Source organism: Macaca nemestrina, chromosome 1, assembly GCF_043159975.1.
Source record: "Macaca nemestrina isolate mMacNem1 chromosome 1, mMacNem.hap1, whole genome shotgun sequence".
NCBI lineage: Eukaryota > Metazoa > Chordata > Mammalia > Primates > Cercopithecidae > Macaca > Macaca nemestrina.
The window spans coordinates 190,743,217-191,029,478 of NC_092125.1; the positions used below are offsets into that span (position 1 = coordinate 190,743,217).

General features: G+C 46.1%; 6 protein-coding genes, 6 long non-coding RNA genes, 1 other non-coding gene and 3 pseudogenes across 42 annotated transcripts in view; 8 read left to right on the forward strand and 8 right to left on the reverse strand.

The window, feature by feature from the left end:
* Positions 1-15,036: 15,036 nt before the first annotated feature.
* On the reverse strand, positions 15,037-18,612 carry LOC139356849 (uncharacterized). The gene is made up of 4 exons (XR_011609313.1): positions 18,514-18,612; positions 18,164-18,247; positions 16,255-16,412; positions 15,037-15,710 (listed from the first exon to the last, which is right to left on the reverse strand). It is a non-coding gene; the product is annotated as an uncharacterized lncRNA (long non-coding RNA).
* A 130-nt stretch (positions 18,613-18,742) lies between these two features.
* On the forward strand, positions 18,743-33,588 carry LOC139356850 (uncharacterized). The gene is made up of 3 exons (XR_011609317.1): positions 18,743-18,932; positions 27,880-27,997; positions 32,994-33,588. It is a non-coding gene; the product is annotated as an uncharacterized lncRNA (long non-coding RNA).
* Positions 33,589-37,423: 3,835 nt separating this feature from the next.
* On the forward strand, positions 37,424-37,512 carry LOC112429101 (U6 spliceosomal RNA; annotated as a pseudogene).
* A 29,732-nt stretch (positions 37,513-67,244) lies between these two features.
* LOC105494862 (uncharacterized) lies at positions 67,245-104,681 on the reverse strand. Of its 3 annotated transcripts, XR_011622092.1 has the most exons (5): positions 104,373-104,678; positions 97,612-97,789; positions 96,036-96,914; positions 90,399-90,611; positions 67,245-68,422 (listed from the first exon to the last, which is right to left on the reverse strand). It is a non-coding gene; the product is annotated as an uncharacterized lncRNA (long non-coding RNA). The 3 variants fall into 3 exon arrangements; XR_011622099.1 differs by lacking the exon at positions 90,399-90,611 and having other exon boundaries at positions 104,118-104,681; XR_011622093.1 differs by lacking the exon at positions 97,612-97,789 and having other exon boundaries at positions 104,118-104,678.
* LOC139360456 (U6 spliceosomal RNA) lies at positions 74,595-74,701 on the reverse strand. Its single transcript, XR_011617872.1, has one exon. It is a non-coding gene; the product is annotated as a U6 spliceosomal RNA (small nuclear RNA).
* A 117-nt stretch (positions 104,682-104,798) lies between the features above and the next one.
* Positions 104,799-138,683, forward strand: LOC105494864 (solute carrier family 2 member 1). Its single transcript, XM_011763783.2, has 10 exons — positions 104,799-105,053; positions 121,066-121,161; positions 133,282-133,442; positions 133,622-133,862; positions 134,461-134,623; positions 134,716-134,903; positions 135,184-135,288; positions 135,465-135,566; positions 136,698-136,901; positions 137,275-138,683. Exons 1-10 carry the CDS (start codon positions 105,036-105,038, stop codon positions 137,473-137,475), a joined length of 1,479 nt encoding a protein of 492 aa, XP_011762085.1. The 5' UTR covers positions 104,799-105,035; the 3' UTR covers positions 137,476-138,683.
* A 123-nt stretch (positions 138,684-138,806) lies between these two features.
* On the forward strand, positions 138,807-179,805 carry LOC105494861 (E3 ubiquitin-protein ligase makorin-1 pseudogene; annotated as a pseudogene).
* Positions 159,696-160,918, reverse strand: LOC105494860 (V-type proton ATPase subunit E 1 pseudogene; annotated as a pseudogene).
* A 26,297-nt stretch (positions 179,806-206,102) lies between the features above and the next one.
* LOC105494859 (zinc finger protein 691) lies at positions 206,103-212,055 on the reverse strand. 8 transcript variants are annotated; one of them, XM_011763772.2, is made up of 4 exons: positions 211,955-212,055; positions 209,164-209,286; positions 208,840-209,017; positions 206,103-207,639 (listed from the first exon to the last, which is right to left on the reverse strand). In XM_011763772.2, the coding sequence occupies exons 3-4, from the start codon at positions 208,921-208,923 to the stop codon at positions 206,776-206,778; spliced, it is 948 nt and encodes a 315-aa protein (XP_011762074.2). In that variant the 5' UTR covers positions 208,924-209,017; positions 209,164-209,286; positions 211,955-212,055; the 3' UTR covers positions 206,103-206,775. The 8 variants fall into 8 exon arrangements, with proteins under 8 accessions (XP_011762074.2, XP_011762069.2, XP_070950869.1 ...); XM_011763767.2 differs by having other exon boundaries at positions 208,840-209,286; XM_071094768.1 differs by lacking the exon at positions 208,840-209,017 and having other exon boundaries at positions 211,955-212,054.
* Positions 212,056-213,581: 1,526 nt separating this feature from the next.
* On the reverse strand, positions 213,582-234,029 carry ERMA (erythroblast membrane associated protein (Scianna blood group)). 6 transcript variants are annotated; one of them, XM_011763753.2, is made up of 11 exons: positions 233,914-234,029; positions 229,077-229,166; positions 228,495-228,842; positions 224,021-224,137; positions 223,415-223,447; positions 221,443-221,475; positions 219,663-219,683; positions 218,522-218,542; positions 218,397-218,423; positions 218,279-218,305; positions 213,582-216,047 (listed from the first exon to the last, which is right to left on the reverse strand). In XM_011763753.2, exons 2-11 carry the CDS (start codon positions 229,159-229,161, stop codon positions 215,332-215,334), a joined length of 1,428 nt encoding a protein of 475 aa, XP_011762055.2. In that variant the 5' UTR covers positions 229,162-229,166; positions 233,914-234,029; the 3' UTR covers positions 213,582-215,331. The 6 variants fall into 6 exon arrangements, with proteins under 6 accessions (XP_011762055.2, XP_070950890.1, XP_011762052.2 ...); XM_071094789.1 differs by having other exon boundaries at positions 231,254-233,944; XM_011763750.3 differs by having other exon boundaries at positions 229,077-229,703; positions 231,254-233,944.
* On the forward strand, positions 216,042-223,565 carry LOC105494851 (uncharacterized). Of its 3 annotated transcripts, XR_011622150.1 has the most exons (4): positions 216,042-216,965; positions 217,066-217,188; positions 220,903-221,007; positions 223,486-223,563. It is a non-coding gene; the product is annotated as an uncharacterized lncRNA (long non-coding RNA). The 3 variants fall into 3 exon arrangements; XR_011622151.1 differs by having other exon boundaries at positions 216,042-217,188; positions 223,501-223,565; XR_011622148.1 differs by having other exon boundaries at positions 216,042-217,188.
* Positions 234,030-234,479: 450 nt separating the features above from the next.
* Positions 234,480-248,038, forward strand: LOC105494853 (uncharacterized). Of its 4 annotated transcripts, none has more exons than XR_003021110.2 (4): positions 234,480-234,812; positions 240,631-240,830; positions 243,459-243,561; positions 243,985-248,038. It is a non-coding gene; the product is annotated as an uncharacterized lncRNA (long non-coding RNA). The 4 variants fall into 4 exon arrangements; XR_003021109.2 differs by having other exon boundaries at positions 244,591-248,037; XR_011622144.1 differs by having other exon boundaries at positions 243,459-248,038.
* A 464-nt stretch (positions 248,039-248,502) lies between these two features.
* Positions 248,503-282,713, reverse strand: TMEM269 (transmembrane protein 269). Of its 9 annotated transcripts, none has more exons than XM_071094803.1 (8): positions 282,459-282,700; positions 281,477-281,527; positions 277,903-278,041; positions 274,622-274,719; positions 273,781-273,924; positions 272,924-273,124; positions 258,681-258,776; positions 250,240-251,795 (listed from the first exon to the last, which is right to left on the reverse strand). In XM_071094803.1, exons 2-8 carry the CDS (start codon positions 281,478-281,480, stop codon positions 251,689-251,691), a joined length of 789 nt encoding a protein of 262 aa, XP_070950904.1. In that variant the 5' UTR covers positions 281,481-281,527; positions 282,459-282,700; the 3' UTR covers positions 250,240-251,688. The 9 variants fall into 9 exon arrangements, with proteins under 9 accessions (XP_070950901.1, XP_070950931.1, XP_070950933.1 ...); XM_071094801.1 differs by having other exon boundaries at positions 281,477-281,817; XM_071094800.1 differs by lacking the exons at positions 250,240-251,795; positions 281,477-281,527 and adding an exon at positions 248,503-248,637 and having other exon boundaries at positions 282,459-282,699.
* Positions 248,924-261,241, forward strand: SVB (small vasohibin binding protein). Its single transcript, XM_071094840.1, has 2 exons — positions 248,924-249,057; positions 260,791-261,241. The coding sequence occupies exons 1-2, from the start codon at positions 248,944-248,946 to the stop codon at positions 260,875-260,877; spliced, it is 201 nt and encodes a 66-aa protein (XP_070950941.1). The 5' UTR covers positions 248,924-248,943; the 3' UTR covers positions 260,878-261,241.
* Positions 282,714-282,720: 7 nt separating the features above from the next.
* The window catches only part of LOC105494856 (uncharacterized), a 7,292-nt gene continuing 3,750 nt past the window's right edge, over positions 282,721-286,262 (forward strand). The window contains exons 1-2 of the long non-coding RNA XR_003021108.2: positions 282,721-282,858; positions 283,419-283,542. This is a non-coding gene — a long non-coding RNA (uncharacterized lncRNA). The remainder of the gene's footprint in view (positions 282,859-283,418; positions 283,543-286,262) is intronic.
* Positions 282,738-286,262, reverse strand: part of C1H1orf50 (chromosome 1 C1orf50 homolog) — an 18,176-nt gene continuing 14,651 nt past the window's right edge. Inside the window, exons 6-7 of one of the 3 annotated variants that reach the window (XR_011622137.1) lie at positions 285,735-285,877; positions 284,028-284,568 (exon numbers count right to left, since the gene is read on the reverse strand). The gene's annotated coding sequence lies outside the window, so the exon portion shown is untranslated. Of the gene's footprint in view, positions 282,916-284,027; positions 284,569-284,646; positions 285,878-286,262 lie in introns of those variants that run through there. The other 2 variants (XR_011622138.1, XR_011622135.1) reach the window with 2 other exon arrangements.

Consider the following 286,262-nt stretch of genomic DNA (forward strand, 5'->3'; position numbering starts at 1 on the left):
TCATTGTTGATAGTTTTCCTTAACGCAGAGGAAGTTGAATTTTCATTTGATGTGCCATCCCTGCCCCTCTGTTGCATGCACAGAATCATGTAATGAAGCCCTGATTGGAGCCTGAGTCATTTTCTCCCTAAGAATGGGAACTTAGAGGCTTCAGGGCAGACCCCATGACTTCCATGTCCTATAGATGAATGAATGAATGAATGAATGAATGAACGAACGAACGAACGAGTAGTGAACAAGGAAGGGACAGAAAAGAGAAAGAAATGGAGCTAGAATGAAGAAATGGAAAAAAAAGATTCCACGGAAATTTCAGGATAGGAGGATGCTCCCAGAACCTTCTCTTTCTTTCTTGACCCCTATCCAGGGCATGAGTCCTGAGCAGGGCAGAGGGTTGGGGGCAAGAGGCCACAAACTGGACTGCTGATCTGCTCAAATCTTCCCACTCAAGAGGAGTTACTTCTCTTGCGGAGAAGCAGCAATCACAAGATAGCACTCTTAAGGATCCAAACCCCGATAAGACACTCAAACCCCTCACTTCTGCTCCTGGAAGGATGCTGAAGCTGGCCCCTGTGCTAATGACAACAAGGATGGTAATAACTAATGGTGCTGCTTTGTACAGGATGCTTTCATCCATTTAATCCCTTTTAATTCTCATGTCAAGTATGCGTGTTAAGAAATTATCATCATTTTACTGGTGAGACTACTGAGTCTCAGAGAGCTTAAGAGTCTTGCTTAAAGTTATTCAACACTCAGTAGTAACAAGCATAGCAAACACTTTTTGAATACTCACTCCATGCCAGACCTTATTCCAGCACTTTATAGGCTTTACTCATCTGTCCCCACAACAGTCTGCATTGTGGGGGAAAAAAAGCCTGAATTGTGGACTAGGTTCAGCAGTAGGCCTTGAATTTGCAGTCCCAGGTTCTAGACTCTGGAATCTAGACCCTAGAATCTGGAGAAGCCTTGCAGGTGTAACTGAGGAGTACGAGCCCAATTCTCTTGTAGGTGGCCTAAGACCCGTGGAAGGTTCTTGCCATGAATGGACAGTTGTCATGGGACCCTCCCAGAAAAAATCTTTCACACTGTGACTGTTGCACATGACAGGACAGTGTGTGTGTTGCTCAAGATCCTAAGGACAAAGACAAGGTTTTGATTTGCCCAATCATAGCTGTGTCTTCCGGCTAGGGCACATAATTTTCACCTCTTCTCCTACTCCGGACCAAAATTCCTCCTTTTTCTACCCACATCTTAGACAGAAAAACTGACTAAATTGGGTCCCCTCACATTTCTGTCTCTGACCCAAGGCCAGCACAAAAGGGCAAACCCCCTACACACACACACACACACACACACACACACACACACACACACACACACACAAAATCTTCCATCCAGGGGGAGAATGAAGAGGTGCTGTGTCAGCCCTGTCCCTGGCCTTCCTCACAAAGCCCTTCTGGCTGTGGGCTCTGGGGAAGCAGCCTCCATTCTGCAGAGGTGGCGGCCTGGGAGGAAAGGAGTGGCCAGGCCATAGAGGCAGAGGCCATCAAATAAACAACCTTGCATTTTGCTAATGTTTATGTGTGTTGTTGGTCTTGGTCTAAAAGTGTGAAAAGGTCACTGGACGCCAACTGAGAATTTCTTGATTCTAAGCCTGGTCCAAACTCAGTTTTGCTGGGTGACCTCAGGCAATTCTTTACCCCTTTCTGAGTCTTGGTTTCCCCTCTGTAAGGCAAGGGGGTTGGACTAGTTGGTCTAGAAGTGATTTTCTATGTGCTCCATCTCATGGAAATGTCAGAACAGCTTTAGAGATGAAAATGCTGGACTTTGTGTCCTGGTTCCCCTGAAGTCTCATGGGACACCTGGGGACTAGGCTGGTGTCCAGGCAGGAGTGGGGCATACCCAGGTTAGATGCAGTTCTGCCATTGCATGGGGCAGGAGGGGGTCATGGCCAGGCACCCAACACAGTCATCTTCCCTCCCCAGCACACACACAGACCCCAGATGCTGGACTCTGGAGCCCGGGAGCTTCACTGGGCAGAAATGGGCCCCCTTCCCGACTGAGCAGCAGACTTTGTCCCCAACTCACAAATGATGAACCAAGACGCAGACAGTCACACAGCTAACACGTGGGAGACCTGGCAAAGGAGGTTAGACAGTCTGAATCCAGTTTACTGTCTTCACCCCCAGGCTATGCCACCTTTTGTCAAGCAGAAGTGGGCAGGGTAGACCAGCCATGTGGATTGGGTTTGGTGGGGGTAGGGCAGCTAGATCCCTTGATAGATGGGGAGCTGGCTCCCTGCCAGCCAAATGGCAGCCGATTGAGAATGAGATCGAGGACATACAAAGTCAGTTACTGGTCCTGCTGGGGCCCCCTAGTCTGCCTGCCCTCTCCTCCAAAGGGCCCCTAAGCCTGGGGAGATGGGAGAGGCTGCCTCTCCCCCTTTCCCAGCCAGAACTGTATGAGCTAATCCTGGGAGAAGACACATTAGTCGAAAAGAATCAGTTTCTGCCTGCTCTGCTGAGTCAGCAGGAAGTACAGCCCTGGCTCTGCCAGCTACGTGAGCCCCTGCACGCCGGCCACCACTGCCTCCCTGCCGCCCCAGCCCCAGCCCCAGCCCCAGCGTGGCCCCTGCCATCCATCAGCACACCCTCACGTGCCTCATTCCTGCTGACCTGCCCCTAAAGCACCCTCCAGCTCAGCAATCCTGAGCCTCCCTCTCTGTCCACTTTCCCAGCAACAGACCTGTTTTTCAGCGCCATCCCCACAGACCCCCAGAAAACAGCCATCTCTGACTGCACAGAGAATGAATCCTCACCAGGACTGCAGCAGGTGGAAAGAAGGGCTTTGGGGGAATGTGGTGAGCCATTTTCCCTACGTCCAGCATGCTGTCAGCTCCAGAGAAAAGAGCCTGTAGTTGACTCATGATATCTAAGGGTATCATTGCCAGAACCTGTACCACTCTCCGTGTAATCCCCACCTTCCTGGTCATCATCTTTGCTTCTACCACCGCTACCACCACCAACTTCCCATCACCCTCCCTACTACTGCCATTATTGCTGGGACCACCACCTCTGGTGCCACTACCATCAGCCATGACACAAGACTACCATCAAGTTCGCCACTCACACTAGGACCCATGCCACTAGCACTTCCATCAATGTCACCTTTGAGACAGGCAGGTGTCACCAACACCATCAAAAACATTACTGTAACTAACACAAACACCAATACCACCCTTATCACCAACACAAAGCATCATTAAAATCATTTTGACCAACAATACCTACACCATCCTCATACCAAACCCACTATCAACACCATCAAACATAATTGTCATTTTACCATCAAAACTGTAACCATTTCTTGCAACACCAACACCATCACCCTACCTTTACCACTGTCACCCATATCAACATCATTATGCCTTCACCATCACCATCACCATTACCACTACCATAAGCAAGACACCACCATCACTGTCACACTACCCACCACCACCATCCTTACCATAACTGCAGTCAGCATCACCACTAAACATCACCATCAGATCACTACCACCATAGTCATAACCAATACCAGTGTCACCATAACCACAACCAACACCACCATCACTATAACCGCCACATAGTTGTCACCAGTACCTCCACCACCATGAACACACCATCACCCCCAACACGGTCACCATGACCATACCTCTCCATCAGAATGAGAAACTGTTGCTGTTTATCTGTACCCATTTCTATGCCAGGCAGAATATCACAACAACAGCAAGAGAAAAAAAGGAAAGTTCTAACTTATTGTTCTGATCATACAATTATATGCCCACTTGCTTTCCCTTAATATCCCCCTTTGAACAGACATGATTCTTTTGCTAAATTGGCTCATTTAGTGATTCATAGAGGAATAGCCATGCATGCCTGAAAAACACGGGAGTGGTCACGGGACTCATCCCCTACTGCCTGTGACATCAATAAGCCCAGCTCCCAACACACCCTTCTCCCTCCCACCTCCCTCCAGACATTCCAGGCCACTGCAGATCTGTCTGCCCCTCCAATGTAGATTTTCTTCCCTTTACCCTCTTAAATTTAACTTCCTCTAGGGCAGAACAGCATGTGGAAAGAACCCATGCTTTTTCCGGGATGTGTTACATGCTGTTTTATGACAGGGAATCGAACTGTTTCCCAGAGAACTCTGCAAACAAGTGCTTAAAACACGCCTTTGAAGGCTGTTTCTTATCATTGTGTCTATGACTTATTGTGAGGGGATTACATATACACGATTAAAAGCTGAGAGTCAGAGCCATGGATTCTAGACTTGGTCCCACAGCTAACTCTATGTGTGGTCTTGAAAAGCTCCCTTATTTTTCCTCCACCCCAGTTTCCCCACCTAGAAAAGTATGACCTTCTGACTCTGGTGCTCTAAAGATTTTTTTGAGCTGAGACACTCCTAGGATAGGTCTGACTCCTTTTTCCAAAAGGTCCTTTTGAACGATAAAGCAGAATGTCAAGTCTGATTGTTTCCCCCATCCCATCAGCCTTGGTTCCCCTGGTCAGCATGTCTTGGGATCTCTAAGGACATCTCCATGAGCCCTGAGATGCTCCTGCCTGGGCAGGATAGGGACCAAAGGGTTAAGCTAGTCAGAGCCGTGCGTGAGCAAGTGTCTCAGATGAAAGGTTGGTCTGAGAGAGAACGCCATGTGGCTGTTGTGGTTGGCAGGTCTGGGGCAGTGGGACCAGGCTAGGTCCCGAAGGAAACCACCTCCTGGTCTCACCAGAACAAAGTGGTGTTTTGCAAAAACGCCATTGTTCTTGGGCAAGTCTTTCCCATCTCAACATAAACCAGGAAGCAGTGCTTCCTTTCCTTGGGCGAGACCCCAAGGTTCCCCCACCGTTGGGAGTTGGGGGGAGAAGAACAGACTTTTCCTGACTTGAATGATCTGCTGCAAAGCTCAGCTGAAGAGCAGCAGCCTCCACCTGGCTATATCCAAGGGTGTGTGTGTGTCTTCCCCACACAGGGAGAAAGAAACAGAGAGGGGTCCCCGAGTCCTGTTTCCTGTCTCCAAACAGGACTGTGTACCTAAGCCAGACTGTGAGCGAGATGTCACTGCCCATCTATCTCCCCTTCCCCCTGTGCCACTCAGGCTTTCTCTGTTCCCCAAGCATGGCAGCCGTGTTCCTGCCTACAGCCTGTGTGTGGCTGCTCCCTCTGCCTGGAACTCTCTTCTGCCCTTCACATGTGGGCTCCTTCTCATCATCGTGGTCTCTCTCCTAACCTCACTGAAGTACTAACTATTTAATTCCTTGTTCAGTGTCTGTCCTTCCTGACATTCTGTGAGCTCCCCAAGAGCAAAGGCCAGGACCTGTGTCAGCGCTGCTCATTGCTGCATCTCCAGCACCTGGCACAGGACGGCCTCTCATGTGTGACTGTACCTGTGTGTGCTCCCCACCCCACTCCCAACCCCACTCCCGTTAAAGAAAACAGATCCAGGCTGGGCGGGGTGGTTCATACCTGTAATCCCAGCACTTTGGGAGGCCGAGGCGGGCGGATCACCTGAGGTCAGGAGTTCGAGACTAGCCTGGCCAACATGGTGAAACTCTGCCTCTACCTAAAAATACAAAAATTAGTCAGGCGTGGTGGTGTGCACCTGTAATCCTAGAGACTCGGGAGGCTGAGGCAGGAGAATCATTTGAACCCGGGAGGCGGAGGTTGCAGTGAGCCAAGATTTTGCCACTGCACTCCAGCCTGGGCGACAAAGCGAGACTCTGCCACAAAAAAAAAAAAGAAGGAAAGAAATCAGATCCAACCTCAAAGGCCACTTCCCTTGTCAACTCCAGAAGACCAGAACAGTCTCAGACCTTCAGAGCATTCCATCCAACTACTCCATTTTCCTGAAAGGGAAACTGAGGCTTAGAACCTGCAAGATTCTGGTCCAAGCCCCATGGAAGGTCAATGGAAAAGCTGGTCTCCACTCTGGGACTTCTGGTGCCAGTGCTGCTGGACAGGCCTGTCGCCTAGTTTCCAAGCTTAAGCACAGTCTTGCTCTAAATCTCTCACCTCTTCAGATACAAGACCCGGCACATTCAGGCTCCCACCACTGACGAAATTCCAGCATTCACCCAACCCACTTCCCAGAGAACTGACTCACTGTAGACCCAAGGAGAGAAATTCCTCCCATGGCTTTGTCTAGCTGAGGAGATCAGACTCCCTTCTCACCACCATCTCAGTGCTTCCCATCGGTCACTTTTTCCTACTCCTTGGATACTAAGAGGGGCATCCTTATGGGCCAAGGAGGCCAAAGGTATAGCTTTCTATCCCTTTAAGTTCCTTTTTAATAATCCTTTCGTACAGTCAGCATGTCCACCTTTGTTTCTACAACTTTTGCTTAAATCAGGAAGGCTCATTTGCTTAAATATTTGTGGATGAATAAATGGAGAAGGGCCAGGCTCATGCCTGTATCCCAGGACTTTGGGAGGCCAAGGCAGGTGGATTACCTGAGGTCAGGAGTTGGAGATCAGCCTGACCAACATGGAGAAACCTCATCTCTACTAAAATTACAAAATTAACTGAGTATGGTGGCACATGCTTGTAGTCTCAGCTACTCGGGAGGCTGAGTCAGGAGAATCGCTTGAACCCAGGAGGTGGAGGTTGCGGTGAGCCGAGATTGTGCCACTGCACTCCAGCCTGGGCAACAAGAGTGAGACTCTGTCTCAAAAAATAAATAAAAAATAAATAAATAAATAAATGGAGAAGGGGTGGTGACACCTCCTCATGGGGGATGCTGGGAGGATTACACAAGACAGTACCACTAGTGCAAGTAGATGCTGGATCAATGCCAGATCCCTTTGAAAAGTGTAAAGTGCTCTGCAAATACAAGATACCATTACATTCCAAGCAAGGAGTGTTCACAGATTGCTCCATTTACAAACGGGGTTTTAGGGATTCTGTGGAAAGAAGGTCAAGCCCCTTTTAAGAATTGTTTCCTGGCCAGGCGTGGTGGATCATGCCTATAATCCCCGCACTTTGGGAGGCTGAGGTGGGTGGATAACAAGGCCAGGAGATCAAGACCAGTCTGGCCAATATGGTGAAACCCCATCTCTACTAAAAACACAAAAATTAGCTGGGTGCCTGTAGTCCCAGCTGCTCGGGAGGCTGAGGCAGGAGAATTGCTTGAACCCAGGAAAAGGAGGCTGCGGTGAGCCAAGATCATGCCACTGCACTCCAGCCTGGGTGACAGAACAAGACTGTCTCAAAAAAAGAATTGTTTCTTGAGGCTGGCTGTAGCTACAGAGGGCTAGCCTGGGAATGGTAACCCTTTACGTTTTTTGTTTTTGTTTTCTTTTTTGAGAAGGAGTTTCACTCTGTTGCCCAGACTAGAATGCAGTGGCGCGTCCTCGACTCACCGCAACCTCCGTCTCCCAGATTCAAGTGATTCTCCTGCCTCAGCTTTCCGAGTAGCTGGGACTACAGGTGCCCGCCACCACACCAGCTACTTTTTTGTATTTTTAGTAGAGACAGGGTTTCACCATGTTGGCCAGGCTAGTCTCAAACTCCTGGCCTCAGATGATCCACCCACCTCGGCCTCCCAAAGTGCTAGGATTATACTTTGTCTATTCTTTACAAAATAATTTATACTCCCAGGTAGCGCATTAAGCAAGCAAAGGAAGTAGAGATGAAGAAGTAATCAAGCAGAATTGACGCTAACGCTGCTTCTCTTCCTGAAAAGAAAGGTCCTCAAACAGGGGTGCTCTCTGAGTTTTTTCATTACTCCTTGGTTTTCTCTTATCCTAGGTTGAGATGAGGGTGGGGATGGGGTACATAAAGGTGGATTTTGTGCTTTCAGGCAAAGATAAGATAAGGAACAGATAAAATTCCAGGCAAAGAAATTAAGATAAACAGCTCCTCCAGGGACTTAAACTGCCCAGGAGTGAGAAGGGGGGATAGGAGAAGAGGCCCTGTAACTCCCAGCTTCTCAGAAAACCCCAAACAATGTACACAAAGCCCAGAGAATTTATAACCCAGGAAAGGGAGAGCAGATGTATGCTGCTTGCTAAATCCAACCCTGGGGCAAGACAGAAGGAATGGCAGGGTGAATAACCCTCAAATTCCCATAAAGATACAACTTAACCTGAGCAACCTGGGCACCAGCTATGTGTTTGTAATCACAAACTCAAGTCTGCAAGTTCTTTCAAATAAAATTAAAACTGATGGTGCATCCCTTTATGCTGTGCTGATGGGAAATTCCAGTTCTGTTATTATTGGAAGGGCCCTCCCTGCTTTGAGAATGCAAGAGTCCGGAAGGCTTCTGTTGTGCCCAGAAAACATGGAACCAGCCCTTTTAGCTTCTTGCTACTCAAAGTGTGGTCTTTGGAGCAGCAACATCAGAGTCCCTCAGAGCTTGTTAGAAATGCATAATTTTAGGACCCCACCCCAGGCCTACTGAATCAGACTGCATCTTATCAAGATTCTCAGGTATTCCTGAACACATTAATGTTAGAGAAACACTGTAGACCTCAATCCATAATGGTCCCCCCTCTAAACCCCAAATATCCCAGTAGGTTGACATCTCTGCAGCTTTGGAGGATCAAAGGCACCTGGGTGCCTGGAGTCCAGGCTCCTTAAGGGGGAGCACATAACCACTAGCCTCTGGGATCCTGCTAGTTCTTCCCAGGACCTACTCATCCAACTCCATCTCATTCCTCCTTTTTTTTCTTCTAGCCCAATCCCCTCAAAAAAAACAGGCTTTCAAACAACAAAAGCCTGCAAGACCAGTTGTCTACCAGGGACTTCTCATTTCAGCCAGCTTCAGCAATACCACCCCCAAGGCAAGGGAGCACAAAGGTACCGCCCAATGCTTGGAATGAAGGACAAAAACCACCAACACAAATAACATCTCAATCCATTTTCCTGCCACACTTGTAATTCTTTTAACTCTTGCTCTCAATTATATCTGGATTTAACCGTGCAAAACAAAGGCTTATGCTGTAATTTAATGGACTTGTTTTTATAGGAAAAAAATTTGAGTCCCAGAATCCTAGAAATGATTGCTTCTGAGACTCACAGGGATTTAATTAGCTCCTAGTTTAGGGATTAAAAAATTTTTTTAGCAGCAATGGAATGTTTTCAGGGCTTTCTCCACTCCAAAATAAACTGCATGGAGAATCCCATTGTATAAAACAGAAATGGAGTTGCTTTGGTTGTAAGGTGAGGACACAGAATCCAACTATATGATCTCCTCTCCATCCATAGTGGCCCAGGTGGTGGCTGCAGCAGATCCCTGAGCTCGGTGGAGCACAGGGTGAAGGAACAACCTCAGCTGACCCTCCACCCAATACTGAAAACCCCCTTTCTCTACCTCCGATTGCATACTTCCAAGAGAGAAGTCCCACAGGGCAGCCGAACCCGCCATCCACTGGCACCCAGGACTGGAAAACACTTCCTCTACCATGACCCCTACGCGTCTTCCCGTCACTTCCATCGGAAAGTCCCATTTCTGCTCAGAGGTCTGCAAGGAACAGATTTATCCCTTCTTTCCCGTGATTTACAGAGCATATATTTCCCTGGAGTCCTCTTTTAGGTGAAACAGGGATTTAAATCAATGACATATGTGACTAAATGAGTGAAGAGATAATCATTGAATGAGTGGATGAGTGAGGAAAGAGGAAGGAAGAAAAGGAGCAATGGAATGGGATACTCTGGTCATTCTCTTCTGGATACTTTCTAGCTTGAAAATGGTTTTCTTCACATGTGATATGTGGAAGAAAATTGTAGCATTTGAAACTACGCTACTCCAGCTATACCATAACCCGGTGATTTTTTTTTTTCTTTTCTCTCTCTCTCTCTCTTTTTTTTTTTTTCTTTTTTTTTTTTTTTTAGACAGAGTCTTGCTCTGTCGCCCAGGCAGGAGTGTACTGGCACGATCTTGGCTCACTGCAGCCTCCACCCCCTGGATTCAAACGATTCTCCTGCCTCAGCCTCCTGAGTAGCTGGGATTACAGGCATGCACCACCATACCTGGCTAATTTTTGTGTTTTTAGTAGAGACGGGGTTTCACCATGTTGGCCGGGCTGGTCTCGAACTCATGACCTCAGGTGATCCTCCCACCTCAGCCTCCCAAAGTGCTGGGATTATAGACATCAGCCACTGCGCCCAGCCTAACCTGGAGATTTTCAAACTGTGGCCAGTGATCCATGTGTATAGTAAAATCAATTTAATGGCTCTCAACCAGCATTTTTCTTAATGAAAGAAAAGAATAGAATAGACCATGGTTCGTCAACTCACACTAAGGTTAGGGGTTGTTTGGAAAACGTTTTTCAGTTGTACATACACATGTATGTACATATATGTAGGAATGTGCATACTGGGAGTTGACACAAAATATATTTCTTACTGTGGGTCACAGGTCCAAAAAAGGAAAGCCAATGCTCTCGCCCTGTGAACTAGGCGTCATTATCATCCCCCTTTTCTGATAAAAAATATAAAGCACAGATAAATTAACTAACTTGTCCCAAGATCACCCAACTAAAAAATGGTGGAGCTGAGCTTGGAACAGGGAGCAGCCTGACTCAAGAGCCTGAACCTTGAACCTCTCTACTCCATTGCATCCAGTAGAAATGGCCATGCCATTCAGGGAGGTGGAGAGTAGTGCAGGACCAATTCCAGGACTCGAGGAGAGACGTCAGCAATGTGTTCCTCTCAAACAGTAGACAGACATTCCTTTGCTGTGCACCCAGCCTTCCTCACAGGGCGCCCCAAGAGCAGACGAGTATGGGTTAGTGAAAGGACCACACTGCTTGATGCTCCAGGTCATAAGGGAGGCAGAGACGTACTCAACAGAATCAATCCATTCCTTCTCTTCTGGGCAGAGGGGTGCAAACAGCCATGCAAAGGCTGAGCTACCCTAAGATTTGGTCCATATTTCTCCATTTACCCTCAAAGAGATGTGTGAGAGACATTTCAAAAGCCTCATCCACAGGAAAATCGACTGCGATGCTGGTGGTACCTGAGAAGGAAACCAGCCCTTCCTTAACCTACAGACCTTCATGTCGTGCATTCTAAGAGATTCTCAAAATTCTCTTCCCCTGGGCAAACTGCAACCTCTTTCAAGATCCTATATGCTTTACTGGACAAATACTACCACTCCCTCTGAAATGCATGTTATCAGTATCCATTGCCTCTGAATTCTTCATCTTCCTCATTTGAATGTCCCAAGGCCCCTCCTCCTTTGCCACCCAAGAGGCAAATTGTGGCAGCATCCTTGAGTCTACCTGTTTCAAAGGGAAGCCTATAGCGATGATATGTGACGGGCTGGGGTGAAGTGGATCTCAGACCCTGGCTGATGAGTTCTCTTCTTTCTTTCTCAGGGCAGTCCTAACAACAGCACAGTACTATTTTTACGTTCTGAGTCTGTGGTCCTTTTCCCACACATGCTCTGATTACCCTTCCTCCAAGAGTAATCTGGGGAGTTAGTCATGCCTTGACCTAAGTGAACCCATCTTGGCTCCCAGTAATCCCTGCTTAGGAAAGGAACTTGTGGAATTTTGCCTGGGATTGTCATAAGCTAGCTGCACTATATTTTCCCCATGCTTAAATTGAGATAGTATGTTTCTGGCTTTGTCTCCTGGAACCTCTCTTCTCCCCAGAAGAGCCTCTGGAATGGCCCCATCTCTGCCTGAAGCGGCCTTGAATGGAGCAAAAGCAGTTGGGAGCAGCCAGGTCCCAGCCCAGGCCCATAGCTTCCCGTGAGCCAGACTTGTTCCACTTGTCTAGTTTGAAGAGTTTTCTCCTTGACAGAGAAGACGTGGTCATTTGGGTTATGTTATATTGTCTGTAAACATTAAGCCTGCCCCCTATTTTTTTCCTCCCTTGGTCTGAATAGGGTTCAGAAGTCTCTTCCATCTTTTTTAGGTCTCAATGTTTCAGGGAGGAGGGACTCAGCCACACCTAGGAAGGGTTTATTCTTTTCACACTCCAACTCAAAACTGAGGGCTTAGGGGCAAGGTTCTGAGGAGCCAGGGCAAGGGCAGGGCCAGAGGACCGGGCCAAGGCCTGGTCTCTTGGGAAGAAAGCCAATGTGGAGCTATCAGGCATCACCGAGGGAGATGCCTATCCCACCTGCATCAAGGGAAGCCAGGTGAGCCTTGGAGTCACACAAACCTGGATGGGGAATTCTGGCAACCATTCCTCCTCTCAGGGTTACCGGGAGGATTAAATGAGACCTGGCATGTAGTAAGCATTTAACAAATCACAGTTAATGTCATTATCATGACTTTTGCTATTATCCAAAGGGCTCTGGTAATCCCAAACTCTCCAGGGAGCCTTTAGGGCCTGCCCAAGACTACCCTGACTCCACGAGCAATTCAAGCTGCCTAATTCGGCACACAGACACTGCAGGCCAGGACAGGCTGGAGTCACTGTGGCCCCAGCTTCCCAATTACCTAGTTATGAGTCAGGCTTCTCTGATTTCCATCCACACAGCTCTGGGCAATGACTGCACCCAGTTGTGCTTGCATGGAGGCAGAGCACTGGGCTTGGAGGGCCATGGGTTAGGGATCAATCCCAGCTCCACTTTCTGACTTCTGCGGAGCCTCAATTTGCTCATCCATCAAATGGGCATAATAATAAGGCCTCCCTCCTTGGGTTATCATGGAGGTTATTATGGGAAAGTACCTAGCTGAGGACCTGGTACAAAGTAGGGAACTCAAGAAAATTTGTTAAATTTCAACTCGGGTGCCCAAATGCCTGAATAAAAGGAGACAGATATCCTGGAGAGGGAATGAGAGGCCAGGAGGATGGTGAGTGATCTTGGAAATGGAGACTTTTCCTTAATAGCTCATTGGCAGTTCCTGGCTGAGAATCTGTCCCTGCAACATTCTGGCTGGGCATGTGGTAAGGATGGGAAGAGGAAGAGAAAGAGACAGGAATCAGAGAGATGATAAAGATGAGGCCTCTTCAGGAAGTGCAGAGACTGAAGTTCCATGACCAATTGGTAAAGAAGCTGAGATTTGAACCCAGATGTGTCTGACCCTAAAGCAGAGGTATTCAATGTTTTGGCTTCCCTGGGCCACATTGGAAGAAGAAGAATTGTCTTGGGCCACACATAAAATACACTAACACTAACGATAGCTGATGAGCTTTAAAAAAATCACAAAAAATCTTTTGGTTTCAGAAAGTGTATGAATTTGTGTTGGGCCACATTCAAAGCCATCCTGGGCTGCATGCTGCCCATGGACCACAGAAAAGTTTGCCCTAAAGCCTGTGTCATTTCAACGTCCAGGGGTGTCCAAGGGTAAGAAGTAGCCTTCCAAAGGGGCCGGTGAATGACCTTCTCACTTCCCAGATCCATCAAACAGGACACTGAAAGCCCAGGGTTACTTAGTGTGATCCCGGACCCCCAAAGTTGGTCATGTTGCTGTCAGGATGTCCGCTGCTCCTCTGTTTTGTTTGTCCATGTCATGGGAAAACAGGAAGCCACTGAGAAGCAAGGTTTTAGGAATCCCCAGATCCTCCTCCACCACCTGCTGAGGGCTGATGATTCCAAACAGCTGCCTGGTGCAGGTCAAGGTATTACAGACAATTGGATCTGGGTTCAAGCCTCAGCTCCCCCACTTGGGAATTGCTCTGTGGTCTTGGGCAAATCACTTCACCTCTCTGAGTCTCTGGTTTTTCCTCAGTGAAATATAGATCATTATGTCTCCTTCCCAGCATGATGAATGAGCTTTGTTTTTCTTTTTGTGACCCATGTTCATAGCATAGAACCAGATACAGAGCAGCTGCTTAGGAAATGTGTTGAGTGAACAAATGAATACTCTAGCTACCATTTATTGAGTGCTTCCTAGGTGCCGGGCACTGTAGTAAGCACTTTGCATCCATCATTTCATTGAATTATCACGGTAACCCTTAGCAGTTTCAGACCTATTAACATCTCATTTTATAGATAAAGAAACTGAGTCACAGGAGGTGAACTCACTTACTCAAAACCACTACAGGCAGAAAGTAGCAGAATGAGGATTCAAACCCAAGTCCCTGTAACTCCAGAGCTGGAGCTATGGGTGAAACTCACAGGACGAGAAGCTCTGTCTTTCTCCTGGGACCCCCACCTGGGCAGAGGGAGCCCCTAATGGGTATGGGAGTCCAATCAGTGGCCTGGCAGAGCTGGCTATCCTGCTCAAGCTTACCAAGGCTGGCAGCTCCATTTATGGAGTGGCCTTAAACACCAGCCATTTTGCAGGCAGCATCTCATTTAACCCTCTCAACAACTGTGGGGAGGCATTGTCCTTTCCATTTTCCAGTGAGGAAAGAGAGACTCAGAGAGCTGAAGACCTTTGCTCAGGTTCACACAACTGGGAAATAGCAGAGCTAGAATTTAAACTTTTTGTCTATGAGTCTTCTGGGAAGCAAGAGCTGAGACAGAGCTGCAAGTATGAAAGGTTGATTGCAGTGACTCGTGAAAGACAAAGGGGAGGAGATGGGAGGAGAAGCCTTCAGACCATGATGCGAGACTGACAAGGTCCTACCAAATCAGTGGGGAACTCCAGCAAGGACTGCCCGCTAGAAGAGTTCCACACTCAGCAGAAATGGCCAGGTCCTCACCGTACTCAGGTCCTTCTTGGTGGCCAGGAGCGTCCCAGGGAGATGACCTCAGCCTACAGGCACTGCAGCTAGAGGCTGTCACCTTCCTGGGTTGCTCACAGCTGAGTGGCGAGTTCTTCATTGAAGGGAGATCCAAGTAGTGCACCTCGTGGCTCCCGCAGTCTACTGGCACCACAGGATGTACTTCTCAGGCTCCCAGTGGACCTCTCTTCCCAAGGGGAAGAGACTTAGAAGAGGGAGGTCAGTGGGACAAACCCCAGCCCCCACCACTGCAGTCCATCTCGGGGCTTCACCTAGTGCTCATCACCACCTTGGCAGGTCGAATGTTGTGACCCAAACCCTCATTCCTGGCAATCACGTCCTTGGGGTTGCTGTACTTGTTCATTCACAGTCACACTGGGACAGGGGAGGATGAAGAAATCCCAAGTGGATCATCTTGGTTCCACATATAGTCCTCCCATTTTATTTTTTTGATTTTTATTGTGTATCCACCCATTCTGCAAAAGCAGCTACCTCCTTCCGAAGCTCAAGGCCAGTTACCCCAGGCAAGATGGTGACCCATTTTTCACCTTATAATTTCTGGACACAAGGAGTCTAAAGTGCTTTGGCAGTAGCCGTAACCTGTAGTTCAATGAGGCCCTTGCTGTGTTCTCTAGCAAGAATTCACCATTTCTGGGACCGGGACCTCTACCTTCGCAGAGCCCAGAGCGGCAGGGATGGAAAGTACAAGGTCCCCAATGGGTCGCTGGAAATGAGAGTAAATGGGACATGCCTGCTTCGATCCTTTGGTTCTCAGACCTATGTATTTTCCTGATTCCATGAAACCATGATGAGATTTCGGATTCAGTGTGTATACTGCATCTGGAGGATGGTCCCCGTCTTGCCACAAATCAAGCTCAAGTTTCTTCCTTCCCTTTCAAGTAGTAGTACATGATCCCCCATAGAGCCGTAGGTATGAGCTGAGAGAGGGGCACGGATGCAACCATGATGGGTGGCATGGGGGTCTGGGCTGCTTGCTCATGAAGTCCCACCAGGGATCCATCACAGATGTACTGTTTCTGTCTTATGGTGCATTGCAGCTGGACTTGCTAGACTTTAAGACTTGACGGGTTCAATAGGACCTAGCATATATGGGGAATTCCAGTCAGACATCTGGTCAGCAGTTGTGTCTCTAGCACATCTCAGTAGCACACAGAAGCTGTTTTTCAAAAGGTGTACAATTCTTTCCTGTGAATGGCACGGCCTTACCCCAGGGTCTACCTTGCAATTTTCCATGTGGGGCTTGCCACAAACTCCATACCACATCTGCTTCCACACTGACATTTCCAATGTCAAGATCTGCTGGAGTGTATGGCCCAAGTGTCAAGGCTGTTTGTCCCGCAACCTGGACCTGCTGCAGAGCCCTTTCCTGCTCCAGGTCCCGCTCAGAGCTGGGAGCTTTGCATGTCACCCAATGGAGGGACTGGAGTGTCTCTAGATGTGGAATGTGTGCCTTCAGAACCCAAAGAGGCCTAAGTGGCATTGAACTTCCTCCTTCATGGTGGCAGAAGCAAACAGCTGCTGTTTGTCTTTTGCTTTTGGTCGGATGTCCCAGCATGCCCCTGACTCCTAGATCCCTCATATCTTTGCAGGTGTGACAGGCTTGTGAATCTTTGCAAGGCTTACCTCCCACTCCCTGGAGCACTTGTCTTCTCAAGGCCTTCAGTGTGCTGCCACCTTGGCTCATCCTCCTGGTCAGCATGACCTCATGGGTGTCATGGAGCAGCGTGATGTTCTGCAGGACGGCCAGGTGTTCTGCAGGACGATTCTCGTTGGACTATATACTATGACAAAGAGCAAGAGAATTAACACAGCCCTGGGATAAAACTATAAAGTAGATAATAATGCATTCTGTATGCATATGAACTGCTTTTTATCTTCTCTCCTGGTTATAATAGAAAAGAACACATTTGCCAAATCAATAACTGCATACTATGTACCTGAAACCCTATTAATCTGTTCCAGCAAAGACAGCAGACCAGCACAGCAGCTGTATTTGGAGCTACTATTTGGTAGAGCCTTTGAGTGTCTATAGTCACACTATAGTATGCATCTGGTTTATTTTTTTAATCTTTAAAAACTTTTTTGTTTTATTTTCTGTAGAGACAGGGCCTCACTTTGCTGCCCAGGCTGGTCTCAAACTCCTGGCCTCAAGTGATTCCCCCACCTAGACCTCTCAAAGTTCTAGGATTACAGATGAGCCACAGTGCCTACCCTCATCTGGTTTAAATTTATCAGTCTGGCCCCTGCAGAAACCAGACAGACCATCACTCCTACATCTTGAGATCCTTAAGGACAGTGTTACGGTAGTTCCTCTTTACTCATGAGGGTTACATTCTAAGACCACCAGTGGATGCCCGAAACCACAGATACCACAGATAGTACCAAACCCCATATACACTATGGGTTTGTTTTGTTTTGTTTTGTTTTTGAGATGAAGTCTCACTCTGTTGCCCAGGCTGGAGTGGAGTGGCATGATCTCAGCTCACTGCAACCTCCACCTCCCAGATTCAAGCAGTTCTCATGCCTCAGCCTCCCATAGCTGGGACTACAGGCACCTGCCACTCCTGGCTAATCTTTGTATTTGTAGTAGAGACGGGGATTTCACCATATTGGCCAGGCTGGTTTTGGACTCCTGATTTCAGGTGATCTGCCAGCCTCAGCCTCCCAAAGTGCTGGGATTACAGGCATGAGCCACCACGCCCAGCCAACTATGTTTTCTCCTATACAGTATTGGTGGGGTAGCATAGACAGCATCATGGATGCACTGGACAAAGGAATGATTCACGTCCTGAGCCAGATGGAGCAGGACAACATGAGATTTCATCGCACACTCAGAAAGGCACACAGTTTAAAACTTGTGAATTGCTTATTTATGGAATCTTTCATTTAGTATCTCCAGACTGCAGGGAACTGTGGGTAACTGAAACCTCAGAAAGCAAAACTGTGCATAAAGGGGAACTGCTGTATTATCTGTCTCCCCCACACCAGGTTGCAATATTGCTTTTGATTTAATATCTTGGTGGGGAATGGGACAGATGAAAAATAGAGGGTTGGGGGGGAAGGTGTGGTGGAGGCTCAGTTTCAGAGGCTTCCACTCGGCCTTCTGCACTATGATAGCTCTTGCCCCACAGGGTAAAAGCCCAGTGTGGGGATGATTCCATCTGCCAACTATGTCAACCCAATTATTCATTCAGAGACTGAAGACATGACTACTGAGTGGTCTCACATGCCCAGTGGGTCCACTGTGAGCTGGACTCTGGACAGGACTCCAATTATTAATACCTTCAACACTTAGTTTTTGTTTTTTTAAACGCATTCAACTTCAGAATGCGTTTCAACTGTAGAATCAATGCAACTTAACACCAGCTAACTTCATTGTCTTCCTATACACCATCCCTGTACTTTTCAAACACTTGACTCAATGTGTGGCCAGGGTGTTTCCTCTGTTGAAGCCTTCTCCAAGTCATTACCAATGAAAGTTTTAGCAATTGAGCCACCACCTTATGCCAGGGACTACCCATACCCTACATGCCTTGGGGATAGAGTCCTCACTGACAGCTGGACAGCAGGTGATCCAGTAAATGAGCCCATCTGGCCTCCTGTGTCAATTCTGGTCCTTTAGAAAAGAGACACAGTCTCAAGTTAGGAGTGCAAAATAGTTATTGGGAGATGCCTGTAAAAGATGAAGGGGGAAGAACAGGAAGAGGAGAGCGAGCCTTCAGACCGTGATGCAGATCTGAGAAAGTCTCCATATGCTCAGTGGGGTGCTCTAGAACCAAGACTCCTGTTGGAGGAGTCCCCATCAGGCAGAAATGACTAGGCCCTGATCCCCCTGTTGTGCTCAGCCACTGATTGAGAGCTGCCTGGGGAGAGTGTAGCCACCTGAGGGTGCTGCATCTGGAGAGGGTTTGCTAATTGCACTCCTTGTAGCTTGCTATGGGTCAAATTAGGTCTCCTCCAAAAAGATATGTTGAAGTCCTAACCCCCATTACCTCTTGAATGTGACTTTATTTGGAGATAGTGTCATCACAGATATAACTGGTTTCAATGAGGTCATAATGGAATAGGGTAGGCTCCTAATCCAATATAACTTGTATCCTTATGAGAAGATGGCCATGTGAAGACAGAGACACAGGAAGAACACCAGGCGAAGACGGAGGATTGGAGCGAGGCATCCACAAGTCAAGGCTCCCCTGAAGCTACCAGAAGCTAGGAGAGGCATGGAACAGACCCTTCCTAACGCCTTAGGGGGAGCATGGCCCTACCGACAGCTTGACTTCAGACTCCTGGCCTCCAGAACAGTGAGACAATACATTTCTGTTATTTTAAGCCGCCCAGTTTGAGTTACTTTGTTATGGCAGCCCTAGCAAATGAATACACAGCTGAACGGTAAGTTCTTTTTCGAAGGAAACGCAGAGAGACACAGTTCTGTGGCTAACACAAATCTCACACTGGCTCCGAAGTTCACATTCTTTACCTTCCCCTAGGGTCCCCATGAGCTGGGAAGAAAGAGAAAGTCAAGGCTCCATGTCTTTCCTTTTGATGTCCTATACCGCCACCACCTTGCCCCAAACTGGCCCCTGATGTGTGGACTCATCAGAGACCAGGGCGATGGAGACTTAGGGCAGGCCTCCTACATACACACACATCCTTAAGAAAGGCAAGGCTCTAGGGGCCTGAATCCCATCTAAGCCACAGCAGCCCACCTGGCCCCATTGCTTAAGGAACTAAGAAGGCACTTCATCTGCCACCCCTCATTTCCCCTACAAAGCTGGCCCCCAGTTCCTGTGAAACTGGAGACAGTCACTGAAAGGAGAGGGCTAAAGAGGGTGCCTCATATCAAGCCCAGCATCGCTAGGGGAGGCCCAGAGGCAGCCTCTGCCAGCCTGTTTCCGGGGAGAGGGTGTGGGTTCCTATCAGATTTTCAGACATCTCTTACCACTCTTCCAAAGGTAGGAACCCCTGGTTTATTCCAAGTCTTCCTCTCAACCAAATCTCTTCTTCTCTCCCTCTTTTCCAGGTTTTTAAGAGAGAGGGCCTTGCTCTGTCACCTAGGCAGGAGTGCAGTGGCACTATCATAGCTCACTCACCGCGGCCTCGAACTCCTGGGCTCAAACAATCTTCCCACCTCAGTCTCCCGAATAGCTGGGACTACAAGTGTGCATCACCATGCCTGGCTAATTCCAAATCTCTTCTTAGCTCTGCACTGGGTTCACTGATTTCCTCCCCTCCCTACCACCCCAGAGACCTGCTCCTGGGGTGCACTGTGGGGCCGGGTTCCACTTTTCTCCAAAGAAGACTTTGGCCACCTTTCCCACAAGGCCTGCTCGGTGTCTCTGGAGCTCTGCACAGACAAAACTTCATCCACCTGAGGTCTTGGTGGCATGGAAGTGGCAGGGAGCTGAAGTAGGCAGCCTTTGCTCTTAAAAAAACTGACATGCCTTAGGGAGCCCTGGGGGTCGTTTCGAGAAGAGGGGAAGAAAACCCCTGTATCCTGAGTTCACAATCTGTGCTGGGCCTGGTATGAAGCATTTCTCCCATAGCCTCATTGTTATTGGTGCCACTTTATAAGGTAAAGGTCTTGGGCTCAGAGAGAAGTGAAAGGCCCTGGATCCCCAACTGCAGAGTAGGGAGATGGAATCTGAACCTGGTCTCCTAACTCAAGAGCACGCTGCCCTCTCTCGAATCCTCAGACGGAGAAAAAGATGGAAATCTGCAATGATTCATCTCCCATTTGGATTCAAATAGAGTCAAGTTTTATGTGAAGACCTTTGGGTGTATTGGCCAAACTTACATTTCTGGTCTCACGAAAAATTGTGAGAAAGACTTTGCGAGGACATAAAAGATTACTAGGTATCCTGTCTGGAGTTCTCTTCCAGGTTATCTTCACATTTTATTATCCTTGAGACATTTTACAACTCTCTAGGTTGTGGAAAATTGATAATAATGCAAATTATTCTTTTCTATAGAAATGCAAGTAAATTGTGTCTAGTGGAATGCAACTGGGTATCATTTTTTTTTTTTAATTTTTTATTTTTTTGAGATGGAGTCTCACTCTGTCGCCCAGGCTGGAGTGCAATGGCACAATCTTGGCTCACCACAACCTCTGCCTCCCGTGTTTAAGTGATTCTTCTGCCTCAGCCTCCCGAGTAGCTGGAATTACAGGCATGCGTCACCACACCCAGCTAATTTTGTATTTTTAGTACAGACAGGGTTTCTCCATGTTTGGTCAGGCTGGTCTCAAACTCCCAAGCTCAGATGATCCACCTGCCTCGTCCTCCCAAAGTGCCGGGATTACAGGTGTGAGCAACTGCACCCGGCACTGGGTATCACTCTAAAGATAGATCAATTTTTAAATGCAAATTTATTTTTTTGAGACAGGGTTTCACTCTGTTGCTCAGGCTGGAGTGCAATGATGCAATCACAGTTCACTACAGCCTTCACCTCCCAGGCTCAAGTGATCCTCCCACCTCAGCCTCCCAAGCACCTGGGACTGCAGGTGCATGCTACTGGCCAGCTAATTTTTTAAAAACACTTTGTAGAGACAGAGTCTCACTATTTTACCCCACCTGGTCTCAAATTCCTGGGCTTAGGCAATCCTCTTGCCTCAGCCTCCCAAAGTGCCGGGATTACAAGCGAAAGCAATGGCACCTGGCCTAAATATTTTTAAATTCATCAGCATTCTTACAGCCTATATTCATGTGGTTCTTTAAGTTCTCCTTTGAACCAGTTGTAACATCTTAACAGTTCCCTCATTAATTAATGGGTTAAATAACACACGTTCATTAAATATTTGTACGTGACTGGGAAATTCATATTCTTGGATGACTTTGGCTCTGACCCAGATCCCCTACTCATGACAAGGTTTGAGAGGCAGGACTTTGGATTACCCAGAACTAGCTTTTTAAGACCTCTTTCAGAGTCCATAAACATTCTTTTCCTTTTTGTTCTTTTCTTTATTTTTATTACTATTTCCTGTCTTATTAATATTTATTCTTGTGTGTGTCATAGGAAGAGCCACGAGCACAAACGTACCTGTGTCTCTTGGTGGGAAGGCATATGTGCTAGCCAAGGCCACACGGGAGACATTTATTGACTCTGTCACCTCCTCTGTTTACTCTCTCTCCAAGGACAGACTGTAACCCAGCAGGATGGGAAGGGGCAGGAGGTTCGGGAGCCTTCTTGGACACTTGAGCTTTGGCAACAGGAAAGGCTGTTAGAGGCTCCAGTACTGATAACCTCCTAGGCCAGTGTGAGCCAGACAGTCTGGGAGCTGGGCAGCGTGGACAATTCTGATGAGGCTGAGGATCCATCAGTGTCTGAAAGATGATGCTGTTGGTCCCCTTGACCCCCCTCAGGGACCTGCTTGAGCTGAGCCCCAGAACAGGAAGGAAATCATCCTGAAAGCCGAAGTTCAGGATGGTCCCCCAGAGCTGTGGTCTCCAAAACTCTTTGATCTCATACCATTACTGGTTAAAAATAATCAGAGTTATGCAGCTTCTATATAAGTACATTTTCTTTCTAAATTTTAGGTTTGTTTATCTCCATATTAAACAGTAATAAGATGTAATTACTTTTTGTTATTTTAAAAAACAAACAAACAAACAAACAAAGAGAGGTTTTTCCCAAAGCCCAGAGGACTGTCTTGTATCCCCACTTTGGAAATCGTACTGTCCAGAGCGAGACTGTTTTCACAGAACAGGGGGAGAGTGGCGCATGCAGGGAGCATGTAGCCTGGCTCTGCCACCCACAGCTTCAACAAACTGTGTCTCCCCTCTACGCCTGGATCTCCATTCATTTAAAATTGGAATTAGAGCACCTGTCACTAGCAAACCTCCCATATGGTTTTAGCATAAACACCACTCTACATGAAAAATACAAAGTATTATAATTATGGGCTGTGGGTGTGTCATTTCCAACAGACTGAAATAGTGGCTTTTTTTTTTTTTTTTTTAACAGTAGACAAAGCCTGCAGGGCCAGAATGAAAGCGAGATCTAAACAAAGGAACATCCCCCAGGATGCTATAAACTCACTGCAGTAAAGCCTCTCACGGCTACAGTCAGATCCTCTTCTAAGGGTTTGTGTCAAGGGTGAGAGAATCCTGGAGAAGACCAAGAGATGTAATCAGGGTCCCAAGATAAACACTGTTGCCTTCTTTTCTTTGCCGCCTGTAACAACCAAAAACTTTGTGGTGTTACTATTTGCTAAAAGTAATCATACTATCTACTACCATTTATTGAGCACTCCAGATTCAAAGTATTTTTTTTTTTTTTTGAGATGGAGTTTTGCTCTTGTTGCCCAGGCTGGAGTGCAATGATGCCATCTTGGTCACTGAAACCTCTGCCTCCCAGGTTCAAGCAATTCTCCTGACTCAGCCTCCCGAGTAGCTGGGATTATAGGCATGCGCCACTACACTTGGCTAATTTTGCATTTTTAGTAGAGACAGGGTTTCTCCATGTTGGTCAGGCTAGTCTTGAACTCCCGACCTCAGGTGATCTGCCCACCTTGGCCTCCCAAAGTGCTGGGATTACAGGCATGAGCCACCGCACCCAGCCCAGATCCGAAGTACTTTGTCTACATTATCTCATTTAGTTTTCAAAATAATCCAGGTGTAGGGCATTATTATCCCATTTTACATGTGGGGAGCCTGAAACTCAGATACATTAAATAAGTGGACAAATAACCTGGGCACTGAGTGGCAAAGATGAGTCTGCCAGCCCCAACAGCACCTTCACCACTACACTCTGGTGCGTCTCACACCTTCCTCCCAAGTGCCTCCAGTCTCTGATGAGATGCGGAGCAATGCCCTTCTGTCAGCCTGTCATCTTCCCTTCAGGACCCCCTGAGAGATGGAGGCCAGGTGTGTCACCAGCTAGCTGTGCAGAAACTCTGGGTCCAAGAAAGTCACCAGCAGCTCTAAGACATGCCTTAGATGAAGGAGTTGAGGCTGGCACAGTCATATTCCTGGCAGCTCAAAGCTTGCAGTTGGAAAGCATTTAGACGTGTCCCAGATTTGGGACTACTATTTTGTTGCGTTCTCAAACTGAGGCCCACAAAGGTGATATACTCTGCTTAGGGACCCCATGGTTGGTTAATTTAAAAAGGCAGACACTGCTATATTTGTTTGAAGTCAGTCCCAAGTTTGAATGTCAGCTCTACTGTGCATTCACTGCACCTTTTTTGGCAAGTGGCTTCACCTCTCTGAGTCTCGGTTTCCTATTGGTAAGATAACACCTACCTCATGACTGCTTTGCAGTTCCTTCATTCTGCAAATACTAGGTTCAATCATATGCAATTGCCAATGTTCAACCACTTTTTACTCACAGAAATAGCAACTTCGTGTGGCTCAACTCTAGTATTCTTGAGGACTTTATTCATCAAGGTTTTCCAGAGAAATGGAATCAGTAGGAGCTCTGTGTGTGTGTGTGTGTGCGCGTGTATGTGTGCGTGTGTGTGTGCATGTATGTGTGTGTGTGCATGTGTGTGTGCATGTTTATGTGTGTATGTGTGTCTGTGTGCATGTATGTGTGTGTGCATGTGTGTGTGTGCATGTGTGTGTGCGCGCGTGTGTGTGCATGTTTATGTGTGTATGTGTGTCTGTATGCATGTATGTGTGTGTGTGTGTGTGCGTGCATGTGTGTGTGTGTGAAGTTGGCTTGTGTGATTATCAGGGCTGGCAAGTCTGAAGCCTGTAGGGTAGGTCTGAAGGCTGGAAATTCAGGTAAGACTCACGGTTGCAGCCTTGAGTCTGAAGTGGACAGGGCAAGCCAGCAGGTGCACAACTCACGCAGAGTTTCTGTGTTGCAGTGTTGAGGCTGCCTCAGTCTTTCTGCAAACTTCAGTCTTTGCTCTGAGGAGGCCGGGGTGGCTGAGAGACATGAGTGAAGGGGAGAGTGATAAGAGATGAGTGCAGAGAGGACCTAGGGTGCCCTGCAGATCACTGTTGGGTGGGAAAATGGGATTAAATCAGAGACACGTGTGTGCCAAGTAATCAGCATGGTATTTGGCAGAAAGTGGCAGCCTTCATTCCTCTTAGTGACCTGAGCCCAGAGCGCAGGCTGGGGAATTCTGGTTTGGGCCTCCTTCCTCCCTGCCGCCTGGATCCCAAGTCCTGGACTCCAGCTTTATTCACTTCATCCCCAAGCAGGGATTTGTGGAGCCTGTGGACCATCGTGACAGCCTGGAAATCCAACAGTACCTGCTGCATAAGTGAGAGAGCCAGAACCCACGGAGAGAGGAACCCAGGGCCACCCTGAGTGAGCCAGACTGAGGAGGGAGCGGGGGCTGAGACATGCGGAGCCCCGCCCCCACTGGCATCTCAGCCCTGACCTGCCTGCGCAGGCTGGGCTGCAGCCTTGTCCAGCTCTGTCCCAGGCTTTGTTCCTGAGTCTTCGAGGCCCCTCTTCCTGCCAAACAAAGCCCCCAGCCTCCGCCTGCCGCCCAACAGGCACCTGGGGCCTCCGGGCCTGGGAATCAAAGCCTGTTTTGCAAAGGAGGCCTTGTGTTTGGAGAAACACCCATCCCCTGCTGCCCAGCCCTTCAAAGAGCCGGCATTGTTCTGCACTGAGAAGGCGCCTCCTGACGCGAGCAGGGGCCGGGCTGACGCGGGTGGACCTCTGATCTCAGGCCAGGCCCCCACGCCACTTGGAGTAGGGCCGGGGGGGACCTAGGGGCCAGGGCGGGAGCAGTCTGTCCTGTGGCACTGTGCCCCTTTCCTGTCCTCTGCCCACCTGGGCCTCCATCCGTGTGTCCTCACTGAGGCCGGACCTGGAAACCTGGAGAACCAGGCAGGCCCAGAGGGGCATGAGGAGAAGAACTGAGGTAGAGACAGGGCTTAGTGATCATAGAGGTGTGCAGGGCAAGTATGTTGAGAGACTCTGTAAAAAAATACCCTCAGCTTACAGATTACAGAACTGAGGCCAGAGGAGAAATGGAACTGGGCCCAGAGCCCAACTCAAGCTGGGGTCAGGCTGAGCCTTGACTTACACCCTTGGTAATCATAATCGTATGTCCAGATGAAGGCCCAGATCTTCTGAGGTGGATTTCAGTACTCTTTTTCTTTCTTGAAGAAATATTTCAAGGCCAGGCATAGTGGCTCCTGCCTGTAATCTCAACACTTTGGGAGGCCAAGACAAGTCGATCACCTGAGGTTGGGAGTTTGAGATCAGCCTGGCCAACATGGTGAAACCCCGTCTCTACTAAAAATACAAAAAATAGCTGGGCGTGATGGTGTGCACCTGTAATCCCAGCTACTTGGGAGGCTGAGGCAGGAGAATGCTTGAATCTGGGAGGCAGACATTGCAGTGAGCTGAGATCGCACCACTGCACTCCGACCTGGGCAACAGAGCAAGACTCCGTCTTAAAAAAAAAAAAAAAAAAAAAAGACCAGCCTGGGCAGCATGGTGAAACCCTGTCTCTACAAAACATACAACAATTTGCCAGACATGGTGGCATGCACCTGTAGTCCCAGTTACTCAGGAGGCTGAGGTGGGAGGATTGTTTGAGCTGATGAGGTCAAGGCTGCAGTCAGCCAAGATTGCACCACTGCCCTCCAGCCTGGGTGAAAGAGTGAGACGCCATCTGGAAAAAAAAAAAAAAAGAAAAAAAAAAAAGAAAATTTCATATATACTTTTTTCCCTCAGTGTTGTTTTTATTGCAACTTTACTTTGGTTAAGAGATGAACTTCCCTTTAGATAAATGCTCTTAACAGAGAGTTAAGGCCATAGAACTATCAGCAGGGCCCAGGTGGGTCCTGAGAGCTCCCTCAGCACTCAGGGCCCATCCCCTGCTGCCTGTTTTCCTCCTGCTGCCATCCTCACACCTTGCATGGCCCAGAGTTGGCTGTGGGGCCTCTTAGCCTCATCCTTGTTGCACAAACGAAGTCTCTCAAGGTACAGAGAGGTGAAGTAATCTGCCCAAAGTCATACAGGAAACCAGGGACAAGACACAACCCAGAATCACATCTCCAATGCAACTTCCATACCCTTTTTTCCCTCCAACTACACTCCTCCTGAAGCCGTGTCATTCCAGGTCCCTGTGCCCACGGTGTCCCTGGTACTAACATTTCCTTTTGCAGTCTGTGATAATGATTAAGATCAAGCGTTCTTTAATCGGACAGACTGGGGTCCAGTTTAGTTCCCCTTCACTGTGAGACTTCAACTACTCATCCATTCTGAACCTCAGTCTCTTCTTCTGTAGAACAGGAACAACAGTACCTGCCAACCTTAAAGGCTGTGATGAAGATTCACTTGGGGGGCAACCTGTGAAAAGTCCTTAACACATAATAATAAACACTCGGGAAATACTGCCCTGATTAATCATTATTCCTCCTACTTTCACTATGTGGAAGGGAGGGGCCGCGGTAAGGTGTGGAACTGTCTCTTTGTATGAGCTGCTTCCTGAAGCAAACAGCAACAACTCCTTCCTGTTGGGCTAAAGGAATAAAGAAAGGGAAGGGAGGGGAGCAGGGGTGGGGGGGTGGGGGACGGACAGGCAGAGAGAGACTTCTGAGCTCCAGCTTGGGATTCTTGCATTTCACCTACTTGGCCTTCTGGGTACTCAGTGTGACCTTGTGACAGTCAGGATGTTGCTGTCCTGGTTATCTCTGTCAAACATCTAATAACCATACAGGTGACTTCCAGCCCCAGAATCCTGGAAAATTCCACAAGACTGTTTGGAGAGGTGGGATAGCAGGGTAGAAGCTGTGGCAACACCTTAACAAGCCACTTCATTTCCCTGAGGCTTGTTTGAGAGACAGGTGACCACAATGATCGAGGTTCTAGTCCCAGCCCTACTGTTTGCTAATTGTATGAACTTGGGCAAGTCTCTTAGCTTCTGTGGATCTCAATTTTTTTTTCCCTAAACAAGAATAATAAAATTCATGCAATATTATGATTTAGGATATTCTATGTGCCATGTTACCAGACCCTAAATGATGCCAAAGATGACATTATCCAAAAACATGTAAAATGCCTATACATACACAATATATAATGCATGTTATATTATAGATACACAACAAATTCTAGTTTCCATTGGAGCCAGAGTTTAGACTCTCTTAAATTTGTGCCAGTCACAACCACATAATAAACAGTCAGCTATTATATGATTCCTCATCTGTAAACTGGAGCTTAAAATACCTTCCTTACAATAATAATATTAATAACATTAGCTTGTGTTTGTTGATTATGTATGACATTTGGGCATTCTCTGTGCTCAGGGATTTTTTTTTTTTTTTTTTGAGACAGGCTCTCACTCTGTTGCCTAAGCTTCCGTTCAATGGCATAATCGTGGTTCATTACAGCCTCAATCTCCTGGGCTCGCGCAATCTTCCCACCTCAGCCTCCTGAATAGCTGGTACTACAGGTGCGTACTACCATGTCTGGTTAATTTTTTATTTTTTTATGGAAACAGAGTCTTGCTTTGTTGCCCAGGTTGGTTTTGAACTCCTGGGCTCAAGGAATCCTCCCACCTCAGCCTCCCAAAGTGCTGGGATTAGAGGTGTGAGCCACCGTGCCTAGACAGCATTTAAAATATATTAACTTATATAATCTCAAAAACTCCATAAAGAGATTTTTGTTGTTTTAGAGACACGGTCTCTTGCCCGGCGCGGTGGCTCACGCCTGTAATCCCAGCACTTTGGGAGGCCAAGGCGGGTGGATCATGAGGTCAGGAGATCGAGACCATCCTGGCTAACACAGTGAAACCCCATCTCAACTAAAAAAAAAATACAAAAAATTAGGTGGGCATGGTGGCGGGCACCTGTAGTCCCAGCTACTCTGGAGGCTGAGGCGGGAGAATGGCATGAACCCGGGAGGCAGAGCTTGCAGTGAGCCGAGATAGCGTCACTGCACTGTAGCCTGGACGACAAAGCGAGACTCCGTCTAAAAAAAAAAAAGAGAGAGAGAGACAGGGTCTCACTCTGTAGTCCAGGCTGGAATGCAGTGATGTGATCACAGCTCACTATAATCCTGAACACCTGGGTTCAAGTGATCCTCCTGCCTCAGCCTCCTGAGTAGCTGGTACTACAGGCATGCACCACCACACCTGGCAAATTTTTTAATTTTTTTGGAGCAATGGGGGTCTTGCTTTGTTGTCCAGGCTGGTCTCGAACTCCAGGTCTGAAATAATCCTCCTGCCTTGGCCTCCCAAAGTGCTGAGATTACAGGCATGAGCCACTGTATCCAGCTCCTGCTATCTTGAATGAGAAAAGCAGGCCAAGTAAAACTAGCAGTAGGATGGCGGTTCTGATTTTAAAATGTGCATCTGAGGCTGGGTGCAGTGGCTCACGCTTATAATCCCAGCACTTTGGGAGGCTGAGGCAGGAGGATCGCTTGAGCCCAGGAGTTTGAGAGCAGCCTGGGCAACACAGCAAGACTCCATCTCTACTTTTTATTTTATTTTTATTTTTATTTTATTTATTTATTTATTTATTTATTTATTTATTTATTTATTGAAACAGAGTTTTGCTCTTGTTGCCCAGGCTGGACAGTGGCATGATCTTGGCTCACTGCAACCTCCGCTTCCCAGGTTCAAGCAATTCTCCTGTCTCAGCCTCCCGAGTAGCTGGAATTACAGGCGCCAGCCATCATGCCCAGCTAATTTTTGCATTTTTAGTAGAGACAGGGTTTCACCATGTTGGCCAGGCTGGTCTCGAACTCCTGACCTCATGATCCGCCCACCTCAGCCTCCCAAAGTGCTAGGATTACAGGCATGAGCCACCGTGCCTGGTCAAGAGTCCATCTCTAAAAACGAAAAAAGAAAAAGAAAAAAAAAAATGTGCATCTGTTTTTATGTACAGAGAAAAGCCAGGGAGAATGTCTATCAGAATGTTTCTGTGGTTATTGATGAGTGGTTGAATTGGATACAATTTGGTTTTTTCTTCATACTTTTTTATTTTTTCTAATTTTTTTAAATAAGAAAAATGATGCAACATAGGTACTAGAGGAAGAATAAAAGTAGGCTTCTAAGCACTCCTTCATTCAATAAGTGCTTATTTGTGCACTCTGTCAAATTGTATTTTTGAGTGCATAGATGGGTCAGGTACCAGATGGAGTGTTAGGGATAAAACAGTGGCCTGGAATGCTGAGAACCATTCCAGTGTCAGATGATCTGTACCAATTGTCCCCACATGTGCACTCCACTCATTCGTGTATTTAACAGAGGTGATCAGACACTGCTGCCAGGCACACCAAGTCCCACACTAGGCAATGAGTACATAAATGGGCTCGGTCACAGGCCCCACCTCCAGGAACTCACAGAGCTCAACACACACTGCTGCAGTCCAGCACAGTGAGGGCCGTAGCAGGGGACTTGAGCATTAAAGGAAGGAGCCACTGACTTGCTGACCAGGACGATTTCCCTGAGGAGAAGACAGACAGGCCAAGCACTCCAGGAGGACACGCCCTCAGAGTGCTTGGAGAATTTTCCCACATTCCTATATTGCTAGACCAGGAAGCTATGATCACTGAGGGTGGGAGACAGTCAGAGATGAGAGAGTGGACACATTTAAAACCCAGCAACACAGTTTGGAACAGCTTGCACTAAACACTGTAAAATATGCATGCCCACTGACCCAGTCATTTCACATCTAGGCACTTATCACAAAGAAACAACTAAAAGTATGTACAGAGATTTAGCTGCCGGTATGTTCATTTGAGCATTGAGAAACAGCAGAGTATAGGGGTTAAGCCTACAGACCTGGAATCCTTGTCTGCCCGGATACTAATCAGGCCCCACCACTTACCTCACTAGCTGTGTGACCTTTAACAAGTCATGTACTACTTCTGTGTTGAAATTTCCCACTTTATACAATGGAAACAGTAATAGTACCCAATTCATAAGGTTTTAGGAGAGATTAAATGAGTTAACATTGGTAAAGCACTTAAACAGTGTGATGGTAAGCACCATAAAAACGTATGAAGAGGCCAGGTGTGGTGGCTCACGCCTGTAATCACAGCAATTTGGGAGGCCAAGGCAGGCAGATCACTTGGGTGCAGGAATTTGAGACCAGCCTGGCCAACATGGCAAAACCCTGTCTCTACCATCAAAATACAAAAATTAGCCAAACATGGTGGCCTACACCTGTAGTCCCAGCTACTTGGAGGCTGAGGTGGGAGGATGGCTTGAGCCTAGGAGGCAGAGGTTGCAGTGAGCCGAGATTGCACCAGTGCACTCCAGCCTGGGTGACAGAGCTAGACCCAGTATTTAAAAAAAAAAAAAAGGCCGGGGGTGGTGGCTCACGCCTGTAATCTCAGCACTTTGGGAGGCTGAGGTGGGCAGATCACAAGGTCAGGAGTTCAAGACCAGCCCGGCCAACATAGTGAAACCCCGTCTCTACTAAAAATAGAAAAATTAGCCGGGCATGGTGGCACATGCCTGTAGTCCCAGCTACTTGGGAGGCTGAGGCAGGAGAATTGCTTGAACCCGGGAGGTGGAGGTTGCAGCAAGCCGAGATCACACCATTGCTCACCAGCCTGGGCGACAGTGCGAGACTCTGTCTCAAAAAAAAAAAAAAAAAAAAAAAAATTTGCAGAAAATTGGAAATAACCTAAATGTCCAACGTTAGAGATTTGCTCATTTGACATTCATATGATAGGATACCACACAAATATTAAAAATCTAAAAGTGATTTAGGAGAATATTCAATGAACAAAGAGACATTCAGAATATGACTAAGTGAAAAGAAAAATAAAGCCACTTACCAAACAACATGCTTTATTGATATTTAAATGTATTTGCACAGAAGAATGCCTGGAAGGACCTGTATAGCAAATTAGCACCAGTGGTTAAGGCTGGACGATAGGATTGCATGGAACTGTTATTTTTTCTTTTTAATCAACTCTAGTTTCTAATTATTTTTCTAAAATCAATATAAACTTATTTTGCAATTTTAAAATATTCACAAATGCAGGAAATAATGACTTAGCTCCACCAGTTAAAAAAAGGACTGAGTTTTATTCTATAACATTTATTTATTCACTTAATAAATATTCAAGTATCTACTATGTGTCAGGCATTAGGGCACCATTCTAAGTGCTGTCCAGCAGCAAGTTCAGCGGTTCCAGAACAACATCACTATAAAGAAGAAAAAGGAGGAGGACAGGGAGGAGGGGCAGGAAGGAGGGAGGCATTTCAAACAGGTTCAGACTGGGGGCTGGACTTGAGCATGAATACACACAGGCCTTCTTTCCAACAGTCCCCAGTGAGGACTTCTCCTCAGTAATGAGCTATGCGTCTATTCAAAGTAACCAGCCTTTCTTTCCAAATGACTCGTTGACAGGGAGACACAGGAGCTCGTGCCACACGTGAAGGGACTGAGAACAAACATCTGCTGAGGGGGCTGTCACTGTGCTGGGGACTTCCATGCCACCCACTCAGTGAATCCTCCCAACCACTTTGTGAGGAGGTTATCATCGTCTCTATTTTCCCTCATGAGGAGCGAGAGGCTTGGAGAAGTAAAGTTACTTGTCTAAGGGGACCCAGCCAGTCAGGGGGTGAGCTAGGACTTGAACCCAGCTCCTTCTGGCTGAGATGCCTTCACCTTTCTACTGTAGGACCCACCACCTCCCTCCACCCCTTCATCATCACCATCAATGCTCCAGGGTGTTCTGTGGGAGGCACATTGTTAAGGGCAGTGTCTCAGGTTTACTCCTCCCCTGTGAGGTGGAGGGATGAGGCGGTGAGGAGACTGAGGCTCAGAGACGTTGCTACCTGCCCCAGGTCACATGGCTCTGGCGTGGTGGAACTCAGATGGGCACACGGTCCTGCTGGGTTCCGGCGCTCCGATCCTGAACACCTACACCACCTCGCCTCTCCTCCGGTCCTCAGTTAGCCTCCTCTGAACACCATGGTGCATATTTAGGGTAGCATTTGTGAACGCAAAAAGTGTCAGCTTTTCTTTCCTTTTTTTGTTTTTTTAAGAGATGGAATTTCGCTCTTGTCACCCAGGTTGGAGTGCAATGGTGTGATCTCGGCTCAATGCAACCACTGATTCCAGGGTTCAAGCGATTCTGCTGCCTCAGCCTCCCTAGTAGCTGGGATTACAGACACCTGCCACCACGCTGGACTAATTTTTGGGTTTTTAGTAGAGATGGGGTTTCACCATGTTGGCCAGGCTAGTCTCGAACTCCTGACCTCAGGTGATCCACCTGCCTCAGCCTCCCAAAGTGCTGGGATTACAGGCGTCTGCCACTGCCCCCGGCCTTCTTTCCCTTTTCTTGCTTTTTACAACATTCATTATCTTCTAGCGGGGAGTCTGTGTCACTGTGGAAAGACAAGGCAGAGCTGCAGAAGGGGAGACGTAGGAGGAGTGTTTGACAATCCATCAAGCCATAAGGATAAAAACTTCATTCTTTTACAGGAGTAAAAATTCTATCTCCGAAGAATGAGCATAGAAATATAGGAGATAAGGAGAATGGAGAAAAGGCTCAAAACCAAAGTCTTGGAGGTACAGTTAAAGGAACCAGAAATATTTAACCCACAGAAAAGTATTATAGTTTTGTTCATTCAACCATCAGACAAGCGTAAGGCTTCTCCTCTGGGGCAACTGTTGTGCAAAGTGCTGGAGACTCGGAAATAAACCAAACGGACATGGCCTCTGTCCTTGTGGAACCTAAAATGGGTAGATGGTTGTGATATCTGCCTGAAAACACCTGAAGGGGCACAGGGAAGACAGCGTGGTCTTGTTCTGTGCGAATCTCGAAGACAACTGGGACTGTTGTGTGGAAGTTTCAGTGGGTAGGTTTCTACCCCAAAGGAGGAAGAACTTGCTAACAGACAGAGCTCTTCTTCCAAGATGGACAGACGCTTTGGGGAGTTTGTAAGCTCCCCATCATGAGGAAAAGGAGGTACAACCCCTTTGAGAAGTTACAGGCTGGGTGCAGTGGCTCACACCTGTAATCCCAGCACTTTGGGAGGCCAAGGTGGGTGGATCACTTGAGGTCAAGAGTTCAAGACCAGCCTGGCCAACATGTGAAACCTTGTCTATACTAATAATAGAAAAAAAAATACTTGGTTGTGGTGGTGCACACCTGTAATCCCAGCTGCTCGGGAAGCTGAGGCAGGGGAATCGCTTGAACCGGGGAGGCGGAGGTTTCAGTGAGCTGAGATCACACCACTGCACTCTAGCCTGGTTGACGAAGTGAGACTCTGTCTCAAAAAAAAAGAAAAGAAAAGAAAAGAAAAGACAGAAGAGGGGCTGTATTAGTTAGCTTGGGCTGCCATGACAAGATACTGTAGCCTGGCCAACTTAAACAACAGAAATTTATTTCTCACAGCTCTAAAGATTGGGAACTCTAAGATCAAGGCACCAACTGATTCCATTTCTGGTGAGAGCTCTGTTCCTACTTGCAAACAGCCACCTTCTCACGATGTCCTCACATGTTTCCTTGGTGTGTGAGCATGTAGGGATAAAAGCCAGCTCTCTGGTCTCCCTTTTTATTTTTTATTTATTTAGAGACAGAGTCTTACTCTGTCACCCAGGCTAGAGTACAATGGCATGATCTCTGCTAACTGCAACCTTCGCCTCCAAGGTTCAGGCAATTCTCCTGCTTCAGCCTCCCAAGTAGCTGGGATTACAGGCACACACCACCACACCCAGCTAATTTTTGTATTTTTATTAGAGAGCTGGTTTCACCATGTTGACCAGGCTGGTCTCGAACTCCTAACCTCAGGTGAACCACACGCCTCGGCCTCCCAAAGTGCTGGGATTACAGGCATGAGCCACCGCGTCTGGCCTGGTCTCCCTTTTTTTACTTTTTTTTGAGATGGAGTTTCACTCTCATTGCCCAGGCTGGATTGCAATGGCATGATCTTGGCTCACCGCAACCTCTGCCTCCCGGATTCAAGCGTTTCTCCTGTCTCAGCCTCCCAAGTAGCTGGGATTACAGGCATGCGCCACTACGCCCATTTAATTTTGTATTTTTAATAGAGATGGGGTTTCTCCGTGTTGGTCAGGCTGGTCTCGAACTCCTGACCTCAGGTGATCCACCCACCTCGACCTCCCAAAATGCTGGGATTACAGGCCTGAACCACCGCACCGGGCCTGGTCTCCCTTTTTATAAGGTCACTAATCTCATCACAAGTTCTCCATCTTATCTAACCCTAATTATCTTCCCAAAGCTCTGTTTCCAAATACTATCACATTGGGGGTTGTGGCTTCCAGTGAATTTAAGAGGGACACAAACATTCAGTCCATAACAGGAGTCTCAAGGAAGAACGGGGCAGTGGGACTAACTGACCTGAGAGGGCTCTGCTGTACCTGATTCTGTGCTTCTGTGGAAGTGAGGACCATGTGCACCCCACTGCTGAGGGTCCAGTGTGTATCAGGCAGCTGAAGTTAGGCAAGGTGAGGAGTTGAGAACCAGAGAGAATGACTGAGGGGTTCACCCATCACCCTCTCTGCTCTAGGGTTGGGGATGCGAACATGAGCAAAACCATTCCGGGTTATACCACTCAAGCAAGTCATTTAATCTCCTGCAGTCTTAACTTCTTCATCCGAGACAGGGTATGATGGTGCCACTTATTCATAAAATTACTGTGAGGACGGAATGGGGAAATGTATGTGAAGGCACAGAGTGGATGCATGATGAGCACCCAGCAGAGGCAAGCCGCCACTTAAGAAACCTAACAAAAATTATACAGGATGGGACCCACAGAAACCCAGACGAGGAGAACACGGAGTAAGAGGCGTGGCAGCAGGTGTTGATGGTGGCAGAGTCTCCACATCAGAGGAGGCTTAGTTTGCACAAGTACCCCTCTTGGCATTCAGGCAAAGCTTCCCAGTAGAAGGGACATTTGGAGCTAAAACATGAAAGAAGGCTGAGAGGCTGGCTGTGGTGGCTCACTCCTATAATCCCAGCACTTCGGGAGGCTGAGGCGGGAGGATCGCTTGAGCCCATGAGCTCGAGAACTGCCTGAACAACAAAGTGAGACCCTGTCAAAAAATTAGAAAATTAACCGAGCATAGTGGTGTGTGCCTGTGGCCTCAGCTGCTTGGGAGGCTGAGGTGGGAGAATTGCTGGAGCCCAGGAGATCGAGGCTGCAGTGAGCTGTATTCACACCACTGCACTCCAGCTGAGACCCTGTCCCAAAAAAACAAGAAGACTGAGGAAGTCACAGAGTTGGGGGCAAAGTTGTTGTAAACCAAAGGATGAGAAACAGACAGGCTGTTGGGCTAACTGGAGAAAGAAAATGGCTCCGGTGAGCACACAAATCGATTCACTCATTCTCTCATTGGTCATCAGTCACCTCCCACAGCATCACTGTGGACCCTGCTGACAGCCAGAACCACCCCAGCTCTAAAACCGTAACTCCCACACCTCACCAGCTGCCCACAGCCTCTCCTCGTCCCACTCACCGACTGCACGAATCCCTCTGCTTGTGCTCTCCGACGACACGGGCCCCTCCGGCCACTGGCCCTCTATTTTCTTCCAGCCCATCACCCTCTTCTTCCTCTTGTGCTTCCTTATCACAGCTCAGTGTGGAGGTGCAGTGTCTCAGTAGTGGTCTTTTCCATGCCATGAGTTCTCTTCCCTATGTCTTCATCTCACTGGTCAAGCAAACTCCCCCGTTTCTGCATCCTCCCGTGCCTGTCCCTGGCAAGCCAAACACTGCTGAGACAGTCCCAGCACAGCCAGAGGTTTCCCTGTAACTCCAGGACCCTCACCTCAAACGGGCCTTGGACACCGCTCAGTAATCAACCACTATCCATTGGCGTCTTAAAAAACTTCACCACTCCTCAAACCTGCACCCCTCTGCCATTATTCTCAGAGGTGGTACTAGCCAGTACCACTTTCTACTTAACTGAGAAAGAAGATGCCACGTCTTCTCCCACTGACACACACACGCACACACATGCACATGAACACATACACATGCAGACATTCAGAGACATGCACACACCCCTACATCCACCCTCTTCTCTTTTCCTCTGTTTCAACATGGAAGCTGCGGCTCTCGTCTAAAGCCAACCCTCTACCTGGATTCTGGTGCCCTCCCTTTCTCTTTCCTCAGGAACCTATGTTTCTCATTATTCCTTCTTCTCTTGGATTTTCTACCTCTACTTCTAGATAAGATCCTTCCAGCTAGCCTTTATACACAGTCAAATCACATTCTTCTTCTTCTTTTTTTTTTTTTTTTTTTTTTTTGAGATGGAGTCTCACTCTATTGCCCAGGCTGGCATGCAATGGTGCAATCTCGGCTCACTGCAACCTCTGCCTCCTGGGTGCAAGCAATTCTCCTGCCTCAGCCTCCCAGGTAGCTGGGATTACAGGCACCCGCCACCATGCCTAGCTAATTTTTGCATTTTTAGTAGAGACAGGGTTTTGCCATATTGGCCAGGCTGGTCGTGAACTCCTGACCTCAGGTGATCTGCCCGCCTCAGCCTCCCAAAGTGCTGGCATTACAGGCATGGGCCACCGTGCCCAACCCAAATCACCTTCTTAACCAAAAATAAATGCTACCTCTGTCACCTTCTCATCTCCCTCAGCAACCACTCGCTCTCTGTTTCTCATCTCCACTGCACAGGTAGGGGCTGTCTGCACTGTCTCCATGTCCCTACCACCCACTTGTCTTTTCTGACAGCTCTAAGGAGGCATAACTGATGTACAATAAACTGCACATACTGAAAGTGTACTATTTGATGAGTTTTGCCGTATGTATACCCCTGGGAAACCCTCGCTATAATTAAAGTAATGAACATCTCCATCACTCACAAGTGTCCTTGTTCCCATGTACAAGCTTCTTGCTCCATCACTCACTAAAAACGCCCTTGATAAAGGTACCAGTGGTGTGCTTGCTTCAGTAGCACATACACTGAAACTGGAATGATACAGCTGCTCAAGGATGATGCACAAATTCGTGATGTGTTCCATATTTTTTAATGTCTTTATTTTAAAACGATACCAGTGGGCTACCTCTCACCAAACCTGATGGGAAATGGTCATTGTCTCTCAGACGTCTCAGAAATATCCTAAATTCAATCTGTTCAAAACCAGACTGATAGGCTTATCCCCAAACCTACTTCTCCTCCAGTAGTACCACCAGGAATTGTTCCTGACACACTTAGGTGATGCTGCACAAAGCGCCTTCCATTTCACCTACACAGCTGCCTCCAACCCCTCCTCTCCATCTCCATCATCACCACCTTAGCCTCAAACTCCTTAATCACTCATCTGCAGCATAGCAATGGTCTCCTGACTGCCAACTGTATTACGTTGATGCACACACTTCACCTCCGAGCTGCAGCCAGAGGGATCTACTTGGAAAGCAAGTATGATCATGTAATCCTCACCCCCATTTATTATAAAATACGGACAAAGACTAAAATCCATAGCATGGCCTATATGGCTTATGAGGTCTGGCCTCTCCTCTCCTCTCTAGCCCTCCCTTAACCCATCCCAACCTTGTTCTCTGGTCTCTCACCACGCTGGCCTCTTTTCAATCCCTTTAACTAACTGGGATTCCCCATTACAGGGCTTGGCACATGTTGTTCTTCATCCTGAATGCTTTCCCATTCATGCTTCAGACCTTGGCTCAATTATTACTGCCTCAGAGAAGCCCTTCCTGACTTCATTAAGTGAGTTGAACGTCTTGTCCCATCTTCACTTAGCACTTAGCACCTCACCTTTGTAGTGGGTGCCACAGTTGTGATTTGATTATCTGTATGCCCATCTGTTTCACTCACAATTAACTTCCTTTACTAAATTCCTAGGGAAGAGACAGGGTATGTCTTTCTTTGCTCACCATAGTAGGCTCAACGCCTGACCTAGTCGACCTAGTCCCTAGCATTAACAATAAATATGTGTGAAATTAATGAGCACAGAGTGAGAATCTGTGTGCCATGCTCTTCTGCATATTCAGTTGCATTCACTCCTAGCACCAGCCTTGCCAGTTGGGTATTTTGTTCTTTATAAATGAGATGATCAAGGCTCAGGGAAGCTAAGAAACCTACCCATGTCACACAGCTGGAAGTGACTGAGCCTGAGTCCTTGTCAGCTCCCAGCTTCCTGGAAGGGGTGAGGGAACATCCTCATATCTACTCCCATGCTCCATGGGCTTGTGCATAGGAGGTGCTTTACAGCATTACCTCAGTTCGCCCCCAGAACTGGCCTGTGATATGGGTGCTCCAACCTTTTCCAAATGCAGTCATTTCATTGAAATACAGAAAGATTAGGTGAGCAGCCTACAGTTACTCAGCAAAATTGCAGAGCTGGCCTTGTAATCCAAAGTATCCGGGATGTTTTCACTGCACCGGGCACGATAGAACAGGCAGGTGAAATCAGCGTGGAGGAATTGTTAACTCCCAAACAAAGGTCTGAGCTGGCGGCTGAATCTCCCCTCCGGTCACATTCGCCACCCTGAGTCATCTGGGCTTTGGAAAATGCTCTTCCTTGGAGCTGCTCTGTTGGTGCATGACCCTGGCATTGGAGAGTGTCCAACCAAAGGGAAAGCAAGGGTTGGAGCCATGCTACATCCTGGTGTCAACTCAAGGAGGCCCATGTCAAGACGGGAGGTGGCAGCGTGTCCCTGGAGCTGACCTTCCACCTCAGCTTAAAAATTAATTCTGGTTTTGGGGTGGCTTCTCCACAGGTTCTGTGTCAACCATCATCTTCCCTCTGGGCACAGTGTGGAAGCACGGGGTGGGTGCGGCCCAGGCAGACAGTGCCAGGTGTCTGCAGGCCCTGGGCAGGATCAGCCAGTATCCAGCTGGACTAGAACCAAGGGCACTGGAGCTGCTTGGGCCTGAGCCTCCCTGCCTACCTTTCTTGTGAAGTGGGAGAGGCTCATCAGCTGCAGCGGCCTATGGTAATAGTGGGGTTCCTAGGAAGACTTCTCTGGGCTGGCCAAGTGGCGACCACCTTCTGACTGGTAGGATGGGCAGTCTGCCTACCTGCCTCCCTGTGGTGGATCCATTGGAGCCCCCATGTTTTCCTCTGCAGGCCCACGGCTCATGTCTTCCTTCTAGGTATAACTGAATAGAGCAGTATTTCTCGAATTATCTACAATCAATCTCAGACCCATCTTTTCAGGTCACAGCCTTTGCATGTTGTGGCAATTCCAAATTACTATAAAACATTTCTAAATTTTTACTCAGGATTTTGGTACTTAACTCACTGTGGTCTAGGAACAAGGAGTTAGCCAGTTTGCATGGTCCATGGACCACACCTGGAGGACCACTGGAATTGGGGACCCACTGTGGGCTAAGATCTTGGGGGTCGTGAGTGAGGGGACCCAGAAATGAGAAAGACCCTGTCTGTTGCCCTGGAGGAGCACAGGTTCTAGAGAAAGACACCTGAATTCAATCCTGCCTTTTCACCTGCTAGTAATGTTTGGCAAGATACTTCCTTTTGTTGTGCTTCAGTTTCTTTATCTGGAAAACAAGGATACCTATTATAGAAAGTAGCTATTGTTACCCACTGCTCATTGTCTGGACAAAGATAGATAGCATCTGATTTTCCTTTAAATTTTGGTAGATTGGGAGGCCGAGGCGAGCGGATCACAAGGTCAGGAGATCGAGACCACGGTGAAACCCTGTCTCTACTAAAAATACAAAAAATTAGCCGGGCGCGGTTGTGGGCGCCTGTAGTCCCAGCTACTCGGGAGGCAGGAGAATGGCGTGAACCCGGGAGGCGGAGCTTGCAGTGAGCCGAGATCGCGCCACTGCACTCCAGCCTGGGCGACAGAGCGAGACTCCGTCTCAAAAAAAAAAAAAAAAAAAAAAAAAAAATTTGGTAGACTGACCCCTTCCCATGGCTGTGGGGATGGGAATATAACCTAAGTGTGGCCATTTAGCAAATTTGATCTCCCTGATTATATGATTGGTCCAGAATTGTGCACACACCCAAGCTGATGCACTGAAGGTCTGCCATGGACCCCTCGCTGGATGTGTTGAAGAAGAGATGCTGTTTCTCTACTGGGGTTGCTAAGTACGAGGAGCATCTTTCTAAAAACAAAGCCAGGACAGAAGAAAGCCAAGCCAAACGATGGAGAAAAAGGCTCCTTGAAACAGTGTTTGAGTGCCTGGTGCCAGACAAGCCTAAAGCTAGACTGAGCCATGGAACTTTCAATTAGGTGCTATACATCTTTTTTATTTTTTCCTAAGTCGGTTTGAGTTTAATTTTGTTACCCACAACCAAAGAAGTTTTTTTGTTTTTGTTTTTGTTGTTTTTTGAGATGGAGTCTCGTTTTGTCACCTGGGCTGGAGTGCAGTGGCATGATCTCAGCTCACTGCAACCTCCACCTCCCAGGTTCAAGTGATTCTCCTGCCTCCGGCCCCTGAGTAGCTGGGATTACAGGCACCCGCCACCACTCCTGGCTAATTTTTGTATTTTTAGTAGAGATTGGGTTTCATCACGTTGGCCAGGCTGGCCTCGAACTCCTGACCTCAAGAGATCTGCCCACTTTGGCTTCCCGAAGAGCGAGGATTACAGGCATGAGGCACTGCCCGGCCAAGAAGTTTTAATATACCAATCATGAGATGAGGTAATGTATTGAAAAGCTCACCACAGTGTCTGACCCAGATTAAACACCCAATAAATGGAAACTATCATCATTATTCTCATCATCAAGTATCCGTTGAGGTGTATTATATGCTGTATACTGGGGATATGAAGATAAATCAGATATAATCTGTCCTCAAGAAGTTTCCAGTCTATGGGGAAGTATGAATCAAAGAGGCCCAATTCCTGTAATAAACAGGGAAAAATTCCAGCAGGGTCAACAGAGCTGGACTAACCAAGGCTCATGTGGCTGCAAGAAGAGAAAGACACTGACAGGCTGGGTGCGATGGCTCACGCCTATAATTCCTGCACTTTGGGAGGCCAAGGCAGGCAGATCATTTGAGGTCTGGAGTTTGAGACCAGCCTGGCCAACATGGTGAAACCCCATCTCTACTAAAAATGCAAAATTAGCCGGGCGTGGTGGCATATGCCTGTAGTCCCAGCTACATGGAAGGCTGAGGCAGGAGAATTGCTTGAACCTGGGAGGCAGAGGTTGCAGTGAGCTGAGATTGTGCCACTGTACTCCAGCCTAGGCAGCAGAGTGAGACTCCATCTCAATAAATAAATAATAAAACAAATAAAGATTGACTTATTATTATTTTTAAGGAAGCTAAAGGTAAGAGAAATCCAACTGACGAATGCTCAGAAAAGATTTCCTGGTCTGTTCAGCAGGTAGTGTTCCCTGCTAGCTTCACCCTTTTGATGCTTCCTAAACAAGACATGTCCTAGAGATGTTCATTCCTGCTGAGATGCACCATGCTCTTGGTATTCTGTCTTTCCCCTGCTCATTCACCCACCCCTGCGCCACACCCAATCAGTTGCCAAATCCTGTTCATTCAAACCCTGCAATGGTCTTTCACCAGGCCGTCCCCTCCCATCCATCTTTCCACTCCCTGGGCCCTGCTGCGCACACAGCCTCCACTACACTCCATCTCACCTCCTCTTCCCACAGCACATTCCGGAGCTGGTGAGATCTTCTCATTGCCTAAGAAATAAACAGCAAACCTTTAGTGGGACTGCAGGGCTTCCATGAACACTTCTCACTTTCCTGTCTAAAACAGTTGCTATTGGTACCCTGCCCATGCCCCTTAGCCCATCTGGAAAGTGACCTACAGATTTTGTGAAGGATTCTTGTACATACTGGTGGTTTCATGCCTCAAGCATCCACAGTCCTCTTCCCCAGGGCTTTCTCTGGTGGCTGGAGCTGGCTCACTCACCTGGGCAGGGTTGAATAGCCAGAGAGTTGATGTCCCTGGGAGCAACCCTCAAGCACCAGAATTCTGGACCTACCCGAGTAGGCAGACAAATACTCCGACATCATTGCCTCTCTGTGGAACAACTCTAAAGTGTGTCATACAGAGTCTCTCAGAGGGTCCCCGGTTACCCAACTTACTCACCTTTTATCGGCTTTCCTCTCTTCTCTGCCTCTCTTCGCCACTCCTTCACAGTGCTCCTTTCAACATCCTCTCGAATAAAATACTTGCACCTAGGCCAGGCGCGGTGGCTCACGCCTGTAATCCCAGCTCTCAGGGAGGCAGAGGCGGGAGGATAGCTTGAGCCCAGGAGTTCAAGACCTGCCTGGGTAATATAGCGAGACCCCATTCTCCACAAAAAGGAAAAAAAAAAAAAAGATAAAAAAAATAAAATACTTGCACCTAAATCCTTGATTCAGCATATGCTTTGTGAGGTGCCCAAATCAGGACACTTTCAAAGCCTAGGCATAATTCCCGGAGCACTGTGTCATGCACCCTTAAGTGCAACCAACTTGAAACTATATGCCCCCTGCTTTCACCCTTCCGTGACTTTGCCTGGCTGTACCCTTCACCTTGAAAGGCTTCCCACTTTCACATCTGTCCTCTCCCATCTGTTGTTCAAGAATCAACTCAGGTTTCATTGTTTTTCGTGATAAGCACAAGGAGTGATCACTTAATGCTTTGAACTCCAGAGCAGTTTATTGTTTCCTTCAGCATCACCTTTGTCCTCCAGGTTTCTCGACCTAGCAGAGTGTATTGACAAACTCTCCTTTACTTTTGTTCAACTGATGACCTCGATGGCCAGTTCTAGACCTTATCATTACCCAGTTCTGGGATCTTAGATTCCAGTGTTTCCTGGATGACCACAGATACCTTTGGCTTTCTTGCTCCAGGGACACCTGCTCTATGAGGTTATCAAGGCCCCAATCTCTTCCTCCCTATCTCTCAGCCCCTCTAGACCAGGCCTACCCTACCAATCCCAACCTGGTGAATCTTCTTCTCTAACTCACCAGTCCCTTGGCCTCTTCCATCCTTCCAGTTATACAAAACCCACGTCTCGGTCAGTTCACCCATCAGCCTCACTGGTTTCCTCTCCAACAGTGGCCTCAGAAGTGCAAATCAGTTAAGCTCATACACAGGACTTACTAGGACTAAAACTCTAGCTCCACAGCTATTTACTGTATGATCTCGGGCAATGTAAGTTTTTGGACTGCAGCCTCCTTCTCTGTAAAAGAGAAAAATAATAAAATGTTATTCTTTTACCCTCAGATAAAATTCAGTATTATGGAACCTTCAGTGTAAGGTTCAACTTTTAAATACCAAAGATGGGACAAACCCTCAGTCACTAGTAATGAGTTGTGTTAATCTTGCTTCTATTACTGTGTGTCTACTTCAATTGGTTCGGAGGGCACTTAGAATTGTGCCTGGCACAGGGTAGCCACTTCATAAATGCTAGCTGCTGTTATTACTACTATACTAGTTTCCTACGGCTGCCATAACACACTGCTACAAACTGAGTGGCTTAGAACAACAGAAGCGTATTTTCTTTTTCTTTTTTTGAGACGGAGTCTTGCTCTGTTGCCCACGCTGGAGTGCAGTGGCACAATCTCAGTTCATCGCAACCTCTGCCTCCTGGGTTCAAGCCATTCTCCTGCCGCAGCCTCTTGAGTAGCTGGGATTACAGACGCGTGCCAACACGCCTGGCTAATTTTTGTATTTTTAGTAGAGATGGGGTTTCACCATGTTGGTCAGGTTGGTCTTGAACTCCTGACCTCGTGATCCGCCCGCCTCAGCCTCCCAAAGTGCTAGGATTACAGGTGTGAGCCACCGTGCCCAGCTTGGAAGCATATTTTCTTACATGCTCTGGAGGGCAGTGTCTGCAGAGGTGGCTCTTTGGAGGCTCTGAAGGGGCACTGACTAATGCCCCTCTCCTGGCTCCTGATGACTGCGGCAGTCCTTGGTGTTTTGGTTTAGAACTGTACTGCTCTAATCTCTGACTCTATGTCCACATGGCCGTCCTGCTCTGTGTTTCTGTCTCCAGTCTCCCTCTGATTTGCTCTTACAAGGACACTTGCTATTGCATTTAGGACCCATCCTAAATCCAGGATGATCTCATCTTGAGATTCTTTTTTTTGTTGTTTGTTTGTTTTGAGACAGAGTTTCGCTGTTGTTGCCCATGCTGGAGTGCAATGGCGCGATGTTGGCACACTGCAACCTCTGCCTCCCGGGTTCAAGCATTTCTCCTGCCTCAGCCTCCCGAGTAGTTGGGATTACAGGCATGCACCACCATGCCCAGCTCATTTTGTATTTTCAGTAGAGACAGGGTTTCTCCATATTGGTCAAGCTGGTCTCGAACTCCCAACCTCAGGTGATCTGCCTGCCTCAGCCTCCCAAAGTGCTGGGATTACAGGCGTGAGCCACTGCGCCCAGCCTCATCTTGAGATTCTTAATTACACTGGCAGATACCTATTTCGTCCAACTAGGGTCACATTCACAGGTTCCAGGGATTAGGACTTGGACATGTCATTTGGGGGCCACTATTCAACCCACTGCAATTTTCATTACAAAGAGTTTCAGTGGAGAGGTGGGAGTGGAAGCCAGATTGCAGAGGATCAACAAAGAGGAGGTGAAGAAACATAGATGATTATTTTACATACATATTTTTTTGAGACAAGGTCTTTTTTTTTTTTTTTTTTTGAGAAAGAGTTTCGCTCTGTTGCCCAGGCTAGAGTGCAGTGGCATGAGCTCTGCTCACTGCAACCTCTGCCTCCCGGGTTCAAGCGATTCTTTAATCCCAAGTAGCTGGGATTACAAGTGTGCATCACTGTGCCCGGGTAATTTTTGTAATTTTAGTAGAGACGGGGGTTTCACCCTGTTGATCAGGCTGGTCTCGAACTCCTGACCTTGTGATCCGCCTGCCTTAGCCTCCCAAAGTGCTGGGATTACAGGCATGAGCCACCGTGCCCAGCCTTGAGACAGTCTCCAGACTGGAGTGCAGTGGCACAATCTCAGCTCACTGTATCCTCCACCTCCCAGGCTCAAGTGATCCTCCCACCTCGGCCTCCCATGTAGTGAGTAGCTGGTACTGCAAGCACACACTACCATGCCCAGCTAATTTTTAAAAGTTTTTTGTGGAGACAGGGTCACCCTATATTGCCCAGGCTGGTCTAGTTTTTCTGGGCTCCAACAATCCTCCCACCTCAGCCTCCCCAAGTGCTGGGATTATAGGTGTGAGCCACCAGGACCGCCCTAGATGATTATTTGAGACACTTGGTTAAGAGGGGATGCAGATGAAGGGAAAGCTGAAGGAGGACGAGAAGCAGAAGACAGATTTTTGTTCCTGTTTTAAAATATGGTGTATCCTTGAGTCTCTTGGGGGAAAAAAGATGAGAAAGACAGGGGAAGATCTTAAAGATATAGGAGAGGGAGGAACAATGAAGCAAGGAGCTGGCCCCAGGACTAAGTTGCCATCAATAAATCAGGGCTGAATGGATGAGTCAGTAAACCCCAGGCTGTGCCAGCCACAGACCAGCTACCACCAAGCAGGTCGGAACAGAGACATGGCCAGAGGAGAGAAGAGTGTGCCAAGGAGCCACCATGACAAGAGAAAACAAAACCAACCAAGCCTCTGGTGGAAGACCTGAGATTTGAAAGGGCTGAACCAGAGATCATTTGGGCAGTTTATAAACCACTTTCGTCAGTTTCTCATCTGAAGCACTGATTCCTGCTGAAGGGCAGGCAGAGCAATCAGTGTTACTTGGACAGGGGAAGAAATCGAGACCCAGAAAGGCCTTGGGGCTAGTGAAGGACACACAGGTTGTTGGGGTGTTCAGAGTTCCAGCTGAAGAGGCAGGGAGCCCAGGAAGTCCTGGTGGAGGGTGGGGTGTCCTCTGACAGCAAAAAGAGGCAGTTATTGAGGTCTTCACTCAGAAATGGATATTTTTTATTTCAATAGTTTTTGGGGTACAGGTGGTTTTTGGTTACATAGGTAAGTTCTCTAGTGGTGATTTCTGACATTTTAGTTCACCCAAGCTGTGTACACTGTACCCAATATGTAGTCATTTATCCCGCACCCCCTCCCAAGCTTCCCACCCGAGTCCCCAAAGTCCATTATATCATTCTTACGCCTTTTCATCCTCATAGTTTAGCTCCCACTTTTTTTTTTCCCCCCACAAGATGGAGTCTTGCTCTGTCACCCAGGCTGGAGTGCAGTGGCGCAATCTCTGCTCACTGCAACCTCCGGCTCCCAGTTCAAGCGATTATCCTGCCTCGGCCTCCTGAGCAGCTGGGATTACAGGCACGTGCCACCACACTCAGCTAATTTTTGTATTCTTAGTAGAGACGGGCTTTCACCATGTTGGCCAGGCTGGTCTCTAACTCTTGACCTCATGATCTCTCCGCCTCGACCTCCCAAAGTGCTGGGATTACAGGTGTGAGCCACCAGGCCCGGCCACTTAGCTCCCACTTATCAGTGAGGATGTACGTTTGGTTTTCCACTTCTGAGTTACTTCACTTAGAATAATGGCCTCCAGCTCCATCCAAGTTGCTGCAAAACAACATTCCTTTTTTTAGCTGAGCAGTATTTCATGGTGTATGTATACCACATTCCTTTTTATAGCTGAGTAGTATTCCATGGTGTATATATACCACATTTTCTTTATCCACTTGGTTGATGGGTACTTAGTTCGGTTCCATATCTTTGCAATTGCAAATTGTGCTGCTAAAAACATATGTGTGCAGGTGTCGTTTTCATATGACTTTTTTTTCCTTTGGGTACATACTTAGTAGTTGGACTGCTGGATCAAGTAGTAGATCCACTTTTAGTTCTTCAAGGAATCTCCATACTGTTTTCCATAGTGATTGTACCAATTTACATTCCACCAGCATGTAAAAGTGTTCCCTTTACATCATATCCATGCCAACATCTATTGTCTTTTGACTTTTTAATTATGGTCATTCTTGCATTAAGGCAAGGTGGCATCTCATTGTGGTTTTAATTTGCAAAAACTGAACACTTAAAATGCTGTTGCTCTTGCTACCCTTTTGCACTCTCCTCCTTGGGCTTCTGTGAGGCACATCTTCCCGGTTTTTCAACTCTTGGATCTTTCTCAAGATCCCTTCCAGAGTGCCTGTTGCTCCTCGGACCCTTTACAGTGGGCACTGTCCAGCTACTTCCCCCCTACTAAACACTTTCCCAGGGTGGGCTCTGGTGGCCCCAGGTTCCAATTCATACCTCTAGTCTATTCCTTCCAAACTTAATCTTCTGCCCAGTCCTCTCTCCTGAGCTCCAGATTCATATACCCAGGTGCCTGCTGCCCTGTCCATCTGGGTATCCCATTGTGTCTGGAATTGGTGGGTTCTTGGTCTCACTGACTTCAAGAATGAAGCCTCGGACCCTCGAGGTGAGCGTTACAGTTCTTAAAGATGGTGTGTCCAGAGTTTGTTCCTTCAGACATTCAGATGTGTTTGGAGCTTCTTCCTTCTGGTGGGTTCGTGGTCTCGCTGTCAGGAGTGAAGTTGCAGACCTTCATGGTGAGTGTTACAACTCTTAAAGGCAGGCGTCTGGAGTTGTTCATTCTTCCCAGTGGGTTCGTGGTCTCAGTGGCTTCAGGAATGAAGCTGCAGACCTTTGTGGTGAGTGTTACAGCTCATAACAGTAGCATGCACCCAAAGAGTGAGCAGCAGCAAGATTTATTGCAAAGAACAAAAAAACAAAGCAGCCACATTACGGATGGGGACCAGAGCAGGTTGCCACTGGTGGCTGGGGCAGCCTGCTTTTATTCCCTTATCTGGCCCCACCCACGTCCTGCTGATTGGTCCATTTTACAGAGAGCTGATTGGTCCATTTTACAGGGAGCTGATTGGTCTGTTTTGACAGTGCTGATTGGTGCAGTTACAATCCTTGAGCTAGACACAGAGTGCTAGTTAGCTAGATACAGAGTTAGCTCTGTATATTGATACATAGTACCAATTGGTGTATTTACAATCCTTGAGCTACACACAGAGTCACACAGTGCTAGTCCTCCAAGTCCCCACTAGGTTAGCGAGATACAGAGTGTATTCACAAACCTTGAGCTAGATGCAGAGTACTGATTGGTGTATTTACAAACTCTGAGCTAGACACAGAGTGCTGATTGGTGCACATACGATCCTCAGGCTAGATATAAAAGTTCTCCAAGTCCCCATCCAGTTCAGGAACCCAGCTGGCTTCACCCATTGGATCCTGCACCAGGGCTGCAGGCGGAGCTGCCCGCCAGTCCCAAGCCGCGCCTGCACTCCTCAGTCCTTGGGCTGTCGATGGGACCGGGCGCCACGGAGTAGGGGGCGGCGCCCGTCCGAGAGGCTCAGGCCGCGCGGGAGCCCACCGCATAGGGGGAGCTCAGAGATGGCGGGCAGCGGGTCCCAGCCCTGCCCCGCGGGGAAGCAGCTAAGGCCTGGCGAGAATTCGGAGTGTGGCGCCGACGGGCCGACACTGCTGGGGGACCCGGCGCAACCTCCACAGCTGCTGGCCCGGGTGCTAAGCCCCTCACTGCCCTGGGCCGGCGGTGCCTGCCCGCTGCTCCCTGTGCGGGGCCCGCTGAGCCCACGCCTGCGCCCGCGCCCGTCGAAAGTAACACTGGTCCACGAGCGCAGCCCCGGTTCCCGCCCACGCCTCTTCCTCCACACCTCCCTGCAAGCAGAGGGAGGCAGCTCCGGCCTCAGCCAGCCCAGAGAGGGGCTCCCACAGTGCCGTGGCGGGCTGAAGGGACTCCTCAAGCGCCGCCAGAGTGGGCACCGAGGCCGAGGAGGCGCTGAGAGTGAGGGCTGCTAGCCCATTGTCACCTCTCACCATGGGTGCTTCAAACCCAACAGATACCAAACTGGACTCATCCCTTTTCCCCAAAAACGGGCTCCTCCTCTCATGTTCCCTGCTCAGTTGCTGGCACTGCCTGCCCCAATCCTGCTTCTGCTTCTCTCCCAGCATCCTGTGCGTCACCAAGGGTCTGTCTCTTTTGCCTCATGAGTATCTCATGACCTTGCCTCCCTCTCTCCATCCCCAGGCCTTGTCACCATGTCTTACCTGGACCCTGCAACAGGCTCCCCCTGCCTGCTGGCCTTTCCAGTCCATCCTCCAAATGGCGACCTTATGATCTTCCTAAATTAAAAAGATGATCCTCTTGCTCGCCTCTTTCAGGATGTCTGTTGGCTTCTCCACTTCTGCTGGGTAAAGCACAAACTGGCATTCAAGGCCCTTGATGATCTAGCCTCTGGCCATATTCTCCAGCCTTATCAAGCCCGCATGTATTCCATCCTCCAGCCACACCTATTATTTGCCATTTCGCAAATGCCTCCCCACCTTCATCTATGTTGTTTATTCTTTCCACCACGGTCCACTTGAAGCCAGCTCAGGTATACTCCCCCTGCAAGAAGCTCTCCTGACCCTCCTTCCCATGAGTTAACTTCTCCACTTGTGCTCGCCCCCACTCCTCTCATCTGCTCACACGATATGGTCATGGTCTATCTGCCTGTCTACCAGCTGGTTGGTGCAGGGACCTGTCAGGGTTCCCAGAGTGGAATCCAGGACCTCATACCTCCTCTGTACTCAGTTAATGCTTCCTGGACTGTGCTGAATTGTCACAGTGTGGATCAAGCTGCCATCATTTGCAGTTTACAAATTCATTGCACCATTATTTTTCCACTCTTCTTCATGACACGTAGTCAGCTCAGAATATCTTTATACAGTAAGTTCTTGTTTCTTTTTTTTTTTCACCTTTGCATTAGATACTTGGAATATATTCCCCGAACCAGTTTCTCTTGGTCAGAGGTTATACTTAGGTGTGTGGCTTTTATTAGAACTGCTAAATAGTTCTCCAGAAAGAGTGTGTTTGTTCACATCACCACTGTGTATACAGGAAACGTATACATAGTGTTACTTTGTATGTATACAAAGTATACATCCATAATAAGGTTTTTTTTTTTTTTTTTTTTTTGAGACGGAGTCTCACTCTGTCGCCCAGGCTGGAGTGCAATGGTACAGTCTCGGCTCACCGCAACTTCCGTCTCCCAGGCTCAAGTGATTCTCCTGCCCAATCTCCCAAGTAGCTGGGATTACAGGCATGCACCACCACGCCCGGCTAATTCTGTATTTTTAGTAGAGACAGGGTTTCTCCATGTTGGTCAGGCTAGTCTTGAACCCCCAACCTCAGATGATTCACCTGCCTCAGCCTCCCAAAGTGCTGGGATTACAGGCGTGAGCCACCGCACCAAGCAAGGTTATTCTTATAATAAAAGACAGATTAACAATAAAAAAGCACAACAAATTTATTGAATCAAAGTTTTACATGACGTAGGAGCCTTCAGAAATAAAGACCCAAAAACCCAGAGAAAACTGTGTTTTGTGTTTGGGTTCAATGAAGAATGAACAGCCGAGTGGAGATGTGATTGGACAAAGAGGCATGACCTCATGGTAACAGACTGAGCGGGGAGATCCAGCAAAGCCTGTCCAAATTCTTTTTGGTCTCTTTGTGCAGCATTCCTTTCTCCAGCATACGAGGCAGGACCCCTCTGGGATAAAAGTCTTCAAGGGGCAAGGGAAAAGGGAAAGTGTAACCTTTCTAGATTTTATGGCTGACTTAGAGGGAGAGAGGTTCTAGTTTCTATGACGTGCTTTGGGGAACAGGAATTCTGTTTTCTCTGATGTGCTTCAAGGGAGAAAGAGGAGCGGGAGACGCAGGGACTGGATATTTTGCTTCACTTTGAGTTCAAGTACTCAGCATGCCAAAGTGCCATACATTGGGCTATCATGTTCTGAGCCTCAACACCTGCAACACTGCCAGCAGTGGGCTTTACTATTTTTTCGTTCATATTTGCTACTTTAAAGGGCGTGCAGAGTTGATGGTCTCTTCCTTCAGGGAGCCTTCTATAATTCTAGAGAGACAGCTATGGTAGGGTGTGACAAGTGCCATAAGAGAGGGGTGGGGTGTGGAGGGTAGCAGAGGAGACTGTGGGAGCCCAGGATGGCAGGGAGCATCTAATCCAAGTTGTGGGGTTCAAGGAAAGCTTCCTAAAGGAGAGGCCAGCTACCTCAGACTAATCAGGCTGATGCCTCCCACTGCCTGGTGTCTTCTATAACATTCTTACTGCCATTGTCTTTCCTCATCTTATCTCTATCTTCTAGCTACAATAACTCAATGGAAATAGATACTTTTCCTATCTCACAAATGAGGAAACAGAGGCTTACAGGGACCACACAGCTAGAGACGGGGTTAGAACTCAAACTCAGCTCTACGTGATGTCCTTGGGCCAGTGCTCTTCCAGCCGTCCGTGTTGATAAGGAACAAGGGACAGATAAGATACTTCCTAGGGATGACCAACCTGGGGAAGAGACTTTTTTGCACTTACCCTCATTCACTACAACTCCGGAGGGTGAGTAATATCAGCCCCAGTCTAAACAACCTCCCCAAGGTCACACAGTGGTGCAACATAGACTCTTACCCCTACAGAGGACTTCCCTCCCTGCCACACCCGTCTCAGAGGGAGCAAACTTTATGCCCTTCCGCTCTCAATTCATAAGTTGAAGTCCTAACCCCTTGTACCATAGAATATGACTTTATTTAGAGACAGGGTCTTTACAGAGGTAATCAAGTTAAAATGAAGCCATTAGGGTGGCCCCTAAACCAATATAATTGGTATCCCTATAAAAAGGGGAAATTTGGGGCCGAGCGTGGTGGCTCATGCCTATAATCCCAGCACTTTGGGAGGCCGAGGCAGGCGGATCATCTGAGGTTGGGAGTTTGAGACCAGCCTGACCAACATGGTGAAACCCCATCTCTGCTAAAAATACAAAATTAGCCGGGTGTGGTGGCGCATCCCTGTAATCCCAGCTACTCGGGAGGCTGAGTCAGGAGAATTGCTTGAACCTGGGAGGCAGAGGTTGTGGTGAGCCGAGATCGCGCCTCTGCACTCCAGCCTGGGCAACAAGAGCGAAACTCCATCTCAAAAAAACAAAAACAAAACAAAACAAAAACTGGCTGGGGGGGGGGCGCAGAAATTTGGACAAGGTGGTGGACAAGCATAGAGGAAAAAAGATGGGAAGAGACACAAGAAGAAATAAGACAAAGAACATGGGAAGCTACCAGAATTCACCTGGCATATTCCATATCAGAGAAGCATGGAACAGTTTCTCCCCTTACAGCCCTCCAAAGGAACTAACCCTGCCAACACCTTGATGTCAGACTTCCAGCCTCCAGAACTGTGAGATAATACATTTTTGTTGTTTAAGCCCCTTAATGTGTAGTACTTTGTTACGGCAAACCCAGTACATTAATACACAGAAAACTGCCACCCACCCCCAAAACAGGGGATCCTAAAGATATTTTTGAACAAATGATTTTTGTGATTTCAAATTTTGTAATGTCTTCATTATAATTTTTATTGAAGAAAATTGGGGCCGGTGCGGTGGCTCAACCCTGTAGTCCCAGCACTTTGGGAGGCCAAGGTGGGTGGATCACCTGAGGTCAGGAGTTGGAGACCAGTCTGACCAACATGGTGAAACCCCGTCTCTACTGAAAACACAAAATTAGCTGGGTGTGTTGACCGGCACCTGTAATCCCAGCTACCTGGGAGGTGGAGGTTGCAGTGAGCTACGTGCCATTGCACTCCGGACTGGTCCATGAGAGCGAAACTCATCTCAAAAAAAAAAAAAGAAAATTGGGAAAAGATTAGAAAGCATAAAGGAAAAAAGTAAAAACACATGCCCTCTCCCCTTGCTGTTAACATTTTGTTGAATTTCCTCATATATATATATACACATATGTATATATATGCAAAATATATATATATTCCATATATATATATTTTTTTCCATGCAGTTACTAGAATCTTCTTTTCAGGGCTGCTGTGATGCTCAAATGGGAAATTGGGACTGGCTCCCAGTCCAGCACCTTGCATGGTAGATATTATTTATATAGTCACTGTATAAAATTGGAGTCATGCTGTTTTACAACTTCCTCTTTTCACTTACCAGCTTATCTTCAGTGTTTCCCATGTCTTTCATATTCAAGAGCATGACAGTTAATTTCTGCAGTCTTCAGTCTGCAAATGAGGCATAACCTACTTACCCAATTCTCTGTCGTTGAACATTTAGAGAATTTCCAGTTTTTCCCAGTTATAAATACGGCTGGGATAAATAATCTTTGATTTTAGGATATGCCCTGGAAACAGAATTGCTAAGTCAAATTTTAATTCTTGTAAAGGCTTTTGTACATACTGTGACATAGTCCTGCAGAAAAGTGGTACAATTTGCCTCCTCAGCAGTGAAAAAAACACTCCCTTTCCCACACCTCACCAACATCTGGTGTTTTCACTTCTATTATCTTGACCAGTTCTATAGATAGGAAAAAGCAGACTCTTTTTTTTCATTTGTACTTTGGATTTCTAGCGTTTTCACAGGTTTTTGTATTTCTTCAGTGAACTACGTTAATCATCCTTTGCGTGTGTCCACTGGTCAGTTCCTCTTATTGTTAAGGGTTTAGCAGGACTTGAAAGGGCCTCTGCAGATGGGAGCCCACGGGCAGCTTCCTCCCCACCCTTCTGACCCTCCTCCTCCCACATTCCTATCCTCTAGAGCTTTCCTTTGCTCTCCAGGGAACCTTTGTCATTCAAACAGACCCCTGCTTCCCAGGGCCCTGGGAAAGCCACCTCCGGAGGCCCTCTCCACTTTTGACTGCTTTCCCTCCGGAGCCCCACATTCCTGCCTCACCTCTCCCCACGCCCTGCACATCCTCCCTCGAAATTCTTCAAGGAGGCCCAAAGCCACAGAGGACCCAGCCCCTGACCTAGCCCTAGAGCAAGAATCCCAACCCCACCCTGCTCCAGCTTGAAAGCAGGAGAGATGCGGGTAGGTGGGGAGGAACAGCTGTCCTTGAGGGAAGGCCTGAGAGGGAAAGGCCACAGCATGCGGTGGAAGAAAGAACCCGTCTTTGATGTCTTGTGAAGTCTGACGTCATTCTAGAACCAAGGTCAAATCCCAGGCCAGCCACTTTCGGGCCACATCGCATCACTATCTTGCAGGGTTGCAGTGAAGGGCAAATGTAACTTACATGTAAAGCTTTTGGAACAAAAAGTCAGGTGAACTGATTACCACAAAGCCCCAAAGTTCAGGCACGGCTTCTCCAGGAGAGATGGCCCTTGGAGAGGCCGGCTTTGCCCTCGTGGCTGGAGAGTGTATCGGGCAGAAGGAGCAGCCTGAGCAAAGGCTGGGAGGCCAGAGGTACCGGGTGTGCAGTGTGGCTGGGCATGGACACGCGAATGAAGGGCCTCAGGGCACACACGGAGTCCCGAGAGGGAAGCTCAGACATCAGCCCTGGCAGTGGACAGGACTCCACGCTGGACTTGGGAGACCTCGGTTTCCATTCCTTTCGGTCTCCAGCTTCACTCATCCTATCACCCACGGAAGACTTTCCTGTGCGGCCAGGCAGTATGCTGGCCCCGCCCAGGACCTGGAGGGGTTCAAAAACAAGCGATCAGGGCAAAGCGGGTGCCCCAGGGAGAGTGATTAAAACTGGGAATCAGCGGAGGCTTCTGAGAAGCAGCCTTTGAAATGGGCCTTAGGGTGCGACTGGGGTTGGGCAAGGCGGCCATTGCAAGTAGGGGGGTCGCAGGCGACGGGAAGGCGAAATCTGGCTTCTTTGAGGGTGGCCGAGCAGGGAAAGGGGCGAAATGAAGTGGGCGAAGGGAGCTAGGACCTCAACCCCAAAAGCCCGCGCAGGCGAGGGATGCCAGAGTCCGGCTTCACAAAGACCCGGCAGGAGCTGCCGCAGCCCCAGGCCCGGGAATGTGGGGCGGGGGCAGGGAGGGGAGGGAAGGGAGTGAGGGGGCCGCGGGCCGGCGGCACGTAGCGCTCGTAGGCCGGGCGCGCTGGGGCAGGTAACAAAGCTGCCAGTGTGTCTCGGCGGCGGGGCGGGGCTGCCCGATACCTGTCGGGCGGAGGGCCGGGGCCCCAAAGGGGAGCGCAGCGGGGACTGCTGGGCACAGTAGGCCGCTGCCTGCGCTCTGCCGAGCCTCCCCCTGCCGCAGCCTCCCCAGCGGAGCCGCGGCCAGAGGAAAGCAGCACACTCGGTTTTGCAGACCAGATGCCCGAAGCCCAGACACGAATAGGGCCTGGCTGGGGGTCGCGCAGGGAGTCATGAGATGCACAGCTCTGTGCTAAGGAGGGCTGGCGAGGAAATCCTCACCCAGGTCCCGGCCGCATGCCCGCTCGCTGGGTGAAGAGAGGAGTCCGCCCCAGGCTTCTGAGCGGAGTTGGAATTCGGGTGCGCGACTCTGCGCCCCGGAATTTCTTCTCTAAGAGACAAGAGGAGTCCCCTTGTATGGGCTGATCTCCAAGTGGCTTTTTCCGCAACGTTAAAAAGCAGTCTTGTCCACATCAAAGGAAGAGAGGAGGGCTGGCCTGGTGGAGGTTGGGGGCCACGAGAGCCTCCGCACGCCATCTGTGGCGTCACCGTCACGGGTTCCCTACCACAGGATGCCTCCATGGGACTCACACTATCCCCATGCGCGTGCCCGTACGTGTGGTCCCACGGACCTGTCCACGCCTGACCTCACACACGTGCACAAGTCGGCTTGTGTTCCCCACACGGAAGAGATCCTGTCAAGGGGTGCTGGAGAGTGAACCCTAGAATGACCCTCTGAGATCCTCCTTGCTCTTCTCCCACCCCTTTTCCCGGGGCCCTTTGTTCTCTGTGCAGGGCAATCCAGGGGCAGATGGAAGAGAAGAATTGGGTCAGACTCTTGGGGAACAAAGGCACTTTGGGAGGGAAGTGTCCTCTCTACTGGGATCAGCTGCCCTCCCCCAGGACCCCCACAGCTCAGTCCTTTGCGGAGGAATCCCCCATCCCCCCAGGACCACCCAGGATAGAGAGGGAGAACAGAGAGCTAAGAGGCCAGGTCCCCCATCCCAGCGTTGGGGCGTGGGGGTGGCTACCTCATTAGTACCGTGGGGCACTGGGTGGCTGAAGGCTGTGCTCCGAGGCCCTCTGTCCCGACTGCTTTGGAGCTTATCAGCCGACCTGGAGAGAGGAGCCCACATGGCCACGCCCTCCAACCCTGGCAGCCTGGCCTAGAGCCCCCACTCCTGGAAAGGGATCCCTGACAACAGCAGAGAGAGGCTCTGAGGCGCCAAATAGTCTGGCCCAGTCTCTTCTATGTCAGGTAAAGAAGAGTGAGACCAGGTCACTGCCCTGGAGGTGTCGAGGCCACTGAGCAACAGCACGAACACAGATGCAGACAGGCTACAGGCCCAGGTGCTCAGTGCTCAGACCAGCGTTCAGAAAGAGTAAGTGGATAAGCAGATGAGTGAATGCACGTCCATGAATTCATTTGGATAGAAAACCCTAGGACCGCCGAGGCTGGGGCTTCTTGCAGTTTGTCACTGCTCTGACCCTAGTGTGGTCAGGCTGCAGCTCCCCTGGGCCAGGAAACCCACTGATTCGGCCCCCAGCCCAAGGCCTGACATCTACAAGATGGCCAAACTGTGCTTCCTGAAAATCCAGAGTAGCATGCTGATGTGTCCACCTCCCCACCAAACAGTACTCCTTGCACGTATCTTCAGGGATGGTTCAGATTCCTTCCCTAGTCTTCCATCCCAATATCCCCATAGGGTAAGCAAACTGTGCCAAAAGACAAATACCAGCATGAAGGCAGGCGTGGCCACTTCTTGGCTATGTGCCTCTGAGCAGTCATTTCTCTCTCTGAGCCTTAGTTTTCTTATCTTCCTTATCAGTAAAATGGAGCCAAAGATGCCTTTTCCACCTGATGGGATTGGGGTCACGTGCAGCACTATCCCTCCCCGTCAGCTCCCTCCTCAGCACCTAGGGTTCTTTGTTCAACCTGTACATGCTCTTACCTACCCCTCCTTTTTTATCTGCATCTGTACCTGCCCTAGTCGTTCCCAAGGGCGATGGCCTCCATCTCTCTGTGCCGCTACTGCCCAGCACTGCCCAACATATGCTTAAGCACATGCCCATGGAAGTCAGTGTTGGTGGAATGGTAAGCAATGAGTGAAAACATTTTGCTAACCAGAGAAGGCTGTGCAAATACGAGGGCTTGTGTCGTGATAATATTTTAAATCATAGTAGTTCAGGACTTGAACATAAACTTACAGATTAACTGAGTCATCCCATTTGACAGATGAGGAAACTGAGGCCCAGAATGTGAAACAGACTACCAGAGGTCACTCACAGAGGTTGTCCAGCTTGGACCTTGATATGCTTTGGCTGTGTCCCCACCCAAATCTCATCTTGAATTGTAGTACTCGTAACCCCCACGTTTCATGGAAGGGACTAAATAGAGAGAATTGAATCATGGGGGTGGTTTCCCCCATCCTGTTCTCATGATAGCGTGATAGTGAGTTAGTTCTCATGAGATATGATGGTTTCATAAGGGGCTTCCCCCTTCGCTGGGCACTCACATCTCTCACCTGATGCCATATAAGACATGACTGTTTCGCCTTCTGCCATAACTGTAAGTTTCCTGAGGCCTCCCTAGCCATGCAGAACTGTGAGTCAATTAAACTTCTTTTCTTTTCCTTTTTTTTTTTTTTGAGACGGAGTCTTACTCTGTCGCCCAGGCTGGAGTGCAGTGACACGATCTCAGCTCACTGCAACCTAAGCCTCCCGGGTTCAAACGATTTTCCTGCCTCAGCCTCTTAAGTAGCTGGGATTACGGGTGAGCGCCACCACGCCCGGCTAATTTTTGTATTTTTAGTAGAGACGAGGTTTCATCATGTTGCCCAGGCTGCTCTCAAATGCCTGACCTTGTGATCCGCCCACCTTGGCCTCCCAAAGTGCTGGGATTACAGGCTTCAGCCACTGCGCCCGGCCCCTTCTTTTCTTTGTAAATTACCCAGTCTTGAGTATGTCTTCATAGCAGCGTGAAAACAGACTAATACAGACCTCAACTGAAGTATCCTACCTCCCAGGAGAGAAGGGCCTCCCTATACCCACTCCTCTCTGCATGGCTTCAGCCAGTGCAGACAAGGGTAAGCCAGTACTTCAGCCAGTGTAGACAAGGGTAAACCAGAACCCTGTCTCCCAGTGACTGCCTTCTCCAAGAGATCTGACAGCCATGAATGCATCCGGGGTTCTTGAGGGCCAAAGACAGGGTGCTGTTTTAAAGAAGCTGTGAACTCCCAGTGTGCACTTACAGTAGAAGGCAGAGGCAGTGATAGCAGCAGGGCAGAGCTGGAACCTTCACTGTGGGTTTCCCATTGTCATCCCCAGAACAGTGGAATCATTATGAATTTCAGAGCCAGACCAACCTGGCTTTGAATCCTGACTCTGACACCCATTAGCTGGGCGAGTTTCTTGGGCAAGTTATTTCATCTATGAGCCTCAGTTTCTTCACCCATAATTCCATAATATTGGAATATGAATCCCTATCTGATAATCCAGTTGGGACAACTCAGTAAGAACATAAGCAAAAGCACGTGAGTCCAGAGTAAGAAGACCATCTCTTCCCTTCCTACCTCCAGTTTCCCCTCTACTTCCAGGATGGAATAAGGAAAGATTCCTGGCTGCTGCCCCTTCCCCCACAGTCTAGAAGCCATCGTAAGGAGGATAGTAATGTGGGGTGGTGAGGTCTGGGGGAGGCCAAAAGTGGTACCTCAAAAGATATCCATATCTTTATTTTGGGCATGGTGGTTGACACCTATAATCCCAGCACTTTGGGAGGCTGAGGCAGGAGGATTACTTGAGCCTAGGAGGTCAGGACCAGCCTGAACAACATAGTGGGCAACATAGTGAGATGCCATCTCTACAAAAAATTCACAAATTAGCTGGGTGTGCTGACGGTGCCTGTTGTCCTAGCTACTCAGGAAGCTGAGGCAGGAGGATCACTTGAGCCCAGAAGTTTGAGGCTACAGTAAGCTACAGTCGTGCCACTGGACTCTAGCCCGTGTGACAGAGTGAGGTCCTGTCTCAAAAATAAATAAAATTTAAAAAAAAAAAAAAAAAAGATACCCACAGGAATCCCTGACACCTGTGAGCATTATCTCATATGGCAAAAGATTTGATTAAGTTAAGGTTCTTAAGAGGAGGTGCTTAACGTGACTTGTCCAAGTAGGCCCTAAATGACATTACAGGTGTTCTTATGAGAGGGGAGAGAGACAGACAGAGAGAGGAGAAGACATACCTACATAGAGGAGAAGGCCATGTGAAGACAGAGTCTGAGATGAGAGTGATAAAGCCACATGCCAAGGAACACCTGCAGCCACCAGACGCTGGAACAGATAAGGAATGGATTCTCCCCAAGAGTCTGGAGAGGGAGTGGAGCCTTGCTGACACCCTGCTTTCAGACTTCCAGCTTCCTGAACTGTGAGAGAATACACGTCTGTTGTTTGAACTCACCCAATTTATCATAATTTATTACAGCAGCCACAGGAAAGTAATACAGGTCTATTGATTCTGGCTCCATATCAGCCAGTCCCCTGCTTCTGCACCTCTCATCTTCTAGCCAAATCTGGACCTAGGCCTTCATGCATTCACCCACCAAACCCCGAATGAAGCCCGATCTCGGTGGGGTGGGATTCCTGCTACCTGCCACCTAGTCTGGGTCATAGCTATCGTCTGCTCCTTGGCCCTGCCTACCTCCACTGGGCTGCAGCGCCAGTTTTTCTGCCCCATTAGACCCCAGTGGAAGTGGGAGGGAGGCATGCCTACTGGGTCCAACTACTGGCTAGTGGGGAGAAAACACTAATAGTAAAATCAGGAGGCCTATATTTAAATTTAGCCTCCACATTAACTTGGGCAAGTCACTTCACCTCCCTGGGTCACACTTTTCTCCCCTGCCACGTGCCCAGATTGGACTGTGTGATTTTTCCACGTCCTTTCAGTTCTGACTGTGAATGAGCAGAGGAAGAAGTGGGAAGCTTAGGAGGAAGGAGGAAGATAATCAATGCTTAACAGTAAAAACGTGCAGTCCTATAAAGGGAGTTTCAGTTTATTTTAGAGGCTGGATGAAGAGCAGTGTTAGGTAACAGTGAACCTCATGTCTTGGGAGGATTGAGGGTTTAGGATTGGAGGTCTGCAAGAGAGGTGACCATCTGCAAGACAAGTGATCTTCTATATGAGAAGTGTCCATCATATGGCCTGCCCCATCACACTCCTTTCTAGGAAAATGGTTCTGTCCAAAACCCCCATAGCCCAAGTGGGTACATTTGGACCATTAAACCTTGTCCTCTGCTATGGTCTGAATGTTTGTGTCCTCCCAAAATGCATATGTTGAAATCCTAACCCCCAGGTGATAATATTAACAGATGTCATGAGGGCAAAGCCTTCATGAATGGGATAAGTGCCTTTAAAAAAAAAAAAAGGTCCAGAGAGCTGCCTTGCCCCTTCTACCATATAAGAACAGTGAGAAGGTACCATCTATGAACCAAGAAGAGGACCCTCACCAGATACCACATCTTCCAGTGCCTTGATCTTGGACTTCCCTGGCTTCAGAACTATGAGAAATATAAATCTGTGTTGTTTATAAGCCCCTTAGTCTATGGTATTTTGTTATAGCAGCTTAAATAGACTAAGACATCCTCTGTGGATGGAGTCAATTGGAAGAAGAAGGAATCTGACTCAAGGGCTGCCTGACAATCACTGACATGGAGGGAAAAGATGGGATGAGCCCAACTAGGTTCTCACCCTTGGGAACCTGAATTGGGAAAACATAGTAGGAAAATGGAGGCAAAGAAATCATAGTATGGAGAGGTCCAGAGATCTGAGCCTGTTCAAGCCAGTGACTGAGCAGAGAAATCGAAAGGATTGAGTTAGTGAGGTGAAGCAGGTGTGGATGGTAGTTGAGTTGTGTTAATGTTGAGCTGTGAAAGTAAAAGTTCATGCCCTCCTGCTACAGGTGGTCCTGAAGGTTCCTAGCATTGGAGGGGAAAGACCACAGACCTAGAATTTATAAGTACTCTGTTTCTAAAAATGCATTCTGGGAAAGGAGGAGGACAGTATTCACAGCCAGGGGTTGGGGACCATCACACTAGGTTCTATTTTTATTATTATTATTTTTTATTTTTGAGACAGAGTCTCGCTTTGTCGCCCAGGCTGGAGTGTGCAGGAGTGCAGTGGCGCAATCTCAGCTCACTGCAAGCTCCGCCTCCCGGGTTCATTCCATTCTCCTGCCTCAGCCCCTCCAAGCAACCGGGACTACAGGCGCCCGCCACCACGCCAGCCTAATTTTTTGTATTTTTAGTAGAGACAGGGTTTCACTGTGATCTCAATCTCCCGACCTCGTGATCCGCCCGCCTCGGCCTCCCAAAGTGCTAGGATTACAGGCGTGAGCCACTGTGCCCGGTCCACACTACGTTCTTAACATGTTAAAATTATAGACTTCTTAGCTACTAGAACTAATAATAAGTGAGAACTAAGTGAGTTTAGCAAAGTGGCAGAACACAAAGTCAGTATTTTAAAATCAATTATATTTCTATATACAAGCAACCAACAATTGGAAACTGGAATTTTACAAACACTTTTTAAAATTACATAAAAACATCAAATACTTAGGCAGGGCACAGTGGCTCACGCCTGTAATCCCAGCACTTTGGGAGGCCGAGGTGGGCAGATCACCTGATGTCAGGAGTTCAAGGGCAGCCTGACCAACATGGAGAAACCCCGTCTCTACTAAAAATACAAAAGTTAGCCGGGCGTGGTGGCGCATGCCTGTAATCCCAACTACTCAGGAGGCTGATGCAGGAGAATCGCTTGAGCCCGGGAGGCGGAGGTGGTGGTGAGCTGAGATGGCACCATTGCACTCCAGCCTGGGTAACAAGAGCGAAAATCCATCTCAAACAAAACAAAACAAAAAAACCACATCAAATACTTAGTGATACACTTAATAAAATATGTGCAAGATGTGTTAGTTATCTATTGCTGTGTAACAAATTATCCTAAACTTAGTGGTTTAAAATGAGCATTGACTATCTTAGTTTCCACAGGAAGTCAGGAGCAGCTCAGCTGGGTCGTTCCGGTTCTGGGTCTCTCATGAGGTTGGAATCCAGGTGGGGTTGACCACCAGCACTGCAGTCATCCGGGGGCTGGACATGGTTGTTAACAGAGGCCTCAGTTAGTTCCTCATCACATGGAACTCTCCATAGTGCTGCTCACAACCTTGCAGTTGGTTTCTCCTAGCCGGGATGGTGCTACACACTCTACAGTACACAGACTAGCCTCTTACAACAAAGAATTATCTGGGCCAACATCCCAATAGTGGTGAGGCCAAGAAACCCGGGGCTAAGCAAAGACTTAGAGAGAACACAAAATACAGAAATCATTTAAAAAAAAAAAATCCACAAAGTCAATATTCTGTGTTAAGATTGTGTTTATTTAGGTTAAGATTTCATTTTGACTTTATCAAAATGAAAAATTTTTGCTCTTTGAAAGACACCAGTCTTAGGCCAGGCACGGTGGCTTATGCCTGTAATCCCAGCACTTTGGGAGGCCAAGGTGGGTGGATCATTTGAGGTCAGGAGTTCGAGACCAGCATGGCCAACATGGTGAAACCCCATCTCTACTAAAAATACAAAAAGTAGCCAGGTGTGATGGCGGGCACCTGTAGCCCCAGCTACTTGGGGGTTGAGGCAGGATAATTGCTTGAACCCGGGAGGCGGAGGTTGCAGTGAGCCAAGATCACGCCACTGCACTCCAGCCTGGACGACAGAGTAAGACTCTTGTCTCAAAAAAAAAAAAAAAAAAAAAAAACTGTCTAGGGGAGAATCCTATTAAAGATGTATATAGGTGGCCATGGAGTTTGTCCAGGGAATGAATCATTTAAGGATATCTTTATTAGTTGGGATTTTTGACATTAAGAATCTTTGAAGACACAGGTAGTACAGGTAATAGGGAGGGAATGAATTCCTCATCAATTAGGACCCTCATGAGGCCCATTGCTAGTAAAATCTTTGTAATACTCCTGGGATTTCACTTAGTGATCCATGCATATTCTTACACCAATGCCCCTTTGACTGAGTCAGTGTGAGTGGTCCAGTCCTTTGTTTCCTGCCACTAAAAGCTCTTCACTAGAAAAGGGTCAGAGTTCCAGTTTATGACTAAGGGTTAGGTTAAGATTAGATTTAGAATTATGCTCATGCAAAATCTAGCTCAAATGGTTCCTAGAACTTGTCTACATAGTAAGTGATCAGTATATATTGGTCAAAGAAATGAATGAATGGAAACTGGTTTAAGCAAATGGAATCTGTTGGCTGGCTTCAAGTGGCTCAAACAACATAATCAAGAATGGAGAAGGGGTCTCTCTCTTTCAGCCTGCTCTGATCTCTGCAGCATCATGCTCAGATGACCCACTATCCATGATTGTGCTAAAGGATTCCTTGTCCCTCCCTACACCATCTCAGAAAAGGAGGTCTGCCTGGTAGCACCCACAGGTGTCGGGGGAAGCCACTTCTCTTTCTCAAGAATGCCAAGGGCCGGGTGCGGTGGCTCACGCCTGTAATCCCAACACTTTGGGAGGCTGAGGCGGGTGGATCATGAGGTCAGGAGTTCAAGACCAGCCCGGTCAACATGGCAAAACCCCATCTTTACTAAAAATACAAAAAAAATTAGCCAGGGGTGGTGGTACATGCCTGTAGTCTCAGCTACTTGGGAGGCTGAGGCAGGAGAATCGCTTGAACCGGGAGGCAGAGGTTGCAGGGAGCTGAGACGGCGCCATCGCACTCCAGCCTGGGCGACAGAGCAAGACTCTATCTCAAAAAAAAAAAAAAGAAAAAGAAAAAAAAAAGCCAAAAAAGTCTCTTGCTTTCCTTGGCTCTGATTTGGTTCAGAACCAGCCCCGAACAAATGGCTGCAGACAGCGAGTGGGACATGTGGATTGGCTAAGACCCATCAAAACCTATTCCTGGTGCCGGGGCATGAGCTACTTCCTTCAGGCATGGGTAGAACAGATGCTTAGTGGCCAAACTTACAAATGTTACAGGAATTTCAGGGTCTGGATTAGAGTGCCAGGAAGGTTCCAATCTAGACTAAGCAATAAAAAGGTTCAGTTGTGTTTTTCCAGATGAGAGAAAAATGCATAAACACTTTGAGCCCTGCATTCCACTCCCAGGGCTTTTCTTAAAAACAATAACAAAAAAATCACCTTCCCTAAAAGCTGTTGTTCATGGCGTTCTTCATGTAGAAGAGTATAAGACCACATAGAAGGCCAGGCACAGTGGCTTATGCCTGTAATCCCAGCACTTTGGGAGGTCGAGGCTGGTGGATCACGAGGTCAGGAATTTGAGACCAGCCTGACCAACATGGTGAATGAAACCCTGTCTCTACTGAAAATACAAAAATTAGACAGGCATGGTGGGGCGTGCTTGTAATCCCAGCTACTCAGGAGGCTGAGGCAGGAGAATCGCTTGAACCGGGGAGGCAGAGGTTGCAGTGAGCCGAGATTGCACCACTGCACTCCACCTGGGTAACAAGAGTGAAACTCCATCTCAAAAAACAACGACAGCAACAACAACAACAAAAACACATGGAAAGAGAGAAGGTTGGGGTAGGAAGTGTGGGGCAAGCAAAATGCTATGTACATTATTGAATGATAGTGATAAAAAAATACTGGCTAGGCTGGATAGCTCATGCCTGTAATCCAGCACTTTGGGAGACTGAGGTAGGAGGATCGCTTAAGCCCAGGAGTTCAAGACTAGCCTGGGCAACATAGTGAGACCCGGTCTCTCCAAAAAAAAAATTAAGAATTAGCTGAGTATGATAACATGCACTTGTAGTCCCAGCTACTACTTGGGAGGCTGAGCTTGGAGGATCACTTGAGCCAGGAGATCAAGGCTGCTGGGCTATGATTGTGCCAGTGCACTCCAGACTGGGCAGCAGAGTGAGGCCCTGTCTCAAAAAAAAAAAAAAAATACTGCCTATAAAAGTCACTAGACATAGGTCGAGTGCAGTGGCTTACGCCTGTAATCCCAGCACTTTGGGAGGCCAAAGTGGGCAGATCACGAGGTCAGGAGTTTGAGACCAGCCTGACCAACATGGTGAAACCCTGTCTCTACTAAAAAATACAAAAATTTGTTGGGTGTGGTGGCACGTGCCTGTAATCCCAGTTACTCAGGAGGCTGAGGCAGGAGAATCACTTGAACCCGGAAGGCAGAGGATGCAGTGAGCCAAGATTGTGCCACTATACTCCAGCCTGGGCAACAGAGTGAGAGGTCTCAAAAAAAATCACTAGACATATAGGGATTCAATGATGTGTAGGGGTTGGCTGAAAGCAAGTGAAACATGTTTTCTTTTGCTTTCCATAATGATTACAATGCTTGTATAATCATAAAAACAAATAGAACACAGCTTGGATTAGGTTAGGGGTAAAGCTGGGGCTGGAATTCAGTCAGGTGACATTTCCGTGGAGAATTGATTTAACCTTTCTGAACTTTCCTTTCTGCCTATGTAAACGGAGGTATTAATAATAATAGTGCCACCTCCTAAGGCTATTGTGAGGGTTAAAGGAAAAATTCTCCATAGAATGCTCAGCACACAGTACCTCATGCATAGTAATCATTCAGTGTGGCCTTGGGATTGTCACTGGCTGTGAGTGCACAGAACTGGCGTCAGATTTTTATAACAGCTTTATTGAGATATAATTGACATACAATAAGCAGCACATATTTAAATTATACGATTTGATATGTTTTGACGCATGTATACATCCCTGAAACCTTTGCCCCAGACTAGATCATGAACATATCCATCACCTCCAAAAGTTTCCTTATCTGTATCTGTAGTTCATTTCTTTTTATGCTGAGTAATAGTTCATTGTATGAACATATCACAACTTATTTTGCCATTCACCTGCTAATGAACGTTTGGATTGTTTCAAATTTTGGCTAATTACATATAGAGTTGCATTCATTTACGAGTCTGTGGGTAGACACAGGCTTTCAGGTGTCTTGGGTAAATACCTACTAGTGGGATGTCTAGGCTGTAATGTGAGTGTAGATCTTTACAAGACACTACCTGGCACCAGATGTGGCCATCAGAGTGCGGGACTCCCCTGGAGAGGAATGAGGGTGGAGGTCAGAGTCAGGGGTCTCCTATACCCTCTGTTTACCTTCTCAGGCTCGATGGTCAACTCCTGGAGGTCTATGGCTGGCATCTCAATAGGGCCTATTCCTTCTTAGAGATGCCCTCCTCCCCATAGCAGGAGTTCCCATATCCCTGTGGGCATCAAAATTTCCTGGAGAGCCTTTTATTTATTTATTTATTTATTTATTTATTTATTTATTTATTTAGTTTGAGACGGAGTCTCTGTCTCGCTCTGTTGCCCAGGCTGGAGTACAGTGGCACAATCTTGGTTCACTGCAACTTCCACCTCCCAGGTTCAAGCCATTCTCATGCCTCAGCCTCCCTAGTAGCTGGGACTACAGGTGCATGCCACTACGCCTGGCTTTTTTTTTGTATTATTAGTAGAGACGAGATTTCACCATGTCAGCCAGGCTGGTCTCAAACTCCTGACCCCAGGTGATCCGCCTGCCTCAGCCTCCCAAAGTGCTGGGATTACAGGGGATTACAGGTGTGAACCACCACATCTGGCCCCGGGAGCTTTAAACACTGTAGATTCCTTAGGCATGAGCTGACAGGAGTGAAATTAAATAAATAAATAAATAAATAAATAAACATTGTAGGCCGGGTACGGTGGCTCCCACATGTAATCCCAGCACTTTGGGAGGTTGAGGCCGGAGTGTTGCTTGATCCCGCGAGTTCGAGACCAGCCTGGGGCAAAACCCTGTCTCTACTAAACATACAAAAATTAGTTGGGCATGGTAGCTCACGCCTGTAATCCCAGCTACTCGGGAGGCTAAGGAGAATTGCTTGAACCCTGGAATTGTGCCACTGCACTCCAGCCTGGGCGACAGAGCAAGACTCCGTCTCAAAATAAATAAAAAAATAAAAATACAAAAAATTAGCCTGGTGTGGTGGCATGCACCTGTGACCCCAGCTACTCAGGAGGCTGAGGTGATAGGATCACTTGAGCTTGGGAAGTTGAGGCTCAGTGAGCCGTGATTGTGCCACTGCACTCCAGCCTGAGTGACAAGAGTGAGACCCTGTCTCCTAAAAAAACCACATAAATAAAAATAAACGCTGCAGATTTCTGGGCCCCATCTGAGACCTGCTGACTTAGAATGTTGCTGGGTAGGACTGCAGAATTTGTTCTTTTAAGTGTCCTTTGTGATTCTGCCATATTAACAGGAAGGAACTCCTCACCTGCCAGGTCAAGTTTAAAACCTCAAGCAAGGCATTTCCGGCCTTTTGCCATCCGGCCCCCATGTCCTGTGCAGGCTCACACGTTGCCCTCACCCAGACACGCAGTCTCATGAAACTCCTCTATGTTCCCAACATTTTCAGGCTCTCTCACATCCGAGTCTTCACACTAGTTCGTCTTTCTATATCCCCCTTGTCTACCTGGGAAACTTCCACACTGACCTCTGAGGCCAGCTAAAACACTATTTCCTCTGGGAAGCCTTCCACATTCTTCTTCCAACCAGCCAGTGAGAAGTAGTTTCTCTTTCCTGTGAGTCTCCCAGCACCTCCCACCATTCTATATCCCAGCATGCATCACTCTGTCCCATAATTATTTAGTGATGCCAGTGTCAAACAGTTTGTATAGCTTGCCTTGTTTCAGGTCCCCAGGTACTTCTGAGGTAGATGATGATGATGTTATGATCATGACGATAAAAGCAAAGGTTGAGCATGTGAAAAGTTTGCTCAAAGAATTCTACATATGGACCGGGCACAGTGGCTCATGCCTGTAATCCCAGCACTTTGGGAGGCGGAGGCAGGTAGATCACCTGAGGTCAGGAGTTCGAGACCAGCCTGGCCAACATGGTAAAACCCCGACTCTACTAAAAATACAAAAATTAGCTGGGCGTGGTGGCAGGCACCTGTAATTCCAGCTACTCAGGAGCCTGAGGCAAGAGAATCGCTTGAACCAGGAGGTGGAGGTTGCAGTGAGCCGAGATCGCGCCACTTTACTCTGGCCTGAGCAAAAGAGTAAGACTCCGTCTAAAAAAAAAAAAGAAAAAAAAAAGAATTATACATATGCTGCTAGACCCTTTCATCCTCACCAAAGCCCTGTGAGGCAGGTACTTTTATTATCAGGCCCTCTTGCAGATGAGGATACTGAGGCTTAGATAAATTATTTGCCTAAACTCATCCATTCTCATAAGTAGCATCACAACTTGCACCCAAGAGCCTCTGATCCCAGGGCTCCACACTCCCACATGACCCACGTTTAAATCTTCTGCTCAGTAATCACTGGGCCAAGACCTTAGTTTTTTTCCTTCGCCCTGAGATCTGGATTGTTTCCATTGTTCAGCTATTACAAATAAACTTTCTATGAATATTCACGTACAAGTACTTGTAATGCTTTCTTTCTCCTGGGTAAGTAATTAGGAGTGAAATAACTTGGTCATATGGTAGGCGTATGTTTAACTTTTTGAGAAATTACCAAACTGTTTTTCCAAAGTAGTTATACCATTTCACTCCTACCAGCATGTATGAGAATTCCAGTTGCTCCACATCTTCCCCAACATTTAATATGATCAGTCTTTTTAATCTTGGCCATCCTAATAGATGTGTAGTGGTATCATACTGAGTTTTAATTTGCATTCCCCTAATGCCTATAATATTGAGCTTCATTTCATGTCCTTATTACCATCCATTTTATTTGATGAAGTGTCTGTTCAAATCTTTGCCCATATTTTAATTGGGTTGTTTTCTTAATACTGAGTTGTAGCCAGGCACGGTGGCTCACGCCTGGAATCTCAGCACTTTGGGAGGCCGAGGCAGGAGGATCACCTGAGGTCAGGAGTTTCAGACCAGCCTGGCCAACGTGGTTAAATCTTGTTTCTATTAAAAATACAAAATTAGCTGGGCATGGTGCCGCGCACCTGTAATCCTAGCTACTTGAGAGGCTGAACCCAGGAGGTGGAAGTTGCAGTGAGCTGAGATCATGCCATTGCACTCTGTGCAAAAAGAGTAAAGCTCCGTCTCAAAAAAATAAAAAATAAAAAATAAGCAAAAAAAAAACAAACCTGATTTGTAAGAGTTACTTATATATTCTGGAAACAAGTTACTTGTCAGATAGTGATTCTTTTTTCTCCCATTCTGTGGCTTGTCTTTTATTTTCTTAGCAATGCCTTTCTAAAAGCAGTAAGTTTTAATTTTAATAAAATCAAATTTATCAATTTTTTCTTTTATGAACAGTGCTAATCTATGTCAACAACATTTTATCATTTCAATGTATAGGTCTTACATATATTTTAGCAGATTTACCTTAAGTATTTCATTTTTTAATGCCATTGAAATTTAAATTTTAGGCCGGGCGCGGTGGCTCAAGCCTGTAATCCCAGCACTTTGGGAGGCCGAGATGGGCGGATCACGAGGTCAGGAGATCGAGACCATCCTGGCTAACACGGTGAAACCCCGTCTCTACTAAGAAATACAAAAAAAAAATAGCCGGGCGAGGTGGCAGCGCCTGTAGTCCCAGCTACTCGGGAGGCTGAGGCCAGAGAATGGCGTGAACCCGGGAGGCGGAGCTTGCAGTGAGCTGAGATCCGGCCACTGCACTCCAGCCTGGGCTACAGAGCGAGACTCCGTCTCAAAAAAAAAAAAAAAAAAAAAAAGAAATTTAAATTTTAGATTGTTGATAGTATACAGAAACATGATGAAGTTTTTTATATTGATCTTGTAGCCTGTATCCTTGCTAACTCATTTATTAGTTCTAGTAGCTTCTTTCATAGATTCCATAGGATTTTCTACACAGGAAACCATGTTGTCCAAGAATAAAGATAGTGTCACTTCTTTCTTACCAATCTTAGCTTTTTATTTCTTTTCCTTGCTTTATTGCACTAGCAATTTGGTTGTTGGAAGTTGTCTTGCAGTTCCCTAAAATACTGCGGTTTTTAAAGGTCTTTTTTCTCTGCCTGTTTCATTTTGCCCAAGCTCACCATAGTTTCTATAACTGTGCCTTTGAGTTCACTGATATTCTCTCCTACAATGTCAAATCTTCCACTCTTTCCATCCACTGTGTTTTACATCTCTGGCATTGTAGTTTCCATCTCTAAACGTTTTCTTTGGTCTTTTAAAATATTTTCATGTCCCTACATTGTCAATAGTTCTTCTAGCTTAACACATGACATACATTTAATAACTGTTTTAATGGTATTGTCTACTGATTTTACTGTCAGCGTCATTTCTAGGTCAGTGTCAATCGATTGATTACCTCTCCATTATGGGAAGTGTTTTCTTGTTTCTCTGCATGCCTGGTAACCACTGACTGGATGCCAGACATTTGTGAATTTTACCTTGTTGTGTACTATATATTTTTGTATTTCTAGAAGAATTAGAGAATCTTGATCTCTGGCAGAGTGGTAGACCAAAGGAAAAAAAAGAAGAAAAAGAAAATGAATGTATAAATAATCTCAAGTTGTGTTCTGAAAAATAATTACGTTACCCAGAAACAGTTTGGTCCTTTGGTTAGATGGGCCCAGAGCTGTATTTCTGTAGGGTTACTTTTTCCCCACTACTCAGCTAATACCCTGAGACCCCTTGAATTAATCCCCTCTGGCTATCAGGAACAGACTCTGTCTACTAGCTCTGTGCAAGCTCTGAGCACTATTCTCTCTTATCTTTTTGGGTGGTTTCTTACCCCAGCTTCAGGTAATTTCCACTTGATTAATACTCAACTGAATAGTTAAGGGGGACCCTCTGAATATCTCCAGCGCTCGCTCTTTGTAGTTCTCCTCTCTCCAGTACTCTGCCTTACAAACTTCAGCCTCTTTGGCTTCCCCCAGGCCCCTGGACATGTCTTGTTAATGAGGGGAGCCACGGCATGGCAACTTTCTCCAGGTGACAAGTCAGTAGGACTAACCTGTATTTCTTCATTTCTCTCAATGATCACTGTTTGCCACTGTCTAATGTATACATAGTGTCTTGAGTGTCATTTTGTGTGTGTGTGTGTGTCTGTTTGGTTTTGTATTTTAAGGCATTTCAGAAGGGAGGGTAAATCTAGTCTCTGTGACCGTTCTGAAAAAGCAGAAGTTCGTGGTGTCAGAGTTGGCACTGGAGTTGGTCAGGAAGTGTCAGAGCTGGCTCTGCACTGGAGCGGGGAGGTTTTTCTTCCTTTACACCAGCTGGCACACCTGCCCGCAGAGGAGGACGGATTCTACTGTGCCGTCAAGCTCTCAGGCACTGGGTGCCAACTGGGTCAGTAACCAGGGAGAGGAGGTAACTGGTGTGCCCGTGGGAAACCAGAGCTGGCATATCTCATTATAACTGTCAACAGAATGCTTCTTCACTGAGGTTCCAATGCTGCCACCTTTCCAGCCAGCCCAGCTGGAGTCAGGGTGCCTTCCTCTAAGGGCTCTGACCTCATCTCCAGTGACTGACCTCACTTGGCCAGAGCTGGAGGAGATTAGCACCTACAGCCTCCCAGCTGGCAACATTAGCCACTACCTAGCAACAACAATGACAAACTTCCATTTTTTGAGCAGTTACTATTTGCCAGGCCCTGAGCTACCTACTAAAAAATTGAGGCTAGAGGAGGTAAAGCTGCTCACCCAAGTGACGCAGCTGGAAAGGGGAAAAAGGCGGATTCAACACTTACCTCTGGAGACCTGGGGGATGGTCTGTCATACATACATCCTGGGACCTTTCAGAGGCTCTGGGTCCCAACCTCCATTTTGGCCTGGGCTCCTGTCTCTGTTTCTGGCTTTTGTCTGCCTCTGGGTCTGAAGCCCTAACCGAATCTGCTTAATTCTGGGGCATGGCATGGTGCGCAGGACACACACTGACTTTGTTAACAGACAGACTGAGGTTCAAATCCTACTTTCTAACTGTGTGACCTTGAGGGAGTCCCTAAATTCTTGCTGAGCCATAATAATTACCTCTACAACATGGGGTAGTGGTATTACCTCACAGGGTGAATGTGAGGATTAAATGAGATAATATGTTAAAAGTGCTTATTTCCACCTGAGTGTTCAATACATGGCAGTGAGACACCCAGTGTCCAATCAGGCATGTAAGGGGCTTGGACGTTGTCTCTCTGTCATAATAATAACTAAAAGGTTGAACAAACTGGAAAATCAACAATTTTTTTTTTTTTTTTTTTGAGACGGAGTCTCGTTCTGCTGCCCAGGCTGGAGTGCAGTGGCCGGATCTCAGCTCACTGCAAGCTCCGCCTCCCGGGTTCACGCCATTCTCCTGCCTCAGCCTCCCGAGTAGTTGGGACTACAGGCGCCTGCCACCGCGCCCGGCTAGTTTTTTGTATTTTTTAGTAGAGACGGGGTTTCACCGTGTTAGCCAGGATGGTCTCGATCTCCTGGCCTCGTGATCCGCCCGTCTCGGGGATCACGAAAGTGCTGGGATTACAGGCTTGAGCCACCGCGCCCCGCCGAAAATCAACAATTCTTAGATCCTGTAGAGGAGTGAGATCACAGGGCAAACCACTGCCCTCAAAATTGAAGAGACAGAAAAGCAGAAACTCCCAAGTAGAAACCTCCTCTAGAACCAGTACCAGGACAGGACATCCTAACCTGTAATTGAAGAACTGCTGGAGGCTCAGTATGGGCAAATCTGAACGTTAAACATTCCAGCAAGATCCAGCCATAGGGGCGCACCCACATGTTTGTGAGTTTAATCTTCAGGATCTCTATCGGGTCCTCCCAGTGAATGTCAGAGAAAAATCTCCTTGTGCTTTCAGCAGGGGGATGGGAAAAGTGACCATTTTGAAATATGCCAGAGCATTCTGTTCTTAACAAGGCCTGCTTTCAAGAGAAACTATTTCAGCCCAGCCCAATCTTCTGGAGCTTAATCAGAGCCTAGCTGACCTGAGGGAGGGGAAATAGCCAACTCCACACCCCTCTCTGTCCCACCTAAGGGGAGAAAAAAAAAATGGAGAAGCACTGGTGAACTTCACAGCCCAGGAGGGTTCCCCGGCTCATGAAAAGACTGAGGACTAATCACAGGACTGTGGAACACCACCCCTGCCCCACACCTCCTCCACCACATTGCTAAAGGCCTATTTTACGGGAATTCCTTTTACCCAGTGTAGGAGCCATGGGAAAAACGTTCCCTTCACTCTTGGAAGTTTCACTAAAAAATCAATTTACGGGCCGGGCGCGGTGGCTCAAGCCTGTAATCCCAGCACTTTGGGAGGCCGAGACTGGCGGATCATGAGGTCAGGAGATCGAGACCATCCTGGCTAACACGGTGAAACCCCGTCTCTACTAAAAGATACAAAAATATAGCCGGGCGAGGTGGCGGGCGCCTGTAGTCCCAGCTACTCGGGAGGCTGAGGCAGGAGAATGGCGTGAACCCGGGAGGCGGAGCTTGCAGTGAACCGAGATCGCGCCACTGCACTCCAGCCTGGGCGGCAGAGCGAGACTCCGTCTCAAAAAAAAAAATCAATTTACAGGCCAGGCTTGGTGGCTCACACCTGTAATCCTAGCACTTTGGGAGGCCAAGGTGGGTGAATCACCTGAGGTCAGGAGTTCGAGACCAGTCCAGCCAACATGGAGAAACCCCATCTCTACTGAAAATACAAAAATTAGCTGGGCATGGTGGCGGGCGCCTATAATCCCAGCTACCTGGGAGGCAGAGGCAGGAGAATCGTTTAAATCCAGGAGGAAGAGGTTGCAGTGAGCTGAGATTGTACCATTGCACTCCAGCCTGGGCGACAAGAGCAAGACTCTGTCTTAAAAAAAAAAAAAAAAATTGGCCGGGCGCGGTGGCTCAAGCCTGTAATCCCAGCACTTTGGGAGGCCGAGGCGGGCGGATCACGAGGTCAGGAGATCGAGACCATCCTGGCTGACACGGTGAAACCCCGTCTCTACTAAAAAATACAAAAAAAACTAGCCGGGCGAGGTGGCGGGCGCCTGTAGTCCCAGCTACTGGGGAGGCTGAGGCAGGAGAATTGCGTGAACCCGGGAGGCGGAGCCTGCAGTGAGCTGAGATCCGGCCACTGCACTCCAGCCTGGGCGGCAGAGCGAGACTCCGTCTCAAAAAAAAAAAAAAAAAAAAAAAATCAACTTACAAAAAGGCAAATTGGGAGGAGAAATGGTGTACAAATTTATTAGTATGCACAGGGGAGAATCATAGAGTGATTACCCAATATCCCAATGGAGTAAGATGGTACTCTTCTTTTTAAAAAAACTTTTATAAATTTTTTAAATTAAAAAAAATGGAATACTTTATGAATTTGCATACCATCCTTGCGCAGGGGCCAGGCTAATCTTCTCTGTATCGTCAAAATTTTAGTATATGTGCTGCCAAAGTGAGCACTGTATACCCTTCTTCTTAGGGGAAAGGAAGATGGGAAAGTATGCATGATTTTAGGGGATAGGAAATGATTTTTAGGGGAATTCAATGGGCTTGAAAAACGTACGATTTCCTTCGACAAAGTCTGTTGGGCCTGCAGAGCAGACAATGGTTTGTGACAAAAGTCTGTGTGCCATCTGGCGAACATGGTGAAAGCCTGTCTGTACTAAAAGTACAAAAATTAGCTGGGCGTGGTGGCGAGAGCCTATAGCCCCAGCTACTTGGGAGGCTGAGGCAGAACCGCTTGAATCTGGGAGGTGGAGGTTGCAGTGAGCCAAGATCACGCCATTGCACTTCAGCCTGGACAACAGAGTGAGATTGCATCTCAAAAAAAAAAAAAAAGTCTCTCTAGATTTGTTGACAGACTTGGGTCTTTCTTCCTGTGCTACAAATTCAGTTAATGAAAACTCAAAGACGGGACTAGAGGCAATTGTCTTCTACTTTGGCGGAACTGGACTTTAGGCAGATAGGGGAACTTCAGAAAACAACTTTATCATGTGCTTTGGGAGGGACGAGGATTGAGAGACAGGAGATGAGGGAAGGTCAGAGAGACCTTGAGGCTTTTTCTTCAGTTTGGCATGTCAAAATACCATATTTTGTTGTATTGGTTTCTGAGCCCCAACACCAGCATATCATGTGTGGCTTTCAATGGAAAAAATTACAACGCATATTAAAGGCAAAACACACACTTTGAAGAAAAAGAGCAAGCGTCAGAACCAGACTGGGATACAACAGGAATGTTAAGATTATCAGACTAAAAATTTAAAACAACTAAAATTAATGTTAGGGGCTTTGATGGAAAAAGTAGATAACATGCAAGCACAGATAGACAGTGTAAGCACAGAGACAAAAATTCTAAGAAAGAATGTTTTTTAATGATAGAGATAAAAAATACTGTAATAGAAATGAAGAATGCTTTTAATGGGCTTATTAGTACATTGGACATGGATGAGGAAAGAATCTCTGAGACCGAGGATATGTTGGTAGAAACTTTCAAAACTGAAAAGCAAAGAGAGAAAAGACTGAAAAAACATAAGAAAGAATATCCATGTACTGTGAGACAACTCTAAAAGCTATATTATATGCATAATGGGAATATCTGAAGGAGAAAAAAGGACAAAAGAAATATTTGAAGCAAGGATAACTGAACATTTCACCAATTTTTTTCTTTTTTGAGGCAGAGTCTCGATCTGTCACCCGGGCTGGAGTGCAGTGGTGCGATCTCCTCTCACTGCAACCTCCGCCTCCCAGGTTCAAGTGATTCTCCTGTCTCAGCCTCCCGAGTAGCTGGGACTACAGGCACCTGCCACCACACCCAGCTAACTTTTTTGTATTTTTAGTAGAGACGGGGTTTCACCATGTTGGTTAGGCTGGTCTCAAACTCCTGACCTCAGGTGATCTACCTGCCTTGGTCTCCCAAAGTGTTGGAATTACAGGCGTGATCCACCGCACCCTGCAATTTCACCAAATTAATGTCAGACACCATACCACAGATCCAGGAAACTCAGATCTCTCTCTCTCTCTCTCTCACATACACACACAAAGCCCCAAATGCTACACCTAGGCATATCATACTTAAACTGCATAAAATCTAAAATCAAAAATAAAGAAAAAATCTTGGAATGAAAGCAGAGAGGTAGCCAACAGTACTTTGGCAAAAAAAAAAAAAAAGGAATAATTTTCTAAAAAGGAAAGCAGAGGGGGGAAAACCTTGCCTACAGAGGAGCAAAGACATGACATCTGAGTTCTTAGAAACCAAGCAAGCTAAAAGAGAATGAAGTGAATATTTTAAATGTTGGGAGAAAAAACCCACCAACCTCGTATTCTGTATCCTGAAAACTTTCCTTCAGGAGTGAAGGAACTGGGTGAGGTGGCATGTGCCTATAATCACAGCTACTTGGGAGGCTAGTGTGGGAGTATCCCATCAGCCTAGGAGTTCCAGGCCAGCCTGGGGCAACGTAGCAACACTCTGTCTCTAAAAGAAAAAAAGTTGGCCGGGCACAGTGGCTCACTCCTGTAATCTCAGCACTTTGGGAGGCCGAGGCAGGCAGATCACTTGAGGTCAAAAGTTTGAGACCAGCCTGGCCACATAGTAAAACTACATCTCTACTAAAAATATAAAAATTAGCCAGACATGGCAGCATGCGCCTGTATTCCCAGCTACTTGGGAGGCTGAGGCAGGAGAATCACTTGAACTCAGGAGGCAGAGGTTGCAGTGAGCCAAGATGGCGCCACCACACTCCAGCCTGGGCAACACAGCAAGACTCCATTTAAAAAAAAAAAAGTTAACAAATCTAGCTATATATACAAAGTTTAATAAATCTAGTCCAAATAGAGTTTAATCTCAGGAATGCAAGGTTGTTTTAGTATTTGAAAATCAATTTGTGGCCTGGCACAGTGGCTCACGCCTATAATCCCAGCACTTTGGGAGGTCAAGGCCGGTGGATCACCTGAGGTCAGGAGTTCAAGACCAGCCTGGCCAACATGATGAAACCCCATCTTTACTAAAAATAAAAAAATTAGCCAGGCGTGGTGATGTGCACCTATAGTCCCAGCTACTCGGGAGGCTGAGAGAGGAAAACTGCTTGAACCTGGGAGGTAGAGATTGTGCTGAGCCAAGATCATGCCACTGTACTCCAGCCTGGGTGACAGAGCAAGACTGTCTCAAAAAAAAAAAAGAAAGAAAGAAAGAAAGAAAATCAATTTGTGTACTTGATTATATTAACAAAATAAAAATTACATTTTTTTTTTTTTGAGACAGAGTTTCGCTCTTGTTGCCCAGGCTGGAGTGCAATGGCACGATCTTGGCTCACTGCAACCTCCACCTCCCAGGTTCAAGCAATTCTCCTGCCTTAGTCTCCCGAATAGCTGGGATTACAGGCATGTGCCACCGTGCCCGACTAATTCTGTATTTTTAGTAGAGACGCGGTTTCTCCATGTTGGCCAGGCTGGTCTCAAACTCCTGACCTCAGGTGATCCACCAGCCTTGGCCTCCCAAAGTGCTGGGATTACAGGTGTGAGCCACCGTGCCTGATCTTGTTTTTTAAAAAGTGAAAGAAAAACAAAGACTTTCTCAAACAAAATTGAAGGAATTTATTGCCAGTAAACCTAATTTACAAGAAATGTTTAAAGAAGTTCTTCAGAGAGAAGGAAAATAATATAGATCAGAAACTCAGATCCACTTAAAGAAAAGAAGAGCAATAGAGAAAGAATAAGTAAAGAGAAAATTAATACTTTTATTCTTATTCTTAATCTAACAAATAAGATAATGTTCAAAATAATAATAGCAACAATGAATATAGCTATATATAAGCAAAATGAATACAGCGAAACAAGGGATGGAGGGAGGAATTAGGAATGTTTCATTACCGAAGCAGGATAGTGTCATTTGAAAGTGGACTGGGATTAGTGTATATGTATACAGCAAACTCTAGGGCGATCCTTAAAAAAACTTTTTTTTGAGACGGAGTCTCACGCTTGTCGCCCAGGCTGGAGTGCAGTGGTGCGATCTCAGCTCACTGCAACCTCTGCCTCCTGGATTCAAACTATTCTCCTGCCTCAGCCTCCTGAGTAGCTGGGATTACAGGCACACGCCACCACACCCAGCTAATTTTTGTACTTTTAGTAGAGACGAGGTTTCACCACGTTGGCCAAGCTGGTCTCAAACTCCTGATCTCAAGGAACTGCCCGCCTCAGCCTTCCAAAGTGCTGGGATTACAGGTGTGAGCCAACATGCCTGGCCTAAAAATTTTTTTAAAAGTAAGTATATTGGGAGGCCGAGGCAGGCAGATCACGAGGTCAGGAGTTTGAGACCAACCTGACCAAGATGGTAAAGCCCCGTCTCTACTAAAAAAAAAAAAAAAAATATATATATATATATATATATACACACAAAAATTAGCTGGGTGTGGTGGCATGCACCTGTAATCTCAGCTACTCAGAAGGCTGAGGCAGGAGAATCACTTGAACAGGCAGAGGTTGCAGTGAGCCAAGATCGCGCCACTGCACTCCAACCTGGGCGAAAGAGTGAGACTCCGTCTCAAAAAAAAAAAAAAAAAAGAAAAGAAAAGTAAGTATAATCAATATTCTGAAAATAAGAGGAAATGTAATCACATAAAATGCTCACTTAAGTCTAAAAAGGAAGAAAATGTGTAGAAGACAAAAATACAAGGGCAATGAATAGAAAACAATAACAAATATGGTATACATTAATCCAACTACATCAATAATCACTGTAAACATCAATGATCTAAATATACCAATTACAAGACAGAGATTTGGTCAGAGTGAATCAAAAACAAGACCGACCGATATGCTGTGTAAAAAAAAAAACCACTTTATTATTTATTTTATTTTATTTTTGAGACAGAGTCTCTCTCTGTTGCCCAGGCTGGAGTGCAGTGGCACACTCTTGGCTCACCGCAACCTCCACCTCCCAGGTTCAAGTGATTCTCCTTCCTCAGCCTCCTGAGCAGCCAGGACTACAGGCACCTGCCACCATGCCCAGCTAATTTTTGTATTTTTAGTACAGATGGGGTTTCACCATGTTGGTCAGGCTAGTCTCAAACTCCTGACCTCAGGTGATCCACTTGCCTCGGCTTCCCAAAGTGCTGGGATTACAGGCGTGAGCCACCGTGCTCGGCCAAGATACCCACTTTAAATACAAAGACACCAGAGGCCTGCCTGGCCCTCGAGAGACTGCCCACCATGCCCTGACTGAAGGCCCCATCACCTGGGGAGGGGATCCTGATAGAGGGCACTGCTGCCACTGTTGGGGCCCAAGTCACAGCCATCCCAGGAAACAGGGGAGGGCACCCAGCTGACAGTGGAGCATCACCTCGTCTCCTGGGGAACATGTCCTCAACTCCAGAGTGGGAGGGACAGGGAGAGTCCTGGAGATTCAGATTCCCAGCCACTCCCTGGGGTTTGGTCTCAGCTGGCTAGGCTAGTACTTCAAGCTAGATATTGTCAGTGGACCTGGGCACTGGGATAAACCCAGGACAGCATGCCAGCCCCTACAGGGAGAGGCAATGTACAGAAAAGGCCCAAATCAGCTGGGCGCGGTGGCTCACACCTGTAATCCCAGCACTTTGGGAAGTTGAGGTGGGCAAATCACCTGAGGTCAGGAGTTCGAGACCAGCCTGGCCAACATGGTGAAATCCCATTTGTACTAAAAATACAAAAATTAGCCACGTGTGGTGGCATGTGGCCATAATCCCAGCTACTCAGGAGGCTGAAGCAGGAGAATCGCTTGAACCCGGGAGATAGAGGTTGTGGTGAGCCGAGATCGCGCCACTGCACTCCAGCCTAGGCAACAGAGCGAGACTCCATCTTTAAAAAAAAAAAAAAGAGCCCAATCCCCCTGGGCTGCCAAGACCAGAGGCAGATGGCGAGTCACATCTCAGCTTCTCTTTTGGGCTCTCCATTAGTCTCTTCCATATTTGTCTTCATGAAACAACCAAACAGTACAGGCTGTTTGGGGAATGAGAGGCTTGCAGCCACCCTTTGGACTGGGGTTACTTGGTAGCAGCTCTGTGGTAGGAGAGTGAGCCTAGAAGATGACCCCATGCAGCCTGGTGGCCCTCGGAGGGCAGAATCCAGACATAGGCCTGCTGCCTCCATGCCCACAGGCGCACCTGCAGGATGCACAGCTTAGAAGCACCAGGTTTGGTTTGAGGAGAGGGATCCTTATCCACATCCCCTTGAAGCACACGACAGCCAGAAAACAGTGTAGGCAAGGATCAAGGCCTCGTGCAGGGACAGGGCAGGGTCTTCTCCAGGCCCAGTGTCTTGGGAAGGAGGAAAGCTGGGGCTGGGTGAGATGAGGCTCGGACTGAGGGAGTTTATCTGGACCGGAGGGCTGCTTGTGGCCCATCTCAACAAGGACTCACTGCTCCTCACTGCTCAGGGTCGTGCAGGTGTGCCACTGCGAGCTGGGCTGGCAGCCCAGCCCCATAGGTAGTGGGCGGAGAGTATGCATGGCCCACACACAGTACCTTCTCATATGACACAACAGCACTGTGGTGGTGCCATTTCCATTTTTTTTGGATGAAGAAACTGAGGCTCAGAGAGACTAAGTCTCATGGCAGGGTCATGTAGTTAGTAACTGGCAAAGCCGGGTCAGTCAGCCCAATCCCCAAGCACTAAACCACTCTGTGGTTCTGTCTCCTGAGATACCTGTCTCCCTCTCCCCTCTCCTTCTCCTTCTTTCCCCAGCCCCATTTCCAGGCTCTGCTGCCACTTCAGGCTTTTCCTTGTGGGTATGTCAGCCTCCTAGCCAGTCATGGTGGGGCTCCCATGGGGTGGAAGAACCCGCGCCTTCCACCCACAAAGGTTTTATATCTGCTCCTGACACCTGCCTGTGCTGTGTCCCCTATACAAATGATAAACGGGTCAATTCTCCAAGAAGACACAGTTAAATCCTTAATGGGTATGTGCCTAACAACAGAACAGCAAAATATGGAGGCAAAAACTGACAGATCTACAAGGAGAAATAGATGAATCCACTAGTATAGCTGAAGACTTCAACATCCTTTTAAGAAATGGACAGATTCAGCAGGCAGAAAATCAGTAAGACCATAGTTGAACTCAACAGCACCATCAATCAACTGGATATAATTGGTGTCTATAGAATACTTCATCCAGCAACAGCAGAAAACACATTCGTCTCAAGCTCCCACAGAACATTCACTAAGACAGGCTGCATTCTGGGCCATAAAGCACAGCTTAACCAATTTAAAATAACAGAAACCATACAATGTCTGCTCTCAGACCACACTGGAATTAAATTAAGATAGCAGGGTAATCATTCTCCTTCAGTTCTCCTGTGCTATGTATATTAAAATAAAATGGTTATGCCTTTTCTTCTATTAATCTGCCTTTTGTGTCAGTTGATTACAGTGGACCTTCAGAGGATAAAGGGCAAGTTTTTCCTTGGCCCCTTTAGTAAGATGGGCCAGTATTAAGCTAATTTCCAATGCCATAGCTAATCACATTATATTGAGGTTGAAATGCAGTGGAAAATTGAAATGTATCTTCCACATATCCCCTCTTGGAAGACCTTAGAGATGGTTTTTAATATTTTATCAGAGAACATGAGAAATAGCTTGCCAGACCCAGAACCCAGAAGCTTTATACATTAGCACTTGAAATCAAGCCAAATGGAAAGTATATACTCGCGTGGGAGGTCTGGGTGTCTGGGAAAGATGAGTCTAGTGATACACTGACAGAGGATGAAAACAAAGCTTAAGAAGGAAGCAATCCTTTAAAATTTTGTTGTCATTGTTTTGCATTTAGACTTACCAGTTAAAACATGCCATTTTTTACCCTTTAGTTCAGATGTATTTCCCTTCTTAGAGATAAAGACTCTAATAGATTATTCAGGTTGGGCGCGGTGGCTCATGCCTGTAATCCCAGCACTTTAGGAGGCCGAGGTAGGTGGATCACCTGACGTTGGGAGTTCGAGACCAGCCTGACCAACGTGGAGAAACTAAAAATACAAAGAATACTAAAAATACAAAATTAGCTGGGTGTGGTGGTGCATGCTTGTAATTCCAGCTACTCAAGAGGCTAAGGCAGGAGAATCGCTTGAACCCAGGAGGTGGAGGTGGCAGTAAGCCGAGATCGCACCATTGCACTCCAGCCTGGGCAAGAAGAGCGAAACTCCATCTCAAAAAACCAAAAATAGATTATTCAAGCCTATGTATAGTTCAGATAACAAGCTGTCTTCCAATTTTTCTCAGAAGTATGCTTTTTTGTTGTTGTTGTTGCAGAGGCAGTATCGGCACCTGCCAGCAATGTTGCAGAGGAGATGTCTGTGTTGAATAAGGTGTGGACTCAATGACCCCTTAAGGCCTCTTGTAATTGTTAAGAGTTTTGGGATTCTGAAATTCTCCACAATTCTTAGAACTTGTGGTCCTTAGGCTAGGTTATTCCAAAATTTTTGTTTCTTAGATTATTTGGTATTAAAATTCTGTGAGTCTCAGGTTTTATAAGTGGCACTAAATGTGATAAGGCATACAAAAATTACTACCTAAACATGTGGCCCAAATTCCTGTTGGGAAAAGGAACTACTTTTATTGAGGAAAATGCTTTGACAAGGGCTTTGAGTTGAGACCCTTCCAAGAGCCTGGGATGGCTTATGCCTGGGTTCCTGAGGAGCAAATTGGGAGGGAGAAAGAGAAGTGAGCAGAAAGTGACAGGTCGGGGAGGAACAGCTCACATCTCATTGTACCATCTGGGTGGCTATAAGCATAGCTTGCTTCACAAGATGTGATCCCTCTCCAGAACATTCTGGATCTCTGTATAATCTTCTCTCGGGAATGCTTAAGGAGAGTGATTTGATTTTTATATGGAAACCAAGCTTCAGTTTCATCACATTCAGGTCAGTGTGGCTCAGGACAAAGCCAGCATGATTTTCTGGAGGCAGAGATTACGGTAGTAAGTGTAAGCCCTCTGGGACTTAGCCGACTTCTCTGGGAGAAATGTGGGCTTTCTCACGCAATGGTGCATGTCATGCTGCATCTAAGGAACTCCATTCACATCAAAGTCTATGTGAATGGCCTTCTTTAGAGGTATATTGTGTACAACCTGAGCAACGGAATGTGACAGCCCTGAAACTCAGGCATTAGAGGACATTTCGCCTCCATCTGAAGGAATAGGGAGATCTCCCTTCTTCACCCTCCTAGCTAATATTCTGGTGCACGTTATATTTATATATGTTTATAAACCTCTATGTTTAAGGTTCTAAGGTCCTAGGGTTCTATGATTCTACAGTTCTCTGACTCCAAGAAACTAAGAGTATAATCAGGTTCTATAATTCTATGGCAACAACAACCACATAGCTGATGCTATTGTGCTTGCTATACCTTCTAGGGACTGTGCCAGGCACTTTACGTGTATTATCTTAATTAATCCTTAAGCCCTATGACATACACACTATCATTCTCTCCATTTTGTAGATGTGGAAACTAAGGCACAGAGAGTTCTGTCATCCGTCCAAGGTTATGGTGCCAGAACTGAAGCAGCTGGTCTGACTTACAGCCTCTTCCCCTCTGCCTTCCACTGCTGACATTCCAATAAGCTCCCTTCCTAATTAATAAGCCTCCTTTCACTGGGAGCTGCCTTTTCTCAGCTGAGGCCCCAGAAGTTAGAAAACAGACCTGAGTTCTTGTATCCTGTGTTGGCATGTGCGAAGCTGTCATGCCGCGTTGTGTTGTAATAGGCTGTGTTGTGTTTCATGCGTTTGGCTCCATTGTATTACGAATTCTTCTATCACAAGCACTGAATCTGATCTGACCTTGTAAATCCAGCTTTCTGTCCAAGGACTGGCACACTTTGGGGGCTTAAAAAATGTTTATCATATGAGTGACTAATTGTCCAAATGGGCTGTTGGGAGTGAGCTCAGGTGTCTGGCAGTCCCAGAGCATCACTGCAGGGGAGGGAAGATTTCCCCTCTGAGGTTCAATAATGGAGTCTATGAAATAAACTGAAAGCAGAAGGAAGGGTTACAGAAGAAAAGGTACACAAATATACTATACGCATGGAGACATCACATGAAAGAAAAGCGAATGTCCTAAACCTCAGTGAGAGCATATGGACCTCTTACAGGGGGTGAGTGGAGGGAGGATTCAAGCAACTTATGAGAGAGTAAATTATTTGGGTGAAAGATGAATGGTCCCTCAGAATGATATGTGATAAAGTCTGTCTGGGGTGGTGTTGACTCAGTTTCCTGTCCTGTGATCTGAGTTTACTATTCTCTGGTTCATGACGTTCCTGGGGAGGGGATTTATAACCACTGAGTTCCTTTTGGAGGATTTATCTTGAAGCAGATATAGGAAGTTCAGAGAAAGTCCCTCCCTGCATTTGCTGTTCCTCAAATGCTCTCAGTTTGAAGTCCAAAGTGATATACCTTGGGAGTGGCATTTCCTGAACTCTTACATCATCCTGAGATTGCATTCTGACGAGGCTGGCAAGGTGGGCACACTTCCGAAGGTACATGAGCAGGTAGAGCCAAACCAAAGTTCCTCCTCGCCAGGAGCTTGGAGCCAGGAGCAGGACAACCCTGGGTCCCAGCTCAGGATCAGGTTGTAACTGAGTCAAGATGCAGAGCCTGGAGGGAGCGTCATCTGAGCGGGGCAGGTATGAAGAAGAAACTAGCCCCAGATGCCTCCAGGTGTCTACGTCTCATCGTTACAGGGAGCCATAAGAGAGAAGTGGCCAGAGACGTAAAGGTGCTGGAGCCAGGTATGCTCGGTGCTCTGCCTTGTAGTCTCTTCTGCTTTTAGGGCAAGGGCCCCACCTGACACCCAGCCTGGCTCCTGGGGGCTCTTCCCTAGGCTGGGTTTTGCCCTGACTCCCAGGTATAGGCTGGAGTCCTGCTGTGGACCTTCCCAATCGCTAGACACAGACCCAGCTGCATTTGCTGACTTTGAGCCTGCTCAAGTCAAAAGCCCAGGAGTGCCTTCCTGCCTTAGCCTCCCTTTGGTCCTGAGCCCTGGAAACACACAGCTGCCTTCAGTGTGGCCAGCTCCACAGCCTATCTGCCCCTCTCCCACCTCAGCTCTTACGCTGAGAAGTGCTCACACTTGCTGAGCCAACTGCCCTGTCCTAGGCTAGGCATCGGCTTCTCCTACCTGGCCTGTGTCTGATCCTCTTTATTGAACACTCTGCCTGACCTCTCCCCCTTCCACCCATTCCCCAAAACCAACTTCCATAGCATTGTTCTAAGAGGCAGATCTGGCTGGGCGTGGTGGCTCATGCCTGTAATCCCAGCACTTTGGGAGGCCGAGGCGGGCAGATCACAAGGTCAGGAGTTGGAGACCAGCCTGGCCAACATGGTAAAACCCGTCTCTACTAAAGATACAAAAAATGAGCCAGGTGTGGTGGCAGGCACCTGTAATCCCAGCTACTTGGGAGGCAGGAGAATCGCTTGAACCCGGGAGGTGGAGGTTGCAGTGAGCCAAGATCGTGCCATTGCACTCCAGCCTGGGCAACAGGGTGAGACTCCATCTCAAAAAAAAAGAGGCAGATCTGACCATGTCCCTTCTCTCTCTAAAATCCTCCAATGACTGCTCCCTGCTTAAGGCAGAAAGTTCTAGTTCCTCAGCCCAGCTTTCCAGGCCCTTCATGGATGCCCCTGCTCTTCTCCCAGCCTCCACTCCCTCTGCTCCCCTGAACCTGCCACGCTGTAGCCATCACAAACTTCGTGCCTTTGCATTTGCTATTCTCACTGCTTGGTATGTGCTCCATGAATTTCTATGCATTCTTCAAGAATCAACCTTGCCTGGGTTACTCCTCGGTTTTATAACACCTTATGCACAACTCCACAGTGGCAATTATCATGTTGTATTAGAGCTATCTGGTTGTGTTGGTGACCCCATCCAACTGGGAATGCCATGTGAGGCTGTATATTGCCTATGGCTTTATCCTGTGCCTGGCACATGGCACCTATGTGTTGAATGAGAAAGGAAGAAGTAAATGAATGGCAATGAGCGAGTGAAACGGTGACATCCTTGATGGTGTGGGTGGGGTTGGAGTGGGCAAGGGATCCTGATGAAAGGAAACAACAGAACGCAGCATGAAGACACAAGAACCGACTCCAAGAGGGAGGTGAGGAAGCTGCCCCGGGAGTGTTCCCCCCATCTCTCTGTGGGAGTCCATCCTGGACCGGAGCTGTGTGCTCTGAAATCCTCGGCATCCCTGTCATTTCCTTGTGTTTGTTGTTTCTGCTACCCCTGTGAGGAAATGATTCTTAACCCTGCCCCTGGGAAGAGTTGCTCAGACCTTACCCAATGCTGTTTTCTTCTGTGTAAGATGAGGGTGGGAAGGCGGCTGCACAGCTCACTCCTACTCCAGGCACCAGAACCCTCCTGGTAGGGGGTATCGAGGGCAGGGCCTGGGAGTTTGGCCCGCAAGGCCAGAGCCAGGACAAGAGACTGGGCCTGTGAGAAGGGGGAACCAGGAAGCCACAGGGCCTGGAGGCTGGATCACTGAGCCCTGCGGCCACCACTTGATCCCCCAGGGTGGACTCCTGTCCCAGGTCTCTTGTGCTTAGCCACATTCCTGATGACACAGCACTTCACGCTTAGCTGAGCCAAAAGAGCAGGAATCACCCAAACTTTGGGTCAGGAGGTTGGGGGGAGAAACTACCTATTTTATTCACTTTCAGGACCCAACAGCATGCCTAGCACATGGCAGAGGAGCTCAAAAACTGTTGGGAAGAAGGAAGGAAGGAGGGAAGGCCGTCTGTCCTTGCTGGAGCCAGAGGGCTATAGGGAAGAGGCACTTCCAGAGGCCGATCCTGGTGGTAAATGTGGCCATCAGAGTGAGGGACTGCTTTGGAGAGGGGTGGAAGGCTGGGGGTCAGAGTCTCCTACACCCACTTCCCACCTTCTCAAGCTCTCTGCCCTAATCTTGGAGGTCTGGGGTGGGCATCTCAATGGACCCTATTCCTGTTTAAATATATCCCCCACCCTCTTCCATGGCAGGGGTTCCCAATTCTGGGTGGGCATCAGAATTTCCTGAGAAGCTTTAAAAAGTGAAGATTCTTCAATCTAAATGCCCATCTGTGATACAGTGGATAAAGAAAATGTGGTACATATACGCTATGGAATACTATACAGCCATAAAAAGGAACAAGATAATGTCCTTTGCGGGGACATGGATGGAGTCGGAAGCCATTATCCTCAGCAAACTAATGCAGGAACAGAAAACCAAACACTTCAGGTGCCCATTTACAATCTGAATGATGAAAACACATGGACACATGGATGCAGAGGGGAACAACACACACTGGGGCCTATTGGGGGTGGGATGGGGGGAGAGAAAGCATCAGGAAGAATAGCTAATGGATGCTGGGTTTAATACCTAGGTGATGGAATGATCAGTGCAGCAAATCATCATGGCACACGTTTACCTATGTAACAAACCTGCACATCCTGCACATGTACCCCTGAACTTAAAATAAAAGTTGAAGGAAAAATGTGAAGATTCTTGAGTCCCACCTGAGGCCTCCTTGAGGGAGGCCTCCTCTTCTCCCTCTTTCATAAACTGTTTTGCCAGGATCTGAGCCCTCTTTCTTTTCTTTCTTGTCTTTCTTTCTCTCTTTCTCTCTTTCTTTCGATGGAGTTTTGCTCTTGTTGCCTAGGCTGGAGTGCAGTGGCGCGATCTCAGCTCATGCAACCTCACCCTCCCTGGTTCAAGTGATTCTCCTGCCTCAGTCATCCCAAGTAACTGGGATTACAGGCACCTGCCTGCCACTATGTGGGGCTAATTTTTTGTACTTTTAGTAGAGATAGGGTTTCTTTATGTTGGCCAGGTTGGTCTCGAACTCCTGACCTCAGGTGATGCACCCGCCTCGGCCTCCCAAAGTGCTGGGATTACAGGCATAAGACACTGTGCCCGGCCTCTTTTTTTTTTTGAGATGGAGTTTCACTCTTGTTTCCCAGGTTAGAATGCAGTGGTGCGATCTCGGCTCACTGTAACCTCCACCTCCTTGGTTCAAGCGATTCTCCTGCCTCAGCCTCCCGAGTAGCTGGGATTGCAGGTGCACACCACAACGCACTGCTAATTTTTTGTATTTTTAGTAGAGACGGGGTTTCATGTTGGTCAGGGTGGTCTCAAACTCCTGTCCTCAGGTGATCCACCCAACTTGGTGTCCCAAAGTGGTGGGAATACAGGCATGAGCCACCGTGCTCAGGCCCCAAGCCCCCATTCTTTCTGTAACCTCAAGATGGCATATAAGCTTCTGCACCCCATTGCAGGGTGAGGAGTAATTAACCACTCTGTGGTTCTCCCTGTGTGCACATTAATAAATTTGCATGCCATTTCTTCTATTAATCTTCTATTAATCTGCCTTTTGTCAGCTGACTTTTCAGTGAACCTTCAGAGGGCAAAGGGGAAGTTTTCCCTTGGCTTCCATACCTTCCACACCCTTCTTCCACCCAGCCAGACAGAAGTCTTTTCTCTTTCCTGTGTCTCTCCCAGCACCTCCCTGTATCACAGCACCCATCACTCCGCCCTGTTATTATTTAATGATGTCTGTGCCAGACAATTTGTGCAACCTGCCTTGTTTAAGCCTCCCAAGAATCCTTGGAGGTAGATGATGATGAGGATGAGGATAAGGATGATGATGATAGCAACAAAGACTCTGCAGGAAAAAAGGCTGCTCTAAGAATTCTCTATGTGCTGCCAGACCCCTTCATCCTCACCACAGCCCTGTGAGGGGTAGGTTTCATTATTATCAAGTCCATTTTACAGACAAGGACACTGATGCCCAGAGAGGTGAATTCATTCGCCCTTGGTCACACTGGTAAGTGGTGGAGCCAGGATCTAACCCAGGCAGTGCTCCAGTTACCCACTGGGCTTCGGCCCTTATATACATGAAGACCCTGAGGCCCAGGGAAATCATTTTTCCAAACTCACCATTCTCATAAGGGGCAGAGTCATAATTTGCATGCAGTAACCTCTGACCCCATGGCTCCACTCTCCCACATGGCCCCTGTTTAAACCTGCTGCAAAGTAATCTCCAGGTCAAGCTCCTATTCCTGGCCTGTTCTATGATGTTCCCTTCCTCTATTCCACAAACCCCCAGAGACCTGCCTTCCTATCTTCCCAACATGGACTTCCCTCTGATCTCACTGCCTACCCATCCTGCCCCACCTCGAGTTCCCTGGAAAGGCACACCCTGCCCTTACTGAGGTCACAGCTTCCCTGGAAGGCAGAGATCCAGCAACAGTTGGGAGCTTCTCCCATTACTTCTCTATTCCGCATTCTGGACTAAGCAGGCAGAGGCAATGGGGGTGTGGGGGTAGCACCCTCTTCCCCTCCCTGGGATTCTTTGTCAGCAAAGTGGAGAATGGCCCTGCCCTGGCTGCCTGCCAGGGCCAAGAAGACGTTCTGATGGGATAATGGAGCACAAAGCTTCATAAACGCTGGTGGTCCAGCCCCGAATGCCTCACTTCTGGGCCATGACAGGAGGGTGGGGTCCCAACCAGCTGGAGACCCAACCCCACCAAGCTGGCAAGTTACCTACCCACCCTGCGCCCCAGCAGTCCCCTCTAAAGTACATTCTGCATAGAATCACTATAAGAATTGACTGCAGCACAGACTGTACACATATAAAGGGCATCGCGCACAGAGGAATAGTTCCATAAATAAATGGTAGCAATTATGTGAAGGGCCCGGCCTCCCTCTGTAGAATCAGAGCTGTGAAATCAGGCACCTTTTCAGAGAACTCCAGTGGGAAACCAGCTCTCCACAGTGGGCCCTCAGTTCAGCCATCCCACCACTGAGAATAACTCTAGCTGTCCAGCTGGGCAACAGCTGGCTTTCAAAATTGCATTGTAATCTTGTAATCACAGATATCCTTTTTTAAAAAAAAATGTCACCCAAGCTGAAGTACAGTGGTGCAATCTCAGCTCACTGCAACCTCTGTCTCCTGGGTACAAGGGATCCTTCCGCTTCAGCCTCCAAAGTAACTGGGACTACAAGCACACGCCACCACACTTGGCTAATTTTTTTTTTAGAGAGACAGAGTTTCACTATGTTGCCCAGGCTGGTGTCAAACTCCTGGACTCAAGCAATCCACCCACTCTGGCCTCCCAAAGTGCTAAGATTACAGGTAAGAGCCGCCGTGTCCAGCCCTGCAGATATTCTTTACCTCACAGAAGTTGTAGAGCTCTCAACCATCTGCTTTTCTCATCAGTCCTTTACAAAGCCTGCAGAAGGAGTTTGCGTGCTTCCGTGCTGACCTGAGCTCATCTCCAGCTCTGTGTCTTACTTGCTGGGTGATCTTGGGCAAGCAATTTCCCTTCTCTGGGCCTCACTTTGCTTCATCTGTAAACTGGGTGGGATACTCAGCCTTTGAGGGTTCCTGTGAGAATCACAAGCATCAGGCACAGAGGAAGAAGATAATAGTCCTTAAATCACCATTACCCTCATTTTCGAGATGAAGAAATTGAGGTTCGGAAAAGCTCCCTTACTTGCTCCACAGCTAGGACGAAGCAGGGTCGGCTCTGAGTCCAGGACTCTGCCTCCACACAAGAAGCCTCCCCCAGTTTTAAAACTTCTGACACTATGGGGTATGGCTTTGGTTGCTCAAAAACAAAGACCAATCTCAGGGTCCTGTTTTACACGCCCCTTTTTACAATTCTTATTAAGTTACAGCCAGCCTGGCCCAGATGCAGCACCAGGTCCTCCAGAGTGGGTCAGAGGGAACAAGGTGAAAGCCAACACGAGCGTGGAGGGTGAGGCCGTGAGCCCTGTTGTCTGCCAGAAGGCCCACAGACACGGGACAGGAAAGCAATGGGCTTGTCCCAGTCGACCGCACAGTGAGGACACAGTGACCTCATCCCCACAGCCATGAGCACTCTTGTCAGCACCATGCTCCAATTTTACAGCCTGAGTCAGCGGGCAGAGGGACACTGTGCATTTAATAGCCTGACATTGTGCAGAGGGACACTTTGCATTGCCCTGGCCTCAACCCTGCTGATTTATTCGGGCTACCTCAGAGTAAAAGACAAGAATTCTCTTCTCAAGCATCTGGCTCTGGGTAACTTACTTCTAATCCTCTCTTTTGAAGACAATGATAAAACACCATTTTTCACTGATCCAATTGACAAAGACTGAAAAGACAAACCACACCCAGTATCGACCGGAGGATTTCGAAAAAGCAGGTCTCTTTACAGCTGATAGAAGTGCAAAATGTACCATTTTTTTCTGAAGGGCAATTTGGCAAAGCTTTAAAAATTCACCTGTTCTTCGGCCCTGTAATCCTTCTCCTACAGTGATATGTACTGGGTTCTTGACACAAAGTTGTCCTTCACAGAGTCGTTCATAACTGCCCCCAAATGAAAACTGCCGAATTATTCATCAAGATGAAACTGCTTCATTCAATGATGGGCTATCAGTCAACCATTCAAAATCATGTTGGGGCTGGGCACGGTGGCTCACACCTGTAATCCCCGCACTTTGGGAGGCCAAAGCAGGCAGATCAGCCTGACCAACATGGAGAAACCCTGTCTCTACTAAAAATACAAAATTAGCCAGGTGTGGCAGCGCATGCCTGTAATCCCAGCTACTCGGGAGGCTGAGGCAGGAGAATCGCTTGAACCCGGAAGGCGGAGGTTTTGGTGAGCCAAGATCGCACCGTTGCACTCCAGCCTGGGCAACAAGAGCGAAACTCTGTCTCAAAAAAAAAAAAAAAAAATCATGTTGGGGGCAGGGTGCAGTGGCTCACACCTGTAATCCCAGGACTTTGGGAGGCTGAGGAAGGTGGATCACTTCAGTCCAGGAATTTGAGACCAGCCTGGGCAACACAGCGAGATCCCATCTCTCAAAAAAAATTTTTTTAATTTAGTGTGTTGGCACATGCCTGTGGTCCCAGCTACTAGGGAGGCTGAGGTGAAAGGATCACTTGAGCCCAGGAGTTGGAGACCAGCCTAGGCAATACAACAGGACTCTATCTCTTAAAAAAAAAAAAAAAAAATTAGCTGGGCATGGTAGTGTGCACCTGTAGTCCCAGCTATGTGGGAGGCTGAGGCAGAAGGATTGTTCGAGCCCTGGAATTCAAGGCTGCAGTGAGCTATGATTATACTATGGTTATGCCACTGCACTCTAGCCTGGGCAACAGAACCAGAGCCTGTCTTTAACAACAAGAAGAAAATCACATTGGGAAGAATATTTACTCACACAGGAATGTTCATGAGAGATCAAGAGACAAAGCAACTTAAATCCAGAATGATTTGCATTGATATAACCTGGCTGGATAAGCTTTTCCACATTGAGGATTGTCCCCTTGGAACAGTCCCCATTGGAACCCAGCTACCATGCTATAAGGAAGTCCAGGCTATCCTTCAGGAGACAGAGGAGGATGCGACACCATATGGAGAGAATGGCCCAGTCATGTGTCCAGCTGAATGCCACTGCATGAGTCACCCCAGCTGCCATCATGTGGGACAGAATTGACCAGTCAATCCACAAAATCATGAGAAATAATAAGCTGTTGCTGTTTAAAGCCACTAAGTTTTCAGATGGTACTCTTTTTTTCTTTTTTCTTTTCTTTGTTTTTTTTTTTTTGAGATAGAGTCTCACTCTGTCGCCCAGGCTGGAGTGTGGTGGCACTATCTCAGCTCACTGCAACCTCCACCTCCTGGGTTCAAGTGATTCTCCTGCCTCAGCCTCCCGAGTAGCTGGGACTACAGGCATGTGCCACTATGCCCAGCTACTTTTCGTATTTTTAGTAAAGATGGGGTTTCACCACGTTGGCAAGGATGGTCTCGATCTCTTGACTTCGTGATATGCCCGCCTCAGCCTCCCAAAGTGCTGGGATTATAGGCGTAAGCCACTGAGCGGGCCCCTTTTTGTATTTTTAGTAGAGACAGGGTTTCGCTGTGTTGGCCAGGCTGGTCTTGAACTCCTGGTCTCAGGTGATCCACCTGTCTCGATCTCCCAAAGTGCTGGGATTACAAGCATGAGCCACTGCACCCAGCTTGACATGGTTAATCTACAGCAATAGATAGCTGTGGCACCTTGTTTGCGTTCCTAGATTTTCAGAATGCACACAGACCACAAGAGCAGAAGCACCTGTGTGGAGCATTCAGCTTAGTTGTGCACACCTGGAAGGCAGAGCTTTAAGTGACTCCAACTTACTGAGCCTCCACCACTGGCCAGTCATTGTGCAGCTTCCACAAATACCATCACGTACTAGGTACTTAATAAGTATTTATGGAATAAGTGAATACATGTCTTAGTTAACACACTCTGTAGCCCTGGGAGGTAGGAATTGTTTTATTATTATTATTGTTATTTTCTTTATTTTTTTTGAGACAGAGTTTCACTCTTGTTGCCCAGGCTGGAGTGCAATGGCACAATCTCGGCTCACTGAACCCTCCACCTCCCAGGTTCAAGCGAATCTCCTGACTCAGCCTCCCTAGTAGCTGGTATTACAGGCATGAGCCACCACGCCCAGCTAATTTTGTATTTTTAGTAGAGATGGGGTTTCTCCATGTAGGTCAGACTGTTCTCAAACTCCTGACCTCAGGTGATCCACCTGCCTCAGCCTCCCAAAGTGCTGGGATTACAGGCGTCAGCCACTGTGCCTAGCGGAACTGTTTTATTATTACTTAACTGATACCTATTCATTGCAGAAAAATGCAGATATTACAAAAAAGAAAATAATAATTACCCCTAATTCTACTCTCCATAGTTCATTTAACATTTAGCATATATCTACAGAAGTCCAAATATATTACCTATGCATATTTACTTTTAAAAATGTGATAAACATATTGCTCTGCAACCTGTTTTTTTCCCTTCAAAAATACTTTTTGACTTTCTTACCATGTCAATGAATGTAGAGTCTCCGTTCAACAACATTTTTGTGGTTTTGTTTTGAGACAGGGTCTTGCTCTGACACCCAGGCTGGAGTGCAGTGGAGCAATCTCAGCTCACTGCAACCTCCCCTTCCCAGACTCAAGGGATCCTCCCACCTCAGCCTCCTGAGTAGCCAGGACTACAGACACGCATCATCACGCCCAGTTTATTTTTGCATTTTTTGTAAAGATGGGGTCTTGCCACGTTGCCCAGGCTAGTCTCAAACTCAGGCTCAAGTGCTCTGCCTGCTCGGTCTCCCAAAGTGCTAAGATTATAGGCGTAAGCCGCTACCATGCCCGGATTTCAACAACATTTTTGTTTGTTTTTGAGACGGAGTCTCACTCTGTTGCCCAGGCTGAGACAGGAGAATTGCTTGAACCTGGGAGGCAGAGGCTGCAGTGAGCCAAGATCACATCATTGCACGCCGGCCTGGGTGACAAGCGCGAAACTCCGTCTCAAAAACAAACAAACAAAAACTCCCTTTTTGGTGACAGCTGGCTTAAATGCATTGATGCTTGCAACCAAAATATCCTAACAATCACTACTTCAAGGAAATAGGGAAGATAGGACTCTCAGCCACAAGACCAGGCCTCTGGGAACCAGTTAAAAGAACCACGCAGGACAGACTGCTGCCTGAGCACTCTCTGTAAGTAAAGACTATACCAGTCACTTTACAATACCAGGTGCACAGGCTGGAATGTAAGCTCCTTGAGGGGAGGGCTCTATAGCCAAGCAGTCAAAGCCCTCCATGATGTGCTTTCTACCTCCCAGCCTCAGCCCCAAATGTCGGGTTGGGCACTGGCCAGGTTGTAATGTGCAATTCTAAAGCCTACCCAGCTGTCACAACTATAAATCTAAGCCAGCGTTCCAGCCCGCCAGGAAGACGGTATAACACGTTCTAGAAGTGGCATTGGGTTTTCCAAGTACCTTCATCCCCATTGTCTCCTGTGATCGTCCCAACAGGGTCCACCAGCCCAACTTTAGGGGCATGGAAATGAGGGAGGCAAAGGGGTTAAGCAACCTGCCTGAGGGGTAGGTGAATAGAAGAACTGTGACTTACATTCAAGTTTGAGCCAACCATGCCACTGGGAGAAGGATCGAATAACACTTGATCTTTATTATCGTAGTTTTAAAGATGAGGAAACTTTAAATGAGATACCTAGAGTAGTCAAATTCACAGAGAAAGTAGAACGGGGGTTGCCAGGGATTAGGGGTAACAGGGAATGGGAAATTATTATTTAGTGGGTTCAGAAGATGAAAAAATTCTGCAGATGGATGATGGCAATGGTTGCACAACAGTGTGAATGTACTCAATGACACTCAACTGTAATCTTAAAATAGGTAAAATGGTAAATTTTATGTCATGTAGTTTAATTTTTTTAAGTGAGGAAATTGAGGTCTAATAGCATAAAGGTGTAGAGCAGATTTTTTTTTTTTTTTTTCCTGGGATGGAGTCTTGCTCTGTCACCCAGGCTGGAGTGCAGTGGCACGATCTCAGCTCACTGCAACCTTTGCCTCCCGGGTTCAAGCAATTCTCCTGACTTAGTCTCCTGAGTAGCTGGGATTACAGGCACCTGCCACCACGCCCAGCTAATTTTTGTATTTTTAGTAGACACGAGGTTTCACCATGTTGGCCAGGCTGGTCTCCAACTCCTGACCTCGTGATCCACCCGCCGCAGCCTCCCAAAGTGCTGGGATTAAAGGCATGAGTCACCACGCCCTTAGACTAGATTTTATGCAAAGTCTGGGGACAAACCAGGTTTAATTCTTAGCTCGGCCACTTGCTGACCTGCTCCACCTTGGGAAAATCACTCTGAAACTGTGCTTCAGTTTCCTCCTTTGAGAAATAGGACAAAAAATAGTAAATCTAGAATTCATTATGAGAATTAAATGAGATATTAATAACCCCATACCAATCACTTACCTGGCACATAGTGAATTAGCAACACATACAACATGATTATGACGAGGTTTCTCAAACCAGAGCAAGAACAGTCTTTCAGATGCTTGAAAAGTCTTGGCACTTATCTGTTGCAACCCCTTTGTTACAAAGCCGAAGAGACTGAGGGACAATGACTTGCCTGAAGTCACCCAGTCAACTTGTAACAGAGCCCAGAGTTGAACCAAACCACTCTTCTCTGAGTCCAGAGATCCCCAGCTCCAGCCAGCTCACAGTGCTTTCCCTTTTTAAAGAACTAAACTGCCGTGGATTTGAGGCATGAATCTCAAGCCTCGATGTGGAAAGCGGGGGCTCCTGTGGCCAACTGATTCTCACTCTCCCTCTTGCAAAGCATGAGTCAGCCCCAGTATAATGTGTGAGTCAGCCAGCTCCCCTGTAATGAATGTGCATATGACTGCCAGGTGGCACACAGGTGGGGGCTGGGTGGGGCAAGTGGGCACAGCTAGACACCGGCTGCTCTGTCCGGGCGTAAGCTGTGTGCTTTCTTTCAGATCCAAATTGCCGCATGGTGGTATCTAGAAGTCAGGAGGCCCAGGTTTTACATCTTCAATTTGCTTCCAAATTCTTCCTTCACTGTGATCTCAAGCAAGTGGCTTAATTTCTTTGTGCCTCAGTTTCCACAACTGTGGATACATGAATAATTCTAGTCTTGCCTGCAGCATAAGGTGTGGGGAGGACCCAAGGAAAGACATGTGGGAAGGAGTTTTGCAGAGTTACAAAGTTACATCAAAGCCAGGTACAGTGGTGCTGGCCTGTTGTCCCAGCTACTTGGGAGGCTGAGGCAGGAGTATTGATTGAGCTCAGGAGTTTGAGGCCAGCCTGGGCAACATAGCCAGACCCTATCTGTAAAAGGAAAAAAAAAGAAAGAAAAAGTTATATCGGCATGAAAGGCATTGTCATTCCACTTCTCTGGAGAAATATGATTCTAAGAATAAAACAAAACTATGCCAGGCTATTTGTTTTTCCCATCAGTCCTTGGGCTTCTCAGGGTCCCTCTGGTCTCCTTGCTGTTCCCCCAGCCTCAGGGTGCCAGGTTAATTCCTCAGACTCAATACTTGTGGAGGGCTTACTGTGCACTAGGCCCAGGGCCAAGCCATTGAATCCTCCCCAGAGATCTCCAAGGTCAACATTATTCCGGGTCTTAAAAAAAAAAAAAAGAGGGCCAGGCGCGGTGGCTCACGCCTGTAATCCCAGCACTTTGGGAGACCGAGGCGGGTGGATCACTTGAGGTCAGGAGTTCAAGACCAGCCTGGCCAAACGTGGTAAAACCCCGTCTCTACTAAAAATACAAAAAAAGTAGGTGGGCGTGGTGGCAGGCACCTGTAATCCCAGCTACTCAGGAAGCTGAGGCAGGAGAATCGCTTGAACCCGGGAGACAGAGGTTTCAGTGAGCCGAGATTGTGCCACTGCACTCCAGCCTGGGCAAAAAGAGTGAGACTCCATCTCAAAAAAACAAAAACAAAAACAAAAAAACCACAGATTATTCTGGGCCTTATTTTACAGAGAGAAAACTGAGGCTCACTGGTAATAAGCAACTCACCAATTGCAAGGTGGAGCTGGGCCATGAAGCCAGATGTCTGGACTGTTCCAGAGTTCTGCCCACCCCACGGGGAAGAAAGCTACTGGGGGAAGCACCATCAGGTCTCTTCTTCCAACCTCACAGACCAGACCTCCAGAAAACAATACGTGGAAATCGAGAGGGGCAGATCCCTGTAACCCTGAAGAAAATCAGGCTTTGAGAATGTAAAAAAATGGAAATAATAATAGTTACCACATTTCAAGTACTTACTGTAGGACAGTCACCTGATACACGTTTCCTTACTTCATATTCACAATAATTCTTAGAGGTGAGTACTGCTATTAGCCCCATCTTACAGTTGGGGAAACTGAGATTCAGGTGAGGTAACATGCTCAAAGACATATAGTTAGCAGGTCTGTTTCCAAAACCTGTGGTCCGCCCACCACATACCACTGTCAGCCTCCTCCTTCATTCATTCTTTGATTCATTCATTTATTAAACATTTATAGCTTCTTTCTTGTGCCAAATAACTTGCTGGACAGAGGGAAGACAGGAATACCTGAGCCCCAGCCCTAGAGGAGGTCATTATCTCAGAGGCAGATAAGGCTCAAATAATTGTAATCTAAGCGATAAGAGCCAGGCAAAGCAAATTGCTTGTACTGGTGCTGGGTCAGAGCAGGCAGTGGCGGTTGGAGTTTCTGTTGTTTTTGTTGCTTTCTTTAAAGACAGATAATCTGGCAGTATTTGATTTAACACGTTTCTCTAGAGTCAAGTCATCCATTTATTATTATTTTTTAATTTTTAATTTTTTTTTTTTGAGACGGAGTCTTGCTCTGTTGCCCAGGCTGGAGTGCAGTGGTGCGATCTCAACTCACTGCAACCTCTGTCACCTGGGTTCAAGCGATTCTCCTGCCTCAGCATCCTGAGTAACTGGATATTACAGGCGCCTGCCACCATGCCAGGCTAATTTTTGTATTTTTAGGAAAGACGGGGTTTCATCATGTTGGTTAGGCTGGTCTTGAACTCCTGACCTCATGATCTGCCCGCCTCGGCCTCCCAAAGTGCTGGGATTACAGGTGTGAGCCACTGCACCCGGCCTACTTATTTATTTTTAGAAATGGGGGGGAATCTCACCTTGTTGCCCAGGCCAGACTTGAACTTCTGAGCTCAAGCAATCCTCCTGCCTCAGCCTCTTGAGTAGCTGGGACTATAGGCATGCACCACCACACCTGGCTCCGTTTATTTTTTCAATCCAGGTGCTGGCACTCACATTTACTACCTGTGTGATTTTGGGCAAATTACTTCCCTGAGCCTTGGTTTTCTCCTTTAGAAAACAGAGAGAAAAAGGCCAGGTGCAGTGGCTCACGCCTATAATCCCAGCACTTTGGGAGGCCGAGGTGGGCAGATCATGAGGTCAGGAGTTCGAGACCAGCCTAACCAACATGATGAAACCCCGTCTCTACTAAAAATACAAAATTTAGCTGGGTGTGGTGGTGCGCACCTGTAATCCCAGCTACTCGGGAGGCTGAGGCAGAAGAATCTGTTGAACCTGGGAGTTGGAGGTTACAGTAGGCTGAGATCGTGCCACTGCACTCCAGCCTGATGACAGTGAGACTCCATCTCAAAAAAAAAAAAAGAAAAAGAAAATAGAAAAATACTCATTTCGTAGAGTTGCTGTTGGAATTAAATTAACTGAAATATTGTATTCCTTCATTCAACAAAAATGTATGAGACCCAGTGTGAGCCAGGTGCTGTTTTTGGTGCTGGGGACACTGGAAGAAGCAGATGGAGACACTCCCTTGGAATCATGGAAATATTTTAAGTTAGAAAAAATTAATTGAAGCAAAATATGCATACAGAAGAGTACGAAAATCAGAAATGTACACAGCTCAATGCACTTTCACAAACTAAACACACCCGCAACCAGCACCCTGATGAGGACACAACATTACTAACACAGTCAGAAACAGGGTGTGACAAGAAAGGCACTCACCTCCCCTATAAAATTTAAGCAGGGGTGGAGGGGGACGGCAGACTCTGTCATCAGGATAAATCATATTTTTAATGCAGTATTTTTGAAAAACCAGAATTAATGCAAAAAATCCATGATGACAAAATATCAAAATTTTAAATAAAAACAGGATTAGTAACATGCTGTGCTGAGTCATATTGAAGCTCGAGGCGAAATAAAAAAAACCAGTACTGCTGATCTGGTCTCCACCTGCCTCACCCTGATTACCAGCACCCGCCCCCAGAGTCACGACCCTCCCTTCCAAGGGTAAGTGCTGTTACCCCAGAGATAAGTTTTGCCTGTTTTTAAACTTTATACATATGAAATCACACTTTTGCACAGCTGCTGTCACTCAATATGATGTCTATGAGATTCAGCCACATCATTGAGTGCCATGGAAAGATGTCTGAACAAAGCAGTGATGTGGTCAGCTATGCATTTTAAAGAGACCAGTGTGGTGGCAGGGAGAAGGATGAATGAACAGTGGTCCTAGCCTGTGCTGTAGGAGGGACTGTCTGCATGAAGAAGGCAGGCAGAGTCCACGGGATTGACTGGATATGGGGAATGAGGGAGACAGAGAGGGGTCAGGAAAGATACCAGATCTCTAGCTAGGGCAATTTGGTGGCTAGAGCAGCCATCTCTAGGGTGGGGACGGGAAGGGATGCGCAAAAATAATGAGTTCAGGTTTGAGCATGGTGAGTGTGAGGGACCTGTGGGACATCCAGAGGGCTGTGCTGGAGGCAGCTGGACAGAAAAGTCTGGTACTCAAGAGAGAAGGGAGGGGAATACATCCCTTCAATTCCTCCAGCATCAGCGAGCAGGTGGTGGCCCTGATAAGACCATTTGCAGAGGGTCAAGAAGGGGCATACAGAAGATAAAGAAGGGATGCCGAAAAGCTTTCTGGGAGCAGGTGGTTCAAACAGGAATGCAAATCAGAATGAAAATATTAAACACACAAAACTGTCGTGCCTGGCCCATCAGGCCTTCCTGGAATCCAACACTGTGTTTACCTGCAATACAGGAGGATTTGAATTGCAAAACATCCTTCGGATTAGGGGCACTTCCGTCCCAGCCCCTGCTATCCCCCCTTATACCAGTTGCAGCTGACTCAGCAAAACCTTTCCTCCTGGCTGCCAGGGGCGCTTGCCTTTAAAGGCAACAGAGTCTTTTCCCAGCCCGCCTTACTCACTCCTAACTCTGGAGCTGCTAAGACCCGCCCTGCATGGCCCTGCCACCACCACCACCACCACCCCTCCCCCACCCACTTGCGTGCTCTGAGGCACGCACTAGGCTCCAGCATCCGCCTGGCACCTGACACCTCCCTGCTAGCCAGTCCCAGACAGCTCTTTTCCTCCAGACTAGCTGGGGCTGGAACTGCTTAGAATCGGACCCAGAAGAGGTCGAGTTCCGTCCAGGACTAAAGACAGCCTCCAGGGAACAAAGCTGTCAGTGTGGGCGCAGACTAGGGAAGGGGCACCAGGTCATTCAAGCTGAATGCTGGGGCTCTACAGCCTCCTCACACCCCCTTTAGTGCCTCAGGTAGGGTAGGCCTGTGGGGACACTGAGGTTTCCTCAGGTCCCTCCCCTGCTCAATAACTCTCCATGGCTCCACACTACCCACTGCATAAAGCCCTAACTCCTATAACCTGACATTTGGGAGCCTCTGTGATTCCACCTTCAGTCTCTGTGATTCCTTCAGTCTCTTCTCCTCCCTGAGCCCCCATCCCCCAGCCACAGGGGTTACTTAGCTGCCCCTCCTGCTCCCCTTTCCCCCTGCACCCGAACCTTCTCTGCTCAGATGCTATTTCCTGGGGGCTTCTCTAGGGCTTATTCCCTAGTTGGAGTTAAATTCTGCTTCCAAGGACTCAGCCACCCAAAAAACAAACCAGTCCACCTGAGAATCTAGTCAGTAGCTTCTGATGAATTTGCTTCTGACCAGTAGCCTCCAGGGGTCATAAAACATTCATAGAGAGGAACACAGAGAGGGTAATGGGGTCTGTGTGTGGGCAGATGGGGTGGAGTGGGTGAAGGAAAAGCTTTTCTTCTGGCCACTTTGCTTGTTCCTCAAGTACCACCCTACCATGGGATGGGGATTTGACTGAATTTCTCAAGTCAAGAACGAGTACAGTTTATGTAGCTAAGCCTTTATAAACATCCACTTTCCTTCAGGCCTACCCAGGAAGGGTTTATTATATCTATTTTACAGATGTGGGTCTTCGGGCTCAGAGAAGAGAAGCCATTGTTTGCCCATCAATGTCTGCAAGTAAATAGCAGAGCTGGGACTCCAGAGTCCAGATCTGGGGCTCCATCATCAATCTCTAAGAACAGCCCAGATATTCTTAAGGCCCCTAGGTAATCATTCTGGCAGTCTGCTGCCTTTGCACATGCTCTTCCCTCTGCTGAGAATGGCCTACCCTGGATCCATCTGGTGAACTCCTATTCAGCCTTCCAAACTCTGCTTAGCATGACCTCCCCCTTCCCAGATGCTCTCTCTACTCACTGTCCTTCCCCTGTGGTACAAGTTCTGCTCCTGTACAGATTCTTAACCCTCTATGCTTGACTTGGTACTGTTGCTGCTCATTTCCCCTCTTGCTCCCCCTCCAGCTTGGGGCCTCCATGAGGCTAACAACAGGGTCACATGTCTCTGTCCCTGGGAAAGTGGCCAGCATGGGGCTGGCCCAGAGAAGGACAAGGTGGCTGTTTGGTAAGTGTGACCCATGGGCTGAGTGAGGCAAACCCACAACTGAGAAAAGACATAGACAGTAGACTGGATGTGCTAAGAAACAAGGAGCTGTGGAGAGACTCGGAGCAGGGAAGTAGCAAAACCCAAACGGTACTTAAGGAAAGCCTGGACATATCAGCAGGACAGACTAGAGTGGAAGGAACATTCGAGACAGGTAGATTAGCTGCTCACTCATTCGTGCATTCCCTCCCTCCTTCAATCATTCACCCACGTGCCTCAGCTGCAGAACTAGTCCTCGAGGTGCTCACAGGCTGAGGGAAGGCAGACAGAAGACAAGTGGCAACCTACAAAACACCAAATGGTAAAGGAGAGAAAGATTTCCACTTGGGAGAACCAGGGAAACTTCCCAGAGGAGGAAGGACCCATGGTGCTTTTTGGTATGCTGAGGTGGCGGGCGGGGGGATTCCCAGGCAGAGGAGACAAGCTGAGCAAAGGTGTGGATGTGAGTTGCTGGTATGAGGGGTGAGGTTGAGTGTGTAAACTGGTGCCCCGAAGAAGGACCGTGATGGCCAGGCTTGGCCCTTACTCCCTCCATGACAATTTCAGACAGATGAGCAGGAGAGTGGCAGGGTGCAGGACTGGAGGACGAAAGACCAGTGGAGATGTAGGCCCTGGCAGACAGCAGGGGAGGGAAAGAGGATGAGGTGGTGTAGACAGCGGAGTCAGCAGGACTTAGTGGGCTCTGTCCAGGGGTGAGGAGAGAGGTGGCCCCAAGCTTTCCAGGCTGAGCATAGAGAGATCATAGGAATTGAAGCCTTGGGCAGGGGGGTGCCCAGAATGCACCTGCATTCTGTTTCAGGGCTCCATACTCAACCAAGGTGCCCCTCAGCCAGAACTGGACACATTGCCAGAGAACTCCAGGGGTCATCTGGTCAGCTCAGCCTCCTGGTTTCCAACAGATAGTAAGCCTACCATGACTCCCTCCATCAGGAAAGGGACCCTCAAGATTTTGATCAGACCTTTGGACTGGGTGTCCTTCCCTTCACTGTGTCTCAAGCAAGACACTGGTCTAGAGGAAATAAGGTGAAGTCAGATGATAACAATACCACTACCAGTGCAGTGGCACATGCCTACACTCCCAGCTACTACGGAGGCTAAGGTGGAAGGATCACTTGAGCCCAGGAGTTCGAGACCAGCATTTATTTATTTACTAACAAAATAAATAAATAAACCAACAATACCACCAACCAGTAAATGAGAACTTCCATGCTAAACACTTCATGAGCTTATCTGGAAATTGCACCTCTCATGATAGCAATGAGATTGGTGTGAGAATTCCATTTACTCATAAGAAAACATCCTCGGCCGGGCTCGGTGGCTTACGCCTGTAATCCCAGCACTTTGGGAGGCCGAGGTGGGTGGATCACGAGGTCAGGAGTTCAAGACCAGCCTGGCCAAAATGGTGAAACCCCGTCTCTACTAAAAATACAAAAAATTAGCCGGGCGTGATAGCAGGCGCCTGTAATCCCAGCTACTCAGGAGGCTGAGGCAGAGAACTGCTTGAACCCGGGAGGCGGAGGTTGCAGTGAGCCGAGATCGTGCCACTGCACTCCAGCCTGGGCGACAGAGCGAGACTCCGTCTGAAAAAAAAAAAAAACAAAACCGAAAAAAAAAAAACCGAAAACAGCCTCATTGGCCAGGAATTCGCCCAGGATCGCGGCCGGGCCAGTATACAGTTGAGCTGGTTTAAACCCAAGGTCTATCATGTCCTTAACGTCAGTCAGTTAGCCTGCCTTTCATATTTTACACACTTATAGGTCACCATAGACTCACCTGAACTGTGAGAAGTAGAGGAAGGCGTCCCAGAGGAGGTGATTTTAAAGCCCAGGTTTGAGACGGGTATGCATTTCTAGGCAGAGCCCGGCCGGTGCAAAAGCAAGGCTTGGCTCGCAAACGGGAACGTGGGGGGTGGAGACAGGGAAGGGAAAAGTCAATCACTGGGCAAGACCTCCTGGAGTCTCTCTAACAAATAAATACTACTTTGCACGCAGTAGACGCTGTTCTAAACACTTTACAAATATTAATCACTTGGTCTTTCTATAACCCCACGAGGTGGTACTGTTACTATCCCTAGTGCACCGAAGTCACCCAGCGGCCGAGGGAGAACTCCAGTCCAGCTTTACACCCGCTACTCCGCGCATCCCAGCTTGCCTTACAGCCGGGTACCGGCTCCACCATTTTGCTAGAGAAGGCCGCGGAGACTCAGAGAGGTGCGCACACTTGCCCTGAGTCACACAGCGAACGCGCTCCGCGGTCCCAACGCACAGAGAGGGCCGATCGGCAGCCTGAACGAGGCAGTGGTTGGGGGGCCCCGGCCCCGGCCCCTCCCCTAACCCCCTCCCCGCGGAGCACCACCCAGGACAGGCTGGGCCCCAAGCCCCGCCCCGAGGTCCTGCCCACACACCCCTGACACACCGGCGTCGCCAGCCAATGGCCGGGGTCCTATAAACGCTACGGTCCGCGCGCTCTCCCGCAAGAGGCAAGAGGTAGCACCAGCGAGCGTGCCGGTAGCTAGTCGCGGGTCCCCGAGTGAGCGCGCCAGGGAGCTGGAGACCAAGCGACGGGAGTCGGAGTCAGAGTCGCAGTCGGAGTCCCCAGACCAGAGCACAAGCCTGGGCCGGAGAGCGCCGCTCGCACGCCCGCCGCCACCCGCGTACCCGGCGCAGCCAGAGCCACCAGCACAGCGCTGCCATGGAGCCCAGCAGCAAGGTGAGTCGCGCGCCCGCGGGCCCTCCCGCCGGGAACAAAGGCGCGGACTCCTGCCCGCCTTCCGCCGGCCAGGGCCTCCCCCGCCGCCCCGCCGCGCTGTGCGCCTGGGGCGGGCCGCGCGCCTCTCCGAGCCTGGCTGGATGCGGGTCCCGAACGCAGTGCCCGGCCGGGCCGCGCGCCGCAGTGGGAATGGGCTCCGGATCTAGCGGGCCGGAGGGCGCCGCGTGCGTAGTTGGCGCCGGCACCTAGCACGCGGCTTCTTTCCGGGGGCGCCGCGCCGTCCACGCGGCCCTGCTGGTGCTGGGGACACAGGGCCCGGGCGCGGCACGTCGCACACGACCTCGGCGGCGGTAGCCCAGCGTCGGCCCCTCCCGGTGCGGGGGAGGGGGCCCGAGCGCGGCGCCCATTGGCTGAGCGGGCCGAGCCCCCGGCCCAGCCCCGGCCCCGGCGCGCGGAGGAGGCAGGACCCGCCCCCGCTCTCCGCCGGCTCCCCTAACCCGGGCGCCCCAGGAGGTGGGCGGCCTGGTGCGAGATGTCCCGCCCGCCTACCCTACTCCTCCCGCCCGTCCCCCGCGGTGCCGAGGCCGAGGGGAGGGCACTTCTCTCCAGGCCCGGGCTCTAACGCGGGGGTTGAGATGAACCTCCGGTCTTGGAGGCTCTCCTTTCCGAGGAGTGTAGGCCCCAAAGCTTTGGCCCAGTCTCGCGGAGATGTGTTCCGCGGAGGCAGGTTTACCCTCGGGACCGGGCGGGGAGCGCAGCCGGAGGGACGGGGGATCCGGGAACCGGGAAAGAGCCCCAGGCTGAAGTCGAGCGGGAGGCGCGCACACCACAGGGTTGGAGAATGAGGGATGGGGACTCTGGGGACCAACAACTGCCTAGATGGGATTTCTTTTTTCATGTGTAGACGGGCTTGTCCTGCAGGGCATCTTTCTAACTTCCGCAGAGCGATTTCTTTCCAACAAATGTTTGTGGAACCCCTCCTGTGTATAGGGCGTTGTTTCTTTCCACCCTCCCTTCCTCCCCAGTCTACAATCTTTTCAAGTGCCCTTTTTCTTTTGAAACGCTCCCTCTTTATTATACTTGGATTTTTCAATCTCAGCTGGGAGGGCATCTGGATGGCCCTTGTTTTCTTAGCTGGGACGCGGGGGTAGCACTGAATTCTGAACTGCCCTTCCTACTGGCTGTGGAGGTGTCCCGGTGGGACTGAGAGGGGTGACGCTGGGCCGTACCCTCGGCGGGAAAAGGCCTTCCGCCCCACACCTGTTGAATCCATGAGTCCAGACGACTTGCTTCACCCTTCCTGCGCCCTCGCGTAAGGTGAGACCCCGAGGAAGTTCCCGGGGAAGGCTCCCAGAATCCTAGGTGAGCCATAAGGGTGGGATATAACTAAACGAAAGTTCAGCGAGAAGCTCTTTTAGCTAGTGGCAAGGAAGTCCAAATATCTCAGGGCTCTTGCAGGCAACTTCTGGGCCTCAGTTTTTCCATCTGAAAGATAGAGATCACTTTTGTCACTTCCTCTAGGGAAGGAACTATCTATTCAGCATGCTATGCCAGACATGGGCATTTATTTGTTGAGTGAATGAGTGAATATTCTACGTGGAGACAGGAAAGTGGAGGAGAAAATCAACAGGTTCTTAGCCAAACTACTTTTCAGCGTCATGGACCATATAGCCCTGCTGGTTACTCACCAGCCTGGAACTCAGAGAAGGGAAATAAGTTTGCTAAAGTCACACAGAGCTGCCGGGCGCGGTGGCTCAAGCCTGTAATCCCAGCACTTTGGGAGGCCGAGACGGGCGGATCACGAGGTCAGGAGTTCGAGACCATCCTGGCTAACACGGTGAAACCCCGTCTCTACTAAAAAATACAAAAAACTAGCCGGGCGAGGTGGCGGGCGCCTGTAGTCCCGGCTACTCGGGAGGCTGAGGCAGGAGAATGGCGTAAAAACCCGGGAGGCAGAGCTTGCAGTGAGCTGAGATCCGGCCACTGCCCTCCAGCCTGGGCGACACAGCGAGACTCCATCTCAAAAAAAAAAAAAAAAAAAAAGTCACACAGAGCTAGTAAGTGGTTGAACTGGATTTGAACCCAGGCCCATCAGATTTAATTTCATTTCTGTCTCCACTGTCTCTCTTCACCACAGCATTTCTTGAATTTTAGGCAAAAGGGAGAGAGTTTGCTTACCTTCGAAGGTGGCTCCTTATGCCAGCTGCTTCTAAATAGTGTAGCAGACGGGTGCTCTTCATGGAGTGCTCTCCAAATTTTCCACTGTCTACCTCATCAGTAATTAATGTTGGAACACCTCTTTCACAGTGGTATATATGTATTTTTAAATTCATGCACGTGCACTTTGATACTAACAGATTATATGCTTTCACAAAACAGAAATTTCAAAAGACAAATAGATACAAGACGGCAGTTGGGGTCATTTCCCCTCCAAATCTTGTGTAGATCATTCCATATACATTCTGGAATAAAGCCCTTCGCTTTGGAGACTGCTGAGTTGACCTGCAAGCACAACCTTTTTGTGCACGATGTTCAACTGAGGCCTGGAGAGGTCGTATCGCTTGCCTTTCACACAAGATCTGAAAATCAGGTGTGCCTGGCTCCAAAGCCTTGGTTCTGCTATGTTCCTCTTTGTCTCCCAGGAAATGGGAACTGACTTAACTAACTTCCCTGTGTTCCATTGTGCTCCTCTGTAACTCATAGTAATGAGCTTGACCAAATAGGAAGTAGGGGACAGATGGAATCACCTCGCCTCCAAGCCAGGGGTTCGCCCACAATCCCTCCTGGGCAGCACCAGCACGCAAGGGTGAGCCCTGCCCCAGATGTCTCACCCTACCCTTCGTGAAGAACTTGTAACTAGCCTTGCCTATGCCCATCAACTCATCACTTTTCTGGCCAGTCTCTACCTTCCAGAAAAGGAAAAATCAGAAATCCGCGGCATCCTCAGCCCCTCTGTGGTGCAGAGAGCATAGTTTTTTGTTTTTTGTCCTTTTTGAGACGAGGTCTCACTCTGTCACCCAGGCAGGAGTGCAATGACACGATCTCGGCTTACTGTAACCTCTACCTCCCAGGCTCAAGTGATCTGTCACCTCAACCTCTTGAGTAGCTGGAACCACAGACGCACGTCACCATGCCCAGCAAAATTTTTGTACTTTTGGTAGAGACGGGGTTTTGCCATGTTGCCCAGGCTGGTCTCGAACTCCTGAGCTCAGGTGATCTGCCCGCCTCGGCCTCCCAAAGTGCTGGGATTACAGGCATGAGCTACTGCACCCGGCTGAGCATAGGTGTTTGCGTATGTGGTTTTGACTCCCAGCTTGCCTCAATTGCCCAGTTTTCATCATTACAGTGTCTAGGAATTCAGAAAAGAATGTATGTCTCTGTCCCCATAGATGCTCCATAAATATTTCTTGCTTCCTTGGACTCCCGTGATGCATTGCACTTACCTGGGCCGTGGGTGACCTGTACCTGGGCCTTGGCCTTTATCTAAAAGCTGGCATTCTGGCAGTATGAGCTTTTGGAGAGTCAGGATGCTGGCCCGTGGGTATTAAGTCAGGTAAATCATTAAAGCTCCCACTAACCCATTCTTCCTAATAGGGGCTTGTCAGGAAGTGAGTAGGGATGGCACATGGGTGAGAGTGCCAGGCCAGGGAGGGTCCGCTCATGTGAGTGCCCTGCACTGCTTTGGGCTTCTTTGCTTTGCCTTTTTGCCTTAGGCTGCCTGCCTGCCTTTCTGAATTTGGGTCACCGTTGGGATAGTTTGAAAGGGACATTCATGTCCAGTAACTCCTAGGGTCTTCACAACTGCCCTGTGATACAAGTTACAATGACCTCATGGTCCAATAAAAAATGACTTTGCAAAGATCACACACTGAGCCTCCCACCCCAAGACATGCTGCCAGCCTTTCCAGGATGACATTAGAGGGTGGAAGGAACCCAGAGCAGGAGGGGCCTTCCAGCCATGGCCCAGCCCTCCATTTGACAAATGGGGAAACTGAGTCCAGAGAAGGGAAGAGATTTGTCTGAGATAAGGCTATCACAAAAGATTTCAGGCATTCTACGGAGCTGTGTTTTTTTTGTTTTTTTGTTTTGTTTTGTTTGTTTTTTGTTTTTTTGTTTTTTGAGACTGAGTTTCGCTCTTGTTGGCTGGAGTGCAATGGCACGATCTCGGCTCACCACAATCTTCGCCTACCAGGTTCTAGTGATTCTCCTGCCTCAGCCTCCCGAGTGGCTGGGATTACAGGCATGTGCCACCATGCCCGGCTAATTTTTTTGTAACTTTTTTGGTAGAGATGGAGTTTCTCCATGTTGGTCAAACTGGTCTCGAACCAGATCTCAGGTGATCCACCCACCTCGGCCTCCCAAAGTGCTAGGATTATAGGTATGAGCCACCGCGCCTGGCCTAGCTGTGTTTTTCTTAAAAGATGCTTTCTTGTGCACACGCCTGTCTGTGCCATCCTCCACCCACCCCCAAATGAGCAGGAATCCCCAGACACAGGACTTGCCCATGTTCTTTCTGCATGCCATAGGAGCCTGAAAGTTGGATTAGACGTAACTTGACAACTGAAACTCTACTGTAAATGGAAACAAAACACTAGGTGTTACCACTAAACTCTGACCTTGAAGAAGTGGCTTTCCTTGGAGCCTTGGTTTCCTTCTCAATAAACAGAGACTTGGCTACCCCCGGTGGATGTGGTGAGACTGGCCCCATGCCCTAAATTAGGGCAGTGGCTATTTGAAGTGGAAAGACCCTTTGTATGGCCAGTCTGGGTGTACGAAAGATGTAAACAGCCCCAAGATGATCCTTGTCTAGTACCGAGCCATCCAGGGATTCGACCCTATTTGCCCCGGAGCTGGACCAGCCTCAAATCCCCTGTAATCAGCTTGTGACTTCAAGGAGCTCAGCTTTGCCCAGTGCCTCCTGGTCACGGGGTGTCGGCCCAGAGCTCTGCTCCAGTACCAAGGGTACAGGCATCCAGCTCCCCGCTTCCCTAAGACTGGCAGAGCTGGGGAGGCCTGGAACAAAGAGGAAAGTGTGCAGTGTTGGCTTGGGGCCTGAAACCTCACCCCTTCCCCCACCTCACTCCTGGGCATAGAGGTGATAAAGCCGCTCACTCAGTCTGGTAATCGACATCCCCATGATGGCGGAGGCTGGGAGGCCTCCTGACCGGACTCATGGACTCAGAGAGGCTGTGTCCAGGCCTGCAGGCCCAGCCCTGGCCACCCAAACAAGCCTCCAATTGTTACCTCCCTTCACAGGAGGGGTGGACTGGAGCCTGAGACTCTGTCTTCCAGCCACCAGGCCTGGCAGTAGCTGATGCATAAACATTAGGGTTTTGCAGTAACTGAGCAGGGCTCCCAGGCCTTCAACCTGGGCAGAAAGAAGCATCATCTCCTCTCTTTGTGACCACACTGACTTGCCTCCCTGGGGCCTGCGCACCCTGGAATGGGAGAGAGCTCTTGCCAGGCCTCAGCTGATGGAGCTTTTGGCTACTGAGGCCTCTGCTGGACAGGAAGTCTGCCTGTATCTCCCCCTGCCCTGGCATTTGGGAGTGGGGAGGAAAGGGCTCCATCAGAAACAGCTCTACCATTTGACCTTAGGCCAGCCACACTTCTTGATGGAGCTTGTGTCCTCAGCTGTACTGGGGATGAGACCTAGCTGTCTGGGTCAGCGGCACTGAGGCTCCAGGGGAGCATGTGGGCTGTGCAGCAGGCTTGGGGAGTGCTGAGCAGCACAGATAGGGTTTCATAGCACAGTGGGAGCGCAGACAGGCCAGCTAGCCATAAGCGCCGCTGCTGGAGGAAGAGGTGGACTCTCTCGGGCTGGGGGGCCCAGTTCGAGGAAAGAAACAAGCAACTGCCCTGGGCTCCTTGAGCACCCAGCTATGGCAGTTCTTCTTGAGGACTTCTTTCCCCTAGCTGGGTGCCTTCTTCGGCTCCCTGCTGCGTGTGATAACTTGGGTGTGGCCCTCACAGCTGTGCAGAACTTGGGTGTGGCCCTCACAGCTGTGCAGAAGCTATCCCCAGAGGATTCTGGCCCCAGGTAAACAGAGTCGGCTCTGGGCTCGCCTTGCCTCCATCCCACAGCCCTGCTTGCTGTCTGTGGCACAGCCTAGAGTGGCACTGCACTGTGGCCCTGGCCCTCATGCGGCTGGAGCTGATCATGAAGTCCAGTGTCCCAGCAGTCATGGCTGGCATCATCACCATCTACAAGCTGGTGGTGGAAGTCCTTATCTCCAACTCACTCATTGACTGCATCAGCCTCTACGGGAATCTCCTCCAGCCAAGCGCTAGCCTGAGTGTGGGCCTGAGTGGCCTGGCAGCCAGCTGTGCCATCCGCACTCTGGGGGATGCAGTGCTGCCCAGAAGCACAGGCTATCTGTGGGCCTGATCCTGACCTCATCTTCACTGTATGGTCTCATTGCCCTCATTCTCTCCACAAAGTAACCTTTGAGCCCACCAGCCACAGAATACAATATAAAGATCACTCCTCCTCGTTCCAGAATGAACAGCCTGACACACATGTCCCTTCAGTAGTTGGTCTTGTGAATGCAGTGTCCTAGTGCAAATGCCCATCATCTGTTGACCCCATCCTTGCCCCTGCCTGCTCCATGCTGTGGACATCTGGGCCCCCTCATCACCCATCCTGGCCCCCCTGACCAGTGAGGATGCCCCCACCCATCTAGGGTGCTCCGTGTCTAAGGATGAATTCCAGTGTCATTTTCCTCTCCACTGTAGGTTTATTTATGGAAGATTGGACCTGTTCATACATCTGTGGGGCAGCCCTCCATCTCCCAGCTATATAAAGTCTCTAACCACAGTGTTGCATTGTGGAGTTACCATGTGGTCTGACACTTCCTTGGATGAACTACGCTCGCTCCCAGCCCTAGACAGTCCAGGGCCTAGCGGGCAGTGTGTGGTGTCTGCCAAGTCCTGGCATCCAAGCTGTGTCCAATAAAGTGCTTGGATGTGATTGGAAAAAAAATTGGATTAAAAAAAATTTCAGAAGTTATAGAGCCAACTACAGAGAAGCATAATAAATGAAAGAATGTCTTCTAGTTTTGACAGTTTGGTGTTTACCCTAAAGACTTCTCTTTGTGCATGTGTAGATACATGCCTATAAATATAACGTTTGTGTAGTTGGATCCCACTTTCTACATAGTTCTTTGCAACCCATTCTGTTCACCAACCCAACCCTTAGAGGTAAATACTGGCAGTGTTTCTCTCTGCACATACAACCAAGTGCTACTATACAAGTTCACCATCTCCCTGTTCCTTACACAATATGTACAACCTATTGCTTTTTTTTCCCCCTGAACAATCTACCCTGGTACTCTTCATAACACAGATGTGTTATGTGAAACACAGATGTGTTTCATTCTTCCAATTGCATAATATTTCATTCTAGGCATGTCCTACCATGATTAAGAAATAGCACCCCCGTCACTTTCTTCATACCACTCACCACCTGATGTATTACATGTATTTATTTTCTTCCCCAGCCTTCAACTAAACTATCAAGTTCCATAGGCAGGGATTTAGTATAGTTTTATCACTGAATTTCCATTGACTAGAAGAGTGTTGGGAGCATGTATTCGGGCATAATCTTTCCTTGGCACTATCATTTATTCATAGAAAATCCTCTCTTATGGAGAACTAACTGAAGCTTAGAGGAAAAGACTTTTTTTTTTTTTTTTTTTTTTTTGAGACGGCGTTTCACTCTTGTTGCCCAAGCTGGAATGCAATGGCGCCATCTTGGTTCACTGCAGCCTCCGCCTCCTGGGTTCAAGTGATTCTCCTGCCTCAGCCTCCTGAGTAGCTGGGACTACAGGCGTGCACCCCCATGCCCGGCTAATTTTTCGTGTTTTTAGTAGAGACAGGGTTTCACCATGTTGGTCAGGCTGGTCTTGAACTCCTGACCTCAGGTGATCCGCCCTCCTCGGCCTCCCAAAGTGCTGGGATTACAGGCATGAGCCACTGTGCCCAGCCAGGAAAGGATGTTTTTAAGGTCACACAAGTGGAGGAGCTGGGAGTTAAACGTGTCTGCTGAGAGTGACAGTGAACTTTGCATGTGCCCAGTCTTACCAAATTAGTGTTCTCTTACTTGAATTATTGCCCATCTAACCACCAAATGTGTATCTTCTCAGGGATGTCAGTTTCCCCAGGGTCCAGATCCTGACCCCACGCCCGCACACGGCCAAGAAGCCAATCGTTTACATTTAACATTCCATTATAGGATGCATACCTTTTCGGTTATTTAGGGAGGATGTGGTTTTGCCTGGAAGGCTTTGAGAATGCTGGGCAGCTCAGGGGACTTGGGGCTTAAATCAGAGGACAATCAACTTTTTTCTTTTTTTTTTTTTTTTTTTTTTTTTTTTTTTTTTTTTTTGAGACGGAGTCTCGCTCTGTCGCCCAGGCTGGAGTGCAGTGGCGCGATCTCGGCTCACTGCAAGCTCCGCCTCCTGGGTTCACGCCATTCTCCTGCCTCAGCCTCCTGAGTAGCTGGGACTACAGGCGCCCGCCACCGCGCCCGGCTAATTTTTTTGTATTTTTAGTAGAGACGGGGTTTCACCGTGGTCTCGATCTCCTGACCTTGTGATCCGCCCGCCTCGGCCTCCCAAAGTGCTGGGATTACAGGCGTGAGCCACCGCGCCCGGCCGACAATCAACTTTTTTCTAAAGGGCCACATATAGCGTAAATATTGTCAGCTTTGTGGGACATGCAGTTCTCAGCCTGCCGCTCAGCTTTGCTGTTGCAGTACAAAAGCAGCCGTAGACAAATGAGTGTGGCTGTGGTTCCAATAAAATTTTATTCATGGTCACTGAAATGTGAATTTATTATAATTCTTACGTATCACAAAATATTAGTCGTTGTCTTTTTTTTCTCTCCAGCCACTTAAAAATGTAAAACTCATTCTTAGCTGCCATAGTTTGCCAACTTTGGCTTACAGCAAATGCAGCAAAGTGGCCCAAAGTTTTCTGAGCTTGTGCCCGTGCTGTCTCGGCTCAGAGTGGGCAAGGCTCAGAGAGCTGCTGTTATGGAATTTGACCCACATAGAAAGCACCAGGTAGAAACCTTGTTTCCTTCAGAGACCAGTACCCGGAAACAAGGGGAGGACCTGAGCAGGCAAGGCGCAGAATTTGGCATCAGAGACCCCCAGTTGGAAGCTTCTCTGAAGCCTAGAGCGCCCTGGTTCTGCGCTTTTCCCTCCCTCTCATTTCTCATCCGTGAAAAGGGAGCAATCTCTCCCCAAAAGCTTGTTCATGGTGGTTAAATCAGAATGTATGAGCAGCCCCTGGCAGGGTGCCTCAGCTCGCTGGTGCTGCTGATAAATGCACCAGCTCCCTCCTCTCAGTTGTACTTTCAAGACTGGCGAGTGCCTTCTGCCTCGAGGGCCACCAGGGGTTTCGGGAGGTTCAGTCATGCAAGGGTCTTGACATCACTGGAAGGCTTAAAGGAAGTGGCTTCAGGAGCACTTAATGCTTGAGGTCACCCTAAGGTCAGGCTTCGGGCTGTTAGTCCATCACTCTTCTTTTTTAAAAGACTTGGCAGGATGGAACTGGTCAGAGGGTAAAATGCCAGGCTAGGAAACCAAACAACTCTAGTCCCAACCCTGGCTTTTGTTTGTATGCTAGGCTGGGCACCTGCCCTCTGACCTCAGGCGCCTCCTGTCATGTGCCAGTGTTACAGCAGTCTGCAATTTCTTGAGCTTCGTTCTTTCTTACTGCAGCCCAGGCTGTCTTTTTTTCTTTTTTTTGAGAGTGTCTTGCTCTGTCGCCCAGACTGGAATGCAGTGGTGCGATATCTGTTCACTACAACCTCTGCCGTTCAGGTTAAAGTGATTATATTCTCGTGCCTCAGCCTCCCAAGTAGCTGGGATTATAGGCATGTGCCACCACGCCCCACTAATTTTTGTACTTTTTTTTTTGAGACGGAGTCTTGCTCTGCCACCCAGGCTAGAGTGCAGTGACACGATCTCAGCTCACTGCAAGCTCTGCCTCCTGGGTTCACACCATTCTTCTGCCTCAGCCTCCTGAATAGCTGGGACTACAGGTGTGTGCCACCACGCCGGGCTAATTTTTTTTTTTTTTTTTTTTTGTATTTTAGTAGAAACGGGGTTTCACTGTGTTAGCCAGGATGGTCTCCATCTCCTGACCTCGTGATCTGCATGCCTTGGCCTCCCAAAGTGCTGGAACTGCAGGCGTGAGCCACTGTGCCAGCCCGTTTTTGTATTTTTAGTAGAGATAGGGTTTTTGCTGTGTTGGCCAGACTGGTCTCGAACTCCTGGCCTTAACCAATCCGCCTGCCTCGGCCTACCAGAGTGCTGGGATTACAGGTGTGAGCCACCGCGTCCAGCCTTGAGGTTCTTTCTTTTAATGCCCCAAAATTTGTTTAAATGAGTAAGAAACACAACAAAACAAGTTAAAGGGAGCTGTCATGGATTACGTAAACCCCTCCCGCCCACCTTTGTGCTGTGTACTAAGCAGTTGGAAAGCCCTGCGTCCCCTGCTTCCCTGCACCTCGGGAACCCACGTGGGATGCTGTAGGAAGAGGACAAGATGGAGCAACGTCTGCATTCTGTTGGCCCTGGGACCCTCCTCTTGCCAGGACTACCCTGCCTCTGAGCGGCAGTAGCCATGTGCCCTCCCTCTGCCAATATAGATTGAGAACCTGCCGCAGGCCAACCCGGGGGCTGGAGCGCTATGCCGACACACTGACATGGGTCAAAAGGCCACGGTTTGGCCGGGCGCGGTGGCTCACGCCTGTAATCCCAGCACTTTGGGAGGCTGAGGCGGGCGGATCACGAGGTCAGGAGATCGAGACCATCCTGGCTAACGCAGTGAAACACCGTCTCTACTAAAAATACAAAAAATTAGCCGGGCATGGTGGCAGTTGCCTGTAGTCCCAGCTACTCGGGAGGCTAAGGCAGGAGAATGGCGTAAACCCTGGAGGCGGAGCTTGCAGTGAGCTGAGATCACACCATTGCACCCCAGCCTGGGCGACAGAGTGAGACGCCATCTCAAAAAAAAAAAAGCCACGGTTTTTGCAAGTTATACAGTGTGGCCAGGGCCATCTGGCATCTGAGTGTTGGGGGAGAGGTCCTGAATCTTAACACCCCATCCACGGCTTCCTGGGAGAGGGAGGTCTCTTGTGGGTCGTGAGACCCCCAGCAGTGGGATAGGGAGGGTGAGGGGTGGGGACATGAGAAATCCTTCTCTGTGCTGGACCCTGGGCCCAGGCGCTGGCCAAGCTGAGAGGTCATGACTCTGTTAGGAGAGTCAGGATTTGAACTCGGTCTGCCTGACTTCAGAGGTCTTTCCTCAACAGCCCTGTGGGTTTGGAGTGGGGGGTTTTGGGGGATGCTGTTTTCACCTCTCAGAGCTCTGATAGTCCAGCACTCTCCAGGGTTTTGATAATGGCTGAGGATGAACACTGGTCTGGCACAACAGATACACACAGAGCCAGCTTTGCCTAAAAGCTAAATTGAAAAGTGGCAGGTTTCTTTGTTTTGCAATTTGTATGTGCTGTTCCCTCCTCTGGCCACTCTGGCTGCAGACACGGTATGACCCAGGTTCCATTCTTTTTTTTCTCACTCTGTTGCCGAGGCTAGAGTAAGGTGGCATGACTCACTGCAACTTCTGCCTCCCAGGCTCAGGTGATCCTCCTACCTCAGCCTCCTGAGTGGCTGGATACAGATGTGTGCCACCATATCCGGCTATTTTGTTGTTGTTGTTGTAATTTTAGTGGAGACCTGGTTTCACCATGTTGCCCAGGCTCGTCGTCTTGAACTCCTGAGCTCAAGTGATCCGCCCATGTTGGCCTCCCAAAGTGCTGGGATTACAGGCGTGAGTCACTGCGTCCTGCCCCTGGTTCTGCTCTTAAGGAGTTCCCAAACTGAGTGACAGATGGGTAATAAGCTAGAGACTGTAGAGGACATAGCAAGAGCAGAGGCCTGGAAGAGAATGGAATGTTCTAGAAAGTAGTCTTATCCCCAGGGAGTGATGATGGGCTGCTGGGGATCCCAGATTCTGGGCTGTAGATTGCTCCCCACCAGTAAAAAAGGCTCCCACAAGAAAATCACAAGCTGTCTGGGGCTAGTACCCTTCTCTAAGTCATCACCAACTGTTCATCAGCTTGACAGACACCAGAATAAATACACGTTGAGTGAATGGACTTCGTTACCATGTTCCAGTTCCAGCCACTGGCTGGTGGGGGCAGATGGTGCTGAGGTTGCCCGGTCAAGGGTAGCTTGCTCTTCTTCCTTGCTCCAGCAAATACTTGTGGAGGGAATTCTGCCAGGCTTCGTAATGGATACTGATAGAAAACTTAACAGCAACGCCTTAAGGAAGGAACTTTCATCTCCATTTTCTAGGTGAGGAAACCAAGGCCCAAAGCAGGGCTACCTTGTATCCCACTCCAAGGTGAAAGGAGGCAGCTTGCTGCATTTAAACGTGGGTCAGCTTCCAAGCCCAGCAGTGATCAAGCCGGCTATGGTGGGCGCAGCAGAAGGGGAGCATGAATCTGAGATTGGTTGCAGTGTCATCGTGTGCCTACTGAGGAGCAGGGGCCATGTCCCTCCCCCTACACCTAGCACTGAACCACACTGAGCACCCTGTTTCTTAATCTGACCGATCGGTCCCCATTTCTTCCCCCTGCACATACTGTTCTGTCCACCTGGAATGTAGCCTTGCCACTGCTTTCCCACTTGGCAGACTCTCTGTGTGTCCTTCACGGCCCAGCTCCAGTGTCACCTCCTGGGAGCTCATCTTTTTTTGTACCTGGGCAAAACTGGAAATTTTTCCCTCCAGGGTTCTCACAGTGCCTCATACCAGCCTCCTGTTGAAGCCAAGACCACACTAGCCACTCATCTTCATCTGCCTCCCCACTGCCCCCACCCCACTGGACTGGAAACCCCTTCCTTGGTGTCAGGACTGGGTCCAGTTTCACCCGGGGCCCCAGCCTCACTTAGCATGAGACCTGGAGCATAGGTCACTGGTATTTTAGTGAGTCCTAGTGCCGCAGCTGCCTGGGTGGATGTGGATGTGATCCAGGGCGTGGGTAGGCAGGTTTTCTAAAGTGGAGTTTGACCTCGACCTGCCGATGACAAGGTCCAGCAGAGGGGTATGTCCTTGGACCCCAGCAGCCCCCATTGCCAGAGGCTAAAATCGAGCAGCTGCTCAGTGGGGCCCCAGGGATGACTTCAGAGGCTCCAGACCCCTGGAACATCAGATGCAGTCCCCAGTAAAACAGGGCCTGTGATAATAGCACTTGCCTCACACGGCCAGTGTCATTCACTCATGCTCTGCCAACATGTTTTTATTTAAATTTTTTTGTTTTTATTTAAACAAAAAATGTTTTTATTTAAATTATGTTTTTATTTAAATTGCTTTGTTCTAAGTAATATGAAATCATAGGGCTTGTAAAAATTATTTTGAATAGGTGATTCCATTCACACCATTCAGAATTCAAAAAAGTGCCAAAGGCTATAAAATGAAATCTCCCTTTCACCCTGTCCCCAGTCACCCAGGCCCCCCAGGTTAGAATGTCACCTTTCTTGTACATTCTTTTTTTTTTTTTTTTTTAGACAGAGTCTGCTCTGTCGCCCAGGCTGGAGTGCAGTGCAGTGGCGCCATCTTAGCTCACTTCATCTCCCAGACAAAGTAATTCGTGTCCCTCAGCCTCCCAAGTAGTTGGGACTACAGGCACGCACCACCATGCCCAGCTAATTTTTGTATTTTTAGTAGAGACAGGGTTTTGCCATGTTGGCCAGGCTGGTCTCGAACTCCTGGCCTCAAGCTGGGATTACAGGTGTGAGCCACCGCGCCCAGCCTCTTGTGCATTCTTTTAAATAGATGTGTATATTCTCCTTCTGCCCCCAGCCAATTTTTTTTTAAAACACAAAAGGGAGCATACAATATACACACTGCTCTGTTTTTGGTTTTGCTTTTGTTTTTTGGGACAGGGTCTCACTCTGTCACCCAAGCTGAAGTGCCATGGGGTGATCACAGCTCACTGCGGCCTCGAACCCCCAGGTTATGTATTCCATTATATAACTATGCCACGCCACGTTTTCTGAAATCATAGATTGATGTCGCTGCATTGCTTGTTTTTAATCTATTCTAATGTGTTCCAGAAAAATACAGTATATACTTTGCATCCCATAAGCCAAATGCAGGTAATTCCGCAGGCAGAAAGCCCAGCACGTGGTGGGCCTAGCAGTCGCTGTTTAGTGAACCCTCCCGGTGATGCTTAGTGCCTTGCCACAGCCTCTGATTTAATCCCAGTGTCCACCCTATGAGTTAGACTTGACCTGGTGTGTCACTGGGATCCCCCAGAAGTTTGTCAGCTGCTCACTACCCACTCAGAACAACAGCTCTGGGCCTGAAGGCTCCCCAGAGACTTGAGAGAGGGAGACTCGGGGCAGTGCCAGGACATACTGGGGGAGGGGCTGTCTTTCCAGTTGGGCAATGCAGAGAACTTAGAGAGAATGGAGTCCCTGTGGTATGAGGGAAGCCCCAGCATGTGGAATAAATGTCCCAAGGCAGGCTAAGGGGTCAGACTAATGGGAAGGAAGGACACAACGCACACACAGAAGGGGCTCTGAGCTGTACGCTCCTCCTGGGCCAAAGTCTTCTTCCTCTTTCGCAGCCTCTGATGTGAGAGCCTTGGCTTTTGCAATCGTTGCCCTGACTGACAGCTTCCAGAGAATGAAAAGACCATACTGGGAATATGCCTGATAACAGCTACGCCCAGGGCTATCTGTGATGATCTTGAAGTAAAGGGTGCTTCTGGGTTCTGTGGAAACCGAGGCCCAGAAACCCACAGGCAGGCCGTGGCCAGCTCCACTCACTTCCAGTGCCCAGTCTGGTGTGGTGTGCGTAGCGAATGCCAGTCATTTCTTTGGTGTGCCTCCCGCAGCCCTGTTCTCCCACAATCAGTTAAAGGCCTGCCTAATGTCACATTTCCTGATTTCCTCATTTTTATAGCTGAAAAGAGTACTTTTCTCCAGCAAGGCGGACATCCCACTGGCCTCTCAATCACCTGTGGCTAAGCAGGGCTCTTCACCTGCTGGCCTCTGCCCTTCCTGCTGCCTCATGTCCTCGGCTTCCAGTGGATAGAAGTAAACTGCCCTTTTTCTCTCCTAGCCCTTTGCCCACTGGAAACACCTTGGCCCAACACTCTTACTCACCTTGTGCACTTTTCCAAAGTGCATTCCTGCCTAGCATGTCATCTATGTCCAAATAACCTTGGGAGTCTTATGGTTTGGGGATTGTTGCCATCAGGAGCACTGGGTAGGGAGTCCGGAGCCCTGAGCTCTCTGCTGCAGACTCCTGAGTGATCTGGAACTTGCCTCACCCTCTCAGGGCTCAGTTTCCTGCCCTGTGAACAGCAGGAAGGTCAGGGCAAGGTGGGATCACATCTCCAATGTGACAAACGAAGCTGTTGCCATTTTGCTGACCATCCAATGGAAGACAGGGGAGAAGTGGAGGACAGGGGAGAAGTGGTGCAAGGGGGACTTAGCTGGAATTCACAGAGCAAACAGGCCGATGGGCTGGAATCAGAAGCCAGCGCCTTCAGCTCCAAATCCAGGTTGTTTCTCCTATATCTGTGCTACTCCTACCAAGTAATTTGGGCCCCCTCACATAGGAGGGTTGGTTCCTGGGCCTCCCAGTTAGAGAGTCTAGAACCACCAGACCCCAGGCATGGCTTCACCAGGGAAATGAGACCCTCACGAATCCGAAGCCTCTGCCTCTCTGAGACCTGGCTACAGAGAGAGAAGACCATACTTCCCCTCTCTCCCCAGGAAATGGTCGGCCAGCCCAGTGTCTTGAAGTCAGCTAGGCTGGTTTGGGCACCTGAGGTCGGGAATAGGCCAAGTTTCCTGGGAGAAAGACTGGTGTGGTGCCAGGAGTCAGGCAAGATACCTGAACACAGGAACCTGCCAGTCCAGGCCCTGCCCTGTAGTAACCTGGGCCCAGACACGCCTATAATAGTGTGGTTTGTTTCTCTGCAGAAGTTGACGGGTCGCCTCATGCTGGCCGTGGGAGGAGCAGTGCTTGGCTCCCTGCAGTTTGGCTACAACACTGGAGTCATCAATGCGCCCCAGAAGGTGAGTACTATGCCATCGTTGGCTTATGGACATGAGCCTGCTCTGTTGCACATCACACATGCCCATGGTCTCACACCACCACCTGAATTAGTCTCACACCACCCCAGAAGGTGAGTACTATGCCATCGTTGGCTTATGGACACGAGCCTGCTCTGTTGCACATCACACATGCCCATGGTCTCACACCACCACCTGAATTAGAGTCATTTACATCAACGCACTGTCTGCCTCTCCAGCCAATTTTCTGGCCCTGACAATGTCAGAGACTCGTCTCTTGCTTTGGAATCTTAGGGCGGCAGAATTCTAGAATCTCAGGTCCCACAGAATCCTGGGGTCTTTTATAGGGCCTCTTGACCAACCCTCCACCCAACTCAGTCGTATAATAATATGTTGGATGATATAATAAACTCAGAGCAAAGCTCAATACAACAATGCTGCATTTCCATGGCATTCTGGGGCTGCAGAGGGTTTTCCTGGGCTTGTCTCACTTGATGCTCACTGCAGCACTGTAGGCAACAGGCACCACTCCCAGCCTGCAGGTGTGGGAAATGGCCAGGGAGAGGAAACCTGCCCAGTATCACCCAGCTAGTCAGAGACAGCTGGTATCCAACACCTGCCTGCCAGGTGGTCCTTGAGCCTGCACTCATACCCATCCACAGGCAGTGCACTTCCTTTTAAGGCATCCAATTGTAGGTTGAAACTGCATCCTCTCCCTGAAGGCCCTGTGCCAGTCAAAGCAGAAATGGCGTCTTGCCCTGGGGAGCCGCAGGGGGTGAAGGTCTGTGCTGGCTTCCTCCTCCCTACCGTGCATCCTAGATCTGTCCTCACTTGTTTACTTGAATGTCAGGATGGGAAGGGACCTAGATCATCTCCTCCAGCCCAGCCTACTTGCATTAAGGAGGAGAGAAGAGGAAAAGGGGGTAGGGGGTAGGGACAGGAAAGGAAACTAACTGAGCCCTTCCTCTGTACCAGGCATTTTGCTTGTGTTTATGAGATTGGGTGGTGATTTCCATTTTATAGACCCAGAAAACTGAGGTCCAGGCAGATGAAATGACCGACAGGCCCAAGGTCACAAAGCTACTGAATGTTGGAGTCAGAAGCCAAGCTCTTTATTTCCATGGCCGCAGGCGGTCTTCCTAACCAGCTGCCTTGCCAGTTTAAAAATCTGTACCTTCTCAGAGAGGACCAAATGAGTGGGCAGTCCTCACTCACGTCAGGACCACATTTCTTGTCTAGACGGATGCGGCTAGAAAGTGAGTGTGGTGACTCCCAAAGATCAGGGGCCTGTTTGGGGGAACCAGGTAGTGTCTGGAGTTAGCTGGGCTCTTTTCCAAATAGGCACTATGGGCTATGGGCCATGCCCGATGCCAAGGAGCAAGTCACCAGGAAGGCTTGGCCTGCTGAGTCATGCTCAGCTGCCGCGGAGGTGACGGGACTTTTCCAAGTTTGCCGGGCATGGCGACCGTGGGCCCATGTTTGGACCAGCCCCAAGCCCTGCATTTGCTAAGTGCTCTTGACAGCTCTTGCCGAAGTGTGTGCTTCAGAACTGGCTCCCTTTGGGAATCCTTACAAATGGAAAGTCTGTAAGACAGGCTGGGAGGAAACAGAGGGAGGCTGAGCTCTCCACTTTGCTGCACACTAGGGTTTCCAGGACACCCCCAGATTCTGATTTAATTGGTCTGGGATGCTGTTTGGGCATTCAATTAAAAGTTTCTCCACCAATTCAACTGTGCAGCCAAGGTTGACAGTACTGGACTGAGTGACGTCTTGACTGTGATCTCATAGTGAGTTAATGACAGAACTAGGACTCTAAGGTCAGGACAGAGAAGGTGTTTTCCAGAAACAGAACAGGGTTGGGGTGAGCAGGGGGCCTGCAAAGTAAAATGCCCAGAAGAGAGAAAGCCTGGCATGAGTAAAGCATGAGTAGTTTAGTGTGTCACTAGAGTGAACAGGAGGAGGGGGAAGGTTGGGGAGGTCAACAAGGTAGGCAAGAGCCAGACCACAAAGGGCCCTGTAAGTATGGCATGGCACAGTCAGAAGGGGCGGTGGGGGTGGGGAGGGGCAGCTAGGGAGCATGGACTTCAGGATGAAGACAATAGGAACCCACTGCCCAGGGCAGACGTGATCAGACTTGCATTGTACGGAAATGACTCAGGCGTCTGGTATGGAGGGGTAGACCTAAGAATGTGAGACTAGAGACGGGAAACCATGAAAGTTGCCGTTGCACTAGTGACATAAAAGCAAACCCTCAGAGGAAGAATGGACAGGATTTGGTCATCAATTCCGTGCGAGGGCAACAGAGAAGGGTTTAAAAATGGTTTCTAGGTATCTGGTGATGTGTGGTTTGAAGGAGCAGGTGTGCCAGGAGCTGAGAGGTGGCCATGGGATGTGCAGGAATGGAGACGTGGGTGATACAGCTGGAGATGTGCAGGAGGCACCTGCATGTGTGGGTCTGTTTCTTAGACCCAGGCTGGAGAAAAGTTGAGAGTTAGTCACTGGTATCCACACAGCGGAGGAAGATCTTCTAGGGAGACTGTGGAATAAAAAGAGAAATGAAGAGTAAGGCAGGCGTGGTAGCTCACACTGTAATCCCAGCACTTTGGGAGGCTGAGGTGGGTGGATCACTTGAGCCCAGGAGTTCAAGACCAGCCTGAGCAACACATCAAGACCTCATCTCAATTTTATAATTAAATCAATAAAAATTAAAAGTAAAAAGATTAAGGCCCCAGAGAACAACCCATTGCTAGAAAAGGACCCTAAGTAGAAGAACAAGAGCTGGTATCTCTAAAACCAGGAGAGGATACCCTCCCAACACAGAGGGAGAATGTAAGCTGTCGAAGGGCCAGGGTATTTGTCTGGTTTGTCCACGGCTGTGTCCTCAGTGCCTAGAACGGTGCCTGTCATAGTAATAGACACTGGTGGATAGTGAGTGGATGAACAGAGTGGAGGAATGCCATCAGGTGCCCCAGGGGTTGAACTGGGCAAGCCTCTCCACATTGCTGAATGCAGAAGAGGCGATGGTGGCCTTGTGGCCATTTGGGCTGACTGGGTGACACAGCACGGGTAGAAGCCTCACTACGATTGGGTGAAGAGTGAGAGGCAGATGAGAAAGGGTGGAGACAGCCCTTCCAAAAGAGTTGGTGGGAAATGGAGAAAAGAGTTGAGGAGGTTTGGAATTATGGTATGGCTGGGAATTTATGTATGTATGTATGTATGCATGTATGTATGTATTTTAATGAAAGTCATTTTAAAACATGTTGGAAGGAATCAGCAGAGGAGAGCGTGAAGATAAGGAAGTGAGGGCGGAGGTCTTGCAGGAGGGAGGTGGTGTCGGAGCAGAAGGGAGGGGCTGCCTTTGGCCAGGAGGGACTGAGATACCGTTTTTTTTTTTTGAGATGGAGTCTTGCTCTGTTGCCCAGACTGGAGTGCAGTGGCATGATCTTGGCTCACTGCAACCTCCGCTTCCTGGATTCAAGTGATTCTCCTGCCTCAGCCTCCTGAGTAGCTGGGCTACTGGTACAGGTGCGTACCACCATGCTCAGCTAATTTTTGTGTTTTTAGTAGAGATGGGGTTTCACCAGGTTGGTGAGGCTGTCTCAAACTCCTGACCTCAGGTGATCCACCTGCCTTGGCCTCCCAAAGTGCTGAGATTACAGGTGTGAGCCACCATGCCCAGCCAGGGACTGAGAGACTTCCAAAGATGTAGACAAATCTGAGATGGACTTCTGTGATCCCTGAGGCCTCCCGTCTAATCAGAAATAAGCGAGAGGTTATAACTGTCATGGACTATGGGCAGAACCTCTGACCAGGGCATCACAGGGCTAGTCAGCAGCTCAGAGGGCCCAGGTGAGGCTGTAAACTGCATTCACAGGACCATGTATGGGCACCTGTCCAAAGGTCACTTCGGGAACCAGCCCCAGCAGACCAAAACTGGAGATGTGAGTGGCCAGAACCGAGAACACTGAAATCTAGCGGTGTTTCCTGGGCAAGCACCCAGGCGCTCGGTCTGTTGACTTTTGCACTTTACAAACACTTCTCACAAGGCTGGCTGCAGTTTTTGCAACCCGGAGACAGATTAGAAGTGACACATGTAACATGTGAAGAGAGGATAGAAGGACCCAAGAGGAAGAAATGAAAGTGAGGCTCAGAGCCCACATGTAGTAACAGGGCAGAGCGACTCCTGTGCCCGGGTAGGGCTGAAGGCCTGCCCTAGGGCGGCACAGATTCCATCCAGTCAACTCTTTCATTCAGCCAGGACTTCCTGAGCATCCACGCTGTGCCAGATGCTGTCCTAGACAGTGAGGAGGGAGAAGTATAGCTGTGAACACAGCAGGCATATGCTGGCCCTCAGGGAGCTGCCTGAGACACAGTCCGAGCCAGGCCCTGTCTCCACAGCAGTGGGAGAGACCCCTTGGAGAAAGCCAGAGTGTCACTAACAGAGGGCTTCAAGGTGCTGTGAGAGCAAACGGGGGGCAAGTAATGCTGGGGCTGGGGAGACAGGGGAGATTTAAAAAAGGGGCTTCACGGAGGACTTGGCAGGCATGCTTGACCTTGAAGTGTGAGTTGACCCCATAGGGCAGGAAGGGCAGGTGTCTGGGCAGTGGGAGTGGCTTCTGCAGAGGTGCAGGGATGTGAAATGTTCTGCTGATGAGGAATCGCTAACTGCCTGCACTGGGCACACCAACTTCCCTTGTCTGTTTAGAAGAACCTCTCTTAGGAAACAGCATTGGGTTGGCCATGGTTTGCCTACTCTTGAAAAGAGGCTTTGCCCCACGAATGGTAAGGATGCCAGAAGCTTGTTCTCTTCCATAAAACAGGCCCCAAAGGGCTTCCTCCTGGAAGTGGTTGATTAATTCTACTTGCTTACATGTTTACAAAGCACCTCCCCATAAATTACCGCCTCACAGCAACTCTACAAGGCAGGCGGAGCTGACATTATCTTCCCCTCTTCTAAATGAGGGAACTGAAGCCAGATGAGGTATCTGGAGAGTGAAGGGCTAAGCTAGAGGTGGGCTCCAGGCCTCACGCTTCCCCAGCTCTGCGCACTGGCCCTGCCCTGCTGTGAGTGATGACAGGAAATTCCTGCCATGCATCCCCTCCTGGAGGAGGAGGACAGAGGTGGAAGAGGTGAGCCCAGCCACAGGGGGAGCAGCTAAATGAACAGGGAATCCTGACCATCATACTGGGCTCATCTGAGCACTGCCTTTCCCCTCCCCAAATGACTGAGCTGCCAGTAGAAATAACTGAGTGCCAGTAGACTAACAGCACTGAGAAACCATGAAGTCCTGGCCCAAGGGACCGTGTCAGGCATGTCTAAGAATAAGGCATCCTCAGAATCCAGAGAGTTTGGGCCAGAAAAGACCTCATTGTTTGACAAACAACACTCCTTGTTTGACAAAGGAGGAACCTGGTCTGCAGAGGAGGTGAGGTCTGCCCAAGATGACCCAGCTTGGTGAGTGAAAGAGCTGGAGGCAACACCCGCCTCCCAACCCAAGCCCTGTGTCCCGTCAGGCTGAGCTGGGCTTCGTGCTCCAGGCAGCCTCTCCTTCTCTCTCCTATGTCCAAAGAGCTCTGGTCCCCTCTCCCCTTCATCCATCACCACTACCATAAACCCTTACTGCTCACTTAAGGCTTGTTATACATTGTTTCAGATTATTATACAATCCAGGCATTGTTATACATACTCTAGAAATAGTAATTATTTGTTCCTCAAAATAACCCCATTAGGCAGAAACCATAATTTTCCCTGCTTTATAAGAAACTGGGTCACAGAGATGTTAAGCAATGAAAGCAAGGACACACAGCTAATAAGTGGCAAGGCTATGATGTAACTCCAGGGAGTCTGGCCCTAGTCTGTGCCCTTGTGGAAGATGGGCACAGTCCCAGATGGCTACCTAAACACCCTTTCACTCACCTACAACTGCCACCCAGCTGGCCGTGTGTGCTCTCACTTCGGAGCTGAGTCAAGCTCAGTCATGTACCAGCGTCTCAAGTTTCCCACACACAGTTGCACAATCTCTTACACCATCACATCCTGTCATATCACATCACCCCTCAAGCCCTTCAGTTAGATTCGTGGCTTGCTGGTCATTTAGTGTCAACTCTCCACCTCCGGCGCCGTGCTGGGCACCAGCGACACGGATGCATCAGACCATCTCCATGCTGAGGTTTACTACAGAGGGAGCACACGGTACTTTACAGTTAGCCGTCTAAAGGCAATGATGGAAATGTGAACAAGCACAGTGGAAGCAGGGAAGGGAGAGGAAGAGGGTGCTTCGCCCTTAGAGCCGGGTTTTTCAACCTGGCACTGTGATGTTTCTGCTGGTGTTGCAGAGGCATGTCCCGTGCGTTGGAGGATGTTTATCAGCATCCTTGGCTTCCACCCTCTGGATGCCAGTAGCCAGTGTGACAACCAAAAATGTCTCTGGGCATTGGCAGATGTCCTATGGGGTGCCAAAGCCGCCTCTGTTTGAGAACCAGTTGCAGTGGAGAGGGAGGGGTGGTTCTTAGGAGGAAGGCTTTCCAGAGGAGTATCTGTGCATGCCCTGAAAGGTGATTAGGCCCGAGCAAAGATGTGAGGTGTCGTATGAGGGAGTCACCGCGTGTGCCTCGTGAGTCATAGTTGGGGTAGAGGAGTCACTTTATTGCAAGAGCTTAGAAGGGCTTCGGGTACGGCTGCCGCGGTGGGATGATTCCTCTGTCTGCCGGCAGGCCTGGCCTTGGTTTGGAGACTAGCCATGTCCGTGCCCTTCCAGGCAAGCAGCCTGGGTGGTCCAGCCCTCTGCAGGCGGGTTGGGGCTCAGCTGTAGCCCCAACCTGGGCCTCTTCCCCCAGGCACCAAAATGAGGCCCCAGGGGACCCAGTGGGGAGGGTTATCTGTCCAGCCCCACCTGGAAAATCTGGCTCCAATCTCCCAGCTGACCCTGGGGTGTGGCTGAGAGTTGCTGTGGAGATGAAGGCCCTGGGCTGAGAGCTTGGAGGAGGGGCGGTGCGGGGCCAGCCCCAGCTGGAAGACGGGCAGGCAGGGAACAGGGGTGAAGGCCAGGCTGAGAGGCTAAGCCGGAGAAGCTGGCCCTTTCCTCCTTGTAACTGGCGCTGAAAGCTTGGCTGGCAGTTAGCTCCTTTTTCCCCACAATAGCATCCAGTAGAGCACAGGGAGGGTTGAGATGGAGCTTCAACCTGGCCCAGGGATCCCTGCTGGGGATGACCTAGCCGACCTAGTCCTCCTGGGGTAGAGGAATGTCTGGCAGGAAGGATGGTGAGACCAGCCAGAGGTTCCAAAACACATACCCCTCCCGGCAGTGGTCTAGAATCCTAGATCAAGGGTTGGCAGGAGGGCCACAACCAGCCAGCAGCCTGTTTTTGTCTACCCCGTGAGCTAACAATGGTTTTTACATTTTTACAAGGTTGAGAAAAAAAAGAATGTGGCTCACAGACCCTGCCTAATGGATTCTAGCTAGCCTTTTACATAAAATGTTTGCCAGTTCGGCTCTGGAGCACTTTGACTTGCATGTTCCCTATTTACAGGGAACTCACCACCTGTAAGGTGGGCAGCCTCTTACCCTGAAGTCTATAAAGCTCTTCCTTCCCCGAAGCTGGAGTCTGGCCCTGGCGCCTCTGCCCTCTGGGGCTACAGACCTGCTGGGTTCCTCTGCCAGGAGCAGCTGAGCAGGGCCTGGAGACTAGCTTTACTCCCCGAGCAGGCCCCTAGTTCCTTCAGGTTCCTCCTTCCTCTTACATTCTTAAGGTAATGATTTCTGGCAATTTCAAAATGGAAAACCTTGTCCCTAAGGCTCCTCTGAAGGTGGCGACTTCTCTTCTTGAGAGAGCAACAGTGACAACAGTAACAGCTTACCCATGTGCCAGGCAGTGTCCGCCGCCTCATGCCGCTCTACAAACGGGAAGTGAGAAGTTCCTTGGTAGACAGGCGGACATGTGGTCTCACCCACAGTTGCCTAGACTGGCAGGAGGTGGTATGGGGATTCCCAGGGTGTCCTTAGGCTTGTGCAGGCCTCCCCCTCACCCCAGGAAAGCCACTGGGTGAGGAATAGCTTCGTGTACCAGAAGCCATCTGGTCCAAAGGATCTCAGCTGCCCACAGTCAACCTGCTTCTCTAGGGTGGTCTCCATGGTGGGTGTCCTCTAGGCTCAGTGAGGCACCTGGACAGAGATCTTTAGTAGCCCCTCAGCTCTCGGCTGGCCGATGCCATGGCAGTCCCCCTGGGAACTGACCAGAACCGCTCCTCCCTCCTCAACACGCTTGCCGCCACCCAGACCCCACGGCTGGGTGAAGAGACCGGGCTGGGAAGGGAGCACAGAAGCGGGTGAATGGCCGAGCCTGGCACATTTGGTGTGCGGGACACCGACTGCATTCTGAGGGGTGGTTCGCTGTGGGAAATGAGGTCTGACTTTGGTGGATAGGAAGAGTCAGGAGCAGAATCCAGATGAGACCCAGGGCAGGCTGCCTGGGTAGAGAAGTAGGACAGACTCGGAGGCAGAATCGAGAGGACCTGGTGATTGGTGGTTGTGGGGTGGTGGCAGCATCAAGTGTCTAACTCCTAAGCTTGGGATGGGCATGTGAGGTGGGAGCGTTCAGAACAGGCACGTGCCAGGTCTCACCTCACACATGACCCAGGGCTGCGGAGGCTGCTCGAGCCCACGGGATTGGGCCTGTGGGATCCTGTCAGGGCATAAGTAGAGTCTTCTTTCCTGAGGTGCACCCAGACACTTCTAGGGAGGATGTGTCCAGAGCTTTTCCCTATGTAGGGTTCTTCTCATTCTCCAGCATTCCCGCCTTTCCTGGGCCAAGAGTCAGCATGGAACCCCATATGAATCCCCAGGGAGGAGAGGGCACAGAGCACCGGAACCAGCAGTAGGAGTGGAAAACCAGGCGTGGCTTCTTCCCAGAAATCTCAGGCACCAAGAGGCAGAAACCCACTCCCCAGCCTCAGCTTGGCCAGGAAGTGCTGCTGTGGGCTGGAGAGGATGAGTCTAGGCCAAGGTTAACATGCAGAGAGCTGGCTGCTCACCCTTCCTCCACCCCATAAAGTGGTCTGAGTAACAGAGCAGCTAGGCAGCGTCCAGGAGCCAGCCCTGGACGAGGTTGGGTCCCTCTGACTGTGTGACCACAGACAGGAGACGTAACTCAGGGTGGAGCTCTGGTCACACCTCACTTATACACCTCTCTTATTAGTTGCCCCAACATCTCGACAGATCTTCAAGCTTATTTAGGTAGTTTCAGGCCTTACTTAGCACCTATTTACTCTTTCTTTGTATACAATTCAAACAAATTCCATTTGCTGACTTCTTGGCAAATTTCAAAAGGGGTGTGTAGAGTTGTACAAGACAAGCCTCTGAACCACGGAGGAGTGGGGGAATACCTTAGAACTATGGACTGCAGAAATTTAGCCATCAGGAGCCAGTCTGCACAGGCGCAAACACCTCTCTTTGCCCCTGCAGAGAGCCCCAAGGGCAGACACCATTGCCCTGCAGCCCTGCTTGTAGGTCTGGTTGCTCAGGAGAGCAAAGTGAAATCTTTTCAAATTTTCACCCCATAATGGGTCAGGAAAGGTTGGACCCTCAAAAGGGCAAGCGCCATTTATCTGGACAGTTCCCATATCCACCCTCATCCAGAACAGCCTGTTCTTGGTGGAGCCTGATAAACAGGGCATTACCGTTCCCAACCAGTCCTCCTCTGGGGTTAGTTTCGTCCATAGAAGAACACTTTGTGTTTTGTTGCTCTGTTTTTTTCTCAAAATCTACCTTCTCTCTGCCCCCAGCGGAATCAAGGGGTTCTAAGAGGAGAGCCAAACATCTTTAGTTCATCAATTCCTCCATTTACTCACCAGGTATCCCTGGCATTGGCTCTGGGACAGACCAGGTGTGAATCAAGTGTCTTCCTCAGGGAAGACAAACTCCTGGAGTCAGGGAAACCTGCATCTCGAAAGGTTTCAGCAGTAAGGCCAGGGGTACCTTCCAGGCAGGAGTGGTAGCATCTCAAAGGTGTAGAGGAGTGGGAAATGGTATATAGCGCAAAGGTGTGGTAGGTAGGGAGATTGGATTGATACCAGGCAAGAACCCCGAATTTGAGTTACGAGTTGAAGGCTTGGGGAGACTCTGTTAGTGGTCTGCACAGCCTTCAGGCCACCAGTGTGCAGTGGGGTGATTTTAGGGATGATGACACCAAGCACTGGAGAGCGCTGTGTCACTGATTCCCTGCAGCACTGTGAAGCAGCTACTGCTAATGTCTGCACTTTAGAAATGGGGCCATGGAAACTCAGAGATGAAATAACTTGCTCATGGTCACACTGGAAATAAGGGGTGGAGCTAGTACCTGAATTTAGTTGTGTCCAGATTCAGAGTTCAGGTTTCTGTTCACTGCCCTGCCTGGCATCCTTGGAATGGACAAGCAGATCCTTAGGGCTTGCCTCTCCCCTACCAACTGTCCTCGCCCGTTGGAGCCTGGCCTCCATCAGATGCCTCCAGACTTGGGACAGGTTGTGACAGGGCAGGCAAAGAGATGACTAGAGGCTGAGGACCCACAGCAATGGGAAGGAAGGCACCAGGAGGCAGGCCCAGCATATTCAGTGGGCATTTCTGGGACTGCAGGCCCCCGTTTGGCAAGTGTGCCCACCCACACCTTCCTCTTTTGCTAGACCTCGGTGGGTTGGAAGGGATAGGGAGGACCAACAGCAGTGATGGAGGCTGCATACCGCTGTGTGTGTATGAACTTGCGGCATGCACACACATGGAGGGGTGTTGGGATGGGCTGGGTTCAAATGGAATTGAGTTTGAGCTGTAAGTGGTAGGGGATGAGGGGCCTGTGAGTTTGTGACTGGCTGAAGCAGGAATATTCAGATTCTGTGAGCATGGTTATGTGTGTGTGATGGTATACGTGCACAAGAAGCCGTTTCTGGGTAACTAGGCCCGCACTCTGCTATACGTGTGGCTGGATGGGTCTGGCCAGTCCCGTGGCACTGAGAGTGTAGTGAGTGTACTCAGGCAGAACCGGTGCTGCCTGCCTACCACATCCCTGGGAGCTGGCCAGGGTGGGGGCAGGGCTGGTGGGCAGGTCTGTCCTAGGACAGGCGTTTCCAGTTCCTGGAACTGCTTCCTTGTGTGGAGCCTTTCCCCGTACCTCCTAGCTGGGCCCTTGGGAGAGGGGAGGAGGCCATGCGTGGGTCCTTCAAGGGGGTGCTCGCAGGCCAGACACAAGGGAGCTAGGCCTGGGGAACAGAAAGCCACAGTGTGAGTCTTTCAAGCACATCTGAAGGGTGACATGTGTGAGTTTGTCACACCAGGCCCTCAGTGCGGTCGGGGAGTCTGTACTTCCTGGATGGCGGAACCCGTCTGTCAAGCCCTGCTTCCTCCCCAGCAAGGGGTTGGGGAGAGGGCCCGGTGGCAGGAGATGGGCCCTTGGGGCTTTGAGACATGGTGAGGATAAAAGGGGCAAGTAGGAAGGCCCTTTTCCTTCTGTACTTCTTTTTTTTTTTTTTTTTTGAGACATAGAGTGTCACTCTGTCACCCAGGCTGGAGTGCAGTGGCGCAGTCTTGGCTCACTGTAACCTCCATGTCCTGGGTTCAAGCGATTCTCCTGCCTCAGCCCTCCCGCATAGCTGGGATTACATGCTTGCGCCACCACGTCCAGCTAATTTTTTTTTACTTTTAGTAGAGACAGGGTTTCACCATGTTGGTCAAGCAGATCTCAAATTCCTGACCTCCCGTGATCTGCTTGCCTTGATCTCCCAAAGCGCTGGGATTCCAGGTGTGAGCCACCACACCTGGCCTTGTACCTCTCTTCTATGCCTGAACTTCCACCATTGGTCACTTGCTGTCATCCCAGCAAGTCACACTGAGCCTGTGAAACCACAGGGCACTGGAAACCACACGTTAGGGGAAGCGGGAGAGTTGGCGGGGCTCTCAGATGGACTCCAACCCCTTGTTTCTTGCCTGGGGAAACTGAGGCCCACAGAAATAGAGGGACTTAGCTCAAGAACATGGAGTGAATCTGTGGCAGAGCCAGGCCCCGGCCCTCTCTTAGGGAGGGGTGCAAGGGGAAAGGAAAAGGAAGACTGGGTCCTGGCCCGGGGCTTGCCCACCCAGGCTGCATCTCCCCCTGCAGGTGATTGAGGAGTTCTACAACCAGACATGGATCCACCGCTATGGGGAGCGCATCCTGCCCACCACGCTCACCACACTCTGGTCCCTCTCTGTGGCCATATTCTCCGTGGGGGGCATGATTGGCTCCTTCTCTGTGGGCCTTTTCGTTAACCGCTTTGGCCGGTAAGTAGGAGAGGTCCTGGCACTGCCCTTGGAGGGCCCATGCCCTCCTGCCCAGGGAGTCCCAGATGGGGTGGGAGGTGGGGGAGACTTCCCTGTCTGTTCTAGGGTGTTACCTATGACCCAGCCCCTGGGAGCCCAAGGAATGTGGGCACCGGCCTGACCTGTGACCCCACCCCCAGGCGGAATTCAATGCTGATGATGAACCTGCTGGCCTTCGTGTCTGCCGTGCTCATGGGCTTCTCGAAACTGGGCAAGTCCTTTGAGATGCTGATCCTGGGCCGCTTCATCATCGGTGTGTACTGCGGCCTGACCACAGGCTTCGTGCCCATGTATGTGGGTGAGGTGTCACCCACAGCCCTTCGTGGGGCCCTGGGCACCCTGCACCAGCTGGGCATCGTCGTTGGCATCCTCATTGCCCAGGTAAGCTAGGGCAGGATCTACCTGCCCGGCACAGCCCCTGCCCACAGCTTCAGTGGCTCTTAGATCTGTGCCCCGCAGGGCAGTTTCTCTTCCACCCAGCCCCCACAGCCCTGCAGAGGACAGCTATGGTACACAGGTCCAGAGAACACAGCACCATGGCCTCCTAGTTGAGAGCAAGATGACTTGACTCTTCTCAATCCCTTTCTTCTCACTCTAGGCCGCCAACCACAGGGCCCGCCTTCCCCCAGCATGCCTTAGGCCATTATGTGCAGTGTACCCTCTCTCCAGGAGGCTTCCCCTTCCCTGTCCCCAAAACCCTCCTGTGGCAGAGTAGCAGCCCCCGTTCTCTGTCCTGGACACATCTGTGGCCTTGGCATTTGTCCTCCCAGCAACACTGTGGGGTAGGTCCTACTTTCCCCACGTGACCGATGAGGAAACTGAGGGTTCAGAGAGGTTGAGCCTCATGCTAGTGGCAGAGCCTCTAGAACTGGGGCTCTTCTGTGAAGCAGCAGCTGACACAAAGTAGGAAAGGCCACTCTGGCAGGACGGGGTGGGAAGGGGGGTCAGGGCAGAGGCTCACAGCCCCTGCTTCCCCCAGGTGTTCGGCCTGGACTCCATCATGGGCAACGAGGACCTGTGGCCCCTGCTGCTGAGCATCATCTTCGTCCCGGCCCTGCTGCAGTGCATCGTGCTGCCCTTCTGCCCCGAGAGCCCCCGCTTCCTGCTCATCAACCGCAATGAGGAGAACCGGGCCAAGAGTGGTACGGGCCGGGCCCTGCCCTCCTCCCCACTCCCTGAGCCCTGGCCTTCTTCCCACTCTGAGCCACCCCCACCCTCCCTCCGGTCCCTCCAGTGCTGAAGAAGCTGCGCGGGACGGCTGACGTGACCCATGACCTGCAGGAGATGAAGGAAGAGAGTCGGCAGATGATGCGGGAGAAGAAGGTCACCATCCTGGAGCTGTTCCGCTCCCCCGCCTACCGCCAGCCCATCCTCATTGCTGTGGTGCTGCAGCTGTCCCAGCAGCTGTCGGGCATCAATGCTGTGAGTGCCCCCACCCACCCTTCCTGTGCCCCAGCCAAGCCCTCTGGTCAAGTGTGCACGGTGAACAAGCCCCAAACTTGAAATAACAGATACGCCTCTGCCAAAGGAGAACCTTCCCTTTAGAACCCAAGCCTGTAAGGACACTGCAGTGCAGTGTCCTTCTGCCTGAGTATTTGTCCCCTTCATTCTTTACTCATCCTGGGTTCCACATGCACTGCTACAGAGGCAGGGAAGGGCCACAATGTCCAGGTAGGCTCCAACAGTTTCTGTTGTCTGGCAGGTCTTCTATTACTCCACGAGCATCTTTGAGAAGGCAGGGGTGCAGCAGCCTGTGTACGCCACCATTGGCTCTGGCATCGTCAACACGGCCTTCACTGTTGTGTCGGTGAGTCTTCGCTTACTGGCTCCCCCAGCCAAGCCCCAGGGAGGAGGCGGTGCCATCTTCCCTGCTGGTCTTTGCAGTGTCCTGTGACTTTCCCGGCTGTTGAAGCGAGGCCTCTGGGTGGGTGGGTTCAGAGGGGCACCAGGCAGGGGTGGCACTGACACTGTCTCTGCCCACAGCTGTTTGTGGTGGAGCGAGCAGGCCGGCGGACCCTGCATCTCATAGGCCTGGCTGGCATGGCAGGTTGTGCCGTACTCATGACCATCGCGCTGGCACTGCTGGTGAGTTGCCAGGTTCTGGAGGGTGAGGGATGTGGGGGAGTTCGCCTGGGCTTCAGATCCCAAAATGCCTGTCTCAGCCCCAGGCTGGCAGGCCAGGTGGTGACTGCGCTCTCCCTGGCTGTGGGTTCGACCTTCTAGCTCCTGAAGTTGTCACCTTCCAAACCATACACATCCTCTCTTGAACTTGCTCCTCCCTGCTTGATGGATTCTCAGCACAGCACCTCTGGTCCCAGACCCCAAACTCTCACCTCCTTAAGGAATTACTTTGCCTAATATTAACCCTTTCCAATCTTCATCTGTAGCCTCAATTCATCTTCACAGCAACCCTGGGAAGTACTGCTCTCCTCCCCACAGAGGTGCAGAACCACGTCTTGCCTCATTCAGTTCACACGACTAGAGGTGTAGTTCAGTTCTTCCCATTTTATGGGGGAGGAAGCCTAATTCCCAGTGAGGTTAGTAACTTGTCAGATAAAGGATGAAGCCAAGAATCAACCTCAGCCCCAAGCCTGTGACTGTGACCGCTATGCCAACCCTGTGCCTGGCACTCACACACAGGCAGTCGTTTATTCAGCCTCTGGGCAAGGAAAGCACCAGGACTATCATTTTACAGCTCAACCTGGGCTTGGAAAGTTTGGTGGTTGCCGAAAGGCCGGACAGACAGCAAGTGGAAAGACCGTAACTTTTCCACCCGGGCCGCCTCAAGGAGAATGGTTATATGAGAACCATATGCTTAGTGCTTACTCTGTACCATCCGGAGCTGGGCACCACACAAACCTTAGAACCTGAATCCACCCCACCCCCAGGAATGTTCTTCTGCATCCTGCCACAGGCAGACTGCACTGCAGGCACAGCCAGGGGACCACGGGGCCTCTTAGCACCCTCCACATGCATACCACATTACCACTCCCAGGGGGTGGGCTCACACTTGGAACCAACCCGCAGGACTTAAGTCATTTTGTTCAGATGAGGAAACGTAGGCCCAACGCTGGATACACAACAAATCCAGGACCAGCCCCAGGCTTCCTGCCTTCTAGCATGGCTCTGCTCTGGGCTGCCTCTGTAGCTTCTGTTTCCCCTGAGGATCCATCACAACCCAGTCTAACTTTTCCCCTTCTTCGTCATCCTCAACAGGAGCAACTACCCTGGATGTCCTATCTGAGCATCGTAGCCATCTTTGGCTTTGTGGCCTTCTTTGAAGTGGGTCCTGGCCCCATTCCATGGTTCATCGTGGCTGAACTCTTCAGCCAGGGTCCACGTCCAGCTGCCATTGCTGTTGCAGGCTTCTCCAACTGGACCTCAAATTTCATTGTGGGCATGTGCTTCCAGTATGTGGAGGTGAGAACCCCACTGTCTCTATACTCACCATTTCTCGCCTGCACGCATGACCCCACAGTGCTGTGCAAAGTGCTGGCCCAGCATTCTCATTAGGAATCATGCTGAGGAGGAAATCGAGGGTAGGAAGCCCAGGTCACATGACCAAGAATGCTGACCTCAACTCCAGGGTTCTCCCCTTAGCCTTGAGTGGTGCTCCTGGAGCCTATTACACGCTAGGTGCAAGCGTGATCTCATTTAATTATGATAGCCTTCCTGGGGAGGTGGATGTTCCCTTTTTCAGCTCAAAGGCCCAAAGGTAAAGTGACTTATCCAAAGTCCTACAGTCAGGATGTAGGGTCATGACTCCAACCAAGCATGTCTGTATGTCTTTCAGCAACTATGTGGTCCCTACGTCTTCATCATCTTCACTGTGCTCCTGGTTCTGTTCTTCATCTTCACCTACTTCAAAGTTCCCGAGACTAAAGGCCGGACCTTCGATGAGATTGCTTCCGGCTTCCGGCAGGGGGGAGCCAGCCAAAGTGACAAGACACCCGAGGAGCTGTTCCATCCCCTGGGGGCTGATTCCCAAGTGTGAGGCGCCCCAGACCACCAGCCCGGCCTGCTCCCAGCAGCCCTAAGGATCTCTCAGGAGCACAGGCAGCTGGATGAGACTTCCAAACTGACAGATGTCAGCCGAGCCGGGCCTGGGGCTCCTTTCTCCAGCCAGCAATGATGTCCAGAAGAATATTCAGGACTTAACAGCTCCAGGATTTTAACGAAAGCAAGACTGTTGCTCAAATCTATTCAGACAAGCAACAGGTTTTATAATTTTTTTATTACTGATTTTGTTATTTTTATATCAGCCTGAGTCTCCTCTACCCACATCCCAGGCTTCACCCTGAATGGCTCAGTGCCTGAGGGTGGGGACTATGCCCTGTCCAGACACTTGCCTTCTTCACCGAGCTAATCTGTAGGGCCGGACCTATGTCCTAAGGACACACTAATCGAACTATGAACTACAAGGCTTCTATCCCAGGAGGTGGCTATGGCCACCCCTTCTGCTGGCCTGGATCTCCCCACTCTAGGGGTCAGGCTCCATTAGGATTTGCCCATTCCCATCTCTTCCTACCCAACCACTCAAATTAATTTTTCCTTACCTGAGATCAGTTGGGAGCACTGGAGTGCAGGGAGGAGAGGGGAAGGGCCAGTCTGGGCTGCCGGGTTCTAGTCTCCTTTGCACTGAGGGCCACACTGTCACCATGAGAAGAGGGCCTGTGGGAGCCTGCAAACTCACTGCTCAAGAAGACACGGAGACTCCTGCCCTGTTGTGTATAGATGCAAGATATTTATATATATTTTTTGGTTGTCAATATTAAATACAGACACTAAGTTATAGTATATCTGGACAAGCCAACTTGTAAATACACCACCTCACTCCTGTTACTTACCTAAACAGATATAAATGGCTGGTTTTTAGAAACATGGTTTTGAAATGCTTGTGGATTGAGGGTAGGGAGGTTTGGATGGGAGTGAGACAAAAGTAAGTGGGGTTGCAACCACTTCAGCGGCTTAGACTTTGACTCAGGATCCAGTCCCTTACACGCACCTCTCATCAGTGTCCTCTATTGCTCAAAAATCTGTTTGATCCCTGTGACCCAGAGAATATATACATTCTTTATCTTGACATCAAGGCATTTCTATCACATATTTGATAGTTGGTGTTCAAAAAGACAGCAGTTTTGTGCCGTGATGCTCAGGCTTGAAATGCATTATTTTGAATGTGAAGTAAATACTGTACCTTTACTTGACAGGCTCAAAGAGGTTATGTGCCTGAAGTCGTACAGTGAATAAGCTAAAACCCCTGCTTTTAACAATGGTACTATACAACCCCTACTCCATTAACTCCACCCACCTCCCGCACCCCTCCCCCCTACACACAAAATGAACCACGTTCTTTGTATGGGCCCAGTGAGCTGTCAAGCTGCCTGGTGTTCATTTCATTTGGAATTGCCCCCTCTGGTTCCTCTATATGCTACTGTTTCCTCTCTAAAGACAGCTCATCTTCCTCCTTCACCCCTGAATTCCAGAGCACTTCATCTGTTCCTTCATCACAAGTCCAGTTTTCTGCCACTAGTCTGAGTTTCATGAGAAGATGCTGATTTGGTTCCTGTGGGTCCTCAGCACTATTCAGTACAGTGCTTGATGCACAGCAGGCACTCAGAAGATACTTCAGGAAATAAAACACCAAGGATATTTGTCTCTAGAGGGTCAGCTGACAAAGGAAAACTGGTACTTAGCAAATGGAAATACCTATATGCATTACCATTAGGTATAAAAATCTATGAGAACATCCATCTGCATCTCACAAAGGAGAGCAGATTGAGAAGGATGTGCCCTGCCTGAGCCTGAGGACAGGGCGGTTAACCGATGAAGGGCTGAGGCCAGGTGAAAAGAAGCCTTATCACGTGCTCCCAAAAGACTTCTGTGGAAAGGAGTTATCCGGGTCCCCGTGCAGGAGAGGGTTGGGGACAGGGCGAGAAGGAGAGGCTGGGGCCTAGGCTGTCAGGGTTGCCACTCGGGTATCTTACTCCTACGACGCTCCTCACTCAGAGGCTGTCCCCACTGGACCGGAAAGGAAACAGACGGGGTGGGGTGGGGATGGGTGGGAGCCCCGCGCCGGTGGCCGTACGCGAAGGCCCCGAAAGTTGGCAGAGCCAGGCAGCAACCCGGAACCGCCCCGGCCCGAGGATCCAGACCCCGGTCTGAAAAGGCCCGACAATCCACTCGCAGCTCCCTCCCGCCACGTCCCCGAGCACCGCCATTTCCCAAACTGCAAAATGTCAGCGCAGGCGCAGGGAGCCCGGCCCGCCCTCAGCGTGTCCCAGAGTGCCGTGGCGGCACAGCTGCCGGTCGGTCCGCTGAAGCCTTTCCTCTAGGGGCCGCAATCCACCCCGGGGTAGAAGATTTGGGACCAAGGTTCGGCCGCCTACTGCCGGGGTCGATGGCGCATCCTCCCCAGACTTCACAACGGTCCCCAAAGCCCGGCCGCCGGCGGCGCCCGGACAAGATTGGGGAGGGGCGGGGCCAGGTGGCGTCTCCACCAATCAGAGACGACTTTTTGGGCCCGACGAGGGGCGGGCTCCAAGACTCCACCAATCACACCCTGGCGGTTCCAGGCCCTGGCCCTTGAGGACGACCCGGACGCCTGCTTGTCAGGTGATGCTGTTTACTCTGGAGGGGGTGACGGTGACTTGTGTATCGCTGGGCATCCCTGGGGACGTAGCTCACCCGGGTTCCTATCCTGCATAAGGTGACGCCTACGGTTTCTGACGAAAAGGGGTAAATAGATAACGGGACTGTTCTCCGGGCCACCATCTTTTCCCAGCAGGCCACCATCTTTTCCCAGCAGTGCTTAGTTGTTTCACTGACAGTGTTATGAGATGTTTCATTTGAAATCTTAGACGCAAAATCTCCTCTCCCTGGAAGCCATCTGGATCAGGTTTTCCCGGGGACACTACATCGGCTTGTATTTTCTCCATCAAAGCGCTCTCCACGCTGTACCGGAATTGACTATCTTTCCACCACACTGGGCGCGCGGGCGGGGTGGAGGCAGCTGCCGCAGGTACAGGACTGAGCCGTTCCTTGGTCCCCACTTTCCACCACAGACTCTGGTCAGGATTATTGAATGAATGAAGTAGAATTTAGAAGCCAAGAAGTTCTGAAATCTGAGTTCTTCCAGTGCAATTTTAGGTAGACGATCTGACAATTCAGGATGCATTTAATAATAGGGAAAGGATATTCATTCTCTTCTGTCAACTACATTTTTAGTGGCCCCTTTTTCATTCTGTGATTTTTATTTCATAAGTCTCCTACAATTCTGGCCCGTCTGTCCGTTGCAATTGCTGCCCCTAGTGCTGGCCACTCATCACCTCTCCCAGGATCACTGCAACTGCCTTCTCACTGGCTCTGCTTCCTCCTTCCTCCTCATTCTCCACACTGCAATCGATGATCTTCCTAAAATTCAAATCTAGTTATGTCTCTCTCCTACTTAAAAACCTTCGTGGGTTCCTCATTTCTCTCAGGATAATGTCTGTGTTTCTTAACCTGAAAATTCAAGTCATTCATGATCAAGCTCTCTCCCTCACGGCTGGCCCCACTCGACTCCAACCCTATCCTCCAGCCATCCATCCACTCTGTTCTCTGATCACATTCTCCTTCTCCTCTGGGCCTTTGAAGTTTCCTCCGAAGAGATTGCCCTCCCACCTACTCCTGTTATCCACCAGCTGATCATATCCCACCACAGCTCAAGGAGTGAGAGAAGGGAAGCTGTGCTAGTTGGGAGTTTGGCTCATTCATTCATTGGCACACTCCTGCCAACTAGTGGCTGTTTTGTGAACATTTCGATCAAGGCAGGGTTTAACCTCACCCTTTCAGGGTTTCAGAGATACTACATTGCTTTGGAGGGAACCCTTGACTGGTCCTACTACAACAACTCCATCCGGTATCCCTGACCCTGGCTTCCTAAATGATCTTCCTAAAAATGTGTTCTGACCACATTATTCTATGGGTTAATACTCCCCACTTTCTCATGATAAAGCCCAAATTCCTTAACCACATTCTGGCCTTTGCCGACCTTATCTCCCAATACATTCCTTCCACACCCTAATCTCCAGCGAAGCTGATGTGCTCTTATGTTCCCAGGACAGCTCCTCACCCTAAAACTTTTTGTTTAAGCTCCTTTCTCCTGGTCTGCCTTTGGTCTCTCCTTAGGATTATCTGATATCAAAATACCAAATTAGCTGTCACTTTATGAAGCATTTGCTTAATTATTTGAACCGTTGCCTAACTGAGCACACACTTGTTGCCAAGTTTCCTCCTCAGTTATGCTGGGTCTTGGAAAAAATATGGTTTCTGGAGTCAGAAATAGCTGATTTAGCTATTTAGCTCTGCTATTTACCTGAATAATCTTGGGCAAGTCACTTCACCTTTCTGATCTTCTGTTTCTTTGTCTGTTGTAATACTAAAATGAAATAAGATAATATATATTGTAATGCAGATGTCAGCTGAAGTTACATCATCTTCCCCCTTCCAAACGCTTCAGAAAGTCTGGTAATCACCCCCAAGGTTTCTGTGAATTCCCAGGGATCTTTTGTTTTCTTTCTTTGTTTTTTTGTTTTTTTTTTTTTTTGAGAAAGAGTCTCCCTCTGTCACCAAGGCTGGAATGCAGTGGCACGATCTCGGCTCACTGCAACCTCCACCTCCTGGGTTCAAGCAATTCTCTGCCTCAGCCTCCTGAGTAGCTGGGATTACAGGCCCCCACCACCACACCCAGCTAATTTTTGTATTTTTAGTAGAGACAGGGTTTCACTATGTTAGCCAGGCTGGTCTTGAACTCCTGACCTCATGACCTCGTGATCCACCTGCCTTGGCCTCCCAAAGTGTTGGGATTATGGGCGTGAGCCACCATGCCTGGCCCCCAGGGATCTTTTATATTCCTTTTTTTTTCTTTTCTTTTTCTTTTTTTTTTTTTTTGAGACGGAATTTCACTCCTGTCATCCAGGCTGGAGTGCAGTGGTGCCATCTCGGCTCACTGCAACCTCCACTTCCTGGGTTCAAGTGATCCTTCCGGCTCAAGCCTCCCAAGTAGCTAGGATTACAGGTCCCCACCACCATGCCCAGCTAATTTTTTGTATTTTTAGTAGAGATGGGGTTTCATTATGTTGGCCAGGTTGGTCTCGAACTCCTGACCTCAGGTAATCCACCTACCTTGGCCTGCCAAAGTGCAGGGATTACAGGTGGAGCCACAGCGCCTGGCAGGATCTCTTCTATTCTTAAGGTTATCTCTGGTTCTGACGGTCAACATCCCCTAAACCAACAGGTGCAGGGTTTCTACCACAAGCTGTTTCCTGTCATGGAACTCATATCTTCTTTAGTTTCACTTCATTCATTTACTGAGCACCTCCTGGATGCCAGGGATGCAGCAATAAGAAAACAAAGATTTGCCTTCACGGAGCTTACATTCTGTTGGGGGAAACCCAATAAGCAACCAACAATGTGTGATAAACTTAGATGGTGATTTGTGTTAGGGAGAAAAAACCACCCTAAGGGGATGAAAGCGGCAGTGTGGATGGGGGTCAGTTTTAGATGAGATCATTTGAAGCCTTCCCTCAAGGAGTGATATGTGAACACAGACCTGAATGAGATAAGGAAACAAATCATACATGTATCTGGGAGAAAAGCCTTCTGAGCAAGTTCGAAAGTACTGAGGCAGGACCATGTTAGCAGACCAACAAGGAGGCCTGGGTAGCTGGACCAGGGTGACACAGATGAGGTCAGAGAGGTGGCAGGATGCTAGATCTTGTAGGGCCTCTTATATCACATGAGGACTTTGGGGTTGGTTGGTTGGTTGGTTGGTTTTTGAGATGGAGTTTTACTCTTCCAGGCTGGAGTGCAGTGGGGCGATCTCAGCTCACTGCAACCTCTGCCTCCTGGGTTCAAGCAATTTTCCTGCCTCAGCCTCCCTAGTAGCTGGGACTACAGGTGCCTGCCACCACGCCCAGCTAATTTTTGTATTTTGAGTAGAGACAGGGTTTTGCCATGTTGACCAGGCTGGTCTCAAACTCCTAACCTCAGGTAATCCGTCCACCTCCACCTCTCAAAGTGTTGGGATTACAGGCATGAGCCACCGTGCCTGGCCAACTTTGGGTTTTATTTCAGTGGTGATCCACTGGAGAATATTGGCCAGAAAGGTGACATGATCTGATTTACTTTTTTTTTTTTTTTTTTTATAGACAGAGTCTCACTCCGTTGCCCAGGCTGGAGTGCAGTGGCATGATCTTGGCTCACTACAATCTCTGCCTCCCAGGTTCAAGTGATTCTTGTGCCTCAGCCTCCTGAGTAGCTAGGATTACAGGCACCCACAACCACGCCCGGGTAATTTTTCTGTTTTTAGTAGAGATGGGGTTTTGCCATGTTGGCCAGGCTGGTCTCAAACTCTTGACCTCAGGTGATCCACCTGCCTCAGCCTCCCAAAGTGCTGAGATTACAGGCGTGAGCCACCGTACTCAGCCTGATTTACATTTTTAAAGGATCATCTGGCTGCTGTAAACTGTAGGGGAGCAAGGGTGGAAGTGGGAAGAACAGTCAAGAGGCAGTTGCGGTTGTCCAGGTAAGAGGTGATGGTGGCTTGCCTCAGGTAGTAGCAACAAGTAGATGTAGTCAGAGGGGATGTATTTTGAAGATTCAGCCTACAGGATTTGCTAATGGGGTGGCTGTGAGGTTTGAGAAACAGAGAGAAATAAAGGTTAGCCAAATTGACTGGATAAATGGTGGTGCCATTAACTGAGAAAGGGACCACTGAGAAAATTGGAATCAAAAGTTCAGTTTTGGATGTGTTAAATTGAATCCTGGTAGACATTCAGCTAAAGACATTGAGTAGGCAGTTGAATATACTAATCTAAGGCTTGTATAAACCTTTTTAGAAAGTGGGGGAGAAGGGATTTAAATCATAACAACATAACCTAAAATTGAATTTTAGACATCTAAGTCCCTTGGCCTCTTTCCCAGCTCAGGCTTTGGGCCCAAACTCCAACCAGCTTGCCCAGTCCCCACTTTGCTTGTCAAAGGCCTTGACTAATGCTTTGAAATGACAGCTGGTAAGGACCTGTCAATTTACTTGGGCTTTCCTTTACCCAGTTTTTATCAGGGAGCAGGGGAATCACAAATTTCCCCTTAAAATGTGCAATCTCTTACAAAAGTTATTCCATACATGTTTGCATAAAGCAGTAGGTGAGAAGGTTTAAGCACGTTTATTAAGTGGTAATGGATTTCCTTTCTTCTCAGACTCACTGTTTTTGTCCTATTCTCCTCATAAAGGACTGGATCCCAGTGCCTCACAATTGTCATGGACAAAGAGCTTGATTTTGAATTATGGTTCAAGACGAGGGTGGTGTTGACTCCAACCTAGGATATCAGTTTTTCCATCTTCCTCCGCTGTCTCAAAATGAATTCCACATCTCTGTCTTTTTTCTAGAGTAGTTATCTTCAAATTTTTTTGCTCACATACTTCCCAAAAGAATTTTGAGGCCAGGCCTGGTGATTCACACCTGTAATCTCAGCACTTTGGGAGACCAAGGCAGGTGGATCGCTTGGGCTCAGGAGTTTGAGACCAGCCTGGACAACATGGAAAAACCCTGTCTCTACAAAAAATACAAGAGTTAGTTGAGTGTGGTGGTGCACGCCCATAGTCCCAGCTACTCAGGAGGCTGAGGTGGGAGGATTGCTTGAGCCCAGGAGGTCGAGGTTGCAATGAGTAAGCTATGATCACAGCATTGTACTCCAGCCTGGGTGACAAAGCAAGATCCTGTCTCAAAAAAAAAAAAAGAATTTGAAAAACTATCTCTTTGCTTATTTTTAGATTGAAGTTACAAATTTATCTTCTTAAATTCAAATATTTGCAGGAGATTTAATTTCTGCTATGTGATATTGCCATTTTATTTTATTATTATTATTTTTTGAGATGCTGTCTTGCTCTGTACCCAGGCTGGAGTGCAGTGGCATAATCTCGACTCACTGCAACCTCCACCTCCTGGGTTCAAGCAGCATCCTGAGTAGCTGGGATTACAGGTGCCCACCACCATGCCTGGCTAATTTTTGTATTTTTGTTTTAGTAGAGATGGGGTTTCACCATATTGTCCAGGCTGGTCTTGAGCTCCTGACCTCAAGTGATCCACCTGCCTCGGCCTCCCAAGGTGCTGGGATTACAGGTGTGAGCCACCGTGCCAGGCTGATATAGTCATTTTACAATAAAACTCTTACATTACTCTTCTTTATATATTCAAACAAGATACCACACTGTTACTATATCATATCCACAAAATAGGAGATTTTGCATATATATTATTAGATTATACATAAGTATTTCAATATGGGGGGTGCTAATACAAATGGTAGTATGTTTTAATTTCCACTTGTTCATTGCTATCATATAGGAAAGCAAATTACTTTTGTATATTAACCTTGTATCCTGCAACATTGCTATAATTAATTGCTTATTAGTTCCAGGGGTTATTTTGTAGATACTTTTGGATTTTCTATATAGACAATCATGTCATCAACCAACAACAATAGTTTAACTTCATCCTTACTGATCAGCATACCTTTTATTTCATTTTCTTATCTTGTTGCATAAACTAGCACTTCCAATACAATGTTGGAAAGGAATAGTGAAGAGGACATCCTTGCCTTGTTCCTGATCTTAGCAACAATAATGCTTCACATTTTTCACCATTAAGTATAATATTTAGCTGTAGGGTTTTTGTGAACATTGTTTAATCAAGTTGAGGATGTTCCTCTCTATTTCTAGTTTCCTGAGAGTTTTTTATCAGGAACAAATGTTGGATTTTGTGAAATACTTTTTCTTTTTTTTTTTTTGAGACAGACTCTCACTCTGCCGCCCAGGCTGGAGTGCAGTGGTACAATCTCGGCTCACTGCAGCCTCCACCTCCCGGTTCAAGTGATTCTCCTGCCTCAGCCTCCTGAGTAGCTGGGATTACAGGTGTGTGCCACCACACCCAGCTAATTTTTGTATTTTAGTAGAGACGGGGTTTGACCATGTTGGCCTGGCTGGTCTCAAACTCCTGACCTCAGGTGATCCGCCTGCCTCAGCCTCCCAAAGTGCTGGGATTACAGGCATGAGCCACCATGCCCAGCCAATTGAGTTTTTAATGTTGAACCAGACTTGCATGCCTGGAATAAATCACATTTGGTCATGGTATATAATATTTTTTTAATGCATCATTGGGTGTGCTTTGCTACTATTTTGTCGAGGATTTTTGCATCTATGTTCGTGAGAGATGGCCTGTATTTTTCTTTTTAAATTTTATTATTTATTTATTTATTTTAAATTGACAAATCGATCTGTAGTTTTCTTGTAATGTATTTATCTGGTTTTGGTATTAGGGTAATGCTGGCCTCATAGAATGAGCTGCTTCTATCTTCTGGAAGATGTTTAGAAAATTGGTATAATTTTTTCTTAAATGTTTGGTAGAATTCACCAGTGGATCCATCCAAGCCTAGTACTTTTTGTTTGAGGAGTTTATTATTTATTGATTCCGTTTCTTTAACAGATGCAAGCCTGTTTCAGATTGTCTACTTCTTGTGTGAGTTTTAACAGATTGTGTCTTTCAAGAAATTGGTCCATTTCATCTGGGTTATCAAATCTGTGGGCATAGAGTTGTTCATAATATTCATTTATTATTCTTTTAACATCCATGGGATTTGAATTGATCTCTCTTTCATTTTCAATATTCATAATTCATGTCTTTTCTCTTTTTTTCTTAGCTAGCTTTGCTAGAAGCTTATGATTTTATCGATTTTTACAAAGAAACAGGTTTTGGTTATGTTGATTTTCACTATTGATTTCCTGTTTTCAATTCATTGATTGCTGATATAATTTTTATTATTTGTATTATTTATTTCAATCTGATTGCTTCCAAATTGTGTATAGAATCCTAGAATGAGCCATTTTGTACTGGGTAAATGGAACTGTGGTAAATAGGCCTTTAGAGCCTGGGCAACAGACTGAGACCCCCATCTCTAAACAAACAAACAAACAAACAAAAAACAAAACCTTAACCTTAACTTTGGCTTTTTCTCTTTCAACACTTTAAGTATTCCACTCCATTATCTTCTTGCTTATGTGATTTCTGAGGAGAAGTTGGATATAATTCTTATTTTTGCTCCTCTGTAGGTAAGTGGTTTTTTATCCTCTGACTTCCTTCAAAGTTTTTTCTTCATCTTTAGTTGTCTGCAGCTTGAATATTATATGTGTAGGTGTAGCTTTTTTGTTTGTTTATTTTTGGCATTATTTTGCTTGGTGATTCCTGAGCTTCCTGGATCTGTGGTTTGGTGTCTGGCACTAATTTGGTGAAATTCTCAGGCATTATTGCTTCAAATGTTTATGTTGTTCTTTCTATCTTTCTTCTTCAGGTATTCTCATCATGCCTATATTACATTTTTTGTGATTGGATATTCTTTCTCGTTTTTTTTCACGTTTTTTTTCTCTTCACTTTCAGCTTTCAAAGTTTCTGTTGACATATCCTCAAGCTCAGAGGTTCTTTTTTCTCCAGCCATGTGCAGTGTACTAATCAGTCCATCAAAAGGTTTCTTCATTTCTGTTAGTGGTTTTTTTCTTATCTCTATCATTTCTTTTTTATTATTTCTTATAATTTTCATCTTTCTGTTTAAACTGTCCATCTGTTTTTGCATGTTATCTACTTTTTCCATTAGAGCTCTTAACATATTAATCATAGTTGTTTTAAATTCCCAGTCTGGTAATGCCAACATCCCTGCCATGTCTGTGTCTGGCTCTGATGCTTGCACTAGTTGTTCAAGCTGTGTTTTTTTGCCTTTTAGTGTGTCTTCTAATTTTTTTGTTGGAAAAAAATGAGCCATTTTGTACTGGATAAATGGAACTGTGGTAAATAGGCCTTTAGAGCCTGGGCAACAGAGTGAGACCCCATTTCTAAACAAACAAACAAACAAACAAAAAACAAAACCTTAACTGAGCCTGCCTGTAGTCCCAGCTACTTGGGAGGCTCAGGCAGAAGAATCACTTGAGCCCAGGAGTTCGAGGCTACAGTGAGCTATAATCGCACCACTGCACTCCAGCCTGGGCGACAGAGTGAGACTCCGTCTTGGAAAAAGAAAAAAAAAAAGATATAGATCTTTAGTAACGTAACAGTGCGGTGTTGCAGGAGAAGAAGTGTTCTGCAGTTCTACTATTAGGTCTCAATCTTTTGGTAAGCCTGTGGGTCTGGACTGCGAACTTCACCAGTGCTTCTCAGCTTGTGTTTTTTCCCCTTAGGTGGGGGCAGAACCACTAGAGGAGACTGAAGTTGGGTATCTCCCTTCTCCTACAGGGAAGCCTAGAGGAAGCTGGAGTTGGTATTTCCTTTCCCCCAGATGGGAAGCTACAGCCTGTTGGAGTTGGGTATTTCCCTTCCCCAAGATAGGTTAGGCTCTGGCAAAATTATTTCTCCTAAGGGTAGACCTTTTTAAAAACAACAGAATGTTCTGGCATACTACAAATGGTTTATTTCCCCTCCCTTTGCTAGAAGCATGAAGGGATTTTTCTCTGAGATTCACTGTGAGGATCTGGTAGAGCTCTGAGAGATAAAAATCACAAAAGTGTTGAGGGGTCTCCATAATCAATATCCCTGAAATGTGTTTTTTTTTTCTTTGAGACAGGGTCTTGCTCTGTCACCTAGACTGGAGTGCAGTGACATGATCATGGTTCACTGCAGCCTCAATCCCTCTAGGCTCAAGCGATTCTCCTGCCTCAGCCTCCTGAGGAGCTGGGATTACTGGAGTGCACTACCAAATCCAGCTAATTTTTAAAGTTTTTGTAGAGACGGAGTCTTGCCATGTTGCCTAGGCTGTTCTTAAACTGTTGAGTTGAAGCAATCCTCCCACCTCAGCCTCCCAAAGTGTTGGGATGACAGGTGTGAGCCACCATGCTTGGCCCCTGGTGGAGTTTTTAACTCCTTGAGTTGTCCACACTGATTCTCTAAAAATTGGGTCAGTTACTGTTTAGGTTTTCCTATTCCTGTTTTCAAACCTCCTGTAGAGGCTTCTGCTCATGTGTTGCATTTCCAGTAACTTGTGACTCTCTGTATTTTCCTGTCTCTCCAATTTTGGAGGCAGCAATCTGCCTAGTGGTCTCATTCCTCTAACAAATCTAAGAAGAGATGTTCACCTATTGCTTGGTTTTGTTGTTGTTGCTCAGCTTTTTAACTTGTTTAGATGGGAGTATTATCTTCTAAGGTCCTTACATGCTGGACTGGAAACCAAATTTCTCTCCATTTCTGAAGGACAGTTCTCCTGAATATTATTCTTGCTTGGCAGGTTTTCTTTTAGTGCTCTGAATATATCATCCCACTCCCTTCTGTCCTGTAAGTTTTCTGCTGAGAAATCTGCTGATAATTTTATAAGAGCTCCCTTGTACTTGATGAGTCACTCTTCTCTTGCTGCCTTCAGAGTCTCTCTTTGACTTTTGACAGTTTGGTTATTATGTGTCTCAGGGTTGGCTTCTTTGGATCATACATTGTATCCCATAAGTCCCTTAGGCTTTCTTAATTTTTCTTCATCTTTTTTCTTTTGTTTCCCCTGACTCAGTAATTTCAAATCATCTGTCTCAAATTTCCTGATTGTTTCTTCTGCTCACTTAAATCTGTTATGATCCCTTCTAGTGAATTGTTCAATTCAGTTATTGTTTTTTTCAACTCCAGAATTTCCATTTGGTCTTTTTTTAATAGATTTTGTCTTTTTTTTTTAGAGACAGGGTCTCACTCTGTTGCCCAGGCTGGTCTCAAACACCTGGGCTCAAGTAGTCCTCCTGCCTCGGCCTCCCAAAGTGCTGGAATTTCAGGCATGAGCCACTGCACCCAGTCTCTGCGTCTTCGTTGGTATTCTGGTTTATACATATCACTTCCTGGTTTCATTTATCTATCTGATTCTCTTGTAGCCCGCTGAGCCTCTTTAAGATGATTATTTTGAATTCATTGTCAGGTAATTCATAGATCTCTGTTTCTTTAGAGTTCCATTTCTGAGACATATTTGGTCCTCTGATTGGATCATGTTTCCCACTATCATCATATGTCTTGTTATCTTTTGCAAGAGTTGGTGGATTTGAAAAAATGACCATATCTTCTAGTTTTTATGGATTGTCTTCATAAAGGGGAAAACCTTTAACATTCAGCTCAACCAACAGTCTGGGGGAGTGGTCTCTCAAACCTTTTCTGGAGATATGTATTCTTGGGCTTGTGCCTGTAATTTCCCAATTCAAGAGGTTTGCTGATGTCTTTTCAGAAGCTTGTAGTCTCTTCCTCCCTCTGGTGTCTGTCTACAGTACTGCAAGTTCTCAGGGTCTACAACAAGCTGTTGATACCTCTTATTCTCGGCAGTTCCCAGGGATTCAGAGTATTTTTACTTTATCAGCACTCAGTGTCAGGCAAGACAGAAACCAGTCCCTCAGGGAGCCCTCTGAAAAGCCTGAATGTTGGATGCACATTCTACTCTTCTGTTTCCCTTGTAAGGTAGAAGCATCAAGTTGAGCATTTACTCCTGAAAGCACCAAGCTGTACTGGCTTTGGGAAAGGGCTATTGTAAGTTAAATGAAAATGGGTTTTCTTACCCATTTTAATATAGCTGTTCTTGACTTTGAGCTTGCCTCAGGTACTAGTTTCTAGAATTCTCATAAAAGCTTTTTGGACCATATATTAAGTCAGTGTCTATGGAAGAACAAGGTCTGAGACGTCCTATTATGCTGTATTACTGATGTTACTCCTCTCAGGAAGATTCGTTTTTGAAAACAGTACATGCAGAAGGTAAAGATCGGGATTTGGAAATTGATTCCCTTAAAGCTAAATATGTTCACATATTCCTTGGAAATGTTTTTGGACATCCCCAGTTATGAATACCCAGTTTAAAGATAACCTTTTTGGAGGATTCACATTAGTATTCTTCTGGCTGCCTTTGGGATTTTGTTTCCTAAGTCTGCCTTGAATGTGCTCTCAAAATACCTACTTCCTATACTGGGTGTCTTCCACCCCCAAGCTGGGCACCTCGTCAGAGGATGTGTCTGGCAGACTTTGAATGGTATAATGGTTAATTTTATGTGTCGACTTGACTGGGTTAAGGAAGACTCAGATAGCTAGTAAAACGTTATTTCTGGGTATGCCTTGAGAGTATTCCCAGAGATTAGAATTTGGGTCAGCATACTGAGTAAAAATGATTCACCCACACTAGCGTTAGCAGGTATTATCCAACTCATTGAAGGCCCATCTGAATGGAATAAAAAGGTAGAGGAAGGGAGAATTCTCTCTCTCTCTTGAGCTGGGACATCCATTTCCTTCCCTTGGACATTGGAGCTCCTGATTCTTAGGCCTTCAGACTTCAGGAGTCAGAGCAGCAGCCACCTGGGTCTCAGGCCCCCAGCCTTGGACTGGGAGTTACATCATTGGCTCCCCTGGTTCTCAGGCTTTCAAACTCACACTGAATTTCACTACCATATTTCCTGGTAGTATATCATGTGACTTCTTGTGCAGGCAGTATATCGTGGGACTTCTTGGCCTCTACAATCACTTGAATCAATTCTTATAATACATCTGCCCTTAATATCTATGTAAATATCCTATTGGTTCTGGTTTTTTCAAGAACGCTGATGAATGCAGATTTTTATACTCAGAGTGGTTCTAGAGGAACAGAATTTTAAGGATGAGTTTTCTGAACTGGTTTTGGGGCTTATGGAATTGGCTCTTCAATCTCCTTAGATTTCAAGATGCTAAGGACTCTATATCTAGTAGTCTATTGCATGAGCTATTTATAAAGATATGCATTAGATGGTCCTAGTTTACCAAATATAAGAAGTAAGAACCTAAGTAACTCTGTATATGATACTTTCAAACATTTTTGGAAAACCAAGGAATATAATGCCATTGGTTGGTTGCTCCTAATGTCATTGAACAAAATGGTGAAAGAGGAGGATGAGCTCAGAGATTCAAATTACCAGCTTGAGCGTCACATAAATGGTCTAAGAGCTTCTACATGTGCCCTGAGGGAGAGCCTTATCTCCTATAACCTCAGGACTGAAATTGCTACAAATGAAACAGAAGATCTCATCTTGTAATTGGCTGAATTACAATGCAAATGGAACACCCAGCCTTACAAGGTGCCTACTGTTGAAGTGAGGGTATTGATTGGGAAATAATGTCCCATCCAATATGTTAGGATGAGGACTTAGGGGAAGATCCTAATGAAGCTGAGGACATTGAGTCCTAAATTCTGATAAGTCTCCTTTGCCAGTGGAAGAGTTCTTTCCACCCCTAGAAAAAGCTGCCTGCCTACTCTCAGCAGAAGTGGCTTCCCCAACCCCAGCAAAAGTGGCCTCCTCACTCCCAACAAAAATGGCCTCCCTGACTGCAGTGGTACTGGCTTTTCTACCTCTGCCTGATGGGATTAATCCTAAATTGCCTGAGGGATGGTAGTGGCCTCCACTAAAGCAGTTGCTAAGCAAGATCATGTTGATTCTTCTCAGGACTCATCCTCACCACTCCTCTTTCTTCTACACCCCTAACTAGACTCAAGTCCCAGCAGGCCCCTAAAGTGAGGTATGGCTCATGAGAAGGTACGTTGTATTCCAAAAGAATTACTTGAGTTTTCTTCTTATACAAGCATAAATTTAGGGAACATGTGTGAGAATGGATATTAGGAGTATATAATAATGGCAGAGGGAACATAGAGTTGGATGGCCTAATTTATTATTTTTCAATCCTGCTCCTTTACAGGCTTAATTTATTGATGTGGGCCCACTAAGCAGAGATTCTGCATTTAATGTTGCCGCTTGGGGAAGTTAGAAAGGGCTCTAGTTGTTTGGTTTTTGGCTGAAAAAGGTGGCCCATGATGATGCAAGTTGGAAATGCCCGATCCCTCTGGTTTAATGTAGAGGAAGGGATTCAAAGGCTTGGGGAAATTGGAACATTACAATGGATTTGTCATTTAAGACCTACTAACCCACATGAAGAGAGTCCAGAAGACATCTTGCACAATACTTTTAGAAATAAATTTATGAGAGTATAATCCCAGCACTTTGGGAGACCAAGGCGGGCAGATCAGTTGAGGTCAGGAGTGTGAGACCAGCCTGGCCAACATGGTGAAATCCCGTCTCTACTAAAAGTACATACACAAAAAATTAGCCGGGTGTGGTGGTGGATGCCTGTAATCCAAGCTACTCAGGAGGCTGAGGCAGGATAATTGGTTGAATCCAGGAGGCAGAGGTTGCAGTGAGCCTAGATCATGCCACTGCACTCCAGCTTGGGCGACAGAGCAAGATTGCGTCTCTAAATAAATAAATAAATAAATAAATGAAATTTTTGAAGGGATCTCCAACATCCTTGATCACTCTCTTCTGTAGGCCAGATCTTACAGTGGGAATCACAGCCACTGAACTAGAAAACAAAGGCAGTCACAGTAATTAGATTATGTGGTGGCAGGGGCCAAGTAGCAGCACTAAACTGCCAAAGGTATGGTGGGCATAGTTACTATAATGGACAGCAGAGTCAAAGCAGCAATAGGAATAGCCTGACTCCTGCAGACTTATGGCATTAACTAGTTAATCATGGTGTTCCTAGAAGTGATCTGTATAAGCAGAAAGGTTCCAGATCAAGTGAACAATAAGTCTAGCTCAAATCATTTTTAAAAAGAGTCACAACCCTTCAATGAATTCCCAGACTTGAGCCAGTTTACAGACCCAGAACCCCTTGAATTAAGGGAAATCCAGGTCCCCTGGAGGAAGGATCTTGGTGCACTACCAAAAATTTATGCTGTTCGTCTTTCCCTCAGCCTTCCTCAAAGGGACCTATAGTCTTTAATCACAGTAAGTGCACTGGGGAAAATAAAATCACCAGACCTTTCAGAGACTACTGGACACTGGCTCTGAACTGACCTTGATTCCAGGAGACCCAAAATGTCACTGTGGTGCTCCAATCAGAGTAGGGAATTATGGGGGCCAGGTGATTAATGGAATTTTAGTTCAGGTCCATCTCTCAGTGGGCTCAGGGGGTCCCCAAACCCATCCTGTGGTTATTACCCCAGTTTCAGGATGCATAAGGAACAGATATACTTAGCAGTTGGTAGAACCTCCACTTTGGTTCCCTGACAATGATATATTATCATGGAAAAAGCCACTAGAAGCCACTAGAACTGCCTCCACCTAGGAAAACAGTAAAACAAAAGCAATACTGCATTCCTTTCATTGCAGAGTTTAGTGACACCAGATGTAGCAGTGGTGATTCTCACTACATCTCATTGAACTCTCCTAATTGGCCTGTGCAGAAGACAAATGATCTTACAGAATTAGAGTGGATTATCATAAGCTTAACCAACTGGTGACTCCAACTGCACCTGCTATACTAGATGTGGCTTCATTGCTTGAACAAATGAACACATCCTCTGGTACCTGGTATGCGTCTATTGATCTGGGAAATGCCTTTGCCACCCCATCTATAAAGCCTACCAAAAACTGTTTTCTTCCAGCTGGAAGATCAGAAATATACCTTCACCACCCTACCTCAGGGGTACATCCACTCGCAGTCCTGCCATAATTTAGTTTTCAGGGATCTTGATCATCTTTTCATTCTACAAGATATCTCACTCTTCCATTACATAGATGACATTATGCTAATTGGACCTAGTGAGCAAGAAGTATACTTGAGACTTAGTGGTAAGACATTTGCATGTCAGAGGGTGGGAAATAAATGCTACTAAAATTCAGAAGCCTTCTACGCAGTGGAATTTCTAGAGGGCTAGTGGTGTGGGACATATCCCTTCTAAGGTAAAAAATAAGTTGTAGCATTTGGCCCCTCCTACAACCAAGAAAGAGGCACAATACCTGGTGAGCCTCTTTGGATTTTGGAGGCAACATATTTCCTATTTGATTGTGTTACTGTGGTCCATTTACAAAGTGACCCAAAAAGTTGCTAGTTTTAAATGAGGCCCAGAACAAAAGAAGACTCTACAATAGGTTGAGCCTGCTGTGCAAGCTGCTGTGCCACTTGGCCCATATGATCCAGCAGATCCTATGGTGCTTGATGAGTCTATGGCAGATAGGGATGCTGTTGGGAGCCTATTTGGCAGGTGTGCATAGGTGAATCACAGTGCAGGCCTTTGGGATTTTGGAGCAAGACCTTGACATTATTGGCAGATAACTACAGCCATGAGTCACTTAATGACAGGGATATGTTCTGAGACATGTGTTGTTAGGCGATTTTGCCATTGTGCAAACATCATACAGTTTACTTACACAAACCTAGATATCATAGCCTACTGTACAACTAGGCTATTGCACCTAGGCTATAAACCTGTACAGTATGTTACTGCACTAAATACTGTAGGCAACTGCAACACAGCAGTAAGTATTCATGTATCTAAACCTAGAAAAGTACAGTACAAAATACAGTATTATGATTTTATGGAACCACAGCAGTATACGTGGCCCATCTGACTGAAACATTACACAGTGCATGACTGTACTCTTCTTTTGAGAGACAGCTCTTAGCCTGCTACTGTGCCTTAGTAGAAACTAAACACCTACCATAGGCCACCAAGTTACCATGTTACCTGAGCTGCCCATCATGAATGAGGTGTTATCCAACTCACCAAGCCATAAAGTTGTGTGTGCATAGCAGCTCCCCATTGTCAAACAGAAGTGTTATGTATGTAATAAGGCCAGAGCAGTCCCTAAAGGCACTAGTGAGTTACATGAATAAGTGGCCTAAATGCCCATGGTCGCTCTTGCTACACTTTCTTTCTCTCTCTCAACATGTACCTATGGGCTCATGGGGAGTTCCCTATGATCAGTTGACAGAGAAAGAGAAGGCTTGGGCCTGGTTTAAAGATGGTTCTGTACAATACGCAGGCACCACCTGAAAGTAGACAGGTACAGCACTACAGCCCCTCTCTGGGACATCCTTGAAGGACAGTGCTGAACGGGAATCTTCCCAGTGTTAGAACGACAGGCAGTGTGCTTGATTCTACACTTTGCTTGGAAGAAGAAATGGCCAGATGTGCGATAATATACTGATTCATGGGCTATAGCCAATGGTTTGGCTGGATGGCCAGGGACTGGGAAGGAACATGGTTGGAATATTGGTGACAAAGGAATATGGGGATGGCGTATGTGGACAGACTGCTCTGAATAGGCAAAAGAAATGAAGATATTTGTGTTCCATATGAATGCTCACCAAAGGATAACCTCTGCAGAGGAGGATTTTAATAACTGAGCGAATAGGGTGATCCATTATGTGGTTATCAGTCAGCCTCTTTCCCCAGCCACCCATGTCAACACCCAATGGGCTCATGAACAAAGTGGCTATGGTGGCAGGGATGGAGGTTATGTGTAGCTTAGCAGCCTGGACCTCCACTCACCAAGGTCAACCTGGCTATAGCCACTTCTGAGTGTTCAATCTGCCAAGAGCAGAGACCAACACTGATCCCCCGATATAGGACCATTCCCCAGGATGATCAGCCAGCTACCTGGTGGTAGGTTGATTATAATGGACCATTTCCATTATGAAAGGAGCAACATTTTGTCCTTACTGGAATAGACATTTACTCTGGATACAGATTCACCTTCCCTGCATGCAATGCTTCTGTCAGCTACCATCCAGGGACTTTCATCTTGCCTTATTCACCATTGTGGCATTCTATGCAACATGCTTCTGTCCAGGAAACTCAACTCACAGCCAAAGAAGTGCAACAGTGGGCCCATGCTCATGGAATTCATTGGTGTTGTCATGTTCCCCGCAATCCTGAAGTAGCTGGCTTGATAGAATGGTGGAATGGTCTTTTGAAGACTCACCTACAGAGCCAGCTAAGTGGCAATACTTTGCAAGGCAGAGGCAAGGTTCTCCAGAAGGCTGTATGGCTCTGAATGAATGTCCAACATACAGTACTGTTTCTCCCATAGTCAGGATTTATGGCCCAGGAATCAAGGGGTAGAAATGGGAAGGGCACCACACACTAATTCCCTAGTGATCCACTAACAAAAATTTTGCTTCCTGTTTCTACAAAGGTATGCTCTGCTGGATCCAGAGGGAGGACTGCTTCCACCAGGAGACACAATTGAACTAAATTCCATTGAACTAGAAGTTAAGACTGCCATCCAACCACTTTGGGCTCCCCTCATGCCTCTGAGTCAACAGGCCAATAGGGGAGTTATGGTGTTGGCTGGGGACTACCATGACTACCATGGGGAAATGTGACATAAAAGAGGTAAGAAAGAATATGTCTGGAACACAGGAGATCCCTTAGAATGTCTCAGTATTACCGTGTCCTATGGTTAAAGTCAATGGAAAACTACAACAACCCATACCAGGCAGGACTATGAATGGCCCAGACCCTTTAGGAATGAAGGTTTGGCTTACCTCCCCTCCGCCCCCAAACCAACCCTGGCTTCCTAGGTTAAGAACCAAGACCAGCTGAGGTTCTTGCTGAAGGCAAAGGGAATACAGAATGTGTAGTTGAAGATGGTAGTTATAAGTCTGAGCTACAACCATGTCATCAGTTACAGAAAAGAATACTAATTGTCAAGAGTATTTCATTCCTATTTTTTTAAAAAATGTGTGTATGTATACATATATTAAACAAACATCTTTGTTTTCTTTCCTTTGTTATCCCTTATCATGTAACATAAGATGTATTGAGTTTATACTAGTATTCTAAGTACTAGTATTGTTAATACTTAAAATACGTCTTAGTATTTTAAGTATGGGATATCAGAAGACTACACATCACTCACAGACTACTTCCTCTTCTGGAAAAGGGATTACTGCATTTTTTGTTGCATGCAGGATGGTTGTATCATGTTAAGTGGAATTATGACCTTGTTATTGTTATTATTTGGAGACTAACTATGGTTTAAGGAGATACATATGGATGCCAAGTTCCTAAGGGGCAGACTTGTAATGGTTAATTTTATATGTCAACTTGATTGGGTTAAGGGATGCCCAGACAGCTGGTCAAACACTATTTCTGGGTGAGTCTATGCTGGTGTTCCCAGAGAAGATTAGCATTTGAATCAGCAGACTGAGTAAAAAAGATCCACTGACACTAGTGTGAGCAGTTATCATGTAATCCATTAAGGGTCCACCTGAGTAAAACCAAAAGGCAACCGGGCACAGTGGCTCACGCCTGTAATCCTAGAACTTTGGGAAACCAAGGTGGGCAGATCATGAGGTCAGGAGTTTGAGACCAGCTTGGCCAACATGAAGCCCTGTCTCTACTAAAAATACAAAAAATTAGCTAGGCATGGTGGCAGGCGCCAGTAATCCCAGCTACTCAGGAGGCTGAGGCAGGAGAATCGCTTGAGCCTGGGAGGTAGAAGTTGCAGTGAGCCGAAGCTGCATCACTGCACTCCAGCCTGGGCAACAGAGTGAGACTCTGTCTCAAAAAAAAAAAAAAAAAGACAGAGGAAGAAAGAGTTTTCTCTCTCCCTTCTTGAGCTATGACACCCATCTTCTTTTGCCCTTGAACATCAGAGCTCCTGATTCTCAGGCCTTCACACTCCAGGACTTATACCAGCAGTTCTCTGCACCACCCCCCACCTACCTCCGGTTCTCAGGCCTTCAGCCTTGGACTGCTAGTAATACCATCAGCTACCCTCATTCTCAGGCCTTTAAATTTGGACTGAATCACACCACATACTTTTCTAGTTCTTTAGCTTGCAGACAGCATAATGTGGGACTTCTTGGCCTCTGCAATCATGTGAGCCAATTTCCATAATGAACCTCTATTAGGGTTCTCAAGAGAAACAGAACAAATAGATTATATATTTGTTCTGTTTTCAAGAGAAACAGAACAAATATATAATCTATTTGTTCTGTTTCTCTTGAAAACCCTAACAGAAGTGGTGAGAAATGGACAGCTGTCCTCAGCCCAGATATAACAACATCAGGGTTTGTGTTTGTCCAGGAGGGTAGGCTACTCCCTCTTCACTCCCAGAAGAAGTCCCCCTCCACCTTTATCTCAGACCCACATACACTGAGAAAGGAGTGTCACAGAGGCTATCTTCCCTTATTAGCTCCTGCCTCCAGGGAGGTAGGAGGGAAAGGGAACATGAGCTGTTCTTTCCTGGGGTCTGCATGGCTCCTCTTCCAGCTCTGCTCCTATTTTCCCATACTTTCACTTAAAAAGATTTTTTAAATTCTACTTCTTTTCTTTTTATTTCTTTTTTTAAAAAAATTGTATCTTTGTTGACAGTATAACATGAACGTAATTTCCACATTTTTAAAAAAATCCACATAACTCTTTTAATAAATAAAGCATATTCAGGACTTAGATTTTAAATCACATGTACAAGTGAGAGAAAACTTCTAGGCCTAAACAGGTAACAGTGAAGCAACAACTGCTGGAAGGAGTGGTATGCCACATGTGCCTTAAGCCTCCACAGTGGGAACTGCAGGGCTGAGAATACCAAACACATCACCTCTAGGCCAGACGGAGAGCGGAGACCCAGGAAGCCCATGCAGCCACCATCTGCCCCCTCCCCTAGTGCTGCAGAGCCAAACGGATGCTGTGTTACTTTCAGATGAACTAGAGGTGGGTCCTGATCGTATTACATGAAGCCTTCCGCCACTGTGAAAAATTAGGCAAGGTGTTAGTGACAGGGGGCATCACTGATAAATACAGAGCAATATTGGGGCAGTAAAGAGGAAGCTACAGAAACATTCGTATTTCTTCAAATATCAGAATCTTCCACATCACAGCAGGAGAGCCGAGAACGAGCTCCACCTCCTGAGGCTTAGTCCTAAAACTTCCTACTGGCATTTGCACCAAACAAGGCTCCCCGGACTTCTGGCATCATCTGCTGGGCTATGAGATCCAGCCGGCTTTTTGGGGTGTTGGAAACCTTTATTTTATGATCCCCATTATAGATCTCAACTCCACCAGCTATGTCCTCCGGCAGGTAGGACTCCTGGTCAATTTGGACATCAACATTGTTTTTGGTGGCAATTTTGTACATAGGGATTGCCTTTTGCACCGCAGCCTTTACCAGAGGGAAGTCTTGTTTCCTGCAACGAACAATCATTTGGTGCTCCAGCAACTGGTACTAAACCCTGGAGAACCAGTCCATCTAGCAGCACTTGGTACCTGGTTGTATCTTTCACTACCTTGCTGAGTCTCTGTTTTGCTTCATTTAGTAAGTCTGTGATAAGGTCATCTCTCGCTCTGAGGATTTTGAGCCTTGCTTGATTCATCAGATTGGACATCTGAATTTTCTTCTGCTGCTCAATCTGTTTCTCTTTCGTCTCATAGTATTCCATAATCTTTAGTCTTTGGGTTTGCACAAGCCGACCTTTCTCTATGTTGAACTCTTCTTCTGCCTTTGCATCTATTTCTTCTGCTTTCTAATTGGCTTCTTGTTCAATGAAAGCCATCATATGCTTTACCTGCTTCTGCATGTCAGCATCGCTGAGAGCCATGGCAAGAGCAACGCTAGGCTGGAGAGCAGCAGGCTCGAGTTTAGGTTTGAATGGGGAAGGTGGGAGGATTAGGCAGAGGAAACCCTTGCACAGATCTTTACTTTATCAATTTCCTTTACTTTATCAATTTCCACACTTTCTAAGCAAGCCTTGGCTTCAAAATGACCACAGTCAGGTTTTCCAAATGAGTGCAGTGTTTTATAGATGTCTTTCCTCTGCACAGCCAAAGTAAAAAGTATGCGCAATTCTACTAAACTGAGTCTGAAGCCCAGACACCCTTCACAGCCTCCCTCTGGAACTGGGCAGTAATGCTTCCATCTCAGCAGTCATGCTGTCTTTGGGAAAATGCACTGTTTCACTGGGTGCCTGGCAGCGTGGGTCTCTGCTTTATCCCAGTCTGCCCCTATGTCTGTGCTTTGGTGGGTATCTCAATCTCTATTTTTAGCTAGGTTCCTGACATTGTTAACAGAGTAATGGGTGTAACCCTGAATCAAGACCGGGGCCTATCCTGGGAGTCTTCTTACCTGCTCATTCCCATGCCCCAGGCTCCGGGTGTCAAGAATTTGACAGGGATGCTCAATAAATGAAAAATAAGAACCTTAAACCCAACCAACATCATACATGGCAACCCAAACCTTCTCCAGGACTCAGTCTATTACCAAAGCTCTATGCAATCCATAATAACCTAGATCTAGGCCAAAACCAAATCACAGTAACCAATACCCTTCATCCAGTCTCTTCCTCTAGACTAGTTACTCTTTGTTTTTTGTTTGTTTTTAAGACAGGGTCTTGCTCTGCCACCCAGGCTGGAATGCATGGCACAATCATGGCTCACTGCAGCCTCAGCCTCCCAGGCTCAAGAAATCCTCGCACCTCAGCCTCCCAAGTAGCAGGGACTACAGGTGCAAGTCACCACACCTGGCTCAGACTGGTTGCTCTTTGAAGGCCACTGGAACACTGTCCCCAAGACAGATCAGCTTAACACAAAGAAAGTTATCAATAAGCGTTTAGTGAATTTGACTTTTCCTCCTTACACTACAGAGCTGCCACCTACAATTCCCTAAAAACACTTTTCCAACATTTCTTCTCTTACGTAACAAACCCAGTCTCCTGTAATCTAGGTTTTTTTCATTTAGACAAGCATTTACGTAGGTCACTGAAGAAAAACAATACAGATATCCCTTGCCTTCGACATGCAGTCACGGGAGAAATAAACGACGCTCAATTAAGTTATAGTGTAGTATCATGATTCTTGGCCAAAAGAAAGAGAAATGTCAGCAGTAAATATGAATGATATAGTGAGGTACTACAAAGAACTTTAAAGTAAGAGAGGTAAAGTTGCCCCCTATAGTGGGCATCTATTTTGGCTGCCTGCCATCCAATCACCCCTTTCAAGGAAGGTCGCTCCTTCCCTACTCTCAGTCCATATGTTTATGGAATAGTTAATTCCAGCCCAAACTCCAAGGGTCAATTTTTGACCCCAGGCATGACCATTAAAGCATCACCTTCCCCTGGTCACAGTGATCAGTTCCAGAATGGACCCATGACCTATTCATATCAGTGAGATGAAATGATTCTTTTGTGAGAACAATTAGAAGAGAGGCAGTCCATGTTTTAGCTGTACTTTAGCCCAGAGGGATAGCTCCAGCTGTCTTGTAGCACAAAGGGAAAGAAAGCCTGTCTCTGAATGGAGCCAACACAGTCTGTAGCTACCATTTCTGACGCTACCATGTCTGAAGTCAAACTTTTCAGCTACATGAGCCAAAAAATGCTCTTTTCTTAAGCTGAAATTGACTGCTTAGCTATAAAATCAATCTATAATACATATAATCAGACCTTGGTAAAGTTACTTCAAAACATTTTATTTAATTGTTCCCAAGTCACCTGTCTCTTTAGGGAGTTGGTCAGTCAAGGAAGCCATATGTTAAGTGGGGACACAGGTTTTAGAGCCAGACATTCATGGAGCTGACTCTGGCTTCTTAACCTTTTTGAGTGTTAGTTTCTTCATCTGTTAAATGTAGATAACAATAGTGTCATGTAATTTTTTTTTTCATGTCTGAGGGCAGATTCTGTGAGCACAAAAAGACTACTTACAGCAGCTTAGGTTTTAAGTTAATATTTAATTTATTAATTTAAAACTCAATACCTAGGTTTATTTAAGTCTTAAAATTCAGTTCATAAGTATACTATTCTATCTGTAAGTCTATTATATATAATCTATTATATAGATTTACAGATAGAATAGTATACTTATAAACTGAGCTTATATAAAATAATAATTCAGTTTAAGGGGATCTTTTATTATTGTTCAAGTAACTCAGGTAGAACTATCTAAACTCTTTTAAACAGTCTCACTTATAAGCTTATACAACATAATTATATTAGAATTTTAAACTGAATTTGTAAATTTCATATATTCTTTTTTCATTTTATACCTGTCAATATGCCTAACCAGTCAAGTTCATCACTGAGGAGGCAGGACTAGATTGCCACTCTGACTCTGATGGACAGAGCAGCATGTGGAGGCTCGCATGGTGAATTTTAGCTCCAGAACGACTGCAGGAATAAGTCAGGAATCCTGTGAGGACCCACAGACCCTCTGAAGGAAGTGAACTGCTCCTGCAGGACCTGGGAGACACCTCAAATACTGTGAGTGCCCAAACTGCGGAAGTGGGAAAGGGAGATCCTCTGCTTTTGAACACATGCCGCCACTAAGGAAACCAAAGATCTAGTTTTTGGGAGAAGATTTCGACCTTACCTGGACCTGAGTCAATTTAGAGAGCCGAGTGAAATACAGGGGTAGAAGAAGCAGTGGGAAAGGCCCTGGGAGCTCGCTGAGTCCCTAAGCAGGCCATTCCTGCCTGGCATCACAGGACTTGTTTGAGAGGGTGGCCAGAGGTGCAGGAAAAAATGCCACGGAGAGAAGAAAGTCTCCAGATGCACTTTGTAACAATTTGAAGCATTTGAGAAGCCTCCTGACCAGAACTTGGGGGAGGGTGTGAATCCTGCTTGCAGACTCCATGGGTTTGGGAAGAACTCAAGCCCTTGTCTTTCACACCTGGGAGGCAGGTAGCCTGGGGCAAGTTCCCAGCCCTGCTTACCCATTGCCTGGAAACAGACTCAGTGCCATTAGCGGGGCATAGTGGGAGTGAGACCGGCCCTTTGGATTGTGTGGGAGCTGGATGAGGCTTGTGACTGCGCTTTCCCCCACTTCCTGGACAACCTGCGTGACTCAGCAGAGGCAGCCATAATCCTCCTAGGAACATAGCTCCATTGACCTGGGAACCTCACTCCCATCCCCCACAGAAGCCACAGCAAAACCCACCCAAGGAGAGTCTGAGCTCAGACATCCCTAGCCCTGCCCGCACCTGATGGTCCTTCCCTACCCACCCTGGTAGCTGAAGACAAAGGACATATACTCTTGAGAGTTCTAGGGCCCCACCCACCACCAGTTCCTCTTCATACTACCACAGCTGATGCTCTCTAGAAAGCACTACCTCCCAGCAGAAGGCCAGCCAGCACAAAAATAGAGCATTAAGCCACAAAAGCTAAGAACCCTCACAGTCTATTTCACCACCCTGCCACCTCCACTGGAACAGGAGCTGTATCCAGAGCTGAGAGACCCAAAGATGGTTCACATCACAGGACTCTGTGAAGACAACTCCTGGTATTACCACAGAGCCTGGTAGACTTGCTGGGTGACTAGACCCAGAAGAGAGATGACAATCACTACAGCTCGGCTCTCAGGAAACCACATCCATACGGAAGTGGGGAGAGTACTACATCAAAGGAACACCCCATTGGACAAAAGAATCTGAACAACTGCCTCTAGCCCTAGACCTTCCCTTTGACAGAGCCTACCCAAATGAGAAGGAACCATAAAAGCAACCCTGATAATATGACAAAACAAGACTCTTAAACACCCCCCAAAAGTCACACTAGCTCACCAGCAATGAATCCAAACCAAAAAGAAATCCTTGATTTACCTGAAAAAGAATTCAGGACGTTAGTTATTAAGCTAATCAGGGAGGCACCAGAGAAAGGTGAAGCCCTATGCAAGGAAATCCAAAAAAACGATACAAGAAATGAAGACAGAAATATTCAAGAAAATAGATAGCATAAAGAAAAAACAATCAAAACTTCAGGAAACACTGGACACACTTAGAGAAATGCAAAATGCTCTGTAAAGTCTCAGCAATAAAATTGAACAAGTAGAAGAAAGAAATTCAGAGCTCAAAGACAAGTTCTTCAAATTAATCCAATCCAACAAAGACAAAGAAAAAAAAATAAGAAAACATGAATAAAGCCTTCAAGAAGTCTGGGATTATGTTAAACCACCAAACCTAAGAATAGTTGGTGTTCCTGAGGAAGAAGAGAAATCTAAAAGTTTGGAAAACATATTTGGGGGAATAATCAAGGAAAACTTCCCCAGCCTTGCTAAAGACCTAGACATCCAAACACAGGAAGTGCGAAGAACAACTGGGAAGTTCATTGCAAAAATATCATCACCTGGGCACATTGTCATCAGGTTATCTAAAGTTAAGATGAAGGAAAAAATCCTAAGAGCTGTGAGACAAAAGCACCAGGTAACCTATAAAGGAAAACTTATCAGATTAACAGCAGATTTCTCAGCAGAAACCCTATAAGTTAGAAAGGATTGGGGCCCTATCTTCAGCCTCCTCAAACAAAACACTTATCAGCCAAGAATTTTGTATCCAGCAAAACTAAGCACCATACAGAAGGATAGATACAGTCTTTTTTAGACAAATGCTGAGAGAATTTGCCATTACCAAGCCACCACTACAAGAACTGCTCAAAGGAGCTCTAAATCTTGAAAAAAATCCTGGAAACACATGAAAACAAAACCTCTTTAAAGCATAAATCTCACAGGACCTATAAAACAACAACAAGAAGGTACACAGGCAACAAATAGCATGATGAATGGAATGGTACCTCACATCGCAATACTAATATTGAATGTAAATGGCCTAAATGCTCCACTTAAAAGATACAGAACTGCAGAATGGATAAGAATTAACCAACCAAGTATCTGCTACCTTCAAGAGACTCACCTAACATATAAGGACTCACATAAACTTAAAGTAAATGGGTGGAAAAAGGCATTTCATGCAAATGGACACCAAAAGCGAGCAGGGGTAGCTATTCTTATGTCAGACAAAACAAACTATAAAGCAACAGCAGTTTAAAAAAGACAAAGAGAGACATTATATAATGGTAAAAAGCCTTATCCAACAGGAAAATATCACAATTCTAAACATATATGCACCTAACACTGGGGCTCCCAAATTTGTAAAACAATTACTAATAGACCTAAGAAATGACATAGACACCAACACAATAATAGTAGGGGCCTTCAATACTCCACTGACAGCACTAGATAGGTCAAGACAGAAAGTCAACAAAAAATCAATGAATTTAAACTATACCTTGGAACAAATGTACTTAACAGATATATACAGAATATTCCATCCAACAACCCCAGAATACACATCCTATACAACAGTGCATGGACCTTTCTTCAAGATAGACCATATAATTGGCCACAAAAGGAGCCTCAATAAATTTAAGAAAATTGAAATTATATTAAGCACTCTCTCAGACCACAGTGGAATAAAACTGGAAATCATTTCCTAAAGAAACCCTCAAAACCATGCAAATACATTGAAATTAAATACACTGCTCCTGAATGATCACTGGGTCAGAAACAAAATCAAGATGGAAATTTAAAAATTCTTTGAACTGGGCCGGGCGCGGTGGCTCAAGCCTGTAATCCCAGCACTTTGGGAGCCCGAGACGGGCGGATCACGAGGTCAGGAGATCGAGACCATCCTGGCTAACACGGTGAAACCCCCTCTCTACTAAAAAATACAAAAAACTAGCTGGGCGAGGTGGTGGGCGCCTGTAGTCCCAGCTACTCAGGAGGCTGAGGCAGGAGAATGGCGTAAACCCAGGAGGCAGAGCTTGCAGTGAGCTGAGATCTGGCCACTGCACTCCAGCCTGGGCGACAGAGCGAGACTCCATCTCAAAAAAAAAAAAAAAAAATTCTTTGAACTGAACAACAATAATGACACAACCTATTAAAACCTCTGGGATACAGTAAAAGCAGTGCTAAGAGGAAAGTTCATAGCCCTAAATGCCTACATCAAAAATACTGAAAGAGCACAAACTGACATTCTAAGGTCACACTTCAAGGAACTAGAGAAACAAGAACAAACCAAACCCAAATTCAGTAGAAGAAAGGAAATAACCAAGATCAGAGCAGAATTAAATGAAATTGAAACAAAAAAAATACAAAAGATAAATGAAACAAGAAAATGGTTCTTTGAAAAGATAAATAAAATTGACAGATCATTAGCAAGATTAACCAAGAAAAGAAGAGAGAAAATCCAAACAACCTCAATAAGAAATGAAATGGGAGATACTACAACTGACACCACAGAAATACAAAAGATCATTCAAGGCTACTATGAACACCTTTATGCACATAAACTAGAAAACCTAGAAGAGATGGATAAATTCCTGGAAAAATACAACCCTCCTAGCTAAATCAGAAAGAATTAGATACCCTGAACAGACCAATAACAAGCAGCAAGATTAAAGTGGTAATTAGAAAGTTACCAACAACGAGGAGTGGAGCAAGATGGCTGAATAGGAACAGCTCCAGTCTCCAGCTCCCAGCGGCAGCAAAACAGAAGACGGGTGATTTCTGCATTTTCAACTGAGGTTCCAGATTCATCTCACTAGGGAGTGCTGGACAATCGGTGCTGGTCAGCTGCTGCAGCCCGACCAGTGAGAGCTGAAGCAGGGCGAGGCATCGCTTCACCTGGGAAGTGCAAGGGGGAAGGGAATCCCTTTTCCTAGCCAGGGGAACTGAGACACACAACACCTGGAAAATCGGGTAACTCCCATCCCAATACTGTGCTTTACCAAGGGTCTTAGCAAACAGCACACCAGGAGATTATATCCCACACCTGGCCGGGAGGGTCCCATGCCCATGGAGCCTCCCTTGTTGCTAGCACAGTAGTCTGCTATCTAAAGGCAAGGCAACAGTGAGGCTGGGGGAGGGGCGCCCACCATTGCTGAGGCTTAAGTAGGTAAACAAAGCCCCTGGGAAGCTCAAACTGGGTGAAGCCCACAGCAGCTCAAGGAGGCCTGCCTGTCTCTGTGGACTCCACCTCTGGGGACAGGGCACAGCTAAACAAACAAACAAAAAAAGCAGCAGAAACCTCTGCAGATGCAAACGACCCTGTCTGACAGCTTTGAAGAGAGCAGTGGATCTCCCAACTTGGAGACTGAGATCTGAGAATGGACAGACTGCCTGCTCAAGTGGGTCCCTGACCCCTGAGTAGCCTAACTGGGAGACATCCCCCACTAGGGGCAGACTGATACCCCACACCTCACACAGCGGGGTACACCCCTGAGATGAAGCTTCCAAAGCAAAAATCAGACAGGTACACTCGCTATTCAGCAATATTCTATCTTCTGCAGCCTCTGCTGCTGATACCCAGGCAAACAGGGTCTGGAGTGGACCTCAAGCAATCTCCAACAGACCTACAGCTGAGGGTCCTGACTGTTAGAAGGAAAACTAACAAACAGGAAGGACACCCACACCAAAATCCCATCAGTACGTCACCATCATGAAAGACCAAAGGCAGATAAAACCACAAAGATGGGGAAAAAGCAGGGCAGAAAAGCTGGAAATACAAAAATAAGAGCGCATCTCCCCCTCCAAAGGAACGCAGCTCATTGCCAGCAATGGATCAAAGCTGGACAGAGAATGACTTCGATGAGTTGAGAGAAGAAGGCTTCAGTCCATCAAACTTCTCAGAGCTAAAGGAGGAATTACATATCCAGCGCAAAGAAACTAAAAATCTTGAAAAAAGAATGGAAAAATGGATAACTAGAATAATCAATGCAGAGAAGGCCATAAACGAACTGACAGAGATAAAAACCATGACACGAGAAATACGTGACAAATGCACAAGCTTCAGTAACCGACTCAATCAACTGGAAGAAAGAGTATCAGCGATTGAGGATCAAATGAATGAAATGAAGTGAGAAGAGAAGTCTAAAGAAAAAAGAGGAAAAAGAAATGAACAAAGCCTTCAAGAAGTATGGGATTATGTGAAAAGACCAAATCTACGTCTGATTGGGGTGCCTGAAAGTGAGGGGGAAAATGGAACCAAGTTGGAAAACACTCTTCAGGATATCATCCAGGAGAACTTCCCCAACCTAGTAAGGCAGGCCAACATTCAAATTCAGGAAATACAGAGAACGCCACAAAGATACTCCTCAAGAAGAGTAACTCCAAGACACATAATTATCAGATTCACCAAAGTTGAAATGAAGGAAAAACTGTTAAGGGCAGCCAGAGAGAAAGGTCGGGTTACCCACAAAGGGAAGCCCATCAGACTAAGAGCAGGCTCTCTCAGCAGAAACTCTACAAGCCAGAAGAGAGTGGGGCCCAATATTCAACATTCTTAAAGAAAAGAATTTTCAACCCAGAATTTCATATCCAGCCAAACTAAGTTTCATAAGTGAAGGAGAAATAAAATCCTTTACAGATAAGCAAATGCTTAGAGATTTTGTCACCACCAGGCCTGCCTTACAAGAGACCCTGAAGGAAGCACTAAACATGGAAAGGAACAACTGGTACCAGCCATTGCAAAAACATGCCAAAATGTAGAGACCACCAATGCTAGGAAGAAACTGCATCAACTAACGAGCAAAATAACCAGTTAATATCATAATGACAGGATCAAGTTCACACATAACAATATTAACCTTAAATGTAAATGGACTAAATGGTCCAATTAAAAGACACAGACTGGCAAACTGGATAAAGAGTCAAGACCCATCAGTTTGCTGTATTCAGGAGACCCATCTCACATGCAGAGACAGACACAGGCTCAAAATAAAGGGATGGAGGAAGATCTACTATGCAAATGGAGAACAAAAAAAGCAGGGCTTGCAATCCTAGTCTCTGATAAAACAGACTTTAAACCATCAAAGATCAAAAGAGACAAAGAACGCCATTACATAATGGTAAAGGGATCAATTCAACAGGAAGAGCTAACTCTCCTAAATATATATGCACCCAATACAGGAGCACCCAGATTCACAAAGCAAGTCCTTAAAGACTTACAAAGAGACTTAGACTCCCATACAATAATAATGGGAGACTTCAACACCCCACTGTCAACATTAGACAGATCAACGAGACAGAAAGTTAACAAGGATATCCAGGAATTGAACTCATCTCTGCACCAAGCAGACCTAATAGACATCTACAGAACTCTCCACCCCAAATCAACAGAATATACATTCTTCTCAGCACCACATCACATTTATTCCAAAATTGACCACATAATTGGAAGTAAAGCACTCCTCAGCAAATGTACAAGAACAGAAATTATAACAAACTGTCTCTCAGACCACAGTGCAATCAAACTAGAACTCAGGACTAAGAAACTCAATCAAAACCGCTCAACTACATGGAAACTGAACAACCTGCTCCTGAATGACTACTGGGTACATAACGAAATGAAGACAGAAATAAAGATGTTCTTTGAAACCAATGAGAACAAAGACACAACATACCAGAATCTCTGGGACACATTTAAAGTGGTGTGTAGAGGGAAATTTATAGCACTAAATGCCCACAAGAGAAAGCAGGAAAGATCTAAAATTGACACTCTAACATCACAATTAAAAGAACTAGAGAAGCAAGAGCAAACACATGCAAAAGCTAGCAGAAGGCAAGAAATAACTAAGATCAGAGCAGAACTGAAGGAGATAGAGACCCAAAAAACCCTCCAAACAATCAATGAATCCAGGAGTTGGTTTTTTGAAAAGATCAACAAAATTGATAGACCGCTAGCAAGACTAATAAAGAAGAAGCCGGGCGTGGTGGCTCAAGCCTGTAATCCCAGCACTTTGGGAGGCCGAGACGGGCGGATCACGAGGTCAGGAGATCGAGACCATCCTGGCTAACACAGTGAAACCCCGTCTCTACTAAAAAATACAAAAAACTAGCCGGGCAAGGTGGTGGGCACCTGTAGTCCCAGCTACTCGGGAGGCTGAGGCAGGAGAACGGGCGTGAACCCGGGAGGCGGAGCTTGCAGTGAGCTGAGATCTGGCCACTGCACTCCAGCCTGGGTGACAGAGTGGGACTCCATCTCAAAAAAAAAAAAAAAAAAAAAAAAAGACTAATAAGAAAAGGGAGAAGAATCAAATAGACGCAATAAAAAATGATAAAGGGGATATCACCACTGACCCCACAGAAATACAAACTACCATCAGAGAATACTATAAACACCTCTACACAAATAAACTAGAAAATCTAGAAGAAATGGATAATTTCCTGGACACTTACACTCTCCCAAGACTAAACCAGGAAGAAGTTGAATCCCTGAATAGACCAATAGCAGGCTCTGAAATTGAGGCAATAATTAATAGCCTACCAACCAAAAAAAGTCCAGGACCAGATGGATTCACAGCTGAATTCTACCAAAGGTACAAGGATGAGCTGGTACCATTCCTTCCGAAACTATTCCAATCAATAGAAAAAGAGGGGATCCTCCCTAACTCATTTTATGAGGCCAACATCATCCTGATACCAAAGCCTGGCAGAGACACAACAAAAAAAGAGAATTTTAGACCAATATCCCTGATGAACATCAATGCAAAAATCGTCAATAAAATACTGGCAAACCGAATTGAGCAGCACATCAAAAAGCTTATCCACCATGATCAAGTGGGCTTCATCCCTGGGATGCAAGGCTGGTTCAACATACGCAAATCAATAAACGTAATCCAGCATATAAACAGAACCAAAGACAAAAACAACATGATTATCTCAATAGATGCAGAAAAGGCCTTCCACAAAATTCAACAGCCCATTCATGCTAGAAACTCTCAATAAATTCGGTATTGATGGAACGTATCTCAAAATAATAAGAGCTATTTATGACAAACCCACAGCCAATATCATACTGAATGGGCAAAAACTGGAAGCATTCCCTCTGAAAACTGGCACAAGACAAGGATGCCCTCTCTCACCACTCCTATTCAACATAGTGTTGGAAGTTCTGGCTAGGGCAATCAGGCAAGAGAAAGAAATCAAGGGTATTCAGTTAGGAAAAGAAGAAGTCAAATTGTCCCTGTTTGCAGATGACATGATTGTATATTTAGAAAACCCTATCATCTCAGCCCAAAATCTCCTTAAGCTGATAAGCAACTTCAGCAAAGTCTCAGGATACAAAATTAATGTGCAAAAATCACGAGCATTCTTATACACCAGTAACAGACAAACAGAGAGCCAAATCATGAATGAACTTCCATTCACAATTGCTTCAAAGAGAATAAAATACCTAGGAATCCAACTTACAAGGGATGTAAAGGACCTCTTCAAGGAGAACTACACACCACTGCTCAGTGAAATAAAAGAGGACACAAACAAATGGAAGAACATACCATACTCATGGATAGAAAGAATCAATATCGTGAAAATGGCCATACTGCCCAAAGTAATTTATAGATTCAATGCCATCCCCATCAAGCTACCAATGAGTTTCTTCACAGAATTGGAAAAAACTGCTTTAAAGTTCATATGGAACCAAAAAAGAGCCCGCATTGCCAAGACAATCCTAAGTCAAAAGAACAAAGATGGAGGCATCATGCTACCTGACTTCAAACTCTACTACAAGGCTACAGTAACCAAAACAGCATGGTACTGGTACCAAAACAGAGATATAGACCAATGGAATAGAACAGAGTCCTCAGAAATAATACCACACATCTACAGCCATCTGATCTTTGACAAACCTGACAAAAACAAGAAATGGGGAAAGGATTCCCTATTTAATAAATGGTGCTGGGAAAATTGGCTAGCCATAAGTAGAAAGCTGAAACTGGATCCTTTCCTTACTCCTTATATGAAAATTAATTCAAGATGGATTAGAGACTTAAATGTTAGACCTAATACCATAAAAACCCTAGAAGAAAACCTAGGTAAATACCATTCAGGACATAGGCATGGGCAAGGACTTCATGTCTAAAACACCAAAAGCAATGGCAACAAAAGCCAAAATTGATAAATGGGATCTAATTAAACTAAAGAGCTTCTGCACAGCAAAAGAAACTACCATCAGAGTGAACAAGCAACCTACAGAATGGGAGAAAATTTTTGCTATCTACTCATCTGACAAAGGGCTAATATCCAGAACCTACAAAGAACTCAAACAAATTTACAAGAAAAAAACAAACAACCCCATCAAAAAGTGGGCAAGGGATATGAACAGACATTTCTCAAAAGAAGACATGCATACAGCCAACAGACACATGAAAAAATACTCGTCATCACTGGCCATCAGAGAAATGCAAATCAAAACCACAATGAGATACCATCTCACACCAGTTAGAATGGCAATCATTAAAAAGTCAGGAAACAACAGGTGCTGGAGAGGATGTGGAGAAATAGGAACACTTTTACACTGTTGGTGGGATTGTAAACTAGTTCAACCATTATGGAAAACAGTATGGTGATTCCTCAAGGATCTAGAACTAGAAGTACCATATGACCCAGCCATCCCATTACTGGGTATATACCCAAAGGATTATAAATCATGCTGCCATAAAGACACATGCACACATATGTTCATTGCAGCACTATTCACAATAGCAAAGACTTGGAATCAACCCAAATGTCCCTCAGTGACGGACTGGATTAAGAAAATGTGGCACATATACACCATGGAATACTATGCAGCCATAAAAAAGGATGAGTTTGTGTCCTTTGTAGGGACATGGATGCAGCTGGAAACCATCATTCTCAGCAAACTATTGCAAGAACAGAAAACCAAACACTGCATATTCTCACTCATAGGTGGGAACTGAACAATGAGATCACTTGGACTCGGGAAGGGGAACATCACACACCAGGGCCTATTATGGGGAGCGGGGAGAGGGGAGGGATTGCATTGGGAGTTATACCGGATGTAAAGGACGAGTTGATGGGTGCTGACAAGTTGATGGGTGCAGCACACCAACATGCCACAAGTATACATATGTAACAAACTGCACGTTATGCACATGTACCCTAGAACTTAAAGTAAAAAAAAAAAAAAAAAAAAAAAAGTTAACAACAACAAAAAAGTACAAGACCAGACAAATTCACAGCAGAATTCTACCAGACATTTAAAGAAGAATTGATACCAATCCTTTTGACACTATTCCACAAGATAGAGAAAGAAGGAACCCTCCCTAATTCTTTCTATGCAGCCCGCATCACCCTAATACCAAGACCAAGAAAGGACATAACCAAAAAGAAAACTGCAGACTGATATCCCTGATTAACATATACGCTAAAATCCTTAACAAAATACTAGCTAACTGAATCCAACCACATATCAAAAAGATAATCCACCATGATCAGGTGGGTTTCATATCAGGGATGCAAGGATGGTTTAACATAGGAAGGTCAATAAATGTGATACATCACATAAACAGAATTAAAAACAAAAATCACATGATCATCTCAATAGAGGCAGAAAAAGCATTTGACAAAATCCAGGATCCATTTATGATTAAAACTCTCAGCAAATCCATTTATGATTAAAAAATCAGCATACAAGGGACACACCTCAACGTAATAAAAACCATCTATGACAAACCCACAGCCAACATAATACTGAATGGGGAAAAGTTGAAAGCATTCCCTCTGAGAACTGGAATAAGATAAGGATGCCCACTCTCACTATTTCTCTTCAACATAGTACTGGTAGTCCTAGCCAGAACAATCAGACAAGAGAAAGAAGAAAGAAAGGGCATCCAAATTGGTAAAGAGGAAGTCAAACTGTCACCATTTGCTGACGATATGATTGTTTACCTCAAAAACCCAAAGACCCCTGCAGAAAGCTCCTTGAACTCATTAAAGAATTCAGCAAAGTTTCCGGATACAAGGTTAATGTACACAAATCAGTACCTCCTCTATACACCAACAGCAACCAAGCAGAGAACCAAATCAAGAACTCAATTCCTTTTACAATAGCTGCAAAAATAAATAAATAAATAAAATACTTAGGAATATACATAACCAAGGAAGCAAAAGACCTCTACAAGGAAAACTACAAACACTGCTAAAAGAAATCATAAATAACACAAACAAGTGGAAACACATCCCATGCTCATGGATGGGTAGAATCAATATTGTGAAAATGACCATACTGCCAAAAGGAATCTACAAATTCTATGCAATTCCCATCAAAATACCACCATCATTCTTCACAGAATTATTAAAAAAATTCTAAAATTAATGTGGAACCAATAAAGAGCCCACATAGACAAAGCAAGACTAAGCAAAAAGAACAAATCTGGAGGCATCACACTCCCTGATTTCAAACTATACTATAAGGCCATAGTCACCAAAATAGCATAGTACTGGTATAAAAATAGGCACATAGACCAATGGAACAGAATAGAGAACTCAAAAATAAACCCAAATACTTACAGCCAACTGATCTTCAACAAAGCAAACAAACACATAAAGTGGGAAAAGGATACCCTTTTCAACACATGGCATGGGGATAACTAGCTAGCCACAAGCAGGAGAATGAAACTGGATCTTCATATCTCTTCTTATACAAAAATCAACCCACGATGGATTAAGGACTTAAATCTAAGACCTGACACTGGAAAAATACTAGAAGATAACATTGGAAAAACCCTTCTGAACATTGGCTTAGGCAAGGATTTCATGACCAAGAACCCAAAAGCAAATGCAATAAAAACAAAGATAAATAGCTGGAACTGAATTAAACTAACGAGCTTTTGCATGGCAAAAGGAACAGTCAGCAGAATAAACAGACAACCCACAGAGTGGGAAAAAATTTTAACAATCTATGCATTTGACAAAGGACTAATATCCAGAATCTACAACGAACTCAAACAAATCAGCAAGAAATAAAACAAACAATCCCATCAAAAAGTGGGCTAAGGACATGAATAGACAATTCTCAAAAGAAGATATACAAATGCCCAACAAACATGAAAAAATGCTTGACATCACTAACAATCAGGGTAATGCAAATCAAAACCACAAGGTGATATCACCTTACTCCTGCAAGAATGGCCATAATCAAAAAATAAAAAACAGTAGATGTTGGCATGGATGAGATGATCAGGGAACATTTCTACACTGCTAGTGGGAATGTAAACTAGTACAACCACTACGGAAAACAGTATGGAAATTCCTTAAAGAACTAAAAGCAGAACTACCATTTGATCCAGCAATCCCACTACTGGTTATTTACACAGAGGAAAAGAAGTCATTATATGAAAAAGATAACTTGCACACACATGTTTATAGCAGCACAATTCGCAATTGCGAAATCGTGGAACAAACCCAAATGCCCATCAATCGATGAGTGAATAAAGAAACTGTGGCATATATATGCAATGGAATACTACTCACCCATAAAAAGGAATGAATTAACAGCATTTGCAGCGATCTGGATGAGATTGGAGACTGTTATTCTAAGTGAAATAACTTAGGAATGGAAAACCAAACATTGTATGCTCTCACTGATATGTGGGAGCTAAGCTGTGAGGATGCAAAGGCATAAGAATGATACAATGGACTTTGGGGACTTGGGGAGAAGGGTGGGAGGGGGCAAGGGATAAAAGACAACAAATAGGGTGCAGTGTATACTGCTCGGGTGATGGGTGCACCAAAATCTCACAAATCATCATTAAAGAACTTACTCATGTAACCAAACACCACCTGTACCTCAATAACCTATGGAAAAAATTTTTTAAAATTATAAATTTAAAAAAAGCAAAAAATTTCCATCCCTGATAAGCAAATCCTTCCCAAGTACTCAACTAAAAATTATTATGTATATTAAACATGCAAATTTATTAGGTCTAATTGTCAAATATTCTAATACTATTTATAACCCTAATTAAATTTTCATACACCTCACAGGTCTAATTGATCAAATTAAGTTAATCTATTGGATTCTTCAATATGCCATATTATATTAAAATTACACTTTAAGTACCATACTCCCACACATATGAACTTATTATAAACACAAAATTATTAACATAATAGGTTTGATTTATTTATCATCTCTATTTTTAATTCTAAGCCTTTTCAGGTTTAGAATTACTTACTAAATTACTCACTTACTCACTGAGTTCTAGCATCTCCAGGGAGTTCAGATTACTAGGTCAAGAATTCACAACCATGATAGAGTTACCAACTCAGGGGGCCAAGCTGAGGTGACTGGCTCAACAGTTCATGGCTGTGAGATAGTTACCTTGTCAGGAAAACTGAGGTTGACATCTTAAACAAGTTGAAGCTATAGAGTTGAAAATTTGTTAACACAATAAGGTGATTATTGGTTAGAGATTTGACATTGGGGAGCAGGATCTGAGCTTTGCAGGCTTCCAGAATGATTCTACCTGAGCTACATCTGGATACAGTGAGCCGTTTTCATAGTCACCATGACAACAGGGGCCTTCTAGTCCATATCCTTCTACAGGATTCAAATTATACCCTTCTGTAATTCATCTGGTCAAAGTTTGCAACCTAACTCAGGTTGCAAGAATAGAAACTTCTACCACAATTTGAGTAGATATGTGAGCCTCTTACGATTTTTTTTTTTTAATTTTTATTTTTTTGAGACAAAGTCTCACTCTGTTGCCCAGGATGGAATGCTTTCAGCTCAGTGCAACCTCCACCTCCTGGGTTCAAGTGATTCTTCTGCCTCAGCCTCCCAAGTAGCTGGGTTTACGGATGCATGCCACCTAACCCAGTTAATTTTTGTATTTTTAGTAGAGATGGGTTTTCGCCATGTTGGCCAGGCTGGTCTCCATCTCCTGACCTCAGGTGATTCGCCTGCCTCGGCCTCCCAAAGGACTGGGATTACAGGCGTGAGCCACCGTGCCTGGCCATCTTATGATATTTTAATGTAGTTTTTTTTTAACAACTACGTGGGTGACCTTTCCACCCATCTCCCAAAATTCTGCTGTAATTGGTCTGGGTACAGTCTAGGCATCAGGAGTTTTCAAATCTCCTCTGGTGGCTCTAATATACAGCCAAGGTTGAGAATCACTGATATGCCTTCTCCTTCAGCTCTAAAGACATATTAATTTTATTCCATCAGAGCTTGAATATCTCTCATACCTTGCTTTGTCTGCCACAAAATTGTGTTGATGACAGTAAGTTATAATATGGGATAGTGGTTGAAACTTCAGGCCCTAGAAACAAACCATTTAGGTTTGATCTTGAGTGAATTTCTTACCTTCTCTGTGCCTTAGTGTCACTAATTGTAAAATGGGAATAATGATTGTACTATCATAAACAGTAATGGTGAATGCTGCAGCTCCCAGAACAACAGCCACAATATCAGGAGCAGAAGCGGCAGCGAGGGCACGTCACCTGCAGATATTTTATGCATGGGGTTTGTAAGAAAGAGATAACTGTCACTACTCGCTTGACCTTTCTGACAGTCCGTATGGTGTAGTGTGCAATTATTTTCAGCAAGGGTACTATATTTATGGAGACCACTGCAGATATGAACATAGCAAGCCTCTGAAACAGGAAGAAGCAACTGCTACAGAGCTAACTACAATGTCATCCCTTGCTGCTTCCTCAAGTCTCTCATCGATAGTTGGACCACTTGTTGAAAAGAATACAGGCAAAGCTGAGTCAAGAAATTCAAACTTTGCAACTGTATGAGCAGGTTCAGAGGACTGGGTGAATACTATTGAGTTTGTTCCTGGGCAACCCTACTGTGGCTGTACTGCGCCTTCCTGCACTGAAGCTCCCCTGCAGGGCTCAGTGACCAAGAAAGAATCAGAGAAAAAGCAGACTGCCCCGTGGAAACAAAGAAGCAGCTGTGCCTCTATGCTGCAAATGCTGTTAGAGAACTTAGCTCTACCTTAGGAGGAGGACTGGGGAGGCATTTTCAAGCGATTCAAGCAGAAGACAAAGAGATAATGTCATAAAAGAAAAGATTATCTTGAGTTTCTACAGTCAAGAAAGTTTCTAGGTTTTAGATCTGTTGAACAGTTGTTTCTCCTGTCAACTTTAGCCAAGTCAGTTTAGGTTAATAAATCATGCGGTTGGGCTGGGCTCGGTGGCTCATGCCTGTAATCCCAGCACTTTGGGAGGCCGAGGCAGGCGGATCACCTGAGGTCAGGAGTTCAAGACCAGCCTGGCCCACATGGCGAAACCCCGTCTCTACTAAAAGTACAAAGAAATTAGCTGGGCATGGTGATGTGTGCCTGTAATCCCAGCTACTCCGGAGGCTGAGGTGGGAGAATTGCTTGAACCCGGGAGGCGGAGGTTGCAGTGAGCCGAGATCATGCCACTGCAATCCAGCTTGAGCGACAGAGCAGGACTCTGTCTCAAAAATAAATGAATAAATAAATAAATAAATAAATAAATAAATCATGGAGTTACACATCTATTTTATCTCTGTGTTGAAATCAATAGCCTTGTTGTCTGGAATGAACCCAAATGTTCATTCCCCTAGTCCTCTGTATAATTTGGCTTGGATCAGAGTAATTGTAGTGGCTGATTGCTTACATTGTTTTCGTTGCCTGTGCCATTGCCTCAGATGAAGTAATGAGACTAGGCTGGGAAGCCAAAAGCACTGATGGAGTTTCTAATTTTGAAAAATCCTTATGTTTCTGGAATAAGCTATACTTTGACTGTGAATGCATTATTTTTAAATTTAATACTGGACTTAAAAATTAATACTTTATTAAAATTTTTGCATCCACATCATAAATAAGATTGTCCATTTTATTGCCCTTAAATGTTTTTGGTATCAATATTATTTCAACCTCTTAAAAATGTGTTGAAAATTTTTTTCCACTTTGGAACGACATGTATAAGATAAGAATCATCAGTTCCTTTGAAAGTTTAGCAAAAGCTCACTAGTAAAATGGTCTGGCTTGTGGGCGGATCATGAGGTCAGGAGTTCAAGACCAGCCTAGCCAACGTAGTGAAACCCCATCTGTACTAAAAATACAAAAAATTAGCCGGGCGTGGTGGTGGGCGCCTTTAATCCCAGCTACTCAGGAGGCTGAGGCAGGAGAATGGCTTGAACCCGGGAAGCGGATGTTGCAGTGAGCCGAGATCATACCATTGCCCTCCAGCCTGGGTGACAGAGCGAGACTCCGTCTCAAAAAAAAAAAAAAGATCTGGCTGTAGTGCCTTTAATGATAATAAATAGTTTGCAGCATTCCCCTAAAAAGAATACAATAAAATTCATACTCTATAAAACTATAGAGCAGTAAAAATCAAAGAATACATGTGACAACATAGATAAATCTCAAAACTGTAATATTAGACATTTCAGTTTTTTCCAGTTACTTTTGTTATTTTTTGTTTGTTTTGTCATTATGCACAATGCCACTATACACAGTCTTCTACATGTTTCTTGGTGCCCACATGCAAGAGTTTCCCTAGGGAATGTACCTTGTAGTAGAATTGCTACATTGTAGGGTACAAGCATGTTCAACTTTTTAAGGTAATGCCATATGATTTCCTATAGGAATTTTCCAATTTATACCAATATTAGGAACATATGAAAGTTCCTATTATGCCATATTCTAGTTAACGTTTGGTATTATCCAACTTTTATATTTGGCGGTTGTGAAATTGGATTTTACTGTGGTCTCAACACACATTTCCCTGACTTTGAATGAACCTGAACATTTTAAAATATGTTTACATATTGTTTATGCATTTTCTTGAGTGGAAATAATACTACTTTTTGTCCATTTTGCTAACTGAATTGTCTCTTCTTATTGACTTACAGAAATTATTTACATATTCTACATATCACATCTTACTTAGCTTTATGTGTTGCAATTATTCTCTCATTTTGTAGCTTATCTTTTTACTCTTTTTTTCTTTCTTTCTTTCTTTTTTTTTTTTTTTTGAGACAGAGTCTTGCTCTGTTGCCCAGGCTGGAGTGCAATGGCATAATCTCGGCTCACTGCAACCTCCACCTCCCAGGTTCAAGTGATTCTCCTGCCTCAGCCTCCTGAGTAGCTGGGATTACAGACGTGTGCCACCATGCCTGGCTAATTTTTGTACTTTTAGTAGAGGCAGGGTTTCACGATGTCATCCAGGCTGGTCTCGAACTCTTGACCTCAGGTTATCTGCCCACCTCAGCCTCCCAAAGTGCTGGGATTACAGGTGTGAGCCACTGCGCCCGGCCCTTTTCACTCTTTTTATGTGAAATGTTTAATGTTAATGTAGTCAAATTTATTGATTTTCTTTCTTTTAGTTTGTCCATTTTGACCAAATTAAGAAATATTTTCCTATCCAGTAGTCAAAAAGATAATCTTCTACATTGTCTTGTATAATCATTTTTCTGTTTATATATAGGTTTCAAATACTCTAGGAATTGACTTTTGTGTATGTTGTAAGATAGGGATCCGTTTTATCTTTCCCCTTATAATCAAACATCCACATGCCATTTACTTTAGAAGGTCTGTCAATTGTCTCTTGTAAAATTTTTAATTTTGAAATAATTTTAGGTTCACAGGTGGTTGCAAAGATAGTACAAGGAGTCCCTGTATACCCTTCAACCAGTTTCCCCCAATGGTTGCATCTGACATAATTAAGGTACACTATCAAAACCAGGAATAACACATGGATACAATGTATGTCTGTAGTTCTATATCATTTCATCACATGTGTATATTTGTGTAACCACCACAACAATCAAGATACAGAACACTCATATTATTATAAAGATCTCCCTGTGCTACTGTTTATATTCACACATACCCAATTGTCTTTTTATTCTGTTAGAAGTATCTTTCAAAGACCAGAAGTTTTGAATTGAAAAAGAAAACAAACAACCCAATAAAAAATGGAAAAAAATAGGTAAACAGACACTTCACCAAATAAGATATATGGATGCAAATAATCACATAAAAATATTTTCAACATCATTGGCCACTAGGGAAACAAACATGAAAACCACAATGGTATACTTTGGAAAACAGTTTGATGGTTTTTTAAAAAGGTAAGCATATACTTATCACTTGAGCCAGTCATTTCTAGTTAATTACCTACCCAAGAGAAATGAAAGCATATTGATGGCAACTGCAGCCCATCTAGAGTGGCCACTGCAAAGTCGCTGGCTTTGCAATGGAGGAGACCCAGCTGGAACTGCATGCCCCAAAGAGCAGGGAGCTGGAAACAGGCAGGAGCCCCACCTTTTTCCAAGCTGGCAGGGTGGGAGCCCTGCCATCCCAGGCACAGCTGCAGCCACCCAACTGTGGCTATGGATCCAGGCATCCCTGCACTCTCGGGGCCCAGGAAGCCTCCCTACCCCTGCAGGCTTGGAAGCACCTGCTCCCGCTGCCTGGCCTCTCCCTGCATTCACTGCCTGCTCTGACTTTGGAACAAAGTTGAGGCCAAGCCTGGGCACTGTCACAACCCAGCAGGGTGTGGGAGTGCACTCAGGGTGCTGTTGACATACCAGCGCCCTGCTGCCTCGGCCACCTCCAGACTTTGAGGTTGAGGGAGTTCTGAGGGCATCTAGGCAGAGGTCTGCAGGCACCCCTCAGCACAAACAGCCTGGGCACTGTGGATGACATGACTGATGGTGGCAGGAGACTGACAGGCTCCTGGGCAGGCCCCTGGTGAAGCCTCATCTTCATGCCAGAAACGTCCTAAAGCATGGGAACTGGGCTGTCAGTTCTGGATGGAGTCTGCGGCCTGGAATGAAAACTTATGGTGCTTTTTCTGGGCCCACCTATGGCCACCCATGGATCAATAAGCACACACTTTCTCCCTTCTGAAGCCCATAAAAAACCCAGCCTCAGCCAGGCTCAGACTCATGCAGATGTTGGGACAACCTGCCTATAGATAGGAGCTACCCACTCTGGGTCTCCTCTCCTCTGAGGGCTGCAGACTTGACAGGACGAACTGCCTGTGGATAGGAGCTACCTACTTTGGGTCTCCTGAGAGCTATACTGTTGGTCAGTAAAGCACCTTTTCACCTTGCTCACCTTCCAGTTGTCTGCATACCTCATTCTTCCTGGATGCAGGACAAGAACTTGGGACCTGCAAAATGGTGGGGCTGAAAAAGCTGTAACACAAACAGGGTTGAAACACATCCTACCCCGTCCCACTGGCTTGCCACATTGCAAGTGATGAGAAGGAGAGAAGAGCTGCGATCCTTCAGGGAGTCCAAACCTAAGGGCTCTCCGAGTCAGGGCTGTGACACCCTCTTTGGGGCTCTGTGGTTCCTGGTATCTCCAAGCTTCCTGGAGCCACCGCATTCCCTGGAGCCCATAGTGGAAGTCGCTTGCAGTATGCCTGGTTCAGCCACAGCCTCACATGGAACCAGCACCTGTGCCAGCGCCTGGAGCCGCCCACCCACAGCAGCTGGCATGCCTGGCTGTGTGCAGTGGCTGGACCCCATGCACTTCTCTCATGCACCTCTCATGCACCTGGCTCGCCCTTGGCAGGCATGGGATCTGGGCCAGTAGCACGAACTGAGCACAGCCTGTCAAGTTGAGTGGACAGAATGAACCTAGCAAAACTTGGGCAAAGGTGCCACTGGCCACAGAGGCTTCTGACTGGAAAAGTGACACCCTAAGGATCCTGTGACAATTTGGCTATACAAAGAATTCTACAGAAATATTCATAGCAGCTTTATTTGTAATAATCCCAAACTGGACACACTCAAAATGTCCATCAAGAGGTGAATGGATAAACATATAAATGTATGGCCATCCAATGAAATAAAATTCAACAATAAAAATGGATATTTATATACACTAAATCATGCATGAATCTCAAAATAATTATGCTGAGTGAAAGAAGGTAGACCATTCGAAACAAGAATACGTACTGCATGATCCCATTTATATAAAATTCTAGAAAATGTAAGCTAATCTACAGTGACAAAAGCAGATTCAATGTTCACCTGGAAGCCAGTGGACAGTGAAGAGGGATGAGGGAAAGGGATCACAAAGGGCATGAAGAAACTTTTGGGTGTGATGGATGTGTTCATTATCCTGATGTGGTGATGGCTTTTATAGGTGCAAACCTATGTCAAAACTTATCAAATTGTGTCAGCTGTGCCTCAATAAAGCTGTCATAAAAGAACCCATCAACGATTTCTTTCTTTTTTTTTTGAGACGGAGTCTTGCTCTGTCGCCCAGGCTGGAGTGCAGTGGCGCAATCTCGGCTCACTGCACGCTCCGCCTCCCGGGTTCACGCCATTCTCCTGCCTCAGCCTCCCGAGTAGCTGGGACTACAGGCGCCCGCCACCTCGCCCAGCTAATTTTTTGTATTCTTAGTAGAGACGGGGTTTCACTGTGTTAGCCAGGATGGTCTCGATCTCCTGACCTCGTGATCCACCTGCCTCGGCCTCCCAAAGTGCTGGGATTACAGGCGTGAGCCATGGAGCCTGGCCAAAGATTTATTTCCTGCTAATGACACATATCCATCATGAATTGGCTAGGAGTATTGTCCTCATCCTCAGTCTGGGACCTGGGCTGATGGAGAAGGTACTACCTAGAACAATCCTGGTTGCCATAGCAGTGGAAAAAGAGCACTGTTGCAAAATACACACTGATTCTTAGAGCTTCCACTCAAAGAAACAAGGCTACACCTAACTTTTGAGGTGCTTATAACTTTGGAAATATATATTACTAGTGAATTGTAACTCCTCATTATGTGGCCATTTTTGTCCCTAATAATGCTTTTTTTCTTATAGTCTATATTTTCTACACACTAAATTTCTTTTAATTGGTAATTCCTTGGGATTTTTAAAATTATTGTACTTTCAACCTTTCTGTGTGCTTACATTTTAGGTTTACTTCTTATAAATAACATATAACAGGATTTGAGGGGTTTTTTTCTTTCTTTCATTCTTTTTTTCTGTAGCGACAGGGTCTCCCTCTGTTGCCCAGGTTGAAGTGCAGTGGCATGATTATAGCATACCGCAGCCTCAAACTCCTGTAAGACGATCCTCCTGCCTCAGCTTCCTGAGTAGCTCAGATTACAAGGGATGTTGCCCAGGTTGGCCTGGAACTCCTGGCCTCAATAAATCCTCCTGCCCCAGTTTCCCAAAGTGCTGGGGTTACAGGAGTAAGCCACAGGGGTTTTCTCAACTAATCTGAAAAAGTTTTGTCTTTTAACTGGTTAGTTCATTTCATTTCACATTTATTTGGACAAATATTTCTATTTGTCCTATTTTTCTTTGGGATTGATTTGTTTTTATTAATTCAGGTTTTCCCCTTTGCTAACTGGAATTCAATTTATTGCTTTAGTGCCTTCCTTACCATTTTCACAGGCATGCTTAATCTCAAAAATTAATATATTAATATTATCATATTAATATTATATATTATATTAATATTATATATTATTATAGTAATATTATTTCCCTTTACCTGAATAATTTCAGAATTTTAAATGCCTTACTGCAAACATCTTCTTCTAATTATTTCAATACATAAACCAGATCAATACCATTCAATACAAGCCCACAAAAGCAAGCAAAGTGTTTTGGTTTTCTTTTTCTCCTAGATCACCTTTTCACTAAGGTGTAGCTCATTGAGGATATCATCTTTGTCCAGAGATCTCAGTTACAAAGGACATGAACAGACACTTCAAAAGAAGACATACATGTGGCCAAAAAGCATACGAAAAAATGCTCAACATCATTAATCGTTAGAGAAATGTAAATCAAAACCACAATGAGATACCATCTCACACCAGTCAGAATAGCTATTATTAAAAAGCAATAATAATAATAATAATAATAGATGCTGGGAAGGCTGCAGACAAAAGGGAATGCTTACACACTGCTGTTGGGAATGTAAATTGGGTCAGCCACTGTGGAAAGTGGTTTGGCTATTTCTCAAAGAACTTAAAACAGAAGTACCATTTGACCTAGCAATCCTATTAATGAATATATAATCAAAGGAATATATTGTTCAACCATAAAATACACATGCATGCATATGTTCATCACAGCACTATTCATAATAACAAAGACCTGGAATTAACCTAAGTGCCCACCCATGGTAGACTGGATTTCTTTATGTGGTATATATACACCACGGAATACTACTGAGGCATAAAAAAGAACAAGATCGTGTCTTTTCCAGCAACATGGATAGAGGTGGAGGCCATTATCCTTAGCAAACCAAGCAGGAATAGAAAACCAAATACCGCATGTTCACATGTTCTCACTAATAAGTGGGAGCTAAATATTGAGTACACATGGACACAAAGAAGGAAACAATAGACACACCAGGGCCTGCTTGAGAGTAGCGGGTGGGAGGAAGATGATGATTGAAAAACCACCTACTGAGTACTATGCTTATTACCTGAATGATGAAATAATCCATACAGCAAACCCCTACAACACACAATTTACCTATATAACAAACCTGCACATGTACCCCATAACTACAAGTTTTTTTTTAAGTTCTTTATAAACTGGAAAGTTCTATGCCAATTATAGGCATTATAATTAGATTTAGCCACAAAATACATGCACATTGTTTTCATTAAAATTTACTTGTATCATCAAAAAATAAATAAATACAAACTGAATCTCTGTAAACTAAAGAAAAAAAGTTGCATGCACCTAAGTGGATATTTGCTGTGTTTTATGTAGCAATTGCACAACTGTAGGTGCTTTATAAACAGTTTTTTAGTCCACGGAATTACCAGAATTGGAAATTCATTTTTGTTTTTCTCCTTCTTCTTCCTCTACATAGAAATATGTTTTTCTATGTTTAATTTTTTTGTCTATAGCTAGTTTGATTTTTCTCTTTTTTCTCTTTTCTTTTTTCTGACCACAAAGATCCAGAAGATATCTGCAACTGGTTTGAAAGTTATATTTTTATACTTCTGGAGGTTTCCCCTAACTTACCTACACTCACATTTATACTTCTTTTTCTTCTGGTTGCCTAAAGCTCATGGTATCTAAATCTTTACTCCAGACACATTAAGAATCTTGGCATGCATTTACCTCTCTCTGTGTCTGTCTCTTCATTACCTCCCTGACACTTTGAAATCATTGGAAGCTTTAACTCTAGATTGTTAGGGATGTATCTTTTTAAAATAGCATTTAATTATTTAGATAACAAAGAACATTTCTAATTTCCTTATACCATTTATCCCATCTATCTATTCTTCAGTTTAATGGCTGCTATCTGGAGGACAACTGAAACAACAGCACTGGGTAAAAAAGCAATATCCTTGGTCTAATCCAAGACACAGACTTATTTCCCATTACATAACTGAGAAGTGTAAAGGGTGCTTTTCAAAAGTTTTGGGCAGTCTTGGTTTTGCTCTTTGAGACTCCTGAACCCCTATCATCTCTTTCTTTCCAAATCTGTGCATTCTAGGGCATAAACAGTCAAGCCAATTATTGCCTTAGCTCATTTCTTTATTTTTATTTTTTTGTGGTAAAAAAATACATAAAATAAATTTACCCTCTCAATTTTTTTTTTTTTTTTTTTTTGAGATGGATTTTCATTCTTTTCGCCCAGGCTGGAGTGCAGTGGCACAATCTCGGCTCATTGCAACCTCTGCCTCCTGGGTTCAAGTGATTATCCTGCCTCGGCCTCCCAAGTAGCTGGGATTACAAGCGCCCACCACCATGCCCAGCTAATTTTTGCATTTTTAGTAGAGACGGGGTTTCGCCATGTTGGCCAGGCTGGTCTCGAACTCCTGACCTCAGGTGATCCACCTGCCTCAACCTCCCAAAGTGCTGGGATTATAGGCGTGAGCCACCGCACCCGGTCTACCCTCTCAATTTTTAAGTGTACACTACAGTCTTGTTAACTATGTGCACATTGTTATATGACAGATCTTCAGAACATGCTCACCTCATATGTCTGAAACTCTATACCCATGGAATAATAACTTCCTATTTCCCTCACCCTATAGACTCTCAACTACCATTCTGCTTTCTGTTTCTATGAGTTTGATTGTGTTAGATACCTCATTTGAGTAAAATCATGCAGTGTTGCAGCATTTGCTTTTTGTGATTGGCTTATTTCCCTTAGCATAATGTCCCAAAATTTCATCCACGTTGCAGTATATGACAGGATTTCATTCTTTTCAAAGGCTGCATAATCTTCTATTGTATGTGTATTAGAGTTCTCTAGAGGGACAGAACTGATAGGATAGATGTATATATAAAGGGGAGTTTATTAAGGAATATTAGCTCACACAATCACAAGGTCCCACAATAGGCCATCTGCAAGCTGAGGAGCAAGGAAGCCAGTCTGAGTCCCAAAGCTGAAGAACTTGGAGTCTGATGTTCAAGGGCAGGAAGCATCCAGCATAGGAAAAAGATGTAGGCTGGGAGGCTAAGCCAGTCTAGTCTGTTCATGTTCTGCCTGCTTTTTATTCCAGCCATGCTGGCATCTGATTAGATTGTGCCCACCCAGATTAAGGGTGGATCTGCCTTTCCCAGTCAACTGACTCAAATGTTAATCTCCTTTGGCAACACCCTCACAGACACACCCAGGAACAATATTTTGCATCCTTCAGTCCAATAAAGTTGACACTCAGTATTAACCATCACAAATCCGTCCCTTGTCAACTTGAACCCATACACATCTCCTGAGATCATACATAATCTTCAAATAAATAAAAAAAACCCATAATCTTCAAATAAAGACATAATTACACCTAACATAATACAACTGTCCTTTGGGCACCAATCCCCAACCCAAATGCTATTACATAAAATTAACAAAACTTAAATGCTGATATGAAGTAAATAAATCTTGTATCACATGATAAAGGAAAAAAGGGAATAAAAATGAAGAATATTTTCTTAGTACAAGTGTATACATGCACAAACATGTTTTTAACAAAATAAGAAATACTCATGACAACTACAGTCATTTCTGTAGCTGGTCGCATGGTCATAGCTGGTATTGATGACTACCTTCTTCTACTACCCATTCCTTATTCCCTTTGCCTTCAGCATGCACCTTAGCAGGTCATAGTTTTTTGCCTGGTGGAGTAACCCAAATCTTCATTCCTGAAGAGTCTGGGCCATTTGTAGTCCTGCCTGGATTGGGCTGTTGTAGTTTCCCATTGACCTGAGTCACAGGGCATGGTAATACTAAGAGACACCCTGATGGATTTCCTGTATTTCATGCATACTCTTCCTTACTTCCATGGTAGAGTAGCAGACTGATTTCATCTTGATAGTCTGGGTCAATCACCCCAGCCAACACTGTAACTCTCTTCTTAGCCTGTTGGCTTAAATGTAGGAGGAACCCAAAGTATTCAGGGGGCAATCTTAATTTCCAGTTTAATGGAACTGTTGTTGTGTCTCCTGCCGGCAGCATTCCTCCCTCTGGAACTAAGACTGCTAGGCTTGTAGAACATAATGTCACAGGAACAGAAAGCAACAATTTTGCTAGTGGGTCACTAGGGGTGATGATAAGTTGTGCCACTTCCACTTCCACCCCTTGGTTCCTGGACTCATGATCCTGGCTATGGGAGAAACAGTACCATATATTGAACACTGATTCAGAGCACACACAGCCTTGCAAAGTATAGTCACCTAGTTGGTGTTGTAATTGTGACTTCAAAAGGCCATTCCACTGTTCTGTCAATCCAGCTGATTCAGTATGATGGAGAACATGGTAAGACGAGTGAATTCAATGAGCATGAGCCCACTGCCGCACGTCTTTAGCCGTAAAGTGAGTGCTTTGGTCAGAGGCAATGCTATGTGGAATACCATGATGGTGAATAAAGCATTCCGTGAGTCCATGAATGGTAGTCTGGGCAGAAGCATTGCATGCAAGACAGGCAAACCCATATCTGGAATAAGTGTCTATTCCAGTGAGGACAAATCTCTGCCCTTTCCGTGATGGAAGAGGTCCAATATAATCAACCTGCCCCCAGGTAGCTGGCTGATCACCCCAAGGAATGGTGCCATATCAAGGGCTCAGTGTTGGTCTCTGCTGCTGGCAATTGGGCACTCAGCAGTGGCTGTAGCCAAGTTAGCCTTGGTAAGTGGAAGTCCATGTTGCTGAGCCTATGTGTAACCTCCATCCCTACCACCATGGCCACGTTGTTCATGGGCCCATTGGACAATGACAGGGGTGGATGGGGAAAGAGGCTGAGTATGTCCTCAGAACACGTCATCGTATCCACTTATGAAAATCCTCCTCTGCTGAGGTCACCCATTGGTGAGCACTCACATGGGATACAAATATCTTCACAGTTTTTGACTACTCAGAGAAGTCCTCCACATACCTCTTCCCCAAATTTCTTTATCACCGATTTTCCAATCATGCTTTTTCCAAGTCCCTGACCATCCAACCAAACCATTGGCTACAGTCCATGAATCAGTACATAGTCGCATATCTGGCCGTTTTTCCTTCCATGCAAAGTGCACAACCAGATGCACTGCTCAAAGTTATGCCCACTGGGAAGATTTTCCTTCACCGCTGCCCTTCAGGAATGTCTTAGAAAGGGGCTGTAGTGCTGCAGCTATCCACTTTCAGGTGGTGTCTGTGTATCATGCAGAACCATCTGTGAACCAAGCCCCAGTCTTCTCTTCCTCTGTCAACTGATCATAGGGAACTCCCCATAAGGCCATCAGTGCAGGCTGGGGGAAAGAAGGCAGGGTGGCAGAAGTGGAGACCATGGGCATTTGAGACACTTCTTCATGTAACTTACTGGTACCTTCAGGACCTGCGCGACCTTGATCACATATATACTACTTCCATTTGATGATGGAATGCTGCTGTGCATGCCCCCACTTTATGCCTAGACAGGTCAGAAAGCACCCAGTTCATGATAGGTAGTTCAGGTTGCATGGTGACTTGACCCATAGTCAAATGTTCAGTTTCCACCAAAGCCCAGTAACAGGACAAGAGCTGTCTCTCAAAAGGACAGAAGTTATCTGCAGAAGATGGCAGGACCTTGCTCCAAAATCGTAGAGGTCTCCACTGTGATTCACCTATGGGCTCCTGCCAAAGGCTCCAAATAGCATCTCTATCTGCCACTGACATCTCAAGCACCATTGGATCTGCTGGGTCTTATGGTCCAAGTGGCAGAGCAGCTTGTACAGCAGCCTGGATCTGTTGCAGAACCTTCTCTGTTCTGGACCCCAATATAAACTGGCAGCCTTTTGGGTCACTGAATAAATGGACCAGAGTAACACACCCATGTGAGGAATGTGTTGCCTCCATAATCCAAATAGGCCCAGTAGGCATTGTGCCTCTTTCTTAGTTGCAGGAGGGACCAAATGCAGCAACTTATTCTTCACCTTAGAAGGAATATCTTGACAGGCTTCACACCACTGAACCCCTAGAAATCTTACTGAGATAGAAGGTCCCCGAATTTTAGTCAGATTTATTTCCCATCCTCTGGCACACAAATGTCTCACCAATAAGGCCAGTGTGTTTGCTACTTCTCACTCACTGGATCCAATCAGCATAATGATATCAATGTAATGGACTAGTGTGATATCTTGTGGAAAAGAAAATCGATCAAAGTCTCTCCAAACAAGATTATGACACGAAGCCAGAGACTTGATATACCACTGAGGTAGGACACTAAAGGTATGTTGCTGGCCCTGCCAACTGAAGGCAAATTGTTTCTCATGGGCCTTATGGACAGGTATGGAGAAAAAGCATTTGCCAAATCAATGGCTGCATACCAGGTACCAGGAGACATGTTAATTTGCTCAAGCAATGAAACCACATCTGGTATAGCAGCTGCAATTGGAGTCATAACTTGGTTAAGCTTATGATAATCCACTGTCATTCTCCAAGATCCATCTGTCCTCTGCACAAGTCAAATAAGAGAGTTAAACGAGGATGTGGTGGGAATCACCACTCCTGCATCTTTCAAGTCCTTGATGGTGAAACTAATCTCTACAGATTAGTTTCTAATCTGTGGAGCTCGAATGGCTTCCATTAGAATCCACAGATTCCATTTCTAATCTGTGGAGCTCTAATGGCTCTAATGGCAGCTCTAATGGCTTCCATTTGGCCTTTCCCACCATAATAGCCCTCACCCTACCAGTCAGGGAGCAAATGTGGGGGTTCTGCCAGCTGCTAAGTATGTCTATGCCAATTATGCATTCTGGCACTGGAGAAACAACCACAGGCTACATCTTTCTCCTATGTTGGATGCTTCCTGCCCTCAAACACTGGACCCAGGTTCTTCAGTTTTAGGACTTGGACTGGCTCTCCTCGCTCCTCAGCTTGCAGACAGCCTATTGTGGGACCTTGTGATTATGTATGTAAAAAGTATAAATGTGAGTGTAGGTAAGTTAGGGGAAACCTCCAGAAGCATAAAATAGAACTTTCAAACCAACTGTAGATACCTTCTGGATCTTTGTGGTCAGAAAAAAGAAAAGAGAAAAAAAAAAGAGAGAAAAATCAAACCAGCTACAGATAAAAGTTAATAGATAAAGTTAAACATAGAAAAACATATTTCTATGTAAAGGAAGAAGGAAAAAAATAGAAAAATGAATTTCCAGTTCTGATATTACCTTGTTGATTTTCTGTCCAGATGATCTGTCCAATGTTGACAGTGGGGTGTTGGAGTCCCCATCTATTATTGTATTGTGGTCTCTCTTTAGCTCTAATACACTTTACATATCTGGGTGTTCTGGTGTTGCATGCATATATATTCACAATCTTCTTTCTGAATTGATCCCTTTAACATTATATAATGACCGGCCGGGCGCAGTGGCTCAAGCCTGTAATCCCAGCACTTTGGGAGGCCGAGGCGGGCGGATCACAAGGTCAGGAGATCGAGACCACAGTGAAACCCCGTCTCTACTAAAAATACAAAAAATTAGCCGGGCGCGGTGGCGGGCGCCTGTAGTCCCAGCTACTCAGGAGGCTGAGGCAGGAGAATGGCGGGAACCCAGGAGGCGGAGCTTGCAGTGAGCCGAGATCGCGCCACTGCACTCCAGCCTGGGCAACAGCGTGAGACTACGTCTCAAAAAAAAAAAAAAAAAAAAAAAAACACATTATATAATGACCTTTGTCTCTGTTTTTTTACTTAAAGTGTATTTTGTCTGATAAAAGTATACCTATTCTCACGTGCTTTTGGTTTCCGTTTGTGTAGAATATCTTTTCCCATCCCTTCACTTTCAGTCTATTACATGTTTAAAGGTGAAGTGACTTTCTTGTAAGCAGCATATAGTTCGGTCTTTTTTTTTTTTCTAATCCATCCAGCTTTTCTATATGTTTTAACTGAAGAATTTGAAACATTTATATTCAGGGTTGCTATTGATAGGTGAGGATTTACTCTCATCATTTTGTAATTGTTTTCTGATTGTTTTATATATCATTTGCTCCTTTCTTATTGTTTATTCTTGCAATTTGGTGGTTTTCTGCAGTGATAATGTTTGAATCTTTTTTTTATTTGTATATTAACTCTACCAGTGAGTTTTATACCTTTCTGTGTTTTCGTAAGTGTTGATACCATCTTTTTGCTTGCAGATGTAGGAGTCCCTTAAGCATTTCTTTTAGGACCAGTCTAGTGGTGATGAAGCCCCTCAATTTTTGCTTACCTGAGAAAAACTTTATTTCTCCATTTCTGAAGGATACCTTTGGTGGGTATTCTTGGCTAGTAGTTTTGTTTTATTTTTTTTCCTTTAGCACTTTGAATATATGCGTCCTTTCTCTCCTGGTTTGTAAGGTTTATGCTGTTGTTACTGTGATGGGAATTCCCTTATATATACTACTTAATGCTTTTCTCTTGTTGTTTTTAGAATTCTCTTTGTCTTTGACTTTTGACAGTTTTATAATATGTCTCAGAAAGGACATTTTGTGGTTGAATCTATCTGGAGACTTTTGAGCTTTCCATATCTGGTTGTTCATATTTCTCTCTCAAGACTTGAGACATTTCCAGTGATTATTTCATTAAGTAGGTTTTCTATGCCTTTGCCAGCTCTTCTTCTGGAATACCAAAAACACAAATGTTTATTTTCTTGATGGTATCCTATATGTCATATAGGCTCCTTTCTCTTTCTTTCTTTCTCTTCTTTCTTTCCTTTCTTTCTTTCTTTCTTTCTTTCTTTCTTTCTTTCTTTCTTTCTTTTCTTTCTTTTCTTTCTTTTTCTTTCTTTCCTTCTTTCTTTCTCTTTCTTTCTCTCTCTCTCTCTCTCTCTCTCTCTCTCTCTCTCTCTCTCGCCTTTCTTTCTTTCTTTTTTTTTTTGATTGAGTCTCACTCTGTCACCCAGGCTGGAGTGCAGTGGCACACGATCTTAGCTCACTGTTACCTCTGCTTCCTGGATTCAAGCAATTCTTGTGCCTCAGCCTCTCAAGTAGCTGGGATTACAGGCATGCACCATCATGCCCAGCTAATTTTTTTGTATTTTTAGTAGAGATGAGGTTTTGCCATGTTGGCCAGGCAGGTCTCGAACTTTTGGCCTCAAGTGATCCACCCGCGTTGGCCTCCCAAAGTACTGGGATTACAGGCATGAGCCACTGCGCCCGGCTTCCTGAGTTTCCTTAACATCATTATTTTGAATCCCTTTTAAGGCATTTCATAGACTTCCTTTTCTTTGGGGTCTATTATTGAATAATTATTGTGTTCCTTTGGAGGTGTCATGTTTCCTTGTCTTTTTTGTTTGTTTGTTTCTTGTGTCTCTATGTTGATATCTATGCATCTAGTATAATAGTCACTTCTTCCAATTTTATGAGGTAGCTTTCATAGGGGAAGACTTTTTCCTGTAGATGCATCTATAGTATCAATTGGGTAGGGTTTTTCAGTTTTGGTTCTGAGTGAGCATTATAGTGTAGTGTCTCTATGATTCCTACAGCTGTAATCAGTGTCACCAGTATTTCCAAGTTCCTCATTGACTTAGGCTGCAGTTGTTTGTGAAGGCTGTGGTGAAGCTTTGCTGTAGATATGGATTCTGGGTGGGCCAGTCCTCAGATACCCAGGCAGTGCATGCGAGTATCAGTAGTGGCAGCAGTGACCCTAAACGGATTGTCCTCTGGTCCCTGGACAGCATGCACAGGTGTTGGTGGGCCGGTCCTTGGCCCCAAGATGGCATGTGCACTGGCACCAACGGTGGCAGTGGTAGCAGCAGCCCCAAGCAGTTCAGTCCTTGGGCCCCCAGGCAGTGTATGGCCCCTCTGCTAAAGGGGGCAGAGTTGCTGTCAGTGATGGTGGCCCTGGGCAGGCAGCTCTCAGACTCTCAGTGGCATGAACTTTGGCTCCTTATGTCCTGGGGGCAATCTACCTGATGTGCTGGGCTGTCTGTTCCCTGGGGTGTAGGGTACTGAGTGGTCTCAGGTGCCAGGAACATGGCCACATCACTGGTTCTAGCTGGTGTCAGGACACTGCAGTCCTCTGAGACTTATTCCAGAGGAAAGTCTCAGCTGGCTGGAATTCAAGAAGGAGCTAAAATGAAATGGGCTTAGCTTAACAGAAAACCAGGAAGGACAGACTAGTTCCTTTCACTGCTAAGAAAGAGAAAGACCCTTCTCAGAAAAGGAATGGAGTGAAAGTCCTAAATGAAACAAGGAGCTCTACAGAATTACAAGTACCAGTCCCTTGGGAGCTCTCCAAATGTTCCAGAAGTTCATCAGTTACAGTTTAGGTTTTCCTACCCTGGCACTGGTTTCCACACAGGTTTGTGTTCTGGTATGTTGTGATTCTCTGTATCTACCTGTCTCTCCAGTTTCAGGGGCAATGATTTGCCCTGTGACCTCACATCTTTTATGGATCTTATGGATCTAAGTAGAGCTGTTGATCTTTTAGTTTGTTCAGCTTTTACTTATTGCTAAAACAGAGGGGTGACTTCTAAGCTCCTTACACGTGGAACTAGAAACCAGAATTATTTTTATTCATTCAGCTGCACTATGTCTTTTAATTGCAGAGATTAATCCACTTAAATTTAAAGTAATTACTGATAGGAAAGAACTTATCATTGCCACTTTATTATTATTTCTGTCTGTCTCGTAGTTACTTTGTCTCTCTTTTCTTCTCTTGGTGCCCTTCCTTTTGTGTTTCACTGATTTTTGTGTGTGTTGACTTGCTTTGATTCTTTTCTCATTTTTTTCTGTGCATCTTCTATGGATATTTTCTTCATGGCTACCATGAGGTTTACATAAATATCTTATAGTTATAACAATCTCTTTTAAGCTAATAACAATTTCAATTACATTAAACTTTACTCCTTTACCTCTCCCCCACTTTATCAATGTCACAAATTACATCTTTTTATATTTTGTATGCATCAAAAGCAGTTTGAGTTTTTGTGTTTTTCTCTCTTAAATTATATACCAGTTATTAAGGGATTTACATACCAACATTACAGTATTACAGTATTCTGTATTTATCTATGGATATACCTTTACTAGTGAGTTGTGTATTTTTGTACATGTTTGTGTTGCTGTCTAGCATCCTTTAGTTTAAATCTGAGGACTCATCCTAACATTTCCTGTAAGGCAGGTGTTGTGGGGATGAATTCCCTAAGCTTTTGCTTATCTTAGTAAGCTTTACTTTTTTTCTTTTTTTCTTTTTTTTTTTTTTAGCATTGTCTTGCCATCACCCAGGTTGGAAGGCAGTAGCATGATCATAGCTCACTCTAACCTCAAATTCCTGGGCTTACGTGATCTTCCCACCTCAAACTCTTGAGTAGCTAGGAATACAGGCTCATGCCATCACACCAGCTGTGTGTGTGGGGGTGTGTGTGTGTGTAGAGATAGGGTCTTGCTATGTTGTCCAGGTTATTCTCAAACTCCTGACTTCAAGCAATCCTCCTGCCTTAGCCTCCCAAAGTGCTAGGATTATAGGCATGAGTAACCATACCCGCCTCTCTTTCATTTTTGAAGGACAGTTTTGCTGGATGTAGTATTCTTGTTTGGCAGGGTGTGTGTGTGTGTGTGTGTGTGTGTGTGTGTGTGTGTGTGTGTGTGTTTGTTTCTTTCAGCACTTTAACTACACCATCACATTCCCTCTTGCCTATAAGGTTTCTGCTGAGAAACTCCCTGATAATTTTATAAAGTTACCTTGTATGCGATGACTTGCTTTTTTCTTGCTAGCTTCAAGACTTTGTCTTTAACTGCTGACAGTTTGATTGTAATGTGTGTTCTTTATTGTGGGCCTCTTTGGTTCATCTTAATTGGAGTTCTTTGAGTTTCTTGGGATTGGATGTCCATTTCATTCCTCAGATTTTGGAAATTTGGGTCATTATTTCTTCAATTACATTCTCAATCCCTTTCTCTCCCTCTTCTTCTGGAACTCACATAATGTGTATACTGATCCACTAGATGGTATCCCATAAATCCCTTGGGATTTTAAAATTTTTCTTCATTCTTTTTTTTCTTTTTGTTCCTCTGACTCACTAAGTTCAATCTGTCTTCAAGTTACCTGATTCTTCCTTCTGCTTAAGTCTGCTGTTGAACCCCTGTAGTGAATTTTTCAATTCAGTTATTGTATTCTTCGGTTTCAGAATTTGTTTGGTTCTTTGTTTCTGTCTCTATTGACATTCTCATTTCATTCACATATTGTTTTTCTGATTTTTCACAGACTGGCTTCATACAGAGAAAGACCTTCAATAAGGTCTTGGCTTCAATAAGCAGCCAAGGTAGATTCTGGGAACCTCCAAATCCTTTCGGTGGGGATGTTACTTCTCTGGGCTCATGCTTGTAATTTCTCAATTACAGACCTTTGCCAGTTTGTTGTTACTTTCAGAAGTGCATAATTTCCTGTTCTTTCTAGTGTCTGTCTGAGGTACTGCAGGTTCTCTGGTAGTACTGCAGCAAGTCCCCCTGCTCTCCTTTGTGCTCAGTGGCCCCCAGGCATTCAAATTATGTTGGCTCCCCATTAGCATCCCAAATTAGGTGACAAATACCAGTCCCTTAGGCAGTTCTCCCAAAAGGCAGAATACTAACACATGTTCTGCTCTTCTCCTTCCTTCCCAAGAGAGAAGCCACAAATTGGGAGCCTTCTCTCAATTGTGCTGAGTGTGTTGACCTCTGTCTCTGGCACTACAGGCCCTCCAGTGTTGCAGCAAGATGTACTTCCCAACCCTATTCTCCCTTGCTTTCAGTGGCCCCCAGGCATCTAGAGTATTCCAGTTCCGTTAGTACATCAAGTTACACAAGAAAAGAAACCAGTCCACTGGCAGCCCTCCAAAAGGCCAGAACATTAGATGTATGTTCTGCTCTTCTCTTCCCCCCAAGGAAGAACCTGTGACCCAAGCTGAGCTGTGCTGGTTTGAGGAAGGGACAATCATAGATAAAGTGAAATGGCTCCTTACCTGTTTCAGTGTGGTTCTTTTTGGCTTCGTGCTTGCCTGGGGTAGTAAAACCTAATTGGTTTTTAGAATTCTACCAAAATAAAGGTATTTGGGTCTGTATATTAAGTCAGTGTTTCTGTGGGGGAAATGGAGGCTGACACCTACCTCCTATTTCACCATCTTGCTGATATCACCATCTCATCTCTTTCTTACGTGACATTTCATTTAATCCAAAACATTAATTGTAAGACACACTGCAATTTTGGAGTAATTATTGCAATGTGGAAGAAAAAGATCTATGGTGATGGTAAGACACCATCTATATAGTAAGATGCAGGCTGGGCACAGTGGCTCGTGCCTGTAATCCCAGCACTTTGGAAGACTGAGGCAGGAGGATCTCCTGAGCCCAGGAGTTCAACACCAGCCTGGGCACCACAGTGAGTGTTACATGCAGCCATGTGAAGAGACCATCAAACAGGCTTTGTGTGAGCAACGAGGCTGTTTATTAACTTGGATGCAAGTGGGTTGAATCAGCAAAGGGAGATGGGGTGGGGAAGTTTTACAGGATTTGGGTAGGTAGTGGAAAATTACAGTTAAAGGTGGTTATCTCTTGTGGGCAGGAGCAGGGGTCACAAAGTGCTTGGTGGGGAGCTCCTGAGACTCATTGTCCAGGGCAGGAATGTCACAAGGTTGATTCATTAGTTAGGGTGGGGCAGGAACAAATTGCAATGGTGGAATGTCATCTGTTAAGGCAGGAACTGGTTGTTTCACTTCTTTTGTGATTTTTCAGTTGCTCCAGGCCATCTGGATGTATACGTGCAGGTCACAGAGGTTATGATGGCTTAGTTTGGGCTCAGAGGCCTGACATTCCTGTCTTCCTCCACTGTAAGAGTTACCCAAAGCTCGGCGTCCGTGATGGTCCAGGGTGCTTTTGAGATGATCAGGCAGCATCACTCTTCAGCTGTTAAGCCAAGGAGACCTGGGAAGGAGTCAGCCAGACAGCCTTGGGTTTTTGCTCCAGCAGGTCTAGGAGCAGCTGTAATCTGAGTTGGATAGTCTGACTTCCAGTGGGGTCCCGCACAGACAGGACAAGGCTTAGGAGGAATCCTGGGCTGCAGGCCTTCCAAGGCCCAGTGGCCAGGCTTCTGTCATTTGAAGCAAGGTCCATAAGGAGGTTTTGAAGGAGTGCCTGGGGGCTGCAGTTTTGTTGTTTTGAGGTTTTTGTGTACTGTAGGCATGGCTGGGGTTTGTCTTACAGTGAAGGCAAACAGTTGCAGCTCTGAAATATGTTGTCGTCGCTTGGCTGTCTCTTCTCTATTGTAAAACACCTTGAAGGTGAGGTTAATTAAGTCTTGTTGTGGGGTTTGAGGGCTGGAATCTAGTTTTTGGGGTTTTTTCCTGTCAGGAGCGGACTGGGTAATAAAATGCATATTAAGAGTAAGCTGGCCGGGCACGGTGGTTCATGCCTGTAATCCCAGCACTTTGGGAGGCCGAGGTGAGTGGATCACGAGGTCAGGTGATCGAGACCATCCTGGTTAACACAGTGAAACCCCGTCTCTACTAAAAATACAAAAAATTAGCCAGGCGTGGTGGTGGGCACCTGTAGTCCCAGCTACTTAGGAGGCTGAGGCAGAAGAATGGCAGGAACCTGGGAGGTTGAGCTTGCAGTGAGCCAAGATTGCGCCACTGCACTCCAGCCTGGGTGACAGAGTGAGACTCCGTCTTAAAAAAAAAAAGAGTAAGATGGCCTTCTGGCCCTTCTGGGTCCAGGGCTGTAAAGCGTCTGCGGGTAGCCACCAAGCGGGCCATGAACTGAGCTGGGTTTTCATCCTTACCTTGAGTGGCTTAAGTTTGTCATAATTAACAACTTTGTATGCTGTCCTTTTTAAGCCCCTCAACTAGGCAAGAGACCATGTAATTTTGTCTAGATATATCTTGGGAGCCTGTTTGGTATCCCCATTGGGGATCCTCCTGGGGAACTGCCCTGGTGCCTTCTTGGAGGCCTGGCTAATGATGCCGGCAGTTGTCAGCATGAGATTGGGCTAGGGTATAAACTCTTTCTCACTCATCTGGGGAAAGGGTAGAAGTCACTCCAGGTTAAATTGTAGGACAGAGTTAAATATTAGAATTCTTGTAATATTTAGTGGGGTCTGATGAGAAAGAGCCTAAATGCTGGCTGATCTGGGAGAGGTCCAATAGGGAAAAATGCACATGTACCCTGACTATGCCTTCAGCTCCAGTCACCTCTCCAAGAGGAAATTGTTGGGCAGGTGGGGGAGAGCTAGTCGCAGAATGAACCTGTAAGCTGACCAGGTGTGAGGAGGGGTGGTAATAGAAGGGTTATAGGGTTGGGGAGCAGAGGCTGCGGAAGAATTGTAACCCAATTCAGCCTGGTGAGGAGCAGCCAGGAAAGGAGGAGAGACGTCAGAGGGTCACTGGAAAAGGAGAATTTGGAGGACTCTGAACTTGGGATGGAGACTGAAGAAGCAGATGGGAGAGAAAGAAGGAAAATCTGGGACAAGTTGCATTGGGAGCAGAGACTAGGGAGGGAGGGAAGTGTAAAACAGGCCTGGACGTAAGGCATCTCAGACCATTTGCCCAATTTTCGACAAAAATTATCTAGGTCTTAAAGGATAGACAAATTGAAAGTGCCATTCTCTGGCCACTTGCAACTATTGTCAAGTTTGTATTGGGGTCAAGCAGTATTACAGAAGAAAATAAGATGTTTAGGTTTTAGGTCAGGTGTTAGTCAAAGGGGCTTTAGGTTTTTAAGAACACAGGCTAAGGGGGAAGAGGGAGGAATGGATGGCTGAAGGTTGCCCATAGTGGAGAAGGTAACTTTAAAGAGGAAGGTAGAGACATGGAGAAATGGAGGTGGGCACCTACCAGGCTTCCAGTAGGCATCCCTGACTGAGTCCTGGGCTGTAATGTGAGTGAGCAGGGAAAGCAGGCGTCCCTGCAGTTGACCTGCTACCAAGGGAGTGTGGGTGAATGATCAAGGAAGGTGTCCCCGTGGAGATCAGACACCAGTGGAATGTGGGTGAATGATCAAGGCAGGCGTCCCCACTATGATCAGACACCAAGGGAAGACTGTCTTCCCAAATCCATGACCGACATCAGAGTTTTTGAGTTCATGGATGAAATGTGTCTCCTTTGTCTCTACTAGAGAGGAAAAAGAACTGGAATTGGAAGGATAGGGAGATTTAAGGGTAGCAAGAGAAGCTGGAGAAGAGAGTGAAGAAGACAGCTTACCCAATTTGAAACTGGTGAGATGTTCCTTGGGCTGGTCTCAGGACCCGAGGTCATAAGTGGATCTCCTCATTGAGGGAGGGTGAGGACAGGGGGGCAGTCTCCCAAAGGAGCTCTCGACCCGGGTTTTTCGGCATCAAATGTTATGCACGTCAGTGTGAAAAGACCACCTAACCAGGCTTTGTATGAGCAACAAGGCTGTTTATTTTCACTTGGGTGCAAGTGGGCTGAGTCCAAAAAGAGAATTAGCAAAGGGAGATAGGGGTGGGGTAGTTTTACAGGATTTGGGTAGGTAGTGGAAAATTACAGTTAAAGGTGGTTATCTCTTGTGGGCAGGGGTGGGGGTCACAAGGTGCTCAGTGGGGCGCTCCTGAGACTCACTGTCCAGGGCAGGACTGTCACAAGGTTGATTCATTAGTTAGGGTGGGGCAAGAACAAATCACAATGGTGGAATGTTATCAGTTAAGGCAGGAACTGACTGCTTCAATTCTTTTGTGATTTTTCAGTTGCTCCAGGCCATCTGGATGTAAACGTGCAGGTCACAGGGGTTATGATGGCTTAGCTTGGGCTCAGAGGCCTGACAGTGAGACCCCCATCTCTAACAAAAATAATTAGCCAGGTGCAGCGGCATACATCTGTGGTCCCAGCTACTGGGGTGGTTGAGGTAGGAGGATTGCTTGAGCTCAGGAAGCGGAGGCTGCAGTGAGCTGTGATCACACTACTGCACTCCAGCCTGGGCAAGAGGGAGGCCTTATCTCAGAATATCAAACAACAAACAATGATGCACCATAGTCTTATTGTGGCAATCCAGAGAGAGGGTGGGGAGGTGAGCAGAAATGACAGAATAGGAAGCTACTGACATGTCTTAATGTAACTCCTCACTAAGATTCTCAATCTCTTGCAAGGATTCTAAACTTATCAAAAGAGCTGAGTTCTGTGACAGGACTAATGGGGACAAAATAGAAAAGGTTTATACAGATCACAGGAATCTCAGGCAAGAGACTATGAGGTCATAAACCCCAGGAATCTGCAGAAATGGTGTGGAAGGTTTGAAATTTCCCATTCTGTGGAATTGGCAATGCTCTGAGGCAATCATACAGAACTCTCTGTGGATCAGGAGGGTCCTAATTGGCACCTGGTTTACACACTGAGCATGTTTCCAAATCACTCATCCCTCTTTAGTTTATCCTCCACACTAGCCCAAGTGCTTTTCCTAAATAAATGATGAATGTTATCATGTCATTCCCAAGCTTTAAAATTCCTTATTGTACACAGTCCAAAATTTCTTAACCTGGCATCCAACACAAGGGCCTCCTCTCCTCCTCACGCAGGGCACACTATCAAACATTTCATTATTTCCTAAAACACTAAGCCTTCCCTTCCATCTGAAATAACCTTTACCTTTCCTCTCTTTTCTCTGCTATAAACAACTATTCATTCAGACCAAATTCAATCATATCCTTTCAGATGAAAGGAGTGCAGTGGCGCCACTTCAGTTCACTGCAAGCTTCGCCTCCCGGGTTCACACCATTCTCCTGTCTCAACCTCCCCAGTAGCTGGGACTACAGGTGCCTGCCACCACACCTGGCTAACTTTTCATATTTTTAGTAGAGATGGGGTTTCACCATATTAGCCAGGATGGTCTCGATCTCCTAACTTTATGATCTGCCCGCCTCGGCTTCCCAAGTGCTGGGATTACAGGAGTGAGCCACCGTGCCCAGCCAGGAAGGACTATGTCTTACCCACTTCTGGGCCCCACTGTCCAGTACAGGCCAGGTTAAGGTACTCCCCCGGCTTCTACAGCATCCTGGGTACGACTGTAATGACACCTATCATCCTGCATTGCAACTCTGGATTTGTGTGGCAATCTCCTGCACTAGAAATCAGGGGCCACATTGTCTTCAGTGTCAGTATTACAAGTGACTAAGAGGGAAGTAGGAAAAGAGGGAGAGGAAGAGAAGAAAGAATAGATGGAGTGAGGGAGAAAGGGAAAAAATAAGGGCAATGAAGGAGAAAATAAAGTTTAAAAGGAAGTTAGACAGTGAATAAATGGACTAGTCAGGACTCAAAAGCATTGACTCACACAAAAAAATCTTAGCATATAAGTTACGGTCAAAAAAGGGCAAGTAAGCTGGGCACAGTGGCTCACATCTGTAATCCCAGCACTTTGGGAGGCTGAGGCAAGTGGATCACCTGAGGTCAGGACCAGCCTGGCCAACATGGCAAAACCCCGTCTCTACTAAAAATACAAAAATTAGCCAGGTGTTGTGGCACATACCTGTAATCCCAGCTACTCGGGAGGTTGAGGCAGGAGAATTGCTTGAATCCGGGAGGCAGAGGCTGCAGTGAGCCAAGATCACACCACTGTCCGCCAGCCTGGGAAACAGAGTGAGACTCCATCTCAAAAAAAAAAAAAAAAAAAAAAAAGGGGGACAAGTGAAATCGGCTGGGGAGTTATGTTCCAAGATCAAAGCAGGGGCCTGGTACATTGGTCGTAGGCCCAAATGGCAGCAGACACTCTTATAAAATCACAGCGGGGACTGGGCACGGTGGCTCACGCCTGTAATCCCAGCACTTTGGGAGGCCGAGACGGGCGGATCACCTGAGGTCGGGAGTTTGAGATCAGCCTGACCAACATAGGGAAACCCCACCTCTACTAAAAATACAAAATTAGCCAGGTGTGGTGGCACATGCCTGTAATCTCAGCTACTCGGGAGGCTGAGGCAGGAGAATTGTTTGAACCTGGGAAGTGGAGGTTGCGGTAAGCTGAGAACGCGCCATTGCACTCCAGCTTCGGCAGTAAGAACAAAACTCTGTCTCAAAAACAAAAAACAAAAAATGTCACAGTGGTCGTTACAAAGTCTCCAAGTCAGAAAGGAGTCAGACCAAGCTTCCCAGACTGAGAGGGGATCTGTAGACCTAGCTTGATGGTGGGTATAATGAAGAGCTTGGCCTTGGGATCAGACATACCTGAATTAAGTCCAACTCTGCCAATAGGTCTGGTCATTTAACCTCACAGAATTTTCTTGCCTTGAACATGGGGACATTACTACCTTAAAGGATAGTATGAAGATTAGAGATAAGAGGTGTACAATAATTGGCACTTAGTAGGGTTTAGAAGATAGTGATCTTTATTATTAAGGTGTGTGCCAACTCACGTTTGGGTGACTATATGTTTAAAATATATTGTGTGGAGACTTTCAAGGAATCGGAAAACGTGTATGAAATAAAAGTGCTTGGTAAACAATAAAGTACCCTATAAATATAAAGGAATCATTTGGGAAGTCTTTTGTAGTTGGACAAAATACAGAACTTGAATTTGGGCAGCAGTTCAGGTCCTACACTCTACATTTACTTGCTCTGTAACCTTGGGCAAGTCACTTTCTCCATCAGCCTAGTTCTACATATGGCAAATGCAGGTCATTGTTAGTTGCTGTGAGAATTCAATGAGTGTAAAGTTCCTAGCACATCTCTTCCTGGTGAACGGCAGGGTCCCCATGTTAGGCAAGGTTATGGGTGATGTCAGTTCCAAGCCTGGTGCCAGAATCACACTCTGCCAACTGGCTACAAATGAAGAGGGCCCCTCACTCTGGAAGAGTAGGGCCCCAAATTCACAAGAGAGGTAGACAGAGGTCTTTTGTATTTGTTAGAGGAAGGGTTCTTTTGTATTTGTTAGAGGAAAACTGGGTGAACACTAAACTTCGATGTAGAAAACACTGAAATCTGCCATGTGGAGCCAGGCCTAAACCAGGAGGACAGGAAACCAGACAGAATCCGTGCTAAGCTGTTTCAGCCTTGGGGACTAAACTATTGCTACTAAAAGCAAAGACTCTCATTATGGGTTTTAAGATTTCTCTCACCTTATCCCACCCTTCACCCCCTACTCCCTGTCACTGCCATTCTTCCTACGCACAGAGTAAGTGTTCAATCAATAACATTGAGGGCCAGGTGTGGTGGTGTGCACCTGCAGTCCCAGCTACTCGGGACACTGAGGTGGGAGGATCACTTGAGCCCAGGAGATCAAGGCTGCAGTGAGCTGTCATCACACCACTGCACTCCAGCCCAGGCGACAGAGCAAGATCCTGTCTCAAGATAAAATAAAGTTGACCTCAAAATAAAGTTGAAAAGGTTCTCATGCTTGGTACTGACTTGCCATAGAGCAAATGGTCCAAGGCCATACTAAGAGGCCACACTGGCTCCTACCTCCAGGCAAGTCTCCTAAGTGGCTCCTCCTTCAGAAGCTAAAAGGTAAATCTGGTGAAAAGAGCAACAGCTGGCAGTCAGGGAGGCCCAAGTTTGAACTCTGCTCCACAACATACTTGCTGTTATGACTTCACAGCAAGTGACTTTATCTTTACTCACTTCCATGTCCTCTTCTTATTCCTTTGAGGGTTGCTGTAACAACTACATGAGATAAAGAATCTAAATGTGACTGATGGAAACAATTGCATGTAGTGGATGCTCAATTAATGTTAGTTCCTTTCCTTTCCCCCTTCTCTTCAAAGGCCCCAGAAACTCAGTCGGCTTTCTTTTGCTTTCCAGAGCATCTACCCATCTGTCTTTCTTAGAATTCAACTCCCTTGCAGAGTGGGTTCAGTGGGACAATCTCCCCAGCTCCCCACTTCCCCAAATAAGTACACGGGTCCTTTTCATTGAAGGGTTTTACTGCTAATCACTCTGGGGAAAACAGAGGCAGGTTGGGGAGGTTGGGGGAGGGATAACAAGTAACAAACATTGGGGAGTGTGAAGGTCCCTGGGTCATGGCTCCCTGAGGGTATCCCTTTCATTTCTAAGGCAGGACCTCAGATCTCTTCTCCAGACCAAGGAGGCCCCTTCCATTGAGAAGGTCACTCCTCCCAGCCCAGAGATCTAGAAGCAAAGTTGGGGCACAATAGGTGGGAACTAGCAGGACACTGCAGTGCACTCCTACCTAAGCAAGTTCACAGACAATTTGGAGAACCTTCAGATAGTGACACCCATCTCATAGGTACTTCCTCAAAGGCCAGGGGACTGCTGCCTTAATGACACGAGCAGGTTCTGAGCCTACCCTATTTCTCTTTCACCCCAAGAAAGTGAAGCCAAGACTGGGTCCTCTGACTTTTCAGCACAAGAAATTGGCCCGGAAAGAGGCAAGGGTTTTTACTCCAGAGTCCCTTATCAGGACTTCCTGAGATCCTGACTTCAGAGGCAATACAAAACCATTCTCCAAAGTGGGATGAAGGGCTTGAGGTCAAGGTAGCAGCAGCAGATGCTCAAGATCTTCCTCCAATAGGTTGGGGTCTCTCGCTCTCTCTCCTTCACTCTAAATGGGGCTCTCCTTCAGCTGGAATCTTTCCCAGCCTGCTCGCCCAAGTGAGTTTTCTGGTGGCGGATGAGATTCGAGCTCCGGGAGAAGTGTTTCCCGCACACAGTACACCGGTAGGGCTTCTCCCCTCTGTGGGTCCTCTGGTGAGCTCCAAAGTTGGAGATATCGCTGAAAGTCCGCCCGCACTCAGTGCACTCATAAGGTCTCTCACCTGTGTGGGTGCGGTGATGCACGCCAAAGCTGGAGCTGTTGCTGAAGCTCTTCCCACACTCACAGCAGATGTAGGGCGCTGGCTCCAGGTGGGTCCGGTGATGCACAGCTAGTGTGGCGCTCTGGCTGAAGCTCTTGCCACAGATGTCACAGCGGTATGGCCGCTTGCCTAGGTGATCTTGCTGGTGTGTGGTGAGGTCTGAGCGCCGCCGAAAGCTCTCCTGACACTTGGGGCATTTGTAGTGTTTCTCTTCCAGGTGGATCCGCTCGTGCCGGATGCGGTTGGAGCTTCTCGAGAAGCTCTTGCCACATTCAGAACACTTGTAAGGCTTCTCACCAGTGTGGATCCGCTGGTGTGTTCTCAGGTTGGAGGTATTATTGAAGGTTTTGCCACACTGGGCACATATAAAGGGTTTCTCATCTGCCTCATGCCTTGGATGAGCAATGGGATCCCCTGGCTCTCGAGCCGGGACAGTGACTTTCTGCCATGGTTTTTTTGGATGAGTTTCTTGCAGTTCATCCGACAGGCTCTCTTGCCCATGCTCCTTCTCCCCAGGTGGGATCCAAGAACCCTCTGAGTCATCCACTCTCCAAGGCTTACCCCCTTCCCCTTCCTCAGGCAGGTGTGGTTCTGGACTCTGCTCCTTCTCACTGCCCATCTCTGAACCCTGAGAATGAACACAAATGGCCAACACCTTTATTCTTTGGGTTGGGCCAGATCATAGGGAATCTTTTGTTCAGTTTGAAGGGTATACACCTTCCCCATGGGACCATCCACTAGAAATAACTTCAATCAACTGGAATACTTGGATAGAACACCTTTACTTGCTACCTTTTAAGTGACAAACTTTCAGAGATATTTAAAGCTACCCACCAGAGCAAAAAGAAGGCACCGGCTTTGTCCACCACCACCAGATGATATTTGTGCCATTTGAATAATGTCACTCTTCTTGATATCACTAAGTAACGACAATCCAGACTATAATTCATGGGCAAGTAAAAGAGCTTTCATTTTGGGATAAGTGCAATTTTTCTGCCTAACTGTAAGTTAACTGTAACTCTTTTTATGTTTAATCCTTTTTGAAAAGCCTTCCTTACAAGTATCCATCTATTTGCCAGATTTCAAAATGAACAAAACAAAACCTCTAAATCTTGAGGCTCTCCTAGGTGACAAGCCCAGCTTTGCCTTTTCTTGAGATTTCTGCCACTGTACCCCTCTCCAGACCACAGCAGAATCTACCAAGTAAACATCTGGGTTAATACCTGGGACCTCCAGGACCTACTGTGGGGCCTGGGCTGTGTTTCTTCTGATCAGTCAGTGCCCTCCACTACATTCTCAAACACCACACAAAGCCCCACCCACTGCCCCCCCTCCACACACGCATGCATGCACACAAGCAAGCAGAATCACACATACACACTCACACCATACACAAAGCCACATTCTCATGTGACACAGTCATACTCACATACCAGACACACTCACATTCTCATACCACACACAACAGCCACACAACTACACACCACACACCTACACACCACACACAACCATACATTATCACACCACACACACACTACACACACATTTAGCCACATGCCACAGCCACACACATAGTTACATATATGTCTACACACATATACCCACACACCACACACAAGCACACACTCACATACCAAGTACACACAAAGATAAACACAGACACAGACACACAAACCACACTCCCCACACTCCACCCCAAAACTAAACACATAAGAGTGCCCAGTATAGGCCTTGATTTGTGCAAACATCAGTAAATGTGTGCTAAGCCTCACAGACTCCTTTAGGTTCCTACAGCCAAGGACAGGGAAAGAGTTGGGGTGAAAAGTACCTCTGATGAGAGTGATAGCATTTCCTCGAGGCCTTGAAGAAATAACGACATTTCAGCAGAGTGGGCTGATGAACAGAGTGACATGAACAAAGGGATGAGGGAGGGAAGCACAAACTATCACAGGACACTGATGATAGAAAATGAAAGACTGATAATTCCTTCAAGTCTGCAAGTATTTCTGGAAAAAAACACAGAATGAAGAGAGGTACTGACTACATTTAGGGCTGGATTACAACTGTGACACATACTAACTCTACTACTCTCTGCAAATTATTCAACCACTCTGAGCTTAAACTCCCTCATCACTAAAATTGTGATACCTACCCACACTACAAGACTTTGTGTTAGAAAAAAATGCCTGTAATACTCAGCAGAGTGTGTGACACATGCTGTCAATCAGCAAATAGCAGCTGCTGTTACAACTGTTGAAGACATTATATCCAGGCCCTGTGAAGAACACAAGAAAAAGATCTTTTAAACGATCTCATTAAGAAAAAACTTTTAACTTAAAAATAGCATAAAACTGTATATAACCTTCTAAAATGTGAAATACAGACAGACCCTCAACTCTTTAAGAACCAGAGATTGACAAGCTTTTTCTGTAAAGGGCCAGATAATATTTAGTAAATATTTATGGCCATGGGATATGTATGGCCATGGGATATTTATGGCCATGTAACTATTCAATTCTGCCACTGTATCACGAATCATTAAAGCAGCCATAGATAAGACATAAAGGAGTGTGGCTGTGTTCCAATAAAACTTTATTTAAAACAGGAAGTGAGCTGTAATTTACCAATCCCTGTTAGTGCTCCTTGAAGAATTTAGATAATCAATATGAAAAATAATTGACTTGCTTTACTTCCAAAAACGCAAGTAAACATGAGAAACTATTCCGTGATACTTAGACACTGTTTCCTGACCATCCTTTAAAAAATTTAAGTCACTCCCACACTCCCAGTCCCCCTGCCCCATAGCATATCTTACCTTCTGACATTTTCTTTATGCCAATTATTTATTGTCTGCTTCCCTAAAACATAAGTTCCATGAGAGCTGGTGTCTTTGTGTTTTTTTGGGGGGTGTTTTTTTTTTTTTTTCAATTTACCAATGTAACCAAAACTCCTAGAGTAGTGGCAGCCATACACAGTAGATCCTTCATAAGTATTTGTTGAATGAGCTGAATAAAACACCAGCTCTGTCTTCAGAACCCAATTCATGGTTACTTGTGTCTATTCTCACCCACTTTTCCTCAGCAATCTCCTGATTCCTGCCTTTCTCCTTTATGCACTCACAGAATCTTGTGCTTGCCTTATAGTGGTTTGCAATTACTTACTTACATGTCTGTTTCTACTAGCAGTTTATAAGCAACTTGAGGAAAGGGACTGGGTCATATTAGTAATCTCCTTCTGCAGCATAAAGCTGGGTGCTCAAATGTCTTTGAATGTATAAGTGACAGAATGTGATCTTAATTTATGCCACCATCCCATCCCCCACCCCCTGCCCTGCTCCCATCTGACCCACGGCTACAGTATCTCTATGCTATGAGCTATTTGGCCTCCATTCCAAAATTGCTATTCTGAGAACCTATAATTTACCAAGCTCCAGCTCTACCCAGGGCTGGATGCTAGGTCAATGTAAGAGCAAAAGGATTTAGGATTATGATTACCACTCACAGTTTGTGATACAGTGTAGTGACACAGACCATGAACTGCAGAAATTGTCTTACAATGCAGAAGGTTAAGTTCAGGGGACAGGGGCAGGAAGTGGGCCTTAGTCACCTTTGTACCCACTCCTCAGTGTCTAACACAGCACTGGCACATTATTAACATTTTTCAAAGCTCATATCAAGTGCTAAGCTGTGAACTAAGCACCATACATGAATCATCTAATTTCACTTCACATCATCCTTATTTTAGAGATGAGAAAGCTGAGGCTCAGAGAAATTAAGTACCTTGACCAAGGGCCCACAGCAAGTAAGTGGCAGAACTGGGGCCTATGCCCATCACTTCAAAGCCAGTGCTTTTAACCATTATACCAGTACTGAAGGAGAAAAGGAGAGAAGACGGGAAGGAAGGAAATAAATAAAAACAGTACCGCTGAAGTTCACATGACACAGGTGTATCTCCCTGATGAGATCAGGGTTGAGCAGTTTCATGGAAGAGTAGGTATTTGATCTAAGACTTGCAGGATGGGTAAGACTGGGACGCACAGAGATAGAAAGCCAATTACCTACTGAGACGAGAATGAAGCTGAAGTACAGAGGCACTGTCACATCACACTGCAGAGATTTTGGGGGAAAAGAGGTCTATTGGGCTTTGTCTTCCCGGGGGCTCAGCTGCCCAGGGAGAAGCATAGGTGGAAGGGGCTGAGAAGTGGAGAAGGGGCCAGGTCTAAGAAGTAAGAGCCAAGAAGATGGGGCTAGTGATCACAGATGATGACGGTGAAGGGGCTAGGTTAAAGGGAAGGAGCTAAGCCATAGTGCGGTATGGAGGGCCAAAGTTACAGGTCTTTGGGGCCAAGTCAAGGGCTGCGGGGAGGAAGGGGAGAGAGGAGTTGTGAAAGACCAAGGGCAAAGTGTTGACGAACAGGGTAATTGTACAGGGAAGCTAGATAACGGGTCAAAGATAGAGGAGGACCAAGGAAGCCAGAGGGTAGCAGGAGCTGGTCAGGGAAGAGGGAGCAAAGACTGCCAGAAGTGTCATAGGGCCAGGGCCCAAGAGGCTGGGTTGTGTGTTGTGGGGCGGGGAGAAGCCAATGGCGGAGGCCCAAGGGGACAAGGGCTGGTTTCAGAGATTGCCGGCGGGCTTGGGGCCGGAGGGGTGGGAGAGGAGGAAGGGCTGATTCTAAACGTATGGTCAGTGGCAAGAGTGCCGTATACTCAAACCCAACAGAAGGGCCGGGGAATAGGGTGGGGACAGCCACCTGGCTGCGTCGTCCGGGGACCAGGGCGGAGGGTCGGGGCGGAGGGACCACAAGGCCCCTTGGCTTCCCACTCGGTCCAGGGAGCAAAGCAGCAGCCTCCAACTTCTCGGTGAGAGTGAAGTGGCCGTGTACAGAGTTTCCCGCGAAGTCGTGTCCGCCTCCCCCCGCGACCTCGGGCCCAACCCGGACCCACCTCACTCCCGCTGCTCGGTCAGGGACAGCACCGCCTCCGTAGGCAAGGGAAGGCGCTGGGGCCGGAGCCGGAACCCAGGAAGGATCCTCCCTACTACTCCAGGATTGGTTTCTTAAGATAATCCTTTATTTCCATTGGCTACTATAACTGCCACAACGCAAGCGACCTAGCGGGACCGCCAATAAGCTTTGACCTCCGGCGTGGCATGCTGGGAGTTGTAGTCCTAAGGAAGCGCGTAGACTCGGAGAAAACTTGCGAAGTTTAGAACGCAGCTGAAGAGATTGGGTTCTGTCCTAAGGTGGGATTTCTTTCCGTGCTCGCGCGTTCAACCCCAAGTCTCAGGGCCACTCGTCTGGGAAGTTGTAGAATCTGTATAGCTAACCTACACAACCTCCAAGGGGGCACGTACTCAGAGTTCCTTCTTTACTTTGAGTTGGTAACCCTTGACCGTCCTGTAGACATCCAACGAAGCCAAGAGTATGGCACCGCACTCAAGGTTTAATAACTTAAAATCAAAGGAGGGTAGAGCTGGAAGGGAGTTTAAAGATAAAATAACCCATTCTCCTTATCGGAGAAGCGAAAAGTACCCGTCCAAGGAGCAACCTCTAGGTCTGCCAGCGTCCCTAAGTAGGGATTTTCCCGGGTTCTGCATGCATCCCTAATTAAGCCTGACACTTATTCATCAATCCAGACACAACAAGATCACCAAAGTATCCAGGACTATGTCATTTTTTTCAGGTTTTATTTTTTTAAATAATAAAAGGCTAATGGAATACGTAGACTAACTGCAGGCTTCTCATAGCTGCACAATGTTTCAGTGCACAGAACAAGGAGCATTGCCTTCAGAGCTAGATAAATCAAGTATAAAACCCCGCTCTACCACCTAGCCATTTGGAGTACCAACTTCCTCCCCCATAAAATCCCTGGCAGAATTACTGTAAGGATATTTTATATACATACATATATACTCATGCATGTGTATGTGTGTATACATATACACATACATATATATGTATATATGTTGTATATAGTTGTAAGGTTATATGTACGTATAATACATATATTGAGGTTATTTCTTGATGACATTAACATTCAAATCAGTAGACTGATATGTATATACATATACATGTATAATACACATACGTATGTGTATATACATATACACATATACACATTAATATATACATGTGTATATACATGCATACATGTGAATATGTATACATACATATGTGTATCTGTGCATACATATACACATGCATACATGTTACATATATACATATGCACCTATATAATAGATATGTATATATCCACATACATATATACATGTGTATATGTATGTATGTAAGTATTCTGCCTCCACAAGCTGACAATGTGAGTTAGTTTTAAGACTGGGATATTCAGGAACGCATGTTTGGAACTGAATGTGGGTGAGTGAAATATGTGTACCTGATGAACACTATTTGTTTATAAATTGATAAAATAAAATACTAGAGAGCAGACTCGGGAATAAAACTATGGCTTTAGTGTGAATGGTGGCTAAACCTTGCCTTGGGGGACTCAAAGCTCTTTGAAAACCAATCTCTTACCTTCCCCACAACTCTTCATTCGCAATGAAAATAACAGCATACCAAAACACAAATACCAAACTTTTATTTTAAAACTGTAGAAAAGCAAACAATTCCACTGAGTCACTGTGATAGTTAATCTTATGTACCAACTTAACTGGGTCACAAGATGCCCAGTTATTTGGTCAAACATTATTCTGAGTGTTCCTGTGAGGGTGTTTCTCAATGACATTAACATTCAAATCAGTAGACTGAGTAATGCAGACTGTCCTCCCAAATGTGGGTGGGCCTCATGGAATCAGTTAAAGGCCTGAATAGAACAAAAGAGCTAACTCTGCCCTGACTAAGAGAATTCTTCCTGCCTAATAGCCTTTGGACAGGGCCATCAGCTTTTTTTCCCTGCCTTCAGACTTGAATTAAACATCAGCTCTTCCTTGGTGTCAAGCCTGCTGCCATCAGACTGGAACTAAACCATCAGCTCTCATGGGACTCCATCTTGCTGACTTACCCTGCAGATCTTGGGATTTAACCACCTCCATAATCATGTGAGCCAATTCCTTATAATAACCACTGCCCCCCTGCCCCAATATATATTGATTCTGTTTCTCTGGAAAACCTTGACTAATACAGGAACTAACAGAGAACTTCTGACAAACAGAAAGATACAGTTTCTGTTGGATAGAACTCTGTATTCATCTGCAAACTGATAACCAACATCTCCACAATTAGGCCACAGATCTCATTATGTGGTGTGACTTAAAAGTGACTAGGCTTCTGCAATACGCACCCAAAAATCAAGGTCATTATTCCATCCTCACACCTAGTCTACCAGCTTCCTATTTGAAGTCAATACTCTCCAACCTAAGAGGCTGTTTGCTACACAGTCAAGTATTCCAGTACAATGGTCTTGTGGGGAAAAAGAAAGCTTCTACGTTGGTGGTTAAAACTGCCACTTTTTCTAGTTGGGCCTCTCTGAATCTCAGAAAGGGCTGGCACAACAGATTGATTCATAAGACAGTCACAACAGACTCAACAGACTGAGCCTCTGAAGGTCTGGGCCAAAGTCAGAGGGCAATACACAGCTGAGCTCTCTGCAGCTGTGCTTCCCAGTAACCTGATTGCTCCTGAGGCTTTTCAGGATTATAGCAACTGTGTTTAAAGTCCCTGTACCTAGTTATCATCAACAGGCAGATTAGCTTTTGAAAGCATGTACATTAGCTCTGGATATCACCAAACTACGTTATAAACAGCATTAAGAGAGTAGAAAAGGATGTGTTTTACTCCTCCCCCAACTCATTCCTGAAGAAAGAGGGAAAGAGTGAGTGGTCTAAAACATGCTTGCTTTTAGAAAGCTGACTTTGGGGGCCAGAGGCCAGAAATGAGAGAGAGAAAGAGAGAAAAGCAGCCCTTGATGGGATAAGAAGTCAGGGACTGGGGGCCATAACTTCTTGACTAAAGCTTGAGGGCAGGATGAGGCAGAGAAAGTGTCTTCTAAATAACCCCTGGAGTAGAGAACTCTTTCCCCTGAACCTGTGCTATATCTTGGTAACACATATTCAACATCTCCACCTACACCTAAACTGATTGGTTTCCAGGAATCCTCCCTTCAGGTCACTGGAAACTTCAATTCCTTAGAAGAAAGGCAAGCTTCAGAACTGAGTTCTGGGAGAAAAGTGGTACAAATAGAAACCACAAAAGGGTCTGGATTGGGTTAAGGAGAAGAGACGTTCCAGAATCATGGGGTTGGACCAGGCGACTGAAGTCCAGGGTGCTGGGCTGGATGGTGATGGGAGCAGGTAATGTGGCATATCCCTAAAAAGAAGGAACCTTGAGCCCCTGAAGGGCTGGGCCAAGGTCAGAGGGCAAGGACAGGATTATATCCTTTGGCTCTGGGCCCTTCGGGGGTAGTAAGGAAGAGTTCACCTTCAGGGACACATCTCCATTAGCATGGCCTTTCCCTTCTGGCTTGGGGACAGTTGATTCCTCTGATTTGTGTAGTTCTGAACAAATGACTAGAGGTGCCGTGTTTTTTCCTCCATCGTGAAGGCAAGGTTCAAAGAAAGGGCGAAGGGGGCCAGAGAAACTGTGGGTGAAAGTAAAGATGTGGGACTTGTTGGTCACATTATAGAAAGAGATGACTCCTGCTTCATAGTCCAGGAAAATCCCCACACACCGTGGAGGCTCTTTAAGGCGGAAGGAGGTCTGCGGTGATGTGAGAGCTTCATACTCATTCCCACGACTCTGTCGCAGAAGCCAGTGTCCGTTGGCAGGTGAGGCAGTAACCTTCCCCTTCCTGCTCACTGACTCACTACATACCCCAAGAATCCATTTGGTCTTGTCTCCCACATACACCTCCCAGTAGTGGCAGCCAGTTGTGAAGTACTCAGAGCCTAGGATGCTGACGACGAAATCAAATCTCTGGGGGTTGTCAGGTACAGGCTGCCTTCTGTCTCCAAGCCGTACACATCTTTGGTCATCAGAAAGGATGAGTTTGGGATGTGCTGTTTCTGGGTCCAGGGTCACTGCCACTGCAAAGAGACATAGACAGGTGAGGCTTGGAAGCCTAGGTCTTAAGAGATGTGGGGATAGCTTTGGAGGGAAAAAAAATATTTAGGTCTGCCATCACTGTCATTAGCCCATTTTAGTTCACGGAGTCCCGCCCCCACCATGTGTACTGGAATCAAATAATTTTCTCTTTCAAAGAACAGGTCTCCTGGTCGATTACTAGGTAATAGAAGAAAAAGTTCTTCTTCATCTGTCTGTGAAGCTGCCTTAATCCTTAGGAAATAACTACCTGCTGTGAGTTAAGTGTGTCCCTCAGAAGTTCATGTGTTGGAACCTTAATCCCTCATTGCTGCAGTGTTCAGAGGTAGGGCTTAGTGGGAGGTGTTTGGGTCCCTCACAAAGGGATTAATACAGTTTTCACAAGGCTGGGTTTATTTCTCTGGAGAGTGGGTTGTGATAAAGCAGATCAGGCACTTTGTCTCCTCTCTGCTTTTGCAGGCACTCACTGCCCTTCTGTTTTTCCAGAAGCAGCTATCACCATACTATGAAGTAGCACAAGGCCTTCACCAGATGCAGTCACCCAATCTTGGACCATCCAGCCCCGAGAACCATAGGCTAAATAAACCTCTTTCCTAGGTAAATTAGCCAGTCTCAAGTATTCTGTTACAGCAACAGAAAATAGAGTAAGACACTACCTTTGTCTTTGATGTTCCAAAAGAATCAAATGTGTGATGATAAATATAGGGTTTGATGTTAGGTCCTATAGCCACATAGCATATTTGAATCCCAGCTCTGCCACATGCTAGTTATGTGACCTTGGGCTTGTTATTCATCTCTGAACCTTAGTTTCCTCATCTGTAAAATGGAAATAGTAACAGAACCTGTGTTTAGAGCTATTGCGCAGACTTGATGAACTAATGAGATAGTGCCTCATTCCTACAGTGAGTACATGATGTTCATTTTGTCACTTAAAATTATTACTTATAATTATCTGCTTTATTTTTATTTTATTTTATTTTATTTTATTTTATTTTATTTTAGGCAGGGTCTCACTATGTTGCCCAGGATGGAATGCAGTAGGTATTCATGGGCATGCAGTCATAACACACTACAGCATTGAATTCCTGGCCTCAGGTGAACCTCCCACTGCAGCCTCCCAAATAGGTAGGACTAAATTATTATTTTTAAATGTTAATATAGAGAGAAGGATTCTTCCTTAAAATTGTGGATTATGAGTGTCACAGTGAGTCTCCTTCCTTCCCGAAATACAGCAAACAGGCTCTTTTTGGAGAGTTAAGTCCATACGCAGTTGAGGTGGTGGCAATAAGCCAGACTGTAAATGTGAGACAGAAGGGTTTGTATGTTCCCAGAATGCCAGCCAAGGTGACCTGGAGTTCTTTCCAGTGGCCAACTCATAATTCGTTGTACTGTGCCTGAAGGAAGATGGTGTGAACAAGAGAAGGATAAAAGCCTAGAAAATTGATAAAGATCCCAAAGCAGTGAAAAAAAAACAGATCCCATTTGAACAGCAGCAAAAAATGCAAACTATTTAGGAATAAATTGAAAGAGAGGTGCAAATCTTTTCATAATGTATATTGTTGGGGCATCTGCTCAACCCATTCCCTTCTTCTCTGAGAATCTTAATCACCACCCCTAAGCAAATTGGTCTGCAGAGAAAGAAGAAAAAGCATATGTGTAGAAAGTGGTGGAAGCAGTGGCTATTTATCTGGTTGTGGGACAGGAAGGACTTCCCAAACCTGAAAGCATGTACACAGGAAAAGATGAATGCATTTGACTACGTAAAAATAAAACACTCATGCATCAGAAAAATACTATAAGGAAATGCAAATGAAAAATAATTGGTGACAAATATGACAGAGAGCTAATATACTTTATCTAGAAAGAGTCCTCACAAATAAAAAAATAGCCCAAATAGAACAGGAACAGAAAGTCACACAAAGAAGAAATACAAATAACCGATAAACATAGGAAAAATCTCAAAAATCACAGAAAACCCTTAAGAAGACCAAACCTAATATTTATCAGCGCTCTAAAAGAGGGGATACTTTCTAAATCTAAGTACGACCTAAAATCGGTCGCAAAGATTTTTTTAATTTGATAGGCAGATATACAGATTTGATTTAAAAAATGTTAAATTACATGCATTCCAGAGGAATGAAACAAAATCTAAGGTTACAAAGCCATAGGGAGGATGTGCTCTGAAATGTGGATCTATTTGATTGGTATAACTTACCAAAATGCAACCGGGCTCTTCTCCAGCCTGAAAAATGAGAAAAGGGGATCATTAAAACACTGGAGACATTAAGAACTCCTATAGGGTGGTGGTCAAACGTGGAGGAAGTGCATCTCACCTGAGTTTGCTGCAGCTCTTTTCAGCTCTATGAAAGAAGAAACAAGGGGAATGAGCTATCACTGGAAATATTAGGGCAACAAGAGGTAAGTTGGTACGGAAGTTATAAGAACATGGGAAACTTACTCAGTTCACTCCGGAGTTTCTCTAAGGAATGAAAACAATTTGGCAAATCAGAAGGAGGGCCTCTATATAGAGGCCCTCCCATAATGCTACAGTCCCATCCCCACCACGGGCAGATAGATACTCAATAGCCATACCCTGGAACTTCCCCAGAAGATTTGCAAGAGCAATAGATCCCAGCTGTGGACCATGGGAGTATCCCCAGAGATACTGCAGAGGATCAGCAAATTCCTATGTGAGCCAAACCTTATCTGCAGGCTAAATAAGTAACACATCTCACACCTACAGGTAATGACAACATAAATTTATGTAGATGTTGTAGGAAATATTACTTCATTTAAGACTATCACTGAGTATTGGACTTTGTGAGCATGTATATTTTCTCAATATAATAATGCATAGATATGTCACATGTCTACAGATTTATTTTTATTTTTATTTTTATTTTTATTTTGAGACAGAGTTTCACTCTCGTTGCTCAGACTGGAATGCAATGGTGCAATCTCGGCTCACTGCAACCTCTGCCTCCTGGGTTCAAGTGATTCTCCTGCCCCAGCCTCCCAAGTAGCTGGGATTACAGGCGTGCACCACCACATTCAGCCAATTTTGTATTTTTAATAGAGACAGGGTTTCACCATGTTGTCAAGCTGGTCTCTAACTCCTGACCTCAAGTGGTCCACCTGCCTTGGCCTCCCAAAGTGTTGGGATTACAGGCGTGAGCCACTGCACCTGGCCAGATTTTTTTTTAATGCTAAAAAGAGGTCCTCACACATGAAATGATGGAGAAGTACTGCTCCACCATATTCAGTTTAATGAGGATCCCGTCCTCTTGGACCCCATCTAAGGAAATTTCATGCCTGAGTGATAAAAGGGACTTCCAGATGGCTTCACCTATGGGAGGTGCATCTATCTCTTCTTGGTGAAACATTTTTCAATTTAAAGACTAAATAACAGTTGTGTAGGAAAGAGGAACAGAGAACACTTGAGAAAAGAGACCTTGGAGAGCCAAGAAAGCCCCAGTCCCCATGGCTTGAATTACCCTTACCCCCTCCCTTCTGCCCCAGGAAGTGAAACTGAGATGCTCATCCTAAAGCAAAGGTGTCAGCAGAAGGAGCTTGTGCCATAGATGAGGAGCAGAACTTACTGAGAGCTTTATGGAGTTTTCCTAAAAACCAGAAAGAGAGAGAGGAGTGAGTGATCAGATCCTGCCTCTTTTTCCTCGGGCTGTGGAAGCCTCATCACTCCACCCCAGAAGATTAAAATGATGGTGACGCTTCTATGTCCCTAGTCCCAGCTCCGTGTCCCAGAGTTCAGACCCAGAAATCTGATGGTGCTGGTGACACTCCCCCAGTGACCCAGCCTGCCCGGGACTTTGGTTCCTCCTTCCCCTTCCCCTCCTTTTCATCTGTCTGGTTTCATTTCTGCTGTCTGCATGAGTGTTTCTATAGGTTTGTAACTGGTACATGAGTGTATGCACTGCTGTCCTTTTATAGCCCACCGTTTCTGGTATCTAAATGTAAAACTGGCCAAAGGCCTAGCATGAACTTGTTAATATGGCTTTATTATTCTCTACAGTAACTCCCCTGTGGTTATAAATTTCACAAATTGGAGGTCCCAGAGGATTTGGGGATATATGTGTATGAGACATATGTTTCCGGGGAGTACTTGCGGCTTCTCTGGAGGGCCACATGGCCCACATTTCCCCCTACCCTGCCGGACAATTGAAGTTATACATCCTGAGTCCACCACCAGTTCCCGTGCTAAGGGCCCGGCATGTATTAGGCATTAGGCATTAGGCATTGGAGAAATGCAGCCGAATATGACACGGCTCCTAAGTAGCTTATGGTTTATTGTCACTATGTCCACTACTAACAGCTTCCACTTACTGTCTTCTGTGCTTATACTGAAGTAGGCACTCAATCCTCAACAATGTGAGGTGCCTAGAATTATTATTGCCATTTTATAGGGGGGTGGTCTGAGGCTCAAAGGGACACAAAATTTGCCCAAGGTCTTTCAACTAGTAAGTGACCAAGGAGGTGGGATTCAATCTAAGTCTGTCTGACTTCTGAGTCGGAGGCCCTCGCCCTCACCCCACATTGTTCCCTCCCTACTTGAGCAGAACAGCCAGTGTCTGCCAGATACATGCCACACTTGTACCGGGTTGGAGGAGATGTAAGGAGGGAAGAGAGGAGATGCTGAAATAATTGAATCTGGAGTCATCTGAGCCAGTGACTTGTCTTCCCAGATAGACTTCAACAAGGTGTCCAACTTTGACCCTCAGTGGCCCACAGTAAATGTCCAATTAATGAAGACAAAATGGCAATAAGGAAAAGGAGTTCCAGGCACTGTGACAGATTTCTTTTCTTTTTTTTTTTTTTTTTAAGGTTGCCTGTTTTAACACTGAAAACAATCAAGTAAGAGGAAGTTATCTGCATTTTGATGATGAGGAAACCAAAACCCAGAGTAGTAAAGTGACTTATTCAAGGCCAGTAAGTGGCAAACCAATGATCTGAGGTGTCACTGACCCCAGAGCCTGCAACCCTTCCTCTGTATCATACCACCTCTCTCTGTGCAAAGGTTGTGTGGATTCTTGAAATTCCCATACATCCCATATGACCACATTAATATACTTTTCAATAATAAGTAGACTTCTTTTTAAAATGATTGGCGGAAAGGCTAATGAAGGGAGTTTATGGTAATTTAGGCCTATGAATTTTGACCCGGACACCTTCTCACCCACTGCCACCAGCTCCACAGCCCCTTGAGATTGCAAACTAAATTCCAGTAATATCAATGGAGGGTATATGTGTGCATGTGTGTATAGTATTATAGTAATAGAGTTATAATAACGACTGTCAACATTTACATAGAAAATAAAGAATGTGTTTTTTGTTCCCTACCCCTTACTCTTTATATATCGTTACCTTTTTCTTTAGCATGCTCTGAAAGAAGATTGTCTAGAGGAAGAAAGGAAAAGATAATGAGATTTTTTGCCACTGCCTTGAGGGTCCCTGGTTCCTGTTGCATTTACCTGCCCTTGGACGTGTCCACCTCTATCTTCACCTCCACCTCCCTGATCTGGTCTCTAATCAACTCTCATCTGCACAACAGAAATGGCAGCCCAAATTGTCTCCCACATCCTGTCTTACTCCCACTGGTCTCTACTAAACACTGCAGCCAGGGAGAATTGTTCAGTTTTTTGTTTTTTTTTTTTGAGATGGAGTCTCACTCTGTCGCCCAGGCTGGAGTGCAGTGGCACCATCTCGGCTCACTGCAAGCTCTGCCTCCCAGGTTCACCATTCTCCTGCCTCAGCCTCCCAAGTAGCTGGGACTACAGGTGTCCGCCACCATGCCCAGCTAATTTTTTTGTATTTTTAGTAGAGACAAGGTTTCACCATGTTAGCCAGGATGGTCTCAATCTCCTGACCTCGTGATCTGCCCGTCTCGGCCTCCCAAAGTGCTGGGATTACAGGCGTGAGCCACTGTGCCCAGCCAGTTAAAAAAAAAACCCAGAGTCTTCCTTTGCGGCCCAGGCTGGAATGCAGTGGCACGATCTCAACTCACTGCAACCTCCGTCTCTGGGGTTCAAGCAATTCTCCTGTCTCAGTCTCCTGAGTAGCTGGGATTACAGGCATGTACCACCTTGCTCCACTAATTTTTGTATTTTTAATAGAGACAAGTTTCGCCGTGTTAGTCAGGCCGGGCCTGAACTCCTGACCACAGTCGATCCACGCTCTTCAGCCTCCCAAAGTGCTGAGATTACAGACATGAGCCACCGCACCCAGCCAAGTTTTTCAAAGCACAATTCCATCTGGATATCCCCATTCGTTGCTTTACCACTGCTCTTCTGAGAATGACTAAAATCCTGAATGTGGCCCACCAGGCCTTAGGAGGCCCAGCCCCGCCTAGCTCCCCAGCCTCACCCCTGCAACTTTCCCCTCCCTCCTACACCTCCTCAGCTCCCCAGTGAGTGCTGCTTTCCCCGACCATGCTTCTCTCTGAAGCTGTTCTTTCTGCGGTGGATGGTTTTCCACTCCCTCTTCACTCATGACTTCTAGTCATTCAGGACAAACTTCACACCCTCAACCCTCAAGCTTGGTTAGCTCGTTCTGGTCATAGCCTTCACAGAACCAGGAGCTTTCTTGTGTAGCATTTGTACACATTATTTGTGTAACTATTTAATTCATCTCATCTCCCTGACTACACTGAAAGCTCCAGGAGGGCAAAAACTCTGTCTGCTTTTACTCACTATTTTATCCCCAGAATCTAGTATTGTCCAGGGCATTTAGCAGATAATTATCAAGTATTTGTTGAACAAATAAAAGCTTCCCTCATGTTCAACCTACTCAACTCCCACAGAATAAGATCAAGCAATGAGCTCACAGGCAAAATTCATTAAACATACAGGAAGGCAAGCTATTACAAGTAAGAGGCAGTAAACACTCAAGCCTGTAATCCCAGCACTTTGGGAGGCTGAGACGGGCGGATCACAAGGTCAGGAGATCGAGACCATCCTGGCTAACACGGTGAAACCCCGTCTCTACTAAAAAATACAAAAAGCTAGCCGGGCGAGGTGGCGGGCGCCTGTAGTCCCAGCTACTCGGGAGGCTGAGGCAGGAGAATGGTGTGAACCCGGGAGGCGGAGCTTGCAGTGAGCTGAGGTCCGGCCACTGCACTCCAGCCCGGGTGACAGAGCGAGACTCCATCTCAAAAAAAAAAAAAAAAAAAAAAAAAGAGGCAGTAAACACTGGAAGCAATGGATTTAGACATTGCCACCATCACCAAGGATAGCAGATAATGGAATTTTCAGGAACAGAATCCAGGTTAGTGAGTATGGGGGTACAGAAATTAACAACAAAATAAACATTTCCCCTGCCCCCAGCCAAGAACACTTACCCACCTCCGTCACATGTTCATAGAGAAGTTTCTCTAAAAGGGAGAGAGAAATGTCAGCTCAGCTTAGGAAGGCCTTTTTCTAACAGGCACAAGTGTCCCAAGATGCACCAAGCTGCCTGAGTAGGACTGACTCCTTGTCACTACAGGTAAGCCGGCATTTGAAAGGATTACAGAGTCTTCAAACCATCAGATAAAGGGAGAAGTGTTGGATTATGTGACTGTGACTTTCAAAGTCCCTTGCAGCCCTGAGAGCCTGTGAAATGTGACCATTTTTTATGAGAGTCTTATCCAATGGATATAATTGGATTTCTTTATTAAAAGGCTGTAATTAATTTCTTAATCAGAAGGCTGGCATAGTCGGTTATTTTCTAATTTTTCAAAGGATGAGAATTTACAGCTCTGCCCAGGGGCCTTTCTGCAGTTTATTGAACTCCCTTTGCAATGTGTGTCCCCAGGGCACGGCTCTACCAGCTTTCTCCCAGCCAGCTTGCAGGGTCCCCAACCTATGGACAAGTGTCATGTCTACATCTACTTCCGTCTGGCCCTTTCCCAGAGCAGTCACAGTCCCACTTCCCACCAGCCTGAGCTCCCTTACCACTTAATTACCTTTTGATCTTCTTTGGTTCCAGATAAGGCAAAGGCACGCAATGATGAGAAGTACCAGGACAGGCAGGATCACAGCCAGAGCCACTGCTGAGGGGGAGAGACTCCCCACAGATGGGGCTGAAACAGAAACCACCAACGACTGACATCAGGGAGATGTCCAAGAGTTTCTGGCACATCTCAGATGGCAGGCGGCTCCGGCACATCCCAACTGTCTCCATCACCTCTAGGGAGAGACCTCCAGCCAAGAGGCTCTTTGCTTCTCGTGATAACTCAAGCCCTGGATGGCATTAAAGATAACTGAGGCTGGGAATGGTGGCTCACACTTGTAATACCAGCACTTTGGGAGGCAGAGGCAGGAGGATCATCTGAGATCAGGAGTTCAAGACTAGCTGGCCAATGTGGGGAAACTCCGTGTCTACTAAAAATACAAAAATTAGCCAGGTGTGGGGGCCAGGTGTGGTGGCTCATGCCTGTAATCCCAGCACTTTGGGAGGCCAAGGCGGGCAGATCACAAGGTCATGAGATCCTGGCTAACACAGTGAAACCCCGTCTCTACTAAAAATACAAAAAATTAGCCAGGCATGGTGGCGGGCGCCTGTAGTCCCAGCTACTTGGGAGGCTGAGGCAGGAGAATGGTGTGAATCCGGGAGGCGGAGCTTGCAGTGAGCCGAGATGGCGCCACTGTACTCCAGCCTGGGCGACAGAGCAAGACTCTGTCTCAAAAAGAGAAAAAATTAGCCAGGTGTGGTGGCGGGCGCCTGTAGTCCCAGCTACTTGGGAGGCTGAGGCAGGAGAATGGTGTGAATCCGGGAGGCGGAGCTTGCAGTGAGCCGAGATGGCACCACTGTACTCCAGCCTGGGCGACAGAGCAAGACTCTGTCTCAAAAAAAGAAAAAATTAGCCAGGTGTGGTGGCGGGCGCCTGTAATCCCAGCTACTCAGGAGGCTGAGGCAGGAGAATCCCTTGAACCCGGGAGGCAGAGGTTGCAGTGAGCCAAGGTCACGCCATTGCACTCCAGCCTGGGTGACAAGAGTGAATTTCCGTCTCAAGAAAAAAAAAAGATAACTGAGATGTTCCTCTCTCGGGAATGGTTTCGATGGTCCTGCCTCAAGATGATGACTTAAACAAACTTCTTGACCACAATCTCGTCCTGCCCTATAATTCCATGGAAAAAGAAGCCAGGGACTTCAGAAGACTGAAGGCATTCTCCTCACTACGCACCTGCAGTCTTCCCAGGAGCGCCTGCCTGTTTACGCCTGTCAATACCCACTCTGCGCTAGAAGAGCAGGCGGCAACCTCTTTGTTTGCCCTGAGCACTGTGACAGGGGCAAAGCAATTTCTACCATGCTACAGCAGTAGGCCTGAAGCCTAGGCAGGAGAGAAAGGGGAAAAGAAAGAAGAAACAGAGAAGAAATGAGCAGAAGCGGGCTATGGGTAGAAGTGGTTAAGAGCCTAAGCCGAGAGTGTGTCCTTGCTCAATCCTGTGTGACCTGAAGCAGGAGACTGAGCCCCTCCAAGCCCAGTGTCCCTCATCTGTAAAAGGTGTGCATGACAGGACTCCTTATCTCTGAAGTTTGGAGAGATTTAAAGAGATCAGTCATATAAAGCACTCAGCCTCCTAAGTAGCTGGGATTACACACACATGCCACCATGCCCTATTTTTTTGGTAGAGACAGGGTTTTGCCATGTTGGCCAGGCTGGTCTCCAGTTTGTTTCAAGGATCATTGAAAGGTTCAGGCCAGGTGTGGTGAGTCACACCTGTAATCCTAGCACTTTGGGAGGCTGAAGCAGGAGGATCACTACAGCTCAGGAGTTTGAGACCAGCCTGGGCAACATAGTGAGACCTCATCTTTATTATAAATAAAAAAGAAAAAATAAATAAAAGGTTTGAACCCTTTGATCCATTAATTCTACTTCCAGAAGCACATTCTAAAAAAAAAAAAATCAAAATCACTTTCCAAAATATGCTCAAAGATGTTCATTGCACTCTTAATTATAATATGAGGAAAATTTGGAAAGCATCCAGATGCCCCAAAACAGGGCTTTGATTAATTTTATTATTCTATAGCCACATGGTAAAATACTATGCAGCCCTTAAAATCATATTACTTAGGGACATGGGCAAAAAAACACAAATGCTCATGACATCGTAAATGGAAAAAAATCCTGGGCACAAGAATACACATGCATAAACATATACATGCTCAGAGATACATATACACAATAAAGTCTTGCAAGAAAGATACAAAAATGTTAGCAGCCGTCCTCTCTAATTTAAGCTATTAATAGGCCATTTTTCAGTTTCCTTTAAATATTTTGGATTTTTTTCAAATTTTCTACAATATACATGCTTTATTCCTAGAATATAAAAAACTGAAAATTCCTCAAAAAGTTCCTACTAGGGTAGGAGTTTCCTCTGGAACCACCAGCACCTTCAAACCTGTTTCTGCCCCAGCTTTTACTTGCTATGACCGCGGCTGTGGTCTTCTCTTGGCCAAAGGCCATTTTGCGGATGGTTCAGGACACATTCCCCGGTGTGCTGTCCCTGACTCTGCTAGACACCGCTGTTTGGAAGAGCCCAGGTTTTCCAGAGAGTGGGCCTCTGACAGGGATGGAAATACCCTGCCCTGAGGTTCTCTCCACTTGGCCCAGGGCTCTGGGAACCATCCCACCTATCTACACATCAGCAGGGCCTCCGCCAGGTTGTGGTCCCAGCCAGAGCCCTCTTCCCCCATAACCTCCTGTGATGAACAGGGGCAGCTGTTAATGAAACTTGAATGTCTGTCCTCTCTCCACCCTCTCCCCACACTCCTCCCAGTAGGATAAGCCAGTCTCTAGCTTTATTCTCAGACATTTAAAAATTCACCCATAGCAATAACTGTATCACATGATTCAGATGCCTTTGGGCATCTCAGTCCCCTTTTAAAAATTACTTTTCAGCCGGGCATGGTGGCTCATGCCTGTAATCCCAGCATTTTGAGAGGTCGAGGCGGGTGGATCACCTGAGGTTGGGAGTTTGAGACCAGCCTCACCAACATGGAGAAACCCCGTCTCCACTAAAAATACAAAAATTAGCCAGTCGTGGTGGCGCATGCCTGTAATCCCAGCTACTCAGGAGGCTGAGGCAGGAGAATCACTTGAACCTGGGAGGCGGAGGTTGTGGTGAGTCAAGATTGCACTCCAGCCTGGGCAACGAGAGCGAAACTCCGTCTCCAAAAAAAAAAAAGAAAGAAAAAAGAAAAATTAGCCGGCCGTGGTGGCAGGCACCGGTAATCCCAGCTAACTCAGAAGGCTAAGGCAGGAGAATCACTTGAACCCAGGAAGCGAAGTTGCAGTGAGCCAAGATTGTGCCAATGCACTCCACCCTGGGCAAAAAGAACGAAACTCCATCTCAAAAAAAAAAAAAAATTACTTTTCACCCCAAAGGACTCCAACTTTGGAAAGTCTGTCTACCAACTACTGAGTGTTTTAAAGTAATTGATTCATCCCCACTTCATAGTGTGCAACTTCAAATTAGGACCAAAAGATAATCAGCATGTGACCATGTGAAGCCAGTGTCATTCAAGCAAATGCAAAGACATGTTTTGGGTTGGGTTGAGTTGGGTTTGGGTTGGTAGACTGATTTTTTAAAATATTGGTAGACTGATTTTTGGTGGACTGATTTTCAGTAGGCTATTTTTTAAAAAAATATTGAAGCTAGTTTGAGAACACTCTCAACTGGGTGCAGTGGCTTATACCTGTAATGTCAACACTTTGGGAGGCCAAGCGGGGAGGATTGCTGGATTGGAAAGCAGTCTAGGAAACATAGGGAGACCCTGTCTCTACTAAAAGTAAAAAAAAAAATTAGCCAGGCATAGTAGTATACCTGTAGTCCCAGCTACTTGGGAGGCTGAGATGGCAGGATTACTTGAGCCCAGGTGGTCGAGGCTACAGTGACCTATGATTGCACCACTGCACTCCAGCCTGGGCAACAGAGCAAGGCCCTGTCTCAAAACAAACAAACAGAAAAAAAAAAGAGACAGAGAGAGACAAACACTGTCTTTCCCTTCCTAACCCTTTACGTTCTCAGGAACCCCAGGAGAGGACCCATTAAGTAAATCCTTGTCACAGCAGGGGATCTGTCCCTTTAAGACATTTCCTTACAGCCATGTAATGAGTTCCTTGATAGTGGAGCATACAAAGATGACCCAGGGAGGAAAAGCTATTATCTGATCCTCCAAGCCCTATTTAACCAGGACCTGCATTGTACAGTGTTTTCCAAAGTCTGAGTTCCTTCCTTATCAGAAATGCCTGGGCCAGCTTCACCGCTTCAGCTGAGATCAATGGACATGGCTGGGTAAGGCTGAGCCATCCTGGCAAGTAAAAACTACATTGCAAATGGAAAAAAAGTCTAGACATGGAGAGACAAAGTAGGTCCTGACTGGGCTTGTCCAACTGCCACAAATGACCCTAGGCACCTCAAACCCATTCTAACCTGCAACCTGCAGGATCACGGTGTCCTCTTTACTCAGATTTCCAACCTGGATCATACATCGGTAAGACCCTTGGTCCTCAAGGCGCACGTCAAGGATCTGCAGAGTGACACTTCCCTCTTGGGCATCTCTCACCAGCACCGTCCTCCCCTTATATTCCGGCATCACATCTTCATCCTGGTCCTTCCCATCCCGGTACATGTGAACAACCTGGGAGCGCTGCGGGAATGGGGACCGCAGCCACCTCACCTCCTTGGGCACCGTCCCAGGCCAGAGAGAGAGAGGACAGAGCAGCTCGGCTGTGCCCCCTAGTAAGGCCACGTGGAACTTGCTGGCATCCCCTGCGCGGCCTGGACAAAGAAAGAGACAAGGCCAACTGGGAGGGAGGGCAGGAGAAAGCTTGGGAAAGGATGAGGAAGCGGGTATCCCGGGGACTGACAGAGCCCAGGAAGGACTCTGGAAAGGATTGCCAGGGCCGGGGGAACAGAACCCCAAAAGACGTAATGTTTCCAACCAAACTTCTTTATTCTGGGGATGCCAACGTCACATGTACCAGGCAGGGAAAGAGGATCAGAAACTCCTACCTGACACATGCACAGACAGCCGGAGGAAGAGGAGAGGAATGAGGCAGCCAGAGAGCCAGGAGCCGGCAGAACTCGCCATCTCCATCCGAACTAGGACAGACAGAGGGAGACAGCACAGGCGGGCTGATGGGCTTGGTGTGACAGAGGGTATAACCCAGGAGCCGAGGCCGAGACGGTATTGCTGGTGCTCTGGGATCACAAAGGCAGGGGCTCCAGTCCCAGCACTGCTACTTACCTTCTTGTGATATTGTGACCGAACTTCTCTGAGACTGTGTTTCTTCATCTCCAAAATGGGTATAAGAACTGTGCCTCCTTGTGGGATTATGGTGAGGGTTGAAAGAGGTGAATGCTCACACGGAGGCTGGCGTGTTAAGTCTCTAAATGCCGTGAGTGAGGATGACGGTGCAGATGAGATGCACGAGGATCCAGAACTTATACCCAGAACTAACCAAAGAAACACCAGTAATGGCCTCTTTTTACAGTTAGTGTCCAAGGCCAGGCTTGGGAAGTGCCTGTTTCAAGCCAATCTTTGCCCAAGATGCAGCCTGGAGGTTTCCCTGGACAGCCTTTTCAAGTTTGACTCTTGACAAATAACAGATCAAGGCAGTGAGGCCCCTCCATGTCATCCTGAAGGCATTAATCGTACAAATTCAGGGTCTGGCACTAGAAAGACCTGGGTTCAAATCTTAGCTCTGCCTATTACTAGCTTTGTGTCCCTAGGAAGGTTGCATAACATCTCTGGGCCTCGGGTTCTTAATCTATAAAGGGGAACTGTCCTCACAGATGAGTGTGAGGGTTCAAAGAGATACTGCCTGCCAAGCACTGGCCACAAATGCCTGGCAGAACAAGTGCTCATAAGTGTGTAGTTGTTGTTATTACTACTAACTAAGTGAGGAAAATTATCCCTAGCAGGTTCAGATGACTGCGTGCATGAATCACAGGGAGACCCTAAAGGATTTCCTCCTGTAAAGCTCTTTCCCCAACTATTTGCTACTGCCTGAAATTGCTTTAGCAGGAAACAGAATCTCTCATGCCACAAGTGAGGATAAAGTTTAAAATGTAAATGCTCTAGGAAAAGGCAACTCATCTCTTAAATTCTCTCCAAGGTTCAAATCCTTTCCAAAGAGGAGGCTTTTGTATAAGTCAGCAGGCCCAGTCCCTGAAGGTCATGGAAAAGGTCATGGCACACAGAGGACGTGTCAAAGGGAGATTGGGAAACTGAAGATGAAGCTAGTATTGAACACATTCTCATTTTGAAAACCCAATTCTGTTTTCTCACGGCAAAAAGCACACTGGTTTAGGGTTGTTCTTGTCTTTCTTTAAATCATATTTTATACAACATACCCCTCTAATCAAATGACAACATAGTAGTAGGCCATAGTGAGGTTAGGATCACATTAGGACACATTTTTTTGTGACTGTCCCACCCACTTTCCTATTGGTTACTAGCCACTCAAAAACTGGACAAGAGAAGTGGAGTAAATGAGAACAGCTCTCTATTTTATCAAGTATGGTTGAAGGTGGAAGTAGGGCCCAGGATTCCCTGGAGTTATTCCCAAAACTCCTCAACTTTCTAGTGACTCTGAAGCACACCCTGCCTGGGTAGACATGCCCGGAGTGACACAGAGCTCCAAGCTAACCCAAGGCTGCCTGAAATCGAATAGGAGGAGACCTCTATGGACCCATATTCTAAGATTCAGACAATCTATGAAGTGGTTAAGAGGGTAAGCTCTAGGCTGGGCATGGTAGCTCATGCCTATAACCCTGCACTTTTGGGAGGCCAAGGCAGGAGGATCACTTGAGCTCAGGAGTTACAGGCTAGCCTGGGCAACATAGTGAGACTCCATCTCTACAAAAAATGGAAGAAAATTAGCTTGGCATGGTGGCACGCACTTGTAGTCCTAGCTACTCAGGAGGTTGAAGTGGGAGAATTACTTGAGCCTGGGAGGTTGAGGCTGCAGTAAGCTGTGATTGTATCACTGCACTCCAACCTGGGTGACAGAGCAAGATCTTGTCTCAAAAAAATAAATAAATAAATAAAAAGAATGAGCTCTAGAGTCAGCCTGGGTTCAATTCCTGGCTCCGCCATTTCCTAGCTGGTGGCCTTAGACAGGTTAATTTACTTCTCCAAACCTCCTCTTGCTCGCACATGAAATGGAGTTAATAATAGTACCTACCTCATAGATAGGGTTATAGTAGGGATCAAAGAAAACACATGTAAAATGATTTGCACCAGATGCTGGAAATAAAAACCAAATGAAGTCCTTCTGTTAGATTGTCACTCTATGTAAGACGTGCTACCAGGTCCTTTATTTCATATTTTCTTACACAGATGTAAGAACCATCTGGTCACCATACTGACCTCTAGGATTTATTCTTCTAATCTAGTTTGCCAGGATGGCCCCTTCCTCCATCTCTTCTAACACGTAATATATCAATATTATGGTAGTCAACATAGTATTAATGGCTGTGAATTAACACTAAATCATAAATATGTTTCCAAATGATGATATTGCTCTAAATCAATAACAGTTCTTATTTATTGCATTTGTTGGTTCTCTCTATATATTGTCTTCAGTACTGACAACGTCTCAGAAAAGTAGGTATTATTCTGTTTTACACTTAGAACAGGAAAGGCAATCATACACACTTCAGGGTACCGTGCAAGTGAATTGCCAGGATCCTTTCTGGAAGCAGATCGAATGTAAAACATTAACAGATGCATGAATAACATTCATTCATAATGAATAAACAGATGAATGAATGCATGCCTGCATAGCCCTGTATCATGAGTCACAAAATGAGCAAATGACCACCTCACTTTACAGAGTGATTATCATGGAACCCCTTTACAAAGACATTTTCCCCAACAAATATAAAATACGATTTCACTTCCTAAAGTTCAATGTATATGCCACAGTTTGGGGCTTTTTCTGTCTTACTTATTGTAGGAAAATCTGGAAATGATCCAAAACAAAGACAAAAATTTCAAATCATCTGTAATTCCTCCACCCAAAGATAATGTTTCTACAAATATTATTTCTATGCATGTACATAACATTTTGTAAAAAAAAAAAAAAAAAACCATGACTGGGCACAATGGCTTACGCCTATAATCCCAGCACTTTGAGAGGCAGCGGCGGGAAGATTGCTCGAGCCCAGGAGTTTGAGACCAGCCTGGGCAACATGGCAAACCCCTATTGCTACAAACAATACAAAAAGAAATCAGCTGGCTATGGTGTGTGTGCCTGTGGTCCCAGCTACTTGGGAGGCTGAGGTAGGAGGATCACCTGAGCGCAGGAGGTTGAGGCTGCAGTAAGCCATGATCGTACCCCTGCACTCCAGTCTGGATGAGAGAGCAAGACCCTGTCTTAAATAAATAAATAAATACTTATACACTGTTTTGATACCTGATATTTTCACCAATTTCACATAATGCAACATTATGTGCATTTCCCAAAGCAATCAAATCTTCTTTCCATTACTTTAGGATTCCATCATGGACACAGAATTTTAGAAATTAGGATATAAGATGTAAAAGCTTTAAAATAATTCTATATTGTGTATATTTAGGTTGTTTTCCAATACATGGCTATTATAAACATTGCTATAAGTAGCAGTGGATTGAGGGCTAGAATCAGAGGGCTTAGTCCTAGTCTTGGCTTGGTCCCTTACTGCTCTGTGACTTTGTAACTTTTTTTTTTTTTTTGAGACGGAGTTTCGCTCTGCCGCCAGGCTGAAGTGCAGTGGCACGATCTCAGATCACTGCAACCTCCGCCTCCCAGGTTCAAGCAATTCTCCTGCTTCAGCCTCCCGAGTACCTGGGACTACAGGCGTGCGCCACCACGCCCAGCTAATTTTTGTATTTTTAGTAGAGATTGGGTTTCACCATGTTGGCCAGGATGGTCTGAAACTCCTGACCTCATGATCTGCCCACCTCGGCCTTCCAAAGTGCTGGGATTACAGACATGAGCCACTGCGCCCAGCTGTGACTTTGTAACTTTAAGCAAGTCACTTAGATTCTTAGGCCTTGAGTTTCCCATCTTTAAAATGGGAAGACTTTTCATCTGCACTGACAAATTGCCCTCCAGAAAGTCATATCAATTTACCAAAGTATCATATGAAATTTCTTGTTTTCCTACAACCTTACCATCACTGGATATTATCATTTAAAAAAAAAATTTGCAAATTTGATGAGTAACAAAATGCCATCTTTTTTTTTTTTTAATTTGATGGTGTTTCATCTCAATTTGTATTTCTTTGATTACTCACCTGTTATTTGGACTTTGTCAATTACCTGTCTATGTAATTTGTTCTTTTTTCTATTAGGACATTTATCTCTTAATGGCTTGCAAAATTCTTCATACACTAACCATTTTTTTTTCCACTACACATGTTGGAAACATTTTCCCCTAGGCAGTTATTTACATTTGAAGTTTGAAACAGTTTAATTTTTAAAACTTCTAAATCAGAAAAAAGATTGTAACAATGTTCTCTTGACAATCCCAAGCAGTTTAATAAGACCCTGCAAATCTGCAAATGATCAGTCTAAAAGCATACAGCACAGGGTCCAGCAAATAGTAAGAGCTAAATAAATGTTGGCTGTAGTTTAATAATGATGACAATACTACTTAAATAAGAGTCCTTCAACAAAACCCGTCCAGCTCTCTTGTCACTTGTCTCCTGTGTTTCTTTAGTGATAGCTAACAGCTGCCCCATTTCGCCCTTCAAAATGTTCTTGTGTGTAGGGAGAAAAGGGGATTATTTCTCTACTGAACCTGAGGATCCTGAGAAAGTTAAAGGACTAAAAAGCATGAAGAGAGAGGGGAGAACTCACCACCTTCTGGATCAGGGATGTTTGTTCCTCTCACAGGCAAAGCTGGAGTTTGCAAGCTGGGAACTCTCCTTCCCCATGCAGCGAGACCAGGGAGCAGGCAGGTGCATCAGGAAGGCCTAGGGATGTGGGCCAGGAAAAGTTCATATTTTATGAAATGTGAGAGGCCAGGGCTCTCTCTGCCCCCACAGAACTCCCTTCTAGCTGTCCCTGTAAACCAGCAAGCCACACCCTGTCTGTCTGCCTCTGATAAAAGAACAGAGCAAAGAGGAGGCTCCCAGAAGTGAGGGAACCACTGAGTATGACTGACTGGGTATAAGGGACTTTTGCCCCTCTGCTCCCTTTTCCTCCAATGCTGCCAATAGTAATTCCCTTTGATGCATTTTGATCCTATCACATTCTTTCTGAAAACCTTCCCCTTTACTTTTCAAATCAGAGTAAATTGGAAGATTGGTTTCAAAGACATCCACCAATTAGCCACCTTCTTTAACTCACTGTCTTTATCTCCAGCTACACCCTGACATGTGCCTTCTGACAAGCAAGCTTGTTGTTTTTCAACATGTGATAAACGCTTCCCGCCTGTCTTGCTTTCATAATATCCTTAACTATATATTCATAATCTCCATAATTATATCACTAACAATACCTTATACATTTTTATGTCGTGTGAACTTTATAAAGATGGAGCCCATTGTACATAATTCCCAATGATTCCCTTTTTATTCAACATTAGCTTTTGGGTCTAGCAGACATCTGTGGTGGCCCACAACACCTCGGAGATATAAACAACAGTGAGAGGAGTCAAGACAAAATGCTCCAGCCTTGCACCTTCAGCTCTGAGCTGTATTCGATGTGATTCCTCCGAGTGTTCCCAATGGGATTGAGCACAGTGGTTCAGAGTGGTAAGTAGTTCCATACTGCACCTTTTATTGACTTTTCTTCCCTTTTTGCTCACTCCCATTTCTGTTTCCTGAATACACTCTTGAACTGAAGGACTTGTCTCACACCTCACACTCTGTTCTGGGGGTGTACAAATTAAGACACTGAAATTAATCCAGGTTGTTTCACCTGGATAGTCATTCACTGCTATATAGTAGACCATTATATAAATCTACCAACAGTTTCTCTTGTCCCTTAATGATAGAAATGTGGGTTGTTTCCAGGCTTTTGCTTTTATAAACAGTACTGCCCTGCACATTCTTGATAGATATTTCCTGCTCATATATGCAAGAATTTCTCTAGAGCACCAGTTCTTAATGTGTGGTCCACGAACCCTGGAAGTCCCTGAGGCCCTATCAGCCAGGTTAAAACTACATTCATCACAATAAAGATGTTATTTGCCTTCTTCATGGTGTTGACATCTTCAAGGACACTGCAAAAGCAATAGTGGGTAAAACAGCTAGCACAAATCAGCAAGTGGCACCAAACTGTAGTAGAAGTTACACATTTTATTAAACCTCAACTCTTAGATACACATTTTTTTAATACTTTGTGGGACAAAATGGGAAGGATGCGTAAACAGTTACGCTGCATATCAAGCTATGATGACTTTCTCGAGGAAAAAACCTTAAGTGATTGTGAGCTGAAGTAATCACTTGACTCATGGAGCACCATTCTTACCTGAAAGTACAGCTGAAAGACAAAGTATCATTATTCAGCCTTGGGTATTTGGCAGGCATTTTCTCCAGATGAGTCAAGTGCACCTGTCACTTCAAGAAAAGCAATTGACAGTGTTTGTTGTCAATGAGAAAATTCAATCTTTTGAGCAAAAATTAGAATTTTGGAAAATTTTTATGTGCTGTTATGGGCTTGATACCCTCACGATAGCAAAAGACTTTTCTGATGAGATTGGTATTGATATTAAGAAATGTGATTTTCTGGCCGGGCGCAGTGGCTCACGCCTGTAATCCCAGCACTTTGGGAGGCTGAGGCGCGGATCACGAGGTCAGGAGATTGAGACCATCCTGGCTAATACAGTGAAACCTCGTCTCTACTAAAATTACAAAAAATTAGCTGGGCATGGTGGCACATGTCTGTAGTCCCAGCTACTCGGGAGGCTGAGGCAGGAGAATGGCGTGAAATTGGGAGGCAGAGCTTGCAGTGAGCCAAGATCGTGCCACTGCACTCCAGCCTGGGTGACAGAGCGAGACTCTGTCTCAAAATAAATAAATAAATGTGATTTTTTGATGTTGCATAATGAAATGTGTCAACATTTAGAAGATCTGCATAACTCAGCGACCCAGCAATTTCCAAATGATCAATGGGTGTGTTGACAAAACCCTGCATGGGTAAAACATTCATTCAAAATGCAAGAAAAAACTGTGAGTGTTGCTGTAATAGAGTATAAAAAGGTCATTGCTATGGTTTCAGATTTCATGTCATAACTAAGCTTTAAAAAACTTCCACTTGCTGAGTTTTGGTGTCTTATCAAAGAATATCCACGATTATCTGAAAAAGCTATTGAAATGCTCCTTTTCCAATTGCGTACACTTCAACCACAAAACATACTGCAGCAGATTGAAAGATATAGCTGGCTCGAGAATACAACTGTCTTCTATTAAGCCAGACATCTAAAATATTTATAGCCATTAAAAAGAATAAAATCCCATCATTCAAAGTGACATGGATGGAACTAGAAAACATTACGTTAAGTGAAATAAGCCAGGCACAAAAAGTTAAACACCACACGTTCTCACTCATAGTTAGATGTTAAAAAAAAAAAAGAAAAACTTAATCTCATAGAAGTGAAAAGCAGAATAGAGGTTACTAGAGGCTGGAGAGGGAAGGGGAGGATAGGGAGAGATTTCTTCAATAACACAAAATTACAGCTAGGTAGGAGGAACAACTTCTAGTGTTTTGTAGCACTGTAGGATGACCATAGTTAGCAATAATATATTATGTAGTTTCAAATAAAGAAGAAAGGATATTGAATGTCCCCAAAACACAGAAATGATAAATGTTTGAGATGATGAATACGATAATGACCCTGATCTGATCTACACATTGTATATATCAAAATATTACTCTGTACCCCATAAATATGTACCATATATGTCAATTAAAAATTAATTAGGGCAGGGCATGGTGGCTCATGCCTGTAATCCCAGCAGTTTGGGAGGCTGAGCTAGGCGGGTCACCTGAGGTCAGGAATTCAAGACCATCCTGGCCAACATTGCGAAATCCTGTCTCTACTAAAAATACAAAAATTACCCAGGCATGGTGGCACACGCTTATAATCCCAGCTACTCAGGAGGCTGAGGCACAAGAATTGCTTGAACCTGGGAGGTGGAGGTTGCAGTGAGTCGAGATCACACCACCACACTCCAGCCTGGGCAATAGAGTGAGACTCCGTCTTAAAAAAAAAAAAAATTAATTAGTTAATTTTTAAAAAACGATTTATATAAAGCAGTGCTACTCTTCTCAGTAATATTTTTGTATCAAAAAAGTTGCTTTTCATAAATACATGTTTTGTTGATTGTAATTTGTGTATTATTTTTATTTTTAAAAGAAGTAATAATTATATTTAATTTTTCTCAGTTTTCACTTTTTTTTTTTTTTTAGAGCTAGGGTCTAGCTCTGTTGCCCAGGCTGGAGTGCAAAGGCATAATCATAGCTTACTGCAGCCTTGAACTCCTAGGCTTAAGTGATCCTCTTGCCTCAGTCTCCCTAGTAGCTAGGACTACAGGTGCATGCCACCAAGCCCAGCTATTTTTAAAAATGTTTTTATAGAGATGAGGTCTCACTGTGTTGCCCAGGCTGGTCTCAAACTCCTGGCCTAAAGTAATCCTCGCACCTTGGCCTCCCGAAATGCTGGATTACAGGCGTGAGCCACCACACCTAGTCATGTTTTAATTTTTAACATGGAAAATTTCAAAAAATATAACTCATAAACTGAAGCTCTCTGAGGTCCTCAATACTTTTGCGTTCCTGAGAATATATACCTAGAAGTGGTATTGCCAGGTTATAGATGATACTAAATTGTTTTCCAAAGTAATTGTACCAATTTATAACTTGTCATAATTAATATTTTTACTGCTTTCTCAAGAAGCATTTTATCAGTCTAAATCACATCATAAAATGAGTTTCTTATCTGAAATGTGATTTTTAGACTTCTAACTCTATGAGTGAGAAAAATAGCTGCAGACATAGATAAAGATATCACTCTTAACCATAATCCCAGAATCTAGTAATAATCGCTATAATTTTTTTGGTCTGTATGCTTCCTGACTTAAAGAGGGAGACAGAGCTCTGGATTTCCAGTTAAATAAACATGGCTCATAGAACACAAATGCTTATCTCTGTTACCTCCCAAAATGAACTAAAATGACAATCTTGGAGTGCAAAAGGAAAAGCCTATAAGGACAAACTGTGCAATAGAGATGTCAATACATGTTTTTAATGAAGGAAAGCAGAGGGCTGACTAGTAACAGATCTAGGAAAAACTGAATTCTAACCCAGGTGCCTGCAGAGCGAGGCAGGATTGGGGGAAACATCAGGTAAAGGGTTCCTGACATCAACCCTTGACATCAGCAAGAAGAAAGCTGATTCTCAACTGCGAACCTTCCAGGCTTGAGATGGGAGGGACCAGGGCCTGGCTCTACCTTATGGGGTTGTTGTAAGGATTCAATTAGCTAAAACATGCAAAATACTTCAACATGCAAAATACTTAAAATAGGGGCTGATACTCAATGGTATCTGTTATTGTCTGAGTTTTCCTCCAACTTGAAAGCCAGAGATCAAAATAAACAACAGAGACAATCTAGGAAACAGAAGAAAACAGCAGAAAATTACAACTGGAATCCTCAGAAATATGAAATAAGAGAAGATCCTGAATCCACAACATAAGAGCAAGAGGCTACCCAAAAGGAAAGTCAGGGATCAAAGAAAAACTCTTGGAAATTAACATTTTTGTAGCAGAAATGAAAAAATTCAATAGAAGAACCAGGAAATAAAGCTCAGGAAAATCTCTTGTAAAGCAGAATAAACAAAACCAGGAAATGGAACATGAAGAAAAATTTAAAAACAGGGAAACTGACTGGGTGTGGCAGCTCATGCCTGTAATCCAAGCACTTTGGGAGGCTGAGAGACAGGAGGATCACTTGAAACCAGGAGTTCAAGACCAGCCTGACCAACATAGGGAGACCCTGTCCCTATTTGTTTAAAAAAAAAAAAAAAAGAGAAACTGATCACAGAGAAAGTTTCCCAGAATTGAAGACTATGTTTCCTCATTGAAAGGGGCCACTGAGTGCTTGGCATAATGAATGAAAAATACTTACAAGATGGTTTATTATGAACGTTCAGAACATCAAGGATAAAGGAGAAAAATATCCTAAAAGCTTCCAAAAACAAATTAACAAACAAAATATACGGGAAGTAACAGAAGTCAGAATAAATTAGTCTCCTCAAGAGTAGCCACATGAGAAGCTAGATGACAATGAATCAATGCCGTTAAACTTCTGAGGGAAAATAATTTCCAACGTGGAAATCTGTCACTCAAGGATGAAAGAAAATAAAGTCATTTTTAGACAAGCAAGGACTCAAAAATTCACCTTCCATGAATCCCTTCTGGGGAGTTAGTGGAGAATGTACTCCTCCAAAATGAGAGAATAAACCAAGAACAGAAAAGCATAAGCTCCAGTGAACAGGGCATTTGGCACAGAAGAAACAAGAAGAGAATCCCCAGAATGTGGTTAGGTTCCTAATCCCAGGATGAGAGCTGTGAAGCAAGGCCAAGCAGAGGAGTTTGGAGCAGAGAATGAGTCTAAGGAGGGATGTTGCCAAGAAAAAAATAAAAAAGACACTGGTAAATGACCTGGTTCATGTGACCAGACCAAGAGATATTTTATAGCTCTAATGGAGAGTTTGTGAAAGAGTTAAAAATAGATGCATAGACAGCTGGGTATAGTGCCTCACATCTGTAGTGCCAGCTACCCAGGGGCTGAAGCGGGAGGATCCCTTGAGCCCATCTCTAAAAATAAAAAATAAACAATGGATGCATAGATCATTAAGCAAATAAAAAATAGACAATTTTTGACTCTAGAAAAAATGTTATTCAATGAAGTGAATATAATCTTAGTATGGTAGACACTTCAACTGTAAAAATATTCTAGTTATATTACTATAAACTCTTGCTAGTCATTCAACAAACCAAGAAATTCTGCAGACTGGCCAAGAGTCCACTGGTAGACACAAAAGAGACAGACAAAGCATAAACTCATGGAAAGAACAGAGAGGGGACTTTGATAAGTAGTGTTGGGAACAGGCCCCTCAAAATCTGGCCATAAACTGGCCCCAAAACTGGCCATAAACAAAATCTCTGCAGCCATGTAACATGTTCATAAGGGCCCTAACACCCACGCTGGAAGGTTGTGGGTTTACGGGAATGAGGGCAAGCAACACCTGGCCAGTCCAGGGCAGAAAACCCCTTAAAGGCATTCTTAAGCCACAAACAATAGCATGAGCGATCTGTGCCTTAAGGGCATGTTCCTGCTGCAGTTAACTAGCTCAACCTATTCCTTTAATTCAGCCCATCCCTCCGTTTCCCTTAAGGAATACTTTTAGTTAATTTAATATCTATAGAAACAATGCTAATGACTGGTTTGCTGTTAATAAGTATGTGGGTAAATCTCTGTTGGGGCTGTCAGCTCTGAAGGCTGTGAGACCCCTGATTTCCCACTTCACACCTCTATATTTCTGTGTGTGTGTCCTTAATTCGTCTAGCACTGCTGGGTTAGGGTCTCCCCGACTGAGCTGATCTCGGCAAGTGGCATCCATTCATAGGGGCTCAAATCCAGGTCGAAGGGTCGCTGGAGCACCGGTTGGAACGGAAAACTAGCTGGAGGACACCCAAGTACTCTTAAAGCAATCCCCGTGGTGAGTAAGAAGGGGAGCTCGGAAGCGTCAGGGTAACAATGCGACAGGTATGGGGTCTGGTTCGTTTCACCTTGGAACTTTTTCACACTGATAATGAGGAGGAACAAGAGTATAGCAAAGTAACAGAAGAGGTTACAGAGCATGTTTATTTGCCAGCTAAAGCTAAAGCAGCAAAGGAAGGAGAGGTTCATCCCTACCCTTCTGCACCCCCTCCTTATTATTTTGAAGAAAATGACCCTCCAGATCTTTTTTTCCGGAGGACGCCGGGCAAAAAGTAGTTGCCCAAGTGACTATTTGAGCAGTGCCTCGAGCGACGGTTCTTAGTTCTATGCAGGCAGGAATCCCGCAAGCTAGACTAGACGGTGATTTAGAGGCTTGGCAGTTCCCTGTTACACCCCACAGATCAACAGGGAAATATTATAGCTACATTTTAGCCTTTTCCTTTTAAATTACTCAAAGAATTAAAACAAGCAGTAAGTCAATATGGATCAGGTTCTCCTTTTGTAATGGGACTGTTAAAGAATGTTACTGTTTCCAGTCAGATGATTCCTACTGACTGGGATGCTCTTACTTGAGCTTGTCTAACTCCTGCTCAGTTCTTACAATTTAAAACTTGGTGGGCAGATGAAGCTTCCATTCAGGCTGCTCGCAATGCCCAGACCCAATCTCAAATTAATATAACTGCAGACCAACTTTTGGGGGTTGGCGGCTAGGCTGGTTTAGATGCATAACTGGTCATGCAGGATGATGCCATAGAACAGTTTAGAGGAGTGTGCGTTAGAGCTTGGGAAAAAATCACTTCAGGTGGGGAACAATACCCTTCCTTTAGTGCTATAAAACAGGGACCTAGAGAACCATAGGTTGATTTTATAGCTCGGTTACAGGAGTCTCTTAAAAAGATGATTGCAGATTCGGCTGCTCAGGATACAGTGCTGCAGTTATTAGCTTTTGACAATGCTAATCCCGATTGCCAGGCTGCTCTGCAACCTATCAGAGGGAAAGCACATTTAGTTGATTATATCAAGGCCTGTGATGGTATGGGAGGTAATCTGCATAAAGCTACTTTGTCGGCACAGGCAATGGCAGGACTGAGAGTGGATAAAGGAAATACTCCATTTCTTGGAGCTTGTTTTAACTGTGGAAAGCATGGTCATACTAAAAAAAACGTAGAAAAAATCAGCAAGTCAGGCTGCCAGATAGGGGAAAAAAGAAAACTCTTAAGCCTGAAATATGTCCAAAATGTTAAAAAGTAAAACACTGAGCTAATCATATCACTCTAAGTTTGATAAAGAAGGGAACCCGATTTCGGGAAATGCCATGAGGGGCCTGTTCCGGGCCCCGTTCTAAACCAGGGCATTTCCAGCTCAGGCCATTCCCTCGCCCCTGTACAATGTCTGTCCCCTGCCACAGCCGGTAGTGCCACAGTAGATTAAGGCTGCACAAAGGCTGTGAGCCTTCTGCCTGGGGAACCCCTGTAAAAGGTCCCAGTAGGAGTCTGTGGACCCTTGCCAGCAGGTACAATAGGATTACTTTTAGGAAGGTCTACTTTGAGTTTAAAAGGGGTACAAATACATACAGGAATCATTGATTCTGATTACAATGGGGAAATTCAAATTGCTATATCTACTTCTGTTCCCTGGAAAGCAGAGCCAGGAGAGCACATAGCACAGCACCTGATTGTGCCGTATGTGGGAATGGGAAAAAGTGAAATTAAACGAACAGGAGGATTTGGAAGCACAGATAAACAAGGCAAAGCAGCTTATTGGGTAAATCAAATTACTGATAAACGTCCTACCCGTGAAATAACTATTCAAGGAAAGAAATTTAAAGGTTTGATAGATACAGGAGCTGATATTTCAATAATTTCTCTACCACACTGGCTGTCCGCATGACCAATTCAACCCGCTCAATTTAACATAGTTGGAGTTGGTAAAGCCCCTGAAATATATCAAAGTAGTTACATTTTGCATTGTGAGAGGCCCGATGGACAACCTGGGACTATTCAACCAATTATAACTTCTGTACCTATAAATTTATGGGGAAGAGATTTATTACAACAATGGGGAGCACAAGTTCTAATTTTGGAACAATTACATAGCCCTCATAGTCAACATATGATGCATCAAATGGAGTATGTCCCTGGTATGGGACTAGAAAAAAATTTACAAGGTTTGAAAGAACCGCTTCAAGAGGAAAAACAAAGTTCCCAGCAAAGATTAAGAAATAATTTTTAATGGCGGCCATTGTTAAGCCTCTAGAACCTATACCTTTAAAATGGTTAACAGATAAGACAATTTGGATAGAACAATGGCCGCTAAGTAAAGAAAAACTGGAGGCTTTAGAGAAATTAGTTGCTGAACAATTGGAAAATGGGCACATAGCTCCAACATTTTCCCCCTGAATTCTCCAGTTTCCCTAATTAAGAAAAAGTCAGGTAAATGGAGAATGTTAACTGATTTAAGAGCCATCAATTCAGTTATACAATCTGTGGGAGCATTATAGCCAGGATTGCCTTCTACTGCTGTAATTCCAAAACATTGGCCTTTAATAGTTAAATTGGCCTAAATAAATTTTAAAAACTCTTTCTTTAGCTGAGCAAGACTGTGAACGGTTTGCATTTACAATACCCGCAGTAAACAACCTGCAACCCACTAAGCGTTTTCATTGTTTTACAGATGGATCTAGTAATGGTAAAACTTCTTATTCTGGCTCGAAAAGTAAAGTTTTCCAGACGTCCTACATTCAGCTCAAAAAGCGGAGCTTGTAGCTGTAATTGAGGTATTGACTGCTTTTGATATGCCTATTAATGTGATTTCTGATTCTTCATACGTGGTTAATTACACAGTTAATTGTGTAATTCACACAGTTAATAGAAAATGCTCAGTTATGATTTCATACAAACAATTGATGACTTTATTTACCCAATTGCCAACAGCAGTTAGGAGTAGAATGCGTCCTTTTTACATTACTCACATTAGCGCTCATACACCTCTTCCAGGACCTTTGACTGAAGGGAATCAAATGGCTGATCACCTAGTTGCTAATGCAATATCTAATGCTAGACACTTTCACAATTTAACCCATGTTATTGCCTCTGCTCTCAAACGCAGATACAGCATTACAGCATTACCTGGAAAGAAGCTAAAGCTATTATCCAGAGATGCCCAACTTGACAAATTGTACATTCCTCATCTTTTACAGGAGGAGTTAATCCTCAAGGACTGGAACCTAACTCTATTTGGCAAATGGATGTCACGTATGTTCCCTCGTTTAGGAGACTAGCTTATGTACATGTATGTGTGGACACCTTTTCTCACTTTGTCTGGGCTACATGCCAAACAGGAGAGTCTTCTGCCTGTGTTAAATGTCATCTTTTGCAGTGTTTTGCAGTGATGGGCGTTCCAGCTTCTATTAAAACAGATAATGCCCCAGGCTATACTAGCCAAGCTCTAGCTACATTTTTCTCTATGTGGAATATTAAACACATTACTGGTGTCCCATACAATTCTCAAGGACAAGCCATAGTGGAAAGAATGAATCTCTCCCTGAAACAGCAGTTGCAAAAGCAGAAAGGGAGAGACAGAGAATATGGAAACCCACAGATGTAACTGAACCTAGCATGATTAACTTTAAATTTTTTGAATCCGCCCGAAGGCCAGATGTTATCAGCAGCTGAACAGCATCTATAGAAAGCAGCTGCAAAGACAGAAACAGAACAACTGATTTGGTGGAGAGATCCAATAATAAAAAGTTAGGAAATAGGTAAAATAATAACTTAGGGTAGAGGTTATGCTTGTATTTCTCCAGGCCAAAATCAACAGCCGATTTGGATACCATCAAGACACCTGAAACCTTATTATGAGCCAGATGCTGAGGAAGAGACTCCGGGAGGATCCCGAGTACCCCCCAGTTGCAGCCATGTCGAGACTGGAGCTGAGGAGGAACCCAACTGTCACGAGCAACACCCGTCGAACACAGCCACCCACCTGGGGACAGATCAAGAAGCTGTCACAGATGGTGGAAGAAAACCTGAGGAAAGCAGGACAACCAGTCACAATGAATAATTTAATGGTAGCTATGATAGCAGTTATCACCACTGCTGTGAGTATTCCTTCAATAACGGCTGGTAATAATGCCTGGATACAACCACTATGACACAGTTACACATGCTTTCTGATCTCAGGATTTACCATAATAAATCTGCTCCTATAATTGAGGCATACCACGCTCAAAAACCTATTTGTGAACAGGATTGGACCCAGTTTGAAGAAATGAACGTACTTGTCTAGGAAGATTGCTTTGCAGCACGGGCAGAGGTGCTGCACAACGATTCCTATGGAATCATTATTAATTGGTCCCCCAAGGGGATGTTTAGCTTGAATTGCACCTCTCAGTCTTCGTGCCACAGTCATACTATGTTCAGATGATCTGAACAAAACGGTCAGATGGTAGAAATGATAAGAAGTATGGCAAATGTTCCTATTATCTGGAACCATGGTGATATAGTGGCACCTCAACCTCAAATGATATGGCCCGCTCTAGGAGCTTAACATAAGGATTTAAAATGAAAAGAACAAATATTTAAAGCATCCCAGGCACACCTGACCTTAATTCCAGGAACTGGAGTGCTTAAAGGAGTTGAAAATGGATAAAAATACTTGGAAGCTCTGTGATTTCAGTGATGATTGTGTTTTTAGTTTACGTTGTCTTTGTATAGTCTGCAGATGCGGATCCCGACTCCTGCGAGAAGTAGGACTTTGTCACTGTGACAAAGTTGCCCTTGCTTTTATCCCTTTGCAAATCAAAGAAGGGAGACATGTTGGGAACAGGCCCGCAAAAATCTGGCCATAAACTGGCCCCAAAACTGGCCATAAACAAAATCTCTGCAGCAATGTAACATGTTCATAATGGCCCTAACGCCCACGCTGGAAGGTTGTGGGTTTACGGGAATGAGGGCAAGGAACACCTGGCCAGCCCGGGGCGGAAAGCCCCTTAAAGGCATTCTTAAGCCACAAACAATAGCATGAGCGATCTGTGCCTTAAGGGCATGTTCCTGCTGCAGTTAACTAGCTCAATCTATTCCTTTAATTCAGCCCATCCCTCCGTTTCCCATAAGGGATACTTTTAGTTAATTTAATATCTATAGAAACAAAGCTAATGACTGGTTTGCTGTTAATAAATATGTGGGTAAATCTCTGTTTGAGGCTGCCAGCTCTGAAGGCTGTGAGACCCCTGATTTCCCACGTCACACCTCTATATTTCTGTGTGTGTGTCTTTAATTCCTCTAGTGCCACTGGGTTAGGGTCTCCCCGACTGAGCTGGTCTCGGCAGTTCAGCCTCAACTTTCACTCCCTCGTGGCTCCAACCTTCACCTTCCCGATAAAGAATGAATCCCAAACTAGTATCTCCAGTTCTGTGCTTTTCTGGAGTCTTGTAATTGCTCAGTGGACAATTCTTGCCTATTGCCACTTGAAGCATAACCTATCTCTTTCTCTCTCTAGGTCCCTCTCTGTGCGCACACGTGCACACACACACACACACATACACACACACTCCTAACTTATCCTCTTTCTCACCCTTTCCCAAACCAACTTATCAACTTTTCCACTTTCAGCAGTGCCTCAATGGCACCACTACTTTTCCAGTCTTCCATGTGGCTTTTCCACTCCTCCATTCCCTATAGCTGGTCTGTTTTTAGCTGGCTTTTTAAAGGCTTCTAAAGGTCCTGCCCTGTCTCCAGCTGTAATCTAGTTCATAGCTTATATGAACGTTATAAACTATACCATGTGACACAAATGTGAAATACCAGTACTACATCAAGATTTCTGAAATAGACTCTGGCTTGGTTACTTTTATTAATAATAATCGAATCAGCATTTGTATAGGGTTTTTAAAAAGACATTTATTATACTTTCCTCTGATTGCTAAAGTATGAACGTTTACTGTAGAAATTCTGGGAAAGCTGGGCGCAATTGCTCACATCTGTAATCCCAGCACTCTGGGAGGCTGAGGCAGGAGTATCACTTGAGCTCAGGATTTCCAGATCACCCTGGGAAACATAGTGAGACCCCGTCTCTACAAAAAAATTAAAAACATTAGCCAGGCATGATGGTGTGTGCCTGTAGTCCCAGATACTTTGGAAGCTGAAGTGGGAGAATTGCTTGAGCCCAGGTTACAGTGACTCATGATCACACCACTGCACTCCAGCCTGAGTGACAGAGCAAGACCCCATCTATTTTTTAAATATTAAATAAATAAAAAATAAACATTTTGCAGCAGATCTCTAGAACTTTTTCACCTTACAAACCTAAAATTCTACGTCCTTTAACAATTCCTCTTTTCCCTCTCTCCTAGCCACTGGCAGTCACCATTCTACTTTCTGTTTCTTAGACTTTGACTGCTTTAGATACTTCATATGAATGGAAACATGCAGTATTTGTCTTTTTGGGGGGTTGTGTTTTAAGGCTTTTGATACCTAGTACTAAACTGACCTCCAGAAAGGCTGTCAACGATTTACAGTTTGACTGGAAGTGTGTGTCCATCTGGGCTGAGTTCATTGCTTGCTTAGCATCTATCAATTGTTTCAATTCTTGCCGTTTTGATAGAGGAACAAATAGTGGACCCAAACATGGTTTTACTTTGGATAAGGCCATTGTCCTATGAATCCTGGCTGAAATACTTGCTCCAGCACTTAGGAGCTGTGTGACCCGGGACAACTCACTAAACTTTTCAGTGCTTCTGTTCCCTTATGTGTAAATGGAGATAATAATATACACATATACATTCTAGACATTTATTATGAGGAGTTAATAAATGTGAAGCTGTAAGAACAGTGCCTGGAATATAGTATGCCCAAATGTAAGGTAGCTATTGTCATTTTTGTCAATCCTTGCTAATGTGATACATTGAAAATGACAGTCAGCTATTTTAATTTACATCTCCTCCGTAATCAGTTGAACGTGAATATTCTCTGTATTTATACTGGCTATTGGTACTTCTGTCAAGATTTCCTTTTTCAAAGCACTGCGGCAAACGGGATCTCATTTGATCCTCCCAATAAACTCATGAATGAAGAAGGTGGCAATCACCAATCCCCACTTTTCGAATTAAGAAATTGTGGCTCGGAATTCGAATTCTGAGCAATTCCAATTCCAGGATTCAGATCTCACCCTCTAAAACCTAGCAGCTGTTGCATAAAATATAACGGTGAGAAAGCTTTTGTTAGCAGTAACCACCACCCACCCACCCCGCCCTGGCTCCGCCCCTGCCCCGCCCCTCCCTCTACGTGATTTTCCAGCTATCCTCTCCGCGCACGCGCAGCCGTTCCTGCGGGCGGAAGCCTCCTGGCACTCGGCCCTCCGCCCCTCCCCCCGGCGCGCGGCCCCGCCCAGGACGAGGGGCGGCGGGCGCGCAGTGCTGGGTCCAGTGGTGGAGAGAAGGCGAGGATTACCCCCCGGAGGCGTTGTCTGCGACTCGGCGGAGGCTCCGACTTCCAGCGGGCCGGTCGGGAAAGGTACCGACTCCCGAGCCCCTCTGTCGGCGGCTCCAGCGGCCGCCATTTTCCTCCAGAAGAGCGAAGAGGGCGGGAGGCGGGGGCCGTCCCCCGGGGCCGGGCGGGCCGGGGCGGAGTCGGGGGCCGGGCGGCGGAGGGCGGGCCCGGGCGGCGGTGGGGCCCGGCCCCCAGGCTCCAGGAGCGGCTGCTGCGGCACAGTTAGGCCGGCCGCGGTGGGAAAACCGTGGGCGTCCCCTGGACCTCAGCATCCCATTAGGACGGTTCCGCGGTGGGTGCCGCAGGCCGCAGAGTGGGCAGAGCTTTCACAGGGGTCTTCGCATTCCACCCGCACACAGCAGCTCCTGGAGGGAGGCCAGGAAGACACTATTAACCCATTTTGCAGACAGAAAACTAAGGCTCAGAGTGGGGAGGAGACTTGCCCAGAGACACCCAGCGAGGTTGTGGCGTTGGGTCTGGGTTCCTACTCCGCCACATCCAGCGCCCTTGCCACCAGACCCCTCTGCCTCACCTGGCAAAGGATGGGGCGGAGCTAAAGGATTAGTTAGAGGAATGACTGGCAGGTTTTTTTTTTTTTTTTTTTTTTAAGATCTGCCTTTTTCTGTACCACCCAGATCAGAGCCTCCTAAGAAATACCCAGAAGTCAAGCCATGGATCCACCTGCACGTAAAGAAAAAACCAAAGTTAAAGAACCTGTCAGCAGAGTTGAGAAGGCCAAACAGAAATCAGCCCAGCAGGAGCTGAAGCAGAGACAAAGAGCAGAGGTGAGATTAAGGCGGAGGCTCTGTATGCCTGTAGTCTGCTGGAGATGATGATGCTGGAGTAGAGAAATAGCAGAAAGAACTGACAGCGAGCCCTACTTGCCTCCAGGCAGGATGGGTGTTCTCCCAGATTTAGAGGGGAAAACACTGAGGTTCAGAATGGTGAGGTGGCAGGCCAGAATCACATGCCAAGTTAGTGTCAGAACCCCAGCCTGGTGCGGAGCTTTTGTGGTAGAGACCCAAGGGAAGGAAGAAAGGAAAAAAAAAGTGGTATGTAAGGGGAAAGAAGGAGTCAGAATGAGAGAGAGCACGCAAGTGTCAGACACCCCAGTACAGATGTTCTGGATTTGGTGCAGAAAGTAGCTACTCATGCCAGGTAGAGGCCCAAGCCATTGTGTTCCTTTGTTCTCTCAACGATTACAATCAATTTGAGAATAAAAAGCTTTAAACTTTACACTGCCAATATTGAGCCACATACAGACATGAGTATTTTATTTTAGTATTTAATGTCAGGGAAAAGCTTGTTGGTCTCTTTTTCCCTCTTTGTTTTGTTTATTTATCTGTCTGTTTTGTCCATTTCCTGTCTTACATCCTTTTACCTTTCCATGGACAACTACTGTTTTTCATACTTTTACATTCAAATATGTTAATAGAGATCCTTGAACAATATACAATAGTATTTTAAATTTTTACATTAATAAAATTCCTGCATTTTATTTTGCATTTTGCTTACATTGTTTTTTTAAGAACTGTTCATGCTAATATAAGAATCTAGTTTATTCTCATTAATTTTTATAGTAGTCTATTTTATGCATCCATTTTAGTATATTTATTCATTCTTACAGGGATGCACATTTAAATTATAGTATTTTTTGCTATTACAAACATTGCTGTAGTGAAAAGCTTTTAGGTGTCTCCTTTGGCACTTGCCTTAGAATTTCTATAGGGTATTTAACTAGAAAAATTACTGGGTACATTCTCAATTTTACTAGACATTGCCACATTGCTTTTTTTTTTTTTGAGATGGAGTCTCACTCTGTGACCCAGGCCAGAGTGCAGTGGCGCAATCTTGGCTCACTGCAACCTCTGCCTCCCAGGTTGAAGCAATTCTTCTGCCTCAGCCTCCCAAGTAGCTGGGATTACAGGCATGTGCCACCACGCCTGGCTAATTTTTGTATTTTTAGTAGAGATGAGGTTTCACCATGTTGGCCAGGCTGGTCTGGAACTCCTGACCTCAAGTGAGCTGCTCACCTCGGCCTCCCAAAGTGCTGGGATTACAGGTGTGAGCCACGGCGCCTGGCCTGCCAAATTGCTTTCAAAGGAATTGTATACATTTGCACTCCCACTAGCAGTGGAAGAGGATTCTCATTCCTCATTTTTTTCCTAACACTTGATACTGTCAATTTTTTTTTTTTGAGATGGAGTCCTCACTCTGTCGCCCAGGCTGGAGTGCAGTGGTGTGATCTTGGCTCACTGCAAACTCTGCGTCCTGGATTCATGCCATTCTCCTGCCTCAGCATCCCGAGTAGCTAGGACTACAGGTGCCTACCACCACGCCCGGCTAATTTTTTTTGTATTTTTGAGGTGGGGTGTCACCATGTTAGCCTGGATGATCTAAATCTCCTGACCTCGTGATCGCCCACCTCGGCTTCCCAAAGTGCTGGGATTACAGGCGTGAGCCACCGTGCCCGGCCGATATTGTTAACTTTTAATTTTTGTTAATCTGATTGATTCATTAAATATTGGCCAGGTGCAGTGGCTCACGCCTGTAATCCAGCACTTGGTGAGGCTGAGGTGGACGAATCACAAGGTCAAGAGATTGAGACCATCCTGGCCAACATGGTGAAACCTAGTCTCTACTAAAAATACAAAAATTAGCTGGGCGTGGTGGCGCACACCTGTAGTCCCAGCTACTTGGGAGGCTGAGGCAGAATTGCTTGAATCCAGGAGACGGAGGTTGCCAAGATCGCGCCACTGCAGTCTAGCCTGGGCGACAGAGCTTGACTCTGTCTCAAAAAAAAAAAAAAAAAAAAATTGAACTGCTAGTATGTGCCAGGCACTGTGCTAGGAATTTGAGTCACATGATGATAAAGCAGAAAAGAATCCCTGCCTTCATGGATCTTGCATTCCAGCAAGGGGAGGCAGTAAACATAATAAGTAAACTTACTAGTGCATTTGAAGTTAATATGTAAACTGAAATCTACCTTTGGGTTAAGGCAGACCACCTGAGAGCTGTGGTCCTTTACCTTCCCATTCCCACCTGGATCCAAGTCCCCAGATGATGTGACTGCATTGTGCTTTGGTGAACAATATAAGGGTTGCTATAAGGAACAGCCCTGAAGCGGGAGAACAGAAGCTACAGATAAGAAAACCATTGATCAGAGAAATGGTGATATAGCCAAGGGAGCTCTCACTGGAAGAACAGACCTATCTACACTTCTGTGTAAGACAAATGCTCTGGGAAATGGAGAACCAGTTGCCAGCCCATATGTGGTTACCTCACACCAATCAAAAGTGACTGTGGAGAGCACCCCCAATTTGGAAAACCAAATGAAAATGGAGTATCTGTTCAGAATGAAAATTTTGAAGAAATTATAAATTTACCCATTGGTTCGAAACCATCCAGATTAGATGTCACCAACAGTAAGAGCCCAGAAATTCCTTTGAATCCAATTTTGGCCTTTGACGATGAAGGGATGCTTGGGTCCCTGTCTCAGGTAGATGGTGTTCAAACACATAGACTGCAGAAGTTAAATCAGTATTTTTTATGAAGAACCAAAGTCAAAATTTAATGAGAATTTCTACAATTAATGGAATTCCTTTCATGCTGTAAAAAAGCATCCCCTCTTCCAATTTTCTAAAGATTTCTTGACCATTATTTTGAACAGACTTATTAAAACTAGCTAAAGACAACAGACAGGATAGCTTTTCTTTTTTTTTTTTTTTTTTTTTTTTTTTTTTTTTTTTGAGACGGAGTCTCGCTCTGCCACCCAGGCTGGAGTGCAGTGGCCGGATCTCAGCTCACTGCAAGCTCCGCCTCCCGGGTTCACGCCATTCTCCTGCCTCAGCCTCCCGAGTAGCTGGGACTACAGGCGCCCGCCACCTCGCCCGGCTAGTTTTTTTTTGTAGTTTTTAGTAGAGACGGGGTTTCACAGTGTCAGCCAGGATGGTCTCGATCTCCTGACCTCGTGATCCACCTGTCTCGGCCTCCCAAAGTGCTGGGATTACAGGCTTGAGTCACCGCGCCCGGCCCAGGATAGCTTTTCTAATAATTTTCATCAGTAGAAAAAAAAATACTCCTTATTCTTCAGTACTTTAAAATGGCTTTTTCCAATGTGCTCCTTGTTAGCAAATTAGTATTTTTCTGCATTCTTTAAAAGACAAGAGCATTTGGCTATAAAATGACTGACTAGGTATCAGGGAAAACCCCACCCCCAATATTTAATGTGGGTTCTTTTCTATTTCCCTAAGAGTCTTGACTGGTCTGAGAAATAAAAGGAAAGAGTACAAAAGAGAAATTTTAAAGCTGGGTGTCCGGGGGAGACATCACGTATCAGCAGGTTCCGTGATGCTCCCTGAGCTGTAAAACCAGCAAGTTTTCATTAGTGATTTTCAAAAGGGGAGGGAGTGTGCGAATAGGGTGTGGGTCACAGAGATCACATACTTCACAAGGTAATAAAATATCACAAAGCAGGTGGAGGCAGGGCGAGATCACAAGACCACAGGATGGGGTGAAATTAAAATTGCTAATAAAGTTTTGGGCACGCATTGTCATTGATAACATCTTAATCAGGAGACAGGGTTTGAGAGCAGACAACCTGTCTGACCAAAATTTATTAGGTGGGAACTTCCTCGTCCTAATAAGCCTGGGAGCGCTACAGAAGACGGGGCTTATTTCATCCCTTCGCTTTATCTGTAAAAGACGGCCACCTCCAAGGGGGCCGTTCGTAGACCTCCCCTCAGGGGTGCATTCTCTTTCTCAGGGATGTTCCTTGCTGAGAAAAAGAATTCAGCGATATTTCTCCTATTTGCTTTTGAAAGAAGAGAAATATGACTCTGTTCCATCCAGCTCACCAGCAGTCAGAGTCCAAGGCCATCTCCCTTGTTTCCTGAACATTGCTGTTATCCTGTTCTCTTTTCAAGGTGCCCAGATTTCATATTGTTCAAACACACATGCTCTACAAACAATTTGTGCAGTTAACGCAATCATCACAGGGTCCTGAGGTGACATACATCCTCCTCAGCTTACGAAGATGACCGGATTAAGAGATTAAAGTAAAGACAGGCATAGGAAATCACAAGGGTATTGATTGGGGAAGTGATAAGTGTCTGTGAAATCTTCACAATTTATGTTCAGAGATTGCAGTAAAGACGGGCATAAGAAATTATAAAAGTATTAATTTGGGGAACTAATAAATGTCCATGAAATCTTCACAATTTATATTCTTCTGCCATGGCTTCAGCTGATCCTTCCGTTCAGGGTCCCTGACTTCCCGCAACAACTAGGATTGACTAGGCATCATTTTTTTTTTTCACATAAATAGTTTGGTCTTAAAGCTTAACAGCTTAAAATTGGCAAAAAAAAAAAACACTTGCCTTTTACCATGTAATACTTGAAAAGTAAGTACCTCTTTGCTACAAGTAGAATGAATAGGGGAAAGTTTAAGCCTGTTTTTAAAAAAAAATTATTGTAAAGAGCTCTATTTGTAGAAGCAAATTATAGGCAGATTACCAGGTTCTTATAAATACAAACTTGTACATGGACATTCTGCAAACCCAGCTGTCACATTTCTTGCAACTCCTTTTGCAAAAGGATACTAAGAGGTTTTAAAATGTGAAAAACATTATTTTTTCAGAGCAAGAAAATAATTTACTGTTGTCTTAAATAATGTATAAAGTTTTTCAGATAAACTAATCAAATAAATTAGAACAACGTGACAACATTGCAAATTTGTTATTAGATGCATTCCTTCTAATGGTACCAGGGGAGGATGTTATTGATGAATCAAGTCTGTTTCTGAAGTCTGTATGTTGCTACTGTCCCCAGTGATGGTGGGACTTACCTCTGCTCTACCTGATTACAAATTATGTTGGGGGAAATAAAGATTTAATATTTCATTAAATAAAAAAAAAATTTGGTTTTGCTCATTTAAGAGCAATGAGAAAATGGTGGCATGTTGACTGTGTTTGGCTGCAGGACACGGACCGTCATGGAAGTCCTCGCTCCACAGGGCATACACCAGCTTTTCACCTTTCATTCTTATTCACTTTTGCTGCTGAGCCTAGCTGTACAAATTTGCGCTTTCATTTGCTAATGTAAATTCAATTTATTTTACCATTTTAGAGACTACTAATGATTAAATGTAGGAGAGGGCACACATGTTTTTATGTAGAGTGTTAAAAGATAAATTTTTACCACTCTAATGTGCTGGATTTATTAAAAGAGATTAGGTAAACTGCTAGGTTGAATGAGAGACTTCCTCTATTGTACTCTTTTTTTTTTTTTTTAATCCAAGCATATGGTCTTTAGTAACAGCTTGTTAACTTGTTAAAACATTAATTTGGGGGTTTTTCCCTATTCTTAGTTGTCTATGTACACATAGTAATTATGTTAAAATCCATTTAAAAAAACCAGCCCTGTGAAACTGTCCTCTGTGCATATTGTAAGGATAGATGTTGAGGACATTGTTCATGTCCTTATTGACACCCTTCTGTAAAGTTCTACAGGTTAAATTTATTTGTCTGACTTCAAATCTCAGCTCCTCCATAAATCCCAGTTCTTTCCATGTGACATTGGACAAGATACTTAACCTCTCTGAACCCCCAGTTCATCAATTCCTCCTTGGTAAAATGAGGATATCATCTACCTCAGAAGACCATTAAAAGGAATGGAAATACCATGTGTAAAGCCTATAGCGCAGTACTTGGCTTAGGAAGCATTTGATAAATGGCAGTGATTATGATCAGGAATAATCTTGTGTTTCCAAGCAGGCAGCCTGCTTTTATTGTGTGGATTCTAAGTTGAACAACTGCTAAGTTCCTGTTGACCTGCTGAAATGCAACGTTGCTGCACTCAAGCAGCAGCTGGCTCCGTGGAGCTCTTGAGATGTGCCAGGACCGGGCCAAGCTACACATGCATAGCCACATCTAGTCCTTACACCAGGGCTCCAAAACAGGAGTTATTGTGACTCCCATTTAACCTTGGTTAATCCGATATGTAAAATATATGACCTTGTGAGGTAGGCAGTATTATCCTCACTTTAAAGTGATGTGAGTAGAGTCCTGTAGTTAATGAGGGGCAGGCCTGTGGTCTAAACATCTTCTGACCTTTGTCTGTTGCTTTGCCTTGCCCCCTACAGCTGCCTTGCTGTTTTTTTCTGTTGGGTTGGTTGGTGTTTTTGTTTTGTTTTGAGATGGAGTCTCTCTCTGTCACCCAGGCTGGAGTGCAGTGGCACGATCTTGATTCAGTGCAACCTCCACCTCCCAGGTTCAAGCAGTTCTCTTGTATCAGCCTCCCGAGTAGCTGGGATTACAGGCACCTGCCACCATATTTTTAGTAGCGATGGGTTTTAACCATGTTGGTCAGGCTGGTCTCGAACTCCTGACCTCAAGTGATCCCCACTCCTCAGCCTCCCAAAGTGCTGGGATTACACATTTGAGTGACCGCACCCATCCTGTTTTTTTGTTGTTTTTTGTTGTTTTTTGTTTTTTTGTTTTTTTTTTTTTTTTTGAGACGGAGTCTCGCTCTGTCGCCCCAGCTGGAGTGCAGTGGCTGGATCTCAGCTCACTGCAAGCTCCGCCTCCCGGGTTTACGCCATTCTCCTGCCTCAGCCTCCCGAGTAGCTGGGACTACAGGCGCCCGCCACCTCGCCCGGCTAGTTTTTTTTTTGTATTTTTTAGTAGAGAGGGGGTTTCACCGGGTTAGCCAGGATGGTCTCGATCTCCTGACCTCGTGATCCGCCCGTCTCGGCCTCCCAAAGTGCTGGGATTACAGGCTTGAGCCACCGCTCCTGGCCTGTTTTTGTTTTAATCTGTATTGCCTGGAATGTAATGCAACAAGACCCTTTGTGGGGAGGAAGAGAAAGTTTCTATTCAATTCTGCAGATGCCAGATTCCAGAAAGTTAGATGTGAAGGAGAGATGTGGGAGGTGAATGGGAATGGAAGGCGCATTGGCAGTGGAAGCACCGTTTGACACTGTTGGGGTCTGTTTCCTTCTTGACTGAAAGTCATTCTTTGGCCTGGATACTCTGACCCATTGTGAGTCTCCTCTTTCTCCTGCCATCTTGCCTCCTTGATCTGAAGGTCTCTGAGAAGCTATTTAATATGCCTATCAGTCCCTAGCACAGTAATGTGCAGATTACAAATGCTAGTAAATACTGAATGAAGCAAGTGGAGGTTTTAAAACATATATATATGTGAATCCGGGCATGGTGGCTCCTGCCTGTAATCCCAGCACTTTGGGAGGCCGAGGCGGGTGGATCACAAGGTCAGGAGATCAAGACCATCCTGGCCAACATGGTGAAACCCGTCTCTACTAAAATACAAAAAATTAGCCAGGCATGGTGGTGCACGCTTGTAGTCCTAGCTACTCAGGAGGCTGAGGCAAGGGAATCGCTTGAACCCTGAGGTGGAGGTTGCAGTGAGCCAAGATCGCATCATTGCACTCCAGCCTGATGACAGAGCAAGACTCCGCTCACGCGCGTGCACACACACACACACGCAAATTATATATATTTAATATATAAATATATATAATACATATTTAATATATAAATAGATATACATATTTAATATATATAATACATATTTAATATTTACATACGTATTTGTATATATATGTGTGTGTTAAAAGTATATTTATATAACGTGTGTGTGCAGCTTCATAAAACACCCAACTATAGAACATGACCAGTAACTGGGAAGCTTTGCGTACCCCTTTTCTGTTCATGTACCTCACCCTTCCCACCAGCGGTACCCTCCTTGCTGTATTTTATGCTAATCATTCTTGCTGTTCTATGTTAATTTACTGTCTATGTACTTCTAAATAATATTTTGTAGTGTAACAATATATTGTTTTGCATGTTTCTGAACTTTCATATTATGTTACTGTGACTGGTTCTCTTCACTCGGCTTTTTTTTAACCATTCAATTTTTTTTGTTTTGTTTTGTTTTTGTTTTTGAGATGGAGTCTCACTCTGTCGCCCAGGCTGGAGTGCAGTGGCCGGATCTCAGCTCACTGCAAGCTCCACCTCCCGGGTTTACGCCATTCTCCTGCCTCAGCCTCCCGAGTAGCTGGGACTATAGGCGCCTGCCACCTTGCCCGGCTAGTTTTTTGTATTTTTTAGTAGAGATGGGGTTTCATCGTGTTAGCCAGGATGGTCTCGATTTCCTGACCTCGTGATCCTCCCGTCTCGGCCTCCCAAAGTGCTGGGATTACAGGCTTGAGCCACCGCGCCCAGCCTAACCATTCAATTTTATTTATTTTTATTATGGTAAAATGTACATAAAATTTACCAGTTTTATCAGCCGCATTCTGTGTTGCAATAATTATTTGCGGTAGTGTTGTAACAGTTTTCATCACTCTGCAGAATTCCATTTTTGTTACAGATGACGGGATCATTCAAGCTTTCTAGTCAGTTTGGATCATTTTACTTTTCCTAGGAACTTGTTTCATTTAGGTTGTCAAATGTGTTGACACGGAGTTCATAATGTTTCATTTTAATTTCTGTTATGTCAGTAGTTAAGTCTTCTTTCTAGTTCCTAATAATGTTTATTTGTGCCCACTCCCTTTTTTTTTTTTTTGAGACGGAGTCTCGCTCTGTCACCCAGGCTGGAGTGCAGTGATGTGATCTTGGCTCACTGCAAGCTCCGCCTCCCGGGTTCATGCCATTCTCCTGCCTCAGGCTCCTGAGTAGCTGGGACTACAGGTGCCCGCCACCACGCCCGGCTAATTTTTTGTATTTTTAGTAGAGACGGAGTTTCACCGTGTTAGCCAGGATAGTCTCGAACTCCTGACCTCAAGTGATCCCCACTCCTCGGCCTCCCAAAGTGCTGGGATTTTTTTTTTTTTTTTTTTATAGCCTACATATAGTACATATAAGCTATATATATATAGCTATACACTATATAGCTATATATACTAAGTGTATATATACTATATATATACTTGCAAACCTCTGACATGACAGATCTCCTGACCTCGTGATCCGCCCGTCTTGGCCTCCCGAAGTGCTGGGATTACAGGCGTGAGCCACCGTGCCTGGCCGCCCACTCCCTTTTTATGTTGATCTGTCATGTCAGAAGTTTGCAAGGTTTTTTTTTAGTGTTTTCAAATAACCATCTTGCAGTCTTGGTGATCCTCTCTATTGTAGGTTTGGTTGCTTTTTCATTCGTTTCTGCTCTTATTTTGTATTTTCTATTTGTCCCATTTCTAAGTTTCATTTTTTCCCCCTTCCTTGTCTTTTCAGTTAATCAAGTTATAGCTCCTCTACACATGCACACATTCTCGCTCTTTCATTTTTTTCTTCTACAAATTAGGAAGTTCTGTGATCTGTTTCTGTTCTTTAGTGGGTGGATTAAGGATAAAGAAAGGTGAGGAATAAGGTGTAGTTACCCTGCCTTTTACCTGAGGATGTCTCTTGCCATCTTCTTTCCATCACCACTGCCTGCTGTAGGCGATATTCCCATGACCTCCTTTCTGGACTGTTGTAACAGATGTCTCCTAAAGCACAGATAGAATTACGTTGCTTGTAGCTGGGCACAGTGACTCACGCCTGTAATCCCAGCACTTTGGGAGGCCGAGGTAGGAGGATCACATGAGGCCAGGAGTTGGAGACCAGTCTGGCTAACATGATAAAACCTCGTCTCTACTAAAAACACAAAAATTAGCTGGGTTTGGTGGCGGTCACCTGTAATCCCAGCTACTTGGGAGGCTCATGCTGGAGAATTGCTTGAACTTGGGAGGCAGAGGTTGCAGTGAGCTGAGATCACACCACTGCACTCCAGCCTGGGCAACAGAGCAAAACTGTGTCTGAACTAGATATATGTATAGCTTATATATAAGCTATATATACATACATATATAGTATATAGATAAGCTATATATACATATATCGTATATAGATAAGCTATACATACATATATGTATAGGCTATATGTATATATATACATATACATATATCGGCTATATACATGTATATAGATAGGAATATATACATAGTATATAGATTATATACATATACTATATATAGATTATATACATATATGCTGTATAGTATAGATAAGCTATATATACTACATAGTACATATATAGCTTATATATGTATATATAGCTTATCTGTAGTATATATAGTATATATGTATATATAAGCGATACATACATATGTGTATATATACTATATGTAGCCTATAGCATATATAGCCTATATATAGTATATGTAGCCTATGTATAATGTATATATGTATATATGGATAAGCTATACATATATGTATAGATGTGTATATATACTATAGTATATACTTATATATAGTATATACTTATACTACTAATAGTATATATATTATATATACTATATAGCCTATGTATAGTATAGGCTATATATATACTATATAGTATAGGCTATATATAGTATATACTATATGTACTATATAGCCTATGTATAGCCTATACTATATATAGCCTACACTATACATATAGTATATATATAGCCTATACTATATATAGGCTATATAGTATATATAGTGTATATACTATTAGTAGTATATACTTTGGGAGGCTGAGGTGGGAAGATCTGTCATGTCAGAGGTTTGCAAGTATATATATAGTATATATACACTTAGTATATATAGCTATATAGTGTATAGCTATATATATAGCTTATATATACTATATGTAGGCTATATATTGTATATATACTATTATTATATATATACACACACACTTTGGGAGGCTAGGACGGGAGGATCTGTCAGGTCAGGTTTGCAAGTATACTATATACTCTTAGTATATATAGCTATAGAGTATATATAGCTTATATATTATATATACTCTACTTATATAAGCTATATATACTAAACATAGTATATATACACACACTATATATATATTCACATTGTTCCCCTGCACACTTATCTTTGCTGGCTCTCCAGAATCTGCCAGGTAAAATCCAGATTCCTTGATATGGCATTTAAGACCCCAACATAATTTTCTTGCTTTCTTCAGCTCCCCAACCCCTACTCTATAATATCCTTCATATTGGCATACTTGAAGTTTCCAGAACAGACCCTATACTTTTCCATTACATTTATTTACACATAATATCCTCCCCCACCACCTATCATGTCCCATGATCGATTTTAAGCTGAGATGGCCCATTTTGCAGCCTTACAGAACTAGACCAGAAGATATTTGTGGATAAATCTGATCTTCCTATATGTAACTTCTGCTTCACTGGTTCCTCAATCTGAATTGGCCACATGCTTGCTGAAAAGACTTGTTTTCTTCTTAAGGGATCCTACTAATCCCTTAAAGACCAAATCAAGTCACCTGCATCCTGCTGCATTCTTGATTCTCTAGATGGAACTAATATCTAACTTTCCTATTCCCAGATCACTGTCCCTGCATTACCACTACTGGTGAGATTCTGGTATTTTCAGAAGGCACCACCTGTTATGTCAGAAGATGCGTTGTGCAGCTGCTTCCATTGCTAACAGATGTATCTCTTTCTCTCATTCAGATCTATGCCCTCAACAGAGTCATGACAGAACTGGAGCAGCAGCAGTTTGATGAGTTCTGTAAACAGATGCAGCCTCCTGGAGAATGAGCTCCCCAGGTTCAAACCAGATGGGACCCTGAGATTTTTGTTTGACAGGGTGTTGCCAGTTTTAAGCTGAGATGGCCCATTTGGAGCCTTACAGAACTAGGCCAGAAGACATTTGTGGATAAATCTGAACTCACTTCCTATGTGTAACTTCTACTTCACTGGTTCCTCCAATCTGAATTGGCCGCATGCTTGCTGAAGAGACTTGTTTTCTTCTTCTAAGACAGTGGTTTTTGTTTTTTGTTTTTTGTTTTTTTAAAAAAAACAAAACACACAAAAAAACCTTTTTCTATTTGAGAAAAATCAGTGTTTCTCATGAAACTATATCTTCTCCAAAAATACAAATAAAATACTAATAAAATGTTCATTTACTGATACTTTAGCAAGTGCCTAGCCATAGAAAATGGAATACAAAGTAATGTAATAGGTAAGAAAAGTTGAGGTGAGCAGAAGGCACCCTCTCTCCTTCAGGAGCTTGGCAGAGAGGAGAGAAAGAACACGACTGCTTCCAGTTTTCATTCTTCCTGGAGCTAAAACTTTGCAGACCCTGCTGATCTCTAGTTTATAGGCACACAGATATAAATATGTGACCCCTTTACTCCCAGATGAGTCACTACTCAGGGTTAGAGGCCTGAAGCTAGGATTTCCTCACCGGTGATTGTGGAGAGCTAGCAGCAGGCTTTCATCAACAGCAAGAGGGGAGTGCAGGTGCTTTTTGTTTTTTGTTTTGTTGTCTGCCTTATCAGACCTAGAAACGAATTTATGATGGAAATATTCAGACGTCCCTCAGAAACCAACCACCACCCCTCCGCCATTCAACTGCCATTTTTAGGTGTAGAAATGTAAGGTGGTTTCTGCTTCTGACATTTGTATCAAGAATGGTAGTTCATACCTGAATGCTTAGTAGAGTTATTTTAATGCTGAGCAAAAGAAGAGATTGTTCTTCTAGGATATTTCATTTCCAGAAATTCCTTGGGAGTAGGGGGAGCAGGACTTAAGAGAGCTGAAAAAATGCCACTCAGATGGGGCAAAGAGGCAGACACTGCCACCTCCTTTCCTCTAAGCTGGAAATGCTGGAAACACCTCAAGCTGTCCCTGTCTCCTCTGTCTCCCTGTGCTGCCTCTGAAGTCACTGAGAATACTTTTCTCATTGCTCTGGCATATTTCAGGAGTAAACTGGGGAGTTAATGGGATGTTAAACTTTCTACCACTGTGGAGAATGTGTTTTTAGAGCCCAAGTTATAATTAAGGATAATCTCTACATAGATTATCTCCACAAATGGTAATTAGGTTCTGTAGCATCCTGCTAAATTTTTTTGAATGGAGTTTTGTGTTTTCAGATAAGTAGGGGGTTGGAGGGAGCTGTCCCTATAAATACACAGAAATACTGTCATATGCTTAAAAAAAAAAAGCCGTTTTGGAACCAAATGACCTGGGGTACCCAACTACCAGTTAACCTCTCTGAACTGCAGTTTTCCCATCTACACAATGGAATGATATTTCCTTCCTGTCAGGAGTGTTGTTGAGAAATAATGTATGTAATAGATACTCAGTGTCTTAGTCCACTTTGTGCTGTTACAGCAATACCTTAGATTGGGTTTGTGTTTTTGTGGGGTTTTTTGTTTTGTTTTGTTTTGTTTGTTTTTTGTTTTTTTTGAGACAGGGTCTGGCTCTGTTGCCCAGGCTAGAGTGCAGTGGCATGATCTCGACTCACTGCAACCTCTGCATCTTTGCTTTCTGGCTCAAGCCATCCTCCCACCTCAGCCTCCTGGGTAGCTGGGACTACAGGCATGCACCACCATACCTGCTAATTTTGTATTTTTTTGTAGAGACAGAGTCTGACTTTGTTGCCCAGGCTGGACTCAAACTCCTGAGCTCAAGTGATCCACCCGCCTCAGCCTCCCAAAGTACTGGGATTACAGGGATGACCCAACATGCCTGGCCTAGATTGGGTAATTTATGAAGAACAGAGATTGGTTTCTTACACTTCTAGAAGCTGGGATGTCCAGTGCGGAGGGGCCTGCATCTGCTGAGGACCGTCTTGCTACATCATCCTGTGGCTGAAGGTGAAAGGGCAAGGGAGGGAGAAGGAGGCCAAACTTCATCCTTTTATTAGGAACTCACTCCCAAGATAACTAGCCTACTCCAGCAATAAGACATCATTACTCATTCATGATGGCAAAGCCCTCATAACCTAATCATCTCTTGACGTTTCCACCTCTTAACACTGTTGCATTGGGGATTATTTCTAACACATGAACTTTGGGGGACACATTCAAACCATAGCACTCAGAAAATGTTACTTCCCTTTCCAGCCACCTTTCAGATTGTTTCATGGGAAATGTTTTCAGATTTCACATAACCAGGAAAGACATGATCATTGTGTGGAAAGATTCTTAGTTGGGAACTGCTTGTATTAACATCACTCAGCCTTGGGTATATTCTTGTCCTGGAGAAACACTCTAGTATGGCACAGTTTTTCAAACTGCAAGTGGTTGTAAAATCAGTTTAGTAAATTATGACCAGCTTTTCTTTTCAATGAAATAATAAATTAGAAAATACCACATGTGGGGCCAGGCACGGTGGCTCATGCCTGTAATCACAGCACGTTGGGAGGCCAAGGAGGGCAGATCACGAGGTCAGGAAATCGAGACCATTCTGGCTAACACGGTGAAACCCTGTCTCTACTAAAAATACAAAAAAAAAATTAGCCGGGCGTAGTGGCAGGTTCCTGTAATCCCAGCTACTCAGGAGGCTGAGGCAGGAGAATGGTGTGAACCCGGGAGGTGGAGTTTGCAGTAAGTGGAGATCACGCCACTGCACTCCAGCCTGGGCGACAGAGCAAGACTCAAAAAAAAAAAAAAAAAAAAAACTACCACATGTGGTAAGGATATTGTTTGGTGAAACTTTTGTTTTAGGGTTACATACACATGAATGTGTATACTGCATTTGATGTAAAAATTATTCCTTACTGTGGGTTGTGGTAAAAAAATAAAAATAAAAAATCGAGATACAAGAGGATATCTGAACCAAGACAGCAACGGGTCATCTTTGTATTCTCCTTCCCTTTTTTTCTCCCCCACCTCTTTGAGTCAGGGTCTTCCTCTATCACCCAGGCTGGAGTGCAAGTGGTACAGTCACGGCTCACTGCATCCTTGAACTCCTGGGCTCAAGCAATCCTCCTACCTCAGCCTCCCAAGTAACTAGGACTACAGATGTGTACCACCACACCCAGCTAATTTTTTAAAATATTTTTGTAAAGATGGGGACTCGCCACATTGCCTAGGCTGGTCTTAAACTCCCGGCCTCCCAAATGCTGGGATTATAGGCATAAGCCACCATACCTGGCCTTTTATTCACATTTTAGAAAGAAAAAGATTTATTTTCTACTGCTAAGAAATACCAGGGTAAGGGGTCCAGAAGTCACTGTGTCCATAATTGGAATAACATTGAATGCTAAGGGTGTTATAAACATAGTCAAAGAAAACTAGGAACACATCATCTCTGCTTACCTGCCCAGAATTCCTTCATCCTGATGTGGTCCCTCCCCAATTTCTCAGAGGTACAGAGATATTTTTGAAGCCTTACATCTAAAACCAATAATGACAAGATTGACTTTGGAAGTCAAGCTGCCTGGGTTTGACGCTAAGATCCACTAGTTGGTGATTGTGTGGGCAAGTGTTAATCTCCCTAAGTCAATGATTTTTTTTTTTTAAATGAGACAGAGTCTTGCTCTGTCACCCAGGCTAGAGTGCAGTGGCACTATCTCGGCTCTGCCTTCTGCGTTCAAGCAATTCTCCTGCCTCAGCCTCATGAGCAGCTAGGATTACAGGCACCCGCCACCATGCTTGATTAATTTTTGTATTTTTAATAGAGATAGGGTTTCACTATATTGGTCAGGCTGGTCTCGAACTCCTGACCTCAAGTGATCCGCCCACTTCAACCTCCCAAAGTGCTGGGATTACAGGCATGAGCCACTCTGCCTGGCCCCTAAGTCAATAATTCTTAAGTTTTTTGGTCTCAGGGCTTTTTTATATGCTAAAACTTGTTGTATAGATCATATTTGCTTTATTAGAAATTAAAAGTTTAAAAAATATTTACTAATTCATTTAAAAGTGATAACCCTTATAGGATAACATAAATAACATTTTTGTGAAAAAAATTTCAAAAATAATCATTTAGTGAGAAGAGTGGCATTGTTTCACATTTTTGCAAATCTCTAATATCCAGCATAATAGAAAAAAGCTGAATTCTCATACCTGCTTCTGTATACTGGATTCTCATCTTGTTTTAGTTGAAATATATGAAGAAAATGTGGCCTCATATTGATATGTAGTTAGAAAAGGGAGGGGTATTTTAATAGCCTTTTATGATCATTGCAGATAAGCTTTACTACTATACCAAAACTCAGCGAGTGGTGGTTTCTTAAAGGTTAGTTGCAATGTAGAATCTGATAACATGTTAGTGATCTTTTTGTACTCTGTTACATTAAAATCCTTTGGTCTTTGAATCTTTCCCTATGAACAGATCTTTCACCCATGCATGATGTTGTAACATCATGCACTGATCATTTAGAAAATATTGGTTCGCTGAGGTATGCGAATTTTCTAAATGTTACTGCAGCATTACACAACATCAGAAATATTTATTCATTAATATCCACACTGATCTCACCAGAAAAGTCTTGAGTATTGGAAAAGTGTCAAATGCCCAGTGACGGAGTTTGGATACAAGTTTTCTAAAATTCTGCTTTTCACTTGGAAGTTAAAATTTTATCCTTGGCAACAAAAACTATTTCTTGAAGCAACAGGCTGTCTCCCTTTATATTTTCAGAAAGACAAGTCTGAGCAACCCCAGTTTGTCAATCGTCCTTTGGTGTTTCATAAGAAGCGAGTTCAGCTCAAACTCAAAGCAGTGCTTTTCCTCCAGAAAAACATCATCACTGCAGTATGCAGCAGGAATGTTCTATGTGTGCTTTCCATTTCATTCCACAGAATATTAAAAAGATGTGTACTCGGCCAGGCGCGGTGGCTCACACCTGTAATCCCGGCACCTTGGGAGGCCAAGGCAGGTGGATCACCTGAGGTCAGGAGTTCAAGACCAGCCTGATCAGCATGGTAAAACCCCGTCTCTACTAAAAATACAAAAAATTAGCGGGGTGTGGTGGCAGGTGCCTGTAATCCCAGCTACTTGGGAGGCTGAGGCAGGAGAATCACTTGAACCCAGGAGGCAGAGGTTGCAGTGAGCCAAGATCACGTCATTGCACTCCAGCCTGCGTGACAAGAGCAAACTCCGCCTCAAAAAAAAAAAAAAAAAAAAAAAATTTACTCAAGGGTAAAAGTTTAATAAAATTAATACTTTTTACTAGTCATCATGACATTCTTGAGTTTTTTGTTTTTTACTGTGAGCCTGCAGCAGTGAAAAGTACAGTAACTAGCAGTACCGTTTAGGACCACTCCCTTGATCCAAACCAGAATGCTGGGCATGTTGCACACCATTGCTTTGCTCCATTGGCAAAAATGTCAACAGAGTGACATTTTAGTCGCAGTTTTAGGATTAAGAAAACACGGTGGCTCACGCCTGTAATCCCAGTACTTTGGGAGGCTGGGTGGATCACAAGGTCAGGAGATTGAGACCATCTTGGCTAATACGGTGAAACCCCATCTCTACTAAAAATACAAAAAAAAAAAAAAAAAGAAAAATTCCGGGCGTGGTGGTGGGCACCTGTAGTCCTAGCTACCTGGGAGGCTGAGGCAGGAGACTGGCGTGAACCTGGGAGGCGGAGCTTGCAGTGAACTGAGCTCATGCCACTGCACTCCAACCTGGGCAACAGAGTGAAACTCCCATCTCAAAAAAAAAAAAAAAAAAAAACAGTTTTGACCCTGAAAGGGTCTCAGGAACCCTAGGGATCCACAGACCACACTTTGAGAACTGCTGACCTAAAACCTGTGGTCACCTACCTCATTGGATTGTTTAGGGGATTATGTAAAATAGTAAAATTCAAGGAATGGTTCCTGACATATAGTAAGTTATATGGTATAATATAGTAAACGTTATACATTTACTGTACATAGTAAATGTTAACTATTACTACTATTATAAATTGAAATATGTATATATGGGAAGAGAAGAAGGCTAGAGGGGACAGAAAGCCATCTAACATTTATTTAACATATTTTATATGTCATTCATTATTCTAGGTGTTTTACGTTCATCCACATAAAACATCACGGTTGTTCAATCCACAAAAGAACCCTGAAAGGAAGTAAATCCTCCATTTTACAGATAAGAAAATAGGCTTAGAGAGATTAAACGTTTTATTCAAGGTCACAGGGCTAAAAGAGTAGCAGAATTCTCAGTCACTTGATTCTGCTTATCAGACACAGGAGTAGGACTTCAGGTTAGGAAGAAGGGACTAGAAGCTGACCAGGAGGGAGATCTACACTCTCAAGTTTAGGACAAAGAGAACTGCCTAAACCCTGCTGGCTTCATGTATTCATTTGAGAAGTGTGGATTTTAAAGTCTCGGCCTTCTCCCTTGTTCCTAAGAGGAAGCCCAAGAAGAGACATTCTGTTTTAGAAAACCACTGTCTGAGGAAGTGAAGGCATTGAATGAGTAGCCTTAGTATCTGACACCCTGAAGCCCATATGGAAGTATAACCATACTCTCAGAGAGGTGCAAGGAAGCATAGATCCCTCTGTTAACCAGCTGTCAGCTGACCTATAACTATCCTAGTGTCATTAACCTACACAAAAACTGGAGGTAATTAAGTATGAATTATTGCTGTTACAATCAAGCCATAATTTACACATCCAAATGGGTATTTTACTTTTCAAAGCTGTCCTCCTGGGGGTCTGTGTATTTAACTCTGCTGCTTCACTTAAAATGGACATGGAAATTCTCTTTCAGAATTGCATCTTCTTCCTTTCAACATAGTTTCAAATTTTAGAAGCAGCCACAAGTCGTTTGAATTCAAATATGATACCTAATTTGATTTAAGAATAGAACATAATTGGCTAATCTCAAATGTTAGGTTTTTGGAAAGAATTTAGTCAGTTCAGAATAAAACATGTTTTTCGCTTTTTGGTGTTGTTGAGCACCTATTTATTCAGGCATTGTTACAGCTGCTTGGTCCTTAAGAATTTATGTGAAGACCATTTTCAAACTGGAGTTCCTAAAATGCTTTGATTAAGGGGAGCATCAGATTGAAATGAATGTACAGCATTGAAGGACATTGTATTGAGATGTCTAAGCCCGTGTATATTTGTAAAATTCTTACCACATTATAGTAACCTTGTATGTAACTTACTAGAATCCACAACTAAATCAATTCATATACAAAGTGAACATTTCTGAGTGTCAGGCACTATGGCAGATAGCAAAAATACAAAACCTAAACTGAAGGAGACATAAAGTCATGGAGCACAGGCAAATCCATTTAACTAGGAGCATATGAATGATTTAACAGGAAGGCACTATCTATTCTGTTACAGCCAAATCTTACTTTGGGTTTTTATTTTTAAACATCTAATTTGAGAATAGATGTATATTTACCACATGCATTGTTCTGGAAACTTAAAAAAGTTATATCCAGAGTAGAAGGTGTTCCAGCACAGTCTCTGAGGGTGGAGCAGAACCAGCCATCAATCCTTTTTTCCACCCTCTGGGAGGTGGAATGTCTGTCTACACTGGGGGTTCAGTGGACCTAAGTTCTCGGTGAGGTACAACTTTGCCATACAGTACTGTTTATTTCTATTTGATTTGGATTTTAGAATATGAAGTGGCATCTGAATTGCTAGAATTTAGTAGTTTCTAGGGTAGGAAAGAAAATCCACACGAGATCCTGCAAGCCAGATGATGCCCAATGTATCTAATTGCTAAACAAAGCAAAAGGCAGCAGCTTTGAACTATTAAAATACAGAATGTTTAAGTTACAAAATCCTACACACATTCAAACTGGGCAACAAGAGAGTCCTGTGATTAGCTCTACTCTCAGAGCCAGAGTCTGCAAGAGTAAGAAATGCTTCAGGAAGTCCCACCAGGCAGGGCTGAGGCCAAGGCCAATACCAGTTCTGAAGGCTGTCACTCCTTTCCAAGGGGTAGACCTTAGTAACACAGTCACCCCGTTGGTAGCGGAGCTGGAACTCAAACCCAGCCCACATTGAGCTTGAGGCGGGGGGATATTCTGTTCTACATGACATAAACAAGTATTGTCCCCAAGGGAGTCAGAACCCTGAATAAACAAAGAAGGGAAGGTCACTGACCCTACTTTGGGTTTCTCACTTCACGGCAAGAGACATACCATATATCTAGTATAGGACAACACAGGTATACGCAAAGCTTTAGTGCAGCTACACAAGGCTTGACCCGATATGCTGACACAAACCCCACAGAGGCCGGCAGGAGCTGGTAGAGCTGCTTAGCTTCCTCAGCGCTGTGGCGAAACACAGGCTGCCTTGCCCCACAGAGCATCTGGAAAGAAGATGTATGAGAGCGACCACATCAGGCAGTAAAAAGCAGACAGAGACAGTGGGGAGAAAAACAGCATGATGACACCTGGAAGAAGAAAAAGTGCAGACACTCAATTTCTAGAAAGCTGTCTTCTATGCTTTCTACCCTCTGCTCTCCCGTCCCCACCCTCCCATTCTTTATTTTTCACCCACAGTGCCTAAGAAACAAAAAGAGACAGGAGCCCTGTCTTCAAGTTCAGTTTAATAGAGATAGGTAAGTAACTAGAGAAGTATAGCCCAGTGCAGTCTCAGGTTCCATTGTGTCAAATTCACATCAGAAGTTCCAGCCAAGAATAAATCTGAATTGCCTTGGTTAGGGAAAACAAAACAAAACAAGATAAAAACCGAAAAACTCTTGTCAGGAAAAAAAAACTTCCTCATTGTTTGAAATTTAACATGTGATAATGACCAATGCAATATGGTATGTATGCAGAAAAGAGTTTACATGCAGGCCTGAGACTGCTATCCTCAGAAAGGCCTTCTTGCAAGGCTGGCCCTTGGCTGATGGCTGGAAACTTGAATAGTAAACAGTTCCCCAGACCAACATAAAACTTTCCCCAACTGATAAGAGTGTCTCACTGTTTCTGGACTGTCCATATAAGCACAGTGGTAACACCTGCTTTCCTTCTGGGAGTCTGGAATTTTCCTATGTGGTAGGCACAGGGTGCTGACGTGACCATCCCCCAGTAAAATCTTGGGCACTGAGTCTCTGATTAGTTTCCCTGGTAGACAACACTTTATTGTATTATCACAATTCAGTGCTGAGGAATTAAGTGCATCTCGTGTGACTCTACTGGGAGCGGACTCTCTGAAGCTTGCACCTGGTTTCCCCTGAACTTTGTCCCATGCACCTTTTCCCTTTGCTGAGTTTGCTTTGTATCCTTTTGCGGAAATCAGTCTTAGCCATGAGTACAACAACAAGCTGAGTCCTGTGAGTCTTCTTAGAGGTGGTCTTGGGGACTCCCAACACAATTTGCCTCTCAGATTCGCCACCAAAAGACAAAAGAGCACTCATGTTTGTGGAATATCTATTTTGCACTAGACATTCTGCTAGATACGTATATTTTTTTTCATTTACACTTCACAATAATCCCATGGTTTAGAACTAAGTCTGTTTTTCATAAGAAGAAACAGAAGTAACCCATGCAAGGTCCTGATTCAAACCCACTTCTGTTTGACTCTTAAAAACTAGACACACTGCCTCAGGGAGCTCAAAAAGAGGACAAAGAGAGTATGAGCCAATGGTATTTCCATGGGAATGATCACCATGTATCCTGTAAGAGAAATCAGAACATATGATCTGATAGAAGGCCGCTTCTAGGAGTAAGAAGCAGTTAACGATACGCATGGGCATTTTGGAATACTGCATTTCAAGAATAGTCATTGATCTGTTGAGGCAAAAAGACAATCGTGAAAACCAGAGTTGTCTTGGAAAGTACCTGCCCAGTGCATTGGCTCATGCCTGTAATCTCAGCACTTTGGGCGGCCAAGGCAGGAGGATTGCTTGAGTCCAGGAATTTGAGATCAGCCTGGACAAAAGAGTGAGACCCCGTCTCTACCGTATATATATGATACTGGGGTACTCTCTGTAAAAAAAAAAAAAAAAAAAAAGTATATCCTAAGGTCTCAGAGTGCTGGTCACAGGCCAGTTCTCAGACGTACGAAGCTCTGTGGGGTAGAAGGGACCTCAGTCTAAGAAGGCGACTGGCTGCACTCCAAATAAAAGGAATGTCCACAGCAGCCATTTTGAAATCTACCCAGTAGGGCTCTGGTATTAACTGTTGTCAAAATCTGTAAGGTGCAGTTTCCTCCTTTACTCACACAGCAGGACAATCTGAGGAAGGCTGAGGCCAAGTATGTGGTTTACTTTGAGACAAGGGGGATCAGTAGTATCCACAGGAGTGAAGAACACTAAGAAATACTACTGTTATGAGATAGGAGAAGGGGAGGTGGAGGAGAAGAACGAGGCTAGAAATGGACACATCTGTACCAAAGGATTTATATTTATTATCTCATTTAATCTCAGTAATCCTGCAAAGTAGGGATTAGTGGCTTCGTTTTACAGATGAAGAAAATTGAGCTCAAAACAGTGAGGTATTAGCCCAAGTTCATACAACTAATATGTGCTAGAGTTAGAGCTTGGGCTCAGGTCTTCCTGAGAAGCTTCCAAACCCAGAAGCTTCTCACCACTGTTCTGCCTCTGCCACCTAAGGCATAGGAGGAGCCAGCTCCTGGAACTTGGATAGGGCTGTTGGTACTAATGTTACAAAAGGTATAAACCTTAAAAGAAAGGTCAGGATGAAACCGAAGACCCTATAAACTAGAGTGGACTCACACGGGAATAAAGGAAGGAACTCTGTATCCCCATAGATGTTTGTCTTGTTTACAGGAGCACATTTTAAGAGAAGAAAAGCTGATATTCCTTGAAGGAAGCCCTAAATCAGGGGAAGCTCTAGGGAGACTTCTGCAAGGTGCCAGTGTGACCAGGAACTCAGGGCCTGGAACCCAGTGCTCAGTTACTTCAACCCCAACCCTAAGAGTCATCCATGTCTCCTCCTCCTTCCTCAATGTCAATTCTATTTCCAACATTTATCTCAAATCCATTCACTTCTCTTTATCTCCACTGCCACCATCACCTCTCATCTGAACAAAAAGTTTGTTTTCCTACTTACATTCTCAGGCCTACAATCTATTCTCCACATTGCAGTCAAAGTGATCATTGAAAACTGCTGCTCCAGCCATGTCAGTTCCCTGCATAAATCCCTTTAGAAGCTCCTCATTTGCCTTTGGTCTCAAATCCCAAATCCTGCCAGGTCTGCTCACCTCATGGCCTCAGTCTTTGTCACTGGCTATCTCAGCAAGTTTCAGCCACATTGCTCCACTAATGTGTCCAGCCCCTGTGGCCTCAAAGCCATCACAACTGTTCCTCTTCCTGAACCTCCTGAACCTCCCCATCCCCACCTGGCCACTCCTCTTGTAGGTCTCACTTAAATGACACCTGCTTAAGGATCCTCTCCTTCCCTTCAGATCATCCCAGCCTGAAGTAGGTCACCCTCTGACACTCTCTCAGAGCACCATGCACTTGCATAATACATACAGTAAAACTCTATGTTTCTAGTTATTTCTGCCATCATTTGTTTGGTATCTGTCTCCCCTGTGATCAGGCTCTAGATTCAGAGGCAGGGACTGTTTGCCTAGTTTACCAATTTGATTTCCAGTACCTGGCACACGGGGGGTGCTTCCTAAATCTCTTTTGAACTTATTAACATTTAGCAAATAGATACTGAGCACCTACCATGTGATTGACACACTTCTAGGCACTGGGGATTATATTAATAGCATGAATAAAAGAGAGTCCTCTATTGGGGGGTTGGTTTAGTGTTTATAGACAATAAGAAAACTAGTAAGTATGTCAGATGATCATCAGTTCTATGGGGAAAAATAAAGCCGAACAAGGGAGATAGAAAAATGCTGGGGTGAGGTACAGTGGCAATAAGCAACAGTGATAACAAACAGGCCATAGTGACATTTTCACTCACCTCCCATATAAACCAATTTTTTCCAGTTCTCAGACTCCAGGATTTTGTCATATGGATAGTAGCTCTGGTCCATCATGAAGAGAATCATGAGTGAGGCCATGCAGCAGAGGATGAACCTGTTGCCTTTGGTCAGAAGAGAGGTGGAAGCCAAGATGCAGGAAGCATAGGGGCAGGGTAGACCCTTGTATGTGGAGGGGACTCCTGCCGGGAAGAACACTGGAGATTAGCTGCTTCCCTCTGCTCTAAAGATACCAAAATGAAGCAGGCCCCTCTCTCTTTGGGTATTCCCCTACCCAGGATACAATATTCCCTTAAACCCAAAGGCAGTGGCAGGCTGAAAATCATTTATTCACAAAGATGATGCATGGGTTTTACATTGGGTTTCCAAGGGAAAGCAGACAGCCAGCTAGGACCAGGGTGTGCCCTGGCTCCTAGGAAGTCTCTGCTTTGAGACCTGCTAGTCTAAGTCCTGTGCTGTATCTGCTCTCCCTCACTTTGTGACCTTAGGCAAGATAATTTCTCTCACTGGAGCATGGTTTCTCCATCTGTTTTCAGGAACTAGAATATACCTCCAGTTCTAGTCCAAGAATCAGTGTGCTCCATCCAAATGTCACAGGTCATGCATTGAGAAAGAGGTACAGCTGCTCCAAGAAACAAAAGCCCTTGCCTCCCAGCCCAGGGCTCTGCCAATGCAGCCTGCAGCCTTCAATGAGCATGAGGCATGGGGCATGCAAGGAGGAAGGAAGAGGAGCTCCAAAAAAGGAGTCAGTAACTGCACCCCAGGCTTCTGGCATCTGACAGATGCCAGTTCTGTGCTCCCCTGCCCTCTGTTCTAAGGCAACCTTGGTTCCACTCACCAGGTGAATAAAAGCACAAGTGGAAAGAAGCAGCTGACACATAGATGATGGCCAGGATCCCACTCAGAAGTCCATCCACGCCTAGGAGCAGAGCAGAGGCCAGGCCGAAGGTGGTGAAGACGGCAAAGTCATTCAGCTCAGCTCCTGCCCCAGAGGGCCCAAAGTTAGAAGAACTTATACTCCCATGTCTTGCACCTTAGTCCCCCTCTAGTAGGGGAGCTGGGGTAGTGACAAGAGGGGTCCTGAGGTCCCAGAAAGCAACAGCTGCTCCCCTGGGGGGCAGTCTGTAGATCAAAGACCAGGATTTCCTCCTGGCTCTGCCTTGTGCTGGCCAGTGGCCCTGGGCAAGTATTTCCCTCTCAGATCTTAGTTTTCCTATCCTTTAACATGCAAGGGTTGGGCTACAATCAGATACAAACTGATAAGCTATGGGACTTTTTTCAAGCTAAATCTTACATGGAAGCATTTTACTGTATTTTAAACCAGCTGCTCTGCTGGTTTAATTTTCATCTCCTCTCTGCCAACCTCCTCTCACCCCACCCCTACCCACTTCCACTCCAATACCTGGATGGGTCCAGAACAGGGAAGCAGGGCAGATGAGAAAACTGAAAGCCAGGACAAGGACTGCCCAAAGGTCAGTAAGTGAGCCAGCAGAGGAGCTGGAGCTGGACTGCGGGGCTCTCGAACTCCTGCTCCAGGGCTGCTGCTGCTGCTCTCAGGGGGGTGTGAACAGGGGTGGATGCCTGAGGAAGGCCTGCGGGATGTTAGAGGATGGACGAAGGGGTGACCCCAGATGGATGCTACTGGGGACAAGGATTAGGGGCCTGGGGCCTGAACTCACCCCATTTGGAGCAGATGTTGATGTGGCTGGTCATTGCCCTGACTGCCATGTCCAACAGGAAGCTGACCAGGAGCATCCAGGAGGCATAGTGGCGTTTCCTAAAGTGCAGGCCAGCAAGCCCGAATGGGGAAGCACTTTCGCAGTCTCCACTGGAGACTCTCCCCCACCCCCCATTAGTATATTAGTATACACTAATATACTTCCTACATACCTCCCACACTTGCACACACACACACATCCCTTCATGTCCCCCACACTCACATCCTTTCTGATATATGCTGCTTTTCACACCACACATGCACACATACACGCCTACATCCCTCACAAACTCAATCTACAGTCTTAAAGAGGTACCCCAAACCCCCTAGAACATCACTGAGATCCCTTCCAACTCTAACTTCCAGGCATTTTTGATGGCACAGGGGACCTAGGTTCTAGCCCAGCCTCTGCCACCATCTCTCTATGAATTATTAGCTAAATCACTACCCCATCTCTAGGCTTGTTCCCCCATCTGTAAAATGAGGAGTGTGTGCTAAATGATTTGTTTAATAGATACAAACCTATTCAGATGACCTGTTTCTCCTTGTGTGAGTTTTGGTAACTTATGTCTTTTTTTTTTTTTTTTTTTGAGACAGAGTCTAGCTCTGTTGCCCAGGCTAGATGCAGGGGTGCGATCTCGGCTCACTGCAAGCTCTGCATCCAGGGTTTACGCCATTCTCTTGCCTCAGCCTCCCAAATAGCTGGGACTACAGGTGCCTGCCACCACGCCCGGCTAATTTTTTTGTATTTTTAGTAGAGACAGGGTTTCACCATGTTAGTCAGGATGGCCTCGATCTCCTGACCTCGTGATCCACCCGCCTCGGTCTCCTAAAGTGCTGCGATTACAGGCGTGAGCCACTGCGCCTGGCAACTTATGTCTTTTAAGGGATTGATTATTTTCAGCTACGATATCAAATTTGTGGGCAGAGGCTTGTTCATAGCATTCCTTTATTATACTTTTAATGTCTGTGGAATCAGTAGTAATGACCCTTGTTTTATTTCTGATATTGGTAATTTCTGTCTTTTCATTTTTTTAACTTGGTTAGCTTGGCTAGAGGTTTATCGATTTTATTGATCTCAAAGAACCAGCTTTTGGTTTCATTGATTTTTCTCTATTAATTTCTTGTTTTCAATTTCTTTGATTGCCACTCTAATTTTTATTTTATTTTTTGAGATGGAGTCCCTCTGCTGCCCAGGCTGGAATGCAGTGGTGCGATCTCCGCTCACTGCAACCTCTGCCTCCCAGGTTCGAGCGATTCTCCTGCCTCAGCCTCCCAAGTAGCTGGGATTACAGGTATGTGCCACCACACCTGGCTAATTTTTGTATTTTTAGTAGAGATGGTGTTTCACCATGTTGGCCAGGCTGGTCTTGAACTCCTGACCTCAAGTGATCCACCTGCTTCAGCTTCCCAAAGTGCTGGAACTACAGGCATGAGCCACTGCACCCGGCCTAATTTTTACTTTTTACTTTTTATGCTTACTTTGGATTTATTTGCTTTTCTTTTTCTAGTTTCCTAAGGTTAAAGCTTAAATTATGGATTTTAAATCTTTTCTTTTTTGAATATATGCATTCAATGAAATAAATTTCCCTCAAAGCAAAGCACTGCTTTCCCTGCATCCTATAAGTTTTGATAAATCGTGTTTTCATTTTTTTAGTTCAAAACATTTTTAATGTTTCGTGAGACTTCTTCTTTTATCCATGTGTCATTTAGAAGTGTGTTGTTTAATCTTCATATATTTCAGGATTTTTCAGCTGTCTTTCTGTTACTGACTTCTAGTTCATTTCCATGTGGGCTGAGAGTATGCTTCTTTTAAATTTGTTAAGGTATGTTTTATGGCCCAGAATGTGATCTGTCCAAGTGAGCTGGAGAAGAATGTGTACTCTGCATGGTTGGATGAAGTACTCTATAGATGTCCATTTTATCCAGGTGACCAATGGTGTTGCTGACTTCAACTATGTCTTTGCTGATTTTCTGCCTGCTGGATCTGTCAGTTTCTGATAGAGGGGTGTGGAAATCTCCAACCTTGATAGTGGACTCATCAACTGTCCTTGCAGTTCTATTAGTTTTGTCTCATGTATTTTGATGCTTTAAATTATTTCCATGAGCTCTTTCAGATCCCACATTCTTGATTCTGTGCCTCCATCCAGCACCTGTTCCCAGGTCCCTCTAAAAGCTGCCACCACAGCTCCAAGCAAACCTTCCCTGAGAGGCCCATTCTCAAGTCTGCACCCGGATTGCAATGCTTAGGCAGCCCAGGAGAAGCAAAGGGCCTGACCTAGACCTCAGCTGTCTCCAAACAACCACAGCATTTCCTTTGTTTAGACCCAGTCCTATGTATCTAAAGGGGACTGAAGCTAAATAAAAATACTCAGGGCACCATTATGGCAAAAAAACAACACTCCCAGATAATTAGGCTGAACTAAGAAGATAGAAGTTTTCTGGGCTGGGCACAGTGGCTCACGTTTGTAATCCCAGCACTTTGGGAGGCCTAGGCAGGTGGATCACTTGAGCCCAGGTGTTTGAGACCAGCCTGGGCAATATAGTGAGACCTCATCTCTAAAAAAAAAAAAAAAAAGTTTCTTTAAAAAAGAGATTTTCTGCTGTAGGTGTGCCCTACTTTATTATACTCGAAAAACCAAGATTTTAGAGAATCACAAAAATTTCCAGCTGCAAGGGAGCTTAAACATCATCAGGTAAAGTCATCTTATCTTATGGATGAGAAACAAATCCAAAGAGAAGTCACTTGCTGATGGTTATAGACAATCGAGTAGATTAGGAGGACGTTACCTGCATCATAAAGGATTTATCTTTAAAGGACTGATATCCCGAAAACATCGAAATGGGATTCAACTTACAGAAATAGAATTTGCTTACAACGTTTTAGGGGAACATATGCATGTCTCGGACCTTCCAGAACAGTGCTAATTTCAAATATTCTGCCAGGTCGTATGATCTAAGAATTAGAAAATATGAACTGTGGCCTACCCAAAGATTGTATAAAGGCCACCAGAACAGAATCTCTTGACTTTCTCATAAAAACCATTCTAGACTGCCACAGCTGGAATGAACTGGTACAGTTGAGTCTGGGATCTTGGCCCTTTGACTCCTAAGCCACTGCACTTTCCCCGGGTACACTGTGGATTCCTGTGCCTCAGTGCCTGCTCTCTAGACTCTCCCTCTCCTTCCCTCATGCCATTGGCTCCAGCTCTTGGCTAAGAGATTGCTGGGCCCCAGACCTACCTGCTGAAGCTGAAGATGATGGAGAAGAGCCCCAGGACCATGTTGGCCAGAGATAAGGCATTGGTAACATCCTTCCAGGAAACCTCATTTATCTGGGAATGGCTCTGGTCATGGCTCAGGAAGAAACTGGTACCCTTACCTGGGGCCCAAGAGAGAGGGGCAAAGGGTTCCCAAGGTCAAGGAGTCCCAGAAGAGGCTCCCAGGGACCTGTTCCACTAGACCTCATCCCAAAATGGCACCCTCCCTACATTCAGTTTCACTGGCTGGACTAGACTAAGGGAGACAGGAGGTAGATGAAGGAGACTCAGGAGGTGAAGACAAAGGTGCTGAGGATCCAGCGTCTTGGAAAAGCTCAATAGCAGAGTGGGTGAACCAACACAAGCATAGTTTCCACTCCCTCTCTGGCTGCACCTTTGCCCTGCAGCGCAGACATCCCTCCAGTCCATATGCCGACCATCCTGGAGCCCCATGGCCCAGAATGCAGGGGATATGGGCCCTTCTCACATCTGAGAGGTGGGCCCTTGTCACTGACCAAGGGTTGGCCTGAGAGAGAAGAAGTGCCAGGAAGCCCTGTTGTCCCACAGTCCAAGCTCACTCCTCCTGAAGCAAAGGGCTGCAGCTGAGGTGCCTTAAGGTCCTGGTTCTGACAGGCCCCAATCAGAACAGCAGGCCTACTTCCCACAAGAGATGACAGATTAAAAATGAATGTGTAGCCAGACACGGTGGCTCATGCCTGTAATCCCAGCACTTTGGGAGGCCAAGGCAGGTGGATCACCTGAGGCCAGAAATTCGAGACCAGCCTGGCCAACATGTTGAAACCCCGTCTCTACTAAAAATACAAAAATTAGCTGAGTATGGTGGTGCATGCCTGTAATTCCAGCTACTCAGGAGGCTGAGGCAGGAGAATCGCTTGAACCTGGGAGGCAGAGGTTGCAGTGAGCCGAGATTATGCCACTGCACTCCAGCCTGGGCAACAGAGCAAGACTCTGTCTCAAAAAAAAAAAAAAGAATGTGTACAACACTGAATAGTTCACAAAGATCGTTTCACCATGTTCTCATTCCCGTGTCTCCTTCTCAGAGCCTGACAACCTCAGGAGATGGTGCTAGAATTCTCACCTATTTTATGAATGAGGAAACTACGGTTAAAAGAAAGGAAGGTATTTGCTCAAAGTCACACAGTAAGTAGAACCAAATCCCATCTGATTCTAAATCTGGTGTTTCTTCTGCTGGAAGCATAGATTTTAGCAGGAGGAGGTATATGGGATGTGGCAGTGAGGGAGCTCGATGGCCAGGTCTGCGAGACAGCAGCAGCCTCCCTGTGTGTGCGGCACCGTCCAGCCTAGGTCCCACAGCGCTCCCAGTCTCTCCCAGTCTCTCCCACAACAGGGAATTGGCTGGCCCTGCCCATCTTCACAGCCTGTCTTATCTCTGCCTTTACTCTAAGACCACATTTGTACACCTTACACATAATCTGCTTGTGCAACTGAGTCTCTTGGAGAAAGAGCCCCATTCCTCCTCAAAACTGAGAAGCCCCACTGGTTGGGGCAAATGTATCAGCCACAAATAGATCCTGCACTTGAGTAAAATAAACAAGCTTCAAGGTGTTCCCAGATCTGTCTTCTCATTTAATCCTCACCCATTTCAGAGGTGAGGATTAATCTCACCTCCAGCTCTGCCTCCATCCAGCCCCTCTGTTCAGCCCCAGGCCCATCTGGTCTGGACAAGAGCTGAGACAAACCGTGGTCCTTTCTCATTAACCTGCCACAAAGATGCCAGCAGCTGGGAGGGCTGACTTGGAGTTTGGGACTAGAGTTTATCAGGACAGCACTGCTGGGCTCACTGCCTCAGTGGGCCAGCCTCACTCACCAAAGGGGATCAGTAGCTACGTGGCCACAGCCATTGGGATTCCTAAGACCTTCTTATGCCAGAGTCCCTCCAAACCTACGACAGGAAGCAATGCAAGCCAGGGAAATCTGGGAGGGGAAGGGGACAAAGGACTTGCTGCATACTCCCTCCCCGTGAACCTGCTGTAGTGGTCTCTCCTGGGTCTCTGGGCTGACCCCAGCAAGATCAAACATCCCAGTGTCTGCTGCTCAGAGTCAGCAGGTGCCCAGGGTCTGTCTACCAGCTGTCAAGCATTGCTGCTGCCTCTGTGCTACTTCACAGCTGGTTAATTTTTAATTAATGGTCAATTGTCTACTATATTATCTCTTTCGTTATCTCCTCCATTCACAAACCACTTTCACATTTAGGATTTCCACTGGCCCTGTGAGCACTGTCAGGCAAGGGTTCTAATCCCTACTTTCCAGGTAAAGCAAGGAAGACTCAAGAGATGGGAACAACCTAGCTCAAGGTCACACCAGAAGTGGCAGAACAAAACTTACAATTTTGCCTTAAGTGTTCTTTCCCCTGTGCTCTGCTGTCTACCAACCAATAGGACTGAGCATTGTATTGGTTATATGCTGTGCCTGAGTTGGGTGCTGGTAGAAACCTTGGTCCCTGCCATCACAGAGTTTACAACCTATCCAAGGAAACGAGTCTTTTGCATACATGTGGAGACTTAGACTCTATTCATAGTGGTACCTTATCTTACAGATGGGGAAACTGAGGTTTCAGGAGAGTTAAGTGACTTGTCCAATAAATGGTGGAGCCAGGATTTGATTTGGGTCTCCTCTTTCCCAATTAAATGCTGTTTGCAGCAGAATGCACAAGTCCCAGGCGTGAAAGGATGTGGAACTGAGAATAAGGGCTATAGAAGACAACAGAAATAAGGAGCCACCCGCCATTCATTCAGCAAATGTTTGGCCAGGGGCAAGATGTGGTGCCTGGTGCTTGGGACACAGAGAAGATTAAGACCAAGGGACACAGTTTAGCCACAGTACCTAACTCTGCACAGAAAAGAGGCGACCAGGCTACTAAGGGAGCACCGAAAAGGGGCTCAGCCTGCCAGGAGGTGAGAAGGCTCCCAGGAGGGTTGAGGGCTGAGGCTTGGCATAGCACCAGACTGCAGGTGATCTGGTCACTCCCCAGCTTTTTGAATGCCCTCAGGATGGAGTCCAACTCCTGTGTTTGGTATGCCAGCTCTGCTCAGCTCTCCCAGCTTCCTCTCAGTCCTCCCCACCCTTCTCAGACCCTCTCTTTGGCCTTGGGTTGGGTAGTGCTCCTCTTTGGGAAGCCCCTCTGACATCCCCCACCCCGCCCCGAGCATGTTAGGTGTCCCTCATCTGTATGGTTTCATCTTCTTGTGCTTACCATGTGATACTTGGCACTCTGTTTTGGCAGAGTTTTGGCACCGCCTACCCTGGGGTTCCTATAGGGGATGCAATTTGAGTGCTGGCTGAGGTCCCTGCGCCCAGTATGAGGCCTGACAATAGAAGTTGTTCTGTGTTTGTTAAATTAACATCACAGGTCACTCTGGTGCTTCCCTGAGGCCCTCTGGTTGCACCAAATTTATTGACCCCCCATCTAACCCTGCCCAATGTGGCCTCCAAGAAGCCTTCTCAGATGAACGCCCAACAGTCCAGCCCCTTCCACATACCCAGCAACTACCCAGTTCTTATGATCTTCTACTTACTCATTTTTAAAATGCTGTTTATTTATTGCTGATGGCTGCTCTGTGTCAGGCCTTGTGTCGGGGGGGATGGGGAGAAGAACAAGAGCCAGGCTGCACCCTCCAGCAACTCAGAGTCTGGTAGAGGAGGCAGCTGTGTGTAGGGACAAGTGTAATGTTGGACAAGGGGATGCGCCAGCTGTTGTGGAGAGACTAAGTCTGGGGTGGGGCAGAGGAAGGTTCCACTCCTGTGGTGACATTTTTCAGGGTCTCTAAGGATGAACAAAGAATTAGGAGGGGCATTCTTGGCCCAGGGTATGAGCCGCAGGTGCGGAAGCACGATGAGGAGGCTGGATCCCTGGATCCTGGAAGAGAGGGGTGACCAGAGGTGACACTGGCAGGTAGGCTGCAGGGGGTGGTCGTGCAGACGTGACCTTGAGTGGCAGCCCGTGGCGGGCACTGTGCTGTTCAGTAAGGGAGCAGAGTCTTGGTCAGACACGGGCAGGGAGCGCAGGGCGGCTTTGAGGGGACAAACTACAGAAAAGGAAACCGGCCAGGAGACGGGAGGGGGTGAAGGGGGGAGAGGGGCGGGGCGGGGGGAGCGTGGACGTGAGGAGGAGAAAAGCAGGGCTGTGACAGTGGGGCTGGAGAGGAGGGGAGAGTTGAGTATGGCTCTGAGGTTTCTGAGTGGTGGGGCGGCGCCTCCGCGGAGTGAAATCATCCAGGCGGACTCTCCAGCAGGTGACACGCGTGGCAGACACGGCAACGCCGCTCATGCCAATTCCAGACCCTCTCCCCTCCCAGCCCCCGCTCCTTTCCTGGAGGCTGGAAACCGTCCCCGGCCTCTGGGGACGGGACGTGGTCCCCTGGCCCACTCTGGCTGTCCCAAGGCTGCCCAGGCCTGGCTCCAGCCGCTACCACACCGGGAAGATGGAGCTGGGCTGCTCGCCAACAGCACCCGGGCAGCGGCGCTTCTTGTCCCTTCCACGCGGCCGCGGAGGCTCACCTGGGGGCTCACCCTGGGGACAAGGCATTCCTACATGAAATGGGGGTCCGCCCTCCTGCCCCGTTTCCTGTGCAGTGCAGGGGGCCAGCCCTGAAGAGGAGAGCCTCTTGCTCCCACCCTGGCTCTTAGCTCACAATCCCCAGAGCAGGGGAGGGGTTGCGGGTCTGTAGTCAGGGAGAAGGGCCTCAGTTTCCAGGGGAGCCCAGGTCTTGTAGTAGGGGCGGCGGGGAATGGAGGAGTCCCGGGGGAGGGGACGTCTTCTCTACCTGAGTGAGGCTGGGAAGGCTTCATGGTGGAGACAGCGGCCCCGGCGCGTGGGCCTGGAGTGGGGCGGGAAGTGCGCTGGAGAGGCGAGGCTGTGCTGGGATGCTGGGCCCAGCCTCTGCGGGGCCCCTAGAGGGTAAGCTCCACGCGGGCAGGGCTGCTTGTACGTTTGCTTCGCTGCTGTTCGCTGTGCCTATAAGAAGGGCATAGGCACATAGGAATACTATTTGGATGAATGACAAGCTAAGGAATTTGCACTCAATTCCTGAAGAAAAGTTTTTAAGTAGGAAGGTGACATGGTCAGGTTGTTTCAGGAAGACTAACCTGGCAGCCATTGCGGAGGAAGGATCTGCAATCCTGCGGGCCAGGAGGCAGATGAGCAACAGACGGGATGGGAAGAAGGAGCCCCCTCAGGAGCCCATGTGAGATGGACTCCCAGGGGTGAGAGCGGCGAGAGGGAGGGCGTAAGAGCTTCTCAGAGGTGACTCTCTTTGGCAGTTAGGCTGACAGAGTGTTACACAAAGAAACTTTTTGGTATTGGGTAAGGATTTCAGGCACCAGTTCTCAGATACGGCCCCATCCTCACCAGCCCACCGGAAGCAACAATAGAGAAGGGATCACTGTGAGGACCCCACAGGAGAATATAAAAGGGCAAGGGAGATAGGAGGTCAAGTGACACTTTGCCTCTCCTTGCAGCCAGCCCGGGAAAGAGGAGTGTAAGACCGAGCATGTTCTGAGGGGAACACCAGGCAGCAAGTACTGGGCTACATGTTGTACAGACATTCTCATCATCTCACTGGAACTTGCCCGCTACCCTGAGGTTAGTGTTAGCATTCCCATCCTACAGAAGAGGAAATAGGGGATCAGACAGCTGATTCTACTGGAGAATACACCATTAATAATTAGTGGAGCCGAGACCTGAAAACAGCGATACCAAAGTCAGACCTAGGGTGTGTGAGAAACCGGGTGGAGGCGACAAAAGGTGTGCTACACACCCCAGCCTGAGTCAGGCCAGCTTCCTTTGATCATCTATGTGTTTCTCTTCATTGCTCCCTGCCATGTGGCCCATTAAAGTGGCAAATTAGCCTGGCGCGGTGGCTCACACCTATAATCCCAGCACTTTGGGAGGCTGAGGCAGGCAGATCACGAGATCAGATCAAGACCATCCTAGCCAACATGGTGAAACCCCCCCTCTCCTAGAAATTAAAAAAAAAAAAAATTAGCCAGGCATGGTGGTGCATGCCTGTAGTCCCAGCTACTTGGGAGGCTGAGGCAGGAGAATTGCTTGAACCCAGGAGGCGGAGGCTGCAGTGAGCCGAGATTGCATCACTGCACTCTAGCCTGGGCGACAAAGCGAGATTCCATCTCGAAAAAAAAAAAAAAAGAGTGGCAAATTAAAAATTGTAGCATAATGATTATACCAGCTTACCTTTAAACCAAGTTTACATTCCAGCGCTAACACTTACCAGATGTATAAATGTGAACAAGTTACTTTTTCTGAACCTGTTTCCTAATCTGTAAAATGGGATTGTTGTCAGAATTAAATGAGATTATATGCTTGGCACAGAGTAGAAGCTCAATTATTAGCATTATTAATCTAAGGATATGATCATATATCTATTAGCCTGGACATCCCCAAAGTTTCCTTCAGGAGAGGGGAAGGAAGCAGGGTAGCTGAGAAAGATACCCCCTACCAGAAGTTTCTAGCTTTCCTCATTCTGGATCTCACAGGAAGTACAGAACAGGAACAGTAAGTTAGGCTACTTACACTTGTGCTAATACGGTAGCCAGCAGCCACAAGTGGCTACTGAACACTTGAAAGGTAGCTAGTCCGAATTGAGATGTGCTGTAAGTATAAAATACACACCAAAGTTTGAATACTTAGTTTAAAAAAGAATGTAAAATAATTTTTTTTTAGTAAATTGTTGAAATGCTAATAGTTTGGATATGCTGGGTTAGATAAAATATATTTTATTTATTTATTGAGACAGGGTCTCACTCTGTCACTCAGGTTGGAATGCAGTGACATGATCATAGCTCAAAGCAGCCTTGACCTTCTGGGCTCAAGCAATCCTCCCACCTCAGTCTCCCAAGAAGCTGGGACCACAGGTACACGCCACCATGCCTGGCTAATGTTTGTATTTTTTGTAGAGATGAGATCTCCCTATGTTGGCCAGGCTGGTCTTGAACTCTTAGGCTCAAGCGATCCTCCTGCCTCAGAGTCCCAAACTGCTGATATTATAGGCATGAGCCACTGCACCCTGTGATAAAATGTATTCTTAATTTCACTTTTTACTTTTTCATGTAGCTACTGGAAAAATTTAGATCACACATGTGGCTCACATTATACTTCTATTAACTGCATTGACTTGGATCCTTTGCAGGATATAGGTACAGAGCTACAGATGTCCATCCATTGATTTATTTGATTTATTCTTTTTTTTTTTTGAGGTGGAGTCTCACTGTGTCGCCCAGGCTGGAGTGCAGTGGTGCAATCTTGGCTCATTGCAACCTCCGCCTCCCAGGTTCAAGCAATTCTTGTACCTCAGCCTCCTGAGTAGCCAGCATTACAGGTGCCCGCCACTACACTTGACTAATTTTTATATTTTTAGTAGAGATGGGGGTTTCACCATGGTGGCCAGGCTGGTCTCAAACTCCTGACCTCAAGTGATCTGCCTGCCTTGGCCTCCCAAAGTGCTGGGATGACAGGCATGAGCTACCATGCCTGGCCCACTTACTTATTCATTGTTAAGAGTATTTATCATGCGCCAGGCACTATTTTAGATGCTAGAAACAGCAGTAAACAAGACAGACAGTCTCTGTCCTCACAGAACTTATAATCACAGAACTTATAAACAGAAGCAAAACACACATCATTTCTGGTTGTGCTAAGTGCTGTGGAAAACAAAGCAGAATCAGAACCACTTTAATGTGAGAAGGGTTGGTATTTCTGATAGGGTAATCAGGGAAGTGGTATTTCAGCAAGGACCTAAAGGATGAGAAGACACAAACCTGCAAAGATCTTGGAGGCAATGCTCCAAACAGATGAGACAGCAAATGCCAATGAGCAGCAATGAGCTTGGTGTGTGGGAAGAACAGCAAGGTCAGCAAAGCAGGAACATGCTGAGTCCTGAGAGTGGCAGATCACATAGAATCTAGGGAAGAAATGAGAAACTCTGGGATTTTTTTTTTAACAGAGGTGCAATCTGGTTTGTAGTTTTAAAAGATGATGTTGACAATCTCTGTGGAAGCAGGGAGACAAGTTAGGAGATTACTGCATTGTCCAGGCTGGACATGTTGGTGGCTTGGACTAAGGGGGAAAGGGGTGAGGTGAAGAGAAGCAGTCACATTTGGGATACATTTTGAAGGCAGAGCTGGGACTGCTGACTGGTATGAGGAGAACAAGAAGAATCAAGAATGACTTGGGTTCTTGGCTGCTACAACAATGTGAGACAGGTGCTGATAGAAAGAGAGAGGCCTGGTGGTGAAACAGGTTTTGGGGATGAACTCAAGAGTTTAGATTTGGACACATTAAATTTG

Bases quoted from the DNA above. Each gene is read 5' to 3' on its own strand.
- LOC105494864 (XM_011763783.2), top strand. The intron at 133,443-133,621 runs GTAAGTAGGAGA...CCCCACCCCCAG, and splicing joins TTCGTTAACCGCTTTGGCCG to GCGGAATTCAATGCTGATGA. The intron at 133,863-134,460 runs GTAAGCTAGGGC...TGCTTCCCCCAG, and splicing joins TTGGCATCCTCATTGCCCAG to GTGTTCGGCCTGGACTCCAT.
- LOC105494859 (XM_011763772.2), bottom strand. From the start codon at position 208,923: ATGTCACTCTGTTCATCAGCCCACTCTGCTGAAATGTCGTTATTTCTT. The intron at 207,640-208,839 runs GTACTTTTCACC...GTTCATTCTCAG, and splicing joins TGCTATCACTCTCATCAGAG to GGTTCAGAGATGGGCAGTGA.
- ERMA (XM_011763750.3), bottom strand. From the start codon at position 229,359: ATGAAGAAACACAGTCTCAGAGAAGTTCGGTCACAATATCACAAGAAG. The intron at 228,843-229,076 runs GTAGGAGTTTCT...TTCTTTGTCCAG, and splicing joins GCTGTCTGTGCATGTGTCAG to GCCGCGCAGGGGATGCCAGC. The intron at 218,306-218,396 runs GTGAGATGCACT...CTCATTTTTCAG, and splicing joins AAGAGCTGCAGCAAACTCAG to GCTGGAGAAGAGCCCGGTTG.
- SVB (XM_071094840.1), top strand. From the start codon at position 248,944: ATGGATCCACCTGCACGTAAAGAAAAAACCAAAGTTAAAGAACCTGTC. The intron at 249,058-260,790 runs GTGAGATTAAGG...TCTCTCATTCAG, and splicing joins AGCAGAGACAAAGAGCAGAG to ATCTATGCCCTCAACAGAGT.
- TMEM269 (XM_071094798.1), bottom strand. From the start codon at position 282,486: ATGCCTTGTCCCCAGGGTGAGCCCCCAG. The intron at 273,925-274,621 runs GTGAGTTCAGGC...CCTCTGGGGCAG, and splicing joins CAACATCTGCTCCAAATGGG to GAGCTGAGCTGAATGACTTT. The intron at 258,777-272,923 runs GTGAGTGAAAAT...TCTGTGCTTTAG, and splicing joins AAAATTGGTTTATATGGGAG to GAGACATCTGTTACAACAGT.